This window comes from Betta splendens, chromosome 2 (assembly GCF_900634795.4).
Source record: "Betta splendens chromosome 2, fBetSpl5.4, whole genome shotgun sequence".
In the NCBI taxonomy this organism is placed as follows: domain Eukaryota; kingdom Metazoa; phylum Chordata; class Actinopteri; order Anabantiformes; family Osphronemidae; genus Betta; species Betta splendens.
The window spans coordinates 15,889,120-16,139,828 of record NC_040882.2 but is presented as its reverse complement, the minus strand read 5'-3'; the positions used below and the strand labels follow the sequence as shown (position 1 = coordinate 16,139,828).

Below are 250,709 nucleotides of genomic sequence, written 5' to 3'. Positions count from 1 at the left end.
TGCGTGTTGGCAAAGCTTTATATGAAACACGCTGATGCTGCTGTGTGAACTTTGCCAACTTGTGTGTGTGACGAGTCGGCCGATCGGTTTATTCTTTGCAGTGTGGTAAGAGGAGCTTGGCACAGTGTGAGGATTCGGGGAAGAGACTCTGACACATGTCCTAAAGACAGTTTCCATCAGCTGTCTCGCATTTCTGTCTGTTTCGGTCTGAGCGACTGGTCTGTGAGCACTGGAAGCTGTGGTGGCTGACAACACGCTGCAGGTTGGAGCAAGTGGAATTGCTGCAATCACTAGATTATCATTTATTAAAGAAGATATCTACCTACTGTATTTGAGGCTTTATCTGACATTTTACGGCCAATTTCACCAAAGCAGAAAAGGGGAAAATGAAGATAAACCTTCAAATGTCAAAAGTGGAAGGTGATGTTGCGCTGACTGACAGGTTGCCTTTGTCTGTCTATCGCTGTGCAGGAAACAGCTCCAGTTGCATGTGGTCAGCTTGAAAAGTGGCGTCTGAAGTTATGTTCTGCTTCACAGTGTAAAATACTGTAAGTCCGAACACACATTTACTGCAGGTCTAGCGAGTGGAGCTGACTGTCAGGTTTGAGAGGTGAGCGCAGACGGGCTGCAGGCTGGAAGGAGGTCAGGGCCTTGTTCACCTACAGTAGAAAAACAGCATTCTGGCCTCGCGTGAAAACGGTGGCGAAGCTGCTTCTTGCAGTCGGGTGATGCGTTTCACAGAGCCGCCCTCGCTTCAGCAACGATGCGGCGCTTGATTGCACATGTGGCTCAGCTGTTTTATGTTATTAGGGCCCAGACGGGTTGTCGGAGCAGAGGTTAAACATGCGCTTTATATGCTCCCACACTCGCTGTCGATGCCCTGAAAACAGTCCTTGAGGCTCCAAGTTGCCTTTCGTTGCTGTGGTTTTTGGCTTCAGGCGCTTCCAGTTGCAGAGGTTCTTTGGCTTTAATGCAACACATTCAAACTCAAACTGTACGCCGTTTTGCGCTTTGGACGGTAAATTATGCTCAAAGTACAACAAAAGACTATTTTCATTACTGGACCTACTATCTACTGCCTTCCGTGTGCTTTACGCCGGGGAGACTTATTGACAATAGATCACGGAGCAAAAGCAAACTCCCGAATATGAATTGCCTTCAGTTGGCAGAAAGTCAAATTTGCTAAAGGGAAGAAAAAGACATAAATCTGTTCAGACTGCACGAACGTGACCCTGCAGGTCTCACCATAGCAAACACAATAGTGTGAATGCACGGCAGTCTAGTGGGGTTTTGACTTAGCAGCACTCTCACTATAAAAATCTCTCTGACTCCCCGGCTTTAAACCCTGATCTGTGTTCGGTGCCTCGCTGCTCTTCAGTCCCGCTCCTAAATATGTGACACATTCCTTTTTGTGTGAAGATAAGCTTGATCTGAGGCGTTTGCTTGCATGTGCATGACAGTGATGGTTCACTTTGTGTTGTAACCAAGGTTACCGACACACACACACACACCAGTAAATATCCCAGTGCAAATCTGTCCTCCTCATATTGTGTCTGTGGAGGAAAACCATATGAAGAGTGTTTTAGTGTGTGTTGGGGATGGATGGATGGGGGGGGGGGGCAGAGCCACAGCCTGCTCCCTTTGCACAGCTTGAATGTGGACAGGGATCAAGCGTAGAAAGACTCCACCTTAGCCTTTCGCATCTGGCTTTGTGATCATCTCCTCTTCGATCTGTGACCCAGATCTGCCTGTTACTGTACAGTGGGTCCTGTGCTGTGCTGTATTATTATATGTGTAAACACTGCAGGAGCCCTATTAGTGCCCCCCCCCGGTAAATATTGATTTTAGTGATAGATTGATGCATTTGTATGTGCGGCGGCTCCGAGGGGCAGCGCAGCAGCACTTCCTCAGCGGCGGCTCGCGTCCCATGAGTCCCAGCCTCCGGCTCTCGTCCGTTCCATCGCCTAATTCTCTGGATTCCCTTAAAATTCTGATGGTATTTCCCGAACCCTCAAATAAAAATATTTAGCTTCTTTGAGTGATGACATACCGTAGGCTCCTGTTCCTGCCATCTGACATAATATCGACTTGCTTTTTTTTTTTTTTGCTGCTATGTTATCCTTCTGACTGCGTTGGAAGCTGGAGAAGCGAGCACGGAGCCATTAAATCTCTCCTGTCACTGTCCAAAACAGGCAGAAGGTCAGGCATGGAGAATGTCAAGATCAGTTAATGTAGGTTGATTTCATATAATACCTGATGAACTGATCACCCGCAGGGCTGTTAAAAGGACTGGGAGAAGATCTAGTCATAGAGCTCCATACTGCCTGTACCTGCACCAGGAGCGGGTCTCCTGCTCTCTGTGTTCAATCCTTGATGCTGTTCCCCTCAGCAGCTATGTATACAGTCATTCATGTTTTACTTTCTCATGCTACTCTGTTTGAGCAGACACAGTGTGAGATGACGCGGCGCAGATCACGCTGGGAGCTCGATGCTGAACAGATGCACTGCCTGTGACGAAAAAATGCACATCTTCTTCCCACAGCAGCGCCGCCTGCAACACCACAGTCTGATCGTACACTTAACAATCAATGCCCGCGTGGTTATTAATGAAAGCGAGCCATTAATATGCGTAGGTGCACTCCTCTATTAACAAGAACAGCCATCTGCTGACGAGGATGTTTGAAAGCTGAGTTCAAAGCCCTTTAGGTTCGCTCCTTCCTTCCAACACCAGCGTCTCAATCGGATCAGACGGCAGATGTGGTGCAGAGATTTAACGAGCCACCAAAAGTCCACATTAGAGGAAGTCAGTCGCATTCAGTGCTCTAAATATTCATCTTTTCATGACTCAGTCAGATAAATATACAAAATTCTAGTAACAGTTACACTGACAGTGTCCTGTGGACGGTCGGGCCAATAAATGCAGAGCAAGTGGCAGGAAAAGGCATTAAAATCATGAAATGTGATTTGATCTCCAACCAAATTCATGAATATCAAGAAATATATGTGTGCTCATAAATCACAGGCTGTGCATTAGACCTGATCCATTAGACTGAGGTCTGCGTGTTTAAATCCGTTCAGCAGTTTTGTCAAGGCTCAGTAGATTCCAATTACTCATTATAATAGTTTTGGTTCTTTGAGTTTTCATGCAAAGAAGAATATAGAAAATAGAAAGTAAAAAGAAAGCAAGGAAACAAAAAACACGGGAAACAGCAGCTGAATCAACCATCAGTCACAATTATGAAGTCAAAAGCTGTGTTTCTTACGAGATTGTTTTGAATATGGCCACTTCGTTAGGTACTTAATTTCATCCAGTACAGCCGCCCTACTATTAATTCTACTTTTATAATTTCTCAGTTTTTAAGTTGAAGTTGCCTGAATATTTATCATCAGGCCAGAGTGGATGGTGAAATCATTCTGGAACGTATTAGATTAGTGGCTTCACCATATTAATTAATGTGAATGAAACACACAACCACCACTAAAGGGAAATAACAATAAAAACACAAATGAAATACACTCATTGCAGACACTCCTCCTCTCCATAATGTGCTTTTCTGTGGCTGTGATTGGGCTGAGTAGACGTAAGTGGCCATGATGATTGTGTCACTCAGATTCACGAGAGAAATCCTGAAGGATGCTTGTCTGTGCCAGACAGCGAAGGTCAGGCTAAACGATCACCCGTCTCAACCTCCGCTGTTGTCATTTCAACCTTTTTAACCTCGACTACTTCCAACGTACATAAAAGAGGAGCTGGATCGAATTATGAACCAAAGCCTTGTCAGTGAATCATACATTCAAAGACTAGTGAACCCTTGTTGCTGTGGACAAATACAGGAAGAACAGGAGGATGCTATACAGATGGGAGAAAATCTCAGAATCTTTAACTGTTGCATTGTATTCATTCATCTTACTGAGTCTACCTCTGGTCTTGTTTGCACCGGTGCTCTGGTCTCTGGCTGTTCCCACTGGAACAATGAGAGGATAACGCTTCCCCTCATTATCCCACATGACAAGTGTGAGCGTGTGAGGCGTTTCTCCACGGCCCTTAGCGCGGCGATATGCGCTCGGGTGTTGCTCGACACTATCCACAGCTACGGCGCTGCTGTCACACTCCACACTCAGATACCCAGCGTATCAACTCTGGCCTGTGTTGATAGCGGGGAGGGGAAGCGGGATAGTGTGTGGAGGGGGGTGGTTGCAGTCCGAGGCTGCGCTGGCCTTTACGGTGGAGCAGGCAACCAGGCAGAACAGCTGCAGGACTGCAAGTACGGTCTGCCAGCTCTTCAAATGTTGGACTCGTGGCTGAACTGGAATCATCCTGAACAGACATACATGTAATGGGAGCTCTGTAGGATCCACCCAGCACCCCGACCTCAGGACTCAGCCCACTCCCACAACCTGCAGGATCTTGTCTGCTTTATTTCCTTCCCCAGAGGTTCACTTCTTCAGATTCTACATAGAGAACCATGTAGTGGACCAGAAGACTCCAAACATGACCTGTCTGACCTTTATTATGGTATAGATTTATTTTGGCAGGTTTGACCAACATACTAATGGACAAGAAATTCTCCACTTTGCTGAGTTGTTCGTTTTGGTCCCAGATCACCTGCTGGGCCGAGGTTCCTACTGTAGGAGACTGGCAGATCCATAATTTATTCACTTAACAGCTGCTGTGGCCACAAAAACTGTGCTCCTGGGATCACGCAAGGTTGAGAAATATTTTTATTATGGCTGTGGGTATAAATTGGGTATAAATTCACCCATTTATTGTATATGTAATCTAAGCTCATAATAACAGCATGAGAAGAAACATACTGTGACTACTTGGTTACAGTATTTACAGCAGACAGACAAACCTGATAAACAATGATTTATGTGATGTGAACTTTGTTTCCATGACAATGAAGAGGAAAAAATAGTAATTTAACTCTAATGTCCACAAGTTTGTCTTTCATCTGTTCTTCATGTCTAAAGTTTAATTATTTACTCATTTTAGATTTTCTTTCATTCATTGTTTTCTCACAAGATAATTGCTTTTTGATTGATTTCCAAAAACAAAACTGACAAAGTAAGAATGTGCCGGGGCTGGAACCAGTGTGAAGAACGCCTGAAGACGCACCTTCCTCATCAACGTCATTGTCGTAGACGTTCCCCGTCACTCCCTCACTGTTTCACTCTGCGTCCCATGATTCTTTGTCTTGGTGGTAGGAAATTATAGCCAAAGCACTCAGGCCAAGTTTATCAGCATCACGAAGAAAAATTCTGTAAAGCCATTTCCTGACGGAATTGCAGAAAAGGGCATGAGTCATGTAAAATAACAACTGATGATAATCGAAACCAGAGCAGAAAATAGTAATTCAGCAGCCATGCATTTACTCAACGGACAGTTCTACTGCACAATAACTACACATGATCATAACATTTGGCACAGTTTCTGCCCGTGTTCCTCCGTTATAGTCAGGACGAGCTCGTGGCATCCAAGACTGACTCGCATGGATCGTGGGAAACGATTAAGTCCCCCAGAGCACTGTGATTGGAATCTGAGACTGTCTCGGATGTGTTAACGTCTTCTGTGTTAGATCACGAGAGCTTCATTTGTATAGTCATTAAAAAGGCCTAATTGCCATTTATCACATCATTGCTTAATGCTTTGTAATACGCTGCATGTTAAACTGGCAGGTACAGTTTACACTGAAATATACGTTGTGGAGCCACGTTCATATAGTGTGCGATGCTGTGTGAATGGTGTGAGTTGTGGATCTAAATATTCTTGTGGCAACCACTGACAGGTCAAATGTGGTTCAGGCAATAGCAGCAGCTTTTTCCCTGAGGTCATCTCATGGCTGTGTGTGAATGAAAGCTCTATCTGCACACATAACCTAATAAAGCTGCCAGACTGTCATGCACCCCTGCCCACATATTGTTCACAGTCGTGTATCACTTTTCTTGCGATAGGAACCCACACGTGGTATTTATGCTGTCTGCCCTTTCTCTGATGGAAGCCAGGATACTTGTTTATTCTGAGACTCCACCACTGTCATAGCTGCGGTCCAACAACCCGAGCTCCTTTTTCTGGTAATGCTGCACAGTCACCTCTGCAAACCTTTTCATAGTCCTACATTGTTACTTTCAGAGTGTAATTCTCAGAAGTTCAGACCTGGAGCATGCTCGCGTCTGCTGCATCAGCTCCTTTTTCTTTTCGTGTACAAGACGTCCTAAAACCTTGGGTGACATAATGCTATATTGCAGGTTTCAGCTGTGTGGTGAGTGTGTCTGATTGCTCACTCCTGGTACTCTGCAGGTTCTTATTAAACCGCTGCACGCTACACAGTATCACTTCTCAAACAACAGTCATTTAGATTTATGGCAGACTGACAGGACCCTGCTACCGCCTCACCCCACCCCACATTCACCATTCATCAACCTCCTCGCCCAGCCTCACATATACAGACCCTCGTTCCTGCAACAGCCCCTGCTGGAAAACACCAGTGTCTATGTCAGCAGCCTTGCTTTATTTTCATAACGAACCCAAAGGCCAACTTCTCCCAAAGGGTGAACTTTCCATACTCCCCTAGTTATTAGAGTAGACTATTGTTTTATTCAGCATCTTTTATTCTTACCTAACTGCGTTTCTTCACTAGGATGGTACTTAGATAGAATCTATAGTTCAGTTCTGTCCAACCCTGGTTCAAAATCAAAGTGTGCAACTGGCAACAAAGATATCAGAGACGACTGCATTAAATTACATGAAGCGCAGACTGAGAAGGAAAGTGAGTGAACTTGACGCTCACATCAGGCTGAAAATGCAGCAGACAAAACTCACACTCAAGTTCTCAGCATGTGCTTCTCTTCGTTTTGCTCCGATAAGAGAGATGACTCACAGAGACAGAAGTGGAATCCACTGCAGTTGTTTGTGTGCCAGATTTCAATGTACATGAGTGTTTATTGTCTGTGCGGGTAAATGGCAAGGTCCCAAACTATGTCCATGAACGGGGCTTATGAAAACCATATGACATTCCCCGAAAAACAAAGAAATGCAGTGTGCTGCACCCCCCCGTTCACACACACGTCCATACAGCAACACCCCCACCGCTGCCGCCATCACTTCCAAAAACATACAATACGTTTTTTTCAAATCCCCCTGGTTCTCCTCTTGTCCCTGCCTCCTTCTGACTGCTTTACCCTCCCTCCGCTCCTCTTCCCTTTTCTCCCCTCCCTCCCTGCTCTGTGAAATCCCGGGTCAATCTACATGCACTCGACTCCAGCGCAGATTCATTTCAGCAGGATGCAGTGAAGGGCGCGGAAAGATTGTGGGGGGAAGAAAAACGGGGTGCAAATGAAGGAAGAAAAGTCCAGATAGAGAACAAAAGTGAGCCAGGAGAGAGAGGCAGGCTTTAAAAGAAACTTTCAAAGACAGGGACATAAAAGTGTGAAGAGATTCAAGGCAGGCAGAGAGTGGAGAGATATATTCAGTACTAGACAACAATGGGCTCCCTGATTGTTAGTTCAGCTGCTCTTCACTTACTCTTCATGCTAGCTTTGCTCTTTCAAGCTTCCTCAGTACTGAGCCAGGACCTGAGAGAGACAGATGCAGTATGTAAAGCCAACGGTTGCTTCATGGTCTATTTCCAACGCAAAGCTTTTCTGGAAGCCTGGAGATCCTGCAACGAGGGAGGTGGCAACCTGGCCACTATTAAAAACCGCGAGGACGCAGCCACTGTTGCCAGTCTTTTCTCCACGCTGGACCTGCGCTACTCGCGAACTCAAGTCCAGGTGTGGATCGGCCTGCAGCTCCTGCCTCGTCAGTGCAGCCCCACTCGCGTGCTGCGAGGCTTCTCGTGGACAACTGGGGACCAGGACACAGACTACACCAACTGGCTGAAAGAGGACTCCCAGAGTACATGCTTCGAGCCACGCTGCGTGACGGTAAGCTACAACACCCAGGAGCCAAAGGATAATTTGAAATGGCTGGACGGACCCTGCTCGGTCCACGTGGATGGATACCTTTGCCATTATGCCTACAAAGAAATGTGTCCCGCCTTGTGGAGGGAAGGTGTCGGCAATGTTGTCTACACAACCCCGTTTAACCTGCAGAGCACGCTGCTGACTCACGTTCCCTTTGGATCTGTGGCTGCTGTGTCCTGCCCATCGGGCACAGAGGAGAGGCAGACGGTTTTGTGTGAGGCAAAGGAGGATGGCTCAGTGGGGTGGTCCAGCGAATCCCCCCTCTGCTCGTCACCCACTGCCTCATACGACGCGTGCGACCTGAACAACGGCGGGTGTGAGCACCTGTGCAGGATGGAAGGCGCCTATATCTTCTGCGAGTGCGACAATGGCTTTCAGCTGCGAGACGACGGGCAGAGCTGCGAGCTTCTGGATGTTTGTCAAGAAGCCCCCTGCGAATACGAGTGCGTTCCTCTGTCGGACAGCTACCGCTGTGCCTGCCCTGAAGGGTACATGCTTGCGCCGGATGAACACAGATGTCTGGATGTTGATGAGTGTCTCCAGAGTCCTTGCGAACAGGTTTGTGTGAACGCCCCGGGAACGTTTGAATGCGAGTGTCTGGAGGGTTACCAAGCTGAGGATGGCGCGTGTGAGGATATGGACGAGTGTATGGATGACCCGTGTGAGCACGCCTGTGAGAACACACCAGGCTCCTATGTCTGCCACTGCCATCTGGACTACTCCCCAGTGCCTGAGGACCTCACCCGATGCCAAGACACTGATGAATGCCAGATCCCCGAGATCTGTGAGCAGATGTGCGTGAATTTTGAAGGTGGATATGACTGCCACTGCAAGGAAGGCTACGAACTCATGGATGATCTTTACTCGTGTCGTAAGACTGAGGAAGGAGACGACCAGTCTTTTGCCACCCCTCTTTTTCCTTGGGTCACTCACCAGCCTAGACGTATGTGGGACCCTATGAATTATGATTGGAACCCGCAACTAAGCCCCACCGACTGGCCTCAGGTGGAAGATCAGTGGTTCACGGATCCTCCCAGAGTGATAAATAGGAAGGTTATATGGGTCACTAGCGACTCACAAGACCCTGACCGTCCAACAGCAGGGGCTCCACATGAAGAGGAAGACATCAACATCAGTACCACACCTCCACTCCCCACCAGCTCCAGCACTACTCCAGACCTGTATGAAGATGCTGAGGAGGAGACCACAAGAGCTCTTCCTTTCATCTCCACCTCTACCCTCTCTGAAGGAGCCTGGAATCAGTGGTCAGAGCTCACAACCCAGAAACCAGATCAAACGGTTTCAACCCTCATGTCTAAGGATCCCACCAACCGCAGGGAGGTAGAGAAAATTGCTGCTATTCCTGTGGAGGATTTGAGAGTGAAGGAAAATCACTTTATGGTCATCACACTGCCCCAGGCCTCAGGCTCTCCCAGCCAGCCCACCGCGTCCCCATCGCCTCTAAGCGGGGATGGAGGTAGCGTTAACGTGGTGGGTCCTGTGCCGCATGACAGAGAGCAAAAACCGACCAGCACCTGGTTGCTGGTGGGCCTCCTGGTGCCCATCTGCATCATCATCGTGGTAATGGTGGTGCTGGGCATTGTCTACTGCACACGTTGTACCATCCAGCCGCGCAGTAAGAACGCCACTGACTGCTACCACTGGATCTCTGGGGCTCATGACAAACAGGGAGCCACCACACCCTCAACAGGGGTCAAGGCTCATGTTTAGACAAACAGAAGGTCTGATGTTTGCATCAACATATTCATATTTCAGAGGTACATGAGTGGGTAATGAACCTGGTAACAGGAAAACTAAAGGTTCCACCCTCTGACTGTGGAACTGGCCACTCTATAAACACATGGGAATTTATTGCTAATTATCAGCTGATAGGTGTGAAAAGAGACACTGAATATGGGACAAACGATCCATACACTGACCACACAGCATCAGATGTATTTGCTTTATGATTGCACTAAAACTACATCGCGATAAACTATCAGCCTTTTGGAAGAAATACGATCCTATCTATGTCCAGATATCTCTTGTTGTTGTTGTTTCAAAGCTGGAGCCAGATCCTGCTACGAGACGAGGAAGTTGTTACTGACGTTACTGACATGAGCATTGAGCCTTTTTGAGGCAGGCAAAACTTGACTGTGAGGACTCTTTCACGTAGAACGCTCAGGCTTTAGTTTATTTGAATAGCGTATCACTGTTGGACTCTTGCTGTGGACTGTCTTAAAGCAGTCTGTGGGTAGATGTCTTATCGCGCACATCTGCAGAGACTCTAAGCAAAGATCTTTCTTGGAGAAAAGGCGTTTTTAAAACCGCCGTGCCGGATTAGAAGACCAAACGCTCTTCATATGTTGTGGATTTATTGTATTTATGTTTGGTCCAGCATTTTAGCATTAAATGTATTAATGCATTGTTACAATTCATCGAATTTTCCATGAACCCCATGAACCCGGCGATGCAGAGGATCCATGTCTGCACTTGGGAATGTTTTCCTTGCTCATGCTCAATCTACGACCACTTCTACTTTCTCGACTTCCTTTTTTTCTTTCGGGGGTTAAAATGCAGATGTTCACCCCACACAGGGATCGTTTTAGGGGCTGGTAGCTGACATCAGCCTTGAACCTTTTCATGGAACGCCCATCAGTTACCCGTCATAAGCTCATTTATTACTACACCCGAGAAGGATATGACTGAAATCAGCCATGAGCTGTTTTTACAGCAGTGTTGAATCACATCAAGATGTGTAACACTGCAGACAATGAGCAAAGAAAGAACTCAGTGCGCAGACACATGGGAGGGGGGAAGTGACAGTTCTTGTTTATTGGGTGTTTGAGCTTTGAAAACCCAAAGACGCATAGTTCGAGGCACTTACTGTACATTTAATGGCTGGGGGGACAAAGTGCTACATTCACACGTGAAACTTCTTTATGTTATGGTTGTAAAATATTAATGTCTTTAATCTGTTTCATGTTAAGAAATTGTGAATTAAAAACATTTACAAGGGTTTGGGGTGAAAACTCACTGAGTTTGTGAATAGTTGTGTCTGGTTTTATTCATTATCCTTTTTTAAATGACTAATAGAAAAGAATTGATGTCAAGCCAGATGGTGGAGTTTAGTGAAGTGCATTGTTTCTTGTTTTATGCCCTTGAACTGGTGATGATGCAGTGGCCTCCTTAGAAAGGTTAAGAGATGAGGGGATGAGAGGAAGAGGAAGGGTCTCTCAGAATAAAGATAATGTAATTCAAAAATGACCATGACTCTCAGAGGGCTGTCTGTTTATAGGATGCATTTACAGAAAATCAAACAGGATATGTGAACACGGTCTCCACGGACAATGAAAAAGCCTTGTAATTGTATTGACTAATGGAATGTTCTGATGAAAACCAGGTTGTGGCTCTGTGAGTGGCTCTCAGAGGGGGTCTCGGTCTCACTCTCCCACCCCTCGACCTATTTTCAGACTTGTCATTCTGTCTCCAGGCTCTTTGGACACAGACAGACAAAATCCTGTGTCTGCGAACGACTGAGCTGAGCTGTTTCCCTCAAAACACCAGCCGTCCTCAGTCGGCTGATTTCTATTGCACAACGTACTTCAGGGCAATATCATTTTAATGAATAATAGCAAAATTGTGTTTGCCGAGAAATGTGTCCAACATGAGGAGAAATGTGAGCAGTTGGTCAATTAAAAACCCAAAGAAGGCTCCAACTGAAACCCAGCACAACTCTGAAATAATACTGGCTCTCGTCCAGTTGTACTTCCTTTCCATTACACAAACAGGCAACGGCGGCGTCGTGCTGAGACGACATACGCAGCGTTTCCCACACACGCACAACTCTTTGCATTGCACCTGTACCGCTGTGAAATGTCATAGAACAGCTAAGAGCAGCCGTTGCTAAGAAACATAACTGACGATGACAGAGCGCGTAACGCTGTCACCGCTGTGCACTCTCCACTCAGACGAGAATCAGGCATCAATTAAACACCGCTGCGCATAACCAAAGCCTGCGTCCAGCAGGACGTGGCGCCGCCGAGCAGTCAGAGAGGACTGAGCGGCCACATCTGCGGCAGATCCATCAGCTGATTGTGAGTTAGTTGTCAACCTGAGACCCATAATCAAAATTTAGTTTGCCACAGGGAGCCGTGGAAACCAGCGACGTGCAATTACCCACCTGTGCAAATTCATTATTCATGCAAGGTAGTTAAGGCTGCGGGCCGTCGTCCATGCAACCTGGGATTGTTTGTCTGTATATGTCTATTTGTGCTAACTTTAAACCCTAACCCAGTGAGTGAGTGGTCGCCCAAGTGACAGCTCGGGCCTCCGTCGGCTAAATGCTAACCGTGCTTAGCTAAAGGCCAGTGTTGGATTCAGCAGCGACGCTAAACTGCTTGTGTTTGATCAAATTTAGTGAAAGCAACCATTTGGTGTATTTAGGTAATAAGCTATGTAGAGTTCTGCAGACTGAGGACTCTTAAAAAAAAGGGAAATTAGATTTTGAGCGAATACAAATTTAAGCTTCACTCTCTGCAGCAGCAGGTAAAATATTTACAATGGCTTAATGCACAGTTTTCTAGTGACCGTTGTAACTAATGGTAGCAGTACGACAGCCTTTCTGAGCTCAAGGACACTTCCACAAGTAGCCGGGAGGAGCAGTAACCCCACCGACCCTCGGATTCCTGGAGGAACGTCCACCGGGCCACCGCGACAGCTCAAGAGTGACGACATAGACCTCTCCCACGACATACAGTACAGTAGCGCTCCTATAATAGCACATTAGCTACTCGTGCTGTAATCCACCAATCTGACAGGAGGTAATGGTAAAGATGACTCCAAATCACACAGTTGCTGGTGTTATCTACCCCATCAGAGCACATCGACCATGATGAGGTTATTTCCTGGTGTGAGACAATATCCTCCCGTCTCCACTCAATATCCTCTGTCTCCACTTTGTCCTTATCTGGATGTTGTTGATGACGACTGGGCCCGAGTTTTCACCTGAGGAGAGCGCGGCTATTTAAAGACGAGCCCAGATGTGCATCCACAGCTTCCGCCTCATCATCTATTTAGTCCGAATCAGAGGCAAAAATACGAACCCCCTCACCTCGTCCACTCGCTCCCCCCCCGAAAACCCAAAACCCTATGATTAATTTAATACCTAGCTGAGCTATAATGAGCTGTTTGCACTCAAACATGGTTAGAGGCTGCTAATATTGACGCTAATTCATCAACCGTGTCTGTGTTTTTCACTCCATTAAACAAACTTAATGACAGAAGTGACAGCTTGTTCAATTGCCTGTCTCCCAGCAAATCCATGTGCTCCCTGTGTCTGCACTCGGCCATGTCTTCGCCAGCGAGTCTAAGGCCTGATGTTCCCTAATGAGCCAATGGTGGGCAGACGATTCGCCCTTTTGTTTACTAAACTCAGCGTCTGCTGTTGGATTCATGCACAAAACCGAGATAAAACATGTTTATGATCGAGCCTCGTGTCTGTGATGAAGCCACACGTCGCCAAATGTCAATGATATGAAATTCTTAGATCAATAAGTATGTAATGCAACTCTTTTAATTATTTTTTGTGTTTGTTTTCTTTTGTTTTGTTGCCAGTGGCTGCACATTTCTCGTCACGCCTCTTCCCTCTAACCGATATCAGGCTGCGATGACAAATGTGCGTGACGCCAGAACAGAGCTCGGTCATCAAACCCACGCTGCTGCAGCGCTACGCTTTGAAGAGCGACGGGGAGTGGGACCGTTTGCTTTTTGGGGTGAGCTCGTTACTTGCTGCCAAAGGTATTTCTCATGCCAAATTATGTGTGTAACTGTACAAATGATCAGAAAACACAAAGCAATGAGCAGCAGAGGCAAAATAGGACATTGGAGTCGTGCATGTTTCATACACGTAGTGAAACGCTGCAGCTGATTCAGAGACTCCCTGTAAGTCTCCATAAAGGTCAAGTGTCCACAGGCAGCAGAGCGCGACAAACCACCACACGCACAGACACACAAACTACACACTGCTGTGGCAGACTGCCCCTCGCCTCTGTTCCCTTGGCTGTTACAGTTTACTGCAATTGTTTGTTGGATTGTTTGTTGGAATCTCAGCCCGATAAAAATTCATTTTTGTCATTACTTTACTTTGTGTGACTTCTTGATAGAGCAACAAGTCGGTGCCACTTGGGGACCAGGTTTGTTGTTCGACAGATGATTTGTTGGTGAACTGGTCCAGAAGCAATCAGTCTGAACCAGTCCTGGTTGCGGCTTTGGAAAAAAAGGGGAATTTAAACATGTCAGACTAATTAAAATTCTGAAACTCTGAAATCATCCTGAAAGACGGGGTTTGGTCGGTAACATACATTTTTAATTAGTTATATCTGAGCCCTCCAAACGCTGCCCTGCTCAGAGAGGGAAATGCGCCGTAGAATCACCCTGGGAGGGTTTTATCTCTACGAAGCACCGTGGGGTAATTCCTGAAACGACGGTATTAATGTGTTCAGCAGAGACTGAACGAGGATGGAGCCAATGCTCATGAATATATAAATGAGCAAATCAGCTTTCACTTTAACTCCACCTAAAGAAAGGTTCCATTACAGTATAACAACACTTCACTCACCCAACACCAACACCGGCAAATGTATATCAGCTCCTCAAGCTTTTTCCATTTACACCGGTGTCAGCGTTTGCTCACGCAGCTGCAGCCGGTGGCTTATCACAGCACCATGCGACCAGGCATTTCAATGATTGATTTATGGTTTATATTCAAACAACACCAAGAATGGAATTGAAGACCTGCATCATGTCATACCATGCACTTTCAGGAAAACACAATAAAACCACAGTGTAAGCTTTTTTCAATGGGAGGGAAAATGCTGTAGGAGCCAAGAGTACATTTGGAATGTGATTAAAAAAACAGAGAAACACTCTCAGTTTCTCTTTTATTGAGAAGCTACAATCCACAAATAGTCTCAACTACAGTCGATAAATAAATAGATGTCACATACCCAGATTTTTTATTTGTTACAACTTTAATCCTCCTGAAGATGAAGACCCACTTCATGTGTTTTGAAGCAGCGAAGGGACGAGAGTCACAAGTTGGGATTTAAGGTCGGAGCTGTTTATCACACACGCTGGTGCGGTAGGCTGGTACAGTCGGAGAAAGCCAGCTTGTGTTTGCTAATGTGCTCCCTAGCTGGTGGTATTAGTGACTCACGCTTGCCACAGTATGGTGAAGCTGAGCGAGGAGCTCACCCTCGCTGGTTCACACACACAGAACAGAGAACGCTCCTCTGACGGACGGACGCTGACTGACTCCTACATTCCTGGCTTTGTCGAGACCCAACACACAGCGTGTTTTTTTTTTTTCGCCGAGTGCAAGCGCAGCTGTTTGGGCAGTAATCTTCAGGGAGTGCAGGCGCACTTTGATCGCGGTGCCAGGCTTGTGTCAGGGTTCTGGAGCCCTCACGCGTCCCAGGGTGCACCGTAGCGCGCTGCGGTCGCCGGCGCCTCGCCCCCCCGTGGATCCGAGGTGCTCTGTCGAACCACGAAAGCCTGCAGGGGCCTGATGTAACCGGAGCGGCGCCGCTCTTACGCCCGGAGGCCCGACGACAGCGCGGAGGGAGGAGGGGAAAGTTAGGACGCAACATGGGGGGTGTGCGACTCTATTGTGTGATGCTCAGAGAGTTACTGGTAGCTTAATGTGAACCGGGCTGAAATCCTTCATACATCACGCCTGCATTGGTCACATACAGTCATTGCCTTTTCAACTGTTTTAATGAGCTTTTATGTATACCATTTTTAATTAAGCCACCTACACAAGGAACAGCTGTAAGATAAGGTACAATAAACCTTTGTTTGTCCTGATGTGACAGAATTTCTATGTTAAAGTAGCAAAGAATGAACAAATGGAGGAAAAATCTATAATATGCAGTAGTCCTGAAACGGTTCTCGTTACTGTCTGACAATGTCACGTCGACAATGGCAGCGTCGTCTTCTGCAGACGACAGCCGGAGCCTGAGTTGAACAAAGCGTCTGCAGCGTAGACGCCTCCAGCAGCCGGGCGATGCTCAGATAAAGGTGCCTCCTGGAGGACGGAGGCTGTGGATCCCTGGCGTAAAACAAAAGGGCCGCGGTCGCTCACGCGTTCACGCGTTCACGCTCGCTTCAGGAAGGAGAACACGACCTGGCGAGAAGGTACAAAAATAAGACCACATACAGTAACAGATGTGTATACACACTGGTCTCATCAGGTGACGCAAATCCATGTCATCTTCACTGACCAGTGATGCTCGCAGCCACATGGCGGATCCTTTCACACGCCACCCGTCGTCCGTGGAGAAACCAGACCTGCTCCCGTGGCGTTTGTCATTTGGACCACGGGGCGCTGCTCAGGAATGTGACAGAACAACACTCGTGAAGAGAATAATCAGTTTAAAGGAGAAAGGAGAAAAAAAGCATTTAGAAACATGAGGTAATGGAGAATACTTGTCCTCTAATAAACACAGACTCATTTGGCTGCGAGTGTTCATCCGTGTCCTAACCAGAGGTCAGTCGCATTAACCCACATTAAGGTCAGTCATGCTCGTGTTGCTCATTCTGCTAAGTGAGGGCTGGTGGGGTCACGGCCCCTTTGCTTGGCATCACTCCAAAGACCGGGAGCATGTGGACCTGGACTCGGCCGCGTAGGTTTGAACTCAATTCTTTGTCACTGTCACTGAAAATCCATGAAATCTTCTCGCCAACGTTTGAATTGAAATGTCAGGCAGGAGAGTTAAGGCGTCATGCGCTGTGTACGGACGGGCCGACGGACAGAGAGAGACAAATTCGAAGCAGATGTGTGGGAGCCCCATCCAGAGCGACGCTCTTCACTCAGACACTACTGTTTTGTTCTCAGCTGGGATCTGTCTCCGGCTCCATTTGCAAATCAGATGGAAAGGACAGAAGGATGTGGGGCTTCTCAGTGCTGCTCAAATATTGGTACTGTTACTTGACCCTGAAATGCTTCTTTCATGAAAATGCAATAAGCAGCAATAGAAATACTGTAGATTCATTAAAGGACCAGTCATAACAGTCGTTTAACAAAGGGTTTGTTCATATTCCTTAAACGTTCCAATAGAGAGCTGCACTCACAGCAACAGTCTTTGACAGGATTTGTTAAGTCACTGCATTATTGGTGCTTTATAAACTGTTTTTTGAATAAAAGAGATTTAAAGATTCAGCACTTAGCATTCGTCCTTGATAAATTCTCCAAAGCAGGAGAAATATCCCAGATAAGTAACTGATTTATCAATGTTCAGTTAGTGTTTTTGTACACTTAGCAGCAGACCAAATTTTTGCAGCTAGCTGCAGATTTAAAAGCATCAGCAACCGGCTCCACGCAGCGTGTGATGAGACTTTTCAGCGGTACAGTTGTCACTGGATGTTCCCCAAACTTTTACTCCTAAACAAACACGATCTTTTCGGGCTGAACGCAGTGAGCGACGGCAGCTGCAGCAGAGCGCTGCGTTTCCTCCAAACATTTTGTAGACAGCCAAAGGTTAGTATGTGTTTTGTGTCTAATTCTGCCTCCTCCTGCTGCTTTCTGTAGTTTTTATCTGATTCATCTGTTTATTGTTGTTCGCTGCTCTTTTGCAGGCAGTGGGGAGATTTAGTAACCATTGCTCAAGACAACAGATAGATGATGTGATATTCAGAGACCTTTAGAGACGTGTTTCCCGTCACTCATCCTATTATGTTTGGTGCTGTTGTGCTGTGTTTCCTATTTCCCTTAGTGCTCGCTTGGTGCCAGGCCTCTTGATGGATGCTAGTCCTGGGTGCTGTTATTTTCCAACTCCCGTCGCTGCTCCATTTGGAGCGTTTTGTATTCATTCTCTACCTGTAACATCCCTTAATGTTATTACAAAGTCATTGGCCTAAAATACTTTATGCTGACTCGCAGCCAGGCCCCTGACCACGAATGTCAAATGATATCAGATGTGAGTGGAGCCATCAGGATTTCTCCTACATCAACTTCTCTTCGCCGGCTCCTCATAAAATCCGAGATTGAATTAAAAGTCTGTCTCCTTTACTTAAAAGGCACTTAATGATGTGGCTCCATTTGACTTTAAAAACGTCATAACAGTACGCGTCTCTGTCAAAGTGCTGGTCTCCTTGTGGTCTCGTCTGCCTCGGGCCAGACTCGCCAGCCTGCGTTTCGTCTTGCAGCTCTTGTACTTTTCCAGTCACCCAGCAGCGGCAGATGGCCGCCCGCCCTGAGGTTGACCTGCTAGAGGTTATCCCGTCTACCTGTATTTGCTAGACTTTCTGTCTAATCCATAAAGTATTTAGTCTATACATAAATTACAAACAGATTTGATCTACAATATTGAACAAAATTACAGTAAGAACTGTATGATTACAACACAGTGTAGCTGCTCACGCTGTTGCACTAACATAAAAGAGAAACCATATCCACAATTACCTGCACGACACACGTTAGATACAACAAACATGCACAACCAGTGAGGAAATAATGCTAATCCTTGACTAGATGTAGAGTCTAGGAATGAACTGGGTATTGGCTTGTTAGACGTTTGGGTTTATGCTAATGAACATACAAATAAAATTTAGTGTTCTAGATTTTAATAATTTATTCATTTTTGTATCTGTATGTACAGCTCAATTGTTTAAACAACATGGAAGATAGCACCTTTCATATCAATTGATTGAAAGAGAAAACTATATTAGAACATATGACAGAGGGCCCTGTAAGGTTCAGGACATTTAGATCTGGGTTTGCCAGTAAAGAAGGAAACACATTCAGAGTCGCTGCACAAAAATTTGGCATATCAAACATAACAGCATACGCAGGATGGGAAACAGCAACAGCTGATGACAGGAGCATTGTGGGAGAAACAAAAACGAAACAATCACCGAAAGCGTTCACATAACAGGGGAGGAGATCTCACACTTCACAATATAGAGGCCGCAACACATGATCTGAGGTGTGAAGCAGTAGAGCGAGTACAGCGATAAGCCACGAAACGTCTGGAACAAAGCTCTTACAGGTTGATCAGGCCACGGTTAGCTAACACCAAACTAATGGCAAAAAGCAATGGGGGCAAATGAAAGGACCGGCTTATGATCCAAACCAAATAAGCTCGTTTGTGAATCGTGGCGCAGCTACTTTCCAGACCTGAGGTGAACTCGTGTCTGCTTTGATCCCGTGTGCAGCAAAAACGAATCAGTTAGCATTGTTGCTGCAATAGCATCTGAAAGAGGTGTGACCTGTCCCGTTTGGCACGTTGTGGCACATGTGTGTCCTTCATCACATATTATATAAATGTATGTACTCTATACATGTATACAGCTCAATTAATTCATTCAACCTCTGTGTGCTACCATGAAGTTGTGGTGGTTTCACTCAGTCTCGTCCTGGTTGGAGGTTTCGCTCACACTGTGGTGGTGCGGGTGGTGTAGGTGCCGTTACGGAACACCAGATCGGAGGCCATGCAGTCTTTGGGGAATTCCAGAGGGCTACACGTCGCTTGCCTCTTCAGGTCCACGGCGCAGTAGTCCACCTGCTCCGTGTCCAAGCCGGACTCCAGCCAGCGGAAACACACGATGCGCTGGAAGGAGCGCCGGAAGTTGTCCGACACGAAGCCGTACAGGATGGGATTGGCGCCGCTGTTGGCGTAGCTGAGGATGACGAAGAGCTGCGTGACCATGGGGTCGGGGGGCCGGTGAAAGACGCTGACCAGCTGCACGATGTAGAAGGGCATCCAGCAGAGGACAAACACCGCCACCACCAGCAGCACCATGCGCGTGATCTTCTTCTCTGAGCGGCGCCGCTGGAGCCAGCCGGCCTTCAGCCCCACCGCTCGCATCCTGGCCACCATCAGGCAGTAGCACAGGCAGATGGCTCCGACCGGCAGCAGGAAGCCCAGCAGGAAGGTGTAAACCACGAAGGCTTCTGACCACACCGCCTCGGGCCACAGGAAGTTACAGTCCACGCCGCCGTCCTGCGCCGGGACGGTGTCGGCGAAGATGATGATGGGCAAGATGACGACGAGCGACAGCCCCCACACGCACACGTTGACCACCTTGGCCACGGTGGGCCGGCGGTAGCGGGCCGCCTTGATGGGGTGCACGACGGCCACGTAGCGGTCCACGCTGAGCACGGTCAGGCAGAAGATGGAGGTGAACATGTTGATGCCGTCCACGCTGAGCACCAGGCGGCACATCAGCGAGCCGAACGGCCAGTGGCGGATGGCGGCCGACGTGGCCAGGAACGGCACGCTCAGCATGAAGAGCTCGTCGGCGATGGCCAGGTTGAGGATGTAGATGTTGGTGGCCGTCTTCATTTTGGCGTATTTCAGGATGACGTAGATGACCATGGCGTTGCCGGTGAGACCTACGCAGCAGACCAGGGCGTAGATGGAGGGGATGATGATCTTACTGGCGTCGGCCTCGTGGTAATAGTCCTCATAGTCGGCGCTGGTGTTGTAGGGGAAGCCTGTGGGATCGACCCCAAAGTCCTGGCTCCCATTAAAATCCATTGTCACTGGATCTCAAGCCTAGGTTAAACTAAACCTTGGTTCTCGTGGCCATAAAAGCAGTAGCTGCAGCTTAGCAACAGAGTCTTTTACTCTAAAAACAATTTCGGCCCGTTTATCTTTGGAACATAGACACTGCTGCAACAGAAATGCCCTTTGTTCCAACTCACCACATTACATATGTCTTTGATTTTCCTTGGCCTCTCGCGTCTTTGCTTGTCAAGCGATATCTCATTGTGAATTCCAGGCAAGGCTGATCAATCTTTTCTAGATATGGAAAAACTCTCCAGATAAGGCCACCTGGACATGCGAGCGCCCCATCTGTTGATTAATTCCAGCAGGTCAGGCTACATCGCGAGTTGGAAGGCGGTGGTGTTTAGCCGCTGGCCCCGTGTTGTCTCTTTGATGGAGCCTCGCAGTCGATGCAGAGCGCGGAGAAATCCCAAGCTCTCCGCAGAAGCTGCTCCTCGGGGGGACGTTATGCTCCTGTTTTTCGTGACCTGAATCACAACAGCCTGTGGAAAAACAAAGCACTGTCACTTAATTTGCCTCTGACAGTCGCAGGCGCAACTTCAAAGTACAGTACAAATAAGTCTCACCTAAAGGGACCCGCTAGGGTTTGGCTGACACCAGTGTCGGGGTCTCAGCACATTCCTTCAAATGATCTGACGCTTTGTCAGACAGTTTTATATAAACATGAAACAGCGAGTTTGACAGAGTCTTTGCACCAACACTGACTGTCAATAGGCTTGATGTGGTAAATATCCCTGGACAGATCATTTGTTCAGTTGTCTGCCTGTCACAACTGTAGATGCTTCTTTGGGTTCTTCATATAATAAATAACCTGTAATAAAATGTACAGCATGCGCTCTGTCTGTACATCTGCCTTCGTCCATTTTTTTACCATTACAGCTTTTGTTTTTTGGAGGGGGGGGGCGTCTGTGGAAACAGCTGCCTGGATGTTATTCATGGAGACTGATTGATGACAGTTTTAAAGTTGACTTACAACAACCTATACGACCATGTAGAGGTTCGACACACACGGGACCATTAAAGGGGGCAGTTGAAACATATGCCGCCCCGATCCACCAAAGGAATGTCAGACTTCAAGACGCTCGCAAGGGAGACGATAAAAACCTGACTGACAATAACTCAAAGATGAAACCATGCATTTAGGACGATAACAGGGATAAAGTATCCATGCCTGGCAAGACTGAAATGGATATTACGATGAATCATTGCTTTGATTAAGATGAGGGGAATCCCATCTTGGGTCTTCCTGGGCTCATCCCTCCACTTGTCTCTATGTCCCTAGTGACATTTTCTGCAGCACCAGACTTGGAGGATCGCACCCAAATGAAAAATATGTACACTGTAAACGACGCTAACAGATATTCACCATATGCTAAAAACCCTTCTGTGACAAAATGTTCTAGTAGAAAACAATGCATGAAGAAGCTGCTGCTGCTTCATGACCAGACCCATGGTTTTGTTTCCTCTGCGCTGTTGTCGTGCAGGGTTTTGTCGTGTTGTATTGTGTTACGCTAAAAGACCTCCCAGCGTGAACGGTCTTAATTTTTGTACGGCAACAGACTTCTCATCTTTGCAAATGCAGACAAAGGAAGGTTCCTCATTGCGCGCAGGGGAACACTCGCCTAAATTATTCTGCTAGTTCTTTTCAGTGGTGCAGCAGCATTAGACCGGACTGAAACTGCGCGCGTGATAAAAGTCCGTAGTGGTACCGGGCCTCTTACTGGTAAATGAGCAGAGATAGAGCCTGTACAGGCTGCGCTGTCAAACGAACGCAGCTCCTGGCCCCGCGTCCCTGCTGCAGCGGTCGCGCCGAGGAACATGTGCAACGCTAATGCGGGGTCCGATGATGGCGTCGATCAGCCGCAGCATAACGAGACGTGCACCTATTACACGGTTTCTCTGCCTGGATAATTACCAGGGTACCGACGTGACACAATCTCCTTCCAGAGCCATCTGGTCGCCCTGCTGTCGCTGACTCCCAGCCTGGTGGAAGTTAGCGACCGCCAGCACACGCACAGAAAGTATGTGGTGCCGTACCGTGACACCGCTGTTGATGGTGACACCAGCCACAGCTGGGAACATCCCAGCATCCCAGCAGCTGTGATGAAGCCATGGGCACCAAGGCTTGTTCCACTCCAGTGCTTTTCTTAGTGGTTTCTTGGTGGGAGTGATGAGGTCAGAGTCTAATCACTGTGTTCTGCAATTACATAAGAAGCAAGTGTGTGTGGGTGGGCGCCTGGACTTAGACGTGAGTGCTTCCTTTTGTTTACAAAGCACTTTTGTCTGATCTTTTCTTTTTATATTTCACCGCTCGTCCTCCTGCGATAGAACGACTACCTGCGGCTCCGCGTACGAATCGAGCCAAACGTTTCCGTCACAGCCTCTGGCACCGTCCCAGCGACTGGGAGAACAGCGAGCTGCAATCAGATGAGGACGCCGCCTCATTATATCGGCCTCGTACGGTAAACCTCCCCCTGTCCCGTCAAGCTGAGTGTGGCCGCATCCTGAGCGCGACGGGAAAATTGGATTGCTGGAAAAAAACCCGCCGCTACGGCCGACGCCGAGCACTTAGGCGGCACTTTGCACTGATTCACTACAGGCCATTCACACACACTCAAATATCGATGGCCTTAATCTCCACGGGCACCTTTGCATCAGTGTCTTGCTGAAGGACACGGTGACATATGGCAGGAGCCGGGGGTCCAATCGCGACCCCATGACAACCACAATAAAGGCCTGTTTGTTTATACAAGGGTCTGCAGCAAATCTTCCGAGGCCGGTGTTCTTTTAAATGAATGAATGTTGGGTTATGTTGAAACGAAGAGACATTATTTGTTCCCACAGGGTCAATGAAAGTTTTCAAGTACACAGAGTTCAGTCGTGTTGTTTCAGGTATCATTTAGTTTGTCTTTCTTTGACTACAACATCTATTCCTCCCAAAAACCGTGCGTCGGTTTCTCTAACGATCGCCAGTCAAAACCAAAGGGAGCGTCTCACACGCGCTCACGCGTTCCATTAATCTCCAGAGCACAGCTAAAATTGCCCTCCCATTTTCATAATCATGTAGCCGGTGGAACGACGCGGGGAAAATGAACTGTGCGGGTGAGAGTGCTCTGAATCCCCATCATTGGCATTCTCCTCACTCGCCGCCGCCGTACAGTACGATTTACACACCGGACCCATCTTCATCTCGTTTCACATGACATGGCTGCGGCTCGCAGTCTGAAGTGCAGCCTTTAATTAATTATGAAAAAGCCCCACCTTCGCCCCTGTGTTCCAGGCTGAGGTGTGTGTGGAGGAAATGAGAGAGAATGGAGAAAGCTACAGTATGCTGTTATGTGTGTGTATAGTCAAGATCTCATTATCTCCAAGAAAGCAGGCGTGTGCATGAGGAGAAGCTTTATACTGCAGATCTATGGGGGTTCACACAAGCCTTGACGCTCTGTTCACAACGTCTTGTGAACCAAACGAAGTCAACATGTCACACTGGACGTGCAAGTGACGAAAACAGACATGATGTACCCATCGTTGCCGTGGTTGAGTCCCAGCGGAGCGCGAGGCGCGCTGGACTCGGCCGAGCGCGAGGCGACAGCCGACAACGTACGAGTTGAGGAGGCGTTGCACTGCAGCCGCCGCTCCTGACAGAGACACGCGGCGGCTGTCAGAGGGTTCGTCTCCTCCACTGAGCTGCAGCACGGAAGCAAAACAACGGCGGCGCCCGTCAAGTCATGTTAATAAAGACACAGCACTGTGTTAAGCGCGTTCCTTGCAATAGTATTGTTTTAAACTACTTAAGCATTTCAGCATCAGGAGACGAAGGAGACAAATGAGATTTAGTGTGTAAAGCGTCAAAGTCTAAGGGGAGTAATATTGAAAACTTGATTAAAAGTAATACGATGCCATGGGTCACAACCTCTGAAAAATGTAAAGAAAGAGGAGTCGCAAACAAAATAAATGTTCATTCGTCTTATTTTGGAAACTGGAGCACTCCTTCATCTCACTGACACGCAGGACTGAGTGACACCGGGCAAGTTAATTTCAGATTGACTTTCGCCGACCAAACACAGCGTTTATCTATCAGGAGGAATCAAGAGGAATAATAAGTTTTCCCTAAATGTGCTGATTTAATTAGCTTGGCTGAATTTAATTAGACAGCACAGAAAGCTGAGCAGCGCTGAAGTCTCCTGAGTGCATTTAGGACAGAAATGGATGTGTAATTTCTTTTATGTTGACACTTTCTCACGTGTTCCGACTCTTCCTCTTTCTAAGTTGGACTCTGAAGTGTTACTTAAAAGACCCATCTTAATAATGCACCGTTAATTACAACATCCACACCCGCTTTTAGGGGCTCTGCTATCACTGTAAATTGGACTCTAGTGCCTATAGAGTGTCTCAGACCTGGAGTGTAACTGATAAAAAAAACCCCTCCTCTGTGAGCGCAAATCCAAAATCCTGTAATTAGGCTGCGATTCAAAATGTGACAGTCTGCAGAAACAATTGGCAAACCCCAAATTTATTCTGGCTCTTAAGGAAAAGTGTGCCCTTGCAATTTCCTGCAGGTGTTTGGGAAGATTGTACGTTCCTGAGAATGTCAGGTGGCGCACGCAGAGTCTTTCTGGGGACCTGGCTTCAAAGGGACATGCTCAGGGGCTCCATGTCCTCTTCCTGTGTGCATCCAAACTGAAGGGCAATCCCATTTCCATGGCGATGCGGCGCCATGATATTCCATTGGTACCATATTACCAAAACAAATGAAGTGAAGCTCAGTGAGTGGACGGATGGCAACAGTATATAAATTCCAGCGTGCGTGAAGTTGTACTTATTCACTGATTACAAAGGAATTCAGTCATTAGGTGAATGTTGAAATGTTCTAATCAGTTACTGAATAGAAAAGCTAAGCTGCAGCTACCGCATGGTCTCTTGACGTTTGTTTTACTTGCTGTAGAAACTATGTCTATATTTTATATAAATTACATTTATACTGTGGAATAAATGTAATTGTTTTCCATTCTTCAGACCTCTTTTTGATTTAGTGTTTGCTGCTGCTACACAGCTCAGATATTATTGGTAGCTTTAGTTTATAACAAGGCTTCAAACTACATATAGTTATAAAATGAACCATCAATATCTGGACTTAACCTTAAAGGCTTAGTTTTCCGATATTAGATGACAATATGGATTATTTGATAAAAAAAAGGTCACACTGTAATATAATATATGGCAAAAAACATGTCATAGCATGTGGTTAAAAAAAAAGGTCATAGTACTGTTGGAGCTCTAGTCACTCACCAGGGATCTGCAGCAATGGATAATAAATAACAAGAATGCAATAACATTCCTTGTGTGAAAATCTAGAGGAAGATTAGAGACACACTCATGGGGAACGGCACTGACAAGCTTTGCTGAGCAGACCTGAGTATGCAAATGTGTCCTCTACTACATCAGAAAGATATGACCCCTCCTTGGAGATGCTACAGTACCCTCCTCCTGCTGAGCCCTTTCTGCAAAGTGGCCTTTAATTCTCAGCTGGAAGGAACATGTCAGCACATATTATTATTATTATTATTATTATTATTATTATTATTATTATTATTATTATTATTATTATTATTATTATTATTATTATTATTATTATTATTATTATTATTATTATTATTATTATTATTATTATTATTAGGTGGTTGCTTCTGGAGAGCAAGCTTGTCCATGGCCATCACAGGGTCATTACAGATGTGGACAGACAGCCATTCACTCTCACACCTACGGGCAATTTAAAATCTCCAATTAATCTCCGGCGCCTTTTTGTGTCCTCAAATTGAACCCATTACCTTCTTGCTTAGAGGCAACATAGCAGGAGTGGAAACATTAATGCAGATGTGTGTTTCCTACAGCTGATCTTAACCAGCAGCCGGCGAGATGCTCAGTTCGAACAGATGCATCCTGACTGCAGAGCATGTGAAGTCTGGGACCGAATCCTTTAGTTTGGTGGACGCTGGCAAAGCTGCTGCTCAGAATAAAGATCCACAGCAGGTTGGGTTTGGGATGAGATCATAGAGTCCCTGTTAAAGTCGGGTTGGTTAACCTGCTCTTCTACTTCAGAGTAAGAAAAGTCTACAGTGAGTGTGGCTGTTGAGAGCTTTGTCCCTTGAACATAAAGAGTTGTCTTTTTCTTTGAGGAATCTCTATTAGTAGACAGTATTCTACTGAAGAGGCGAGAGTGAATCATCAGCCTTACAGTTAAATGCACAGTACAGCATTTATGGCAATGTACAAAGAATGTACAGAATCAAGGATGTTACAACGTTACAACACATTTTTACTGTATGTCTAAACATCATTATTGCTTAAGTATTGGGAAAATAACCTATTATACTGTATATGAATATGTTACAGGTTTTCAATAAGTAAAATGATTCACATTTTCTGCTCCAGTGCCCCAAAGCTGAATTTGTGCATGAATTCAGGAAAACATTAACGGCTCAGTCAGAGCGGTAAGTGTTTCCTCCAGTCTGAGGTTTAACACTGAACTGAGAGGATGAGAGCGAACCACCACGCTGTGCTTAGATGCCAGTGGTGTTAGGGGAAGATGAAGGTCAGACAAACACACTGAAGGTGCGCGAAAAGCTTCAAAAGAAGGAAGGAATTCACCTGCTCTGGGTTCAACTCCCACGAACGCGCTGATTGATTCCAAGCGCGTGCAGGTGTGTGGAACTTACCTCACATCTGCGCCTGTGGTCCAGCTGCTGTCCTCCCATCTCAGTGGCGCTGATGATCCACGCCGGCTGTGGACGTGCCCCCCCCCTCCGCGCCTCCCCTGGGAGGTGACCATCGCGTGTTGTCCCTCGCCTGCCCGCCGCCGGCTGCGTATCCGTCGGCATCCACAAAGCTGCGAGCCGCTAAACGCTGCCACAGCCTCTCCAGCCTCTCCGCGCGCTCGCCGTCTGCTCGCTCGCTCGCTCTCTCTCTCCCCCTAAGTGCTGTTAGATGCTTGTTTTTGTAGCGCTGACTCTCTCTCTCTCTCTCTCTCTCTCTGTCTCTATCACCACCACCACCAGCTCCTTTACCTCGCACTTCTCCCGGGGATCGAGTCTGATCTCCATCCCTGCATCAATCTGCCTCAGAGGGACGTACCTCAATGACCGTCCTGAAAAAGATGACTAAAGAAACGAGGTCGAAAACTTGCAAAGCTGAAAGGGCAGAAAATTGGCAACTGATGTGAGAGAGGAAAGGGAAGACGGATTGATGACACAAACAACAGAACAGAATTTGTACTGTTACAGGTAATTTACTGAGTGTGAGCTGAATAAATATGCAAAAAGACGAGCGTTGGTTAAATAATTTGTCCTGATTCAATGAAATTTGCTGAAATGTGTCTCTTAAAGTAAATAATCTACAAGTTATGATTTAGCTGCAAAACCCTATGTCAACATTTATAAAAATGTGTTTGTAATGAACACATCTACTACAATAGCTGAGTCTGTGCCATACAAAAGTCCAATATGACCTAAAGTTCAACCTTTCAACATTAGAGACTATGTAAGTTCACCGCTATAGGTCTGTAGTGAATGAAGCAGGTTGTTGAAGGTGAGGTTATTCACCTGTGTTATTCAAATGCCAACCTGCTCCCAGCAGAGATGTGTGTTACGCTGCATTTATTTATTACCGTGCGGGTGTGATACTCTTGCATTATTGAGGTTTCCGGCCTCGGCCGCAGGTCTGACATCAGCCGCCATCTGGCAGCTGACTGAGCAGTTCGTGTGCAGGTACCAGCGTGAGCTTGTTTACTATCATCTCCGGCGCGGCTGTGGAAACATGGACACCACGGACTCTGGAGCGATTCATATTAAATGCAAAGTGAAACCCGCATCAGAGGGCGTCTACGCACACGGAAGGCAGGGATGATTATTCATGTTTTGAAGCTGAGCCTGAAGCTTGGCTCCGAGCTGAGCAGGTTCACTCTGATAACGCGTGGCTGCCACTCATGTGCTGGTATTACACTGTACTTTTGTTTACTTTCATCATTTCTGCATTAAGTGTGTGCGTGTGTGTGTGTGTGTGTGTGTGTGTGTGTGTGTGTGTGTGTGTGTGTGTGTGTGTGTGGTTGGCATGGCGAACATCGCACATAAGAGATGGATTACAACAGCCCGTTGTTGTTTCCGTGGCAACTGCTCCCAACAGAAGAAAGATGCACCTGGTGCATTCAGCTTAATGGCACATCTGTGCAGATGTTTGCTCAGCTCCATTTCCACCTCACTTGTGTTTTGACCTTTATCAGATTCCTGCAACTGGGCTTCACGCTCAGTTACACTGTACAGAAAATCTTTGGATGATACCGACTGACTGTCATCTCCCCACATGTCTGGCTGCTGCAGAGGAAGAGTGAGATGCAGCGAGGGGAGCGGAGAGAAGCAGAGCTAGATGGTTGATGGTCATCACCAGTGCTATGGGTGGCAAAAAGGAATGCAGCTTTATCCTACATGCACACTCCTAATATTTGTAAATACTAATTCCATCTCTCGTTTTCCATCTCATCGGGACCCAAAGGTTTATACGCAGCGTCTCATTCACACACTGACCCACCAGAAGCCTCTTGGGTTTAGTGAGTGAATGCTTGGTTTGCTCGTCCCTCCCACTAGAGACACAGAGGGATGCTGAGATGTTTCGGTTTCTTGCCTGAGCAAATGACATTTGATGTGAAACAATGACATGTTCCCACTGAACTACTTGTCCTGTCTAGCAGCTCAACAAGCAGCTGTAATGTCATATTGTGATGGACAGTCTTGCGTTTTCAAGAGGTTGTTGTGGAGTTGGTGGAGAGGTTGAGTCTGTGTGTTTGTGTGTGTGTGTGGGGGGGGTGGTGGTGCTGAATCCAAATAAATGAATGAAGCAAATTTACAAAATATAAATATAAGTCTCTATATTTAGGGAGAGAGGGAGAAGACTGTCAGTGTCTTTAGGAATCCAACAACCACACTCAGTGGTTGCTCACTAGTAACACACACTAACACTGGTGTCTCACTCACTTGGCTCTGGAAGTGAAGACAAGTGCTGGCGAATGGATGGATTGTTTTCATTTTACTCTTAAACGCAGGCAATAAATGAGACGTGATGTGAAGGATCACAGACTTCATTTCAGTGTTTAGTGGGTGTTTTTTCATTCATGCTATCTCAAGCACTCTGTTTTGGTTTTCGTCTGTTTCGCTTTTGTTTTCTTGAGGTAACAAACTAATTAACCCGGTTTTTAAAAAAGTCTACCTAATTAACCTGCACTTTCTGTGCAGTGAAGTGAGCCTGAGACCAGCTTCAGGGAGCTGACGTCAATTAATGGGGCTATTGACACCAGATGTGGAAATGATGGCATGCAGTCACACACACACACACACACACACACTGCATGAAGCCTATTCAAGCAGAGGCTACACATTAACACTGTGGGGCACGACTGATAACCACAGCACCTTTACCTGCTACCACTTCCCTAAAAGGGTTGTAGTGTTTAGTCACAATTTTTGTAGTGAGTAAATCCATACAGTGTTGTGTTGATGTCTACACTAACATTTTGAGGTGAGACAAGGATCAAGGCAGAAAAATCGGCCTCTAAATCTCACCACATGACAGAGGTCACTCTAAAACCATGAACCCAACAGTCGCTGAAACACTCTGAGAGCTTCCTCTGAAGAAAAGGGAGAACCTGGACTTCATCATCCATCGCACCTTTATGCGTCCTGATGTTAAAGCCCGGTGGGGGCATCTCCGTGGCAAGGACCAGGGAAGTGGGAAGGAGAGGCAGGATGAAGGCAGCCAGAAGCTTTTAAAGCTTTGTAAACAGTGCAACAGGCAACAGCAATCCAAGACACTGACCGTGGTATTGTGTGAAGCAATTCAAAGATTTGTCCACATTTAAAGCATCCACAGCCTGAGGCCAATAACTACTGTATGTAGGCACAGATATGACATCAACCTGATGTTTTGAATATATGTTTAAGTAATTTGTCGTTTTATGTGTCCTGACTGTGGGGCAAAGTGGACCTGCCAGCAGGGGGCGATGCTGCAAAAAAGAGTTAGAGTGGGACTACTTTCCAAAACTACTCTTGACCTAAAACGTTCTGGGGAAGGGTCATATGACTTGAAATACCAAGTCATGTAACCTTTGATTTCCTACTTCTGCTGCGTGTAGTCATTGAGAGCCTAAAAAGATATTTGGCTGCTCCATCCTTGAAAAAGGTCACTGTCCAGCAGCTGACTCTACATGTTTGAATGTCAGTGTACTTGAATGCACAAATAACTTTGAAACCAGTCCTTGCTAGCTATTGTATAAGCATGCAATGAAAAGGTCACCGTGACAGCGTTTTGATTAGCCATCTGAAGAAAGGCCCTGATTTTAACAGTGCTCTGAGATACGGAGCGATCAGAGGCTACTGGTCGAAAGGTTGAAATCTGAAACATGTAAACATACTGTACAGGAGGGAACGCAGACCTGGAGAAGCACATTATGGGATTTAAAAGATAATGCCACATTTATTAAACCCACATTGGGGAAATCTAATTGACAAAGCAGCTACAAAATAGTAAAATGCAAAAGAACGAAAATTGAGAATGTGCAGAATGTGTTCAATCTCTGGGATCTGGGTAAGTACAAAGCAAGGTTTTAAATGTAAAGCTGTAATATTATATTGATATCTGTTTAAACATTTAAAAAACAAGGACTCTGTGGAATTCACGGTTAACCTCAGTGTGGATGAGGGTTCATGATATGAATTTGACGTCATTAACTCATTATCTGACAAATGAGAGCAGCAAATGTCTACTGGGACTCAAGGTCGACTTCATTACATTCTGGTGCCCAGAGGTCAAAGGTCAAGGTTACTGTGTCCTTATACATGTTTGTGCAATTAGGCTCTTAGCCTATAACCGGGTTGACCTGCCTACAGTACATCATCTATTGGTCCATCACATTCTCCTGAATATGAATGACAGCAATACGCAATTAAAGTTTTTTTAATTGTTAATGACGCCATGGTTTTATTTATGTACTGTACTGTTTTCATAGCTATATACTGCAGCTCCTGTTGCTTATATGGACACCACATCATCATTATGATTTGAATGTAATGTTATTAGACTCATGTATGTATGCTCCTTCTTGTACATGTACTTGTGTATTTGCCTTCCATACTCCAGCCTGCTGCTATGATGGAATTGCTCAATTTTCCTAACAGTTCTTTGTTGATCGCGCCACACGAAGCTAATTTGCTCCCGTTGAGTTTCAGCTGGGGGCTTACTTGCACTAGCGCTTTACATCTAAAACTGCAATGACTTCGTATTAGGATCGTGCAAACTGCTCATACCCCTGTGTTGTTAGAAACAGCAGAGGTCTTATGAACATATACCCCAGCAGCAGACTGAGAAGTCTGATGTTTTCATATCAACACCGAGAGCAGCCACCGACTGCAGCGCAGAGGAGCAGTGCCCCCTGCAGCCAGACGTGAGGAGCGATCGAGGGCCAAGCAGTGCTGGGGGGCTTCATCCTCCTTCATTACAACAAGCAGCTAATTTCTTTGCATATATTCACGCAGACTCATCCACCTGCCGTCCTGATGAGCAGGTAGGAAGAAGTAAACACGAAGAAGAATAAGCACACGACTTCTATCCTCTAACACAAATACTTTCTGCCACATCATTCTGATGTAACCCTAGGAAAGAAATAATTTCTATATACTTCTCAGAATCTCTAATGTCATGATCACGCTTTCTAATTCCAGTCAGAAGTCTGGCTGCAGCTCTTTGAATTAACTAGAAGCTTTTAAGGAGTCGTGCAGTCTAGGAGAAACAAAAGCATGGACTGATTCCAAGACTCCTCATGAGCACCTGAGGACAGGGAATGATGTCCTCACACAACTTATGCCATTGTGTCATTTAGACTTACTATGTGATTAGATGTCATATCTGAGAGTTTTGGGCCTTTAATTGTAATAGATTTAAACAAGTGTTGCCTTCCTGACGATGAGAACGGACAATTTCAACTAGAGGAGACATGTACATAGTGAAGAGTATCCATCCAAACACAGAACCCTGTGGAACACCATCACTAATTTCTGTGGTTATGGAAGATTAACCTAAATAATTAAACAAATTGGGATCTTGTGGATTTAAAATTAAACCAGACAGTGCAAGTGTTGATAGTAAACCTTGTTCTTCCCATTAAGTTAAAATAATACTTACTTTATTATTGCTGCTCTTCTTGTGGATTTCTTGGGAGGAGTCTGATGGTGGATCTTTAAGCTAAAATATTGAATCTCATGATTGTTTGAGTCACTATTTTAATTTGGTGTTTTTGATTTTCATTTACAATAGTCGCATAAGAAAAAGACTCGCACAATTTTAAGACAACTGTTTATTTAAAAAGCAGATTGTCAATGGTTAGCATTTCACTACCACAGGTTTGGAGACGTTATTTTCTTGTTTGTAGCCGTCCACAAAGGGACAAACGTAGACACTCATTTTAAAGACACGCTTGAGTAAACTGGGTAATTTTAGTCAAATGAATAAACCCATAAGATAAAAGGGATGTTATTTTCTTTCAAGGATGTTTCTTCAATCGTCGTATAATTTATTGTCATCATACAGGCAAACATATAAAATAAACAATATATTTTCTGCAACATTAGATAACACCGGCTGAGTTCAGCTTTATTCTCTACACATACAGCCAACACTACCGTGATGTAAGATACTCAGCCAGGCTGGAAGATAGTCACGCTGCAGTTACACAAGCCGCCCACATGGGAGTGCTGGTGCACGGTTACCAGATCCAGTGGAAGCAGGTTGAATCAGAGACTGCAGATCAAAGTGGAAATCAGACTACAAAGGCAACAAAGTCAAAGGCAGCACTGCTGCATTTTGTTGGCTGTGTTTCTTTTTGTTGTTTAACAGACCCAGACAAATATCTGGGGAATCACTCATCTAGTCCCTGGTTATCTCTGAGGTGTGAGCGCAGGGCTGAGGTCCTTGACTGCCAGCCACGTACAAACGAGCCTTTCATACAAAAAAATCAAGCAATTCCAGCTCCCTTCATGTAGTTGGATAGCTTAAATCACTACACTGCACCTTTTCCAGTCACACGATGAGTATTAGCCAATGTGACCACTGTAACAAACTGGTAATTGGCTCGTCGCACTGTTGTTGCCTGACCTGGAATAAAAACATAAGGACTAACGACGCCTGAGGAGAAACGTGAAAGAACAGCAACGCTTGGACAACATCTCGGAAAGAACAGCACTTCCAAAAGTGACATCCATTGCACAGAATGAAGACGCGCATCTCACAGTCAACACCGTGTCTCGCCCCCCTCCCGCGTGCAGGCGGCGCCGGGCCGGTTACTGGGCCGGGGTGCAGCGGTGGCTCTTGTAGGTGCCCAGATGGCGGAAGCTGCGTCCACACTGCTGGCAGCAGTAGGGCGTGGCCCCGCTGTGGATCCTCTGGTGGGTGTACAGGTTCCCCAGCTCCTTGAAGCGCCGGCCGCACTGCGGACAGGCGTACGGGCTCTCGCCGGTGTGCACCCGCTGGTGTCTCTTGAGTCCAGACAGCACCGAGAAGCCCTTGCCACACTGGGGACAGGGAAAGGGGCTCTGGGCGCCGCTGTGCACCAGTCTGTGGCTCTTTAGCCGGGCTGCGTGGCGGAACCTCTCGCCGCACTCCGGACACATGAAGGGCTTCTCTCCAGTGTGGATGCGCTGGTGCTGCCGCAGGTTGCCCAGGTAGTTAAAATGGCGGCCGCACTCCCCACACTCATACCCCCCCTCGATCTTAATCTCCTTTTTCAGAGGCCGCCCTCCTGGTCCCGTGCTGTCGTCGCCCTGCCCGTCTACACCCCTCCTGGAGTCGCTGCTGCTGTCCCCCGCCGAGGCTGCCGCCGAGGAGGTGGACTGCAGGGCCTGGAGAGCCTGGGCACCGGCGGAATCTGAGTGGATCACTTTGATGTGTTCCTCCAGGAACAAAGAGTCCGGGCAGAAAGTCCCACACAGTGAGCAGATGTAGGGGTGACTGGAGAACTGCTGGCCTGAAAGCACAAACACACATTAGGGCAAACCCTGCAGAGTTATGGCTACAGGAGAGTGTTTACACACATCACAGGGCAAATACATTAATGCAGTAACGTGAAGAACTGATCAGCAAAAACAAGATAAAATCTAAAGTTGTGTGGGAAACTTTATCAAAGTTGATCACACGCTCTATGAAACAGAAAAGAAAAAAAAAACGGCTGCATTTGTTACATTCTCAACGTTACAAAACCAGGGAAGAGCTTGTCGGTGAACTGAACCTCTGTCCTCTTCGTCTGTCTGCACTGGAGCCCCAGCCAAGGAAGAAGGCGAAGACGCGAAGAATGTTCCATTCGCAAACAAACAGCTCATTTCAACGGCTTCTCGACAGGAGCGAAAGGATCAGAGTCCTCAGCTCTGACGTGAGCTGTCATCTGGGTGCAGGTGTGTGTGTGTGTGTGTGTGTGTGTGTGTGTGTGTGTGTGTGTGTGTGTGTGTGTGTGTGTGTGTGTGTGTGTGTGTGTGTGTGTGTGTGTGTGTGTGTGTGTGTGTGTGTCCCACCATCTGGGCGTGTTACACGCCATCACAGCAAAGAAACGCAAATCTGAAAATGGAGGCATGGAATGATCCCTCACTTAAGCTGTTACACATTCTTCAAAACCCTCCTTCCTCCATGTCCTTCACGCTGTATATTATAAATCGTCTAGCAAACTTTAGATGATCGTGATGTGTCAGACAAACGCTTAATGATACTGGTTTAACGAACTAATATTAATGTGTAACACTGAGATGAACTTATTGGCTCAGACGCTCCCTAAACTCTATTCTGTACAGTTTTGAAATTTGACATCAGCGTCCGCTGATGGCTTGTTGCCCTGTTTGTTTCTATGCTTTCTAGGACGTAATACCGCTGCATCGAGCGTTTTTCGCTTTGGTTCAGACGTCTCATGTAAACTTTCCACAAGCACACACTGTGCGAAGATGACTTGCTTCTAATGGGCTCAAACCATCATCACATCTCTACATTATTAGAGCTCTGGAGGGCCACACTGTCTGGAGAACGGGCTTTTTTTTTTACAGAATATTATATCAAAGGAGAGAGATTTGACTGGAAGTGAGCCTTTGAAGTTCATAGTCTTCTGTTTAAATCATTGCTATGTACTGACAATCCGCTGCAGCGCTGCTGGAAGGCTTAAGAGGAAATGTGACCTAAAACACATGTGTGTGTGGAAAACTGTGCACCTTAAGGATTATGAATTCCTTTGAACGGTAAATAAGAGTGATAAAAATGGTTATGAATTAAAACACTCTGACGGATAGTGACGTCAAACATGTATCTTTTGGCTGATGGAAAATATGTGGGTCAATCTAAAAGGTGCCAAACCTTGAGTTAACTGTTGTGTGTAAACTGGAATTGTGCTGACCAAGGCTTTTCAACAGGCGATGCCGGCATTAGCTGGCATCATTTTTTCCATTGTCTCCATCTCCACGCACCTGCCTCAGGCCTGTCTGTGCTGCCCTCAAACGGGCTCCCTCCTTCCCCTGGGGAGCTCTGGGCGTCCATGGAGAAATCCGGCTGGACGTGCGAGAGTTGAACCTCGTTGTGGTCCAGCACGTCCTCGTCCCTCCTCGACGACTCGCGTTCGTTGGCGTCGTCGACCTCGCCGGTTGACGAGTTCTCGCCCTCGGGCTCCTTCATGACTGCGGGAGAAGACATTTTCATAAAAATGCAACTGAGAGGAATTCATTCAATACAGGTGTTGTCTGTTGAACCAATGACAAGACAAAAAAGAGCCCAAAGTAACTAAGACACCTGTTTAGGGGACGGTTCTGGGCAAAGAGCTGTTCCCTCCCTGATCCTGAAAGCTGAGCCTGAACCAAGCACCAACAGCTGTGCTACTCCCACTTGTTTACATGACGTTTGTTTGGAGACTGGGACGCGCGCGCGCACGCACGCACCCTGCTCTCTGCCGGCACGCTGTGACGTCATCAGAACTCTCTCCTGCGGAGCCTTCAGGGTCTGTAGTTAACCCGAAGCCCAGAGTGAGGGAGCGGCTCTCTGCACCATCTAAAGCCTGGAGGAGGGCGTGTGTTCTTACCCTTCAGCTCGGAGGAGTACTCCATCGGCGTTATCCATTCGTAGTCGTACATCCGTTTGCTGCCAGACGGGAGGATACTAAATATGTCATCCGTGGCGGACTCGGACTCTCCGTGCCCCGGACCGGGGCCAGCCATCCCGCTATCCGGCCACAGGGTCATGGAGTGCGGGTCCTGCTCTGGGCGAGCGTCCCTGTCGCCGCTCGGGGTTCCGTCCAGATCGGCGCAGCCTCTGGAGTTCTTGTCTTTCATCAGATAGTCACATATCGCGTCTATGTTCTCCTTCTTCACGCCGGGCAGCAGCGCCTTCGCTCTCCGCGGGTCTGCGTTGTTGTGCTTGCCTCCGGAGCCCAGGTCGGGCTTCTTGTAGGCAGCCTCCGCGGACGCCTCCGTGGCCGCGCCGCCGGGGTACGGCTCCTTGCCGTCTCGCTGGGCAGCGTCCAGTCTCCCCTTGAGCGCTTCGATTTCCTCCGCCTTCTCGCGCAGCTCCATCTTCAGCACTCGGATTCGGATGCTGACCATTTTGCGGATCTCCGACAGCGCCGTTTCCAGGACCACGGTTATGTTCCTGCCGAGGTGCTCGGTGATGTCGCTGACCGTGCACAGCAGCTCCTCGTCGGGCTCCAGCTCCAGGAAGTCGCCGTCGGCTCGGCTCGCTGAACCGGGCGGCTCCATGAAGGCGCCGTGCAGCTCGGGAGACAGGCTCGTCTCAGAGAAACTGTAGTTTCTTTTGCGACTCATAGATAGTTTCGATTGGTGTGCGGAGACTTCGGCTAATGCTAGGTGCTAGTCAGCAGGCTAATGTTTAGGTGATGCTGAGGGAGAGGGGGCAGCTCTGGCAGGAGGACCGCCGGAAGTAGCATGAGACGGCCTTCAAAACAAAATCGCTGCCACGTTAAATGGTACCATGAACGCAGGTTGGTTGGACTTTTGCTTTGAAAGAAAAGAACTGACGTCGGTAGAGATGACATCAATGTTTTCTGCGCCCCCTCGTGTTCGCAACCACACACTGCAGTAGACTTCATGTTTCTACTCATGTTCTGTAAATGTAATTTATCACTTTTCTTTGACAAATTACACATTGACTGAATATTTGTTTATATATTTTTTAGCTGTTTGACAAATAATCCATGGCATGGCCTGAACATTTGTGAAAAGGACACAGCTCCGCAGACAACAACCACCACTGCTGCTATTTGGACCCATATGCTGTAATACTATGTAAAATAAAACCTGTCTGTATTTTGGAACCTAAGTTTCATTTTTATTTAATTCATATCTTTAATTGTAACTAAACAATTATATTGAATCTAACTAAATACAAAGATCCCAACCTAACCGTGAACTGATGACAGCATGACAATGCATCTTACTACAGTGGACCTACAGACATCTGAACATCTGAACCATTCAGAGTTTGCCTTTTTGAAGTCTGAGAAAAATAACGAAGCCTGTTACAGTGAACTGAGCAGGAATCATACTTTTACTCCCACCATGCGTGTATGACAGTTCACAGACTGTCATACTTTACAGCAGTAAATCACCTGAAAACTGCAGTGTAGTAAAACCACTTTTAATATGTTCTTCATTTGGACACATTACAGAATGTGTAAATAGTGTTAGAGGTGAGGGCTTGTGATTGCTTTCCTGTGATTGTTTGTCTGCTGTTATAAATTCCTAAGTGATGATCCAACTTTAGAGCAGCTCTGCGCTGACAGGACAAGAGGAAATGCTGAGTCTGTTCCTGGGATGTTTGAAGAAAAACACGCACTCTGGGTTAGTGAACCAAAACTTACTCACTAACAAAGAGGATAACGAAATATTTCCCTGCTTGTATTTACAATGTAAGTCCTGCTGAACTCTGGCCTCACTGCAGCCCCTGCAGGGAGTTTTATTTGTTTAGCAAGTGATTACCAATTTAAAGGCCTTGTTGTTGTAGCCTCATATTCAAATTTCAACATGAAATAATAAAAAACAACATAACTTTCTACAGAATAGGATCAGTAGACGTACAGTAAATTCAATATCTTTGTACTAATGAAGGTTTACACGTTAGTGACATAAATCAAGACAAGCACCTGAGCGTGACAGAAAATCAGGTGAGCTGACCTTCAAAATAATGTAACATCCAGGTTTGACGTAGAGAACTGCAGGTCTAATAGTAGTTTTACTAAAAACGATATTTAAATGTATGATATTAATTCAAACTCCACACAGTGGCTTTAGTCTGTGTTTTAGTTTGCTTTTAATCGTTTCACTTTTTAAATGTCTGGTTTGCTAAAGGTTTTGTTTTTCCCTTTTGTGATTCATGAAACATTTGTGCTTTATATAAGTACGATAATGCGTAACCATAAGCAACCAATTTATGATATTTCCAGGAAATATCGTATTTTATCGTTCTAACAATTTTCGATTCCCGTCCTCTACAAACCACTCGTTAGGCGACTTGTCAACATGACATTTATTTTGAAAAGACTCCCCCGGACGATGATCGTGGCCGGCTTGACTCTGCGGACTCCTGCACTGAGAGCAGCAGACAGCTTGTTGCACTCCACGCTGTAGTGGACATGTAGCGGACATGTCGGCCAGGTCGCACCGACACACCGGGAGCAGGTACCGGAGGACCGTCAGCAGTGAGGAGGGGGCGGAGAGGTCCAGCAGCGCCATGTGTAGGCTGAGTTTACTTTTATTCTAATGAGATAAGTAATTGCTTGCACTCAACCCAGACATGTAGGATCAATGTTAAAACTATTGTTTGATAGGAGGACTATGATCAGTTTCAAATTCACGATGACTCTGCTGCTTATAATATTACACTTTATTTAACACGCCATTGTGTTGATCCTGAGCTGCATCCAGACATTTGATGAAGCATTTATAGGCTTTTTCAAGTATTTGCAACTGAAGGTTTCTACTGTTTGCACCAGTGCACGGTTTGTCCAGAGACCCGGACGGTCTGAGGAGAACTCTGTCGACAGGCGACGAAAGATTTCCCACAGGTACCTTGGTTCGTTTGTTGACACCTTTTAATTTGACTAAGGGATTAGACAGAGAACTGTGTTCAGCGGTGAAGCTACTGCCAACAGGCGACATCACAGCATGATGTCAACACTGGATGTTTGACCCTGAGTACAGAACCTTTTGACACTTTATAACAGGAAATATGTCCAAATTCAAATATTTCATCGTTGTAGTGAGTGAGTCATATGATCAGCATCATGTGAGCGTATTAAATGCAGTTTACACCTTGAACCTGTGAAGTCACTCATTAATCTATCATAAGGTCTCATTCTGCAAATATTAACAAAACAGAAGGTCTCCTGGAACTGCTCATCTGCTAAACTCTGAGCTCTGCTACTGTATAAAGCAATTAGACAGGAGAACAAACAAACACATCATGTGCTGATATATTCAACGCTTTAAATGTTGTATTTATTCACATAGTTAATATGGGCTGCAAACCTGTGTCTTTCTGACGTGTGTCCTGTTGTTGAAGTGACAGTCAAGCTGACAGAGATTCCAATCCTGACGACACATGTTACAATTTAGTGCTGTACCGTAAACTTAGCCTCTAGCTAAACTGTGAGTAAGTGAGTGTCCACTGCTCAGTTCTGCCAGTGCAGCTGGATGTGGTCAGGGGTCCCGAGCGCCTTCCTGCAGACGAGGAGTCAAAGGAAATGTTGAGGGGGAAACTGCGCATTCTGCAGGTTGATAGTTCGGAGGTCAACGCTCTGTTCACGGTACAGACGACAACACACGCACACACGCGCACACACACGCGCACACACGCACGCACGCACACACACTCACTCACGCGCACACACACACGCACACACACACACACACACTCACTCACGCGCACACACACACACACACACACACACACATTTGTCTGGTGCTATTTGTGATATGAAGATAAAGTGAATTAAAGACATGTTCTGTACAAACTAAAGCAGATGAGTGCATTTAAATCTTTTGTCTTTCACCTGTAGGAGTTGTCTGCTCACGTTGTCTCCATTAACAGTGAAGAAAAGGTTATTTTCGTGACCTTCCACACATTTGAGGAGATGTGGAAGTTCAGCACATATTACACAATGGGTACGGTTCGTAAGTCAGACACGGTGTCAAACGCTCTAAACACACGCCTCATTGCACTGACTCTGCCCTCAGGTTTGCTGGGACGCTGCTTGGAGTATTTGCTGTTCGATAACAAGCTGTGGCTCACTTCTCTGGAGCAGGACGTGGCTATTGACGTCTCTGTTCAGGACGAAACACTCAGCCTCATCTACAAAGGCCTCCTAATGCAGGAAGGTAGGACGACGGTGCAGCATCTGTCGAGGAGCAGGAAATGTTTTTGCCTGATACATTTTGGTGTCCAAGCTGAGAGGCGGTTGCGTTAGTGATGCTCTGCCGCTGTAGGCTCACTGTTTGCCAGATGTAGCGCCAACCAGATGTTTGACAGCTCAACATCTGGAGGAGACCTCTACCTGGAGCAGGGAGACCTGGCCCAGTTTGAGCCCCCCTTCTTGGGCTCCTGCTGGACCGTCCTGTGCCTGGCAGACGGAGCCCGGGGCACCGCGCCCAAACCCGCCCTGGAGCCGGTCGTTCCCTTCCACCAGTGAGTCACAGCCGGAGGAGCAGAAGGTGGGAATCGCCCCAGCGATTGTATTCACACGCTCACGTCTGCTCACAGGTGGTGCCTCAGGTCCTGTGAAGAGAGCATCTTAGTTGGTGATGGGAAGGCGGCCTGTGACTTTCCTCTGCAGTTTGGTGCGTTTGATCAGACCTAAAAGCACATCCTGGCCCCCACATATCATTTATGAGCCAATCCATGCATATTACAGCCCACATTGTGCTCATGTGTGATATTATGTCTTCGTCCATCCAGCCAGAGGAACCTGTGTGGCCACAGCAGAGTATGACGCCGGGGGCCCCGATGAGCTGAGCTTGGCACCAGGTGACCCCATCCTCATCTTGGGGCTCCTGGTGTCTTGTTTCGACTGGTTCACTGGGAAGAAGACGACGACGGGGGAAGTGGGTCTGGTCAGGACCAGTCTCGTGAAACCCTCCGCTGATGCTCACGAGTGAGTGCGTCGCCGACGTTTTTGTCATTCTTGTTGGCATCCAGTTAATAGCTTCATTCAGCGTGTCTGCCCTCGCCTCAGCTCAGCAGATATCTTTTTGGATGACGAGGACGGGACGTTCTTCAGCGTGCAAGAGGATAGCGTCATAGCAGAAACCATTGCCCTATTAAAGAAGAAATCTCAAAATGATACTGGTCATAACTATAAACTGGGTAAGAAAGAAAATCAGAGCTCACTGAGCAGGTGGAGAAGTGTTCCTACTGTAATTATCTCCACGCAAAGCTGCTGAGCGTGATGATTGTTATGCAGGTGGTTGTCTCATTATGTAGCTATTATTATTCGGGCTGTAGATATAATGAACGTCTGCACTAAATCTGCAGTGAGGTTTGAGGAACGATTGATCCATATCTCTATCCTCACATGGCAACAAGCAAAAAATCTGTGCCTAGAACCATAAGCTTTGCTTTTGGGGAGTTAATGGATAGTTAGATGTGTTGTTGTTGGCAGATACTATCAGTTGTCAAGGCTCCAGTCATCAAGAAAAGAAACCATGTAAGTGTTTGTGCTTTAATATCACATCTTCCGCGTGAAACTTTGTCTCTTTGTCGTAACATTGTCTCATCCTCTTAATCATTTCTCTGCAGTTATCTCATCAAGTGAAGCTGATACTCAACATGCTGAGTTGATGAGAAACATCCAGAGGATCCTCCACCAAGGAAACAACCTGTCACCAGACTCTGCCGCCGACCTCACCCACGCTCTGAAGCAGCCTCAGTCCAGTGTGGCCCAAGACCCGGCTCCTCCCCGCTTCCCAGTTCACCCAGCGGCAGAAGGAAGCACCGCTGACCACATCCTCCCCCTCCTCTGCTTCTTGGAGGGGCGAGACCACAAAGTCGAATTCGGCGCTTTGTACAGGCTGAGCGGCGACCTGCTCGCTTCGTCCACCTTCTGCGGCCACTCCGGAGAGGACGAGCTCATTGCCTTTCTGGGCGTTGCCAGGGAAACGGCCCGGAAGAAGCGCCTGCTGTGGCCGCAGACGCGCCTGTGCTTCCTGCTGGGCAGGCTGTGCGCGGGCCGGTCCAAGTTCAGCCAGGCCCGGGTCTACTTCGAGGAGGCCCTCGGCGTTCCGCGCGAGGGCTTCGCCGACCTCGGCCTGCTGGCCGGCATCTACTCCAACCTGGCGGCCATCTACCTCCTGCAGAAATACACCGAGAATTTCTTTGCGGTGGCCGAGCGGCTCGCCGCCCTGCTGCTGGGGATCCCAGGCTGCTTAGCGAGCGCGGAGGACAGCTCTGTCCTGAAATACATCCTCAAGAAGGCCGTTCTGTGTCGGAACAAGATGGCGGAGGCCCGGGCCTGTTACCTGCTGGCCAAGCGCTGCTGGGCTTGTGCCGACTGGGCTCAGGCGGTCCCGTACCTTGAGCGGTTGCTCGTTCTTCACGCTGCACGTCCGTCGCCGTGGAGCGTCTCTCTCAGCCATGGGTACCTGGCTCTGGGGAGGCTCTACAGCCAACTCTGCCTCCCCCACCTCAGCGTCGGTTCGGCCCGGAAGGCGTCCGCGCTGCCGTCCGCCGCGCTCAGCGACTGTCTGACCGGCGCGGCGCTGGCGCTGGACGCCGTCGGCAGACTGACGGGACTGTCGGAACGGGACGCGACCGTCCCGCCCCAGCTGGCCCCGTTCCTACGCCGGGCCCTCGGCTTCACCGAGGTCCGGGAGCAGAGAGGGAGCCCGTACGACGCGTTGAATCACCAGCTCACCGTTTGCCTGTGCCGCGTCTTCGACAAGCATAGGCTGGTCGGCCGCGCTATCAGCCTCATGCGCGCTCTCGTCAGCAGCAGCCCCCGGCGGGCCTCCGTCTCCGCGGCGGAGAGGAACAGCGCCCTCATCTGGCTGGCGTGGCTGCACGTCCACAACAGCCAGCCCCGCGCCGCTCTGGACGTCCTGGACTTGGTCTTATCAGCCATGCCGGAGCACTGCACCGCTCCGCAGGAAGGTGAGTGACTGAACACAGCTTGTGAGCTTAGTGCATGAACCTGGCTTTACCGGTGTTTGCTGCCGGCGAAGGCGTGGTCCTCAACATGCGCGGCGTGGCCCTTGGATGCCTGGGCGACCTGCAGGGGGCGGCGGAGAGCTACCAGGCTGCCGTCGACATCTGCCAGGAGTTGGAGGACCTGCCCAACTGTGCCGTAGCTCTGGCTAATCTGGGTGAGATGCTGTGGTATGCGTGCGCGAGCGGACGACGTCCACCTTTCTGACGCGCGTGTTGTCCGGCTTCGCGCAGGGCTTCTGTGTCTGAAGGCCGGCGCTCGGGAGCTCGCGCGCAGACACCTGACGGAGGCCGTGCGGCTGTTCTCTGAGCTGGACGGAGAGGCTCACGCAGCCAACTTCATCGCAGTGCTGCTAGAGCTGGGGCAGCTCTACCTGAAGCAGAGGCAGATGCATCATGGGAAAGGATGCTATGAGTGGGCTCTGTTGCTGGCTGTCAACGCCAACCTGTTGGACTGTGAGGCCAGCGTCCCATCCCATAATCGTCCCAGAGGGTGTCAGGTGCATTTTAAAGTCTAATATTTTCTCTTCTATCGTTGACAAACCGCCAACCACTGCCAGGCCAGCTCGCCGCTACCAGAAAACTGTGCGAGCTGTACTCGTTGGAGAGTGCGGACCAGGGCCAGTGCATCATCTACAGCCGGCACCAGATCCAGCTGCTGAGGCAGTCCGGAGACCGAGCCGAGGAGGCGGACGCGCTGGAAGCCATCAGCCGGCTCTACCTCACTCTGGGCACAGAAAGGTGCGATCCTGTCGTCAGCGGGGCTCAGTAACGGCGGGAATCGTCATCTGAGTGTTTGGTGGTCGCAGGGCCTACCGGGCGGCGCTGGACTACACCAAGAGCAGCCTGGCCATCTTCATCGACCTGGGCCGCAGAGAGAAGGAGGCCTACGGGTGGCTGAAGGCCGGGAGCATCTACCAGCTGCTGGGCCAGACTGAACTGGTGGACCTGTACGTTCAGGTTGTGGACGAAGCTTTTAGCGCGTTCGTTACAGCGTTTGCAGTCCCTCGACTTATTTCTCCCACTGTAACCGTGTAACCGTCTCGCCTCCCCAACGCCAGGTAGCCCAGGACGTCGCACTCAGCACAGGAGACACTGGCTTCACGCTGAAGCTCCTGGAAGCAGCGGGGGACATATTTTTCAACAGCTCGCTGGAAAGAGACAAGGCCGTCACCTTTTACAGGGTAACTTCAGCCAGTCACCGACTAGTTCACAAGCACATGTGGCACTAGACGCCTTGGTAAAGTACATCTCATTTAACGCTGGTACATGTTTGTCAGGTTTACACAGAGTCAGGCCTGATCTTCTCATCAGGGCACCTGTTAGTGGTGGGAGACTCTGTAATAAGAAGCAAGTGAATATACTGTATAGTTTAGAAACTGGAAATATGAATGAAGAATTCTGTTTTTTGGCTGGTTGGGCGCCACCTGGGTCCTCTCTAAAGGTCGTGACCTCTGTGAGCTGGGCTTTAAGGACCCGCGGCTAACCCTCTACGGCTCAGGGCAGCTTTACACAGTATTAGGTGGGTGTTTGCAGCATTTGGCCTGATTGTGTGTTCACTGTGGCCCGTCAGGACCGCGCTCTGCCCATCGCGGTGAAGAGCCGCTGTGTTCGCACCAGGCTGAGGCTGTGTAATAAACTGGCCGAGGTGATGCTTCAACTCAAGCTGTATGGAGACGCGGTTGAGTTCGCTCAGACGGCGCTAGACATCAGTACAAGTCTGGGTAGGACTAACGCGTTGCTGCTCCCTTCAGTCTTCAGCCCGTGCTCCTCAGCCTCCTTGTGACTGGTTTTTGCGTGCAGGCGAGCAGCTGAACGAGCGCGTGGCCTACCACCGCCTGGGCGCTCTCTACCACAGTCTGGAGCAGCATGAACTGGCTGAACACTACTACCTGAAGACCCTGACCCTCTGCCCTTCACCCCTGGAGTTCGACGAGGAAACCCTGTACTACGTCAGGGTCTACCAGACACTGGGAGACATTATATTCTACAACCTGAAGGTCAGAGAGGAGGAGATGGATGTTTCTGGAGGAAGCCAGTCATAGCAAAATCAGCTTTGTGTCATATATAAGTTATTGTTAAATAAGTGTTTCTTACAACATACACAAATGCTACAAATCTAAAGTTATGAACTAGCATAGCGGCTCCAATTCCTGAATGGATGGATGTGAAACTCGAAGACACTGTCTTCTCCACAGGATCCGTTCGATGCCGCAGGCTACTACCACTTAGCTCTGGCTGCAGCCATGGATCTGGGCAACAAGAGGTCCCAGCTGCTGCTGTGCACGCGCCTCGCCACCATCTACCACAACTTCCTCGCCGACCGGGAGCGCTCGCTCTTCTTCTACCAGAAGGCAAGAGCATTTGCTGCGGAGCTCAACATGAAAAGGATCAGCATCGCTCCAGATCAGCAGCAACACGGCAGCGGCTCTCACTAGAACCTCACTAGAACGTCCCGTGGATGCCGTTGATGAAATAGTGTTTACAGGTCAGATCTGCTGATCACACAGTTCCGTGTGAGAGATCCCTGTTGTACATTTACAATTTCACAGTAAATAATTACGTCAAAATATATACGTATAGTACATCCACCAGGAAAGATGTACACGTCTCCTTACACCTCTAAGACGAGGGTTTCATGTTTTTATATAATATTTTAACAATAAAAGCAAAACTACACGTTTCTACAGTAACTGTACGCTCTACAGTACACACTGGTACTGCTGAAAGGATTTCTTTTTAACTTATTAATGTTTAGTGTATTTATTATGTTTCTTTTAATTCAGTACTTGAGCCCTGAAGCAATAGTTACAGCTTTGAGTCCTTTTGCTTCAGCCTCTAAAATCGGCAAGAGTCTGACGCACACACAGAGACATAAAACAAGTACAACTTTATGTTGTTTACCTAAAATAGGAAAAGTTTTTATTTAGTTGCACTAGTTCTTTATCACAAGGGTCTGACTAGTTTCTGATGCAATAGTACAATAAAAACCTTCTCCGATCATCCAACCACAGAGATTAGAAAGAGGAAGGCCACGCAGTAAAATCATGTATATTCTCAGCTGAAAGCAACGTGTTTATAATTTTAACTATATTATTATAACTATGAACTACTGTAGGCAACACAGGCCAGTGATTGAAAACTAAATGTTTATCTGCTTAGCTTAATTTGAATGGAATAATATAAAATCTCAATATATGATCTACATTAAAACGTAAACAAAATAGTGTTGTGTTGCTTGAATGGTCCTCACTTTGAATCTTCTCTTCAAATTTAAGTTAGAGCAAACGTAAAGGCAGGACATTGTTATTAACTGTATGTACAGTGTGGTCATCAAGTTCAATAGCTGCAGAATAAAAAAAACAGCTGACTTGTGATCTGGAACAGTAAACACGCCGGGTTCAAGCGCTGGACTGTGGGTTTTCCTCCCCCGCATATTACACCACAACTCTCTCCCTGTGGGAATAACATGAAAGAGCCTCACGTGTGGCCCTGCTGCCTGTGCCGGGTCACGTTCACACCACCTGAACACGGGTCCGGTTCTAAGTAGCATGAGCGCAGAAGCAGATGTGGCTGACGTTATATGATTATGTTTTACTAACGAGCGACAGACAACTTTTAATGGTCCGTTTTGCACTTTACACCCAATTACTCCCTGGAAATGTGACATCAGGTGGACGTTTACTGCCTTTGCAAGAATTTATAGTCCTTGACTGAAAAAGTGACTGAGCTGTTTCCACCCATTTATCATGACTGTGCTGAGCAGCTACATTAGATTAACGACTTTACATCCCTCAGGGAGACTTTTGTAACATCATGGAGTTTCAGAAATCATCTCATTTATATTTATGAAAGAATAATTCATTTAAAGTTCACTTGTGTTTTATTATTTAAAACCCCAGTGGACCAGTTTTAACCTAACAAGCTGTGATATCATCCAACTCTCTATTTCTAGTAGTTTTACTTACAGGGTGACGGGTGACTTCAAATTGTCGTTATGAGAAAAATGACTAATATGACTGACGCTACACTCTGTCTCAGTCTGTCTTAATATCTAACAACTTCAAGCTGAAAAACCTTCAGTTCAGGTGACATCATCTACACTACCTCTAGTTATGGCAACTCGATGGCATCATCTTTTGAACAGTCCCACACTTGTCACTCACTTGGATCTCATAATACATGGAGCATGCAGACAAACACAAGCAGTATAGTTCATAGTAAATGTTGCAAACTGCGTGAAATGCATGGGGAACAAGAATAAGGTACCGAGCGCCGACTGCATCCCTCTGTTTCCTTTTCCAGCAGTGTGTGTGACCGCTGAACAAAGGGGCCCAGTGTCTCCCCAGGTGACGGGCCATTCCAAATAAACACACCCAGAACTGGGAGAACTGGGTGAACTGTCTGGGTCAACACCCCTCTTGTCTGTCCAAACAAACGTGGGCAGCCGTGGATGCGTGACCCCCCCCCCCCCCCCCCCCCCCCCCCCTCCTCGTCCTGTGGCCGAAGGCTGTCGGAGAAGGTGCGAATTGGAACCATGTGTTGCGTGAGTGCATCAGATGGGGGGGTTCTGACGGTGGCCATGTGAGGATCGGCTCACAGAACCCGGAGAGAAACAACATGCTTTCACAGTGAGCTCATTCTCAGCCAGCAGAGTCCTGGAGTTTCTAGCTGTGATAACATCTGATCGTTTATCTTGGGACACGTTGTCAGAGATCCGTGCAACAATGCACATGATTTCATAACACGAGAAAGCGACACCATGTTGTTTGAATGCGATACACTTAAGCATTTAGTTTTGTAGTTAATAGTTATGTCTGGTTTTGTGACACATCCTGAGATAAACACGATGAAGTCTAAGTGACTATAAGCCTAAACCAGACATCACACTTGCTTTTCAGCGCTGGGTCTCTGCTGCATCCTCACAGTGGCTGTAAGCTGTGTGTTCCACCACCAGGTGGGGTGATGGGGCAGCTCAGCCCCGGCCGACTAAATGTCTGCTGTTAACTGCTCCACAGCAGCTCGCCTGCATGAATTCAGGTCAAACGTGCACACGTGACCATGTGGGCGTCCTGTACGTCGGGACGCAGCCGTGACAAGAAGTGACTCAAACTCATCCAACTCTGCTTTCTGTGAACTGAATCCTTTGCTTTTCTGTGTTTGGAAATATTCTTCTTGACCTCTGACCCGTTACACCTTTGCTTAGGTGACAATATTACATTAATATTCAATAGCCTTCATGATCAGCGTTGGTTTCAGTAACACAGATGGACGCCGCGCTAGCACTCAGAGTGCTACCAGGTGTTGAGACAGGAGATGAGCTGAGCTCCTCTGTGACTCAGACCTGGAATAAACAACATGAGACGAACCGCGTCTCTGTTTTCATTAATCATGAAATTATGAAATGAGTCAATAAGTCAATGAGCCACAATTACTGTATGAGACGTTTGTTTTCCGTGACTCCCTCCCCTTTTCAGTGATAACATTTTACTTGTCATTGACACAGATCCCGTTGAGGTGTGAGGCCGGGCAGCCATCGTAGTGAATGAAAGCTGGTCTTAATATCCCAGCGAGGAATGAATGACATCATGTTTTGGAAAGTAGGGGGAAAACCAGGGCACAGCGCAGTCTGGTGTTCAGCCCGAACACGCCACAGAGCCACGGGTCCTGACATTCTCTGTATTTGTTACATGTGTCTCTGTGGTTACAGCTCAAACACTTAGGGTTGGGATCAATGTCTGTGTAAACTACATCTGTGCCGCTAAAGGGAACAGCTACAGTATCACATATCGTAGACGTTGGGGCTTAAGGATTGTTCGAGCCGACTTTTTGGATTAAAAGAGCTGGTTTCCCTCCTGCACATGTGCAGAGACCAGCTGGGAGTCAGCGCTTGTGGTGGGATTCGAAGGCCAAGCGTTAGATGAGGCCTTTGCCGTTGGCACAGGATGTCCCAACTGTCGTTTTAGGTTGCTGGGCCGTTCAGGTCTGTTCAATTACAGCACAAATCAGAAATCAGGTCACAGATGATGAAGCCTGGGGCTTAAGCATGGGGGCTCAGAAACCTGTAGATCCATTATAAATGAACCTTATTAGACCGCAACTCATCTGAAGCCCAGAAATAACACGCTGAACCTCACATTCTTATGTAATGGAGCGCATTGTTGGAACTTAGCTGGAATGTGTCAGTGTTTCTGTGAATAATGCAATGAAGAACAAATTTAATGGGAGTGGAGCTGCATGCTTGAGTTAAGAAAATAAGGCTGCTTTGTGTTTTTCATTGTTTGCCAGAAACCAGTGAATAAAAATACCAAAACATGTAAATAATCACTTGTTTTTTTTTATCTCATCTTGACTTATCTTAACTTTTTTAGTCCTAAACGCTTTGTATGATTTGTTGACTACTTCTGTTTTCTTACAAGTAATGACTCATGTATTTGCTGCAAGGAAGCAACTTGGAGAGAGAGCATCTAAACAGTCATTAAGAGAAATGTAAAGCATCCAAACTGTGGAGGTTTGGTTTGGTTTGGGGTGAGAGGGAGGGAGAATGTGACTATACTGTATGCAGAAACGGAGCCGCTCCTCCCCACGCCCCCCCCCCCCCCCCCCCCCCCCCCCCCTGCCCGCCCGGCCCGCGTCCCTCACTGACCCAGTCTGGCTGAAGAAACGGCTCCGGAGCCTCCTCTCGACCCACAGCTGCACAGTCCGGACGCGCAATTACGCGCGGATACGCGGAGGACTCCCACACTCGCCACGACTGCGACTCCACTACTTCTCTTTTTAGCCTTCTCCGATGCACGCGGCCGCATTAATGAGCCATTCCTTATCTCCACCTCCATGTGAAGTCTCCACACAGTGGTGAGCAGCAGTGCGGAGCCGCGGGACGCGCTCTTCGCCACAGCCTCTCCATCCCCTCCGTTGTCAGCCTCGACCATGCCGCTCCTCCTGTACGTGGCCGCGCTCCTCTACCTCGACCTCGACGCGTCCGCCGGCTCCGAGCCGCCGGCCGCGTGCCCGACGCGGTGCGACGTGAGCGGCTGCCCGAGCCCCAGCTGCCCCAGCGGCTACGTGCCGGACCACTGCAACTGCTGCCTGGTGTGCGCGCAGGGCGAGGGCGACGCGTGCGGCCGCAAGGGCGACCTGCCGTGCGGCGACGGGCTGCAGTGCCGGCACCCGGCGGCCAAGCGCCTCTCCAAGGGACTGTGCCAGTGCAAGCTGGGCTACGAGGTGTGCGGCAGCGACGGGAGGACCTACGGCAACGTGTGCCAGCTGAAGGCGGCCAGCAGGAAGGCGCTGCACCGGGGCCAGACGGGCGTCACGCAGGCGCAGAAGGGGCCGTGCGAAACCGGCGTAGGTACGATCCGCGCACGGGCGCAGCCTGCGACGGCCACACGGTCGTCCTGCTGCTGGGGGGAGATCTGCAGGCTGTTGAATGAAGATTTAAAGATCATCACGTGAGGGCAGAGGGGGCCCGGAGCAGACCGCTGCTAGACCCCCTGCTGTTTTCTCCAACTCTGACCTTTGAACCTACATGAAATTAATTTTGATTTACATCAGCTACAGTATAAACACCCATTAAAGGGCAGGTGTGTGTGCTACAGTGTGTGGAACGAGGCAGACGGCAGGGATTAAGCAGCCTTCCAGTGAAAAGGCTCCCTGGCTCAGATAGTCCCTCCACCCAACTCCCAGTTTATGTGTTGTGGTCTGGTGGCTGTGCGTGTTCCTGTCAGGGGAGCGGGGCTGTTTTACGAGAAGATTCAGACTCGGGGCTCCAGAGCGGTCAGACAAACACTCGGGTTTGTTTCCTCTGGAGGGAGGGGCGGCGCGTTCCAGTAACTGCGGTTTTGCAATTTCGATCCAGCTTCACACCACGCACGTTTGGTTTGTCACGGATTTAGTTTGTTCAGGTGGTCTTGAAGAATTTTTTTCGACCAGCAGACACAGTGTAGGGCATTTCATCATCAAGCAAGCACTGAGCAGTATCTTTCAAACCTTCCCACTTTCCTCACCTCGCCTGGTCTTGTACTTACTGTGTGTCGGACACAGCTGCTGGCTCGGAGAGCGAGGACAGGACGAAGGCCGCTGTGGGCAGAAAGCTGAAACGACTTCCTCTGTAAATAAAGATCTCACAGACCAGATGGATGAAAGAGTTCATGAACTGTGTGGAGGTTGAATCGTTTTACGTCACTTATAGAATTAAGAACTGAGAGAAGCAGCCTTTACCTCCTGTACCTCATCCTGTCCCACATGGCAGTCGACCAGAGGCAGGATGGATCGCCATGTGTGGACGTCACAGCAGGGCATCCATTGAGTAAATAATGATTATAGTCAAAGTACAGAGCCATAAGTTTAAGGCGTTACCACTTTTGCTTGTGTAGGAACATAATAATTTTTGGTCATTTTTGCAGTTTTTGTTAAACTCGGCTTCTAATCTAAACAGACACGATGGATGAATTACCTCAAGTGATGTGGGAGTTGGGACTTAGGGTTAATCGTCCATATATTTTTACTTGACCACACCCGTTGGGATGTAATGCTCCAGTGACACCGTGTGTGTGTGTGTGTGTGTGTGTGTGTGTGTCTCAACCAACCGCATTCCCTTCAAACCCAGACAAAATAAAGGGTTTGTGATCAAAGGGACCGTGAGCAGTGGAATCAGTGACTTCCTGTGTAAGCCTCTCATTGGGAGATGTGTGTGTGTCCGATGATCGCGAGTGACGATTGCTGCAGTCGTTGCATTGGTTCAGACGGACGTCCGGAGCAGCTGCCGCCTCTGAGTTGTTTGAGCGTTGCATCGCGAAGGTCACAGAACCAAAGTATGTTCTGCAGGTTGTGTTTATGTTTCCTACTGAATTATGAAAAAGCTTGTCAAATCACCATGGCAACAGGTGATGTTTTAGGGTCCGTTAGAATAGCTGGTGAATTCACAAATGGAAAATACTCTGAGCAGAACTAACAAAACTTTCACTGTATATATCACATACCATAAATGTAAAATCTAAAGTCTATAGCGAAACTTCTTCCAGACTAAAATAAATCCAAATGTTTCCTAAGGCGGCCTCAGCTGCAGCGTGACACCATTAGTGCTGCAGGTTACAAGAGCGTTGAAGCAGATTAAACATTATTTTCCATTAGTTCTGCCAAGTGTCACTGGGTTTTCTAAAGCTTGGGTGGTAGCTCATGTGTTCACTGACTGTGTTCCCCCTCCGTAGTTCAGCTCAGAGCGAAGCTGCAGGAGGCCCCTAAGTGATTATTGCTTCCTGTTACATAATGAGTTCATTCTGTGGAGCTTCTGTTTAGCTTCATTAGCAGCTGCTGCTCCTGTTTTCAACATGATCCTTTCTCTTCATTTACATCATGCTTTACTTGATGGCGGACATAGGCCAACATCATATTTCATATCAGTCTCATCATATGGAGTGTCAGCTTAGTGCCCACTTATGCAACAATTCTTCTTCCTTGGACTTTGTACCATTTGCATTTACAGTAAGCTTCAGTTCACCCACTGGTCAGATGTAAAGTTATGTTACTTGTGTTGTGCTTTGCATGTTTGAAGTTACGCAAAACTACATATATTTAACTGCACTATTCTTCTTGCCAGTATAGGTCCTTTACAGGCTGCCAGTCCTCGGTACAAGTTCAACTTCATAGCTGATGTGGTGGAGAAAATCGCTCCTGCTGTGGTGCACATTGAACTCTTCCTCAGGTACTGTGTGTGTGTGCGTGCGTCCGTGCGTCCGTGCGTGCATGCATCTGTGCGTGTGTGTGATTTCAACTCCAGCCACCAGATGTTGCCACATTACAGCGCTAGTTAACCCTCTGTTCTTGTAGGTGTGATACCAAATGATAAGGGACCATTGTTACCGTGTCTCAGAGAAAATGCAGAAGTCAAAATGAAAGTTATGCACATGTTTATGTTCTGCGTGCTGAGACTAGCCTCTTTCAATGATTAATCTCCAAATAAAAACAAAAATTGCCTAGCACTTTAGCCTCGAAGCCTGTCACCAAGGTAACAGGCTCATGATCTCCACCTTGTTTGTTATACTGTAGATAGGCAATAGGTCATAACTCCAGTATATGATGGGGCAGGTCTCTGTCGTCTCATGTGGCTGGTCGCTTCCTCTCATATTATGTGACTCATGGTCGGCCTTGGACCGGTGCCTTTTTGAATGCAGATGCTGCTTATCTCCACTGTTTCCAGCTCTCTCCCAGGGCGTGACCTGTCTCACCTGCTGTATGTGGATTTTCTTTTTGCTGAAGCTGGTGCACAGCCAGCCTTGTCATTTGGTGTTGTGTTGTTTGTGGTGGGTGTTGATGTTTACAAAGCCCTGAGGCTTATAGCAGAGCCAGATGGTCTGTTTAGAACCCCCTGTCTTCTTGATTCCACTCTGTGTAGGAGGACTTTCCTCATCCATAACCATCCTGTAGGGCTGAGGCAGCAAGTCTCTGTTAGACTGGTGACACAAGCCCAAAAGTTATAATGTTCAGAGAGTTTTAAAAATCTTCTTTGAGTGATATTATTATTATTATTATTATTATTATTATTATTATTATTATTATTATTATTATTATTATTATTATTATTATTATTATTATTATTAACTATATTAAAAGGTCAAGACTGGACAATTTATTTCATTACTTTTGCAACTGTTTTCTGGTGTTCTGTTTATTCTTTAGCCTCAACAATGATGTATAACGTAACATAGTGTTATATGGGTCATTCTGATGCATCGGCAACATGATCAGTCCTCTGTATCTACATACAGAAGAAAACCAACAGTGTCTTATCCTGATTAACAGGCATCCCCTCTTCGGCCGGAACATCCCTCTGTCCAGTGGTTCTGGGTTTGTGATGTCCGACCACGGACTGATTGTTACCAATGCCCACGTCGTCTCCAGTACGAGTCCGGTGTCCGGTCAACAGCAGCTGAAGGTAGAAACGGCAGAAGCCTAACGCTTTCGACTGCCAACTGACCGTATGGTCTTCTGTTACGGCTGTACTTCAACATCACCGCGCCTGAACGTTATGAAAGCGGGTTGTCACATTTCCTATGCTCTTTACTCCAGGTCCAGATGCACAACGGAGACGTATATGAAGCCAGTATCCGAGATATCGACAAAAAGTCAGACATCGCTACCATCAAAATCAACCCGCAGGTGAGTTCACAAGTTTGAGCTTTGGTTTCATAATTAGTATCAAGAGTCAAAGTGTACAGTATATGATGGGTAGAAAATCACCACTTCATAACTATCACATTTGTCATTTGCCATCTGCAGATTAAAGTTGTGTTGACGTTAGATGGTGGAGTGATGGAGGACTTCTCCCAGGGCTGACACCAAATACCTCCAGCTTTTAAAATGTTGCTCCAGCTGCTGTTAGTGTTTTTATGGGGGATACAGTATTTATTCTAAAAAGATGGAGCGATAGAGTACTGTATTATTAAAGTATAACTGCAGAATGGTGTCAGAGCACATATCGACTCCATCACCACTCACAACAGAAATGCCTCAGTGCCTGCTGCTACACATTTCCACAAATTCCCTTGATGAACCTGATGACCTCGCTCCCCATCTCTATGCGTTCCTCTTGCTCCGAGCACCACTTTGCCTCCCAGCACACACCGAATGATGAGGACACTGCTGAGTGGGCCACTATCACACGGACTTGGCTGCCAGCGTTCTGAAAGCTGAGACCCCTTCATTAGAAGCGGCGGAGCTGGAGGAGGGAGGAGAGAGAGAAAGAGACATTCTAAACAGAGCCGTTTCAGCTCATTCCTTCTATCTCAGTCACCCCGTCCGTCTGCTGACCATATGTTTCCACTCAGCTTTTCTTTTCCTGCCTTCCTCTTAACCTCCTCAACCCATTTTTTCTTCTATCGTTCCCGTCTTTGTCTGGTCTCTCTCTCTCTCTCTTATTGTTTGTATACAGCTGTGCAGTCATATTTTAGATGGGTCGGTTTTGCCGGCGGTCACTATCTAAATGCTTCATTTATCTCCATCGAGCTCCAGACACTTTGGGAGTGCAGATGTTTTGGCTGTGTGAGACTCCGATACCTTCTATTTCCCAGACTCACTCTTGCTTTGGGTTTTGGAGCTTTCCAAACAGGGTGGAGATCAACAAGACTGAAGTTTCCTCTTTAAACTCCCACATTGGGTCTTACTATATTATCCCAACCTAGACATGTACTATATGTGCTCACATATGGTCATGCGTCTGGCTCACGTTAAAGCTGTACATGTGGCAAATCCATGAGCAGATAAATGCAACACAGATGACAGAGACCATATATACTGTATTTGTTCTTTTGCTCTTTGAACCCACTGTATACTGTCAACCATATGTATGTGGCAACACATTGAAGGGTCTGATTGACTGTGCATGGTTCTGTTTTTATTTGCCTGTGTACAGTATTGTAAATCTTATCACGCTTAATGTCCACTTTGTCCACCTCCCTCTAGGTAAAACTGCCTGTACTGTTGCTGGGCCACAGCGCTGATCTGAGGCCTGGTGAGTTTGTCGTTGCCATCGGGAGCCCCTTCGCCCTCCAGAACACCGTGACCACCGGCATCGTCAGCACTGCCCAGAGAGATGGCAAAGAACTGGGCCTCAGGGATTCTGACATGGACTACATCCAGACGGACGCTATTATCAATGTAAGAACACAGTAATGCAGCAAATGAGTCCAAATCATTGTTAATGGCTAAATAGTACATTGTATTTGTGCATTTTACACACGGGTAATTGGATGTTTTGAATTTTCCTTCACAGTATGGGAATTCAGGAGGACCTCTAGTCAACTTGGTAAGCTGCTGGTTTCCTATAAAGGCTTGAATAGCGGCTGTAAAATAGCTTTATTTGCTTTGGCTAAGCACATTCCAGATTACAGTAACACAGTAACTGACCTCGGGGAGGAAGGTCGTACTTGGTCTGACCCAATCCTGCCCTGCTGTGTCTTTGCTGAAGGATGGAGAGGTGATCGGCATCAACACTCTGAAGGTCGCAGCGGGAATCTCATTTGCCATCCCCTCCGACAGAATCACTCGCTTCCTTAATGACTCCCTTGAGAAGCACAACAAAGGTGAGCCTGAAGCTCCGTTTACACAGGAGAGTCTCAAGTCACAAGACACTAACCTGATCTTATTTCAGATGTGAGGTCCATGAAGAAGCGTTTCATTGGAATAAGGATGTTGACCATTACACCAGCGTGAGTCAAAACTTTTGGAGCTTTAAGTGCATCTTATATTTTTACTCACACAATAAAAGCTTCATTTTGATTTTTCTGTGAATTTAAATTTTTTTCTGTGTACCAGATTAACTGAGGAGCTAAAACAGCAGAACCCTGACTTCCCCAATGTGACCAGTGGCATTTACGTTCACGAGGTTGTTCCTCACTCGCCTGCACAGAAGTACGTTTCATTTTCTCACCTGTCCCTCAGAAAAACAAAGTGCTGTTCGCTGTTGAACACCTTCAGGAGTGTCTGTTCGCTGGTCTCTGTCTCCAGGGGCGGCATCAAAGACGGCGACATCCTAGTCAAACTGAACGGCAAACCTCTGATGACAACAGCCGACCTGCAGGGGGCGCTGCAGGAGGAAACTGCCCTGCTGCTTGAAGTGAGGCGGGACAACGACGACCTGCTGTTCAACATTGAACCAGATGTTATCATGCAGTAGACCCTATCTGTGAATGAACATGTTGCTGGGTGGCTGCTCTGAACCAGCGACGTTTCTATGTTTTATACGTGTTAGCTAAATCTGTTACACATGTTTCCACCTTTTACACACAGCACAAACACAATGACCCTTATGAGCAACGTTGGTTGAATGTACTGTGGAACTTGTAAATTAAACTGAAATAAATAAAGGTAAATAAACAAAGGCAGTGGTACACTTGTACAGAGCTTTAACTGGCATGTTGCGTTGACACGAGCGAGCTGCTTAACAGCTGATTAGGCCAAAGCAGAAGCAGTACCGGGGGCCTATTTACATAGATCCAGCTCCTGGACTTTACTACATTTAAAGGGTTTCTTGGATTCCATCGAGCTGCTGGTGGCAGCCTCCATTCCAATGTGAGGAGAGCTTATCTGCCGTTCTAAGGGCATGGCTTTTGTTTGCACTTTCACTTGAAGTTTTATTTGCTTTGTCACATACAGCACAGATAGTCACAGCACTGGGTGGCCGTGGTCAGTCTGTCTGTCCTCCCCTTGTCCCGTCTTGTAGGATTTCATGGCCTTAATAAATAGCCGTTACAGCAGTTAGGCCACACTGATCATTGTGGCCTCTTTACTGAAGCAACATACTGGTGGCGCTGAGTCTAATGTTACACTAGCAATAACTTTGCTGCTTCCTTAAATAAATGGTCTTTAATGAAAGGCTGTGTCTTTCAGTGGAAAACCATTTTCAAACCGTGACCAGAACCTTGACACAAAGACGTGGCTTTGGTTAAACATTCTGTATGTTCAAACAGTGGCTAAAACCATTGAGTAGGGGCCAGTTGGGGCCAATGAGCTCATGATAACAGACTTTTAAAGGCAGAGTGTGGTTTCATGTGAGCCCATGATAGGCCTCTGATTTAAACATACATCTGCCAGTGTCAGTGACTAATAGTAATTATATGCTGTAAATGATCTTAGGATTTAAAAGTACAGGGCAAATGTGATTGTTATTCCACAGTAATCGACAACGGCCATTGTTTCTATTGAGCTTCTTTACTCTGTCTTCTAGGAACCAGTGGGAGGTGTGTATATACACAGCAGTAAGGAGGCCGCACGCACAATCTTTTAATGCAATCTTTTAATCTCCTCTCTGGGCTGGAATGCATGCCTACTGCTCAGTGACATGCATTTCACTACTGGAGTTCATCAATAAAAATGAATATACCGCCCAGTGTCTCAGTGAGTTACTGTAATCTAACAAAGCTGACCCGTACTGACCTGAGGCCTGCAGGCCGCTGGATGTTTATTGGGTTTTCGTGACTTCCTGAGAGAGACCTTGACAGTAAAATTGGACTATTTTGTCTGGGTCTTATGCTGGTAAAAACCTGTCTGTGTTACTGTAAAACCTTATAAAGTGTCAGTGTTCCATCTCTCACTTTGTTTTTATTGCCGCAGCTGTTTTCTTTTTGACAGTAGTGTTGCCTAATAGTAGCAGGCATAGCAACATTCAAAACAGAACAGATCTTTATCTACAGTATTTATCAAACTGGACACCCACTTCAGTGCATGGTGCCTCTGTTCTTCTATACCGGTCTCTCCCATGAAACCAACCCACCATCAACTGCAGGACAACACTGGAGATGAGCGCACACAGATGACAGACCTCCCACCCGTCACCTCAACATCCTTCTGCATCCTTCTCAACAGTGCTATTGAAATGATACATTTCAAATGTGTCACAACAAAGACAAATTGTGATTTTTTGCTCATCCTAGGTCAAAAATGAATATCACTGTGACCTTATGTGTATTCTGTTTTCATCATTGCTGCTGAATGCGTCAAAAATGGCTGGAGGAAAACATGGGAAACTGATACGTACAGGAGTCCAGACATGTCACTGGGTGGTGGAAGCTTCCAGCTCCAGTATTTAAATAACTCCTCTTCACGTTTCCTCTTGACCAGAACGTTTTTATTATCTGCTGATAAACAAGGATAGAATTGAATTCAGGAACTTTACAAGCTTTTTTTTAATGATTGTGACTAATAATGTGTGCGTGTGACTGGGTGTGTGTCAGTTGGGCTTTGGTTGCTAAATCTTATTCTCAACTAATCAAAGTGTGGAAAATACCAGATGACACATGGTAGCAAGATTATGACGACAACAGAGACGTGGCTATGAAGTGGCTCTAAACCACACAACAAAAAAATCACAGAATGCACTGAGCCATAATGAAATATAACAAACAGCTTTAAAGGAGTTTCCCCTCACGACTGTATCTTTATGAGTCTGGGAGTTCCTCACACACATTAACTGAATCCCGTTGATCATGTTATCATTTTATGATTGAGTCCAGGCACCACCTATGGATCATTGGGGTTTAAAGGTTATTCTGCTGTCTCATGTCTACACGCTGCTCTCACAGTCCTCCAAGCATTTAATGTGATTTTTTTAACTCATCTATAACAACACAACTATTTCTCCGTCAAGCAGGTGTAAACTATATGTACCATAAACAGCAGAGTTCATTATTTGACTCATTGAACAGTCAGGTCAATATGTTTACGGTCTATTTTTTTTAATTTACATACTTTATCACATCATCAATGATAAAATATGCCAGAATGTTGAGATTCTGCTGTTTGTGTGGGACTGGTTTACTGCCAAACCAGGGTGGAGTCATTTTGTAATACAGTATTTCAATTTCATAACCTCACAAAGAAATCATTTCCTTCTGGAGGTGAAACATTAATGAGCACAAGTCTCTCACAGATACAGTGAGTGCGTGTTGCTGTAATGCATCAGGTCAGTGCTATAAGCTGTGATTGCTTCCAAAGGAATTCATGAATGAATGGATAAAAAGAGAATGAGATTCAACTGAAAGGTTTGATCAATGAGCCATATACAAGCAATTTTGCACTTAAATTGTACTTTTGCACACATACAGTAAAACAATGCAACTTGTTTGTATAAATGACCCAGTCTACTCAGTTGAATAATTCATTTTTATTGGCTTCCTCATTTAACAATTGAGCCACAGTAAAATGAGAAAAACTGTGAGGTTGTGGTCCTAAGTGGCCCCTAAAACATACAGACAGAATAACACATGATCTGTGTCTGTATCACTGGTCCTGGGGGGTGGTGTTAACATCTTAAAGTATGAACAGGGAACATCACATCCAAGTGAGCAAAGTATTGTGTTTATTACACTGTAAGTTCGCCAATATTTTTATGTAGAGTTTGATGGGCATCCCCACCCAACTGAACTGAACTGCTGAGAGGTCAGAAAGCACACGTATACTGCCAGGGTCAGCTCCACGCCTACAAACCCACACCCGTGCAGAGCACACCCTGTCCCTATCACCCATAGTTACTCATTTATGCATTTTGCAACGTTGAATGTGTCCTAATGCATCCAACACAGCAACACCCCCCCGACCCATGCTGCCTCTCTATATAAAGCCCTCTGTCCAGTCTTGCTGTCTCCTCCTGCTAACTAACGGTTAGCAATGGATCCTTTCAAGTTTGTAATCCTACTCTTATGGATGTGTATCTGTGAGGCAAGAGGATTAACACAGCACAGGCAAGTCAGCACCCAAGAATGACTGATTTCAGAATTTTTAAATATTAGTTGAATTTATAATATAATATAATATAATATAATATAATATAATATAATATAATATAATATAATATAATATAATATAATATAATATAATATAATATAATATAATATACCCTGTAGCACCAAAATACAATGCAATATTATACATTATGTTTACAAACCTATATTATATTATATTATATTATATTATATTATATTATATTATATTATATTATATTATATTATATTAAAATTCTAGTGGAACATGTTTTATTACTGTACATACTGTATGATTATGATTATGATTATGATTATTATTGATTGATTATTTAGCATGATGCATGGTACCACATAGTGAATTTTAATTAAAACTGCTTTTACAGTAAGATTGTCAATAGCAGTATCCCTTTTGGCTTTATTTATGGTTTTCCACTCCTATAGCTTTGACTTTTGTTCCTCCTCAGCTTCAATAACAGTCACAAATAATATATTCAAATAACTTTGCTTCTGTGTTAGAGAGGACAGGGCTTTGAAATCACTAATTAGTTTGATTAGATCAAATACATGCCTGGTTGTAGAGACATGTACAGTATGCAGTGTAAAATTAAACTACACAGAGATACAGGTTCCTTATGTTGCCTGTTTAAGTCATGAGCATAGATGTTGTTTTCTTTTACATTTTTATCATTTCTATGTTTGGAATTCTGCAGGAGTAGTTAATTCTAGTGGGTTAGAGAGTAAAAAATATTGTGTTATGTAATAGCGGGATTATGGGATTATATATTGCCGTTTACTGAATCATTTGACAGGCAATGTTTTAGTGATGCTCTTACTGACTGTGGTTTGTGTGAAGTGTTCTGATAAACCTTTAACCTTGATCTTCTTCTTTTACAGCTTGGAGAACAGCCAGAGAGCAGAGGGTACGTTGGTTTCACACACACGTCAAAACAACATTCATACCCACACTCAAAAGATCATGAGACTGATGTGAATTTGGAATTGTGTGTGGAACATTGTTGGGAAAACAATGGGAAAGACAAACCCAAATGTGAGTGCAGCATGTGATCCACTACATCAGTGTTCATGGGATGGACGTGGAATTTATCTGTTTACAGCCTTTTATCTCCATGAGTCATGGTTACAAACTGATTCTGTACACTGGTTAATTGATGGTTACAGTACAATACAATACAATATATTTGAAGTATATATAAATAATAATGTATTTGCTCCACTGCATTATTAATGAGTTATGCTTTACTAAACAAACACGTGGTGGAGCAATAAGGAGCATAATAATTGTCATTAGCCTTCTAGTCTTGTAGCCAAAGTTCAGGACCTGACGATGACCAACAGATTGCATTAAATGTATACAGAATAGTATATTCATCTAGACGTTAATAAGGTAGGAACTGTGCAGTTTAGTCTCCCTATTAGCTATGTTAGCTAACACTAGCTACTGAAGCTAACACTGATGTCAACGAGTTAGCTAGTACAACAATTGTGTTTACTGTTATAAGTGTGCATCTTTTCAAAATAGTGATATGACGTTTTGTGTCAAATAAATAAATATTACCACCAGTGTTTATGAACTATGAATGAATTTATGAGCCAAATAATAAATTAAAAAATATGACGTTAGCTAACCTAGCTAGTTAATGTTTGTGGCCTAGTGTTAGCATGCTAAAACCCTCACCAACAAGGATATAAGGCACAAGAATATAAATGAGTCAAAAAAATGATAATGGGACAACATCACATTGACGTACAAGGGACATATGTATAAAGATCATCTACATACATTTACAGTATGTGTGGATTGTATTATTTTATATTTAGGGACTAGCAGCAAGACATGAAGATAAAGGCAACACAAAATGGATGAATGATATGTTCACACCCAATTCTATCTGCCGCTACTGTACAGTGCCTTAAAAGTGAATTAATTTCAAAGGAAAATATTTATGTATAAACAAAGAAACTCACTCTATTTGGCAACAGTGTTTGTTAACCTTTTATTACAATATAATTTTGTTGTGTTTGAAATGAAATTAAGGTGTTATTGATTCTGATCTGCATAGCTCTTTAATAAACACCATGATGTGCTTGTGTTCCTCTGGCAGAAGTGTTGACGTCCTGTGACTTTAACCAGGACAGCGAACCCTTCTGCAGGTTCACCCAGGACACTGAAGACCACAGTGACTGGACCCGACATAGAGGTGAAACCCCAACACCTGGCACTGGCCCCAAAGGAGACTACCCTGATGGACGTAAGTAGTGCACAAATTCTGTATATAAGATGGAGCATTTCAAACCTATTGTCAGATAAATTAAAGTCTGTTTTCTGCTTTTCTTTTTTGCAGAGGGCTTCTACATCTACCATGAGTGTGACAACGTGGCTAATAAGCAGAAAGCTCGTCTGCTAAGTCCTTCTTTGACGTCACTGTCCTCCCAGATCTGTGTCCAGTTCAAGTACTACATGTATGGTTCTGACAGTGCAAATGCATTGAGAGTTCTGGCCAAGTGGACTAGTAGAGAGGAGGAGGTCTGGAGTCGAACTGGAATCCAGAGTCCATCCTGGCTCAATGGCTCTGCCACCGTGTCAAAATCTAGCAGTGAGAGTGTCATTGTGAGTATCTTCAGGTTACTAAAAACTTTAATTAAATAAGTTAGGCAACCATGTTCGCATCATAAGTTTTTACCTAGTTCAATCCATCCAAAACCTAAAAACATTTTTAATGTGAGAAGTGCATTTTCCCAGTTTAGCTTCTTTTTTATTACTTGTCCTGTCTGGGAATGCAAAATGAAGCCGTGGAACACACATCCCCAACAAGAGATTCCTGTTACTTACCTGCATTATAACTTAGACATATTATATTGCCTTTATATTGTCTTATTATATTTAAATATATAATGCACATGAAAATGCACAGTGTACTGTGTACTTGTTCACACGCTATATTTCATAGTTTATCCTAACAAAGTACAGTATAATGATATTTGTGAATACCCTGGTTCTTTAAAAACAATGAAACAGTCATAAATGTCAGGTACAGATTATTTTACCACTTTTATTGCGTTGTGGCCTTATAGTACATACTGTACACCACATTATAATGGCTGTAAAACAATAAAAGGGTCAAGAGAACGACTAAAATGTGTAGAAATTTGGAGTAATTTGTGAAAGGCTGCAAGATTTGTCACACCAACAATAGGCCTAAGATGTGTTGTATTTTGTACTTTTACACTTTATACTAATTGTATGCCTTTATCTTTGTGCATGCAGTAACAGATGCTGTGTTCCATGGCAACAAAAACATGATCAAATAATATGGTTCGGATACAGTAATTCCATCCAAAATACAAAAACACTTAACTGAAAAATATCTTTCTGTCATATCTGAACAGAAACATATATTGCACACACACTGAAAAAGGTTTTAGTCATGTACAGTATAACCCACTGTACGTTACAAATCAGTTCTGCAATAATTCACCCCAGCAAAGGCTGGGTTTGTTAGTACTACTGTATATGTAAAAGTGATATATTCTATTTGTATCTAGATTGTTTTTGAGGCAGTGAGAGGTGTCAGTTCTTCCTGTGACTCAGCTCTGGACAACATTGTCATCACTGATGGACCATGTCCCTGTGAGCTTGCACACTTAAACACTTAATATATGTATCATACTCACATAGACCCGTTGGAACACTGATTTTCTAAATGTTTCCCCACAGCTTGTCTTTCTGGCTGTGACTTTGACACCATTACTGAACTTTGTGGGTGGTCCAGTCACATTGATAATCCTAATATGATGGGCTTTGACCAGTGGAATGGGCCAACAGAAACCGAAGGCACTGGACCTAGCGACGACTTCTCCAAACCTGGATGTAAGTAGTTTCTTTCCCTTCTGCCAGTATCTTTTTTACATTAGGTTTATCCGTGTTTATACAATCTTCTGAAAAGAACTCTCAATATATGCCTAAACAACCATTGTTTATTTCCCTTCTTCAATGTGTAGTGGGACTCTTCATGTTGTTGGATTCTACTGAAGCTGTCCCTGGAGTCAGTTCACAGATCAGAAGTCCTTTATTGACCCCTTCCTCCGGATGTCTGGATCTCACGTTCCACTACTACATGTACGGCACCAGCACCACCATGGAGCTCCGCGTTCATACAATGTCACCAGGTGAGGACCTATATTTTATCTCAATTTCCTCAAACAAACTACAACACAAACAGCATGGTGTGGTTAATTTAATTTTGATTTTATTTACTAGGTGGAAACCTTGGACCTATTCTTTTCCAGCTCAAGGGCAATCAAGGCCAAAGCTGGAAGCCTGCAACTGTCCAATATCTGGGAACTACTGCAGTTCAGGTAAATGCCGAAATCTTGTGTAAGTCTATAAACATGTTTATAGACAAGCATGCTTATTGATTTAAATTGACTAACATGGGCTGTATGTGTTTTTCAGTTTGTTATTGTCGGTACCTTTGGAGAAACTCCTCAGACGGATATTGCTGTTGATGCTGTGTGTATAACGAGCTGCAAAGGTAGTGATTTGAGAAAGGGGTATTAATGTGACTCTGTAGTTTTTATTACCTCTATAAATCAGAGCTGATGCTTGATGAGCAACTTATCTTTTGCTTTTAGCCCAGACAACAACTCCTTCACCGCCAGTAACTACTCCAGGACCAACCACTCCAGGTCCAACTACACCAAAACCAACGACTCCAGGACCAACTACACCTAAACCAACCACTCCAGGACCAACTACACCACCACCAAGTAGGACACCTCCTCATCAAGGCCTCTTAATTATGCTCCTGTTCTATCTGATCTTTCTATGTCATTTGTTGTGTGATTTTCTTATTTCTTTGATCTCTGCTGTACAGAGCCGTGCCCACCTGATGCAGAGTATATAGAGTGTGGTCCAGCCTGTATCCCCACCTGTATGGAGCCCTCCACCAACTGCTCTGGCTCCTGCATCAGCGGCTGCTTCTGTAGACCAGGGTTCGTCTTCAAAGGACAGCGCTGTGTGCCCCTGGAGAAGTGTGGCTGTCTGGATGACCAGAATAACTATTATGAGGTCAGATATTGTTTAATGCCATGTCAGTGCAATTACCTCATGGCAATTATTTGTTGTACTCATTTAAAATTGTATTCCAGCCTGGTGAGATCATATTTGGAGATGGCTGCTCAACCCTGTGTCGCTGTGCAGGAAACTACACTTTGGAATGTGTTGATAACTCCTGTGACCCCACTGAAGAGTGTCGCGAGGTTAACGGTGTTGCAGCCTGCTACCCTAAAGGTAATGATGAGAGTTTATACAAGAGTTGGTAGAGGTATATTCCTACATGTGAGACACCGGAACCTGCTAAAGTTTGACTTTATATTGACTTTTTACCAAAAGTTGAACCCAAATCTCCTGTAATTGTCATTTGTAACCAGTATCTGCTGTTTAGTTTTAAGACCTTTTTCAAATTGGTCCAACCAAATTATTGGTTGAATCAGGAACCATTTATCATGTAATTGTCATTTGTAACCAGTATCTGTTGAGTTTTAAGTCCTTTTTCAGACTTACCTTAAAATTGAAAATTGAAAGTGAAAAATGGACCAGGAACCCTTTATTCATAGCAAACTACAAGTGAACACTTCTCATGTATTATTTTCTTAGGTACATCCACATGCATAGCGTCTGGTGATCCCCACTACACCACCTTTGACAAAGTGAACTACAACTTCATGGGCAACTGCAGCTACCTGATGTCTGCACTCTGCAATGACACCGCTCTGCCATATTTTGAGGTCCACGCTGACAATGAGAATCGCTTCAACACGCCCACCATTTCCTATGTGGCGGCCGTTCATGTATATGTACACGGGGTGAAGATTTCCATTCTCAAAGGAGGCACTGTGCAGGTGAGACATGGGTATTTAAGGGATTACTATTTGTCTTTACACAAATAGTAAAAGCTGTGATCCACAGTTAAAAGACCATTTCTTCACTAATGATCTTCACACCTGCTTTGCTATAAAGGTGAATGGGACCAACGTTCATTTGCCAGTGAGTCCAGCCACTGGTGTCTCTGTGTTCAAGTCTGGAGTTCACTACACTGTGTCCATGAACTTTGGTGTGACTGTTCGCTATGATGGAAATCACTTCATGGACATCAAAGTAATCAAAGAGTAAGTGAAGACTGAACTGAAGCTGTCAGACTGTCTCGTTCTGCAGCATTCTATTAAAGGACTTGTTAGCAGAAGCTTCCACAAACCACTAACGTCCTGATTTCTTGTCCTGTCCAGCTATCAGGACAAACTTTGTGGGCTGTGTGCAGATTATAATGGAAATACTAAAGATGAGTTCCGCAAACCAGACGGATCATTGACCAACGATGCCAATGACTTTGGACACAGCTGGAACACTAATCCAGAGTGAGTAGTATACAGAGATATATGATATATGATATATGATACTTGATATGATACATACAGAGATATGTATCATTCATTTGTTTTGGTTTAATTCAAAAGTGACTAGAAATGTTGTTAGTGAATACTGGTGAAGATGATGGAACTAACTAACACAGAGCTTTTGAATCCACAGGTGTAATAAGAAACCTAACACAACTGTCCCTGGGTGTAATGAAGGAGAGCAGGAAATCTATGAGAGCTCTGGGTTCTGTGGAATGCTGCTGGACAAAAAGGGTCCATTTGCTGCTTGCCACCCCAAAGTCAACCCCAATGTATGTACTCAGACAACACGCAGTTCACAGACACGTATATAGTCGTAACAGAGAATGAGTAAAGTCACACAGAAGTCGACAAAAAGGTACAGTGTTTACTTGTGTGTTTCTTAGAACTACTTCAAGAACTGTGTCTTTGACCTGTGTGAGCTGGGAGGTGCCAGACCTGTTCTGTGTGAAGCCATTGAAGCCTACGTGAATGAGTGCCAGGACCGTGGGGTCAACATTGGACCTTGGAGGAATGAGACCTTTTGCCGTGAGTGTTTGTGGGAGGATGGAAGGATGTACTGCACATATACTGTAGGGAGGGTAGGGTGTGAAGAGTAACGTGAGACAGACGCATGAGATACCAGCCTGTTGTGATGGGATCCAGTTAGTAGGGATGAAATGACCTCATTCCACTGACACAGTAGCTACCACACAATTCTCAAATACTTAGACAATGGAAAAGCTTTAGGTCCTGATGAAATAAGTAAAATCAGTATTATAATTTAATTCCAAAGTTCAACCTCGCTATTTATTGGTGAATTCTTGTGTACTGTAGGGAGGGTAGGGTATGAAGAGTAACGTGAGACAGATGCAGTGATGGGATCAAGTTAGTAAGAATGAAATGACCTCACTCCACATACACAGTAGCTACTGTACTGTACCACACAGTCCTCAAGTACTTGGACAATGGAAAAGCTTTAGGTCCTGATGAAATAAGTAAAATCAGTATTATAATTAAATTCCAAAGTTCAACCTCGCTATTTATTGGTGAATTCTTGCGTATATGGAATTATTGAGTTTCTGAACACCCTGTGATCGTGTCCAGCATTGTCTTCTTTGCTTTGACTGATGTCTGCCTCCTCTCCTCCCTCCAGCTCTGAGCTGTCCCCCCAACAGTCACTATGAGCCCTGTGCAGACCCCTGTCAGCAGACATGTTCTGGAAAACCCTCGTCCTGCAGTGGACCCTGCTCTGAGGCCTGTGTGTGTGATCCTGGCTACGTCCTGAGTGCTGGCAAGTGCGTCAAGAAGAATTCATGTGGCTGCCTCCACAACAACGGACAATATTATGAGGTAAAGTAGGAGGAGTGTGTCTTTCATGCTTTACAGTACGTTCATTCTTCATGGTTTTGAAATTGTTTGTTTACAAATGCAAATTGCCACAATAAACAACAGTTGTGGTGGAGAATTTTCTAACTTAGTTCAACCATGTCTGTGTGTGTTTCAGCCAGGAGAGGAGTTCTATGTAGAGGACTGTAAGCTAAAATGCAGGTGTGATGCTCCATTTGTCACGTGTGCGGCCGGTGGATGTCCCCCACTGCATGAGTGTAAACTTCAGGATGGAGAGCTGGGCTGCTACCCCACTGGTATGTTTGCTCCCACTTTACCCTCGGCCTGGTCATTGAGTAGATGTGGAACTGTATATGGTTCTCTGTGTCTCAGGTTCTCAGGACTGCGTGGTCTCTGGAGACCCTCATTACAACACCTTTGACAAGAAGTTCTACAGCTTCATGGGAACATGTACCTACACACTGGCCAGATCCTGCAGGAACAACACAGGTACGAACATGCTTAGACATGTTGTGTTAAGTATTTGGACAATTTATACACATGCAGTCTTCAGCGTGAATACGTCTAAACATTCAAGGTGAAATGAAATAATGTGAACATTAAAGTCAAGTTTAAAAATTTTAACCGCTATGTATAGATGTAACAGCAAAATTGTCATATTTTATGTTTTGTAGAAAATCTTTAAAGTGAACAGTTGTATGAAGCTTGTCAGAATTCAGCAGAAGTAATCAATTAATGTCAACATACATTTAAGTTCAAACAACATAGTGCCACATATCTAATTTAAGTAGATATGTACTTTCAGTAGTTATTTAGAGTAACTGATCCACCTTCACCAACAGGTGGCAGGACTGTACATCTGCATGATATATTCAAATGCGTTTTGTAGTCACTAGTTAGCTGACTGTCCAATGTAGTTTAGACCTTAGCTTCTACTGTAAAGTAGAAGAACATGGACAATCCTTAACTTCTGGTAGAAATTTACTTTGTCTATATCAGAATTTGCTGCTTTGCTCCATGTGCAGGTCCTTGGTTCTCAGTGGAGGGAAAGAATGAGGAGAGAGGAGTGACAGGTGTTTCCTATCTCCGGAAACTGTACATCACTGTAAATGGAATCACTGTGACATTGCTGAAGAGCAGGAGGACGCTGGTTAGTATGAACGAGAGGAAGAGCACGACTGATCACCTGCTAATCTGTGCAGTTGATGTAAACTCTCACTATCATACAATGACAACTGGATACGCTACAGTAAAATACACATGTACTGTACATGTGAGACACACACCAGCTCTACAGACCCTGTCTGTCTGTCTACTGTCTTTGTATTAGCTAGCTACTAGCTATATGGCCGAACAAATTGAATAGAATCGCCTTTGTTTTTGGAAATTGACTCTACTTTCTACATATGTTCTCATCACACCAGCTGTACAGCTGTCTTTGTATTAATGCAGAGTTTCTGATTGGACATTGAAAGTTGGATATTAGTAAATAGTTTGTCAATTATTCTTAATGTCGCCTATTCCTTCTTGTGTGTTGCAGGTCAATGGACTCCGAGTGGCCCTGCCTCACTCCCCGTCTCCCCTCATGTCTCTCAGTCTTGCTGGTCAGTACATCACCCTGCAGACGACCTTTGGCCTTCGAGTCCGTTGGGATGGAAACCACTACGCCCAGATTACAGTTCCCAGGTTGGTGTAGAGCTGGTGAAGTTCATCTTTGTAAATGTGAGAATGTGTTTTTAATGCAGAGGGAAGACAGTGAGGTATCTCTCCACTTTTATCTGCTCACACACGAGAGTCATAGAATCTTCACATACTGAAGTGAAGTTTATATCAAGAGTGAAACAGTTTCACTCTGATTTAACCAAAGACAGAAAGATGTGCACTGTTTAATCAGCTCATATTTTGTCAATTACAGTAGTAGTATTAAAGTAGTCTTTATATCTACAGTATGTTCCACCATGTCTTGTACTTTGGTTTTACCCTGGCTACTAGTAGCATTTTTTAACTCCCTGTCCTTGTCTTTTCAGCTCTTACCATGACCAGATGTGTGGTCTCTGTGGAGATTATGATGGGAACCCGAACAATGACTTCACTAAACCAGACGGCTCTCTGGTAGCGAATGTCAATGACTTTGGGAACAGCTGGCAAACCAAAGAAGATGAGGATGAATCGTGAGTTGTGAAATTCATGGATTTCCATATGTCCCATTTCTGTACTCAGACCTCTGGCCGTAGATATACCATTATATTAATACATTCCTACTAGACTTTCAAACCTTTTCAAACCTTCACAAATATGAGCATGACTTAAATGAAAGCTAAGAACCTTAAGCATCTCAATCATGGATTGGCGTGTTTAGGCCAATTGCATAGCTTCTAATGAGTAGAATGACACCTCATTGACAACAGTAAGTTGTTGCTAAATAGAGATATCAAGATTCAAAAAGCTTTTTTAATCCCAGTGGGAAAATATTTTGCACACTTTGATCACTTTCACAGTTAGAGGTACACACAAGAAGGTAGAAAGATTAAAAAGAAGAATGCTAACACATCTACACACACTCACATCTAATACTAGCAATACTAGCAATATGGCCGAACAAATTGAATAGAATCGCCTTTGTTTTTGGAAATTGACTCTACTTTCTACATATTTTCTCATCAGGTGTACCCCAGGCACCAAGCCCGACCCAGACTGTGACCCCAACCTGGAGGCTGAGGTGGTAAAACCTGAGAAATGTGGCAAAATCAAAGACCCATCTGGACCCTTTAGGTGAGAAAGAATGAGAGGAAGTCACAGAGCAGCAGATTGTGGCCTGTGCTCTGTTTCTGACTGACTGTGCTCTGTTGCAGGGAGTGCATCAATGTGGTGAATCCCACTCCATTCTTCCAGAGCTGTGTGTATGACATGTGTCAGTTTAATGGGCAGCTGCATGTACTGTGTGACCAGCTCCAGGCCTACACTGATGCCTGTCAAAGCGCTGGAGCCAAAGTCCACCAGTGGAGAACTCCAGACTTTTGTCGTAAGTGTCTTTGTCCAAGACTCTGGACACAGGCCAAGTGTCCTCTTCTGTAGTAAATGTAGTCCTGGCTTTTTCATTAATTGATGTGCTGCTTTTATTGTATGTCTGTTCAGACTTTGTTAGAAAAGCCTCAGATACCATTTTCACAATAGTTGTGACTTCATTCCAGTCTCTTACTTGTTGTATCCAGCTTCTGACCAGAATCTCCCCCTCTGTCTGTTCCTCTTGTCTCTATTCAGCCCTGGCCTGTCCTCCCAACAGCTCCTACTCTCTGTGTGTGAGTTCATGTCCAGAGACATGCCAGGGTGCTGTTGGACCTTCAGGCTGTGAGGACGTGTGTGTAGAGGGTTGCGAGTGTAACCCAGGCTTCATTCTCAGCAACGACAAGTGTGTGGCTCTGAAGGACTGTGGCTGTGTGGACACCAGTGGATCCTATCACCCTGTGAGTGGAAACAAGTTCTCAGTCACTTTCATTATAGGTTGAAGGATTGAAACTTAATTGTCTCTCCTTCTCTATATGATGGTTCTAGTGTATATAATTTGCGCTGTATGTGTTTGTTAGGTGGGTGATGACTGGTTCTTGGAGGGTTGTGAGCAGAGGTGTGTGTGTAACAGTGGAGGATCGATCCAGTGTCGCAACAGCAGCTGCAATCCAACCACTGAGAGCTGCCAGTTACAAGATGGAGAGTATGAATGCCGTCCCTTGGGTATGTTAAACACATGCAGTGCACATAAACACACAAAAGACATGTGGCCACATCAAGAATGAATTCTTAGTTTCACTTTAAATACTGCACATTGCACAAGTTAGAGGAATAGAGGGTTCATAGGAGCCACTTCATTAGTTGTAAATGTAATAAGTCTTCTTTCGTTCTTGACTGTCCTATTCAGGAAGTGGAATCTGCTCAGCATCCGGAGATCCTCACTACACCACCTTTGACAAACACAGTCACCATTATATGGGAGCCTGTTCCTACACCCTGACCAAACCCTGCAACATTTCCTCTGACTTGCCGTACTTTACTGTGGACACCCAGAATGAGCACAGAGGAAGCAATACCAAGATTTCCTACGTCAGGGCTGTGGTGATCAATGTCAACGGTATCACTGTGATCCTTGGCAAAGGCCGCACAGTTCAGGTTTGTAAGGAGATGCTCACATTTATTGTTCACTACATTTCCATCCTCTTTGTCAATATTTAGAACAAATGTCTCTGTTCAGGTCAATGGGACTCTGGTGGTTCCTCCTATCACCTCTATCACTGGAATGAAGATCTACTTGAGTGGAACATTCATCGTGTTGGAGACGTCATTTGGCCTAAGGGTGCGTTTTGATGGGAACCACCACGCTGACGTCACTGTGCCAACGTCTTACAACGGCCTCCTCTGTGGCCTGTGTGGTAAGAAGCAGTGAAACCTATTAGTCTTCAAATTATGACAAGTGATTCTAGTCAATTTTTTTCCTAATAGCTACATGTTTCCTTCTTAAAACAAGCAAATCAAATGTTGGACTCAAGTTTGCCGCTTTGTACTGATCCTTCCTGTTTGTTGACCTGACAGGAAACTTTAATGGCAACTCCAAAGATGACAACTTGAAACCAGACAATACTCCAGCTGCTAACACCAACGAACTGGGAGACAGTTGGCAGGTCCCTGACCCACGTCCTGAGTGAGTCGCATTAGAGAAGATGACCTGTGAAAGTCACTGTTCAGTATCTGTCAGACCTTTCCTGAATTGTTAAGGTCTCAAAGAGGCAAACATAAGGATTTCAATTTCTCTCCAGCTGTACGAATGGAGGAGGACAGGAAGATTGTGATAAAAAAGTAGAGGAGGAGGCAAAGAAGCCGACCAGCTGTGGCATGATCACTGATCCCAATGGTATGTCAATCAAAGGCCCGCATGCACGTCTATGCTTGGCGGCAAATTTTGAATCTGTCTGCCATTGTTTCCTCTATGTTTGTGTTTGGTTGCTTCCAGGTATCTTCAAGCCGTGCCATGCATTCGTGCCCCCCACTCCATACTTTGAAAACTGTGTGTATGACATGTGTGCTACCGGAGGTCAGACTGGGGCTTTGTGCGAAGCCATACAGAGCTATGCTGACTTGTGTGCTGCAGCAGGAGTCCCCATCGCATGGAGGAACAGCACCTTCTGTCGTAAGTCTGTGTTTCATTACTTGAAGTATATGTCATTACTAGCAATCTAAAATGTGGTGCATCTTGCAATACATGTTATGGACATGAATAATGCATTTTTGAAAGTAGAAATTTCAATTGTTTTCAAGAATTTGGTGATTTATGAAACGTTCTCCTCCTTTTAGCCCTGACGTGTCCTCCTGGCAGTCACTACACCCCATGCGGCCCCGCCTGTCCCCAGCCCAGCTGTCAGGACCCTGCAGGTCCCGGTGGCTCCTGCAACCATCCATGCGTGGAGGGATGCATCTGTAACCCTGGCCTCGTCCTCAGTGGAGACAAATGTGTCCCACTGAGTGAGTGCGGCTGCACTGATGGAGATGGAAATTACAGACCGGTGGGTGTGCTCACAAAAAGCCCTGCAACAAATCACATTTAAACATATGGCGAACCTGTTGGTAAAACATTGTTTGTGTGGGTCTACAGCTGGGAGACACTTGGTTTACAGAGATGAATTGCTCAGAGCGCTGTCAGTGTCATGGCAACCACAACATCACCTGCGAGGCCTGGCAGTGCAGCCCTACAGAGGAGTGTAAAGTGGTGGATGGAGTCCTGGACTGTCACTCTACAGGTAAGAACGATTAGACAGAACACATTTACTGTATCTGAGGCTGGTTTACGTAGAACTACTACATGGAAACATCCATGTAGCGTATTTACACCACGCATCTACTAATGCATTATCTGCCCCATATACAGTTTAACTACTCCTATCTTACAATTGCAGGACCAACTACACCTAAACCGACGACTCCAGGACCAACTACACCTAAACCAACGACTCCAGGACCAACTACACCTAAACCAACCACTCCTGGACCAACTACATCACCACCAAGTAGGACACCTCCTCATCAAGGCCTCTTAATTATGCTCCTGTTCTATCTGATCTTTCTATGTCATTTGTTGTGTGATTTTCTTATTTCTCTGACCTCTGCTGTACAGAACCGTGTCCACCTGATGCAGAGTATATAGAGTGTGGTCCAGCCTGTATCCCCACCTGTATGGAGCCCTCCACCAACTGCTCTGGCTCCTGCATCAGCGGCTGCTTCTGTAGACCAGGGTTCGTCTTCAAAGGACAGCGCTGTGTGCCCCTGGAGAAGTGTGGCTGTCTGGATGACCAGAATAACTATTATGAGGTCAGATATTGTTTAATGCCATGTCAGTGCAATTACCTCATGGCAATTATTTGTTATACTCATTTAAAATTGTATTCCAGCCTGGTGAGATCATATTTGGAGATGGCTGCTCAACCCTGTGTCGCTGTGCAGGAAACTACACTTTGGAATGTGTTGATAACTCCTGTGACCCCACTGAAGAGTGTCGCGAGGTTAACGGTGTTGCAGCCTGCTACCCTAAAGGTAATGATGAGAGTTTATACAAGAGCTGGTAGGAGTATATTCTTACATGTGAGACACCGGAACCTACTAAAGTTTAACTTTATATTGACTTTTTACCTAAATTTGAAACCAAATCTCGTGTATTGTCATTTGTAACCAGTATCTGCTGTTCAGTTTTAAGTCATTTTTCAGACTCACTTTAGAATTATTGGATTTGACCAGGAACCTTTTATTCATAGCAAACTACAAGTGAACACTTCTCATGTATTATTTTCTTAGGTACATCCACATGCATAGCGTCTGGTGATCCCCACTACACCACCTTTGACAAAGTGAACTACAACTTCATGGGCAACTGCAGCTACCTGATGTCTGCACTCTGCAATGACACCGCTCTGCCATATTTTGAGGTCCACGCTGACAATGAGAATCGCTTCAACACGCCCACCATTTCCTATGTGGCGGCCGTTCATGTATATGTACACGGGGTGAAGATTTCCATTCTCAAAGGAGGCACTGTGCAGGTGAGACATGGGTATTTAAGGGATTACTGTTTGTCTTTACACAAATAGTAAAAGCTGTGATCCACAGTTAAAAGACCATTTCTTCACTAATGATCTTCACACCTGCTTTGCTATAAAGGTGAATGGGACCAACGTTCATTTGCCAGTGAGTCCAGCCACTGGTGTCTCTGTGTTCAAGTCTGGAGTTCACTACACTGTGTCCATGAACTTTGGTGTGACTGTTCGCTATGATGGAAATCACTTCATGGACATCAAAGTGATCAAAGAGTAAGACTGAATTGAACCTGTCAGACTGTCTTGTTCTGCAGCATTCTATTAAAGGACTTGTTAGCAGAAGCTTCCACAAACCACTAACGTCCTGATTTCTTGTCCTGTCCAGCTATCAGGACAAACTTTGTGGGCTGTGTGCAGATTATAATGGAAATACTAAAGATGAGTTCCGCAAACCAGACGGATCATTGACCAACGATGCCAATGACTTTGGACACAGCTGGAACACTAATCCAGAGTGAGTAGTATACAGAGATACGCTTTCATGTACTGTATCATTCAATTGTCTCAGTTTTGGTGACTAGAAATGTTGTTAGTGAATACTGGTGAAGATAAGGGAACTAACTAACACAGAGCTTCTGTATCCACAGGTGTAATAAGAAACCTAACACAACTGTCCCTGGGTGTAATGAAGGAGAGCAGGAAATCTATGAGAGCTCTGGGTTCTGTGGAATGCTGCTGGACAAAAAGGGTCCATTTGCTGCTTGCCACCCCAAAGTCAACCCCAATGTATGTACTCAGACAACACGCAGTTCATAGACACGTATATAGTTGGGACAGAGAATGAGTAAAGTCACACAGAAGTGGGAAAAGAGGCACAGTGTTTACTTGTGTGTTTCTCAGAACTACTTCAAGAACTGTGTCTTTGACCTGTGTGAGTTGGGAGGTGCCAGACCTGTTCTGTGTGAAGCCATTGAGGCCTACGTAAATGAGTGCCAGGACCGTGGGGTCAACATTGGACCTTGGAGGAATGAGACCTTTTGCCGTGAGTGTTTGTGGGAGGATGGAAGGATGTACTGCACATATACTGTAGGGAGAGTAGGGTATGAAGAGTAACGTGAGACAGATGTATGAGATACCAGCCTGTTGTGATGGGATCGAGTTAGTAGGGATGAAATGACCTCACTCCACTGACACAGTAGCTACTGTACTGTACCACACAGTCCTCAATTACTTAGACAATGCACAAAGTTTTAGTGCTGATGAAGTCATCATTGATTTTAATTCTGAACTTAGACCTCACTATTCATTGGTGAATTCTTGCGTATATGGAATTATTGAGTGTCTGAACACCCTGTGATCATGTCTAGCATTGTCTCCTTTGCTTTGACTGATGTCTGCCTCCTCTCCTCCCTCCAGCTCTGAGCTGTCCCCCCAACAGTCACTATGAGCCCTGTGCAGACCCCTGTCAGCAGACATGTTCTGGAAAACCCCCGTCCTGCAGTGGACCCTGCTCTGAGGCCTGTGTGTGTGATCCTGGCTACGTCCTGAGTGCTGGCAAGTGCGTCAAGAAGAATTCATGTGGCTGCCTCCACACCAACGGACAATATTATGAGGTAGAGTAGGAGGAGTGTGTCTTTCATGCTTTACGTTCATTCTTCATGATTTTGAAATTGTTTGTTCATAAATGCAAATGGCCACAATAAACAACAGTTGTGGTGGAGAATTTTCTAACTTAGTTCAACCATGTCTGTGTGTGTTTCAGCCAGGAGAGGAGTTCTATGTAGAGGACTGTAAGCTAAAATGCAGGTGTGATGCTCCATTTGTCACGTGTGCGGCCGGTGGATGTCCCCCACTGCATGAGTGTAAACTTCAGGATGGAGAGCTGGGCTGCTACCCCACTGGTATGTTTGCTCCCACTTTACCCTCAGCCTGGTCTTTAAGTAGATGTGGAACTTCATTTGGTTGTCTGTGTCTCAGGTTCTCAGGACTGCGTGGTCTCTGGAGACCCTCATTACAACACCTTTGACAAGAAGTTCTACAGCTTCATGGGAACATGTACCTACACACTGGCCAGATCCTGCAGGAACAACACAGGTACGAACATGCTTAGACATGTTGTGTTAAGTATTTGGACAATTTATACACATCCAGTCTTCAGGATGAATAAGTCTGCACATCCAGAGTGAAATTAAATAATGTGAACATAAAAGTCACGTTTGATCAGTATAACTGCACTGTATAGATGTAACAGCAAAATTGTCATAATTTATGTTTTGTAGACAATCTTTAAAGTGACCAATTGTATGAAGGTTGTCAGAATTCAGCAGACATAATCAATTAATGTCAACATTTTAGTTCAAACAACATAGTGCCACATATCTAATTTAAGTAGATAGGTACCTTAAGAAGATACTTACTCGTAGAGCAACTGATCCACCTTCACCAAAATATGGCAGCACTGTACATCTGCATGATATATTCAAATGCCTTTTGTAGTCACTAGTTAACTGACTGTACACCTGTTGGAAAATGTAGTTTAGACCTTAGCTTCTACTGTAAAGTAGAAGATCATGGATAATCCGTAACTACTGTTAGAAATTTACTTTGTCTATATCAGAATTTGCTGTTTTGCTCCATGGGCAGGTCCTTGGTTCTCAGTGGAGGGAAAGAATGAGGAGAGAGGAGTGACAGGTGTTTCCTATCTCCGGAAACTGTACATCACTGTAAATGGAATCACTGTGACCATGCTGAAGAGCAGGAGGACACTGGTTAGTATGAACGAGACAAAGAGCACGACTGATCACCTGCTAATCTGTGCAGTTGATGTAAACTCTCACTATCATTGAAAATTGGATAATAGTAAATTGTTTGTCAATTATTCTTAATGTCGCCTATTCCTTCTTGTGTGTTGCAGGTCAATGGACTCCGAGTGGCCCTGCCTCACTCCCCGTCTCCCCTCATGTCTCTCAGTCTTGCTGGTCAGTACGTCACCCTGCAGACGACCTTTGGCCTTCGAGTCCGTTGGGATGGAAACCACTACGCCCAGATTACAGTTCCCAGGTTGGTGTAGAGCTGGTGAAGTTCATCTTTGTAAATGTGAGAATTTGTTTTTAATGCAGAGGGAAGACAGTGAGGTATCTCTCCACTTTTATCTGCTCACACACGAGATTCATTGAATCTTCACATACTGAAGTGAAGTTTATATCAAGAGTGAAACAGTTTCACTCTGATTTAACCAAAGACAGAAAGATGTGCACAGTTTAATCAGCTCATATTTTGTCAATTACAGTAGTAGTATTAAAGTAGTCTTTATAACTACAGTATGTTCCACCATGTCTTGTACTTTGGTTTTACCCTGGCTACTAGTAGCATTTTTAACTCCCTTTCCTTGTCTTTTCAGCTCTTACCATGACCAGATGTGTGGTCTCTGTGGAGATTATGATGGGAACCCAAACAATGACTTCATTAAACCAGACGGCTCTCTGGTAGCGAATGTCAATGACTTTGGGAACAGCTGGCAAACCAAAGAAGATGAGGATGAATCGTGAGTTGTGAAATTCATGGATTTCCATATGTCCCATTTCTGTACTTAGACCTCTGGCCGTAGATATACCATTATATTAATACATTCCTACTAGACTTTCAAACCTTTTCAAACCTTCACAAATATGAGCATGGCTTAAATGAAAGCTAAGAACCTTAAGCATCTCAATCATGGATTGGCGTGTTTAGGCCAATTGCATAGCTTCTAATGAGTAGAATGACACCTCATTGACAACAGTAAGTTGTTGCTAAACAGAGATATCAAGATTCAAAAAGCTTTTTTAATCCTAGTGGGAAAATATTTTGCACACTTTGATCACTTTCATAGTTAGAGGTACACACAAGAAGGTAGAAAGATTAAAAAGAAGAATGCTAACACATCTACACACACTCACATCTAATTACTAGCTAGCTACAGTACTAGCTATATGGCCGAACAAATTAAATAAAATTGCCTTTCTTTTTGGAAATTGACTTTACTTTCTACATATTTTCTCATCAGGTGTACCCCAGGCACCAAGCCCGACCCAGACTGTGACCCCAACCTGGAGGCTGAGGTGGTAAAACCTGAGAAATGTGGCAAAATCAAAGACCCATCTGGACCCTTTAGGTGAGAAAGAATGAGAGGAAGTCACAGAGCAGCAGATTGTGGCCGTGAGCTCTGTTTCTGACTGACTGTGCTCTGTTGCAGGGAGTGCATCAATGTGGTGAATCCCACTCCATTCTTCCAGAGCTGTGTGTATGACATGTGTCAGTTTAATGGGCAGCTGCATGTACTGTGTGACCAGCTCCAGGTCTACACTGATGCCTGTCAAAGCGCTGGAGCCAAAGTCCACCAGTGGAGAACTCCGGACTTTTGTCGTAAGTGTCTTTGTCCAAGACTCTGGACACAGGCCAAGTGTCCTCTTCTGTAGTAAATGTAGTCCTGGCTTTTTCATTAATTGATGTGCTGCTTTTATTGTATGTCTTTTCAGACTTTGTTAGAAAATCCTCAGATAACATTTTCACAATAGTTGCGACTTCTCGGCTTCAGTTTGTATTTTATGATTCAATCCACCCCTTTAGTAGAAAGGTTTCTGTTGATCCAGCCCGTCACACTTACCTTTTTTGCTTCATTCCAGTCTCTTACTTGTTGTATCCAGCTTCTGAACCAGCATCTCTCCCTCTGTCTGTTCCTCTTGTCTCTATTCAGCCCTGGCCTGTCCTCCCAACAGCTCCTACTCTCTGTGTGTGAGTTCATGTCCAGAGACATGCCAGGGTGCTGTTGGACCTTCAGGCTGTGAGGACGTGTGTGTAGAGGGTTGCGAGTGTAACCCAGGCTTCATTCTCAGCAACGACAAGTGTGTGGCTCTGAAGGACTGTGGCTGTGTGGACACCAGTGGATCCTATCACCCTGTGAGTGGAAACAAGTCTCAGTCACTTTCATCATAGGTTGAAGGATAGAAAGTGAATTGTCTCTCATTCTCAATATGATGGTTGTGTAATTTGCACTGTATGTTTTTGTTAGGTGGGTGATGACTGGTTCTTGGAGGGTTGTGAGCAGAGGTGTGTGTGTAACAGTGGAGGATCGATCCAGTGTCGCAACAGCAGCTGCAATCCAACCACTGAGAGCTGCCAGTTACAAGATGGAGAGTATGAATGCCGTCCTTTGGGTATGTTAAACACATGCACACAAACAAACAGTGCACACAAACACACAACAGGCATGTGCCTACATCAAGTATGAATTCTTAGTTTCACTGTAAATGCTGCACATTGTACTAGTTACTGGAACAGTGGGTTTATAGGAGCCACTTTGCTAGTTGTAAGTGTAATAAGTCTTCTTTCATTCTTAACTGTCCTATTCAGGAAGGGGAATCTGCTCAGCATCTGGAGATCCTCACTACACCACCTTTGACAAACACAGTCACCATTATATGGGAGCCTGTTCCTACACCCTGACCAAACCCTGCAACATTTCCTCTGACTTGCCGTACTTTACTGTGGACACCCAGAATGAGCACAGAGGAAGCAATACCAAGATTTCCTACGTCAGGGCTGTGGTGATCAATGTCAACGGTATCACTGTGATCCTTGGCAAAGGCCGCACAGTTCAGGTTTGTAAGGAGATGCTCACATTTATTGTTCACTACATTTCCATCCCCTTCGTCCATATTTAGAACAAATGTCTCTGTTCAGGTTAATGGGACTCTGGTGGTTCCTCCTATCACCTCTATCACTGGAATGAAGATCTACTTGAGTGGAACATTCATCGTGTTGGAGACGTCATTTGGCCTAAGGGTGCGTTTTGATGGGAACCACCACGCTGACGTCACTGTGCCAACGTCTTACAATGGCCTTCTCTGTGGCCTGTGTGGTAAGAAGCAGTGAAACCTATTAGTCTTTAAATTATAACAAGTGATTCTAGTCAATTTTTTTCCTAATAGCTACATGTTTCCTTCTTAAAACAAGCAAATCAAATGTTGGACTCAAGTTTGCCGCTTTGTACTGATCCTTCATGTTTGGTGACCTGACAGGAAACTTTAATGGCAACTCCAAAGATGACAACTTGAAACCAGACAATACTCCAGCTGCTAACACCAACGAACTGGGAGACAGTTGGCAGGTCCCTGACCCACGTCCTGAGTGAGTCGCATTAGAGAAGATGACCTGTGAAAGTCACTGTTCAGTATCTGTCAGACCTTTCCTGAATTGTTAAGGTCTCAAAGAGGCAAACATAATGATTTTCATTTCTTTCCAGCTGTACGAATGGAGGAGGACAGGAAGATTGTGATAAAAATGTAGAGGAGGAGGCAAAGAAGCCGACCAGCTGTGGCATGATCACTGATCCCAATGGTATGTCAATCAAAGGCCTGCATGCACATCTATGCTTGGCGGCAAATTTTGAATCTGTCTGCCATTGTTTCCTCTATGTCTGTGTTCGGTTGCTTCCAGGTATCTTCAAGCCGTGCCATGCATTCGTGCCCCCCACTCCATACTTTGAAAACTGTGTGTATGACATGTGTGCTACCGGAGGTCAGACTGGGGCGTTGTGCGAAGCCATACAGAGCTATGCTGACTTGTGTGCTGCAGCAGGAGTCCCCATCGCATGGAGGAACAGCACCTTCTGTCGTAAGTCTGTGTTTCATTACTTGAAGTATATGTCATCACTAGCAATCTAAAATGTGGTGCATCTTGCAATACATGTTATGGACATGAATAATGCATTTTTGAAAGTAGAAATTTCAATTGTTTTCAAAAAGTTGGTGATTTTTGAAACGTTCTCTTCCTTTTAGCCCTGACGTGTCCTCCTGGCAGTCACTACACCCCATGCGGCCCCGCCTGTCCCCAGCCCAGCTGTCAGGACCCTGCAGGTCCCGGTGGCTCTTGCAACCATCCATGCGTGGAGGGATGCATCTGTAACCCTGGCCTCGTCCTCAGTGGAGACAAATGTGTCCCACTGAGTGAGTGCGGCTGCACTGATGGAGATGGAAATTACAGACCGGTGGGTGTGCTCACAAAAAGCCCTGCAACAAATCACATTTAAACATATGATGAACCTGTTGGTAAAACATTGTTTGTGTGGGTCTACAGCTGGGAGACACTTGGTTCACAGAGATGAATTGCTCAGAGCGCTGTCAGTGTCATGGCAACCACAACATCACCTGCGAGGCCTGGCAGTGCAGCCCTACAGAGGAGTGTAAAGTGGTGGATGGAGTCCTGGACTGTCACTCTACAGGTAAGAACGATTAGACAGAACACATTTACTGTATCTGAGGCTGGTTTACGTACAACTACACAAACATCCATGTAGCGTATTTACACCACGCATCTACTAATGCATTATCTGCCACATATACAGTTTAACTACTCCTATCTCACAATTGCAGGACCAACTACACCTAAACCAACCACTCCAGGACCAACTACACCTAAACCAACCACTCCAGGACCAACTACACCTAAACCAACGACTCCAGGACCAACTACACCACCACCAAGTAGGACACCTCCTCATCAAGGCCTCTTAATTATGCTCCTGTTCTATCTGATCTTTCTATTTCATTTGTTGTGTGATTTTTTCATTTCTTTGATCTCTGCCGTACAGAACCGTGTCCACCTGATGCAGAGTATATAGAGTGTGGTCCAGCCTGTATCCCCACCTGTATGGAGCCCTCCACCAACTGCTCTGGCTCCTGCATCAGCGGCTGCTTCTGTAAACCAGGCTTCGTCTTCAAAGGACAGCGCTGTGTTCCCCTGGAGAAGTGTGGCTGTCTGGATGACCAGAATAATTATTATGAGGTCAGATATTGTCTAATGCCATGCCAGTGCAATTACCTCATGGCAAGTATTCGTTGTACTAATTTAAAATTGTATTTCAGCCTGGTGAGATCATATTTGGAGATGGCTGCTCAACGCTGTGTCGCTGTGCAGGGAACTACACTTTGGAATGTGTTGATAACTCCTGTGACCCCACTGAAGAGTGTCGCGAGGTTAACGGTGTTGCAGCCTGCTACCCTAAAGGTAATTATGAGAGTTTATACAAGATAGGGTAGGAGTATATTCCTACATGTGAGACACCGGAACCTGCTAAATTTTGACTTTATATTGACTTTTTACCAAAAGTTGAACCCAAATCTCCTGTAATTGTAATTTGTAACCAGTATCTGCTGTTCTGTTTTAAGTCATTATTCAGACTCACTTTAGAATTATTGGTTGAACCAGGAACCATTTATTTATAAACTACATAACAAAGTGAACACTACTCATGTATTTTTTCCTTAGGTACATCCACATGCATAGCGACTAGTGATCCCCACTACACCACCTTTGACAAAGTGAACTACAACTTCATGGGCAACTGCAGCTACCTGATGTCTGCACTCTGCAATGACACCGCTCTGCCATATTTTGAGGTCCACGCTGACAATGAGAATCGCTTCAACACGCCCACCATTTCCTATGTGGCGGCCGTTCATGTATATGTACACAAGGTGAAGATCTCCATTCTCAAAGGAGGCACTGTGCAGGTGAGACATGGGTATTTAAAGGAATTACTATTTGTCTTTACACAAATAGTAAAAGCTGTGATCCACAGTTAAAAGACCATTTCTTCACTAATGATCTTCACACCTGCTTTGCTATAAAGGTGAATGGGACCAACGTTCATTTGCCAGTGAGTCCAGCCACTGGTGTCTCTGTGTTCAAGTCTGGAGTTCACTACACTGTGTCCATGAACTTTGGTGTGACTGTTCGCTATGATGGAAATCACTTCATGGACATCAAAGTGATCAAAGAGTAAGACTGAACTGAAGCTGTCAGACTGTCTTGTTCTGCAGCATTCTATTAAAGGACTTGTTAGCAGAACCTTCCACAAACCACTAACGTCCTGATTTCTTGTCCTGTCCAGCTATCAGGACAAACTTTGTGGGCTGTGTGCAGATTATAATGGAAATACTAAAGATGAGTTCCGCAAACCAGATGGATCATTGACCAACGATGCCAATGACTTTGGACACAGCTGGAACACTAATCCAGAGTGAGTAGTATACAGACATACGCTTTCATATACAGTATCATTCAATTGTCTCAGTTTTGGTGAGTAGAAATCTTGTTAGTGAATAATGATGAAGATGATGAATCTAACTAACACAGAGCGTCTGTATCCGCAGGTGTAATAAGAAACCTAACACAACTGTCCCTGGGTGTAATGAAGGAGAGCAGGAAATCTATGAGAGCTCTGGGTTCTGTGGAATGCTGCTGGACAAAAAGGGTCCATTTGCTGCTTGCCACCCCAAAGTCAACCCCAATGTATGTACTCAGACAACACGCAGTTCACAGACACGTATATAGTCGTAACAGAGAATGAGTAAAGTCACACAGAAGTCGACAAAAAGGTACAGTGTTTACTTGTGTGTTTCTCAGAACTACTTCAAGAACTGTGTCTTTGACCTGTGTGAGTTGGGAGGTGCCAGACCTGTTCTGTGTGAAGCCATTGAAGCCTACGTGAATGAGTGCCAGGACCGTGGGGTCAACATTGGACCTTGGAGGAATGAGACCTTTTGCCGTGAGTGTTTGTGGGAGGATGGAAGGATGTACTGCACATATACTGTAGGGAGGGTAGGGTGTGAAGAGTAACGTGAGACAGACGCATGAGATACCAGCCTGTTGTGATGGGATCCAGTTAGTAGGGATGAAATGACCTCCACTGACACAGTAGCTACTGTACTGTACCACACAGTCCTCAAGTACTTAGACAATGCAAAAGGTTTTAGTGCTGATGAAATGATCATTGCTTCTAATTCTGAACTTAGACCTCACTATTCATTGGTGAATTCTTGCGTATATGGAATTATTGAGTTTCTGAACTCCCTGTGATCATGTCCAGCATTGTGTCCTAATCTTTGACTGATGTCTGCCTCCTCTCCTCCCTCCAGCTCTGAGCTGTCCCCCCAACAGTCACTATGAGCCCTGTGCAGACCCCTGTCAGGAGACATGTACTGGAAAACCCCCGTCCTGCAGTGGACCCTGCTCTGAGGCCTGTGTGTGTGATCCTGGCTATGTGCTGAGTGCTGGCAAGTGTGTCAAGAAGAATTCATGTGGCTGCCTCCACACCAACGGACAATATTATGAGGTAGAGTAGGAGGAGTGTGTCTTGCATGCTTTACGTTCATTCTTCATGATTTCGAAATTGTTTGTTCATAAATGCAATAGTCCACAATGACCAACAGCTGTGGTGGAAAATTTTCTTATTTAGTTCAACCGTGTCTGTGTGTGTTTCAGCCAGGAGAGGAGTTCTATGTAGAGGACTGTAAGCTAAAATGCAGGTGTGATGCTCCATTTGTCACGTGTGTGGCCGGTGGATGTCCCCCACTGCATGAGTGTAAACTTCAGGATGGAGAGCTGGGCTGCTACCCCACTGGTATGTTAGCTCCCACTTTACCCTCAGCCTGGTTATTAAGTAGATGTGGAACTTCATTTGGTTGTCTGTGTCTCAGGTTCTCAGGACTGCGTGGTCTCTGGAGACCCTCATTACAACACCTTTGACAAGAAGTTCTACAGCTTCATGGGAACATGTACCTACACACTGGCCAGATCCTGCAGGAACAACACAGGTAGGAACAAGCGTAGACATGTTATGTTAAGTATTTGGACAATTTATACACATCCAGTCTTCAGGATGAATAAGTCTGCACATCCAGAGTGAAAATAAATAAATTGAACATAAAAGTCACGTTTTATCAGTATAACTGCACTGTATAGATGTAACAGCAAAATTGTCATATTTTATGTTTTGTAGAAAGTCTTTTAAAAGAGTTCAAACAACTTAGTCCACATATCTAATTTAGGTAGTTATGTACTTTACAGTAAGTAGTTACGCAGAGTAACTGATCCACCTTCACCAACAGATGGCAGCACTGTACATCTGCATGATATATTCCAATGCCTTTTGTAGTCACTAGTTAGCTGACTGTCCAATGTAGTTTATACCTTAGCTTCTACTGTAAAGTAGAAGAACAAGCACAATCCTTAACTATTGGTAGAAATTTACTTTGTCTATATCAGAATTTGCTGTTTTGCTCCATGTGCAGGTCCTTGGTTCTCAGTGGAGGGAAAGAATGAGGAGAGAGGAGTGACAGGTGTTTCCTATCTCCGGAAACTGTACATCACTGTAAATGGAATCACTGTGACATTGCTGAAGAGCAGGAGGACGCTGGTTAGTATGAACGAGACAAAGAGCACGACTGATCACCTGCTAATCTGTGCAGTTGATGTAAACTCTCACTATCATACAATGACAACTGGATAAGCTACAGTAAAATACACATGTACTGTACATGTGAGACACACACCAGCTCTACAGCTGTCTCTGTATTAAAGCTGAGTTTCCGATCGGAAATTGAAAGTTGGATATTAGTAAATAGTTTGTCGATTATTCTTAATGTCGCCTTTTCCTTCTTGTGTGTTGCAGGTCAATGGACTTCGAGTGGCCCTGCCTCACTCCCCGTCTCCCCTCATGTCTCTCAGTCTTGCTGGTCAGTACATCACCCTGCAGACGACCTTTGGCCTTCGAGTCCGTTGGGATGGAAACCACTACGCCCAGATTACAGTTCCCAGGTTGGTGTAGAGCTGGTGAAGTTCATCTCTGTAAATGTGAGAATGTGTTTTTAATACAGAGGGAAGACTGTTAGGGTATCTCTCCACTTTTATCTGCTCTCACACGAGATTCATAGAATCTTCACATACTGAAGTGAAGTTTATATCAAGAGTGAAACAGTTTCACTCTGATTTAAACAAAGACAGAAAGATGTGCACTGTTTAATCAGCTCAAATTTTGTCAATTACAGTAGTCTTTACATCTACAGTATGTTCCACCATGTCTTGTACTTTGGTTTTACCCTGGCTACTAGTAGCATTTTGTAACTCCCTGTCCTTGTCTTTTCAGCTCTTACCATGACCAGATGTGTGGTCTCTGTGGAGATTATGATGGGAACCCGAACAATGACTTCACTAAACCAGACGGCTCTCTGGTAGCGAATGTCAATGACTTTGGGAACAGCTGGCAAACCAAAGAAGATGAGGATGAATCGTGAGTTGTGAAATTCATGGATTTCCATATGTCCCATTTCTGTACTCAGACCTTTGGCCGTAGATATACCATTATTATAAGATTCAAAAAACTTTTTTAATCCCAGAGGGAAAACATTTTGCACACTTTGATCACTTTCACAGTTAGAGGTACACACAAGAAGGTAGAAAGATTAAAAAGAAGAATGCTAACACATCTACACACACTCACATCTACAGTAATTACTAGCTAGCTACAGTACTAGCTATATGGCCGAACAAATTAAATAATATTGCCTTTCTTTTTGGAAATTGACTCTACTTTCTCCATATTTTCTCATCAGGTGTACCCCAGGCACCAAGCCTGACCCAGACTGTGACCCCAACCTGGAGGCTGAGGTGGTAAAACCTGAGAAATGTGGCAAAATCAAAGACCCAGCTGGACCCTTTAGGTGAGAAAGAATGAAAGGAAGTCACAGAGCAGCAGATTGTGGCCTGTGCTCTGTTTCTGACTGACTGTGCTCTGTTGCAGGGAGTGCATCAATGTGGTGAATCCCACTCCATTCTTCCAGAGCTGTGTGTATGACATGTGTCAGTTTAATGGGCAGCTGCATGTACTGTGTGACCAGCTCCAGGCCTACACTGATGCCTGTCAAAGCGCTGGAGCCAAAGTCCACCAGTGGAGAACTCCGGACTTTTGTCGTAAGTGTCTTTGTCCAAGACTCTGGACACAGGCCAAGTGTCCTCTTCTGTAGTAAATGTAGTCCTGGCGTTTTCATTAATTGATGTGCTGCTTTTATTGTATGTCTGTTCAGACTTTGTTAGAAAATCCTCAGATAATATTTTCACAATAGTTGTGATCTCTCGGTTTCCGTTTGTATTTTATGATTCAATCCACCCCTTTAGTAGAGAGGTTTATGTTGATCCAGCCCGTCACACTTACCTTTTTTGCTTCATTCCAGTCTCTTACTTGTTGTATCCAGCTTCTGAACCAGCATCTCCCCCTCTGTCTGTTCCTCTTGTCTCTATTCAGCCCTGGCCTGTCCTCCCAACAGCTCCTACTCTCTGTGTGTGAGTTCATGTCCAGAGACATGCCAGGGTGCTGTTGGACCTTCAGGCTGTGAGGACGTGTGTGTAGAGGGTTGCGAGTGTAACCCAGGCTTCATTCTCAGCAACGACAAGTGTGTGGCTCTGAAGGACTGTGGCTGTGTGGACACCAGTGGATCCTATCACCCTGTGAGTGGAAACAAGTTCTCTTTTATCATACAGTAGGTTGGAGGATAGAAAATTAATTGTCTCTCATTCTCAATATGATGGTTGTGTAATTTGCACTGTATTTGTTTGTTAGGTGGGTGATGACTGGCTCTTGGAGGGTTGTGAGCAGAGGTGTGTGTGTAACAGTGGAGGATTAATCCAGTGTCGCAACAGCAGCTGTAATCCAACCACTGAGAGCTGCCAGTTACAAGATGGAGAATATGAATGCCGTCCCTTGGGTATGTTAAACACATGCAGTGCACACAAACACACAACAGGCACGTGCCCACATCAAGAAAGAATTCTTAGTTTCACTGTACAGTAAATACTGCACATTGCATAAGATAGAGGAACAGTGGGTTTATAGGACCCACTTCATTAGTTGTAAGTGTAATAAGACCTCTTTCATTTCTAACTGTCCTATTCAGGAAGTGGAATCTGCTCAGCATCTGGAGATCCTCACTACACCACCTTTGACAAACACAGTCACCATTATATGGGAGCCTGTTCCTACACCCTGACCAAACCCTGCAACATTTCCTCTGACTTGCCGTACTTTACTGTGGACACCCAGAATGAGCACAGAGGAAGCAATACCAAGATTTCCTACGTCAGGGCTGTGGTGATCAATGTCAACGGTATCACTGTGATCCTTGGCAAAGGCCGCACAGTTCAGGTTTGTAAGGAGATGCTCACATTTATTGTTCACTACATTTCCATCCTCTTCGTCCATATTTAGAACAAATGTCTCTGTTCAGGTCAATGGGACTCTGGTGGTTCCTCCTATCACCCCTATCACTGGAATGAAGATCTACTTGAGTGGAACTTTCATCGTGTTGGAGACGTCATTTGGCCTAAGGGTGCGTTTTGATGGGAACCACCACGCTGACGTCACTGTGCCAACGTCTTACAACGGTCTCCTCTGTGGCCTGTGTGGTAAGAAGCAGTGAAACCTTTTAGTCTTCAAATTATGACAAGTGATTCTAGTCAATTTTTTTCCTAATAGCTACATGTTTCCTTCTTAAAACAAGCAAATCAAATGTTGGACTCGAGTTTGTCACTTGGTACTGATCCTTCATGTTTGTTGACCTGACAGGAAACTTTAATGGCAACTCCAAAGATGACAACTTGAAACCAGACAGTACTCCAGCTGCTAACACTAACGAACTGGGAGACAGTTGGCAGGTCCCTGACCCACGTCCTGAGTGAGTCGCATTAGAGAAGATGACCTGTGAAAGTCACTGTTCAATATCTGTCAGACCTTTCCTGAATTGTTAAGGTCTCAAAGAGGCAAACATAAGGATTTTCATTTCTTTCCAGCTGTACGAATGGAGGAGGACAGGAAGATTGTGATAAAAATGTAGAGGAGGAGGCAAAGAAGCCGACCAGCTGTGGCATGATCACTGATCCCAATGGTATGTCAGTCAAAGGCCTGCATGCACATCTATGCTTGGCAGCAAACTTTGAATCTGTTTGCCATCGTTCTCCTCTATGTCTGTGTTCGGTTGCTTCCAGGTATCTTCAAGCCGTGCCATGCATTCGTGCCCCCCACTCCATACTTTGAAAACTGTGTGTATGACATGTGTGCTACCGGAGGTCAGACTGGGGCTTTGTGCGAAGCCATACAGAGCTATGCTGACTTGTGTGCTGCAGCAGGAGTCCCCATCGCATGGAGGAACAGCACCTTCTGTCGTAAGTCTGTGTTTCATTACTTGAAGTATATGTCATTACTAGCAATCTAAAATGTGGTGCATCTTGCAATACATGTTATGGACATGAATAATGCATTTTTGAAAGTAGAAATTTCAATTGTTTTCAAGAATTTGGTGATTTATGAAACGTTCTCCTCCTTTTAGCCCTGACGTGTCCTCCTGGCAGTCACTACACCCCATGCGGCCCCGCCTGTCCCCAGCCCAGCTGTCAGGACCCTGCAGGTCCCGGTGGCTCCTGCAACCATCCATGCGTGGAGGGATGCATCTGTAACCCTGGCCTCGTCCTCAGTGGAGACAAATGTGTCCCACTGAGTGAGTGCGGCTGCACTGATGGAGATGGAAATTACAGACCGGTGGGTGTGCTCACAAAAAGCCCTGCAACAAATCACATTTAAACATATGACGAACCTGTTGGTAAAACATTGTTTGTGTGGGTCTACAGCTGGGAGACACTTGGTTCACAGAGATGAATTGCTCAGAGCGCTGTCAGTGTCATGGCAACCACAACATCACCTGCGAGGCCTGGCAGTGCAGCCCTACAGAGGAGTGCATAGTGGTGGATGGAGTCCTGGACTGTCACTCTACAGGTAAGAACGATTAGACAGAACACATTTACTGTATCTGAGGCTGGTTTACGTACAACTACACAATTATCCATGTAGCGTATTTACACCACGCATCTACTAATGCATTATCTGCCACATATACAGTTTAACTACTCCTATCTCACAATTGCAGGACCAACTACACCTAAACCAACCACTCCAGGACCAACTACACCTAAACCAACCACTCCAGGACCAACTACACCACCAAGTACGACGCCTCCTCATCAAGGCCTCTTAGTTATGCTCCTGTTCTATCTGATCTTTCTATGTTATTTGTTGTGTGATTTTTTTATTTCTTTGATCTCTGCTGTACAGAGCCGTGCCCACCTGATGCAGAGTATATAGAGTGTGGTCCAGCCTGTATCCCCACCTGTATGGAGCCCTCCACCAACTGCTCTGGCTCCTGCATCAGCGGCTGCTTCTGTAAACCAGGCTTCGTCTTCAAAGGACAGCGCTGTGTTCCCCTGGAGAAGTGTGGCTGTCTGGATGACCAGAATAACTATTATGAGGTCAGATATTGCTTAATACCATGTCAGTCCAATTACCTCATGGCAAGTATTCGTTGTACTCATTTAAAATTGTATTTCAGCCTGGTGAGATCATATTTGGAGATGGCTGCTCAACCCTGTGTCGCTGTGCAGGAAACTACACTTTGGAATGTGTTGATAACTCCTGTGACCCCACTGAAGAGTGTCGCGAGGTTAACGGTGTTGCAGCCTGCTACCCTAAAGGTAATGATGAGAGTTTATACAAGATAGGGTAGGAGTATATTCCTACATGTGAGACACCGGAACCTGCTAAATTTTGACTTTATATTGACTTTTTACCAAAAGTTGAACCCAAATCTCCTGTAATTGTAATTTGTAACCAGTATCTGCTGTTCTGTTTTAAGTCATTATTCAGACTCACTTTAGAATTATTGGTTGAACCAGGAACCATTTATTTATAAACTACATAACAAAGTGAACACTTCTCATGTATTTTTCCTTAGGTACATCCACATGCATAGCGACTAGTGATCCCCACTACACCACCTTTGACAAAGTGAACTACAACTTCATGGGCAATTGCAGCTACCTGATGTCTGCACTCTGCAATGACACCGCTCTGCCATATTTTGAGGTCCACGCTGACAATGAGAATCGCTTCAACACGCCCACCATTTCCTATGTGGCGGCCGTTCATGTATATGTACACAGGGTGAAGATCTCCATTCTCAAAGGAGGCACTGTGCAGGTGAGACATGGGTATTTAAAGGAATTACTATTTGTCTTTACACAAATAGTAAAAGCTGTGATCCACAGTTAAAAGACCATTTCTTCAATAATGATCTTCACACCTGCTTTGCTATAAAGGTGAATGGGACCAACGTTCATTTGCCAGTGAGTCCAGCCACTGGTGTCTCTGTGTTCAAGTCTGGAGTTCACTACACTGTGTCCATGAACTTTGGTGTGACTGTTCGCTATGATGGAAATCACTTCATGGACATCAAAGTGATCAAAGAGTAAGTGAAGACTGAACTGAAGCTGTCAGACTGTCTCGTTCTGCAGCATTCTATTAAAGGACTTGTTAGCAGAAGCTTCCACAAACCACTAACGTCCTGATTTCTTGTCCTGTCCAGCTATCAGGACAAACTTTGTGGGCTGTGTGCAGATTATAATGGAAATACTAAAGATGAGTTCCGCAAACCAGATGGATCATTGACCAACGATGCCAATGACTTTGGACACAGCTGGAACACTAATCCAGAGTGAGTAGTATACAGACATACGCTTTCATATACAGTATCATTCAATTGTCTCAGTTTTGGTGAGTAGAAATCTTGTTAGTGAATAATGATGAAGATGATGAAACTAACTAACACAGAGCGTCTGTATCCGCAGGTGTAATAAGAAACCTAACACAACTGTCCCTGGGTGTAATGAAGGAGAGCAGGAAATCTATGAGAGCTCTGGGTTCTGTGGAATGCTGCTGGACAAAAAGGGTCCATTTGCTGCTTGCCACCCCAAAGTCAACCCCAATGTATGTACTCAGACAACACGCAGTTCACAGACACGTATATAGTCGTAACAGAGAATGAGTAAAGTCACACAGAAGTCGACAAAAAGGTACAGTGTTTACTTGTGTGTTTCTCAGAACTACTTCAAGAACTGTGTCTTTGACCTGTGTGAGTTGGGAGGTGCCAGACCTGTTCTGTGTGAAGCCATTGAAGCCTACGTGAATGAGTGCCAGGACCGTGGGGTCAACATTGGACCTTGGAGGAATGAGACCTTTTGCCGTGAGTGTTTGTGGGAGGATGGAAGGATGTACTGCACATATACTGTAGGGAGGGTAGGGTGTGAAGAGTAACGTGAGACAGATGCATGAGATACCAGCCTGTTGTGATGGGATCCAGTTAGTAAGGATGAAATGACCTCACTCCACTCCACAGTAGCTACTGTACTGTACCACACAGTCCTCAAGTACTTAGACAATGCAAAAGGTTTTAGTGCTGATGAAATGATCATTGCTTCTAATTCTGAACTTAGACCTCACTATTCATTGGTGAATTCTTGCGTATATGGAATTATTGAGTTTCTGAACTCCCTGTGATCATGTCCAGCATTGTGTCCTAATCTTTGACTGATGTCTGCCTCCTCTCCTCCCTCCAGCTCTGAGCTGTCCCCCCAACAGTCACTATGAGCCCTGTGCAGACCCCTGTCAGGAGACATGTTCTGGAAAACCCCCGTCCTGCAGTGGACCCTGCTCTGAGGCCTGTGTGTGTGATCCTGGCTATGTGCTGAGTGCTGGCAAGTGTGTCAAGAAGAATTCATGTGGCTGCCTCCACACCAACGGACAATATTATGAGGTAGAGTAGGAGGAGTGTGTCTTGCATGCTTTACGTTCATTCTTCATGATTTCGAAATTGTTTGTTCATAAATGCAATAGTCTACAATGACCAACAGCTGTGGTGGAAAATTTTCTTATTTAGTTCAACCGTGTCTGTGTGTGTTTCAGCCAGGAGAGGAGTTCTATGTAGAGGACTGTAAGCTAAAATGCAGGTGTGATGCTCCATTTGTCACGTGTGTGGCCGGTGGATGTCCCCCACTGCACGAGTGTAAACTTCAGGATGGAGAGCTGGGCTGCTACCCCACTGGTATGTTTGCTCCCACTTTACCCTCAGCCTGGTCTTTAAGTAGATGTGGAACTTCATTTGGTTGTCTGTGTCTCAGGTTCTCAGGACTGCGTGGTCTCTGGAGACCCTCATTACAACACCTTTGACAAGAAGTTCTACAGCTTCATGGGAACATGTACCTACACACTGGCCAGATCCTGCAGGAACAACACAGGTACGAACATGCTTAGACATGTTATGTTAAGTATTTGGACAATTTATACACATCCAGTCTTCAGGGTGAATAGGTCTTCACATCCCTGGTGAAATAAAATAATCTGAACATTAAAGCCTAAAGTTTGATCATTATAACTGCACTGTATAGATGTAACAGCAAAATTGTCATATTTTATGTTTTGTAGAAAGTCTTTTAAAGTTAACAACTGTAGCTGAAGCTTGTATGAGGCTTTTTTTGTAACAGGAAAATAATATAACATATCTAATTTAAGTAGATATGTACTTTCAGTAGTTACTTAGAGTAACTGATCCACCTTCACCAACAGATGGCAGCACTGTACATCTGAGATATATTCAAATGCCTTTTGTAGTCACTAGTTAACTGCTGTTAGGAACACCTGTAACACTTTAGGAAAATGTAGTTTAGACCCCTCACTTCTACTGTAAAGTAGAAAAACATGGACAATCCTTAACTACTGGTAGAAATTTACTTTGTCTATATCAGAATTTGCTGCTTTGCTCCATGTGCAGGTCCTTGGTTCTCAGTGGAGGGAAAGAATGAGGAGAGAGGAGTGACAGGTGTTTCCTATCTCCGGAAACTGTACATCACTGTGAATGGAATCACTGTGACAATGCTGAAGAGCAGGAGGACGCTGGTTAGTATGAACGAGAGGAAGAGCACGACTGATCACCTGCTAATCTGTGCAGTTGATGTAAACTCTCACTATCATACAGTGACAAATGGATAAGCTACAGTAAAATACACATGTACATGTGAGACACAAACCAGCTCTACAGCTGTATTTGTATTAATGCTGAGTTTCTGATTGGACGTTGAAAGTTGGATATTATTAAAGAGTTTGTCAATTATTCTTAATGTCGCCTATTCCTTTTTGTGTGTTGCAGGTCAATGGACTCCGAGTGGCCCTGCCTCACTCCCCGTCTCCCCTCATGTCTCTCAGTCTTGCTGGTCAGTACATCACCCTGCAGACGACCTTTGGCCTTCGAGTCCGTTGGGATGGAAACCACTACGCCCAGATTACAGTTCCCAGGTTGGTGTAGAGCTGGTGAAGTTCATCCCTGTAAATGTGAGAATGTGTTTTTAATGCAGAGGGAAGACTGTTAGGGTATCTCTCCACTTTTATCTGCTCACACACGAGATTCATAGAATCTTCACATACTAAAGTGAAGTTTATATCAAGAGTGAAACAGTTTCACTCTGATTTAACCAAAGACAGAATGATGTGCACAGTTTAATCAGCTTTACATCTTTAGTCTTTACATCTATGTTTCAATGTGTCTTGTACAGTACTTTGGTTTTACCCTGGCTACTAGTAGCATTTTTTAACTCCCTGTCCTTGTCTTTTCAGCTCTTACCATGACCAGATGTGTGGTCTCTGTGGAGATTATGATGGGAACCCAAACAATGACTTCACTAAACCAGACGGCTCTCTGGTAGCGAATGTCAATGACTTTGGGAACAGCTGGCAAACCAAAGAAGATGAGGATGAATCGTGAGTTGTGAAATTCATGGATTTCCATATGTCCCATTTCTGTACTCAGACCTCTGGCCGTAGATATACCATTATATTAATACATTCCTACTACACTTTCAAACCTTTTTTAAACCTTCACAAATATGAGCATGACTTAAATGAAAGCTAAGAACCTAAAGAATCTCAATCATGGATTGGTGTGTTTAGGCCAATTGCATAGCTTCTAATGAGTAGAATGACACCTCATTGACAACAGTAAGTTGTTGCTAAACAGAGATATCAAGATTCAAAGAGCTTTTTTAATCCCAGTGGGAAAATATTTTGCACACTTTGATCACTTTCACAGTTAGAGGTACACACAAGAAGGTAGAAAGATTAAAAAGAAGAATGCTGACACATCTACACACACTCACATCTACAGTAATTACTAGCTAGCTACAGTACTAGCTATATGGCTGAACAAATTAAATAAAATTGCCTTTCTTTTGGAAATTGACTCTACTTTCTACATATTTTCTCATCAGGTGTACCCCAGGCACCAAGCCCGACCCAGACTGTGACCCCAACCTGGAGGCTGAGGTGGTAAAACCTGAGAAATGTGGCAAAATCAAAGACCCAGCTGGACCCTTTAGGTGAGAAAGAATGAAAGGAAGTCACAGAGCAGCAGATTGTGGCCTGTGCTCTGTTTCTGACTGACTGTGCTCTGTTGCAGGGAGTGCATCAATGTGGTGAATCCCACTCCATTCTTCCAGAGCTGTGTGTATGACATGTGTCAGTTTAATGGGCAGCTGCATGTACTGTGTGACCAGCTCCAGGCCTACACTGATGCCTGTCAAAGCGCTGGAGCCAAAGTCCACCAGTGGAGAACTCCGGACTTTTGTCGTAAGTGTCTTTGTCCAAGACTCTGGACACAGGCCAAGTGTCCTCTTCTGTAGTAAATGTAGTCCTGGCGTTTTCATTAATTGATGTGCTGCTTTTATTGTATGTCTGTTCAGACTTTGTTAGAAAATCCTCAGATAATATTTTCACAATAGTTGTGATCTCTCGGTTTCCGTTTGTATTTTATGATTCAATCCACCCCTTTAGTAGAGAGGTTTATGTTGATCCAGCCCGTCACACTTACCTTTTTTGCTTCATTCCAGTCTCTTACTTGTTGTATCCAGCTTCTGAACCAGCATCTCCCCCTCTGTCTGTTCCTCTTGTCTCTATTCAGCCCTGGCCTGTCCTCCCAACAGCTCCTACTCTCTGTGTGTGAGTTCATGTCCAGAGACATGCCAGGGTGCTGTTGGACCTTCAGGCTGTGAGGACGTGTGTGTAGAGGGTTGCGAGTGTAACCCAGGCTTCATTCTCAGCAACGACAAGTGTGTGGCTCTGAAGGACTGTGGCTGTGTGGACACCAGTGGATCCTATCACCCTGTGAGTGGAAACAAGTTCTCTTTTATCATACAGTAGGTTGGAGGATAGAAAATTAATTGTCTCTCATTCTCAATATGATGGTTGTGTAATTTGCACTGTATTTGTTTGTTAGGTGGGTGATGACTGGCTCTTGGAGGGTTGTGAGCAGAGGTGTGTGTGTAACAGTGGAGGATTAATCCAGTGTCGCAACAGCAGCTGTAATCCAACCACTGAGAGCTGCCAGTTACAAGATGGAGAATATGAATGCCGTCCCTTGGGTATGTTAAACACATGCAGTGCACACAAACACACAACAGGCACGTGCCCACATCAAGAAAGAATTCTTAGTTTCACTGTACAGTAAATACTGCACATTGCATAAGATAGAGGAACAGTGGGTTTATAGGACCCACTTCATTAGTTGTAAGTGTAATAAGACCTCTTTCATTTCTAACTGTCCTATTCAGGAAGTGGAATCTGCTCAGCATCTGGAGATCCTCACTACACCACCTTTGACAAACACAGTCACCATTATATGGGAGCCTGTTCCTACACCCTGACCAAACCCTGCAACATTTCCTCTGACTTGCCGTACTTTACTGTGGACACCCAGAATGAGCACAGAGGAAGCAATACCAAGATTTCCTACGTCAGGGCTGTGGTGATCAATGTCAACGGTATCACTGTGATCCTTGGCAAAGGCCGCACAGTTCAGGTTTGTAAGGAGATGCTCACATTTATTGTTCACTACATTTCCATCCTCTTCGTCCATATTTAGAACAAATGTCTCTGTTCAGGTCAATGGGACTCTGGTGGTTCCTCCTATCACCTCTATCACTGGAATGAAGATCTACTTGAGTGGAACTTTCATCGTGTTGGAGACGTCATTTGGCCTAAGGGTGCGTTTTGATGGGAACCACCATGCTGACGTCACTGTGCCAACGTCTTATAACGGCCTCCTCTGTGGCCTGTGTGGTAAGAAGCAGTGAAACCTATTAGTCTTTAAATTATAACAAGTGCTTCCAGTCAAATTCTTTCATACAGTAACAGCTACATTTTTCTCTTTAAAACCAACAGATTAAATGTTTGATTTGAGTTTGTTGCTTTGTACTGATCCTTCATGTTTGTTGACCTGACAGGAAACTTTAATGGCAACTCCAAAGATGACAACTTGAAACCAGACAATACTCCAGCTGCTAACACCAACGAACTGGGAGACAGTTGGCAGGTCCCTGACCCACGTCCTGAGTGAGTCGCATTAGAGAAGATGACCTGTGAAAGTCACTGTTCAGTATCTGTCAGACCTTTCCTGAATTGTTAAGGTCTCAAAGAGGCAAACATAAAGATTTCAATTTCTCTCCAGCTGTACGAATGGAGGAGGACAGGAAGATTGTGATAAAAAAGTAGAGGAGGAGGCAACGAAGCCAACCAGCTGTGGCATGATCACTGATCCCAATGGTATGTAAAGCATACACACTCATAATGAATCATTCACACCCTGACCGAACAACAGTAGATCTCTACTCTACAGAGAGATACTGACCTGATGTAAATGGAGGATGCCTACAGTATATAAACAAATCATGAGAAAAAATTGTTACATGTGTTAATATTTTACAATGTTTGTTGGTAAATTCAAACATTTAAACAACTTATAAAGATGCTGTAACAGCATCTTTAATGGTAGGAACCCAAAACAGCCTCCTTTGTATATCCGTCTGTGTTTGGTTGCTTCCAGGTATCTTCAAGCCGTGCCACGCATTCGTGCCCCCCACTCCATACTTTGAAAACTGTGTGTATGACATGTGTGCTACCGGAGGTCAGACTGTGGCTTTGTGCCAGGCCATACAGAGCTATGCTGACTTGTGTGCTGCAGCAGGAGTCCCCATCGCATGGAGGAACAGCACCTTCTGTCGTAAGTCTACAAGTCACTACTATCAAGTCAGATACAAAACTATGGTTTGAGGTTTTGAGTGTTATGGGTTTAGGTTTGTACTGCTACTGACTAAGTGTGGTGAAATTCATTACAGTAACTCTTTATTATAATGGGATAATATTAAATAATATTACTTTGATAAATAATGTTTGTAATTGAGAGGTTCCTATAATCAAGAATACTCCAACAAACCAAACCTGAACTGATGTCAGTTCTTTCATCCTACAGTTCATAAAGAGATTTGAGTAATTTAGTACATTATAAAAGAAGGAATAATTTTATTTATTAATAATGACAGAGGAATGATGATACTCATAATGTTGTGAATTGTTCAGGACATCGTAGATGACTGTCTTTGTGATGTGCCTTTCCCTTCAGCTCTGAAGTGTCCTCCTGGCAGTCACTACACCCCATGCGGCCCCGCCTGTCCCCAGCCCAGCTGTCAGGACCCTGCAGGTCCCGGTGGCTCCTGCAACCATCCATGCGTGGAGGGATGCATCTGTAACCCTGGCCTCGTCCTCAGTGGAGACAAATGTGTCCCACTGAGTGAGTGCGGCTGCACTGATGGAGATGGAAATTACAGACCGGTGGGTGTGCTCACAAAAAGACCTGCAACAAATCACCTTTAAACATATGGCGAACCTGTTGGTAAAACATTGTTTGTGTGGGTCTACAGCTGGGAGACACTTGGTTCAAAGAGATGAATTGCTCAGAGCGCTGTCAGTGTCATGGCAACCACAACATCACCTGCGAGGCCTGGCAGTGCAGCCCTGCACAGGAGTGTAAAGTGGTGGACGGAGTCCTGGACTGTCACTCCACAGGTAAGCTTATCATCAGAAAGCCTGAAAGGTTACTAACCATGAGGGGATTCATTGGACTGAGCTTCATTTATCTCTCCAGGTAAAGGCGTGTGTCACGTGGCTGGAGATCCACACTACTACACCTTTGATGGCGAAATGCACACATTTATGGGCACCTGCACTTATACTCTGGTGGAGGTATGGTATTCATTGTTTTTACCTGAACACACGTGTCATGTTTGTTTTTATTTTTTGCACCTTCTAATCATCTGCTACATAAAACTACAAAGCATTGTTTTGAATCGTTTGTTGTTTGAACGCACTAGGTGTGTAACGCCACCAAAGTAACTCCCTTCAAGATAGTGGCTAAAAACGAGGAGCGTGGTCAACCAGAAGCTTCCTATGTTCGCTCAGTCAGAGTCTACCTGCCTCACGACACTGTGGTTGAACTTCAGAAGAGTCACAGAGTTCTGGTAAAGAAGATTTTTAATGAACTGCAGAAGACTGTGGTAACATAGTGGCAAACATAATGACCTGACCTATGTCCTGTTTTTTCTCAGGTGAACAATCGGCGGGTGCGAACCCCGGTTTCCATCGACTTGGCTGGAGCTAAGGTGATAAGCAGCGGGATCTACAGTATGCTGGACACTAATTTTGGTTTGCAGGTGAAGTTTGATGGAGTCCATCACTTGGAGATCACCGTTCCTGGAGCTTACTTCAACAAGGTTTCAAAACATTTGTATTATTATAGCTGTAGCTGTAGCTGTTCTTAATTACAAAGGGGCATTTTTAAATCAGACTGTTTTACATTCATCCTTTTCAGCTGTGTGGCATGTGTGGAAACTACAACCACAACACCTCTGATGATAACCTGATGCCCAATAAGAAACCAGCAGAAGATGTGATTGAACTGGGCAACAGCTGGAAATCAGAGGGGGACAGTGACCCTGGGTTAGTGTGTTATAACATATCTCAGGAAAGGCAATATTCAGTTGAGAGATCATAGTTATTTATTCCGTGTGTAGGACTCAAAACTGCACGAAGCCATACTGCACATTAATCAAATCCGAGGGCAACAGAGCATGGCTACAGTAATCATTCTAACATTCTCCTCTCCAGCTGTCAGCCAGACACTCGTCCAGATGTTCACCCCGACTGCACCGCAGAAGAAGAGAAGCTGTATGAGGCCCACTGTGCTGAAGTTCTCTTCTCTGACCGCTTCAAGCCCTGCCACCCTCACGTGCCTCCAGATGCTTTCCTGCTTAACTGTGTGTACGACATGTGTGAGTATGACGGAATGCTGGCGACGCTGTGCGACAACGTGGAGGCGTACGCGCAGGCCTGTCAGAGCTCCGGAGTCACCATCAGCTGGAGGAACAACACCTTCTGTCGTAAGCGACAACAACCGCAGCAGTAGCAGTTAGAACTAAACATTATGCTTGTGCTTCGGTCATAGTTAATTCCTCTTCCTCCCTGCAGCCCTGCCCTGCCCTCCGAACAGCCACTATTCAGATTGCACTGCTCCCTGTCCGCCCACATGCTCCGACCTCTTCCCCGTTTTCTGCCACCTCCCTCCAACCGCCTGTGTGGAGGGCTGCCAGTGTGACGCCGGCTATGTTCTCAGTGACAACAAATGCGTTCCTTTCAGCGAATGTGGTTGCGTGGACACAGATGAAGAGTATCATGATGTGAGTGAAGGTTTTTTTTTCGATGTGGACAAAAGTAGGATTTATTTTTTTGTTGTTGTTTGAATTATATTGACTAAAGTGTGTGCGCACCTGTTTTCATCAGGTGGGAGACTCATGGCTGACAGACAACTGTGCTGAATCATGTACCTGTAGTGTTGGTGGCAAAATCACATGTAAGGAGCACAGCTGTAATTCAAACTCAGTGTGTCACCTGGACAAATATGGAGACCGCTACTGCCAACCCACCAGTGAGTCACCACTCGCACATGTCACAAGTGCCAAGGGTTTAGACTAAATATTGTACCTGAGCCACTTATGAGTCTAGGACATTTATCTTTCTAGAATTCAGCAAGTGCAGCATCACCGGGGATCCTCACCACAGAACGTTTGACGGCTACAACCACCACTTCCAGGGTCCCTACACCTATGTTCTGACCCAGAGTCACAACCTGCCCAACTCTCTGTCACCCTTGGTGGTGAGGGGGAAGAACATCAGACGTGGGGGAAACAAGAGGGTGTCTTTCCTGGACCAGGTGTACATAGATGTCTATGGTGTCAATGTTCGCTTCCTTCAGAAGAAGATCGTGCTGGTCAGTAATTAGTGCTTGTCGGATGTTATTTAAAATTAATATTACATTTCAAGTTCTTTCTTAACAATAACACACAACTCCTTTAGGTGAATGGGGAGCGTGTTGCTCCTCCTCTCAGTCCAGTCAGAGGCCTGAGGATCACAATGAACTCCATGCAGGTCCAGCTTACAACTGACTTTGGACTCACTGTACGCTTCGATGGCAGTAGTCGTGGAGGTAAAAGAAGCAACAAGCTCTAATCAGCTCAGCCATTCTTGCCTTGTCCTTGTGTGTTGTACAACAACATTTGTACTTTTGTGTTTGTGAATCAGAAATCATCCTGCCCGGCACCTATAAGAACTCTGTCAGAGGCTTATGTGGAAACTATGACGACAGCACCAGAAATGAGTACATGAAGCCAGATGGGACTGTGGTCAGGGATCTGAACACGTTCGGAGAAAGCTGGAGGGTCAGTGACCGAGGGGTTGAAGGACTCAGAGGCCTAACCCACCCTCAGTCTGTCCACATCCACAGGTAGGTCAGCAACCACTGAAGCAGTGGATGCTTTATTCTTAATTTGAACAGATGACTGATTTTAGTTTTACTCTGGCCTCATACACATTAAACCAACATAAACAGAGGTGTATTTCCCCTGTGCTTTAATCTGTCTGCAGGAGAGAGGTGGAGACTGATCTAGATTCAGGGTTTGAGACACCGGACTGTTCTTCGTCTCAGCTCAATGCCTACAACAGTGTGAGCCAGTGTGGAGCCCTGTCTGACGCCAACGGACCATTTGCTGCCTGCCACGGCACCCTGCTGCCTGGAACCTACCAGGAGTAAGTAGTCACAGTACACTGTGTTTGTCAGAGTTTTTGTTTTATGTGCTTATCACCTGATATACTTCACACCCCTTCTTGTAGTGTTAGTACATTCAATGTGTGTTTTTCCTTCAGAGACTGTGTGTTTGATCTGTGCGCTGAGAGCGGCAGTGCAGCGCTGCGCTGTGCCAGCTATGAAGCATACGCTGCAGCCTGTCAGGAGGCTGGGGTCAAGTTTGGGTCATGGAGGCAGCAGCTGGACTGTGGTAAGAGGCAGAACATGTACAGTAATCTGTGTTTCAGGACAGTGGGCCTTACCTCCAGTAGAAGCTCTGGAAATAAATAGAAAAATTAACATGTAGGTTGTCTCTCCCTTGATTTTCCAGCGTTCTCCTGTCCTGCTAACAGCACTTACTCCCTGTGTATGTCTCCTTGCCCTGCATCGTGTGCTGATCTGGCGGCACCGTCTGAGTGTGATGTGACTTCCTGCATGGAGGGCTGCCAATGTGCGCCAGGTTTTGTCATGAGTGAGGGAGTCTGTGTACAATACCAACAGTGCGGCTGCACCTTATTCAACAGATACTATCCTGTACGCTGGCTTTAAGAACTCTTAGATTAGAGATTGTATCATCAGGTGATGATGGGTTCACATTGGATCACATTGTTTCATTTCTGCCTTCGTCCTCCAGCTCAAAGAAAAGTTTGTCACTGAGGACTGTGCACTGTCCTGTGAATGCACAAGCACAGGAGCTGTGTGTCAATCCAAGACCTGTCAGGATGGTGACGTCTGCACCATCTTTGACTTTAAACGGGACTGCTACAAAGGTGTGTGTGTGGGAGAGAGAGAGAGAGAAATTGACTATTTAATTTAGAAGATAAATGTGTAATGTAGCATGTGGAGCAGAAGTGGAGAGACTCATTTGTATTGCAGCAAGTCCCTGCCTGAGTTACCCCTGTCTGAATGGAGGAACCTGTAAAGAAGCCTCTGACAACAGCTACACATGTCAGTGTGCAGAGGGCTTCGAGGGCCAAAACTGCGAAGTGGAGATAAAAGAGAGCGGCGGACTAGGTATGTCCTACTCCAAAGTGGTCAAAGAATAACTGTGCAACTAAAGTGAATGAATAGTGTTTTAAAAAGCTAATTACTGTGTTTCAGAAACCAAGTGGATCATCCTGATCGCAGTCCTGGTGTCAGTCGCTGTTATCGTCATTGTCACAACCACCATTGTGTGTGTTTGTAAGCAGAAATCCAAGTAAGTCTCAACTGATTCTCTGGTGGATGTATGGATTATTGTGTGTGTGTGTGTGTGTGTGTGTAATGACTGCTTACATTGCCCACGTCCACATCCATACAATGGGACTGCATCATGTGAATTTGTTTACTTCCTGATTCTGCCTTGTTTCGGCAGAGGGGATGTGACCTGTTAAGAAAAAGTTTCATTTTTCTTCCAGGTCACAGATTTATGTAATTCAGAAGCAGCATGCATATGACTCTGGGTGAGAGAAAGTTACAGTTACATCATCTTTTTGTGGGAATTTCTGGGCGCAAACTATATCAGCACAGGGGAAGGGAAGGGTCTGATTCACTGAGTGATTCTGCTCGGCCTTCACATCACTACTGATCTTTAAATCCACTCCCCTCGCCTGCAGGCTCGCTGTTAAACATGTCATCACCTCACTTCTGTGTCTCCACAGGAAAAAGAAGATGGAGCAGAAGCTCAGCATGAAATCGACAAGTAAGAACAAGTTTTAGGTTATTGAGCTGACACATATCTTTCACATGATGTCAGCCCTCTCCATTTCTAATATCTATCTTTCTCTCTTGTAGGTGTTCCCTATACCAGCATGGATGAGAAAAAGGAGAGAGTGACTAGCATGTGAAAAAACCATTTAACTGAATGTAAAACCTGAATGAATGAAGCCAATGTCTGAATATTATGAAAACAGTTCAACAGGTCTTGACAGAAACCTCAAACTGTATGAAATGAATTTGTCTTGTGAGTGTGTGATAAGAACTGTTTATGCTATGTCCACAGTTTGCGTGTATTAACTTATACTTTTGAAGATTTCAGTCAGATGTATATGATTCATTAACAGAAGTGTAAATGCCAGTGTTTGCTTGTGTAATTTTGGAATGAAAGTGAAAAATGAAAGTGTTTGTACAACTACAACGGCTCTGACTGTAGGAGCAGAACAATAGATAAACCAGTAAAAAGGCCGACACCTTATCAAGCACTGCTTTTTATTTATAATCTCTGTAGGCAGAAAACTGCACACAAACGCGTCACAGTGTCAAGTTGAACAATAATCCTCGTCATGACTGAAACCTTTCATTTAATAGCATGGAATGAAACAACAACACATGGTTGTTGTCTGTTCAGCCAGTAGCTGAATACTGAACGCTGGCAGAAGATGTCAGAGCTCAATTGCCCCGATAAGATACTGTGAGTTCAAGCCTCGGTTAATGTTACTTTCCACACTGTTTACATGTGCAGTGCTCAGATGTTACAGAGTCATAAATGTTTTAGCCCTGAGTCTCGCTGCATCTTGCTTCCTACCGACTACAGACTGTGACTCTGTGACATCACAATTATCTTTATGAGCATTTTCAGTGAAACCAGGTCTGTTACATTCGTGTATCGCAGTGCAGTTTGTGCAGATATTCACTGAACATCCACACTTTCAGTTGTTTTTTGTTTTTTTTTGCCTGAGATCATATTACTGGTCCCTCAGTGACAATAAATGTCACTGGCAAGTATTCAGGTATCTGCAGCATACTCAAAACTCAAATGTCAGTTTTCAGACTTTTGGCCACTGCCATCGGACATAGCTAAACATTCCAATCCACTCTATATACTGTGCATCCACTGACACAGCCATGCGGCATGATTCTAATACGTCAGTGTCAAATTAACAGGGGAATTTAAAAATGAAATGTAATGGAAAAAGGAACAAAAGAAGAGTTTGTGTGAGGTCAGCAGTGTCACTTAAAAACCTGATTGTACACAACTAAAATGAAGAACCCAACATTAATAATAAATAATCAGCATTAAGACAGTTCAACTGAACTATATCAGCCAGTGTAAAGACTATGACTGGATCAGGCTGGAGCACAGACCTATTCACACATTCAAACTCCATAAGGACTAGGTGTAAACTTGGCTTCCGTTTTATCCTGTAATCTGCCTTGGATAGTTTTCCATGTTCCCGGATTTTAGAAACTATTTTTTTAGCTTAGCTTAGACCCTGCGAGAAAAGAAGTTTTTTACAAAACAAATCCACTGCCTCTGTGTGGATGTACCCGTGCTCCAGTCCTGACACTACAGGATAGAATGCTCCACCAGGGGAAAACAGCTGCCATTAAACAAACAAAAGTGTAACAATGCTTTAAGCCCAAGCACTGTGCAATGTTCTAATAACTATAAATAACACCGTCGCCAAGGCAAAGAAAGACAGGAAAAGGCATCGGAGGAATGACAAATGAAAAATGTGCTAATGAAATGTTAATGGAGGTAAGTCATCCAGTGAAATGATAAACAATGAAGCTTCTGTCTCCTTCCATCAGCCTGAGCACAGTTGAAAGGTCTCCTCCGGGGGGGGGGGGGGGGGGGGGGGGGGGGGGGGGGGGGGGAGCGGAAGCTGCCTGGATGCGAGGGTCTCGCCTCCAGGTCACCTGACTGGAGACAAGCGTGACAGTTGGCTTAATGTGCTCCGACTAGATTCACCTGAATGGCACCAGTGTTAGTGACAGCGCACACATTACAGGATGATGTAGTGAGGTCACATACGAGACCTTTGGACTTAGTTTTATCTGGTACAGTATGAATTGTAATAATGTGCTGGAGCAGAACAATGACCCGTCTGTGAGTGCAGTCACTTCCTCATACTCACTTTTAGCGCCTGTGTCTATTACAGCAGGGCATCAGCAGTAGCCTGTCTACCTGTCTGTCTACCTGTCTGCCCAACGGTGGAACTCATGACCCATCTCGTTTCCTGTCATAGCCTTTAGTGAGCACAGCCTCCAGTTACATGGGTATCACTTCTCTACTAAACATGCTCGGTTAGGGTTTCGGTTGACAGCTTGTAGAAATGTCATCAACATGTGTTCAAACTTCTGTGACCAGAACCATTAAAACAGTAGATCAATGGCTTCTCAGAAGAGAATCGTGACATAAATGCACTGTTGTGTCACAGTGGTTGCACACAAACCCAGACTGACGGGCATGTTCAGAAAGGAATTATTAACGTCCCCGAAAAGGAAAAGGTTCAGTCATTAGCACATAAATTGGGGAGACTAACCTGGTGTGCGCTTCCTACACTGCTTCCAGCACCAGCACCTTACACTCCCTTTTGGCTATTTTGTCCAGTGAGATGATGGTGTGGTCTGTGGGCGGGAAGGGGGCTCTGCCCATCGCAGCTCCAGCAGGAGATGCAGAGATCCGCTGCTCCATCACGCTGCCAGACCTGAAGCCAGCGAGAGACAGAATGTGACTGGTGTTAGAAAAGCATCCTGCATGATGTGATACAATATATTTATACATATAGAACCTGACATGTATCGACTGAAAGGTTGGGCTTGCTAAAGCAGGAGTAGGATTTCACGATCACAGGATTTTATAACTGAAACTACAGTTCTACAAATTAAAATAAGTTTATTTCATGACTGTAAAAAAATCATATTTCTTCCACAGTCTCCAGCTTTAGCAGAGAAACAGTGGAGGCAGCCGAGTACCTAAAGTGCTGCAGCCTGGATGGCTGCTGGTGGGAAAAGCTGTGAGATCGGCCCAGCAGCTCCCTCACAGCGGGGCTGGATGGTGAAGGAGACTTCCCCATCGGAGACTCCAGGGAAGGGGTGGACACAGACGCAGTGAACTGAAGCTTTAGCTTCATGTGCTGGCTCAGCTGGAGTGTAAACACCAAGCACAATGGAGCGGGACACATGAACGGCAGTCAGACTAACTGCAAAGTACATTTTCTTAATAATTAGAGACACAGACACATATTGACCACTGGTACCTCGAAAAGTCCAGTCCTCAGGATCTGGAAGGCAACAGTGAAGGATAGGGTGGAGCCCTTCCTGAAATGACCCAGGTTGTTGAGGGGAGACTGGCAGACCACTGCTCCCACCCCAGTGTCCTTATTACCTCCTCTGTGAGCTGAGGAAGCTAATAGAAATAAGTTTAGATGAAACATCCTGTGTACATGACATAAAGGCAGGGGAGCTGCACAGAGATGAAGCAGAAAAAGAGCTGTGCGGGTACAACACATCACAAACCTTCAGAATTCCAGATCAGACGAACGGCCAGAAAGTCCTGCAAGTCGTTGAGGAGGGTGTATTTTACCCAAAAGTGCTCCAGAGGCCTGACAGCACTGGGACAGGAAGCCGTCATCACCAGCCTGGGACGATCCAGTCGAATAGAAGGTAGCAAGAAACAACTAGAGATGTATCTGGAAACAAAGCAAACACCATCTTCCTCTACAAGCTGACAGTGTCATAAACAGGAAGTAACTGTGACCAGTGACCATAGAACCAGCTGGGCTAGAAAGCACCTTACACTCCCTAATGTCAGCTGTGGAAGCAACCTGCAAACCATTTACAACATTAAACCCACATAATAAAAGGATCAGAGCAAACATTAGAACACATTCTGCTGTTCCAAATAGTGCTTTTAAAATGAAGGGCTACTCTTTAATTCTACACATTATTAACCTGATAACACAACGTGATAACAAATGGTTACTGTACAAATACTGAGGTGGAATATTTACCTTGTGAGAGGAAGTGCTGCCACGCACCACTGCAGCACGGCCACCAGTGGGACTTCTAAGCCCTGCACAGGTTCACACAGTCAAGTACAACACACTGTTTCATCGCTTGAGTTCAGACAAAGAGTCCCGATCGTGTTGTTTACTCTTGAAACACCGCAAGATAACACAACTGGTTCATCTACCTTTAAACCTGCTATTATTAGCCACATCACATTAGAGGTTTGCTGTCTTCATGGTATAGAATCTCTACAGGTCAATGACCAGTTCCACATACATTATGTATTTATACTATAGTCACCTAAATTAAAATGATCCCATTTATTAAATAGACCATGAGTCCAACATCAGTAAAAAAAACATCCAAGAACTGAAGATGTTTCAAGGCACAGAGATAATGTAAATAAAGAAGAGGTTGCTGCGATCTCACCTCACAGGAGTCCTCCTCTGATTGATGTTGTAGCTGCAGCTGGAACAGGAAGTTCTGCTCCTCCAGGGCACTGAGCGTGCTCGGTAAACGGGAAGACTCGCTGTCCACGCGACAGAAGGAAGCTGTCGTGACCTCAGCTGACTGGTGGCTGTAACATGAAATGAAATCATGTTTGTTAGAAGACGCTAAAAACAACAACACAGGTTGAGCTGAAAGACCAAGGATCTGGAATCATCAAGTTGGAAGTACACATTAAAGAAGCAAAACGAATCCGTGGGCAGTTATTACAGTCATTAATTAAAAGTGAGATTCCTCTACTTACCACACATTGTCAACTACAAGCACCGAACCATCTGGCATCATAGGCAGATACGACGAGTTATAATTAGGGAGAATCTTCACATCTCTGACACACACCTCGTCCTTAGAGCTGCAGTTTAACACTGAGGAAAGATGAAGGAATAAGAAAGTTGTCACACTCACTGGTCATCAGCTGTCCACCTTCCACTAATTACAGACAACTTTAAAGGCCTTTTTGAGGGTCAAGCAGCGCAAGGCTGTGTGTGTGTGTGTGTGTGTGTGTGTGTGTGTGCGTGTGTGCGTGCGTGCGTGTCTGTGTGTGTGTGTGTGTGTGTGTGTGTGTGTGTGTGTTGGACCTTTGAGGACAGTCACGTGTTTTCCACACACAGTCATCTGCTGACATTGGACACTGGGAGGCGGAAGGACTTTGAGGATGGTGCTCACTGGAAAAAGACAAGTGCAATGACAAAAACTCATACAACTCTACAGTTTCTTCCAGGTCTGAAAACTACAAACAACTGAAAGTGTTTGGATTTGTTTACTGCGTGTAAAGTGTGTCTACCTTGTGCCTTGAAGGTGCTCAGGTCCTGCCTAAAGGTGTGGGTTGGATGCCTGAGCTGCAGAAGAGTCCGGTATCCATGTTCCCTCACCTCCACCTTCTCCTCCTCCTGCTTCCACACTGTCACTATGACCTAAAACCGCCCCCACAGTGAGACAGATGCAGCTTATGTACTCACTTCATCCCAATGATCCAGCCTTGTTCGACGCATACATGTCTGACCTTGGCTTTGAGTGTGTTGGCTGGCAGCTTGTCCAGCGACACAGTGAGACAGAAGATCACCTGATCATCCAGCACCAGAGCAGACTGCAACAAACAAAGGTCAAATATTAATAATATTTTTATGATGACTGTTCAATTAAATGCCTTTTAAAGTGATGTTTTTCAGTCGTCTTTAACAAATGTCTGTGTTTCAAAACGAGCATGTAAAAGATGTTTCTTAGAGCTAAGGGATCGTATTTATAGAAGGAGGAGAACAGGAACTGACCATTTAAACACTCGGCCCGCAGCGTGAGTCATCTTGTTCTGTGGTTTTATGTCTGTCTCTTCTGAAGGGCCACTACACCAGCTGCATGCAACCATGTGTGCAAAACAGTTCTCTGTGCTCTGTGCACCAATGCTGCACAGTAGCGCTACTCGTGAGACAGAACGGAGCTGCTGGGTGTTAAGTGTCAACAGAAAGTTTGCTTATTTTGGCCTGCAAGTCTCCAGGACTGAAAGCCACTAAATGACCTCAGGCATGGATCTGAGCGTGAGCGTTGCGGCGACACATGTTTATGATTGGAAATGTAGTCTGGAAGGGGCCACAATGACTGTCTGACCGAGAACGAAGCATAACTCTCTAAGGAGCACGGTCAGTGTGGGGAGGAAGTGGATCGAAGCGTGTGGTTTAGTTTCTGTCAACTCAGGAAATACAATGACAAGATAAAATGAGACATAAAAGATACACACAAAACTACGAACATTGTCCTGGTTCTGAAGAAGTCCTGAAATTTAACCTGCTCTTTACCAAAGTCTCAAAACCTTCCACCTGAAGGTAAAGCACGTCCAATGAACAGTTTAACCAGTTTTTAAACTGGTTTGTTGCTTTTCGCTGTGTTTTTAATGGGTGTGTTCAGCAGAGACACACTATGTTTGTGATTCACGGCTGCTCCTTCTCACCTTCACGGGCTCCCTCCCATCTCTGGCCGCGCTGTTGGGGTTAAGCAGCAGGTTGCACGGTCTGAAGGTCCGGTTCGTGTCGGCCCGTTCCCCCCGAGGCTCTGCGGCTCCGGGCTCCTCGTCCCAGTCGTCCTCGCTGCTGCAGCTCTGCTCCGCGTGCGCCTGCTGCCGACTCTCGGCCGCGCACGCGCTGGCCACGGCCACCAGAGACCCCGCCAGGTCCCTCAGCGACGCGCCGCCGTCACGGAACCGCAGCACCAGCAGGAACTGGACCGTCTCCCCGAGGTAGACGTGGTTCCGCCGCGGCAGAGCGGCGTAGTCGGAGACATTCGATACGGGAGCGGCGGGAAAATACACGGAATAGTCGCACTGTGACTCCATCACCACAAGCAGAGAGGAGCAGAACTCAGGTGAGGCCAAGAGGAGCGGGCGCTGACAGGCATCATGGCCCCGAAGGGTGAGCAAAGAGGGGTTAAAGTGCCACGAGGAGGTTAACGAACAAGCCAGCTACCGCAGCTTTTTATTTCCTAACCACAAATATCTATATTACCTCTTAAAGTGCCGTCAAAGCGACGGATGTGCGTTTCCACCGCTACGCTTCCTAAAGCAATACAAACACAGGACAGATAGTGGATGACAGAGAAAAGGCGCTGACTAGGCCAAAGTAATCGATCGCCACCCGCGTAAACATAGAACTTCCTTCTCGCCAGGTTCTTAACAAAAACACCTGAGCACAACACGGATAGAGTATCATCACATGCACAACACAACGTTTAGAGTCTAGAAGCTGAAAGCGTCAACTGGCTTCTACAGTTATACTTTAGTCTAGAGTTTGGAGGGTGTGACATTTATTTCAGCTCTTCATTTATTTCAGAGTACCTTCACCAGGACCTGTTGCATTAATAAACAGATTGCAGAACTGATCATCAGATGATGGTCTCTAGGCATGTAAAGGGATTTTCTCTAAAATAAAAAAGAAGAGTAATGTTAAACACAGTTCATTTATCCATGTTTTTTATAAATAAAATACTTGGAGGCGATAAGACAGCATGGGTGAAAAAAACAAGTATCGATATATTCAGCTGATGTGCAATACAATACTGATCTTTTATTTATCTAAAAATTTGTCCTCTGCGTTTAACCCATCCCCTGTGGGAGCAGTGGGCACGAAGAGCACCCAGAGAGCTAGTGCAAACTGTCTTACTCACACCTGGTGCCAGAAGTGGGGCTTCCCAAGACATGCTCTACCAACTGAGCTACTGGGACACCATGTACAGGTGATAACATGAGCACGACATGTCATGATGTCATCCTCACACAGAATTTGATTTTGCTCATTAAGCATGAGGTATTTTATCTGCTATGTAGATTATTCATGTTCAGGTTGGACATGCAACTATAAACTGCATATCAGTAAATTCAAGGAGACCATGTAGTGATGTTAAAGACAAGTTGCGTTTATTCCATACAAGAAAATAACAACCCAATAGATGCACACAAAGCTCATGAGCTGTTGCAAATTATTGACGGAAACGTTTTTAAAGTCAGATCCAAGTCAAGGTACACTGTTTCCTTCTGAATCCCCTCCACTTCAGTGAAATCTGTAGCAATACTTTGTGCCAGGAACAGAAATGGCAGCTTTTCCAAATGACTTAATGAAAGAAATGGATCATACCAGAACTTCCAGAACGCCCAGCATACATAATACATTACACATTATGTATCACACTATATTTAACATAGAACACATGGAAACGTTCAGACTAGTAATAAGTCACAGTACTGTATCAGTCAAATAATTAAAACCACACTTCCTCGGAAGAACAAAACCAGTATTTGTATGTTTGTAGGTTTAACAGTATGTCAGGAAGACAGGCATGAAAATCAAGCACAGGATTTGTTTAATATTTCTATCACTTTGATACATGTAGGTCAGATGTTTTAACTCTGATACTTTGGCTCAGAGGAAGCTGGTGGAGCAACAATGGATGAAATCAAGATCATGACATCACATGTACAATCATATTTCTGTTCAGTGTGATAAACTATTCCTCTACCACGCCACACAGTCTTAAGTAGGCCATTCAGTACTTTTTGAATCTAGAGCGGCAAAGGTTGCCTTAATTAACAGCTTTTATCATACTATAATAGGCACATCCTTTCTTTTGTGTCCAGTCATTACTAGTCAGTGTCCAGCTCCCTGGGCTGACCACTTCCTGGAAGCCGATAAAGAAACATTTCAACCACATCAAAACAATCAAATAAAAATGAAATACAGTAGTGTCTTTTAATCAAGAGCCAGACCTAGCTTCTAGCCACACATCTCCTGCTGTTATGCTGTATTTTGAGACATCAGCGAGACTGACATGTTCCTCCACTGTGTGAGATACAGACACTGCAGTTTATCTGTAAACAACTCCACAGTCAAATAAGGACCATCACTTTCACCGACTATGAGGCAAAAGCTACTGAGCATGCTCAGTGTGCCCACTGATCTGCCAGCTTGTTAGTTTTTCTGTCGTGCTGTATTTGCAGTGTGTGGGGCAGACATGCTGAGAGGGAGAGACGCAGCTGACACCAACATCATCCTGTCAACTGAAAACGAGGCATCGAGCAGGACAAACACAGCAGTGTAGCTTGCAGTTATCTGCAGCATCAATAATGACTAAACTGAGTCTGGACTATTCCGTTTGTTTATAATATAAGACGTTTAAGGTCCCGCATTTGACCTCCAACACGGTGAAAGTAAGTTGCCCTCATTAGTCTGTGGAGCTGTTTATAGATCAACTGTGTAGTCTGTGTGTGTTTTTTTTAAAGCACCCACTGCACTGTGACGTGAGTCAAGGAATTGGCTGACTGTAAAAAGACACCGTCTGTAGGTTGGTTTGATCCAATCCACCAACAATCCACAGGCCTATTAGTCAAGGAGGTTCCAATGACCCAATACTAATGTTGAGATCAGTCTTTCAAACTACTTTAGACTGTTTCAAAATTTACAGTGCATGACTGAAATATTAAAAGCAATTTAGGTGAAAACCGCGTTACAGCATCGACCCGAATGGCTAGGGCTTGGAAAACTGACCGGCAACCATCTTTTCACTAGATGGAACAGAGGCGGTAGCCAATCAAGCACAATGCAGAGCACCCGATCCCCCCAGAAGGCCCAGAGCTGTAAGGAGACACCGCTAACGCTGGACTGTTTGCTGAATGCAGCCCACTGTTCGGCGGCGGAACTTTTTGTTTGGGTCTGTTCTGGGTCAGATGCTTCATGTAAAATCTTTGAGGCAAACACAATCGAGGCTCCAGTACACTCCGAGCTCGTTCCCAGACCTGCATTCCATACATGCGTGTGAAGATGCCGTGCTTTGGCAGTTTGGCAGGTTAAGAGCGTCTGTAAATGAGAGCTTTATCTCAACAGCCACGGTTCACGGCTGCTTAACAGACGAGCAGTTTGTCAAATTTCTTTTGAACTCTGCTGAAATATTAAAGGGAACATTTTCAGTAAATTATCTTGTTTGATAAACAAGTTATTCGGGAAGTAACTGTTCCGGGAACACTAAATTACCATTTTATTTTAGGCAATGCTCCAATTCACACTGAAGCTGAAGGTGTGTGCATTCCTGACTATCTGGGCGTGTTCCTGATCAGTTGGCAGATGTCCACGGGGAATCCGCCCAGACATGGATCAGGGTACTAGACAGCCTGTGCTGATACTCGGTGGATGTACAGTTCAGATGGGACTTTGTTGAACCAACTGTAGGTCAGGACAAAGTACAATCAAAATACAACAGGGCAAAGACAATGAGTGGAATCAACGTCTTCATCATGGGAACCTGCCTAGACAGTCGGCTGGATGCCTCAGGATTTAATTCTGGTGTTTTTAAACAGTCAGCATAATACTGGTTCTATTTAAACGTCACATGATTTGATGCCACAGGAAGGACTGAGCTGTGCTAAAATGTGAGTGGAGAAAAACCACAACTCACAGATGTCTCGCTTTGAGAGTCAGACGCACTCATGTCTGGTGTCAACACAAATTTCCTGTGCGTCGTCTGCTTTTCTTTCACAGCACCAACACAAGCTAACAAGAGAATGGCTACTCATCAAGACACTTTATTAAACGGTCTGTGTAATGTTTCATAGAAGCAACTTCCGAGGGAACCTACACACATACACTTAAACACGAACCAGCCCATAATAAGGACCTAGTTCCCATCATGTGAAAAACAGAGTGACCTTTACTGAAATTGACTTAATTCTTGTCCAGAGTATCTTTGAATGCACACACCCATAACTAGTGTCCCCACTACAAAGAGATGAACCAACTACTGTGAAACCTCTGCTAATTACAGTGCCATCTGGGCCTCCCCTCACACCTCTAGCGCTGATGTGTGCTCAGAGGTTCATAAAGCACTAGCAGAGCTGCTTGTGACTACACCATAGTGACCCATGTTCCCAAGAAGACGTGCTTTTGCCGTCGACTAAAGGTGCCCATCATACGAGCCTGACTGACGGACGGAGGTGTGCGTTTGGTTAGAACAGTGGTGACTGGAGCCCGTTTACTGTGAACCTTCATGCAGCGTGTTAACGACATACAGTACTGTGCTCACTGTGATGAGGAAGCAGCAGGCTGTGGACAAGCACTGTACCATGCACACAAAGCAGCACTGGGATTAACACAGCTAATGGGAGTGAAGGGTTTCAACTGTCAAAGCGGAAGGACTTCGAGCTTCACCAGCCCGAGACCGCGAGACAACATTCCAGCCATCACGGGTCATTTCACAACTGTACAAAAAAGTCCCATTTCTATTGATTTGGAAGTTAGTGGCTGGGTAAACTCCTGAGCATCACTCAAATATTTTTGGAATGCCAACCATTTCAGCTAGAACGTAGAGAAGCTTTGTTTAGATGTAATGCTACAGGCATTCTGGAATCTCCCAAGTACCTGCTGACTGAGCTAAGAACACTGTCATGCATTCAAAAAAACACATGTACCAGATGGTGGGTCAGTTCCCTTGACATTAGAATATCGTGGAAGGAAGGGATGTGCCAAAATGGTGACATTAAGCAGCCTCAGAGTGGAAGCACAGGCCTCAGATTGGCTTCCCTGTTTTACATTACTAAGACGTTGCTAAAGACGCTGCTCGGGGTAGTGGTTCTAGAAGAGGCCAGCTCTGAGGCTGAGCTAGAAATGCTTCCAAGACGGATCCATGTATCGTATTTCTTTATCTTGGCTAACAAAAAGCAGCAAATGCTGACTTTACAAACCATCAGCAAGAGATAATAAAGAAACTACTGTAGTGCTGTAAACACACTCTAACCCTAGCTTGTGTTTTACTCACTTCAAGCCAGAACATTTCTGAAAGATACCCAGTGATCTCTGAAACTATCACTTCTTAAATACAAGTAAGTTCAGATAGATGAAAAAACACTGTAATTTATATACAATGTAAATAGCAATTTAAAGTAACATCAACAAATGAATGTATGATGAACAATAAATGTTTTTGTACACTTTTTGTAACCGTTACGTTTCTATTGACTGTCAATTTTTTTGTTGAGAAACTTTGGCCTACAGGCTCCTTTTTAGATGCAATGGTTTTCGATCTAGAGTTTCTTCCCTCTAGAAATACCAGTATACGCGTTCAGAGATCACCAGGTGTTGTTCTGCTAAACTCTCAAAACCACGTAAAAGGTGCTGCATGACAGGCACAAACTTGCAAAACTTCAAGCACGTCCATGGCTGGAAAGTTCACCGTGAAAAATCAGAACCTTTCAATGTATAAAGATCGGACAGAACAAGTGATCTTGTGACGGCTGTCACTTTGGACAGCATGACAAAGACCGGTCGATGCTTTCAGACGATAGAATTCAAAAGCCTTGTTCATCTTGTTACTGAAGCCATCGAATCAGGTCCTTCGAGGTCAAAGGTCAGATCCAGCTTTTAGGAAATAGGCCAAAAGACCAAAAAGTGGAAGTGCAAAGGAAAAGTGTAAACTGCACTTGGCTCAGTATTTACTTTGTCCATTTGTTCAAAGACTAAAGGTACCATGTTTAGGAAGTACACTCACCTCAGACTATCTCAACCTTCCTTTATGTTTTCCTTGCGTCAAAGTCTGGTTGCTCCTCATTAAACGACTTCCATCCCAGTCTCTCTCTCCCTCCTCAACCGTCCTTCCTCCAGGTTCTCCACCCACAAGCCTGTCTCCTGTCCTGGACAAGTCTTGTCTCAACAAAGACCCACCGGCTGCGACTATTAGTCCCTGGTTCTGTTGTCCTGGCTGAGCGTGAATCACTGTAGCTCTTGGAAACTGTTTTGCATCCAGCAGATCTTTGTATTGGATCTCAGGCCTAATCATCCGCAGACAAGCTGTCCTGGTGGCGTTGTCTAACCCTGGTTGGAGCTCGTAGCCAAGAATTTTAACTAACCCACTCTGGAATGGTCGGATGTTTTTGTCTCGAATTCGGTGAGACTCCACAGGTTTCCCGCCATCCCGGAGACAAACCTGGGCCAGAACTTCCCGCCTCGTCCTAAGAAGAGCTACTTCCTGCTCCATCAGGGTGTGACCGAACCTGTTAATCTCCTCCCAGAAGGACCTGTTGAAGGCTTTGTATAGGTGCCAGTCTAAAGCGTTCCATTGCCGGAGCTTCTCCCGCTGTTCCTCCGTTAATGACAGATTGGGAGCTGTCTTGGCTTGGGAATGTCCAGCTCTGACACTGACACCAGCTGCTGCAGCAGCTTTGTTTACCCAGCTCCCACTCAGCCCTCCAATGCTGCTGGGCTTCTGCTGCCGAGCGTTGAGGCTAAATGACACGACGGCATCCAGCGGCCAGCAAAGGGCGTGTCTCAGCAGGATCATGGACTGGTCAAAGTACTCAGACACCAGAATCAGTTTGAAGGTACGACGGATCATGTCCTCGCCATGCTGAGCCAGCGGAATAGAGTAGTTAGCATTGTGGTCCATACCAAAGTCATACCACAGCAGGTTGCGGGCGTAGTGGTTGTTGCGGAGACGGGGGTCATAATATTTCTTGGGGTCATCGGCAAAGTCGCCCAAGCTTTTTGCTTTTCGAAAGGCAGGCGCTACTTCTTTGTAATAGGCAAAGGATGATTCAGTCAGAGCCACTGGGTCTCTGACGATGGAAAAGTAGAACGTGTCTGCTGGCATGACCTTCTCCACCTGACAAAGAGAGAAGATAATGGTTGTTACAATGCCAGTTCTTTCTTTGAAAGAATGTTCACCAACCAGTCAACACCTTTAATAAATGGTAAAGGTATTTCCAGCAATTGTTACAGGTGTATGTTTACTGCAGCAGAGCTTCAAAGTGAGAAGAGTTGTGTGTTTTTGAGACCAGGAGTAGAACCTTAAGCTTCCTCATAGTCCTGGGTCGCAGTGGGAATCCTCTAATGTCAATATACTAAATACAGTATTGAAATCTGAAAACAAGATAAGTGAAAAGCTGAAGGGAAAGTAACTAAATGCTGGAGCAGCCTTGGCTCTGTAAAACAAGCTAGTTGGGAAAGCTTAGCAGCTCATGTGAGGAGAAACAATTTACTGTGTGTGAGCAATGTCACCTCATGTTGCCAAGTATCAGATTGTGTTTTTGCACTTCACAGTCTTATTTTATTACAGTGAACCAGGAATATGGAGAACTGCCAGACAACATGCTGCAATCTGAACACACTCGTCTTTCTTCTGTTCTCTTCTGTACAACTTACCTCGGGTTTGTTGAATCTCATGTGGTTGCCCATGATATGGAAGTCTGCGACTCTCGGGCCGCGGTAGCCTTTAACCCTGTGAGCGTTGAAGGGCAGTGGATACCCCAGCTGGTAACCCATAGGCAGGGCAAACATGAGATTACGCTCCTCCCCAAAGCGGTACAGCATGTTAAGCACGGTGCTGCTGGCCGTCTTGTGGGTCTTGAGGAACATGATGTGGGTGTGGGGCTGGCAGGGGCCAAGGGAGGGTCCCTGGGCGTCAGGGGATGAGAAGATGGAACGAGGCTGGACACTGCTGCAGGAAAGGTTGAAGAAAGGGAGGAAGCACATAAACAAAAGCTCAAATCTCAAACATAAAATCCTGCATGTTGGTGAAGACCAACCTAAAGAAGCTTCCTGTATGAGCAAAACATTGTTAGATTAAATGCTCTCAGATGTTGCTTTAATTACTGCTCAGCCAAAATGTTACAGCTGCTGTAAAGCACTTCTGGGTTTTCTATGTTCTGGTCTATTTTGAATATTTTGGATAGAAGCTATTGTGCTGCAATAGCTGCATGTACGGTAGATGAGGTGGCTGTTTATTACAATGTGGCCTAAGCTGTTGTTTTGCCAGGAACCTAGACAGATTGGTGGTGACAAACATCATAAATTAGTCTGTAGATGGTAACTAATAAGCATCGTCTCATATTACATATTTATTACATATCACCATCTTGACATCCTTATAATTCATCCATTAAGTGTTTACAAGTTGGCATCTTTTTTATCAGAACCTTTTATAGAGGTTTATATAAACTAACCTTTTGTCAGGACAGTACTGACAATAAACCTATGATTGTTCTGATATGATGATAACACACTAACTATCAGTTAGAGGATAGCGTAGATTAGTACTTGTTATTCTGGCTGTAAATAACACCACACTAGAAAAAAGGTATCTGGCTGCAACCTAAACCGTCCCCAGGGTCCTTGGAGCCAGATGTTGAGAGAACACAGTGAATGAATTAAAGGAGAGCAGAGGCCTCCTGTTTCCACAAGCACAGGGAGTGAAGAGTTAAGGGAACAAAAACGGGAAAATGTAGGACAGGGAGTGAAGACGTTTCACCACAGTTTTGTAAATCTACTCTAAGACTCTCTCAGTTAATAAACTACAGGTACTATTACATTAGTATACCACATAGTACCACATGTAATATCCTTTCAATAATATGAAAGGATAATAAGGAGGAATCCTGAATTTCTCTTTGGTGGTTTATAAAGTTTACATTATCATATTTAATAGTTCTAGAATTAAGCTGCACACAAATGGCAGGAACTTTAAAACGTATATTGGATTATTAAAAAAATACTGTTATCATATTGGTTTCCTGTTGTATATGAAATTACTGATAGTTGAAAATAACACATGGGCCAAAAAACTCAGCAAAACACATTATTTCATTATTGCTGTGTGTTTAGACTGTCAGAGCTAAAATCTGTGCAAGTCACACTATATTGCTAAAAGTATTCGGAATCAGGTGTTTCCTATCACTTTCATGGCCACAGATGTATAAAAGCACCTAGGCATGCAGACTGTTTTGACAAACATTTTGGAAAGAATGTGTCGCTCTCAGCTCAGTGAATTCTAGGGTGGAACTGTGATAGGATGCCACCTGTGCAACAAATCCAGTCATGAAATGTCCTTGCTCCTAAATATTCCACTGTGAGCTGTATTATAAGAACGTGGAAGCATATGGGAACGTCAGTAATTCAGCAAACGAGGGGTTCTCTGGAGTGATCAATCGCACTTTTCAGTCTCACTGATCTGTTTCTCTATTTTTCTGTATTTTTACTTGCTGCTGTATTTTGTTCTGATGAAATTTCCCCATTGTGGGACTATTAAAGGTTTTCTTATCTGTCCAACTGATGGACGAATCTGGGTTTGACCAGGAGAACGGTACTTGTCTGACTGCATTGTGCCAAGTGTAAAGTTTGGTGAAGGGGGTGTATGGTGTGCAGTGCTTCTCAGGACCTGGGCTTGGCCCCTTTGTTCCAGTAAAAGGAACTCTAAATGTGCCAGCATACCAAGACATTTTGGACAATTCCATGCTGACCCCTTCCTCCTCCAACATGATTGTGCACCAGTGCACAAAGCAATGTGTAAAGACATGGATGGCAGCGTCTGGTGTGGATGAACTTGACTGGCCTGCACAGCCAGCCTGGCCTCAACTGGATAGAACACCTTTGGGATGAATTAGAGCGGAGACTGAGAGCCAGGCCTTCTCGTCTAAAATCATTTTGGGACCTCACAAATGCGTTTTTGGATCAATGGTTCCTAACCCTATGGTTTAGGAATGGGATGTCACTTAAGTTCATATGCGAGTCAAGGCAGGTGAGCGAATACTTCTGGCAATATAGTGTATTTTTGTAATAATCTCCTTTAATTACCATCCTTGTGTCTCTTAAGCTCGAGGCTAAATGCCATGTTGTTCTTGTTCATTTCATTAGCTAGCGTTCAAGCAGCCATGAGCTAATCTGATCTAAATGTGTCAACCTCTCAAGAGAAATGTGACTTTTTATATTCAACCAAAAACTGCCCCTGTGACTCAATAAGCTGAAGTTAAGATAAGAATAAACATCAATCAACTGGGATGCAACCTTTCTGAAAATTGTGCTGCAATGAAAACTTAAAATGGAATGATGAACCAACATTAAAATTGAACCAGAATGTAATGAAATACCTCTTGCTGAAGATGACCCCCAGCAGCTGGCTGGCAAAGGCAATAGCCACGAAGAGCAGCAGCGCTTTCCACATCCACACAGGACCCAGCCGGCCACACACCAGCCATCGTAACATCCTGGGGGAAGTGCGTGATGAGAGAAGGGAGTGGGTGGGTGGAGGAGGAGGTGGAGGTGGGTCCGTGCAAAGACGAGGTCAGAGAAAGGAAGCGAAGGTAGCACGAACATGGTGGGTCAAGTAGGACGTTGGAGTGGAGCGAGCAGGGTCAAGGGTGAGGCCAAGGAGCAGCAGAATGGGGGTCAGGGGGGTCAGAGATGATGTCATAAACAGACGAGAGGAGCATGGGAGAGACGAGTGGGTGTGGAGGAGGAGGGGGGATGACAAGAGGGACAGAGAGTGGGAGAAATCTGGGTGAGTCATGAAACAAACATGACTAATGCATCATCATCATCACCATCACAAGGGGGACTCAACAGGACCTGCTACATTCCATTAGTACTGCTCAGCTTTTCTTCATATTTCTGGCATGTCTTCATCTTTCCTCTTTAAGGTTTGTAGCTGATAAAATATAAATTACACAGGATGAAATCTGGTGATGTAACCCAGCACAACGTCCCCCAAATCATTCCCAAACGTCAACAGCGGCATGTTGGTGGTCTGACATTATCACAGCAGTGGCTGAGACATTTCACGTCACCGAAGGAAGGAAAAGCTTATTTTTAACAGGATGATGTAAACTAGCAGTGCTCCTTTCACTAGTGTGGGGATGCGCTACGACAGCGCGGGGCAGTACAGCAGCAAAGGGAGGAGATAATGGCCCAGTCGGAGCCGTGCTCCACAAACACTTGCATGCTGCAAAGGCTTCAGGCTGGAGTCTGATGAGGAGGCGAGCGTGAGGAGAGGCCCCGGTAGAAAACCGAACAGATCATAATATGTTTATACCACATCTGACCTGGCTTCACTCAACACGCTCGTGAACACAGACAAAACAGCCAAGCTCCTGATGTAACAACTGGGGGAACCTCCTTTAGCAGAAAACAACAAGCTCCTATCTGTGGATCGGTGGTGGTCGGCCCTGCTCTGTGCCCGCTGCTGCTTCTCTGGATCAGGTGAGTTCAGACAGTCAGACTGTGTAGGAGCAGGAACGGCAGCAAACCAAACAGGGCAGAGGCCTTGAAGGACCAGCGTTCGCTGCCCTGCGTTAGGTACACTATGGAAACATTTCAACCTTTTTTAACACAACCTACAAACCGTTGGCTGTAGAGGCGTCTGAGGAATGCCAGATCTCACTCGGCTCACTCAGGCAGACGGATGTTGTAAATGCTGTTAACCAGCCCCGGTAATTCCATTAAGCCTGTATCTGTTAGTCTACAGTGGCATACGTTAGGTCTCGTATTAGCAGCTGAAAACCAAAAACATTTCCTCTTACTCTAGATTTTATGAAACACTGTAAGTAAAAGATAAGGATAACTTAGAGGTTTGACGTGATGATTAATAACGTGTTGCCTCCTCCTCCTCAAGCTGCTCCTACACGGGCACAGCTTAGCTGGTTTGAGCTGTGGTGACAGTGCTGGTGACACTGTTGCAAATAAAAAAAACACATCTGACTGCTTCTTCCCTAGAAAATATACACTGCAGATTTGATTTGAATTGTACAGTAGGCCATAACCACATAGTCCAGTTAGGGGCCAACACAGGTTACGCCATAGTCCTGACTTCTCCTTCTGTGACCCTGTCCAAATCACCCAAAGCAGCTCCAGACCATCACATGACTCCCACCGGACTTGATGCCTCACGCTCAGAACAAAACATGCTTATTGGGTCCATAACACATGTTTAACAGTTTATTAGTCAGCTGATGTGACCCATGTAGCGTTTATACAATGATCTGATCGGTTTTACATAATGGACATGGTTTTGTTTTAGTCAAACTAAGCACCGACTTATCATTAAAGAATGATAGCTGTGATGATAATCAGTATTTGTATATTTTTAAAATGTCTATATGTATTTAGATACATTTATAACAGTGAAGACGAATCGTTGAATAGTGAATAGTTAACGTCCTTTTAACGTCCACGAATTCCCTCAGAATAATCAGTTAATATGACATTTATATGGCAGAAAACCAGTGCGAAACATGAGATAAAGGTGGAGCGTGGTGTGATGGGGAGGACATGTCTAAACCCCAGTAATCACTGATCTCAGGGCTGAAGCCGAGGATCGCTCACGTATTAACATTCAATCCGAGCGGATCCTAAAAGAGGAATGAGCGGTGCCTCCACCCCTCAGACTCCAGTACAACACAAAGAAGCTTTATGCGTATTGAACACACGCACACAAGACGCCCGCGCACACGCGCGAGAATTGGACCGGTGCTCGCAGCTGGACGGAATATATGTGGAACGGAGGAAAGGCCACTGAGCCCCACCAGCACCCACACGTCCGCCGCTCCCCCTGCAGGACCACAGCCCAGCGCTCCGATGCTCGCATCCAGCCGGGGTTCGGCTGAAGCTGCGGCGACGCGACCGAGCGCTCCCCGCAGCGAGCTCGCGTTACCTGGCTCTCCGTCTGAAAAGCATAGCTGCGTCCCCGGGCCGGTATCTGTAACGGTGATATTGTGCAGCTGCAGAAAACTCGGAGCATCTCGAAGGCTTCTGCGGCAACGGACCCGTCGCCGGTAGAAATCAGGCCATGGATCCGGAGCGGCTCCGCTGGCCGAAACGGACCCTGGATCGGTCTGTGCGGTTCCGACGGTTTACTTGGTCCTGACCGAGTCCTTGGCCAATTTATTTTTCCAGCGTCCGTTCTGCTTGGGACCAAGGCACGGACTGATAGTGCTGAATGAACAAAGACCTAATGTGGAGCATTTCCGGTCGCTTACAAAATAAAAGCGCGTTGACGCGGATGGAGCGTTTCAATACAACTATAAAACTATGATTACTGGGTACTCTTCAGACAGTGATGAACAGTACAATAATATAAAGGGATGGTGACATGTTGCCATGTGGTCCAATTGCAATAAACAATTAATGCTATTGTATGATAAACAGAAATAAAGAGCCTCAAACAAAATGTATGTTTTGTGTGTGTGTGTGTGTGTGTGTGTGTGTGTGTGTGTGTGTGTGTGTGTGTGTGTGTGTGTGTGTGAATGTATATATTAAAGTTCACGGTTGCTGTGTGACATTAGTGTAATATGAACAAGTTCTCTGTGCTTTTATGTGAAGGTGAGCAGGTGTGTTTCCTGTGACCTACTTAACTTCTGACAGCTTGACAAATTGGGTTGTAGAGTGTGACGTCAGTCTGACGACGCTGACCGAAATGCAGAAATAAATGCAATAATGGAAAATGCAGTTGTGGATTTTTCTTGTCATCATCTTCCCTTTTGTGTATAATTAAATGCTTTGTGGCAGTAGATGCTGCCATAAACATACTTTAGTTATTAAAGTAACTCTAAAAAAGCCAAAAATAACAGTGCATCTGTAGGTTAGTGCAAAACAAATGCCACTAAGCTAGAGCTACCATTGAGCCTGCAGTGGTGTGAGGCTCTTTTCAACAATCTGTTAAATACTTAAAACCTACAAGAATAAGTATAGTATGTGTGTACTGTAGGTGTTTCCAAACACCTTCTTTCCAGTGTGCTGTGGATAAATATTATATTTTTTCAGCATAAATTAAACACAAGCTTTGCAAACCTCTGCAACTACCTGTGAATGTGTTCAGTCAGAACATAATATCATGCTGACCCAAGATGAGAGGAATACAAGCAATAGTCAGATGTACTGTATTAATGGTTGCATTATATTGTACTATTATTCAATCATTTAATACTGTGACAGTGTTTGAGTAGAGCTTAAGGGGGTTTCAAATAAAATGTCATACTTTCTTCAGTATTAAATAATCTTTAGTATTAATATATAGAGGTGTTTCCTGCTCTACTTTATAGTGTAGGTGTGTACATGAGTTGCTTGATTAATACTGTGAGGAAAGTGAAGTTAACACCCTAGATAATGTCATATTGAGATTATAAAAAGCAGTTTCTGGAGAAATGATCATTTATCATAACACACAGCCGTGACCCTGCTCCTCCTGTGTTAGGCAAGTTTGCCTTGGTACAAAATATTTCTTCTCTTACTTAATCCAGAGTCTCAAGCTCCAGAGGTTTCCACTCAATCCACACTTCACTCCACAGAGACTATGATTCGGAAAAATGATCTAATTGATGGTTTTGCTTCCCTGGTTGGTGTTGAACAGCAAACCATACATCAGATTCATATCAAGATCATTCAAATAGCACAATTATCTTGTTAACTGTTTAAATTCCTAATCATGGAGTTACATCACCACCAATAAAAAGGTGTCACTTTATCCAAGGCAACGCTAGATTTAACAGTTAACAAGAAGGACCAGGAACAACATCTCCCCATAGAAGTAATGGAGGAGTCCACAAATAAGCCTGCTCCAGCAAAGAGCAAGAGACATGACACAGCAAAGACTACATTCCAACGTCAACCAGACTTTATCCTGGGGGGGTTGGATTACCTGAATGGGGGTCAGGGGTCACCAGGGGTCAAGAGGGAAGGTCACTCACCTTGAGACCAGTGAAGTCTGTAGAAGTGTAGACAATGAAAAGTTTTGCTGGTTTTAATTCAGCCACGTTGACCGAATTTCTTTCTGGTCTGCCTCCATTTCCTTACACACACACACACACACACTGCTGGTTTAAAGCTTCAACACCTGAGAGCTCGCCACGCAGCCGAACTCAACAAACTGGTTTAAACCCAGAAAAAGATAAAGTCCTTCAAGGGCAAAGTGAGCAAATGTTACTTTAGCTTAAAACAAAGCAGCGTAACCAGCGCTGATTCAGAATCAGTGTGCGCTGCAGGCTTTAAATTTAGACGTAAAGCCTCTTATCTATTAACTGGTGCCTTTGTTAAGGAGACAGCACCAGCTGCTCCTGAGCTGTCTCCTCCTTCTTCTTCCCCTCCTCCATATGGTTCAGTCAATAGCACTGGAGCATGTGGTAGCCAGACACAGCTTTCTACCTACTGTAGCAAAGGGATTGGGCAACAGTCAGAAAGGCACAATTCCCTCTGGGTGTGAATATTTGCTGGTAGTGGACGTTCCCAGATCCACAGGAGCTGGAATGAGACCTGAAGCACAAGCACATTGACTTGAAATATACTATACATTCAGGAATGTGCTACAGTGGCGGCAGAAGAGGTTCTTGTTCTTGTTAAAACAGTAAAAACAGCTGAACATACTGTAACAATCTGCTATTCAATCTGCTGGATCGTGAAGATGTGTGACAAAGAATCGCCTTATTAAACCACCTTAATGACAAGATGAACGTCAAACATTGTACAGTACTGTGACCGTCCATGTCCATGTTATTACCGTTTAGCGCTTTATTATTGGTAGCTTTGTCTTGTAACACTGACTGGCCTCTGACAGTTTATTTTGTGTTAAAGGCTGCCAACAGATAACAAGAGGTCAGAGAAGAGAGCAGACAACCAGAGACCCAGAACCCCTGCAGCACATACTGTTTCTGTTGTTGTGCTCTGACATGAGCTGCTTTTCATTGTCTGACTACGTGTTGACGGGAAGTGGGAGAGGAAGTACTTGTGTCACACATGCACAAGTCAGGCCGCAGACAGTCAAAAGCCACAAGGACATGTCATGGGCTGCTAAATTTGCAGATGTTTGTCTTGGTTATCAATGCTACTGCCATCTGGCACTATCACTTCATACGCTAGAGGAAATCAAGGACACCTGACTCTGAGCTATAGGTTGGGTGTCACATCCACGCAGAGCCCAGCCTGTGTTTGCGTTGGTACAGACAGTCCCCACACGCTGTTCAACACACTCCAGCCCTCCTTTAGTAGCAGCCACCTGGGTGATGCTCTGTCCCACCAGGTTGTTAGATCACATGTCAATACTGGATTACATCACAAAATTAGTGTTGCACTCTCAAACAGCTGTACGTCATAGGTCATAAATAATAAATAATATTTAAAAGAAAATGTTTGCTATGTTCCTAAAGCGATTGAGACTGAATCCAGTTGCTTGAACCCCATTAAAAAAAGCTTGATTTAATTTCTGGCGTTCAGTTAGTTCAATTCAGGATTTATCTGTCTACAAATAAATGTTTCCACATAATGAGGCCGCTCGTCCTTGTTTCCATGCCGATACCTCACTCATTGGGACCACTCACACTTTGAATGACAGCTTTAGCTGCAGCCTGAAAGAAGCTTACGTTATAGAACATATTCTTAGCAGCATACTTTATATAAATACAGCTCACATACAGTAACACATGTGCAGGTGGCCCTTGTCTGTAATCAGACACGTTTGACGTGTAGAGTTACTGATGCTTGATCAGATTCATTTATGCAGGTCTAACTAAAACAAGTCCATCTGCCATTAAACAGTGTCAGGAATCCTGTCTGGCTTTGCTCATTTCCTGTCTTATTTTGTTAAGTTCCTGTTATCTTCCTGCCTGTCAGCTTCACGTCGTTTTTGTGTGCAATCACTTACTCATTTAGTCCAGCACCACCACTTACATTGCTTATTGCCAGATTGTTTGTCTGCGCACCTTGCTGTTCAGCCTTAGAGCATTTCTCAGTCCTTGAGTCCTTGGATTCGATCTTGTGCCTGTTTTTTGACCTTGCCTATTGCTTAGTCCTCGCCGGTTCTGTTGTTGAAGTCCGGATCCCTGACAATCCTGTAAATAAAGACTCATTTAATAACTCATTTAATCTTAGTCGATGAGCCCCGACTTTTGTTTCATTACGAAGTGTGACTTTGTGTTTTTCAGTAAGGAGGAGATTTTGATACATTGAATTTTTGGTTCTTTGTTTGCTTGGATGTCCTGTACCCTTGTCCTTTGTCCTTCCCTTACTTCTCGTTCGTGTTGAGTCTAGATTTAGTCTGTAGAGAACAGAGTCGTTTAGTCTAGTTTCCATAGTTGTCCTGTGTCTCTGTCTGATAAGAAAATGATAAAGCAGTTACCTTGTGTTTACCGGTCCGGTCGTTGCATTTGGGTTCTTCCCCTTTTCCCCGAGTCCTGGCCAGCGTGGACGGCCAGAAGAGAAGTACCAGGATTTCCTGGTGCAGGGTTCCAGAGCAACAGGCTTAGTCCAGGTCCCGGCAGTGTGCTGCACTTTAATAGTGCATGATGGAGTGTGCGCCTTGGCTGCAGGAGCCCACATTTCTGCTCGCCGTGAACGGGTGCGTCCCAAGCATTAGAGCATCAGATTCCTCCACTCTGTACAAGCGCTTAGCTTGTCGCCCCTCCACTTACATATACATGTGTCTATGCTTTCTAAAACAATCTATTGTAACTAGTTTGAAGGAATAAGAAAATTATTTAACATATTACTTTTTCAGATGTTTGGGCTGTGTGTTTTGAAAATGAGCCAAACTAATGGAGAAAAACTGGATCAAAAACCCAATTTGTTTATTTACTTTTACTACTTTACTTTTAACTGCCCACAGACTCTAGAGGGCGCTATTGCCACAAACTGTGAGTGACACTGTGCCTACTTGTAGAGTATTTGTCCCTTAAACAAACAGTAAAAAGACAGGATGTTCTTGAAAGAAAAGAAAACAAAGTTTGATTTGAGGTGCTATTGGGCATGAAGGTAGGATGTAAGATACAGAGCAATATTTAAATTTTAGAAAGGAGATGGTGTTGAATAGGAGAATACAAAGATATGAGATGTATAAAGAGAAAAACACATTAATAAATAATCTGTAAAAATCCAGGAAATTGTGGTGGCATGGCAGAAAATTAAAAGTAAATTAGAATGGGTATGAAAAGATATCTACATAGGCAGAACTGATTATATATATGGATATGGATATATACTGTAAATAAAAACGTATATTGTTATTATTCTTTATTTTTGTTTTTATGTGGTAGGAAAAACAACCAGTCCCCAGGAAGTAACATAGGAAGTGATAATGCACTACTAAAAGTCTGCCAACCACCAATTTAAAAAAAAGGAGAAGGAGATTTTCCGTCGCAGCCTCTAACATTCGTTACCTGTTTTCTTTCACTTTGTCTGAGCGTCGAGCATCAGTGGAATTCCTACGTTTAAGGTACAGTATTAGACATTAGTGTGACTCTTTGCTGATGGCTTTCACACTAACTGTTGCTCTATAAACGCTCGCTTGTTAAACTAACTCACGTGTGACTGTGATGAACAGACTTTCTCCTCCATGTTGCGTCTCAGAAGAGTCAGAGAAGAAGCAGACTTAGCTGATGGTCAGTAGTTGAACTGATGGGAAACAACTAAAAGCAGATTGTGTGTAACTAAGGATATTTGACCTGTTGATGGTAATTTCACGTTTTCTCTATAAACTTGTTAGTTTTATTTGTCTTCATCTGTTAATTTGCACCTCAGCAGGAAGTAGAAGGAGGACCTGAACATGTGACCCTATAACCTAATTCTTCTTTTGTTATTTAGTTGCGTGTCATGTTTTTGTCCATACGACGTCTAGTAACCACCACTAAATCACCACAGTTGAATAGGTTCAGGGTCAATATTCTAACAGACATTTAGATGGGAATTGAACAAATTCACTGCTCTGTTATGACCTATATATGACCTTTGCATCAAATGTTGCGATTATTAAGAATGTGTTATAAAGTGTTCAATAAACAATCAAGTATTAATATTGAACACAAGGAATTGTTACATCCAAGGAATAAACAACTACATGATTTAGAGCAGACCCTGAACAAATAGGTTTCATGATAGGATATTGTTATATAATAACAATAAAATCTCCAGGAAAAAGAAATAACAACATAAAGAGGTTCTCTAACTTTGTGCAATGATGGACTCAGTCTGTGCAGTTGTGTTGCTATGTAGTGAACATCAGACAAACCTGTTATATTCTTCGCCAAACCAGTTTCACCATCATCACAAAGTGTCAGTCAGGGTAGAAACACTGAAAGACATGTGCTGTGAGCTCCAGGGGCAGATGCTGGTCAACAGCAGATGCAGTGGGACAGAGGGACTGTAGACCTGAAACAGGCTGTTTGGGCAGCCGAGCTGATCCTTCAGCTCATCATCACTGGTGTGACATCAATATGCGCTGGTGATAATAAACAGTTTATCAGATGTAGTATGTGATGGTGATATCTCTGTGGTTTTTACGTTGATCTACACTGGTAGTTTTTTGTAGTCATTTCTGTCTCTAGTCTAGTCTCTTCCTCTGCTTCCTCTGACTTCATGCAGCTTCAGTAGCAGACTTGCTGTGTGAAAGAGGCCCTTAGGACAATTCTAAGGGCCCACGAAATTTGAGGGGCCCACAGAGACCAGCTTTATTAAAAATAACATTATTATCAGTAATATGTGAGATTTGAAGAATTTATCATCGAAAGAATACTCGTCGATCAAATGACACCCCTCCCCCCTATTTGTGAGACGAAATTTCCCCGTTTTGGCACTATTAAAGGTTTTCTTATTCTTATTCTTATAAAAGTAAAGAGTGTGTGAGCTGACGTGGAAGTGAATTTTGCAGCATGGATCAGTGTGAAGACAATGAGGAGGGAGCCCCTCCCTCTAAAACCAGTCTGTGTTGGGACCCTGAGAGCCAGGACAAAGCTCAGAGGTGAGAGATCATTTGACTGATCAGTCACAAACACTAGTTAATATTTCATTACAACATACTATTATTGATCATTTGTGAAGAATAGTTTGAGTCAATATGTGAGAGTAACCTAATATGTTTTTCTATCAGGTCCCATCAGAGACAAGAATTTCCTGAACCTGAACCTGAAGCTGAACCCAGCTGTGTGTCCTTGAAGAGCGACCAGTCAAAGGATCACCCTATTGCTTTTAAAGGCCGACTTGTATCAGAGTCTGAGTGAGTTTTTGTCAGTTTGATGTTTGAACAACCTGATGTAAACTTTATATGATAAAATTTGCTGTGTTACTTATATCTCAATCTCTCTGATGTAAGAATGAATTTTGAATGAAGTGTCAATATGAAGGAGAAGTTTTATTTACTGTACTTCCAGCAAACACTGATTATTGATGAAATCTTCATCACCAGTAGCTAAAGCTCTGATGCTGTAGAGCGCCTCAGGGGCAGCTCCTCTCGCAGTGCTGACTTGCAGGCACAAGTCAAAGGAAGCAGCTCATCAACATAAACAAATTTATGTTAAACAAAAGTTATTGATGTTTTTACATCAAGATTCTGGTCAGATGTCTTACAGCATGTGGGTGAGAGATATATGTTGTTCAAAGCTGCTGAGACTGAACCAACTGACTGTGACAGTAAACCCTTACCACTACAGGGACTGACTCACTGCTCACACCAGACATCACTTCATGCACCTTTACCTTGTGTGTGTCTGTGTGTGGACTCTCATTCTTCATGGTTCCTCCACAGAGTGGACCTGCAGAGCTCAGAGGTTCCCAGTGATCAGTCTGTCCAGCAGCACCAAACACACCTGGACTCCATATTTATGGTCTGTACATGTACAACTACTACTGTTCATCTGTTGTGTTCACAATGATCTCATGCTGCACTTTTTAGACCAGTGGATTGTCAGTGTGTCCAACATGGATCTGATGTTTGGCTCCATGGTTTTAGTTGGATGCTGGCATTCATTTAGTTTCTGTTCCAGCTGCTGGAGGAAAACATGGTCACGTTTGTGAAGAAGGAACTGAAGAAGATCCAGAAGGTTCTGAGTCCAGATTACCCAGAATGCTTAGAGAGTCAGAAGGAGGATGAGGAGGAGTTGGATGTTGAGGATGAAGAGCAGAGGAGGAGCAGCAGAGACGCATTTCTGAAGATCACAGTGAACTTCCTGAGGAGGATGAAGCAGGAGGAGCTGGCTGACTGTCTGCAGAGCAGTAAGAGGATTTATAACATTTAACATCACATTTAGGATCTCCTGCTGCAGTTTGTCATAACACAATCACACATTTACTGATGTGATGAAGGGTTTTTTATGTAGACCATAGTTAAATTCTTACCATCAAATTACGTGAATTATATCCTTTGCTTGTTTATTCAGGATTTTCTGCTCCAGTTTGTCAGAGTCAATTAAAATCTCAGCTGAAGCAGAAGTTCCAGTGTGTCTTTGAAGGCATCTCTAAAGCAGGAAACCCAACCCCTCTGAACCAGATCTACACAGAGCTCTACATCACAGAGGGAGGAACTGGAGAGGTCAACGATGAACATGAGGTCAGACACATTGAAACAGCCTCCAGGAAACAATACAGAGCAGAGACATCCATCAGACCAGAAGACATCTTTAAAGGCTCAGCTGGAAGAGATGGAGCCATCAGAACAGTGATGACAAAGGGAGTGGCTGGCATTGGGAAAACAGTCCTAACACAGAAGTTCACTCTGGACTGGTCTGAAGACAAAGCCAACCAGGACATACACTTGATATTTCCATTCACCTTCAGAGAGCTGAATGTGCTGAAAGAGCAAAATTTCAGCTTGGTGGAACTTGTTCATCACTTCTTCACTGAAATCAAAGCAGCAGGAATCTGCAGCTTTGAACAGTTCCAAGTTGTTTTCATCTTGGACGGTCTGGATGAGTGTCGACTTCCTCTGGACTTCAACAAGACTAAAACCCTGACTGATGTCACAGAGTCCACCTCAGTGGATGTGCTGCTGACAAACCTGATCAGGGGGAACCTGCTTCCCTCTGCTCGCCTCTGGATCACCACACGACCTGCAGCAGCCAATCAGATCCCTCCTGGCTGTGTTGACCTGGTGACAGAGGTCAGAGGGTTCACTGACCCACAGAAGGACGAGTACTTCAGGAAGAGGTTCACAGATGAGCAGCAGGCCACAACCATCATCTCCCACATCAAGACGTCACGAAGCCTCCACATCATGTGCCACATCCCAGTCTTCTGCTGGATCACTGCTACGGTTCTGGAGGATGTGTTGAAAACCAGAGAGGGGGGAGAGCTGCCCAAGACCCTGACTGAGATGTACATCCACTTCCTGGTGGTTCAGACCAAAGTGAAGAACATCAAGTATGATGGAGGAGCTGAGACAGATCCACACTGGAGTCCAAAGAACAGAGAGATGATTGAGTCTCTGGGAAAACTGGCTTTTGAGCAGCTGCAGAAAGGAAACCTGATCTTCTATGAGTCAGACCTAACAGAGTGTGGCATCGATATCAGAGCAGCCTCAGTTTACTCAGGAGTGTTCACACAGATCTTTATAGAGCAGAGAGGACTGTCCCAGGACAAGGTGTTCTGCTTTGTCCATCTGAGTGTTCAGGAGTTTCTGGCTGCTCTTCATGTCCATCTGACCTTCATCAACTCTGGAGTCAATCTGTTTTCACAACAGCAATCAACATCCTGGTCTGAACTATTTAGAAAGAAGAAGAAGCCTGAACCAGAATTCTACCATAATGCTGTAGCTATGGCCTTACAGAGTCCAAATGGACACCTAGACTTGTTCCTTCGCTTCCTTCTGGGTTTTTCAATGCAGACTAATCAGACTCACCTACATGGTCTAATGACTCAGTCAGGAAGCTTAAAGACCAGTAAGGAAACAGCTCAGTACATCAAGAAGAAGATCAAGGAGGCTCCCTCTGCAGAAAAAAGCATCAACCTGTTCCATTGCCTGAATGAACTGCGTGAATGTTCTCTAGTGGAGCAGATCCAACAGTATCTGAAAACAGGAAGTGTTTTCAAAGATAAATTGTCTCTTGCTCAGTGGTCAGCTTTGGCCTTCATTTTACTGTCATCGGATGAAGAACTGGATGTGTTTGATCTAAACAATTTCGCTGCTTCAGAGGAGGCTCTTCTGAGGCTGCTGTCTGTGGTCAAAGCCTCCAGCAAAGCTCTGTAAGTATATGGAAAGGCAAAGGTATTATTATACTAAAATTTACTTCACATTAAGTTTGTACTATCATTCAAATAAAGAGAAGCTTTCAAAATTTAAATTGTTATTTTCTACGTTTGTCTTCCCCATAGACTGACTGACTGTAACCTATCAGAGAGAAGCTGTGAAGCTCTGTCGTCAGTTCTCAGCTCTCAGTCCTCTAGTCTGAGAGAACTGGACCTGAGTAACAACGACCTGCAGGATTCAGGAGTAAAGCTATTGTCTGATGGACTGAAGAGTCCTCACTGTCAACTTGAGACCCTCCGGTCAGTATTCATTAAATTTTTAAAAATCTTGTTAGATACCTGGTAAGCCTGGCAACTGTAACTTTTATTGTTTTAGTTGAAACGCTTCGTCACCTTTGTAGGTAGCTTCTTCTATCAGGAGTCAACCCAAAACTGAGGATTTACTTCAAACCTGTAAAGAGTAGGCTAGTTACGTGGACAATGGACCTGGGGGAAGTGAGGTACAGTACAGTGAAGTACAGTATAAATAGTGATACAGTATAAGTCTGTCCTTCCTGAAAAAGCGGTTTCCAATCCCAGTAAGTCCTGCACTCTGTCTTTTAGGAGATCGAAGCAGGCTCGACCTATAGAGACAAACACATCATACACTACTCAATACTTCAACATCTTGTTAGATTACATCACCTTAGACAAACTGCCTGCTTGTTGAAATCATCAACTAGAACTACACTGAGATTGATTCCACTTTCAGGTAGGGATGTGTGGGAACTGGGCTGCTATGCCATGTCTGCTGTGGTGTGGAGAGGGGTGGGAGATTGGAAGGAGGTGGTTGATTCTGGGGTGGCTACATGTGGACCTGGGGGGGGGGGGTCTTACTGGGGCCTGGAGGAGGAGGCCACCCACTGGCCCTGGTGGAGAGGATCACCACCCAGTTTTAATAACACAATAGACATGTAGGGTCGAGGGACACTGTCCACGAGGCACTCCGTTAGCCAGCAGTCGTGCTCCTGGAAATCTCCCTCACTTTTGAGTGAATGGTGTGAATGTGAGCATGTATGTGAGAGTGCATGGGTTCACGTATAGCTGAGCAGATGTTTGTACAAGTGTATGTGGTAGTTGGTGTATAGGTGTATGTGTGTGTCTGTCCTCAGCTCGGGGTGAGTGGAACCACTGCCTGGGTGGTCTCTTCTTCTGCAAACTCCAAGAATTGTCAACCTTGCAGGCCCAGTGTGGTGTCAGGGGTTATGGTCAGGCCACTGGGGTGGACCCTGCTTCACTCTTGTTGGGGTGGCGGACTGGGAATGGGTCCGTTTTTGAGTATGGGGGCTTTTCCTAGTGAGCTCCACTCTCTGGGGCTGACCCTCCCACTGGGGGAGTATTTGCCTTTGATTCTCCTAGGGTTGACAGGTGTTGACCCAACAGTGGCCCGGTATGGACACGGCGTGTTGCCTTTTTTGCTGCTGCAGCTCTGCCTGGGAGGTTCTGTGTGGGCAGCTCAGGTCATGACACCCTCCTGAATCTAAGGGTGTGTGGGCTCACTGGCTACTAGGTGGTGGTCGGGCTCTTCTCATCACCGTAGTTTTCACTACTTTTTATTCACTAAGGGCCACTGTTCATGGACCAACGTCTGTTTCTACATCCATGCCACAAGGGAGCACTCTGGTTTGGTTTGATTTAGTGTCCTCTTGTTTTGTTGTTGTGTTGTCATGTTATTTCCTGTAATTAGTTTGATTGGGTTCACCTGTTTTAGTTATTATTTAAAGTTCTAGTTTTGTGCACTGCGATTATGTATAATTATATATGCATAGGTGTATATACATGAATGCAATATTGTATTAGTATATGCACATGCCTTATTATTAGTAGTAGTATTGCAGTCATTAACCAATGTGTTAACATTAACCCAAGCACACCAAATTAGAATACCCTTGACCCTGATTGGGGGTCATGATAAAAATAAACAAATAATAAATATAAACTAAAATAAAGATGCTTAACGTCAAATTAAACAGCAGAGTCAGGGCTATAATGCTATATAAGTGTCATTCATGTTCAAACACAGAGGAAAATATGATATAATAACCCGTTAGCATGTAGTTAGCATTATAGCACTACCTGCACTAGTATACGATGCATTTATAGATCTACCACTATGATACTTTATGCAACACAAGTAAACCATGGCCTAAATGAAAGCTGAGATCCTAAGGAATCCAAGGATTTCCAAAGCAAGCTAGCTATCACATGTGGTGAGTTATGGGCCAAAAACCGACATGCGGTAAGCTAATCGTTAGCTAATTTAACAATGTAAACATTCGAATATCGTCACTTTATTGTTACTAAATGCTAGTGCGTTAATTGCAGTTAATCGCAGAAAACTCAGTTAACACAATTAAAGATTTTAATCCAAGCCCAGCGCTAAATATAATATAAAATTTCACCAAATCTTCTCTGTGATGTTTTGTGTGCAGGTTGTCGGGTTGTCTGGTCACAGAGGAAGGCTGTGCTTCTCTGGTCTCAGCTCTGAGCTCCAACCCCTCCCATCTGAGAGAACTGGACCTGAGCTACAATCATCCAGGAGAATCAGGAGTGAAGCTGCTGTTTGCTGGACTGAAAGATCCACACTGGAGACTGGACACTGTCAGGTATGGAGAGGCTTTCTTTAATTTAAACAGAAGTAGGTCACTATTGCAGACCAGAAGCTGAGTCTAGATGTCCAAGATGAACCTGGACGGAATCTAGCTCTCCTCTGACCCGTAAGCGTCCCAGTCTACAAATGCTGCAAACGTTTCCCTTGCTGTCCAATGTGGTGAATCTGGTGTACGGTTTATGTTAGAGCTCCATCAACTGACAGGGCGGGTGGAAGGCAGGCACGAGAGGAGAGTTTATGACGGTCTTCAAACCAAAAACGACATCTGCTAGAAGATGTCAATACAGCACTACAAACAATACTATGACCATCACTGACACCAATCAGATGATATACAGCACAGCACAGCAACTGTGATCCTTGAGGTGCTATGAGATCAACACAAGCAAGTGACAAAAAACAATCAACACACATAAGGTGCAGTATCCCCCATAGAAACGGAGGAACGTCATAACCAAGTGGCCGGCAAAGTGTATAGTGCTGATAGTGCTATAGTGCTTTGGATTTACTGTTTTGACCATTGCCTGTCTGATCTTGTTTTTGCCTGCCGTTTGGACCTCACTATTAAAGTTCATTTTAACTCAAGTCCTGTGCATTTGGGTCCTGTCTCCCTGCCGATCCTGACACTTTGTTTGTGTTCGTTTTTGGTTGTTTGTTGTTTCGGCTTCTGTTGGGGCAGTTAGGCTCTTTTCTTGGGGTTTGGATACAAACTTAAAAAAAATCCATCCTATCCCAGCTTGCTGAGGGTGAGAGGCGGGGTACACCCTGAACAGGTCACCAGTCTTTTACAGGGCACTTTAAAAAGTTATTATAATAAAGATTATTGTAATTTTATGCCCCATGTTCCACTCTTCATTTTAAAGTGATATCTTAGTAGTGTGTGGGAAACCTGCCGTTAACATAGTGCTCCTAACTAATTAAAATACTGAACCTTAATGCATCAGGTTACATTAGCATGAACTCATAACTTAACTAACTCACTAACTAACTTAACTTTTTATTCACATTCCAGCTCTGAGGTCAGTCACAAACATTAAAGACACACAGAGTTCATATATAAAGAGTTGAGCCTGTTTGACTTTGCTCCAGTTTTCTGCAGTTTGATGGTGACAGAGTGAGAATTCCTTTATTGTTGCTGAACGTCCATCCTACATACAAGCCTCCATCTGAACACAACCCTAAACCAATGTATGTATTACAGCCATGTAATGTCCATGTCTGCATGTCTTTGACCCTCTCCTTCTTTCAGGGTGAAGCCTGGTGGAGTCCGATGGTTGAGACCAGGTCTGAGGAAGTGTAAGTGTGTTTTTAATGAGATCAGCAACATTCAACCAAACTGATAATATATCAATAACTGCAGCTGCATTGTGTCTTTTCTCTCCATCAGATTTCTGTCAACTCACAATCGACACAAACACAGTGAACAGAAAACTACAACTGTCTGACAAAAACAAGAAGGTGACACATGTGGAGGAGGATCATTCATACCCTGATCATCCAGACAGATTTGTCGGATGTCATCAACTGCTCTGCAGTAATGGTCTGACTGGTCGCTGTTACTGGGAAGTGGAGTGGACAGGGTGGGTTCATATATCAGTGAGTTATAAAGGAATCAGTAGGAAAGAAAATTGTGACGCTTGTTGGTTTGGATGGAACAGTCACTCCTGGAGTCTGTACTGCTCTGATGTTGTTGGTGGTTACTATGTCAGACACAATAATATAAAAACATTCATCCCCTCCTCCTCTGTATCTCACAAAGTATCAGTATATGTGGACTATCCCGCTGGTTCTCTGTCCTTCTACAGTGTCTCCTCTGAAAAATTGTTTCACCTTCACACCTTCAACACCACATTCACTGAACCTCTCTTTCCAGGATTTAGGTTCTGGTATCCTGGTTCCTCCGTCTCTCTGTGTGTATTGTAGTACTAAGAGTGTGATCCTGTGAGACAACATAAACTCATTGTAACTGTCTGAAGCTACTTTTAGCTTTTATTTAATTTTTTTTTTTATTTTAACTTATTATAATTTTTAATTTTAAAGTGGAATGGAGGGGGTCAGAGACATGCAGACATTTCATTTTGAAACATCCTGTAATTCAAACACATTCATAGCTACCCTTGGAAAAACAATGTATACTAAAAGTTTGATTGTGTATTGAAGTATATTTCCAAATGTTCTACTGCATGTGAAACTGTGTGAGAATATTAGTAGCTTCTTGTCTTACAAACAATTTTAGTTGATGCAGCTGTTTATCACAATGAATGAATGATAACAAATGACAATAACAATTATGAATGTGTCTTTGTTGAAATAGTCGGCCCAATTACAGTTTTTATCGGTCGCTTCGCAGCCCTCTAATGAAACAACACATTATCTTAACAGTTCACACACACAGGTCTAAACAGCTCCAATGTCATAATGACACGATTTGTTTTCTAAAGGCTCTAACTGTCAAAACACTGGAAATATGCAGCAAAAACTCATTTTGCCCTCAAACAACACAACTTGCAACCAAGCATATGAACACGTCTAATCAGTCATAAAACAGTGGACAGTAAATACAAACCACTGATCTCAGTGTGAATCAGTGCTTCGTTGATCGTCATTGGAGCCTGTTGCTATTTGTCGTCTTTGTAGTTTATGTCAAATTTACCTTTTATGCAAAGAATTGGATGCAGTTAGTCATGCAAATCCAAAGGCCAATAAAAACTACTAATAATATTCAATAAGGCCAGGAAACCTTGCACCTCATTGTGTGGATTATTACAGTGTGTATCAGTTGCTTAGACCTGCTTTAAGAAACTAGATTCCACTTAATTTTCATAATCACTATCCCGGTAGAACACAAGACACATGTAGCAAATGTGTAAACCCGTTCTCATTGGATTGACACATGTTCTCCTCCCTTTTGTAAAACAGTTAACACTGATGTCATTCAAACAGTAGAACCTGCATTGCTTTACTGTATATATACCTGTTTTCAAGATTTGTTGTTTGAAGACAGAATTAGAGCCTTTAGCAAACAAATCGTGTCACGTTGAAATGGTTTGAAAATGTGGAGTTTCAGTAGTCGGCTGCATCAAAGCAATCAAGAAGAACTAACATGCACATAAAACTCAGGTTCACCTATTGTACCTTATGCACTGTTAATTCTATGCATTTTGCCATTTAGTAGGAAATTTATGAAAGTTGCAAAGGGACACTGCAGAGAGAGGATTATAGATATGAATATAGAAGAATATCCCCTAAGCATGTTGCTCCAACAGAGACTCGAATCAACTTTCCTAAACCAGCCAATGACCAACAGCTTATGAGTAGAATGAAAGAACAGACGAGGGCTAGAATGAGCACAGTCGTTTATATGCTCATACTGCATGGTGATTGTAACATATCCTGCTTTCTGCATTAGATCTCTGGACGCCGTTTTTACTTTTACTTTACCCTGCTTTAACTCTTCCCACACTCATTAGCCAACAGACACCTCTCATATTTGCTGAGAGACTTTTATCACATTCTACCCACAAGTCCTTCATAATTAAAATCCTTTACTGTATTAAAAGTTGTTTTTACTGAAATCTACGAAGGTGCAAACAATTGGTTATTAACAGTTTAAGTGCTTGATGTAGTTTCTGATATAAAGACTTTGACGTAAAATAAGGTTCAGTGTAGGCGAAGTTGTTTCCCTTCAGAGTCCACACTCTGAAGCACAGTTCACCCAGGTTGGCTACCTGTCAAGCTTCAGTACTACATATTATTTTATATATAATATTTATTATAGTTTCTGTCAGTCAGACACAACAGCATAACACATACAGTATATGTTATTGCCCCATTGTTTTCTATGTTCTATTATATACTGCACTAAAGACAATACTAATGCAACATACTGTGTCTAACAAAGAGAAGAGCAGGAGGAAGAGGAAGAAGAAGAAGAAGGGGGAGGGGAGACACTACTGAGTAATGTTTTTTTCACAGCCTTCAACATCCGTTACCTACCTTAGTGTTTTACTTTCGTCGAGCTTCGGCAAATTTCCTGCATTTAAGGTGAAGTATTGGACATTAGTGTTGTGAAGGTTTCACAATAACTGTTTGTTAGTTTGTTCCTCTGCAAACAGGCACAAATCTGCTGCTCACTTGTTAAACTAACTCAGAATGTGATGGACAGACTTTCTCCTCCATGTTGCGTTTCAGTAGAGTCAGAGTAGAAGCAGAGTTGGTTGATGGTCTCATAGGAAACATCTGCAAGCAGATTGTTTGTAACGGAGAATATTTTACCTGGTGGTTAGTGGTTTTACTTTGTCTTGTTTTCTCTGTAAACTCATTAGTTCATTTTTTAGTTAGCAGTTTGTTTGTGACGCAGCAGGAAGTGAAAATTAGACGCCATCTGCTCTCTGCTCAATGCTTCAGCTACGTAAGGGAAACGGCCTGGTTCTTTAGGCCTTAGAGTCCTTGAACAATGACGAGGGTCCAGCATTGAACTCAGTGCACCAAATGACTGCTCCCAGCCTGCACTGCTGCTCATGACTGGCTGTCAAAACATTAAACAAAACATTACCGTTTTATAGAATATACATTATAGAAGACTGGGGATAGATTTGCTACAGCTTCATGGCTCCATCTAGTGGCTGATAGTAGAGGTACAGTAGTTGGTGGCAGCTTCCTCTGCCTCCCACTGTCTGACTACATTCAGTTTGTTTTTCTTCTCCACATGAAGGTAGGAAGGCAGAATGGATCAGTATGAGGACAGAGGGGAGGGAACCCCTCCTTCTAAAATCAGAAGAATGGAGATGAAGCCTGAAGCTCAGAGGTGAGATGACTGAAACCATCTGACTGATTCTGTTAAAATTAATAAAAAATAATTATTAATTATTAAAAAATTAATAAAAAATATAATATTTCAAAGAATATTTTATCATCACATATTTATTATTATTTATCATTTATGAAGATGTTTTTACTAAATATGTGAGTTTTTTTTTCAGGTCCCAAAAGAGACAGGAGTCTGTTGAACCTGAACCTGAAACAGAATCCAGCTGTGTGTCCTTCAAGAGTGACGTCTCAAAGGATTTTAGTATTAATTTTAAAGACCAAGCTGTATCACAGTCAAAGTGAGTTGGTGTCTGTTTCAATGTGATGTAAACGCTAAACAAACACTATTTGACTTTAGTTGTGATGTTGTTACTAAGTGTGACTGGTATCAACACCAGAGCTGACATCTGAATTTGGTTAAGAATCAACAATGAATGAATGAATGAATGCAGGAAGTAGTTGAACATTCCTAATGTGAGCAGCGGCTTTGCCCCATACTCACAAAGTTCAACATGTACACAACCAGTCTCATGTGCAGACTCCTTGTTTCAGCACTTCAGCCTTTTCAGTGATGGAGGCAGATATTTATGTTGGTCAGAGCTGCTGAGACTGTGTGTATGTGTGGACTCACCTTATGCACTCATTTTTCATGGTTCCTCCACAGAGTGGACCTGCAGAGCTCAGAGGTTCCCAGTGATCAGTCTGTCCAGCAGCACCAAACACACCTGGACTCCATATTTATGGTCTGTACATGTACAACTACTACTGTTCATCTGTTGTGTTCACAATAATCTCATGCTGCACTTTTTAGACCAGTGGATTGTCAGTGTGTCCAACATGGATCTGATGTTTGGCTCCATGGTTTTAGTTGGATGCTGTCATTCATATAGTTTCTGTTCCAGCTGCTCGAGGAAAACGTGGTCACATTTGTAAAAAAGGAGCTGAAAAGGATCCAGAAGATTCTGATTTCCGATTACCCACAATGCTTAGAAAATGAGGAGGATGAGGAGGAGTTGGATGGTGAGGATGAAGAGCACAGGAGGAGCAGCAGAGACGCATTTCTGAAGATCACAGTGAACTTCCTGAGGAGGATGAAGCAGGAGGAGCTGGCTGACTGTCTGCAGAGCAGTAAGAGGATTTATAACATTTAACATCACAGACACAATCACACTTCTACTGATATGATTTTTATATGTGGATCAGAAGTAAACTGACATTTTCTAACAAATTACATTAAGCATTCTTTTGTTTGTTTATTTAGGATCTCCTGCTGCAGTTTGTCAGCATCAATTAAAATCTCAGCTGAAACAGAAGTTCCAGTTTGTCTTTGAAGGCATCTCTAAAGCAGGAAACCAAATCCCTCTGAACCAAATCTACACAGAGCTCTACATCACAGAGGGAGGAACTGGAGAGGTCAACAATGAACATGAGGTCAGACACATTGAAACAGTGTTTAGGAAACCAGTCAGAGCAGAAACATCCATCAGACCAGAAGACATCTTTAAAGGCTCAGCTGGAAGAGACAGAGCCATTAGAACAGTGATGACAAAGGGAGTGGCTGGCATTGGGAAAACAGTCCTAACACAGAAGTTCACTCTGGACTGGGCTGAAGACAAAGCCAACCAGGACATACACTTGATATTTCCATTCACCTTCAGAGAGCTGAATGTGCTGAAGGAGCAAAAGTTCAGCTTAGTGGAACTTGTTCATCACTTCTTCACTGAAACCAAAGCAGCAGGAATCTGCAGCTTTAAACAGTCCCAGGTTGTTTTCATCTTGGACGGTCTGGATGAGTGTCGACTTCCTCTGGACTTCAACAAGACTAAAACCCTGACTGATGTCACAGAGTCCACCTCAGTGGATGTGCTGCTGACAAACCTGATCAGGGGGAACCTGCTTCCCTCTGCTCGCCTCTGGATCACCACACGACCTGCAGCAGCCAATCAGATCCCTCCTGGCTGTGTCGACCTGGTGACAGAGGTCAGAGGGTTCACTGACCCACAGAAGGACGAGTACTTCAGGAAGAGGTTCACAGATGAGCAGCAGGCCACAACCATCATCTCCCACATCAAGACGTCACGAAGCCTCCACATCATGTGCCACATCCCAGTCTTCTGCTGGATCACTGCTACGGTTCTGGAGGATGTGTTGAAAACCAGAGAGGGAGGAGAGCTGCCCAAGACCCTGACTGAGATGTACATCCACTTCCTGGTGGTTCAGACCAAAGTGAAGAACATCAAGTATGATGGAGGAGCTGAGACAGATCCACTCTGGAGTCCAAAGAACAGGAAGATGATTGAGTCACTGGGAAAACTGGCTTTTGAGCAGCTGCAGAAAGGAAACCTGATCTTCTATGAGTCAGACCTGACAGAGTGTGGCATCGATATCAGAGCAGCCTCAGTTTACTCAGGAGTGTTCACACAGATCTTTATAGAGCAGAGAGGACTGTACCAGGACAAGGTGTTCTGCTTCGTCCATCTGAGTGTTCAGGAGTTTCTGGCTGCTCTTCATGTCCATCTGACCTTCATCAACTCTGGAGTTAATGTGTTGTCAGAACAACAACCATTCCAGACGTCTGAATCAACAACAGTCAAATCTACAGAGACACAGCTCTACTGTGATGCTGTGGACGAGGCCTTACAGAGTCCAAATGGACACCTGGACCTGTTCCTTCGTTTCCTCCTTGGTCTTTCACTGCAGACTAATCAGACTCCGATTAAAGGCATTATTAGACAGACAAGAAGTGTTTTAAAAACCAAGGAAACAGTTCAGTACATCAAGAAGAAGATCTCAGAGTCACCATCGGCAGAAAAAAACATCAACCTGTTCCACTGTCTGAATGAACTGAATGATTGTTTTCTAATGGAGGAGATTCAACAGTATCTGGAGCCAGGAGGTCTAACTACATTTAAACTTTCTGCTGTTCAGTGGTCAGCTCTTCTGTTCATGTTGGTGTCATCAGGAGAAGAACTGGACGTGTTTGACCCAGTAAAATATTCTTCAAGCTTTTTAGAGAAGGATCTTCTGTTTGTACTGGGAGTGGTCAAAGTCTCCAAGAAAGTTATGTAAGTATCAGGTAACACAGGTACTTTATTTTAACATCAATATTGTCTAGTTGTCTCATTAAATTGCATGTCATTAAATCGTAACATGTACATTGTCATTCTCTATTATACTGCCTCTTCAGACTGAGTGGCTGTAACCTGTCAGAGAGAAGCTGTGAAGCTCTGTCCTCAGTTCTCAGCTCTCAGTCCTCTAGTCTGAGAGAACTGGACCTGAGTAACAACGACCTGCAGGATTCAGGAGTGAAGCTACTGTCTGATGGACTGAGGAGTCCTCACTGTCAACTGGAGACTCTCAGGTCAGAGGGCTGCGCAAAACCAAGTGTGCTTAAATGAGCATAACAGAGCCACAAAAACTTAGCAGCTTCTTCTTATCCTCGCTTAGCAGCATGAATCAGAAGGAGCTCAGTAGAATAGGTAAAGCCAGAATATTTCTCTCATCCTTATCCTCTCATCTCGTAATTTTACTTTTGTAGAGGGAATTTTGTTTCAAAAACATGTACATATTTTTATTTTAGTCATATTCCATCAGCTACTTGTTTTAATCAAATTCATATTCATGTTTCACGAATGCTACAATTTATGACAAATGTTTATTATTCTGTCACCACTTTCTCATCAGACTGAGTGTGTGCAACCTGTCAGAGAGAAGCTGTGAAGCTCTGTCCTCAGTTCTCAGCTCTCAGTCCTCTAGTCTGAGAGAACTGGACCTGAGTAACAACGACCTGCAGGATTCAGGAGTGAAGCTACTGTCTGATGGATTGAAGAGTCTTCCCTGTCGATTGGAGGCTCTCAGGTCAGGATTAATCTTGATTTTAAATTAATCTAGATCTATCGGTATCTGACTTTAGTTTCCAAAGCCTTATTTCACAATCATATTCTGCAAAAAAACACAATTCAAAACGGAACAGTTTACTTTTCTTAACACCATACACTACAGTATATGACAAATAATAATAAACAGTGGTACAGTGGCTTGAACATTGTGTGTGTTCAGGCTGTCAGGTTGTCTGGTCACAGAGGAAGGCTGTGCTTCTCTGGCCTCTGCTCTGAGCTCCAACCCCTCTCATCTGAGAGAGCTGGACCTGAGCTACAATCATCCAGGAGACTCAGGAGAGAAGCTGCTGTCTGATGGACTGGAGGATCCACACTGGTATGGGGTGCCAAATGTAAAAGTAGAACCTATAACTAGTTTTCTCACATTTAACTAAATGACACAACATGTTTTCTCACATTTAGTTAAATGTGCAAAAGTCTAAATGTAAATGTTAAATATAAATGTAAATGTTAAATATAAATGTAAATGTTAAATGTTAAATCTAAATGTTAAATGTTAAATATAAATGTTAAATGTTAAATGTAAATGTTAAATGTTAAATCTAAATGTTAAATGTTAAATATAAATGTTAAATTTTAAATGTAAATGTTAAATGTTAAATGTAAATGTTAAATGTTAAATGTAAATGTTAAATGTTGGCCGAGTGTAAAACTCGCGCTGGTCTCAAATCAGAGACACGAACTCAAACACGTCAAACAGTACGCATAGCTCCGCCCACATCTGACTCTGGATCGGTGCACGAAAATACTGGAGAGAAGCTTGAAGTCGAAGCCATCATGGCCGCCAGCTTCGACTCCCTCCCGTTGGGGGAGATTAAACGGGCTGTAACGGCAGTTGTGCGGGCTGAGGCTCCGCTTCAAACTGCCGTTCTGTCGTAAACACCATTAATGAGAAGTCAAGTAGGTTTAAAAAGAATATTTCTGTGGCGCCGGTGGAGAATTAGTTGGCTAACTATACTAGCTAGCCGAAGTTACGTCCAGGCTAAAAACAAAAGTTTCCAGATCAGATGTGGGCGGGGTTTGCGCGCACTGTTTGAGGTGATTGAGTTCGCGTCTCTGATCTGAGACCAGCGCTGTTTGAGGGTAGGGATGGAGTCTACTTGCCCATTCATGAATATTCAGTTTTACGCTCGGCCAACATTTAACATTTACATTTAACATTTAACATTTACATTTAACATTTAACATTTAACATTTACATTTAACATTTACATTTAACATTTAGCATTTAACATTTACATTTAACATTTAACATTTACATTTAACATTTAGCATTTAACATTTACATTTAACATTTACATTTAACATTTACATTTAACATTTAACATTTACATTTAACATTTAACATTTACATTTAACATTTACATTTAACATTTACATTTAACATTTAACATTTACATTTAGACTTTTGCACATTTAACTAAATGTGAGAAAACATGTTGTGTCATTTAGTTAAATGTGAGAAAACTAGTTATAGGTGCTCCTTTTACATTTGGCACCCCATACACTGGAGACTGGACACTCTCAAGTATGTGGAAAACTAGCTGTTAATATCATGCTGTCCCTTTTGGCTCGAGTTGTTTCTGTGGCTCATTGGGCATTTTGGGGGTTTTATTCTTTTATGTACAAGAGAAAAGTTGTAAGGGAGTGGATGAGGTTATCAGTGACTATTGTTTTGTGGCTCAGAATCCATGGCTTTGTGAGCACACGGTAACACACACTTACGCTAAAACAGGGTAAGTGTGTTACACCCTGAAGAGGGAGGAATGAAATGAAACACGTTGCCCACTTTTAGAACTCGACACAGTGAAGGACCCAAAACGCACAGCAAAGACAGAACTAGGCTTGAAGGGATTTACTGATAACGTGGTCGGACAGGCAAAGGTAGGTACACGGCCGATCCAAAACACTCCAGCAAAGGTACAGGCGAGGACAAGGCAAAGTTAAAACAACAGGTAGGATACTGGTGCACAGCAAATCTTACTGGAAACTCTGGAGAGTTTCCACAAGTGTACAAACAAACAATCTGGTGAGTGCTGAAGACTAAATGCACAGGCTGATTACAAACACGGAACAGGTGGTGGAACACATGACTGACTGGCAGGACAAAACAGGAAATGTCAAAATAAAACAGGAAATGGCAACAACATGAGTGACACACGTAGAAAAAAGACACCAACGAACTTTAGCTTGAATAGTCTTTATGACAATTAAATTAAACAGTTCCGTCCACAGATTCCAAGATCAGGATCCATTTCCTTAGTTGTTGGTTAAAGTCCATCCCTACATACGAGCTCTATCTGAACACAATCCTAAACCAATGTGTGTATTACAGCCATTTAATGTCCATGTCTGCATGTCTCTGACCCCCTCCTCCTTTCAGGGTGAAGCCTGGTGGAGTCCAATGGTTGAGACCAGGTCTGAGGAAGTGTAAGTGTGTTTTTAATTAGATCAGCAACATTCAACTATCTTCAAACTGTCATGAGTCGTCATCAAACTGATGACAGATCAATAACTGCAGCTGGATTGTGTGTTGTTCTCTCCATCAGATTTCTGTCAACTCACAATCAACACAAACACAGTGAACAGACAACTACAACTGTCTGACAATAACAGGAAGGTGACACATGTGGGGAAGTATCAGCCATATCCTGATCATCCAGACAGATTTGATCAGTGGTTTCAGCTACTGTGTAGTAATGGTCTGACTGGTCGCTGTTACTGGGAGGTTGAATGGAAAGAAAAGGTTTATATATCAGTGAGTTACAGAGAAATCAGAAAAAAAGGAAGCAGCACAGACTGTGTGTTCGGAATGAACAACCAGTCCTGGAGGATGAGCTGCACTGGTGATGGTTACTATGTTTCTCACAACGGCAAAGAAACACCCATCCCCTCCTCTGTGTCTCACAGAGTAGCAGTGTATGTGGACTGTCCTGCTGGTTCTCTGTCCTTCTACAAAGTCTCCTCTGACAAACTGATCCACCTTCACACCTTCAACACAACATTCACCGGACCTCTTTATCCTGGGTTTGGGTTCTGGTATCACCCATCAGGTTCCTCTGTGTCTTTGTGTGATGTGTAGTAGTGGCAGTTTGATCCTGTCAGAGAAACGTTGTCAATGTTGAACACTGTCTGTTCATATGTGTCTCGTTTATTAGATTTGTGTATAAAGTAAATAAGTTTCTTTCTCAGCCAGTTCTAATGTACATGTAAATGATTCCTTGTGAACTTCCTCTTTCAGTCCTTTAAAGATGGAAGCTCTGATTATTCCAATATGGTAATGTTGAGGACTTGTGAAGTTGTTTCCAGTGAATATTGAATGTATGGGACAAACTGTGATATCAGATGTCTTTATTTTCTTCCTTTACTTAAAGGTCCAGCTGAGCTCAGTGTCATATTCTTTTTATTGGAGCCTTATATATTAAACCATCTGGGTTTAATTATATGATAAATATTTATTTTACATGTTTCTGACAATGAAGCTTTGTTTTCTGAGTTTTTCATAAATAAACGTTTGTTTTTATTTGTCTCCAGTTTTCATTCTAAGGTTTTGCTGTATGTATTCATCCTAACAACAAGCTAAACAAAGGGACACTGCATCAGGACTAAAGATCAGACTGAAGGAACAGGGGACTCGCCCCTTGTGCACTTTGGAACAGGAGGAGAGATGAATATAGAAGAACATCCCCTAAGCATGTTGCTCCAACAGAGATTATTTGGCTTCCGCTGCCAGGTTGGCGCAGTTGAATTCATGTAATAGAAGAGGGCCCTTAACCACAGTTGAGTTCTCATACTGCACTGTTGAAGGTCCTGCTTATCTGCTTCATTCATCTCCTCTCTGCTCACTGCTTCAGCTGAGTTAGGGAGACGGCCTGGTTCTTTGGGCCTTAGAGTCCTTGAACAATGACAAGGATCCACCATTGAACTCAGTGCACCAAATTACTGCTCCCAGCCTGCATTGCTGCTCATACATGTCAGGAAATGTGAGCTAAAACAACAGCACAAAGTGTCCCCAAGATCTCCAAAACATTAAATTAGAAAGAAAAACATACTATTATAGAATATACATTATAAAACACTGGGGATAGATTTGCTACAGCTTCATGGCTCCATCTAGTGGCTGATAGTAGACATAGCGCAGCTGGTGGCAGCTTCCTCTGCCTCCTACTGTCTGACTACATCCAGCTGACACTCATGAAACAGAGAACACACAATCAGTGGAGGAGCAGCTGATATTGTTACAGGACTAATGATGGAAAATGGTTTGTGTTTCTTCTCCACTTGAAGTTAGGAAGGCAGAATGGATCAGTGTGAGGACAAAGAGGAGGGAGCCACTCCTTCTAAAATCAGAAGAATAGAGATGAAGACTGAAGCTCAGAGGTGAGATGACTGAAACCATCTGACTGATTCTGTTAAAATTAGTAATAATATTTAAAAAATATAATATTTGAAAGAATATTTCATCCTTACATGTTTATTATGATTTAACATTTAGGAAGTTTGTTGTTTTTACTGAATATGTGAGAGTTGTTTTTCCATCAGGTTCCAAAAGAGACAGGAGTTTGTTGAACCTGAACCTGAATTCCACTGTGTGTCCATCATGAGTGATGTCTCAAAGGATTTTAGTATTAATTTTAAAGACCAAGCTGTATCACAGTCAAAGTGAGTTGGTGTCTGTTTCAATGTGATGGAAACACTAAACAAACACTATTTGACTTTAGTTGTGATGTTGTTACTAAGTGTGACTAGTATCAACACCAGAGCTGACATCTGAATTTTGGTTAAGAATCCAAACAATGAATGAATGCAGGAAGTAGATGAAAGTTCCTAGTGTGAGCAGCTGCTTTGCCCCATACTCACAAAGTTCAACATGTTCACAACCAGTCTCATGTGCAGACTCCTTGTTTCAGCACTTCAGCCTTTTCAGTGATGGAGGCAGATATTTACGTTGGTCAGAGCTGCTGAGACTGTGTGTCTGTGTGGACTCACATGACTCATTCTTCATGGTTCCTCCACAGAGTGGACCTGCAGAGCTCAGAGGTTCCCAGTGATCAGTCTGTCCAGCAGCACCAAACACACCTGGACTCCATATTTATGGTCTGTACATGTACAACTACTATTGTTCATCTGTTGTGTTCACAATAATCTCAAGCTGCACTTTTTAGACCAGTGGATCGTCAGTGTATCCAACATGGATCTGATGTTTGTCTCCATGGTTTTAGTTGGATGCTGTCATTCATATAGTTTCTGTTCCAGCTGCTGGAGGAAAACATGGTCACGTTTGTGAAGAAGGAACTGAAGAAAATACAGAAGGTTCTGAGTTCAGATTACCCAGAATGCTTAGAGAGTCAGAGGGAGGATGAGGAGGAGTTGGATGGTGAGGATGAAGAGCAGAGGAGGAGCAGCAAAGATGCATTTCTGAAGATCACAGTGAACTTCCTGAGGAGGATGAAGCAGGAGGAGCTGGCTGACTGTCTGCAGAGCAGTAAGAGGATTTATAACATTTAACATCACAGACACAATCATACATTTACTGATATGATTTTTATATGTGGACCAGAAGTAAACTGACATTTTTCTAACAAATTACATTAATCATTTTTTGGTTGTTTATTTAGGATCTCCTGCTGCAGTTTGTCAGCATCAACTTAAATCTCAGCTAAAACAGAAGTTCCAGTTTGTCTTTGAAGGCATCTCTAAAGCAGGAAACCCAACCCCTCTGAACCAAATCTACACAGAGCTCTACATCACAGAGGGAGAGACTGGAGAGGTCAACAATGAACATGAGGTCAGACAGATTGAAACAACCTCCAGGAAACAATACAGAGCAGAAACATCCATCAGACCAGAAGACATCTTTAAAGGCTCAGCTGGAAGAGATGGAGCCATCAGAACAGTGATGACAAAGGGAGTAGCTGGCATTGGGAAAACAGTCCTAACACAGAAGTTCACTCTGGATTGGGCTGAAGACAAAGCCAACCAGGACATATGCTTCACATTTCCATTCACCTTCAGAGAGCTGAATCTGCTGAAAGAGCAAAAGTTCAGCTTGGTGGAACTTGTTCATCACTTCTTCACTGAAACCAAAGCAGCAGGAATCTGCAGCTTTGAACAGTTCCAAGTTGTTTTCATCTTGGACGGTCTGGATGAGTGTCGACTTCCTCTGGACTTCAACAAGACTAAAACCCTGACTGATGTCACAGAGTCCACCTCAGTGGATGTGCTGCTGACAAACCTGATCAGGGGGAACCTGCTTCCCTCTGCTCGCCTCTGGATCACCACACGACCTGCAGCAGCCAATCAGATCCCTCCTGGCTGTGTTGACATGGTGACAGAGGTCAGAGGGTTCACTGACCCACAGAAAGACGAGTACTTCAGGAAGAGGTTCACAGATGAGCAGCAGGCCACAACCATCATCTCCCACATCAAGACGTCACGAAGCCTCCACATCATGTGCCACATCCCAGTCTTCTGCTGGATCACTGCTACGGTTCTGGAGGATGTGTTGAAAACCAGAGAGGGAGGAGAGCTGCCCAAGACCCTGACTGAGATGTACATCCACTTCCTGGTGGTTCAGACCAAAGTAAAGAACATCAAGTATGATGGAGGAGCTGAGACAGATCCACACTGGAATAAAAAGAACAGGAAGGTGATTGGAAGGTCTCTGGGAAAACTGGCTTTTGAGCAGCTGCAGAAAGGAAACCTGATCTTCTATGAGTCAGACCTAACAGAGTGTGGCATCGATATCACAGCAGCCTCAGTTTACTCAGGAGTGTTCACACAGATCTTTATAGAGCAGAGAGGACTGTACCAGGACAAGGTGTTCTGTTTCGTCCATCTGAGTGTTCAGGAGTTTCTGGCTGCTCTTCATGTCCATCTGACCTTCATCAACTCTGGGGTCAATGTGTTGTCAGAAGAACAATCCACAGCCCAGACGTCTGAAACAAGAATAGAAAAATCTACAGAGACACAGCTCTACTGTGATGCTGTACACGAGGCCTTACAGAGTCCAAATGGACACCTGGACCTGTTCCTTCGTTTCCTCCTCGGTCTTTCACTGCAGACTAATCAGACTCCCATGAAAGGCCTTATTAGACAGACAAGAAGTGATTTAAAAACCAAGGAAACAGTTCAATACATCAAGAAGAAGATATCAGAATCTCCATCTGCAGAAAAAAACATCAACCTGTTCCACTGTCTGAATGAACTGAATGACTGTTCTCTAGTGGAGGAGATTCAACAGTACCTGGACTCAGGAAAAGTCTCTACAGATGAACTTTCACCTGCTCAGTGGTCAGCTCTGCTTTTCATGTTGGTGTCATCAGGAAAAGAACTGGATGAGTTTGACCCAGTAAAATACTCTTCAAGCTTTTCAGAGAAGGATTTTCTGTTCGTACTGGGAGTGGTCAAAGTCTTCAAGAAAGTTGTGTAAGTATAAGGTAACACACAGGTACTTTATTTTAACATCAAGATTGTCTAGTTGTCTCATTAAATTGCATGTCATTAAATCACAACATGTACATTGTCATTCTCTATTATACTGCCTCATCAGACTGAGTGGCTGTAACCTGTCAGAGAGAAGCTGTGAAGCTCTGTCCTCAGTTCTCAGCTCTCAGTCCTCTAGTCTGAGGGAACTGGACCTGAGTAACAACGACCTGCAGGATTCAGGAGTGAAGCTACTGTCTGATGGACTGAGGAGTCCTCACTGTCAACTGGAAACTCTCTGGTCAGGATTAATCTTGTTTTTGAATAATCTAGATCTCTCTGACTCCAGTTTCCAGAGCCTTATTTCACAATCATATTCTGCAAAAAACACATTTCAACAATACACTTTTTAACACCAAACAATACAGTATATGACAAATAATAATAAACAGTGGTACAGTGGCTTGAACATTGTGTGTTTGCAGGCTGTCAGGTTGTCTGGTCACAGAGGAAGGCTGTGCTTCTCTGGCCTCTGCTCTGAGCTCCAACCCCTCCCATCTGAGAGAGCTGGACCTGAGCTACAATCATCCAGGAGACTCAGGAGAGAAGCTGCTGTTTGCTGGACTGGAGGATCCACACTGGAGACTGGACACTCTCAAGTATGTGGAAGACTATATGTTAATATTATGCTGTGCCTTTTGGGTCTAGTTGTTTCTGGGGCTCAATGTGTACAAGGGAAGAGTTGTAAAGGAGTGGATGAGGTTATTAGTGACCATTGGTTCGTGACTCAGAATCCGTGGCATTTCAGCACACCGTAACACACATCCATCCATCCATTTTCTATCGCTTATTCCCATGTGGGGTCACGGGGGTGCTGAAGCCTTTGAGCGAGAGGCAAGGTACAGTCCATTGCAGGGCAACATAGACAGACAACTATTCACCAATGAACCTAATGCATGTTTTTGGACTGTGGGAGGAAGCCGGAAAACCGGGAGAGAACCAACGCAAACATGACGAGAACATGCAAACTCCACACAGAAAGGCCCTTGGGAATTCAACCCAGAACCTTCTTGTTGTGAGGCGACAGTGCTACCCACTGCACCACTGTTCATTTCATTCTCCCTCTTCAGGGTGTAACACACACACACACGTCTGCATGTCTCTGACCCCCTCTTCCTTTTAGGTTGAAGCCTGGTGGAGCCCGATGGTTGAGACCAGGTCTGAGGAAGTGTAAGTGTGTTTTTAATGACATCAACAACATTCAACCATCTTCAACTGTCATGAGTCGTCGTCAAACTGATGATAGATCAATAACTGCAGCTGGATTGTGTCTTGTTCTCTCCATCAGATTTCTGTCAACTCAGAATCGACACAAACACAGTGAACAGACAATTACAACTGTCTGACAACAACAGGAAGGTGACACACATGAAGGAGGATCAGCCATATCCTAATCATCCAGACAGATTTGACGACTGGCCTCAGCTGCTGTGTAGTAATGGTCTGACTGGTCGCTGTTACTGGGAGGTTGAATGGAAAGGAAAGGTTTATATATCAGTGAGTTACAGAGAAATCAGAAAAAAGGAGGCAGCACAGACTGTGTGTTTGGAATGAACAACAAGTCCTGGAGGATGAGATGCACTGGTGCTGGTTACTATGTTTCTCACAACGGCAAAGAAACACCCATAACCTCCTCTTTGTCTAACAGAGTAGCAGTGTATGTGGACTGTCCTTCTGGTTCTCTGTCCTTCTACAAAGTCTCCTCTGATGAACTGATCCACCTTCACACCTTCAACACAACATTCACCGGACCTCTTTATCCTGGGTTTGGGTTCTGGTATCACCCATCAGGTTCCTCAGTGTCTTTGTGTGATGTGTAATAGTGGCAGTTTGATCCTGTCAGAGAAACGTTGTCACTGTTGAACACTGTCTGTTCATATGTGTCTCGTTTTCAGATTTGTGTATACAGTAAATAAGTTTCTTTCTCAGCCAGTTCTAATGCAAATGATTCCTTGTGAACTTCCTCTTTCAGTTCTTTAAAGATGGAACCTCTGATTATTCCAATATGGAAATGTTGATGACTTGTGAAGTTGTTTTCCACTGAATATTGAATGTATGGAACTGTGATATCAGATGTCTTTATTTTCTTTTTTTCCCCTTTTTTTCTCCCGCCTTTTTTCTCCTCCAGCACTTAAAGTTTCAGCTGAGTTTCACTGTCATATTATTTTTATTGGAGCTTTATATATTGAACAATCAGGGTTTATCTATATGACAAATATTTATTTTACATGTTTCTGACAGAAGACAATGAAGATTTGTTTTATAATCTTGTCATAAATAAATGTTTGTTGCACTTTTTATTTGTCTCCAGTTTTCATTCTAAGGTTTTGCTGTATGTATTCATCCTAAGAACAAGCTAAACACCTGAGATGGGATTTTTTTCCTAGATGGTTTTCTAATCATAGAAATAATAGAAGGAGTTGAAGAGCTCAGGGAGTAGGGAAAGATCTGAGAAAGTGCATATCTAGGTCTGATACGTTAGGGGTTGGGTATATGCCATAAACTCTTTACAATGGTTTAATGAAAAGATTTGGATTAACATAGCCTAGAGGTGGTTGGATTTGGGGCTTGATGGCTAGAACATTGGTGTTGGATGCAGCACGTGAACAGTTCATTCCAGTCTCCGTCACCAGGTGGACCTTCCATCCCATATAAACCTAAATGTATTAATCTGATTTCCTCGTTTGATCTAATGTAAGGATGAGACACAATCTCATTTAAATTCTATTTAGAGAAACTGGATGTAGACAAATGTGTACGTGTGTGTAAATCCGTAGTAAAATGTTTAGGCACCATTAAAATAAATGTATATTCAATCACTTCAAAGTGCTCAGTGATCATCTCACCTTGATGCTGTGGAAAACAAGCCATTTTTACTGTGACAGCTCAGCTCTTCCTTTTGTTTTCATTTAGTAAATGTTCTTCTGGCCAGACTGGCTTTCAGATACTTCCAAAATGTGGGACTAAAGATTTTATTATTCAAGTTTAATACCAAACATATCCGGTTGACTTATTATCAATTTATTGCTTTGCCTTTCACCCAGTTTACATTTTATATTTAAGATGTAATAGACATGAGTCAGACATGAGAGGCCAAACATGAAGTTTAATTCAAAACTGATTAACAAGCAGCAGTTTACTGTTTACCAAGACCTTTGCAAACTAGCTCCTTTGAACTTGCTGGACAATCATTGTCCATCAATAGCTCAGTCTAAGTGTCACACAAAATCTAGAAGAAAATAAAGGTGGGAAATGTCTGATAATTTCCAAAGATCCAGAGTCTCCATTATACATCACCAGTGACGGTCAAATATTATTGTATACATTTGAGGATTGCACATTAAAGTGTAACTTTGTAACATGTGATAACATTAAACACACATATGTTCATGTATACAAGGTACAGATGTCAGGACAGTCCATGATCCACCTACTGCACCAAAAATAAGAATATTGTTGATATATAACTTATACCTAACTTATACTTATTACCAATTAAGGCAACTGCATGAAATTGCTGGGCATCTGCACATTCAGCATACTACTATGTGTGTACTACACATGTGGATCTGCCATGTGTGTTCCAAACACATAAGAAGTCTAGAGACTGCTTTTGTCTTTTATGCATGTATACATGTTGCACTGACAATGACCCTTTAGCATGGGCACAGCAGTAATGAGTTGCAATTTAAGTATAAAATGCATAATAGCGTATCCTTACAAATAATTGGAGCTTAGATGGTTTGTTATTAAAATATTATAATCAAAGCTCAGAGAACAAAAAGTTTACTAAATATCCTGTAGCTAATTAACAATTGCACAGATAGACATCTATTCACTGAGCTGCCTATTGTCTGAATGTTGAGTCATCTCAAGTAAACTTTTTTTTTTCTTTGTGAACACGCCGATGGTTGTATAAACCACTGCCGGTAGTAAAAGATTTTCCACACTGTTGGCAGCAGTAGGGTTTCTCTCCAGTGTGAATACGCTGGTGACTTTTTAAATGGGTTCTGGTAGCAAATGATTTTATACACTGACAGCAGAGGTAGGGTTTTATTGGAGTGTGAACACGCTGGTGATGCATTAGATTGACATTCAGACTGAAACATTTCCCACAAACATCACACCAATAAGGTTTCTCGCCAGTGTGGACACGCTGATGATGCTTTAAATTGCTACTGATCGCAAAGGATTTCCCACATTGATCACACGAGTAGGGTTTTTCTCTAGTGTGAACACGCTTGTGAATAAACAAATTACTATTGCTAGTAAAAGTCTTTCCACACTGATCACAGCAATATGGTTTCTCTCCAGTGTGACGACGCTGATGTATCTTTAAAGTCTGATTGAAGGCAAATGATTTGCCACATTCATCACACTGATAAGGTTTTACTTTAGTGTGAACATACTGGTGTTGCCTTAGATAGCTATTTTGAGTAAAACCTTTTCCGCACTCAACACACTGGTACGGTTTCTCTCCAGTGTGGACACGTTGATGAGCCTTGAAATTGCCAATGAAAAATAAGGATTTGCCACATTGATTACACCTATAACGATTTTCTCCAGTGTGAATGAGCTGGTGTTTCTTTAGAGCACTATTCTGAGCATAACGTTTTCCACACTGGTCACAGCAGTAAGGTTTCTCTTGGATGCAAACTTTCTGATGAATCTCTATATTTGATGCTGATGAAAAAACATCACCTTGGTCATAGTGGTGATATCTGGATTCCTTTGTTGTACTTGGTTCCTGAACAAAGAAAAAATATATATATATAGTCAGGTCTGCTGGTTTCCTGGTTTATGGGTCATTCAAAATAGAATTAACCAAATAAAACAGTGTCAAAGTCTGTAAGAGCTCACAATATATATAATCTTTCAATAATAGTATGATTATGTTTGAATGACAAATTTGTCATTTTAACATGTTCTACTACATTGTGAACTTGTAATCAGGATGAAATAGAGTTGAGTGTGTAATGGAAAAAATGTACTTTAATGCTTCTTGTGTTCATTTCTGACTCTGTATAGCAACCATGCATTCTGTACTAGACCCAGAACTGAACATTCTTAGACAAACAATCTATCTTCCTCTCAAGGTTCTGTCGCACATTAAGTGCTGACATCTAATGTTGTGTTTAACTGTACGATTGTTCATGGCCTGTGTCTGACTTTTACCCCCGGTCTCTGGCTCCTTTATATCTGATGCCTCACCAGACCCAAGGCTGTAAACCTTGTGTATTCCCTGTGTAATGTAAACATCTTCACCCACAGTGTGATAAGGAGATTCCACCAGGTCCCAGGAGAAGGGTTAAAAGGCAGAGACAACCTCAGAATGGTGTGATCTTTGCATTATACCTCCGTGGTGTATGTTCAGATCTCCCCAGCTGGCTTTTTGATTTGCTTTCCTCATTATTTGTTATTTTCTTTATTATTTCAATAAATCGCACAAAAGGACAACTCTCTCATCTGCCTTTATTCCAAAAATTTCCACCAACGAATGTTACAGGGCAAGACTCAAATGCACGTCTTTTATAAATTCTGCACACTCAAGGTAAATTTTATTTGAATCAAAGGTTAGAGAAAATTGATACATAGATCATAGTGAAATGTCTGATTATATGTATGCATATGCAGTCTTGTCATTGATTTGTTACTAGATCTGTCTGAAAACGGACAATTAGGACAGGGAAGTGCATGTATGGTAAAAATGTGGTTAAAAAAACAAAACATATGGTCAGAATAAAATTAACCAAAAGGAACCGAAGTCACCGTCAAAACTAACTTAACTAATCACTTCATCCTGTAACTGATAATACATTACTAATAATACATGAAAAATAAATTAATAAAAATAAACAATTAAATTTAAATTTAACATTAAATAAATTCCAGATTTGACATCAAAGTCCATGGATACACATGTGTACCAGGATTGTGTCCCAGATCCCAAAACTCAAAACACTTCATGCTACCAGAACTTTCATACACCACATAAAACGAGTCCTCAAATTTCACTCTGAATAAAACTTCCAAATACTTTGTAGGAGAGAGTACAGATATCACATAACTGGCAAAAAATCAAAAACTATAATTGACTAAGGACTGATCCTTAGTTTATTTTACATGTGGAAAAAAATGTGAAAAATGGAATGTTCAAAGACTTGGTTTTGTTAAAACGTTTCACAAATTTTGTATCATGAATTTTCTTATTCTCCTCTTAGAGGCTGAAAACTTCGCTTGATTTGATATGGAGTTAGCCATATGTAATGGGTCAATTTCAGTACAATACAAGACTTAAAGTAGAACTTCACTGAAAAGCAAGTTGGGTTATAAACACTGCAAAAAAGAGAATATATTTTCCGTTTTTCCCTATTTGTAGCCTTCAGATGTATTTATTCCACACCATGATCCTATACAACCTGCTAAATGCGTTTGTCCATGTTTTTGCAACATAATTGCAACAACTGCACAAGCAAACCAGTAAAACCAAGAGGGGGGGCTGGACAGGTCTGTGTTGTACCCAGCTGGGGGCGCTGTCGCCATCCTTAACACAGGTAAATGCTACAAATGGTTGTCGATTTGCTATCAGACTCTACAATTAGCACCGTTAAATGCCTCCCGGTCCATAACACTACAGCATTTACAGCTGCCTGGAGACCGAACAACGAGGTTGGTGCTTGGATAGAAACTTGAAACAGGCTCAGTGTTAAAAAAAAGCCAACTACAATGTTCGACTGTAGTCAAACAGCTGTTCAGTACGGTGGCCCTGAAGTGCAAGTCACAAACAAACAAAAAGGCGAAACATGACGACGTTACCAGGAAACACGACGATGTTAACAGACAACAAACCAACATGTCAACATTACGGAAAGGGTAGGGAACAGCTGTTCAGATCCGCAAAGTCCTGATAAGATCGCGCTTCCCTCATCCTATTAAAAAGTAGACTCTGTCCCACTGAGTCCTGCTTCTTTCAGTTTCGATTTGGGCGTCCGAATATTTAATGTTAAAATATGTTGACAGCATATCGAGACTTGCATCCAATGAAAACCTTTTATGAATAGCCCTCAAATTTATGATCTTCTTAAATAGCCCTTAATATTTTAATTAATATTTAATATTTAATTATTATATTTTTTTTAGCTTGCAGGTAATAACACGGCTGCACGGTGCATGAAGGGTCAGAGCAGACTCTACCTGCTGAGGAGACTGTGGTCTTTTGGAGTGAGGGGCCACTCCTGAAGACCTTCTATGACTCTGTGGTGGCATCAGCCGTCCTGTACTGTAGGTCTGCTGGAGCAGCAGCATCACAGTGAGGGACAGGAAGAGACTCATACTCACTCTGCCTGTACTGTACTGCGTTGTACTGTGCCAACACAAACTGTTTTGTCGCTGTATTCCCTCTAATCTGTACTGCTGTTGTGAGAAGTAATTTCCCCACTGCGGGACTATTAACGGTTTTCTTAAAAACAGGAAGTTAAAGTTAGACTGACTTAGCTTGTGACCAATCAGAAACAAGACCTGGTCCCTACCTTTTCCTGTTAATGTCCTTGTGTTTCCTTTTAATGTCGTTGTGTTTTCTCTTATTGTCATTACGTTTCGTATTTTTGTTTGTTTGTGATTTGCACTTCATGGCCACCGTAAATTTGTCTTTAAGAAAAAATACAAAACACACCAGTTTACTCGTTTCTCCTTGATGTGAGCAGAAAATGGAATTTAATCAAAGCACGGTGAGAAAAAAGCCCAATAGACTAAGAATAAACGGATGCTACGGAATGAACCCGTTTCTGCACGTGCGCCAACACTGGCCTGATGATCGGAACCTGTGCTCCGTGTGGCGGCCCTTTTGCTCATTTGGACCCGCTGTCGATTTCCTTGAGGAAAAGCGGATACGGGTTCAACCTGTTCTTGTTGGAAACACTCAGCACACACGCTAGCTGCGTGTCTAGCGCGGTCTCCACTGGAATCTCGAATTACGAGTTCTTTCTTCTTCGGTGTTTTACGGCGGCTCGCGTCCTTAAAGTTGCACTACCGCCACCTACCGTATCACACACACACACACACACACACACACACACACACACACACACACACACACACACACACACACACACACACACACACACGCACACACACACACACACACACACACACACACACACACACTGCAGCTCTAAGGACGAGGTGTGTGTCAGAGATGTGAAGATTCTCCCTAATTATAACTGGTGGTTCGGTGCTTGTAGTTGACAATGTGTGGTGAGTAGAGGAATCTCACTTTTAATTAATGACTGAAATAACTGCTGATTTGTTTTGCTTCTGTGTTACTTTAAATTTGATGATTCCAGGACCTTGGTCTTGTTATTTTTAGCGTCTTCTAACAAACGAGATTTCATTTCATGTTACAGCCACCAGTCAGCTGAGGTCACGACGGCTTCCTTCTGTCGCGTGGACAGCGAGTCTTCCCGTTTACCGAGCACGCTCAGTGCCCTGGAGGAGCAGAACTTCCTACTCTTCTAGTCATGAAGTCAGTGTTCTCATTCTGGTTTCAGTCATAGTTTCAGTGCTGGTTGTGGTTTCCCTCTCAGACCTCCTAAACGAGGCATTCGAAGGACCATGAGGACAGAGTTTTCAGGCTCCAGCTGTGTCTCCATAAAGAATGAGCCGTCCAAGCATCATCCTCTGACTAGATGTCATGATCAGCATAAACATCAGGATGTGTGATATTGTTTGATAGAAAAAATAGAAACAAAGGTTTATAGACATCCACAGCGTTGAGACATGTGGACAATAATTCAATATTCAAAATCACAGAGCTCGACATAAACCAGCAGCAGGCAGGAAAATATGTTGATTGAACTATGTGTGTGTGTTTAGGACTGATACAATGAACCATCACATACTACAACTTAATGCTTTACCTGGTTGACAGTCAACATCAAGACAGGATGAAAAAGAGTGGCTCTGGAGAAGCACAGTTAACCCAGGTTGGCTACCTGTCAAGCTTCATTACTACATATTATTTTATATATAATAATTTATTCTCATGGTTTCTGAAATAAAGCATTCATATATTCATCATCTTCTTTATTAACGTCAGACATAAACTGATGAACTTTAAAAATAAACATTTAGATTTACTGTTGTTCCTTTCTAACTAACAGTTGTTCTTAGTTCCTGTCTGTCACATAGCAAAACACAACATATATATAATAATGACCCATTGTTTTCAAATTTAAACTGTAGCACTGAAGAGAATACTCATGTAACATACCACCGTGTCTAACAAGCAAAAGAATGAGAAGAGGAAGAGGAGGAGGAAGAAGAAGAGGAGGACACAACGTCTGAGTGTGTCAAGTTGTGTGGAGCAATGTGTCGATTTCAGCCCAGCTGTCTCCAAGTTGCTCAGGCCTTCGCTTTCGCTATCACTACATAACAGCAGCAACGTCCTCCTTCCATTGCCTCCTCAAAAAGCAAGAACAGTTCATACACACCATGCGCTCCACTGATTCCTCCACCTGACAAAAATCACACAACCCTGACTGGTATTTTCCCATTAAATGAAATGTCCTATTTAGCTTTGTGTGTCTCAGTCTTAGCCTTGATATTATGTTTTCTTCCCTTATGTTTCCTCCTCCTACCCTCATCTCTCCTTGAGGGGAAGAGGGGAACTGGGTGTGCTCCAAAAGCAGAGGTGTGACATGATGAAAGAGGGAGAGCAACAAAACGGCTGACAAGGCCAGCCCTGGGATCCAAACAGAAAGTAATGAAAAGGCACAAAATGTCCCCAAGATCTCTTAAGGATTAAAGCAGAAAGGAAAACACTAGAGTTTTTGAGAACGCTGGTGATGGGTTGCTGCGGCTTTATGGCTCCATCTAGTGGCTGATAGTAGAAGTACAGCAGTTGGTGGCAGCTTCCACTGCCTCCCACTGTTTGACTGCATCCAGCTGACACTGATATGAAACAGAGAAGAAGAGACAATTTAGTGGAGGAGCTGCTGATATTGAAGGTAAAGTGTGTGTGACCTGATGTGGATGTGGGCCTCCACATCATGTGTCAGATCCCAGTGTTCTGCTGGATCACTGCTACAGCTCTGGAGCACATGTTGACCGCAGAGCAGAGAGGAGAGCTGCCCAAGACCCTGACGGACCTGTACTCACGCTTCCTGTTGGTCCAGACCAAATAGAAAGAAGAACAATCACAACGAGGGTGACTGGATGACACCAGTCCACAGGAGCTGATGGAGGCTGACAGGGAAGTTCTGCTGAAGCTGGGGAGGCGGGCGTGGGAACGTCTGGGCCTGGAGCAGTGCGGTCTAGACGTCACAGAGGCCTTGGTTCACTCAGGGGTCCGTATCTTCCAGACAACAATCTACTGCTTTGTTCATCTGAGCGTTCAGGAGGTTCTGGCTGCTGTCTACATCTTTTACTGTTACACCAACAGGAAGACAAACATGCTGGAGAAAGTCCTGTGGAAAAGATTAACCCTGTACGTTGTTTTTTTCTTCTAAGAGCAATGGAGAAATTCCCTGAAAGTCAAAATGGCCACCTGGACCTGTTGGTTCCTTCATGGCCTCTCTTTGTCCAACCAGAGACTCTTGGAAGGTTTCAGGGCCGGACAGAAACCAGTCCAGAAATCATCCAGAGAGACATCAAGAACCTGAAGGAGATGAACAGTGATCAAATTTCTCCCGACAGAAGCATCAACATGTTACACTGTCTGAACAATTGTTCAGTTTATCAGGAGATCCAAGAGTTCCTGGAGTCGGTGAACCTATCAGAAAATAAGCTCTCTGCAGTCCACTACTCAGCTCTGGCCTACATGCTGCACATGTCAGAGGAGGTTCTGGATGAGTTGGATCTGAAGACGTCAGAGGAGGGATGACAGAGACTGATCCCAGCAGTGAGTAACTGCAAAAAAGCTCGGTGAGCCCTGATGATTTGATGTGTTGTAAATGTGTCTGTAATATTGTTATTCAGTTAGATCGATTTTCAAACATAGCTTTATCGTTGCTGGGGAAATCAGAGTAAGTCTGAGCCACCACTGAGGGAACTGTGTAAAAGTCAAAAACGAGATTTTTACAGACTATAACAAATCTCAGAGATTGTTATCTATTTAATGTGTGTGTTCCTTTATCTACATTCAGATTGTGGAGCTGCGGTCTGATAAAGACCAGCTGTGATTCTCTGACAGCTTTAAAGTCTAACTCGTCCCATCTGAGAGGACTGGACCTGAGAAACAATAGTCTGCAGGACTCAGCAGTGAAGCAGCTGTGTGGTTTCATGGAGAGTTAAGACTGTCGCCTGGAGACTCTGAGGTCACTTCACTGCTACGACTTTAGAGCTTTTGCTCGTCATCCGCAATTGGACCAACACTGTGATGAAATTGTTCAGTTTAATTTCATTGAGTAGATGCCAGTAATGTTTTTGGACTGAAATTCAGTCTCCAGAAATTACCACACTCATTTCTGTTTCTGTGGGACATTTCTGCAGAAACTGTAGAAAAATATCTCGTTAGCTGTTTCCAACATAACCATTTAAGTCAGTGCTCCGTTTAAACCGAACAACATTGTTCAGGACATATCTGACTCATCATTAATAATGTGTTCAACATCTCTGGTTCTTTATTTAGATCGTGGAGTTGCAATCAGATTAGATTCCTGCAGTCTATCAGCTGTGATTATTTGGTCTCAACCCATTTCATCTTAGAGAATGAGATGGTTTGGTAAGAGGGAATGAGGTTGGGGATTCAGACATGAAGCCTCTTTGCGATCTAGTGAATAGTCCAGACTACTCTGAGGTCAGTAGAGAGTTAGGTTCAGCTCATGATGCTCTCATTTAGCATCATAGATCCAGTCCAGCCTTCTCAGTGAAGCTGTAAGAGGACAGGAGAAGCAGTTAGAACCAATTAGAACATCTTTGTTGTGACCATGTATCTGAGCTGATGTTAAAGCGAGTCTATGAAGCACTCTGCTTTCCTCAACAGCTGGAAATGATCAAACACTGAGTTTGTCTGGTGCTGGTACAGCTGTGGAGCAGATTGTGTGTAGAGGTTCTGACTGGTCCATGAGGCAGAATGGAGAGGAGCGCCTCATTCAGCTTGGACTGACAGAGGAACCAGAAGAAGGGGGGACAACTCTCAGTGCTGCAGCCGGGCCTGATCTGAGAACGTCCTTCAGACTGAAGAAGCCTCCTGGATTGGTGGTGAAACGTTTCTACTGAAAAGAGGAAATCCAGTTGAGATGACTCAACCTTTAGCTGTGTTGTAGTTTCTGCTGATTTCCGCCAGGTGGCGACATGCACCAGAACACAGAAGCTGAGGCATTAAATTCACTGGATTGTTAGTGTCCGTAGCTATTTTCTACGTCTCCAATATTGTCTGTTGTATCGTTTTATTTGGAAACATCCTGTAGTTCATAGATTTAATTTTGTCCTTGATTAGTATTGAACAATCATTCATCACAGTTTGTGGAGCTGGAGGTGACAAACAAAGGCTTCTTCAATAAGTAGATGATAAGAACTGAGTTTGAAATGTGTCAGTAGTGTCCACATGTATGACAGCTGCTACGTATGGATGTAACAGCACTAAGAGATGTGGTTCACGTTGCCACGGCAACTAGGAGTAAACTAACAAAGCATTTGCATTTTATGTTGAGAGCTTTATTACAAAATATTATAAACACACTAATTTACATACAATGACAATAAACACAAGTAGTTCCACCTCCAGCATGTGATCAGTAATGTTATAGCAATGAAGTAGAGAAGAAAACTAAATTCAAGCATCATCACAGTCGTTCCTTCTGAAGAATTCATAATAACGGTGACAAGGGCTCAAAGAGGACACAAGCGGTTCAGTGAAGCACCAGCGATGATGACACGGCCGATGGTGATGAAAATCCCTCTCATTTGTTCTTCAAGCTGAAGGCCAGATTACTGTAGGAGGACAGAGAGAAAGTTACGCACTGGAAACACAGCAGCGCTACGACCACCGATACAAACTGTGCTCTGGCTCCCGCATCGGACGCGCATCGGACATGCTGCGTTTGGGATCGAGGATCCAGCCTGTTACCTGTTTGCCAGAGCAGGTGCCGCAGAGGCAGCCAAACAGGCCGTTGACCATCTGGATGGCGCAGAGGATGAGCTCCACGGCCGCCGCCACCAGCAGAACGGAGAACAGCGCCACGTTGAACTCAACCACGTTCTTTGGCACTTCACACAACGCCCACTGTTCCTTGTTCGACAGGTAGCCGCCCTCGCTGTAAAGAACCGGAATATTATTACTATTATATACTGCTATATACTATCATAAATATAGCCGCAGTATTGAATAAAGCAAAATGACACAACGCGTCCATAAAGGTCGTACCTGTTAGCGAAGGGGGCTCCCCACTGGAAGAGGCCAGTGGTTTCATTCCGATAGTTGCACACTGGGCCGTTAGAAAGGCCCACGGCAGCAACACTGAGGCTGTACACTCCACCCACAACACCGACCGCTGCAAAACCAATGGACAGGAACATCTGCACACACACGCACGCACACACACACACACACGCACACACACAATTTGAGAAGGTGACACTTGTGTCCGATTTTAATGCGTTGCTTAAATATGAACAGTACAAGCGACTTAGAGCAAGCTGTGCCTACTCACCCCGCAGCGGTTGGCACAGCACTGGTCAGCACTGGTCAGGTGGATGTGGATGGCAGGAACCAGAACCTATGAGCAGAACAAGCACAAGACATATTAATGATGATGTTTCTAGACATTCTTGCTGAATTGTGCGTGAGTTGTGGATGAAAGTTTAAATTGGTGAACAGGATTGTGATGATGAGCAGCTGAGTCAGTGCTGTAGGTCCAGTTATAAAACATTAGGTTCTCTGACTTTAATCACTCAAAGTATAACATAAACAGATGTGCTCACCATGAGTCCTCCTCCGATCAGGCCTCCCATGTATGTAACCTCTGGAGTGAGCTGTCCCTCATTCGACGCATAGCTGGTTTTAAAGTCGGGGAAGAAAAGAATGATGTTGCAGATGACCGACACCAGAGCCAGCACGTAGAGGGGAATGGCGATGAACTTGGAGCACGATCCTGTGCACATAATGGCGGCAGATGTGGGGTTTTCGTAAAAGAAAGGTTCCGATTCTCCTCAGAGTGGATCCGAGTTTTTCTTCTGACACACAGGGAACAGACGACTATTTAATGTAGAAGTGAGAAGAGGGTGGTGAAGGGAGGAGCCGCAAGTGAAGGACGTGTTCTTTATCATAGCTTTTATGATCCTGATTGTCTGTGATGTCCTAAATAACACGCCCATGGTCCATGGTCCCTTTGTCCTACTTTGTTTTCTGTCAACGTTTGTCAGATTTTTTAACATTCAAAATGCTATATTTTGGGTTTGATGCGGTGCTGAAGAAAGTTGGTCTGATTGAAGATAATTGTCAAAGGCAGTTTAAAAACACACAGACACCCAATTATGTGCATGTTGCCAGGTATTACTAATTTTTCAACCTGGTTTCATTACCGTATTCAGGTTGCACTTGTGGTTTAATTTATTAAGTCGTACCTGAAACGGGTTCATTGGATTGATTATGCTTTATGCTGTCATCACCTACATGTCATCATCTGGCATGTTCACCATAGCATGGTGCAAGCTCTAATTATCATATCAGAGGCTGTTAAAAGTGTCAACACACACGCACGCGCACGCACACACACACACACACACACACACACACACACACACACACACACACAGATGGGCTCTGCTCCAGTCTGAAGAGCTCTCAGTGAGTCATGGTTTCCATTACTGTCTGGTCTTATCTTTACTCCATTAAAGTTTAACTAATGCTGTGTGGGATAACTAAATATAAAATATTATTATTATATAGTTTTGTTTCCACAAGTAGCAATCGCAGCGAGAGATGAGAGGTCAAGGACAAAGACGCCCGACTGTAGTTGTTGTAATAAGCTTTTCCACAAGACCATGAGATGCAGCTGATGCATCTTAAACACTAAATAACATCATCAGTCAGTTTCAGAGTTCATGAGCGAAAATCCCCACAGATCAATCAATAATGATGGGTGGAGTTTAGACTTTAGAGTGAAACGTTAAGATAGTGATAAGGCCTCACCTTCAGGTCAGGGGTTTCACTCAGTGGGGTGGAGTGTGGAAGGCCGTTAGATTACGTCTCAGTCCTCACGCTCACATCCGCTGTCCAAAAGGAGCACTGCTTCCTCTCCACGGTTTGATGAGATCATGGCAAGTGATTTTGACTTGAGCAAGAAGTGTTGTGTTGATGACACTGGCTTTAAAGCAGATAACCCTTTTAAAAACATGGTGGTGCGGGCATCATGAGTTGGGCCTAATCCGCCGAGTCTGGAACAGGACAAGTTGCCATGACGACAGGAATTTTGAGTTAAGCGGGTAAACCCTAGATAAACTGTTAATGTACGTTTCTTCCCTGTAATAGACAGACGCAGCAACGACAGAGCTTAATTCACCAGGGAGAACTTGGGGTTCATTGCCTTGCCCAAAGACACGTTTAACATGTATCAGGAGGTGCTGGGAATCAAACCAACGATTCAATGACTGGTGGGTAGCTGCTCCAGCTCCAGGGCAACACAGAATGTTAAGATCATCAACAAAAGAACTGTCCTGTTTGATATCAGCTGAGTTAGTGTTTCTAAAACATTCAAGTGGGGAAACTATAATTCTGAAGAAACACTGGAATCACCTGTGAATAGGTAGCTCACGGTAACTGCTGCTAAAGAGGATCCCAAGAACCTAAAAGCTTCAATAGATGTAACAAGTAACCATATGCAAATATGGATACTATATGCAAATGGTAGTTCTACATCTGTGTACTAAAGATAACATACTGCATCCTTTGTACGGTTTGTTTCTTCTTTAGAACTGACGCTGCCCCGAGTGAAGAGATGTTTCTATAGTCACCTTAGCCAAATGTTACTGTGCTGATTAGCTGTAATAAAGGACTGTGTTCTCTCAGGCTTGTGGGTAGGTCTTATGTCATGTGACTGAAGTGGTAGTGCCAGGCACAAAGGGGCTTTATATAATATCATAAAATGGCAATAAATTAGACCTGTTCACCAATAAAAGCCTACAAGCTTCCTCCATGCTGTTCATTTGAGGAACTATTGCAACTGAAAGGTGTCACTTCTCCTCCAGACAGATGAACCACGTAGTCACTTAAACGCTTTAATATATTCATTTTTGATGTAATTTAGACATCACCAGTGTCAGAGCTGGTTCTCGGCTGAGTGAGGTGCAGGGTTATTTCATAATCTGGAGGCTTGTGCTCCATCGTCATCGTTGGTGTTGAACACAGACAGGTTGATACACACCGAGACCAGCACAAACATCCTGATCAGTGAATGAACTTTGATCATTGGTCTCTTTCATGTGGAGCCAGGTGGTTGCCTGGTAACCGAGAGCCTGTGCATCAAGCCGAGCTGTAACTGTCAATCACGTCTCTTTGCATAATCTCTTGCTTCATCGTTTCCTGATGACTCTGAACGGAGCCCCGTGTCCGGGGATGATGACATCGGCAGTGCGGAGGGCTTCTTGGCGGCTGATCTCCTGTACAGCAGTGTTCAAACTTAGGTCCCGCCAGCTGTCCTCATCCGAGCAGCACTCAAATAAGTCCCCCGCAACAAGCACTGTGCCCTCTGAGGTCCCTTTCACCTGAACACTGACGTCTTGTCCTGTGTGGCCTGGACTGGGAACCACTGATATCTGTGGGAGAGAGGAGAGTAGAAAAGTGTTTTTGAAGTTGATAAGTTAGTTTGGGTCATGTGGCAACTACACGTATTTGAATATATTCAAAAGGCTGTATTGATATATGAGTTGCAGCTGTATTTAATGGTTTAGGCTTCTTAAAATGTCATAGAAACACAATGTATGTGATATTGTACACCTTTTGGTTATAATGTAAATTAACTAACATATCTATAGGCATAATTTATAAAATAAATATTCTGTTATTCTTCTATTATTCTAAATACATCATATATAATGCTTCCGTGTTTTTTGACCCGATGCTTCGGTCTCCAGCTAAAACCCCAGTGTCTGCCGCCGGTGACTTACATGCTCATCTACAAAGTAAGCCTGTCCTTGCGCCAGCTGGTTGGGTCGGTACGTGTCACCCTCACTGACGTCGTAGCCGACGATCAACAGTGAGTTCGGGAATAAACCTAAATTGCCGATGTGGTCTGAATGCCCGTGAGTCCCCACGACCAGGTTTACACGTCCTGGGTCCAGACCTCTGTCTTTTAGAGACACGAGGAGGAAGTCTCGGTCCCACGGTCCTCCGGTGTCCACCAGAACGGTCTTGGGTCCGTTTATGAGCGTAATGGTTCCGTCCGCTCTAAACGTCCCGTCTGTCTGAGACTGACAGTAGCCGACTTTCAGGACGGACACGGAGTATGGCTGACCACTGAAGTCCAGCTGAGACAGAGGGACTTTCTGAAACGGACCTGAGACCAACGTACCGTCAGCTTCCATCATGTCAGCGCACAGGAAGAGCGGAGTGACTCACACTAAACACTGCCCCCTGCTGCACCGGAGATAAAATACAAATATCCCTAACCGGAACCTTTGTATTGTCACACGATGTAGTCGGACTTTTGACATAGATGCACGTTTGAATGCAACGTCACATCTAATCGCGACAATGGCGGAAAAAGCAGTGGTGCATCAAGGGTCGTCCTTTATGGACCCTTTTAAGGGTCTGCTGTTAACGTATTTCATGCCAGAGTCATGCTACGACGAGTTCTTCCTCAATTTCAACTTCCTGGACGGTAAGGCCCGTTTTAGCTGAACACCAGCCGAAGCAGTGTCATGCCGTAAGGTGTTTCTCTGTGCTAGCGGTGCGATGAGTTTGTATGGATGAGACTTCAGTCTGCTGAATTAATTAAGCCCAGTCGATTCCCGTGTTTTACATAATTGCATTGTATTCAGATGTTGTACAGTTCATTCACAGGCTGCCACTCTTTACTGCCCACTATGTGTTAATGGCAGACAGGATTTCAATGGCCTTAGTTGGGATAACTGTGCTTTAGTTAGTCTGTTGTATTGTGTCGTCTGTCAGGTGATCAGTAACTGACAGCCAATGTGTGTTTTGATGTTGTATGTTTTTAACAGTACCATGTCTGAAGATTGTACTGAGCAAAGGCCTGGGCATCGGCATCATCCTGGGATCAGTGATGGGTAAAGCTTCATAACTCTGCTTCTGTTTCCATACACCTGAGCACTGAGATGTTATTATTGAGAGCCAGCCAACTTTAAACAGTTCAGAACATATTGACAGCTTTGCACCTACAGCTTTACAGACTCTTTGTCTGTTTATCTGCTTGTTCACAGTGAAACTGCCCCAGATCTTAAAACTGATGGGCGCTAAGAGCGCTGAGGGTTTGAGCTTCAATTCTGTGCTGCTGGAGCTGCTGGCCATCACAGGAACAATGGCCTACAGCATCGCCAACAAGTTTCCGTTTAGGTCTGACCATGTTCTACTCACTGTCACCAGTGCAATGCACAATGTCATGATCTTCAAGCCTTAAGTAATAAATTGAGTAACATTTGAATACATCCTCAGTGCCTGGGGTGAGGCCCTCTTCCTCATGCTGCAAACGGTCACCATCGGCTTCCTCATTCAGCACTACGGAAAAAGAACCGGAAGAGGTACAGCCGAAAGCACACCCGCCAACACGATCGTTTGAAGCGCTATCATGCAATAAAATCCCAGAATGGCAACCTTTACAGTTTTAAGGCCAAGTATGATGAACCTAAACCTTATTAAATTCTAATGTGATGAAATGGTACAACCGCTTTATCGTTGCGTGAAAGACGAAAGTAAAAGCCGTGTTGAGTCTGACATAGCGTCTTCTCTTCCAGGGCTTCTGTTTCTGGTTGTGTATTTTTCCCTGGTCGTCCTTCTGCTGTCTCCAGTCACTCCCCTGTCAGTGGTTACCACCATGCAGGCGTCTAACATGCCAGCCATCATCATTGGCAGGGTAGGCAAATGTATTGTAATAACATGCAAACGTTTGCAGATAAAATATTGTTGTGTGTTATTGACTGTTGGAAGTAAAACATTTACATTTTTCCTTGTCAGGTTTCGACAAAACTTATATTTTAAACCCCTCACAGGGTCACATGTTGTCCCAACCAGATGTACCTCACTGATTCACTGTCCTATAATTACAGCAGTCAGACACAGAAGAGACTAACAATGTGTGTGATTATTTCAGCTGATCCAGGCAGCCACCAATTTCCGTAACGGACACACAGGCCAGCTCTCTGCCATCTCTGTTTTCCTGCTGTTTGCTGGATCTCTTGCCCGCATCTTTACATCACTCCAGGTATGTCCCATGTGTGTGTGTCTGTGATATTGGCCTTAGAAGGCATTAGTATCTATGCAGGATTAATGTTGTTGTTGTCTGTACATTGTCATATGTTCTGAGCACTTGCACATTAACTTACAAACTTCCAGAAGAATAAGAAATTAAAGAATCGCCAAGAACCTAAAGTGACCAGATCATCTCAAAAATCTCTAAATGTGTATTAAAAATGTCTATAGCAGAGGTATTTTCTAGTCTGTAAAAGACCTTCAATTAAAATGTTAAGATTTAATTTCCAGGCAAATATTTTTTCTACAGATGCCAGTACAAATGTTAACTAAACACCTACGTCAGTAACACCATCAGGTTGTTTTTGATTATCTTTCTTCTAACAGCTGTATTGTCCCCTGACAGGAAACTGGAGACTCACTGATGGCGCTCACCTACGTCATATCATCTGCCTGCAACGGCATCATTGCTCTACAGGTCCTCTACTACTGGAACAGCTCCCCAGAACGTAAGAAGAGGAAGAAAAAGAAGAGAGAGTAGGCGAATGCCGCGGCTAACGACCTGCTGGAGAGCAACACTTTTCTTTTTGCATCCAATGGTAGACACGCCAAATCAGTGTCTTTGAAACTTGAAAGAACAAAGTGAAGCGTGAAATAGTGAAATCACTGCACCTGCTGGAAACTTGACTGTTGATGGGCTTTATGATTGACAGCTGCTGTGGTGAGGGTCCAGGCTCCTGCTGTCATTTGATTCCTCCTAATGAGTCAATGTTTGCAAAAGTGTGTTGAAATGTTTGGAAAATCTTTGAGCAATTGATAATAATTTTTTGATTGAGGGTTATATTTATGGGAAACGGTTGAAACGGTTATGGATACATGTGAACATTGTGTAATTCCACCCTACTTTTCTTTAGATGTCATACCAAGACATGAGTGAATTTCGTAGTAACAAAGTCAACTGAAAAACCTAAAACTTAAATGAGGCCTCAAAATTCTGGGATCAAGCACTGTCATTCCGTCCTGTGCTGCAGAGAACAGCACCACCTTCTGCCTGAGTTCGATGGCAAAACAAACAGGGAGGGTTGAGCCAAGCTAATGCACTGCTGATATATAAATGAACATAACCTTAGTCTGATGTCTTGGCTTGTCCCTCACAATGCTCGCATGTAAACTACTGCTAGCTAGTCCTAAGTCCCAGCTGTTCATCATCAGCTAAATAAGTACCAAGACCAAACAGTGTTGACTTTCTGAACCAGAAAGCTGTTTGATTTTAAGTGGATTACACTGTAATTAATTCTTTAACGTGTAACACAATGGGACCATGAGCGGTGAGATCTAGTCTGAGAGCTGTCTCTAAATAGTGAAGTAGCAGTGATGTCATGGATTGGATTTTTTTTTAAATAATATAAAACAAGTTTATATAGAATAAAAATATAGATGAAAAATGTGTGATTGTTTATGATGTGGTACCTGTAATTACAGTATTTCCCCCTTTCAGTGTTTTGCTGTCTGTCCTCTTGACCACAGATCTTTTCTGGTGTGTTTGTGTTTCAGTAAAATGCAGCTACACTGGTGAAGGTTAGTGGTTTGACTCATGATTCCTGGATACGGGTCAAAACCTTCACTTCCAAGTGAATAAATCAGTGTCGCTATTTACACTTCTGTTGTGTGTCTGGCATGGCCATCTACACATTCACACACACTTAATGTTTAGATCTAAAATTCAGTTAAAGCTTTATGGTATTGAATCAGGGATGGGATGTTTAAGACCTAATGATTTGCCAGGTTATTTAAAACACTTCTCAGCCCACAGTGGCGATGTGTACGGTGATAAATCTAGTTACAGTAGTTTAGTTTCATCACTGAGCTCTTTAAAAAGAGTCTGATTTGAACTGTTTTGTTTTACATGTAGTTTTTATTTATTTTGTATTTATGTTCCCCTTGAATGTTAACAGTGAAATTTCAATGCAGAGCAAAACAAATTTAGCACTTAAGATAATTGTGAAAAAAGAAATAATTAGTTTAATCGTTTCAAATGTTAATATTGATTACAGCAGCTGCAGCCACGGGTGTTGTGTTACTGTCTGCTTATCAATAACAGCACGAATGTGTTCATCTTTATTACAAAAACTATATAAACATGTTTTTCCGCAGGTACTAAGAGGTGTGATGTAATCTGCACTTGTTGCGCTCCTCAAACACGCTGACGTCACGATCTCCATGGTCGATCTCCAGCGCACATGCTGCTGCACGGTTTTTCGCGACCACTTGTATTTTTGTTCAACGGCTTCTCTTAACACGTCGGGCGCATACCAGAGTTCAGCGGAGGGACGGAGCAGGCTGTATGCCCGCAACACAAAAACATTCCACGAAGAGGAAAGGACAGGGGAAAGTGCTTTTAATGAGCGAGGTGGGGTGAGGGGTGGGAATCAAGGGCAGAGTAGCCTCAGGCTGGCTTATATCTGATTGTGGAGCAGAGATGGTACAGATTGGCGTGTTTGTTAGGCCCGATCACCTGCCACTTTTCATCTTGGGAGGTCCTTCTTCCCTCCTCCGCTCCAGACTGGGCTCACTGCTCCACTGCTGCTGAGCTGAATGCACCACGACACAAAGAGCAAATAATAGCAAACATGAAAGTTAAATGTTTCCCATACAAAACTGTGGTGTTTTAACTCCTGGATGTTGTGTTTACGGCCGCTGATTCTTATTCATCACTATGAACAGACCACTGTGTTTTTTAAAAGGCATTTATCGTGTTTTCACATCTGTTCAGGGGGTCCAGGTGTCACTTTATTTCTGGATTTATTGGCGAAGCCAGATGCCCAAACTGGTTATAGAAGCATTGTGTTTGTGGGCTAAGACAGAGATGAAGAAAGACCGTCACCTGGAAATAACAAGTGTAGGAAGGAAGCTGTGTTAGTCCATACACGTCAGGTCACAGTGGTGTGTTCAGGGGCTGACTGTAAATCCATGTTTTCTGTTAAAAGATAACACTAATTTAGCCTTCGACCAGATGTGAATGGGCAGCTGGAAGTAGAAATGGCACAAAGCAATATGAAAAGTGCTGGAATGGAGCTCACAGCTAGCAGATAAACATCATTTTGTGAGTAGCTAACGGTTGTTTGGCTCAAAGCTACAGCACAGGAAGCGTCTTGACTTCATTATCAGACCTGTCAGATCTGTGTTCTGTGTGGGCTCCTCATATCTCACTGATCAACTTCAGTCTTTCAGGTATCCTACCCACGCAGAACGCATCATGAGGGTCAACGCTCCACTGATTGGGATCATAGTAACGATCTAACACTAAATAACGTGCCTGATTACTGTTGTTACCTAAGGTGTTCACATAGGAGCTCATTGTGATGTGTTGCTCTTACACTGCTGTGCTGTTGTTGTGTTTGGGATCAACCATGATGCTACAGGAGTTCCTCCATGTGAGGATCATCAGCCTCCGTCTGCTGACACATCGCTCTATCAGAGCTCGTTTATCATGATTGTGCTGAATTCAACAATCATAAAGCTGAGGAAGCCTGAAGAGACTAGTATCTTAGATCCGCTAGCAAACAGAGAGGAAACACACGGCCTCCAGACCATTAGTCTAAGTCCAGGGTCAAACCACTAGAGGGGGTAAGAAAATGCTCCCGTTCATCTGTTTGAGTGAACTTCTGTGGATGAAGTGACCCTCAGTTACGTGGCATCTCACACCAGCATCAGTGCCTGTCCTCTCAGCTCAACTGTACTCCAGTAGCTCGTGGCCGGCACATGCCTCCGTCTTCTAATTGAGGATGTGATCTACGGCCGTCAGACATAACAACGATCCTTATCCAGTGTGCGTGTCTCCCGTCAGCAGCTGCACAGTGAAACGCGCTGGTCTGTGATCAGCGTGTGAACTCCCTCTGTTAACCTGCCAAGAGAGAGGCGAGGGCTTCACTAATGGTCAGAGGCAGGGTTCTATTGTCACCAGATGGACGTCCTGCGTGGAGGACTTTCTAGTATCTCTGTGCCTGTGACGTGCAGCCTCGGCCTCAGCTGTTCCGCTGCATGCGAGCACATGTCAGGAATGCTGCAGCTACTGTACGTCCACATCCCGACGGCTTCCGGGACGCCGGGGCAGCGCTGCCCAACTCATTCCTGCCTTTTCTGTGCGGACGCGATTGTAGTTCGCCCTCGTGCTTTTGGGAATGTTCATTGAGGACGGGGCACAAGAGCGGCCGGTGAATGAAAGCCTGACCTGCCAGGGAGTGAGCATAAATTAACTTTGCAGGAGGGGGAGAGGATTGAATCCCAGACGCTGCAGAGCGACACGGAGGTGAGGCATAGATGGTGTGTCACCAATGTAAATGCGATAAAAGACCCTGCTGGTAACCACCACCTGATTTTCTCTGTGTGTGTCTCGCACGCACACACACACACACACACACACACACACACACACACACACACACACACACACACACACACACACACACACGGGCTGACCGCAGCTCTTTGTAGACACTTTTAAGTCACTCTCGGCAGATCCATGGCAACCACTTGTTGAAGCCTCACTGCTCGTTGCTAAGTGATGGGATGTATTGGACCAGAAAATCCCTCCATTGACACTCCCTCCACCCTCTTCCCCGCACACCCCCTCCCCCCTCTCCCCCCGTCCCTACCCACCCGTGGACTGCAGCCAAAACAACCCACATATATGCTCGCACTTCCGCCGGTTTGTTGGGGCAAGAGACGGCGATTTGGGGTTTTGCCAAATTCAACCTTTGTTCAAACACAGTGAAAGAACTTCAAGTGTGGTTTCGTGAGTTTTAATGGCTTTAGATTCAAGTTTGACATATTCCACAAACTTCCACAAACAAAGATTGTTCGAATTCACAGCATCAAGTAGATTTAAACTCATCTTTATCGGTGGCGAGCGAGTAGAACCTTGTGGGAATTCGGTTCTGCCGGCGCTTGAGAGAGGTTCATAATTAGGTTCCAGGGACCCTCGAGGGGCTTAGGAAGTTGTTGAGCCGGTCCTGGAGTCATTCACTGACTTCTGTGTGCTTTCACTAGATATCACCCGCACAGGCCTAATTAACATCACCGCGACTCTCTCCAGCACATAAACACTGACACGCCGCAGTAAAACGCGCGGCGGCGACGCGGCTTTAATGAAAATCGCGCAGATACGCGCCGCTCCAGAACTCGGAGCAGGTACCGGCTTTCTTCTTGCATCTGTTCCCCATCCCGTTGATCCTGTGCGCCCCTCATCTTTTCTCCCCCTCCCCCCCCCTTCTCCCATCCCCTCCCCTCGCTGACCGATTAGCCAGTGCGGAGTTCTCCCCCATTTCCATGAGAAAGGCCGCGGTCGGTGAAAGGGTTAAGCCTGAGGACGAAGCCCCAAAGAGCAGCGCTAATTTTCTGCCCGGCGGGGGAGTGGGGGAAGCGGGGAGTGGGAACAAAGACGCCCGGGGGAGGAGCGGAGACTCCGGCTTTACTATATGCACCTGCGGTCTGAAAAGCTGCGGACAATGCGCCTCCGAAACGGCCAATTACGAACGGACCATCCACCCGCTTTCTCTGCGCAGAGACGGGGGGGGGGGGGGTGAAGGGGCGGAGGGACTGGGAAAGTGAATTTTAAAAGAGGGCGAAGATAAGAAAGTAAATAATCGACCTTTAAATCATTCGGAGCGCTATAGACTATCGCCCTCTATTCACCCTCGCCCATCACTTCTTCCCACCCCGGCAAGACACCCATGTTCTCCCGCTAATGTTCACCTTTGTGCGGGGTTTTATTGTGAGGGGCCCCGGGCCGCGCTGACGGCTCCGCCTGTGCGGACGCTGTGAAAGTGAAAACGGGCTCGGTTTTGATTGCGGGTGTGCCATTCCTCGTTGCCTCTAATGATCGGAATGGGTGAGGTCATGTTTGAAGCAACAGCTGAGAAGCGCCGAGCCTCTGGTAACGCGCAGGTGAACGCGCGGTGCGCTCGACTCGCGGAGGAAGCGGCACCAGCGATTCCACGAGCTCGTTGTTTCAACAGCTCCGAAATCAAACATCCGACTGCGCTGGGTGTCTGTGGAGGCTGAATGATGAGCAGTTAAACTCAAAGTGATGCTTTTAACGATGGGTTGAAGAGATATAAAAGTCTTCTGCAGCAGAAGTAGAGGCTCTGATGCTGAGGATCACACATCCCGTATGTTTTCACTACCAAGCTTGATCTTAGCTTTGTGTTTACACCCAAAATAAGATGCTGCACTTGAATTAACACAGCTGACACCATCAGCCTAACCTGATAATTAGGCCCAAGACTAGAATGTGAAAGGATTCTGCTTCATTTCTAGTTGGAGAAGTTACATTTAAACTGTTTCGTTGACACAGATCAGGCCCAATGTCAAGTCTTTAAAGCTCACGTTCAGACCAGGAGTCTCATCAACTCACCAGAGGCCTGTTCAGCAAATCCACCTGCAACGAGCGTTCCCTCGTAATAAATTTGGCTGTGTCTCACGTTTTGCAGCAACATTTTGCTGACTAAGCTATTGGGAAACGACAGAACTGAAAGAATGTTCCTCTAAAGAGACAGGGGCTGAGTTTAGCATTTGTTCAGACCTGACCTCTGTTCAACATTCTGAGTGAATGAGTTGTATAAAGCGGAGTACATTTTACTAGACATTAACAAAAACAGTGGTTTGTACTTTTTATTAATATTGTCATGAATGCCATAACAAAGTTTTTTAATCAAAATGGATCAAGGCTCTTAGTATAAGAGCCTAAAAATGTACACAGTATTTACATAAATGCTACATACAGTAACTCTAGTACATGGCAGCATTTACATACAAGACAATTCATTCTAAAAATAGAGATACAAGTCAGTATAAAAGTTAAGTCTTCAAATACTCGGGTAGCAAAGTAAACATTCATGTACTACTTCAATAGAACTGCTCTCCCTTTTCCTAAAAACAATAATTCAGGCGTCTGTTCCAGTGCACGTTCACTTTTTGAAGTTGAGAGTTCCCTTTAGGTCCATAGCAGCACTAATAACCAGATAGCAGGTTAGACAGTTGACTGGCAACCGCCATTAAAATGGGTTTATTATTGTAATGAGTTGATGAATGGGTTTTCTGAAACTTTGATACATTCTGTTTACTGGTGAATAAAACGCTAAAACAACCCCCAAATCAGCCCAGGATGCCTGGAAGACACGTCTTCATCTGCTATTTGGAATAAAACAACGGACATGTGGGCACTTTATATTCAATTTCATTCCCTTATTGCAGAGCCTCAAAAACGACAACTCCTGCTTACTGCAAAGTGACAATGAAAACAGTTATCAGCTCGGGACGCCGCCGGATCTACGCATCCCAACATTTACATCAAAAGCTCAAATCTAAAAACTACTTCCAACAAGTGGAACTCCTGCAGGAAGCACAAAGAGTCGTTCACCTTCTGAGACCCACTCGCGATCCCATTGATCTGCTGTGACGGAGCACGAGGACGGAACCAACGCGGTTCCACGTTCTAAGCCACAAGAGCCACCTCTGCACCATTCCTGTTGATGCCATGTTGATTGTCCAACAGGTGTTTTCCGTGCAATCCAACGGTCAAAATAAAAAAATAAAAACACATGACTACTAAACCAAAGCCAAGGCACAAAGAGATCATTCTTAAAAAAAAAAAAAAAAAAAACTAATATTCAAGTTGTGCATTTGTGTCTGTTCGGCCCAACAGCAGCGGCTCTGCTCAGGATCCGTCGCGAGTGCCAGTGTCACAAGTGTTTTGGTGGTGTTAAGTAGTCCTTTGACTTATTAAGAATACGCTGTGAAAATGACAAAGTAACATTCCCTAGTATGTACACAGTAAAGTCTCCGCCGTGTGGACTGCTGGAGAGCGGTAGTCAGGGTGGAGTCTCAGCCCTGTACATGTGGTGGTGTGTGTGGCATATATTTCAACGGACGCGACGCCATAGAGGTAGAAAAACAGCATTCAGTAATTCAACATGCAGTCTGTAATTAACAGGCACATTTGTAACTGCGCGACAGTTTTCCCTTCACTTCCTGTGCGTTCCTGCCACTTCCTGAACCCTCCATGCCCGACTCCCTCGTCCAGCCAGCTGAGCAGCAGGAGGGAACGCTGGCGTTCCCGCTCAGTTCACCCCCCCGAGATCCCACTTGAGTCCTAGATGTGAGTCAGCGGGACGGTTCCTGTGAGGTAGTGCTGCTGCACGCTGGTGTAGCCCCTCTGCGCCGACATGGGGTCGCTGCCGTCCCCTCCCGGTCCAGGTATGTACATGCTGATCATGTCCCTGAGGTCGCCCTGCAAAGGCCCCCTGTGGTGGTTGGGCGTTCCGGTTGGAGGGGAGTGGGACACGGACTCGGCCTTCACCATGGACATGGTGACGGGGCTGGGCTGCTGAGGGCTGCTGCTGTAGGACATGGGGCTGCAGGGGGGAGAGGACAGCACAAGTTAGACAGCGTTCAGCCTTCATGGATGAACTTTTAATGCAGATGCAATATTGTGACACCCACTGTGCCAAACGGAGGTGGAGCGAGATTCGGTTGGGCTCAGACACAGATGCTCATTATAAAGTTCACTACACAGTAAAGTTTGTGCTGCCACTAACAGCCCGGCGACGTTTCCACCGCAGTCACTGTGCTGGGGGTGATTTTAGGCAAAACAAATGTGATGCAAAGTCATAACTAGATCATTTAAAATGCCCTGGACACTGCACACGTCTCAATTTGTTTACTTGGAGGATTTTCACATTGGGTCTACTTTTACTTTGGTACTACTTTCTCACTGCAATAAATCCTCGACCCAACAGTGAGACCAGGTGCTGCACCAGTGTTCCAACCGTGGCACATTATTCCCAGTGCAAAGGAGGAGCCCTACAGTGGAAGAGGAGGCTGTTTGATGCCTACACCTGCTGCAGAGTTAACAACCAAGATTTGGAATTTCATACCGAGAGGCCTCCATCACTTCACAGCATGGGGGACAATATTAAGTACTATACTATGTGTAAATTTTCTCTGAGTTGAGGTGCTTAACTTCAGTGCCACACACACGACCAAATTTAAAACAAAAGGACACTCATTATTAAACTGTAAATTCGCATGGCCTCCACAGCAGGAGACGCAAACCCAAAAGTGGAAGTGGGCACAATAGACTTGCGGGAGGACCGGGCAGCGGGGTCGAGGACCACACACAGAGCCTGCGAAGTCGCCCTGATCAACATTCCACGCAGCACCCTGAGCAGGGTGGCACCCACATAACAAGTAGGCAGCAGACTGGGGCCCGTTGTTCCCCCCCGGGCACTTTCTCAGACTCAGTGGGAATGGACTTGGTTCAAGCCTCATCTCCTACAGATGCATCAGGCCCAGAGTCCCACTGTAGCAATACTTTACTCTGACTCTAAACGCAGAGATCAAGGCTTCAACAGCATCCCAGCTGGTTGAGTTACTCACACGCGCACGTGAAACTCGTTCTAAGGTGTTCAGGGGCCACAGCGCACTTTCAGCCTCGCCACACACACAACAAAGACGCACAGACGAACTCCTCGCGCCTCCGCGCGGAACTCACCTGTACGAGTTGGCGCCGTTCATGTAGGTCTGCGCCGCGCTCATGGCGGGCGGGTACTGCAGCGCGGACAGGTCGTACCGGTGCAGCTGCTGGCTGTAGCCGAGCGCCTCGCCCTGCATGCCGGCGTAGCCCCCGGTGGGGCCCCAGCCGTAGCTCTCCATCCGGGGACTGCCGCCCTGGCCCTGCGCCGCGGCCGCCAGCAGGTTGCCCGCGGACAGGGGGTACTTGCCCACCTGCGCGTCCTTCTTCAGCAGCGGCTTCGTCTTGCGCCGCGGCTTGTACTTGTAGTCGGGATACTCCTTCATGTGAACGGCGCGGAGCCGCTTGGCCTCGTCGATGAACGGCCGCTTCTCGGCGTCGGTCAGAAGTTTCCACTCCGCCCCGAGCCGCTTGCTGATCTCGGAGTTGTGCATCTTGGGGTTCTCCTGCGCCATCTTCCGCCTCTGGCCCCGCGACCACACCATGAACGCGTTCATGGGCCGCTTCACCTTATCCATGGGGTCGCTCCCGGGTGCGCACGCCGTCTTGGAGCTGGGGTGCGAGCCGCCGTTGGAGCCCATGCTCCCGGTCATGGTGCCGGTGACCGGCGACATGCCCTGGCTGGCCTGGTGGGAGGGCGGCTGGCCGGTGGGCTTCAGCTCGTGCTCCATCATGCTGTACATGCTGCACACGTGCGTTAGGGAGGAAGTTGGGAACTCGCTGCGACGCTCACGCGCTCTCTGCCGCGGCCAAGCTGGCGAGCTCGGGCCAGGTGTCACCTGGAGCAAATTAACTAATTACTCGCACGCTGGGACGACGCGGACGCGCGGGAGAGGGGCTCGTTCTCGCTACAGGTTCTCAACTAGAGCGCTGCCGGCGGGGGACATCACTCTGAAACGCGCCGAAGGTGTGAGCGAGCCAGCAGAGGCGCAGCGGCGGCAGTGTTCTCAGCGGCGAGGCGGCTCGTGCACTGAAGCCGTCCGCGTGTGTGCGCTCCAAAAAGTTGCCCTTGCCTCGCGCGGCGCGGACCAATGGGAGCGCGGAGAGCGTCCTGCCCGTGCGCGTGCATTTGCAACTCAAAAGGCGACTCCGGCGGTGCGCGAGACACTTGTTGATGACGGAGGTGGGGAGAGGGGAGTCGCTCCAGGCAAGCGTCTTAATCTCTGCTGCTACACGGACACTTTACGCGTTTCTTTAAATAAAGGACTTTAGAAGCGTGTGTAAACTTTCAAAATAAGAATAAACACAAAGGTCACACTTCACTGGCGTCAACCACACACAACAAACATAAAGAGTGGTCAAATCTAATCAAAAGTCACAACAGAATACATTTAGAGTGTAGAACAAAAAACGCTGAACAAATGACACACAACATGAAGACACAGTACTGTCATAAGAGAGTACTAATAATAATGATCATCAGGGCTGTAAGAAAACAAAGTTTGTTACTTCAGGGCAAACAAAAAACGAGCAGCTCCACCAACAACAGCACAGAAGAGGAGTCTGTCCATAGTCCTCTGCTTCTCCTTTTGTCCACTGCCACAGAGGTTTTTATTTTAGTATAAAGGCCACACGTGTGTCTCTTCAAGGCTCACTCTACAGAGCTCTACTTCTTCTAATGTGACACTGTGTGTGTGTGTGTGTGTCCCATCATGATAACACACTCAACAGATAAACTCACACTCAAAGAGTCAGACATTGAAGATCATGCACAAACTGCTTAAATCACACAGGATGATGATGAGTCAGCGTTAAAGTTAAATCTCTTGCAGATGATCAGTGATCAGAGTTCTGCCCAAACAGCACACGTTTGGCTCATGGGGCTGAGAATCTTTGTCCTCGGGTTCTGGCTTCCATTTAGCCACTGTTAAGTTGCGCCTTGAGATGACTCCTTTTGTGAATCGGTGCTATTTAAATAAACTGAATGCAAATGGAAATAGTCTGGTTACGCATTGATTTTGGCCAAAGACCTTCAGAAAGGAGCTGTGCTCCAGCAGCCATTACCCTCACATATTCCTGACCGCAGCTCCTCAGGACTTTGTTGGTTTATGTCCTGACATGTTGTCATGTCATGATGACGGTACATGGATCACTGAAAGTCTCCCTTTTGTCTTGTTAAATTGGAGCTGAAGGAAATCAGTGTGCATGTTATCTAGCTAGTTTGTTTGAGTTTGTTTTAGATGTGCCGATGTGAGATGACAGTTTGTCATCATGTCACATCTGTCAGTGATCAGGATCTGATAAAAATACTCAATTAAAAATTAAAAAAAAAATGTTAAAGTCAAGTCTATGTTTTTGCTGTTCTATAAATATGAATCTATAATTTTTCACATAAAATGGTAAGAAAGTTTTTGTTATTGTTTCAATATTATATTTCAAATAACAAAAAGCACTCACTAACCGGGACCTCGGCCCCACAATCACATCATTCACTATAGATTTTTTATGTTAAATTCCTTAGAGAAGCAAAAGTGGACAAAGTGCAGCACAAGAAATAAGCAACTAAAGTTGTAAGAGAGCCTGCAGTCAAAACAGAACTACACACTGGTCAACAGCAGTTTCTCCTGTTGTCTGGATCAATTTATATTAAGTTATGATGTCATGATATGAATAACCCTGTCAACAGGCTACTTCTGATATGGCTTTGATTGGTTTCAGGGTAGCTTAATTAAATTAAAATTATTTAATTGATAGCTGTCTCATGAAACAAGACATGACTGTGCCGACACAGGTGTAGTATTCATCATGCCACATCCTGCAAAACCATTCTATCTATCAACATATACAATATATAAAACCCTTGCAGTCAACAAAGACATATGTTGATACTCTCCAAGTATTCAAGTCAGACCCTACTGGCTTTAGAGCTGCATGGTGTTTGCAACAGATTCATAAATACAAACACCATGAAGTTGCGAGAGCTGCTCTGCTCTGGTATCTTCCTGTGCCTCTCAATGAAACCTTTGGTTTGTTTGAGGTACAATAATTTAGAGTCACCGTTCTGTGAGGGCGTGAGGTTGTCCCTATTAAAAGTGTCAACACTTTGATGGGCTGGAAACCACCTCCACAATGCCTAAAGTCAATGGACAAGAGCTCCACCTTCACACAAATCCCTGAAACTCCACCCACAGAGCTTAAAACTACTATAAACAGCTTGTCGTCCTCCACATCGGAAACATTGTGACCAAGAAACAATGTTTTCATATTATCCGTCCTGTTCATTTGCTCTGTTCTCGTCAATGTGATGTCTCTGGACAGCACAGAGGAAAATCCTTCAATACGTCCACTTAGATTTATGGACGAGCCGACTAGATTCTATAGCCTCGTGTCAAAGATCAAGGTCGCGGTGACCTCTGTCCTTCTGTTCACGTTCTCAGTCGATACGATTGTAAAGTTAGCTTAATGTTGTCAGGACGTTTCTGCAAAACTTATGAAACAAATGAAAACCTAGACCTGGTGATAAACAAATTCTATTTTAGTACACCATGCATCTGCTCATTGAAAGAGGAATGTGGTTTTGTATGAAATGAGTATGTTATAATCTATGTAACACAATTAAGTTGATTTTTACAGCACATATTTACAGCAAAAGTCACTTCACAAAGTTGAAGGGTTAAAAATCCCCCTTAAACGTCAGAAACTCCAGCCCGGGCTCAGAGGTGGGCAGCCATCTGCCTCGGCCCCGTGGGTGAGGGGACAGGGAGGGGAGGAAAGAAACAGCTTCGACTCAGGCTGAAAGTGATAATAATGTTATGTTTACTGCACTCACTCAGCGTTCGCTCTCGCGTTGACTGTTGATTGTGGTTTTTGTGTGGGTGTGCTTGTGTTTTCAAGTGAATGAGCGTTGTCTGGGATTTTTTTTTTTTACTTGCGCTCAGCCAAAGTATAACTTGTGTATTTGCGTGTGATGTGTCTCAGATGGGTCGAGCGAGGGCATTATGCAGATGTGTGTGTGTGTGTGTGTGTGTGTGCATGCTGCAGGTGTGTTTGTGACTAATTGGGAATTGTGAGAGTCCAGTCTCCCGTTTCCATCTCCATGACAACCTTGTGTGGAATCCCTTCCAAACCTCTTCCCCCCTCCTCCTCTTCTCTGCTCCCCAGGCTTTACTCTTTTCAAAAACAGCTCACCAACTCTCTCAGCTTTTCTTCATGTGTCTGTCTGTCAGTCTTTTGCTGTGGCTTCACTGGAATGACAGTGGAGTTTGTCACTTCAGACTCCTCACACTCTGTGTTGTCACATGTAATCACACACAAACCTGTTTGTGAATTGTTCTTATCATTTGTTTGAAAGCAATGGGACAGGTGGAGTGAAGACCGGCCTCCAGTCATCACTGAAACTTTTAGTTTTTGCTGGTTTGTGCTGAAAATATTAATCAAATCATCCCTGCATACCCTAATTACATGATAGTAAATTAAAAAGTAGAGAGAGCTGATGAAGATGGTCATCTAAAGACCTCATCCACTAACATGCAGTACAACTAGTAGTATTTCATTATTCTGTAAATCTATGAATCAATTCTCTATTTCCCCCCATGGAAGAGTATTTACCAATTACTTTTACCAGATGGCATTGGCCATATTATTTATCCTCAGCTGGGTCAGAGTTGGGTCAATTGATAAATTTCCTGAATGTGGGATCAATAGAGTTTCAATTTATTTTGGGACAGTTCAGCGTTAATGTGACTCTGATGGAGCAACCTCTGGTGAGCATCATGGGGTCAACACCTAGCTCATGTTTGTAAAATGCTACCTATCATTTTACAATTACCATTACATGTGCAGTAATATTAGCTACAGTTCATTAGGCCAAGCTTTTGTTTTTTTGTCATTCACATTATATATTATGGAGCTTGCCTTTAACCGGCTGAATGTGCGGTTAATGTTATCAGAGGCATAATGAGTGTGATTAGCATCAAGAGTCACAGTGAAATACTTTTCAGCTGCGTCTGGGCTTCCAAAACACCCAGCGTTTCGCAGGCATCTTAACCACAGGCATCACTCAAAGCTCACAATCAAAGCTCCAGCAGACCGTCTCAAAGCATCTTCCCATGGCTTCTGACCAGATTTACTTATATCTGTGCCATGAAGAAGTGGCTCTGCTTACTCCCCCAACCGCATGGACGACAAGTACAGATTTACTCCTCACAGACCATCTAAAACACAATCACACAAAAAAAATTATAAAAACATAAAAAATGCCTAAACATTAAATTTGCCATCTTTAGGTTGTTAACCTAATTTTACGCCAGCAGTACTATAGTTTCAACAGCAGCTGGATCTACAGAAATGTTCGCAAGCCCTCACGTTACATTAATGCAATTATAGATGAAATTTCCGTCTTAGTGTGTAATTTGTGTCAGTCTCCTCTGGAGGATGGAGATATTTTGGATTACTCTGTCACATCGGCCTCGAAAGACAACAGGTGGTTTCCTCTGATGGAGCTGATGGAGACCAAAGCAGAGCAAAACAAAAATGAAAAGGTGACTTTAATTGGCTAAACAGAAGTCTAAGCTCTGCACCTGCTGAATGCATGCATTAAATAAATGTTTGTTGGCTTTGCAGGACCTGCGATAGGCCTGTGGCTGAAAAGAGGTGAAGGCATATTTAACCTAATTATGCCATAATATCTCCTGCTGACTCAAATGTGGACTCGGTCAACATGCCAGAGCAGCAAGTCACATGACTTCTTCTGGAGTTAAAACGCTCTGACCGTGATATTTCCATTATAGCTTTTCATTTGCAGCGGCCACAAAATAATGAGAGGATTCAAATGTTATGGAACTCAGTGAGGTAAAAACAGTTTGATGGAAAGGAGGGGAAATCTGAATGAACAGAAATTGAGTGCATGAAATAAGAAGAGGTAAAAAAAGGGCAGTGGAGTGGGGGCGGGTGCAGATTATAGGGTGAAAAAGAAGCAGAGAAGACAGGCAAAAGAAAGCCACAAAATGAAGGAATAAAGGGAGACTGAGATGGAGAGAGAGTACACAGGAGGAGGAGGAGGGACGAGAGGATGAAGGGATGGATGATGAAGGGGTGGGATGTGAGGAGGAGGGTGGTTTTGGGTGACAGGCCTCATTGAATAGGCCTCTATTCTCCCCTCTGTTGGCTTCTCTTCTCATGCAAAACAGGCCCGTTCAGCCTCCCAGCCATCCGTCACACAACAGAAAGACCATGGCAGGCCCTTTACGAGCCTCACACCCGCATAATCCCCCACCCCCCGACAACCACTATTTCTCAACCCCACAATCCAGCACCCAACAGGGGGTGGAGTGGGTAAGAGCAGTGTGTGTGTGTGTGTGTGTGTGTGTGTGTGTGTGTGTGTGTGTGTGTGTGTGTGTGTGTTGGGCAGCTGGGGGATGGGCACAGGGTATCTGTGCCACAGTGAAAGTGCCTTTGGAGGAAGGGCCACCTAGGCTGAGAGAGGTAGCACGTTTTGAGGCTGGACAGACGTCATATTGGGACACTGGGGAGGTTAGGAGGGGTTAACCTGCCTGGGACGTGTGTGTGTGTGTGTGTGTGTGTGTGTGTGTGTGTGTGTGTGTGTGTGTGTGTGATTTGGGAGTGGGAGTGGGAGCAACTGAGAGTGTCGGTATGAGGAAAGCAAATCAACGACAGCGGACAGAGCAGATATTTGTGTGTGGGGTCCATACTGTCCATACTGACACAACACAACAACACAACATGTGTGGATTAGGGTGAACACATGAGAACATGCGGACAATTTGGCTCACTGAGAAACCAGGGCTTCAGATACTATTTAGCTCTAGGGTTCGTTTGAATGGTTTGGTTTGGCCACAGTCAGGACATCTTTTTATTTTTTTCTTTGCTGTGTTTGCTGTTAAAATGACAGCTCCTAAAATGCCAGAGTTCATTCATCAGTATCTCTTTTAGTTGTGCTGAATAACCTGTAGAAACTTGTGGAACAGTTGGGAGTAACTCAGCTGGTGTGTCAGAACAGAGCTTGTTCACATAATAAAACTTGAATAGCTTCTAACCACACCAGAAGTTTACCGCATGTTTAGTTGAATGTCCGCAGGCCACAGTAACTGAGGGGAGACGCTTACCTTCACTCTCAGCTGATCGGCTGTGGAGCAGCTTCACTGCAGCACTTTCAGGTGCGTCAAACAAACTAATACGTCAGTCGTGAGGCCTCACTGTGGTCGTCTGACTCTCACAATGAGTCAATTTCACCAATTCACCCCTGCTGCACGTGTCTTAATCATCTATCACATGATCTTCCGAACCCAAATTATAGAAGATGATCTAAAAATGAACCAAAGTAGAGTTCACGGCTGGTGGAGCTGAAGCAGCTGGGCCCCTTGCTTTTACCAATTTACCAAACAAAACAAAGCCAAGTGAAAGGTTGCTGATGTAAATCAAACTGATCCTGTACGAGTTTAAAACACTTGCTGGCTGATACAACATAATGATTGGTGGTCAGAGAGGCACTCTGAGAACGGAACAAGCCGGGCTCGGTTAGAAACAGTAATGTCTCCCTCTAGTGGAGAAACAGGACAAGCCCGTCAGCAAATCCGACAAAATGGCTTTAAGTCCAAACGGTTTAATGAAAGCAGTTTTATCACATTTAACGACTTGGTGAAAACCGTTTTAATCTATACATTAAAACGTTCATTTCTTGTTCAACTGTTCCTACCGGATACAACTTTAAATCAGGCAAACACTGTGTAAGGTAGAATCTGAAGAAAAACAAAAGCGAGGAGCTGGACTGGTTCTTGGGATGATGCCTGTACATTTTCTTTTACCAGTTTTTGTCATGTTGGTTTCTAAACATTTTCTGTATAAGTCACCAGAAGCAAACCAAAAAGTTTATCTGCCTAGAAAAGAGCGACGAGAATCTCCACTAGGTTGAAGATATTTCAACTGTTTTTTGAGGCGTGGACCTTCTGTCCCACCAAATCGATTGGCAGGTTTATTTACATTACTTATCAAACTGTCGCGTTGCCTTCATGAACACCAAACAGCTGCACAGTAACTGATCCCCAGCATTAAGGCCAAACACCTCATCACCCATTAGATTTTCCCAACAGACCAAGCTTGCTAAGGATCAAATCTACACTCTTCAGTACACTTGAGTGTACTTAAAATTGTTGAGGCTCATGTTTTGAAGTCACTTTATTTCAATTTCACTGGTTAGAAGTAGGATACATGTACTGTAACCAGCTGCTCACGCTTCCTTTATAATAAAAGATGACCACGCAGCATTTGAGTCAGCCCAGATCTGAAAGACACACTGACACATACTTTGTGGGGAGAAACAGAACCTCATTACTGATTTATTTAGGGCAATACTTCAATCTCATAACCTTTAATGGAACTAAAGATGCAGCTTTATATAGAAAATATAAAGCCATATTTAAAACAAACATCGAGGCAGACAAGACAACCAATCAGCAACAATCCTGAGACGCGTTCAGAGGGAATCAGCTCAGATGAAGATCCTCAACGCTTTGCTCTTCTTATGGAGTTTTGTTATGCTACTTTCTGATCTAGTCAACAATGCAGAAGTCACTTTACACTGTAAAAGGAGAAACCTTTATTTTTTGTTTTTAAGACCATTAAAATAAATACTATACAGAATCCAATGTAGAAAACTTGATACACTGCTTCTGTCTCGAAAAGGTTAACAATTTCATAAACTCATTTTAAAAAATAGCACTGACCGTACACCCCAAAACATGACTGTCTGTCCTAAGTCTGACACCACACCACCCGGTGACAGGGATTTTAATGAGCGCAGAAAGAGAATGACGATTTGTTTGCTTGAGGGGTTATAATCTATAGAAGTCATCTGTAGTTTGGTCCTTTCGTGTCAGTCTTCTGCCCTCCCCCACACAATGCGGTGAGGTAGATTACAAAACAAAAACAACTACCCTTCAAAAAAAAAAAAAAAAAAAAAAAATCCAATTTTTAGATTCAAATAAACTCTATAGATTAACCATGTCAAACAGATGAAAAGCCAACAGGTAAAAGGCAACAACTCCTCACAACTCACCTTTCTTATGCTTCCAATCATTTGTGGCCAGGCAGCCTTCAAATGAAGATCACGGCTCAACGACTGTACAAGCTGAGCAGTATGTACAAAAAAAATAAAAATAAAAAGCAATACAAGGATCAAAACGGTAAACGAGTGATGCATGATCAATTTTACTATACAGGTCTTTTTATTGAATATACCCTGTGTTTTTTTTGGACCCCCAAAACCTGTTCTTACATGATCAGGATGTGTTAAATGCGGCTGGATGTTACACTGAAGCTTCAATACTGATTTGGTCCAATGCGGCACTTTCATTGAGCTGAGTCCAAACTGAATGGAAGGCTGTCCACCCCATAATCAGCAGTGCAGCGCCTGGTGATGCTGTGCAGCTGCATTTCAAACAAGCGCCAATCATGGTCCAGTCAGCATGTTAGCCACTGAGCCAGCGGAGCCATTTGTTAGAAGTTACAAACCTAGGGATTTACTTTTTTCTTAAATGTGCTTTTGGAAATGCAATTAAGTTTGCACTTGTGGGGACCCAGCTGTAAACTTGCTCTGCAAAACGACCACGATGAAAACGTTCAAATTAATGCTTCAAGAATTTGGGCGCTGACATGGAGAAAAGAATTATGGCGAGGAGAGGAAACAGGTTAGTTATTCATTCATCCTTCCACAATGGCCGAGACTATTTTAGAGGTCAGGAGTAATGGCAGCATTCCTCCTTCGCTCAGGATGCAGAGGGTCAAGTCATTGTTCAAATTGTATAAGAAACAAGATGGGACTTCTAAAATAAGCAGGGTAGGAGGTGGCTGAACGTGGTGCGAGTTCTTCTAGATAAGATCGGCCACATTCATGGGCATCTCCTCAACGGTGGTGTTGTAGAATGTCTCAATGTCCCTCAGGGTTCGCTTGTCATCCTCTGTGACCATGTTAATGGCTACTCCCTTTCTGCCAAAACGGCCACCTCGACCAATCCTGAGAACGTATAAAATTAAAACTTTAGCAAAAACCTGTACAGTGAAGCCACTGAACCATTAAAGACAGGTAATCTGATAAAACACGCGATTAAGTTGCATATGAACATTATCACAAGTCACTCTAGCAAGAACACTTTCTTCTTTCATAGCCATTGAAGCCAGTTTTACCTGTGGATGTAGTTTTCTCTGTTAGTTGGCAGGTCATAGTTGATGACAAGGGACACCTGCTGGACATCAATACCCCTGGCCTAAAAAAAGGACCGACCAGAGTTAAGCGTTAAAACCGACACCAGAATGAAACAACCTAAACCGTATGTTATATACTGGGTTCTAGCTAACTAAATGTGAGGTTCACTGACAAGGCCATTAAAAAAAAAAAAAAAAAAAAAAAGAGGAAAAAAAAAAAATAATAAGTGTATTCTGCCAATTAGTTGAGAGTCTAGGATTTAAACCTAGCCACAGTGGAGGACAGACAGGTTTCTCTACCAAGGCACATTCAGTCCTTCACCAACACTGTAGATGGGAGGAGAGGGAGCCTTGGGCTAAACTATTTAAAAACAAGATGTTCACAGGCTACTATGAGGAGGCTTAAATAAATAAGGACGTACCAGAAGGTCAGTGGTAATAAGAACTCGGCTGGAACCAGAGCGGAATTCTCTCATGATCAGATCTCGCTCCTTCTGATCCATATCTCCATGCTGAAACACAATTCAATGTCATAAATGACTAGTTTTCTTTCTATCATTAAAAAAAGCCAATATATGTTCCTCTATAAACAGAACAGCTGTTAAATCAGTCTCACCAGAGCAGAGACAGTGAAGTCTCTGGCGTGCATCTTCTCTGTGAGCCAATCGACTTTCCTCCTTGTGTTGATGAAGATGACGGCTTGTGTAATGGTCAGGGTTTCGTACAAGTCACAGAGTGTGTCCAGCTTCCACTCCTAAGAAGAAATTAATGGCATTAACAACTGGAACCCTAATCATACTGCATCACAAAATATTGAACTCTAGTATTTCTTTACCTCTTTCTCCACATTGATGTAGAACTGGCGAATACCCTCAAGGGTCAGCTCCTCTTTCTTCACTAGAATGCGGACTGGTTCACGCATGAACTTCTTTGTGACATCCAACACATCAGCTGGCATTGTAGCTGACAGCAAGACCACCTAAAGATAATTTAAAGTTTAACGTAATGTAACAAAATTTTAAAAATGTTAAAGGGGCAGTTTAATGTGGATTTTCCATTTATTGCCTGTTTGAAACAGGCACTCTAGGTCAAGTGTTGCTCACAACTTTAGGTCTTACCTGTATGTTGCTGGACAATTTCTGGAAGATCTCGTAGATCTGGTCTTTGAATCCTCGACTAAGCATCTCATCAGCCTCATCCAGCACAAACATTTTGATGTACTTAGAAGCTGTAACAACAAAATGAAACATTACATATATATCTGACTGGGGTTTGGTATGCACCTGCTGGCACAAAACACTATGTCCTCTAAAATATAGTTATGTTGAAGTGTGATGGTGCTGCATTCAGAAGTTTTAAATGTATGATCATGCTTCTGGGTCCCTACTGTTTGCCAACTCAAGCTAGCAGAACGCCAACCAGAGCAACAACACACCAGGGGTTTACAGAATCAGTTGACACGCATGGATTTCATCACAATACAGCACCTCTGATTATACACATCAGTGGATCTCACCACTATGTGGAGAACCCCGTTTTGTGTCCAATTCTGTTATTAAACAAACTGCAGATCATTCTAGGGGAAAAAAGGTCATGTCTAATACTTACAGAGGTTTTTGCGGCTCAACATGTCGAAGACACGGCCAGGGGTTCCAACCACGATGTGAGGAGCTTCAGCCTGCAGCTTTTGGACCTCACTACGGATGTTGGTTCCTCCAATACAGGCATAGCAACTGGCTCCCATGTAATCACCCAAGGCCAGCACCACCTTCTGGATCTGGAAATAAAAAACAGGACATGTTACATCTCCATTCCAGCAGAAGAAAGGGCTTCATAGTGAAGTGAAATCTTTACTCCGCTAAGATTGAGTCAGCTGAAGCAAAGCACTAGTTTACCCTGAGGCAAGACAAGCTTCAAACTGTGCACACCAGGCTAATCTGCAGGTGAGTCAAGCCTGTTACTGATTCTATTAATGCCTAAATTCTAACATGCACAACGCCCCAAAAAATACACGGTTTAGTGATTTGCCTACCTGCTGCGCCAGCTCCCTGGTAGGAGCCAGGACCAGAGCCTGGGTGCCTTTCAGGTCCACATCAATCTGCTGCAGAATAGAAATGGCAAAGGTGGCAGTCTTCCCAGTTCCAGACTGGGCCTGAGCAATCACATCGTAACCTAAAAACACACAAGATTCATGTCATCAAGACAGGTTCAGATTTGTTGAAGTTGACATGTTTGAATTTCTCATGGTACACTTTACTCACCCTTGATACAAGGGAGAATGGCTCTCTGCTGGATGGCGGAAGGCTTCTCAAAACCATAGGCGTAAATTCCCCTTAGAAGAGCCTCACGCAAGTTCATCTCATCAAAACTGTCCACGATCTGGTTCCAGTTGCTCTGTAGGGGGTAATAGAAAATATTATTTTTAGATACAGATAATCACTTTGGGATGGAAAGATCGCTGTCACTGCTTTTTATAACTCACCTCAATGATCCCATCTGGCTCCATGCCTTCAGGGCCATTGTCTCTGAAAAGGACAAACAGAAGGTTTATTTAAAGCTAACTTGTACTACAAGCAAATTCAGACTAGCACAAATACAACTACGAGCTTCCTTAATACCAGAGCATTGTGAAACATGTCCGATGAGCTCATTTACTGCTCAGCTTTGCCAACATTTCATTTCCTGTCATCGGCTCATCACGTTCCGCCACAGGGCAACGCGTTTCCTGAGCGTCCCTAAAGAACGTTGGCTCCACGGCGCTCGATGGAGCCATTAGACGCCGCCACATTGGTGAGCGCGAGCTCCGTCTCTGTTGTCCGCCATCTTTACCACATACGTTCAAGATGGTCGTTTCTCCAGCGGGGCAGAGGGGGTAAATTGCGGAGACTGTAAAATGCGCCATTTCGTCGGGTTTATCAACGCTGTACTATGTACGACACGTTACGCGCGGCTGATATAAGTCTCTGCCGCCAATCGCGGTTTTTTACAACTTATCTGGGTGTAGCCTCGGGCCGCTACAGCCAATGCTAACGTCACAGGCCTGCCCGTCTTTGGCCTTTACTATTAAACGTGTCCAGTCAGCGAAGCCCATTAACGGCGGTTCACCCCAACACAAGTGCCGCTTTCATTTCACGCCGTGAGCCGGTTTCGACCGGCTGCGATTCCAGGTGAAAAGCCGCCTTCGTGGAGTCTGCGGCCTGTGCTGCCGGCATTGTCCAAGGCGCCGGTTAACGCCATGGCCGCCATGTGCGCCGCACGTACCACGAACAAAAGAGGAGTTACAAGAGACGACGTGGAATTTTTCCTTCGTTGTACGTCAAAGCTCGAGTCGGGCTGCTCTAATACGTAGTCATAGCCGAGATTGGACGAATGATTAATACGGAGGAGTCGAGTGGAAATTACCGAGGCCTGTATCGTGCTCATTCACGTGCTACCCAGGGCGCCGGGTGCCATTACCCTCAGTTACATTCACGGCCGACAACGACCTAAAACCGGCAAGCCATCTATATCATGTGTTGATCGAATAGTAAAGTAAATATAGAGGTAACCCAATATGAGATTTTACAATAAGCGCTTATCGAAAATTCATCAAAGAGCCGTGAAGATGGTCAGAAGCAGCTACGCGCAGGCCCCAACTTCAGCTCGAGGGGGGAAAAAAAGCATCAGGATGCTTCGATTAGCGTCCAAAAGCCAACTGCGGTGTCCGTAGGGCGCTCTAAAACATCGACGTATATGTTTACGTTTAAATCTAAAGCGCGTCATAGGCATAAGGTTATGAAATGTTCCTTACCTATTATCATATTCAGCCGACATTATTCCAAAGACAGAAGCCGAGGCTGAAATCTCTTATATACTTTGACGACAAGGAAAGAAGCCTTCTCATTGCAAACGAACACCGTCATTTATCTGTGCGCCCGCCCATACCGACTTGTGATTGGCCAAATCGTACGTCATGTCTAAAGTAGGCGGGTCGTTGTGTTTTAGTACGCACGATTACTGTTAGAGCGCTTAGAGGGTGGAGTTTACGTTTCACAAGCTTTTACAAAGATTCCAGACGTAACCAAGATGGGAAGTTTCAGCGGCCCTTGGCTTTAGAGCATTTCTTCGCCAACGCGGACTAGAAAGAGCAGAATATTCTTTAATATAGGGTTTGCTGCGGTCCTTAGTGTCAAGCACATAAGGAAAAGTGCATTTATATTCTCCAGTGATGTAATCTACATCACACAGTGTCGATGAGTCACCCTTTAGTCATGTGCATTATCTAAACCCGAGTCATGACACAATTTAATTTCATTATCAACAGTAGCCTTACAAAAAGACACCATGGCAGACAAGAGCTCAGAAAATATTATGCAACTACTGGAATTAAAGCGTTTACAGCAAAAGCATTGCATTATTGCATCATAATTGCATTATAATTCACAAATGACCAAATCAGAGGTTTATAAGCATCCCTCCACAAAACAGACATGTATGGTTAATAAACATCCTCCTAATTACTAAGTTATGTGGATTGGTTGAATGTTCAAACCAGTTTTCATATAAAGCCAAGGAGATAGATTCCTGAATAAAACAGATTCTGGGTAAACACACATACTAATACAATTGTTATTTTCAGGTTCAAATATACACATTATCATTGGTAACTTAATCTTTAATCTCCCAGTAAGCATTGGTTTAGTCAGCTGGGAAATTAACTCCCTGAAGGCTTTGATTAGCAAAACTAAAGTCTCCTCAGAGGTGTAGGGACAGTGGTTACCTGGAGAGACAGTCGGCTCCATAGGAGGGGCCCTTGTTTTTAAGATGTAGATGAGCTGCTGAATCCTCTCCTGAGTTGTACTAGCTCCTCAGACAGGATTCAACAGACCATCTGCATCTGAAAGAGCAAAGGCACTCCTCTGAACAGGAACATTTAAATTGTGAATAGGGAACACTAGTTTACATGATGGGTCAGGGAAGACCCTCAAAATAGAACAAACGAGGAAGCCCAAGGCAACATCACTTTACCTTGCAGTCCTTTCATCACCAGTTTCAGCAGTTCAAACCTTGGCTGAGGTGGCATGAACCACAATATGCACACAGGAGACCATCCAAGTGTGAACGACCTGACTCAGCAGGCCGATACTATCGCCAGTGAGATGTAATTTTAAGCGTAGTTGTATATTTACAGTAAGTATAAAACCTTGGTTGTATTTTAATTCCACCTTTTGCAGGACAAACCTTCCATGACTCATACGCAGTACGATGATTAAAACTCACAATCTCCTTTGCCACATATTTTATTTTTAGCAACCATAATGCATTGTAGAAGATATATAAAACTGTCAATTTTGTTGAATCAAATCCTGTTTGAAAAAAAGAGAAAAAAAAACAAAGCTATGAACAAATGTGTTTTTCCATTGTAAAAAAAGAGGAGGGTACTGTAACTTCATCGTGGACATGCTAGATCTGCTGTGTAGCTGCTGTGGTCCTCAACAAAATGGCTCTCAAACCTTCAAAAAAATACTTAGAGGATAATTTTTTTGTACCTACTCAAAAGAAAACAAATTAGTAGTCCTCCTTTTAACAGTTTGTTTAAAGCAATAAAGCATATCAACACATTTACTGACAGAGATAAAACACAGAAAAGGATAAATGCAAATGTAAAGCCACCTCTTGTTCGGGCCAACCTGTTATTCAAGCTGGTTTAGGAGTTGTCCCGCAGTCACAGAGCCAGTCTCCCACTTGAGGATGTTATGTGTGTACAGATGGAAAGTGTGGCAGAGGCAGGTGGATCAATATGTGGTGCGCTCCATGGATGTTGCTTGAATTCTGACTTAACTCAGAAAAACACACGACAATGGCCTTTTGTGTGTTTTCCCACTGCACCACGGTCATTGATTATGCATATGCATTTCAGCTTCAGCATCGGTTTAAATCCGTCATCTAAACAACTGTCAACAAAGTGTACAAACACACTGGAAATTTCACGTTGTCACTACAACACCAACATTATGTGTTGACTAAACGGCATCATCAACATAACACTGGAGAGCTTTCCTTCCCTTGGGGGGCCCTTGAACCAAACATGACATACTGTATTGGGTTGGTTGCTGGACTGATTAGCTTAAGTAGAAGTAAGGTTTAACTTACTTTTGTTTGGATTTTTATTATATCTGACTGAGAAGTACAAGTGGACTACAATACAATGGAAGATTAGCACATTCCCATAATGGAAGCTAGTCTTGGCCTCTGTCAACCACAAAGTAATAACCAGGACGTAAAAATTAAAATTGGTTTTCAAATTGTGGAAAGAGGCAAGCAAAAAAAGACAAAAAGTGAAACCATGACATCACCTACAGAGGTAACTTTTCTGGAGTTTGTCAGAGAAAAATTACGGTTTACAGAAGTTTCTTGTTTCCTGCCAACCACGTCTCCCCTTGTCCTCGTCTTGTTAGATCATTGTCCCGCACCTTATTGGGGTGTGGTGGTGGAGTTGGTGGACTGGGACGTAGGTGCTGGGTCACAGGATGAGTTTGCAGTGACACAGTTCTTTGTACATTTGCCTCCTCAGCCGGGGCATGTCCTGCTGGCCAAAGCTGAATGGCTGCCCTAGTGCCAGACACTTGCAGTACTGGAAAGGAGTAAAAGAGAAGCTTATTGGCCCGTAGGGACAACACATTCACAGCATCACCTTTGTAAGGACAATGCCTACAAAACAGAAGCTTCGTGTTCCAACAGCACAAAGCAACTAGCTAGACCATAGGTCGTCCAGTGTGCAAAAAACAGACGGCATTTTCTAGGCTTATTAAAGTACACTGGCCATCAGTGAAGACAAACTAAATAGTGGTGTAAAACAGAGTCCAGACGATAATGTCTAAGACTTGAACATACTCACCTGCAGCACAAAAGCACCACAGTCACTGTCGTTGTTTTGACGGCCCACATTCTGTGGCAAGGAATGACAAGGAAAAGTCAGTGATTTTTTTTAATTAGTAAAAAACACAACAGAAATATGTCTAAATGTTAAATGGAACCAGGTGTTAGCAAGTGGGATTAACACTCTGGCATTAGAATCTACAGTACAGTCACCCTGAAGATGTTATTGGTGAGCTCAGCAGAACATAAATGTCATCTTATCACTAGGCTGTTTGTGGACAGATTGTGTTTGTTCATTGTGACAGATCATATTTTATGAATTGTGCAGAAGAGGTTTAATGAATTTTCTTCCCAATGTAGTTTGAATAATTACTATTGGCCAATAAAAACCAGGAAATAAAACGCCTTACCATTTTAAAAAACCCTTTCCATCCCGTCAAAAAGTTCCGTTGGTCTTTTTTGATTGCCTCAGCTTGCAGATACTTAAAAATGTGCTGGAAACAACAGCAAATAGGTAAATGAGTAGAAAGTTATGTGCTAATGTGATGAAAAGATGAGCTTAAACTGACACGTCTTTGTCCAGTTATAACACAAAGATACCAATACAAAACAAAACAAACTATAATATAAACTTTAAGATTTTACAAAGGTGTTATTATAATAGTTAGCACTTAAAATCTATGCCTGAAATAAATAACATAATAACATAATCTGCTGTCTGAAATGTAGGTTAGCAGTAATGAAAGCAGCAGCGGTGTGGAACAAATAGCAGTGCCTTCTGGCAGAGTGCCTCATTGGTTGGATTCTTTATATTTTAAGTGCAAAAACTGCTACCAGCATCCTGGATTTAAAACAAATTACCAAAACATTGTTCAGGGAAACAACTTACATGCATGATATGAAAAGATTACTATAGACTCTCATTGGCAGGTCAACCTGACTTAAGTTACCCTCACTTGAAGAATAGAGCCCTGTAGAGACTCAAAGGCAAGCTACAGCCTGGACAGACGCATTGTGTCCATCCCTTTCTAAAGATCTCTAAGAGTCTGTTCACTCTCTCCTTTTCAGACACAGCCCTCTAGTGTATTAGCCTGGGGTTGCTGTCCAATCCTACCTTGGGGCAACGTCTGTTAAGCGTCCGCTGAGAGTCAAAGTAAGTGATGGCTCGACGAGGAATGTCAACACTGACAAGTGACCAGTGGACCTCCAGATGGATGGGGATCAACAAGAGATCTTTCTGAAAGATGTCAACCTGAAAAAAGCATAATGAGAGGAAGAGGAAAAGCTCGCGTGAACCCTCTTCATCAGCAACAAAGAGCTTGGATGGCTAAGCCTGGTCCAGGAGCTTTTCTGTGTCCTACACCCACCGCTCATTACCTGGCTCAAAAACGTTAAGTCCAGGGAGGGTTGAACAACAAGAGTAGCTTTTGTGGACAAGGGTTATTCACCCCTGAGAGAAAAAGAAAGCTAACTAAATTTCTTTATTCTAAACTAGATTCTTTAAAAACTTAGCCCAATGGCTCCCGCTTACATTTTTTGTCCACCGTTTGACTCCGTCGTAGCCCTTTGTCCTTAGCTTATCGTAAAAGAAGCTGTTGAAAAAGTGAACCTGAGAAGAGAACAGAAAATTACGTTTACCAGCTCGTAAGTACTTGAGTAATACCTGAAAAATTAGGCTCTGTCACTGATTGATGCTCACTGGTCACCATAAACATGTTAAATAACCCAGACTTTGTTAGTAGAGCTCTTTTGCTTTATACATAACTCATACTCTTGAGGTAGTCAGCTGAAGGGGTGTTTCATTTTGAAGTTCCCTGCTGTACTTGTGGCTTCTCTTCTTCGCACCATTATCCAAATCATCCCACAAAGGAAAGTTTCCCTCTTATCTAATGCTTTTCTTGCCCAAAGCCAGTTTCTTTGGCTGCATATTTAAGTATCAAAGCCTGCCTGAAATTTCATTAATCAACTCCTGACAACAGCCTTGTGAACATGATGGTAGAAAGGCATGAGCGTACCAAGCTTACAGCTAAATGTTACTACATCGTATTATAAAAAATATGCTATTTCTTGTTGAACTGTATTTTAAAATGTCACTGTAACTGACTAAGAATGTTTTTAATATTCACACCTTCCAGTTCGTGTTCAGCCAGCACCTACACTCTCTTACACCCACATGAACTAGACTAGCATAACCATAAGCATCATGAGGCAACTGAACCTAACTCTTACACACGCTTTTATGTGTAAGAGCCCTACCAGGAGCCCTGTTAGGTTATGTTCTTACCTTCTCTGGCACAGAGTCCATCACTAGGTCACCGTACATGTTCATTATCTAAATAAGCAAACAAAACAATGATGAAATGCAACACAATGCTCTGCTCTGAGATATTGGTTAATCACTACACTGGATAAAAACTCTGGCTAGTTGTGAACCCAATGCTTAATTTCTTGTGTGTTTAACACCAAGTGCTCATTATCTACACAATAACAATTTTATTGTTATTTAGTTGTCAGGAAATGTTTTCCACAAGGAGGTCTGGGTCATCATTAGGATTCATGTGTTTTTAGCTCTGCTACTGTACTACCTAAGTAATCTGTGACATAGGTCGTTCCCATGGTTTGTCGTGTAGTACCTGGTCGTTAAGCCAGTTCTGTCCGTACAGGGTGCCCAAGTCATCCATTGTCAAAACATGGCGCTTGTAGTTAACTCTGAATGTTTTAGCCAGGGCTGATCCTGATGAACGCTGGAAGGACTGTATTAAATGCTGGACCACTGCTTTCCTAAAAAAATAAAATAAAACTTATTTACAACCAGACATATGGGCAAAGTCCAGTCTTGCTTTAAGCTTGTTATTTTGCACTTTCCAGGCTCTGTACTTGAATCATAAAAAAAAGGGACAGACATGAGGGAACAGGCCATGGAACAATTAATGATGCTGTTACATGCACATGGTAGAGAAAGATATTTAATAAGTACTTTAAATTAAAACAATTTTATTTTATTAATATACCGGTAGCTCCAATTTACAACAAAAGTTATCTCAAGACACTTTAGGTTTCAAACTTTAGAAGGTTTCTATGAACCTTTGCTCCAAATACAGAGCCATAGAGCCAAGTGGGTTAAAAAACCAACGTACTACAACATGCATTTAAACACACGACTGTATCTGACCTGTGTGGCTGAGAGAAGCTCTCGCTGAAGATGTCCTGAAGCTTCTCTACAATGTCGTCTACATGGATGGGGATCAAGCTGCCATACTGCTGTAGAGACTCTTCAAGAATACCTAGAGGCAAAAAGGTCAGAAGTCACTATGAATATTAATTTCCCTTATTCATCCACAGTGTGAACATTATCAAAGTATCTAATGAGCCAATGGAGGATATAATTGTTTCCATTCAACAGGCTCAACTCTCCCTTTGACACTGTAAATTCTTGTTGCAGTTTGTGTATCTCAGTTTCAGTAAAAAAAAAAAACGTTTGGCATATCGTTGCATCAAGTTGCAGGGGCTGCAATAGCGCAGTTAGAGGAGGTCATCCTCCTCTAACTGTTAGAGGAGGTCATCCTCTAACTGCAAGATTGGCGACTTGAGCCCTCGTCATAGTTGATATGTTGACGTGTCCGTGGGCAAGACACTATAGCCCAAGTTGCTCCTGGTGTTTCAAAGGAGCGCCTTTGCTTGCATCAGTGTGCGAATGTGACAGCGCACGGGTGATAGAGAAGCTAGTGTATGGTGTTTCAGATCGGATCCCAGAAAGGGTGTATAAATGTACTAAATAAATGTGGACCATTTACCATCAAGTTCAAGTTAATGTAAAAAAAATAATGAACAATGTTAAAGGTATGTGACAATGAAGACGGGATATCCTTAGTGTTTCGTACACACCAGTCACACAACTCATGTGCTCCTCAGTTAGAGCCAGTTCCACTGGTTTGACCTCCATTTCCCGCCTTCCTCTGTCCTCTTGCTTGTCTAGAGAGCAGCCGTTTATCTGTTTATCTGAGAGAACATAAATTAATTATATACTTATTGGCTATGAAAATAATTTAACCTGAAGTAATATGTTGCAGAATGATGTTGGCTCTGAACTCAGTCATGATGCAACTTAGTACAAAAAATTACATTTGTAAAGCTGAAAATCTCAGTTTGTCAGGATAATAAATAAATTTTAAATATGATATATTTAAAATAGTTCACCTGCTGTAGTAAAGCATGCACATCACCTAGTCGTGCTTCGTGAAAAATGTACATGAGTACCTCTGTCAAGCTCTGTGAGCCGCTCATCGTTGCTGTCATCCTCTTCCTCTGTATATGATGACTGCGGATATTGCTTTATTCTCCTCTGCTTGCCATATAGATTGGACCTTTGCCCTCTCCGGCTCCATCGGTTCCCTAGGAGGCACAAGCGCTGTGCCCTTTGGCGCCAGCTCTTCCAGTGCTGAGTGAGCCGAAATCCAAGGCCACTGTGAGAACGAAAACGCTGCCAGCGCCTGAGCCTGAGCCTCCTCAAAGTCTTGTACCTGCTAAGGTGGGACCTGCACATGTCCTCGACTTCAGCCTGGGATAGACTATCATCTACAGTGACATCACCTACTGCTTGTGTCTTCTGCTGTGGTCCATAAGGTTGGTGTTGCTGTAAAACACATTTCTGGGTGGACTGAGAAGGAAAGTCTGAGATCTCCCACTCTTCGTTTATCTGGTCTTCTTCCTCATCGTCTCCTTCATCTTCCTCTTCTTCGTCATTGTTATGCCAGACTTCGCCTTCAAACACGCCCTTGCCCCCCCCTTCTAGATGATTTTCATCTTCATCTTCTTCGTCACCTACTGGTTCAATATCACCCATACCATCTTCCTCATCTACATACTCGCCCGTCCACACTTTGTCTTTCTGCCCCAGTCTGAGGTGCATGGGACTATGCACACTGTGGCCCGACACCGGGACAATGAGGTGGTCCCCAGGAATTCCACCTAAAAAAAAATCATGATGACCAGGAGTTATTCAGTCTGTTTCTATTTTTATGCTTATTTTCCATGAAGAGGGTGATAAAGACTTTTACCAACACTTTTACACAAATCTAGTTACACAAAAACATCATGAATGTACATTAGTTAAGTAAAATGATATCTGGATTCCTGTGTTTAGCTGTGATGGTTATCCCAGACACTTTAACCATGTTTATTTGCATATTATAAGATTTTTAATGTGATCTAAATCATGCTGCACACAACCCAGATCTGGGATTAAATCAGGATTTTTGGAGATGCTCTGCTTGAAGTCATCCTCTATCTGGTTGCACAAAAGCAGGATCAATATAACCCAGTATAGTTACCGTAGAGATTTATTCAGTGTTGTGATTTTCCACCTATTAAAAAAGCCAACTAAACTAACCTGACTAAGCCTTGTCCAGAGGAGGCTAACATTCAGGATACTTTATAACTACCTAAACTGAAACACAATACTGTATTCTTTTCACATACGCAATATAATAATAAAACTTGTTACATGTTGTTACTGTTTTTCAAACTACATCATTTTCTGTATCTGTACTGGGAGCAAGATTCCCACTGAGACATTATGATAATTGAACGCTGTCTGACTTGTGTATAGCTTACTAAAGTTTCACATAATGCTTGAACCTATGCCAAACAACTAACCCAAAGAGTTACTCAAAATGCTCTATGCAAAGGGTTTTAAATGTGTAATATAACTGCACCAGATTGTAATACAAGGTGCTCTTGAAAAGAAGTGTCAGCAGCAACAGACTGCTTACCTCCTCCTGTGGTGTCTTGTCCCACAGCGGTCAGACCCAGGTCTCCCTGCCAGCGGTTCTGGGCCAGGCTACCACCACTGTCTCGCATTATCCACGAACAACCCACAACCTGCGCCAGCTCGTCACCTACCAAAGAAATTAAGACATATGATCAGATTCATTGAGTGGAAATCCACTGTTGTCTCAGCTGTGGATCATTTTAAATTCAACTCTCAAATCTTCAAATCTCCACATCAGCTGCCCTAAAATGCTACAGGTCAGCACAGCAAGCTTTACATACATACATGTATTACACATTTCTACTGTCATGACACAATAAAGACGCAGACATAAATTCCTTTGAACGTGCAGCCAGGTATCTGCACACCTGTCTGTCCAGCTGGTGGCTAAAACAAACCTAGCAAACCTCCAAGGCCATCCACAAATAGAAATGTACAAATAGAAGATGGTTAAAAAAAAGACGTTTCTTCAACTATCCAACAAGCAGCAATATTAAGCAGTGACAGAACATTAATACGCAAAACACACAAAACAATGGAGATGCTTTGATGGATCTAACAGCTAGTCTGAACTACATGTAAACGCAGTCAAGCCACACATTTATTTGCATTGTGTTTTTTATTGGAAACTATTAGAAATTGGGATTCTCCCTATTTCACATGCTGAGAACAACTGTTAAACGCGGGACCCTGTTACCATGTGCAACTGGTTAAGGTGGCGAAAGCTAACCTAGCTTGCGAGCTAGGCTAGGTTGATTCGCACAATAAGTGCGAATAAACGGCCAAGACAAAAGGTGAGCGCCACAATTATGAATAGGCATCCAAAGTAGTGAATATTTTGACGTGGCATGTGTCGTCAGCAGGAGAGGATCTTTCGGCAAAATGTGCTATGAAGAGAACAATTACTTCCGATGCAGGAACTAGTCCTGACCGAGGCTAGTCTGTAAACGTTGAGTGCTAACAGCAGCTCCATTGGTTTAGCATGTAAACCTACAAACCATTCTAACCGCAAAGCTTGTTGTTTTAGAAGCTCAGTGGCACTAAATATGTCCCAGTCTCATTAACAACCACACAGAATAACAGTCCCCATGGTCCTTTACTTGTCTGCTGTCTAACCGTGCTGCCATGTTAGCTTTAGCTTGTTAGCAATATTGTCGTCAGCTAGCAGATAGCATGTTAGCACAACAAAATAAAAAGACCGGCTAGGTTATGTGTTCCCTGCATAGTTAAGATGAGCCGCTGCATCTCCGTGCTTACCGTTAACCTGCAGATTTGTATGAATATGTATCCCGCTATTCCCGACTGAAAGTTGGGCGTGTTTAATTTTGTAAGGGTATCGAACCAAAACAATGCTACTTGCTGATAGACCTCATTCAATAAAACCAGGTGTGGAGCAGTCAGATCACACCTCCATGTGAACTCGGGTGTCTTTTAATCTTCCGGTTCACGGAAAAAAATCAATACTTAATAGGAACGGTGCACATGAAAGCGATCCAAATTTATTTCAGTTCTGCACAGAAAGGGAGGACGCGCCGAGCCGGTGTTCCCTGTTAACGAGTGTCCACGTTATCTGATGACTGACTTCAAGTCCCGTACTGGTTGCCCGTAGTTACGGCAGCTGTTTGAACAAGGAAGTAAGCAGGAAGAAAGCATGTTAGCTGGCCTTATCAGTGCCTTGTCAATGAGATCTACACAACCAAACATTATAAGTAACCAGAGTTATCTGAACACACTTTAGAAAGTGTTTGGAGATATTATTTATAAGCGATGCGTTTTATACCCACACAATGAAAAGGCAAAACGTCTTCTTGATCTGACATTTTACTATATAATGAAAACAGATCGGAGCAATTCGCGAGCAGACAGTCATTATTTGCTGTCAAGCTACTTCTGTAACTATAAAATAATTTTAGTAAGACTCTAAAAACTGGTATTATACATTTGTTTAGGCCCCGTAAAGACATTGACAAGGCGTTCACAAGGACGGCTAACGTGCACTAGCCCTGCTTCAAACAGCTGCCGTAACTACGAGCAACCAGTGCGGCATTCGGAAGTCGGTCACCAGATAACGTGGAAGATCCTTAACACGTAACACTAGTCCACTGCAGAATATTCAGTCTTTGCGTTATGTCAACCATTAGTCTGTCGCACAACAATGTCGTCATTTACAATGCGTCTCAAAAAGCCTCTCATTTCACACCCAATTTCAGTCCCTGTGGAAACCGTGATAAATGTATAATCAACATGAAGTCATGTGATTAAATTTATCTAAAGCAAAACACATATCATGTAATGAAGGAAGAAGAGATGGCAGGTTTTGTTTTGTATTTACTAGATCAGTGTACAACTACTAAATGAGGTATATAGATAGTTTCCCAGTCCCTCCAGTTATTGTTGCTATATTCTTTACAGCAGAATGATGATCTCTCCTGTCTCCACCTGTTTCCAGCCCTAGCCTTTACTCTCTAAATCTTTAGACAACATCACATACTGCAGATGCAGCAAATTGGCAAAAACTCAGAGGGTTAGCAGAGTTGTCAGGGTATTGTACAGTCAGATATTTGGTCTTATACATGACACTCATTATGGGTTGTTATATATTTTCATCCATTTAATATGAATAATATGGAAGTGTCTCACAAAAACACGCTAATTAATAGTTGTAAATAAAATTAACCCTTTTTAAATGAACTATTTATAACATTGTAGTGAAGATGGATGTTGTCGTAGGTCTTTATAGAATAAGATACAACTTTATTAATGCCACAATAGGGAAATTTTTGTGTTTACAGCAGCAGCATGATGAATAAAAAAGAAAAATAAACACAGAAGTAGAAAAGTTGTTCAAAAGCGAATAATGGTAATGCTAGAGCAAGAAAAAAACAGTAAACAACAGTAATACCAGTAAAACAACAACAGAAAGAGAAACAACAGGTCGTAACAATTGTGTGTCACTGTGGTTCTGTGTTGTAAAGTCTTATGGCTGTGGGGAAGAATGACCTGTGGTAGCTCCTTCTACCACTGTGGGTGTAACAGTCTGGTGCTGAAGGAACTGCTCAGAGCCTCTACAGTGTGGTGCAGGGGGTGGAGGCTCTTATTTAGTCATAGTAAGAGGCTCAGGCACTTCAGCTTTAACTTATGAACTCAATTGATCATGTGATGAATAAACATAGTGTCCTTGCTTTTTCCTTTGGTCACAGCATTCTCCTATGGCTGCATTCACAAAAAATTGTCAAAACCTTTTACCTTAGACCAAAAAGGTCCTAAAGAGGACTCCTAGTCTAAGGGTTATTTAGAAAACCAGTTAGAGCACCACTAAAAAGACTAAAGACTAAAAGACTTTATGAAGAGGTGAGAACATTGCTTTAAAAGTGGTAATCAGTTCACAAAAAGAGGTCACTTACACATACACTACACTGAGTGTAGTGTATGTGGTTGAGAACATGCTTAAGTTTAGCCTGTCACAATACAGAAATAAAATGTGATCCTGCTGGTTGAACAATGCCAGCAACAGACTTAGTCTCATCAAATTTATTGATTTTACCTCTAGCATTTTTACTTCAGAATGTTATTCTCTTTTGTTTTTATTTGTTTGTTTTGGTTTATTGCTAGCACTTTGATCAGCCTCTGCTGTTTTAAAAGTGCTTTGTAAATAAAGTTGTAAATGATGATGATGAACTCTTTAGTTTTATATTTTTTTTTTCATTGTTTTTTTTTCTGGCACTGTTTTTATAATGGACACGTGTTTCTGTTTGGTAAGAAAGATGTAAACACAAAGCAGGAAACATTAACTGAGTTACAATGGGGTGATTTATTGCTAAATCCAACGTGTTTGTGCTGTCTCATTCAATAAACAATAAACCAATTTTTATCTGGTCAATCATTATAATCCATCTCTCAGCCCCTGATGTTAGTGTTGTCTGTTCTGAAACCAGCTTCCCTTCATTAGTAACAGGCCTCAGACTGTCTGCGTGGAGAGCAGGGCTTTCTATCCTGATTACTAGCCTTTACTACAGTATTATCTTAACTGGTCAAGATTCAGTCAATCACGGCACTTCCTTTTAATCACTTGATCCCTGTTCTTCATATATCCAGCGTGTCTGTGTCTGACTTCTACAGCTTTGAAGACAAGGACCCAACTACAGGCTTGTCTGCACAGAACTCCTTCCACCATGATGGACGCTGCAGCACATCATCTCCCTGCATCACTGTCGACCACAGGTTTTTGTAAAGCTGCAGGAACAAAAAACAAAAAGAGACATTAGTAATATTAATAACAATAGTTTAAGTTAAGCTGTGTTACAGTGCACCCCAGTGGTAAGGTACTAAACATACTAAAACTGTTCTTTCCTTGTCACATTTCCACTGGTCTGGTGTTTTAGGATCTCAGGATTTACAATCTAATTTTTTTGGCACAACTTGACAAATTTTGTATTAACAATTAGGTATTTATTGTGGTAAAATGAGGCATTTAATGTGTTTAGGTAATACATACCTGTCCGTCTGCTTTGCCAATAGGTGAGTTAAGGATGAAATCAGTGGGTGCAAAAACATCCACCAAGGCTACTGCATCATCTTTCAACTGAGGGGAGACACCAGAGACAGAGGATGATCACAAAGACTGGCAGGGAAGCATCTTCCATTGTCTTTATGTCATCATTTAGCTTTATGCAAGCTCGTCACAGGCAAGTACAGGAGCTAATAAACAATTCAATATACTAAAAGAACAAACTTGATTTGTCTTCCTAAGCTGGGAGAAATACAAACTAGAGCTTAGAAACATGGTTACATTACAACCAAACTAAGGCAGACAGAGGTAACAATGTGTGCCCACCTGGGAGCAGAGAGTGAGAATGGCCATCTGCACCAGCTCCGCCGGCTTCCTTCCACTCATGTAATTACCTTGAAAGAAACAATGTTATGTCACGGCTTTCACCATCAATGCAGTGGAATGTGTCCCCTACATGGCTGCAAGCCTGACATACCCTGGTAGAGTGTGGCCATGTGACCGCTGAGGCTCCACAGCCCATGTAGAGCACACAGTTTGCTTAGCACTGGTCTGACACCAGCTGGCGTGTCCTGGTCCATGGTGAGGTCATGAAACCTCTGGAGGCACATGTGTTCAATGTATGCGATGGCCAGGGAACGGCAGTAGTAAACCTGAACACACACACATGCACACACGCAGCATTAACCCTAAACTGTAAAGAAACTCAGTGAATCTTATTCACTGGGGCACTTACCTGGCTGTTGTTACGTGCCTCAAACTCATCTTTCCCTGAGGCCCTCTGCTGGTCCAGCCTCTTCTGACTCTCCTCCAGCAGGAAACACACCAGCCACTTGTAGGCTGCCAGAGGCACTAATAAAAAAGACACAACAGATACAAACATACAATTTAGTAAGTAAACAGAGTCACAAGAGATCTTGTAACATTGTAACATCTTCTAACATTTAATTCCAAGTTTGAAAACAACTGAACATAATCCAGTCTGGGATTACCTGACGAGTTCATACACTGCTCCATCGTTGTTGCTGAAAACTTGCTTTGCAGTATGCTTTTGAAATCATCCATAAAATCCACAGTGTGAAGTGGAGACTCAATGCGTTCACCACCTGAAGGAAGGTAACAGCAACTTGATGCCTTGCTCTTTCTCACTGCAGGCGTTTCCAAATGCAGTTCCTGCTCTCACAACTGACCTCTCTCTCCCCAGTGACAACAAAGAACCTTTTAGTAATATCGCAGTGGATACGTGACTGACCATGGAGCTTGGCAGCAAGAAGGCTGAGCAGGTAGTTGCTGGTCTGCTGCAGCAAAACGTTGTTGTCTCCTTCATATGTGCAGTTGGGGTCATTGTCATTACGTAGATCACCCAGACGATTCACTAGCAGGGAGAAGTAACGGTCAGTTGGTCATAGAGCGATTGGGAGTCAGAATACCTTTGCTTTCTCTGTAGGACTAACTGGCCAGGTATCCATGTCCTCCACAGGCCTCCCTGCACTCCTGGATCCCCCGCTGAGCCGTCCACGAGCCCATTGGTTTACTAGAGCAGCCTATGGCGTGGATCTCTTTGCCCAGCTCTGCCTGGAACAGACAAGGCAGACAATATCTGATATCTTATATGGATCATCAAGTGTTCTGGAGTTTTGTTTAGAAAGCAGTAGCGTACAATGGTGTTTGTTGTCATTTTCACTCACCTGTCTGTCACTCTTATCTCTCATCACCTGGCCAATCTGGAACTCAACAAAGTTCATGAAGGTGCTTTTGGTAAACTGCTCAAGGGCATATGCTGCCGCCAGGTACGGGATCAGACGCCATTGCTGGAAAAAAATAGAGTCTACAGTGAGTCCAAAGCCTTTGTTCAGATCACGTCATTTAGATTTTTGTCAGATCTGGGCTTATAATAGAAGGAAATCACTGCTATGTGACGCCTACTGTTCAGTGACCGTGTGTCATAGCAGAGCTGTGGTATCCTCAGTGAGGGTAAGCTGATCGCCATCTACTGGCATTACACGGTAGCACATGCCAATCAATTAGTCCAAACTTACAGATTATTTAATAATCGCCAGTATTTAAATAATTAATTGCCTCATAGGTTTCAAACGTAATTTATGCCACAGATCAGATATTTGTCATTACACTCATTTCAAATACAGGTGGTTTTGGAGATTGCAACAACAAACTGCTCCGTTGCCTTCACTCTGACCTGTAACTGATACTCCAGAACAGGAAGCTCCTCGGTGTCCTTAGGCCCAAACTGTCTCCTGGTGGCTGAAAAGCGGATGGCTATGACCAGAGCCAGCTTCAGGTTTACGAGAGCCATCCTGGTGATGGACACCCTGCCTCCTGACAGAGCACCCAGAGACGCCCCAAAGCGCTTGTTGGGGTCCTTGAATAGAAAAAAGAAATTAAACTTTCTCTACCAGATCCATTTCTTATTTTAACGATGAGCCTTTCTGTTTTCTGGTGTCAATGTCTATTATTCTCATCCAGCTGTCGGAACCTATGAAGCACTGGATAATGAGTAAAAAAATTCTATTTGATTTATTTGTGTTTAATACGTGATTTGGTAAATAAACTTTGTTGCTTTGGTACAGTATGAGTGGAAGTCTGCTGAAGTCATACTGACTTTGAACGGAGTAATGTAGCTGCCATTAGGTGCAACATCTCCCGTCCTATTCAGTAGATTCTCCCGTGGTATCCTCACATTGTGGAACAGAGCAAACCTGGGGGAAAAGGGAGGAAGAATAACGTGTGTGACGCCCCCCCCCAAAAATTGTACTTGTTCCAAGTTCCAAGACAATATAGCTATTTAGTAGTAGTATTCGAATATGGAAACAAAAACAAAAGTTATATTATGTCAATAAAGTTTATGAATATGTATTATATTCAGTTTCGGGAAAAAGAGGCCACCATACTAACCTCCTCTATTGTCACTTACCCGTTGTCCAGAGCATTTTGGCCCAGTTTCTTGCCCATATCTCCAACCAGGACACCAGGCAAGGCCAGCAGAGTCTTTGGATCCCTAATCTGCAGCACAGTAGTAACACATTTACCGGATGTGTTACTACAGCGTGTTTGTTTTGTTTTGCTAGGGTTAGTTCAAAATGTAACTTATTGCATCTCTGAAACATTTTTTTTACAGAATCTTATACATTGATAAAATGTTCATTGTATTATTAGAAAATGATGCTGTGACATGAACTTGAACAGCCTCTATAGAGGCCATAGCTGTTCCTTTATAAAGGGCCAAAGGTCTGAGCTTACCGGGACAACGAAGGAGTGCAGGCCGTGACAGGCCTTGTCCGGGGTGTACAGTTGGGCGAACACGACAGCGTGCGTGGCAGTTTTACCCAGGTTCCCAACCCAGAACTTTGCAGCCTCAAAGTCCGGAGAGTTGATCACAAACTCCTGCAAACAGCGAGTGCAGAAGGTTTTGCTCCTTGTCACACATTTAAACCAAATCCTTTATGGTAAATACTGTTTTGCCTTGTTCAGGTCCAGTAAATCTGTATATCATGAATATGTGAAGGTATTTAGTTTTGTTAAAGGCTGTGCATGTTGACCTGGGTGGACGGGTCGTACGTGGCTGTGGTCCTCAGACCTCTGGTGTTGCTGCCGTGGCTCAGTTCAGTCAGTGCAAAGCATCCAAACAACTACAGACAGACGATTACAGATTCAGAGGTTGCAAAGGTTCTTATTCAGGTCATGGCTGTTCTGGAGCAGAACCCCAACCTCTCAAAGACCTTTTCAGGTAGAGACATATGTTATTTCTTGAGTGTCTCAATTGAGGTACTTGCTGCTGAAAACAAAAGTGTTTGTGGTATCTGTACAACTCAGAATCTAAATCTAGACTAGTACAGTAGTATGAACTAATTAGCAGAGAAATACACTATGTCCATGTTAAGTTCAAACAATATATACACAGTTTTCATTCACCTTTTTGTTAGAACATTCTGACAATGTGTGAAATTTAAAACCACAATAAATAAAATAATTCTCAAACGGCATCAAACTGTAGTGACCGTCATATCCGCAGCACCATCGACGTATTTATCATGTCTTCGTGATCCTGAGTTAGCAACAGTTGCCCCAAACATCTAAAATAGAACGAGACAAGATGACGAAAGCGTGAAGCTTATTTCGTATCAATAGATTAAAATGTCCATCCATGAGTGGATCGATATAAAAGCATAGCACCTGTGCAGACTTACTCCTTTGTGGAGAAAGAACTTGGCAGAAGTTGCCCAGTCATACATGCCCAGGCAGTCATTAAGTAACAGAGTCTTCACAGGGTTGGCCATGGCCTCATCTTTTGTCAAGAAGTCGTAGCGAAAGAGCTGCTTCACCCTGTGGATTTTCAGTTTCAGGTTAACTCTGGCGGTTTAATGATTTAACTTCATGGAGGGAGCAAACTCAAAGCACATTCATTGTAGTTTATTATGATGCTGATACCTGAGAAAGGCGAGCTCTCTCATTTTCTCAAGAGAGATGTCTTCACCAGGCCGACGAGCAAACACAGGATCATTTTCCAGGGTCTTGAACACATGTTGCTGCAGCATAAACATAAACTTAACACCATGTGCATCCAAACATTTATTAGATACTACAGAAAAACTCCAAAGCACGTTACTGTACCTTAAATGCCACATTTTCCTCTCCTTCTATGAAGCACAGCATGTCCTTCCAGTTGAACGAGGCCTTTTTCCTGTAGAGGTCCAGGGGGCCGCTGGGGAGGTCTGCCACGCTGTGAGCCATGCTCTTGACTGCAGGTTAAAGGGATTCACCAGGAAAAGACAGAGAAATGCAAAGTCAGTGAGCCGCAAGTTAAAACCTAATAGAGAATGACTGACCGATGATCCATGCTGTTTCTTGACCTGCATTAATTCTCCTCTGATACCAAATAAGTATTTGCCAAACAAAGTCAGTAAAATGAGTAAAATAATATATGAATGAGTATATATAACATATGAACATTAAAACAATGTATGTTGGCACAAAATTTGTTGAAACGCTGATTTAGAATGTTACATTAAAAACTTAAGCCTACTTTCACAAACAAAAACCTAAACTTTTACAAACAAGGACCCGTCACACAGTTGTAGCAGTTCACCAGTATTATGGCTTTTAAAAAGTTTTTGCCTCGTCTTTGTTGGAACCGCCTGTTGCTGCATGTGATCCATTCATGATTGATAAAGAAACGTTTTCTAGATCATTTTTACAAACATTGAAGAGTAAAGGGGAGCTGATACAAACTTTATGGTCCACAATGACCTCTAGGTGAGCTGCTGTTATCGACAGAGAGCGTAGTCCAAAGCTCAGTGCGCGTTTGCTCTGCGTGACCTGCGTCATTTAATTCTTTATTTTTGTCCATATGAAAAAATAACTCTAGTTTTTATTCCAGTGACGTGCATCAGTTGCACAGCAGCTCCTCGGCTCCCCAGTCATTCGGCAACATTAGCATACGTAGACATTAGCATCGGTGTAGCTCTGTGATACTTTACAGGTTCCAGCTGCTGCTTCTCTTCGTCGCCTCTGGACTTCAGGAGCCGTCGGTCACGTAGAGACGTCCGCCTCGAGCGCTCCTGTCCTGCTCGACACCGCGAACGGAAGCGTAGCCGAGTAGCGTCACTATGGCGAGCGCGTCCCACGTCACGTGACCAAGGCGCGCGTTACGTCACATGACGTGTCGAGCTGCGTTTCACGTGAAGAACCTTGAGTACTTACATTTCAACACACACACAGGTAGAGCACATTTATTCATATGAGTGAAATATAGAAAAATAATGTGATTAATAAAAGACAAGCAAATCAGAGAGAACGTTTACATTTCTAACATTACAGTCAGGACCACACAAATAAAGGGTGAAGGTCATCATCGAAGCAGACTAAACAGGCTTCAGATGACCTGGTGGTTTCAGGTTGTTTAAATTAAATTGTATTAAAAAAATCACGTTCGCAATTTCCCTTTATATTTCGACACCAATGACAGAGGCAAACATGCAAAACAGCTAAAAAAGGGTAACTAAAAAAAGGTAGCATGTACAACCGTGACCCTCAGTGATTATTTTGCTTTATTCTCATGTGCTAAACTGAAATGACAAATAAACTCATTTAATGCTTAAATCGTGAATTTCCAGTGACAGTTCACAACAAAGTCAACTCAAGTCACAACTAATCCCACTGAGCAGCAGCCGGAGAAGAAAGACCCCCTTCAATGCAATCAAAGCAAAGTCAAAAGTCCAGCTGCTGAGTTTTATAGCTGAGTGATAGATTTTTCTATCAATCAGCTGTCGTGATTAAAGTAACAAAATTCAGCAACCATGTCTCAGTTTTTGACCTGCTTATCCATTACAGCAATTTCAGTGACTGGCTTTCTTTTGGACTCTTCTGCAAATTGTACATATAACTACTACTACTTTCACTGATATGTTAAGGCAGGACTTGAAAGTGACCAAAGATGCCTGTGCCCACGGCAATGCCAACAAGCAAACACATTTTCAGCTTGTCAGAAAATAAACCCCACCAGCTTTCAGTATTCTCTGTGCCAGCTAATGCTGTACCTTGTCCTCCCTGTGCCTATCATTCAGCCAGAGTCAAAGAGTAAGAACTGACTGTTCCAGACAACTCATCATGTTTCAGGGACCTTTTCAATGTCCAGGTTTATCCTTCCTTTATTACCCTGTGTCATCATCTCCGCAGGGTCATTGCGATCACCTTATCCTGCAGGTCATGCTCTGCTCCTCCTTCCTCTCACCTTTTTAAACTTTCCCTTTACAGTAATCACTGACACCTGTGTGTTGATCCAGCTGTTGATCCAGCTGTTGATCCAGCTGTTGATCCAGCTGTTTGGATGGTTGGCTCACTAACTGTTAGGGCTCTTCTCTCTGCCATCAGGATGGTACATCCTCAATGCTGCCTGTTGCTACAGCAAAGGTAGATGTTTTAGGTAGATGCTTTTTTTCATGGTTGCACTTTGTATCATTGAGCTTGTTGGATTCATACAGACAGAACACTATGTCTCAGCAGACCTAAAGGTGTTTATCTAAACTAGTAAATATTGTGTCGTAAAACTCATATGGGTGAATTATTATTATAATATAAGATTATTTTGCACATTTAGTTCAAAAATCGCTGAAATGTTATTTCTACTATATTTTCAAAATATTTGACCAATATTTATTGTGATTACCATTACAATGTGTAATTAGATTTAAATAGAACATTTTGAGGTTATTGCATTACAGTTTTATATTATTTACATTTTTAAAAAACTTGTTGGGCTGAGATTTTTAAGAATTTGCATTTCAGTGTTTTACATCCACTGTATCCTTCATTGTGTGTATTGGCACTATGATACCATGAGAGGGCAGGTCGGTTCCTTCAGCAGGCCTGTGTAATCAAGTCCTCCTGATGTGTTGATTCAGTGGATTTCAAGACTTTTATTAGCACAGGTGACACAGAATCACATAACCAAGATAAAATTGCTTGTGTATTTTGGGGCAGGGGAAGGTGGAGTGTCTGCTCATATATAGTCTCTGGTGTCAGATGAATGAATGAATGTCCTCCTTGGATAGAAACTATCCACACTCCTGGAGGATTACTGAGTAAAACTATGTTTTAAAATGTGTAAATTAATAACATTTCAAAGAAATCTTTGTGTTATACGTCAGACCCTTTATTCAGTGTAATGGAGAAGCATGTTTGGCAGCAAGTACAGGTCAGAATCCTCATAATTCCATATGGTCTCCTGAGTCCACATACCTTTGTAATACTATCTTTCTTTACTTCTTGTCCTGTTAACTTTTATCTGTCTATGTGCAAAGCAACTTTGGGTCTGACTTAGTCTGGCACTGGTTGACTTGAGCCTATTATTTAGAAGTTAGCCTAACTTTTCATATTGTTAAAAATACAAATATTTTATTGCACCTTTAAGCCGCTCCAAGCTTTTTAAGCCTTGCACAGATTAGTTCATTCTCCCTGGCAGGTGCTCACAGGCTCCATCCACGGCGTGGGATGTGTCCGGCACCTTTAGGCTTCTCCACAGATGAGGTTGAACCTTACAGAACTTCTAAAGAGTAATCTCTGTGAATATAGATGGCTTCTGGCTTTTGGTGTAGCTCAACTTCAGCAGACACAGACACCTTTGCTCCATATTTATCAATGAAGAACCAGCCACATCTCTGCTGACTTTTAACATTAACTTCAACATTATGGTTTAGTGAAGAAGGCCCAGCAGTGGTAGCAACATGTTGTTTAGGGGTGAGGTTTACAGTCCACAGGCCCCTCCCTGCAGTCCCTGGATGACATAACCAGATCCTGCTGCCTCAGAAAAATGACCGCAGGGGTCCCCTCAGATCAACTGTTTGACCTGCTGCCCTCCAGATGAAGTTTCACAGCAACAGCTACTTCCCTAGTGCATGTGGGCTGCTAATAACGACTCACACACACACACACACACACACACACACACACACACACACACACACACACACACACACACACACACACACACACACACACACACACACACACAGCATTTACCTTGCACATGTCAGTATATTTACAGTATGTTTCTTTTATTCTTCTTATTCTTTTATATGTTGTTATGAGGGACCAACAACAAGTTATTGCTGTCTCTTCACAGCTAGAAGGGCTTGGCTCAACCAAGTGCCCTGTACCTGTGTGGGCTCCAGTTTTCTCCCACAGTGCAAAGACATTTATTATTAGCAGTAGTAGTTTTCCTGTGCCTGCGTGTCTATATGGCTACTGCATGAGTAAGTAAAAGGCCATTAGCCATCAATTACCTCTCAACCTTGAGTAGCTCCAAATATGTTAAACAATTCTGTTAGATGAGGAAAATAATATCACAGAAACACAGATTCATTACTTCTCTTTACTTGATGTACAACACATGATAAAGGTTTGTTCCTCTTCCTCCTTCAGGAGGCCAAAGGTAATAATCAAGCCATGAAAAAGCAATCACTACAAATTAAGCACAAGGTTTAATATACAGAGATAAAAGTTGTTGTTACTGAGTAAATGTTAAATTAAAACGGTCTTTATACATGTCTATCAGCACATTGCTAGTTTAAACTCAAGCAGCGTGATCTATTAATAGTTTGCATGTACAATGTTAGTCTTTGAAGTTAACTGCTGTCAGGTTCACATAGTGGAGTAAAAAGGACAAAGGTTCTCTCTGAGATGTAAAAATACAAAGTCTCACAAAAAGGAATACAACACATACAATAACAAGTAAGTAGTGTACTAAACAGATTTAGTTACATCATGTCTCTCGACTTAAGTTGCCCAAGCCACAGCCATTTCAACGTCTTCCTGTTGTTGGTTTGTTCTGACAATAAAATATAGTGTTATCTTCAGCACTGCTGTATAGAGATGTACAAAAGTCTATATATGCATTTCGTGAAATGGTTACACTTTACATCAAACTGACAGAGAAAGGTTTATCTCACATGATTGTTTCTGGACATCAAGATGTGCAACCAGAATATTTGTTGTTCACTGATGATGCTACAAACCCCGTTTCCAGAAGAGAGCGTTTTATCAAATGGAGCAAAAACTGACATATGTACTTTTATATTATACGCTTCAAACTTTTATTTTGGTGACAAATGGAACACAGGAAACATTTCCAGCTCCCAACGTGACAGTAAATGAGCTCATATTCGCAAAATATAAGCTAACTGACTATATAGGTGTTAACAGTTTGTAATAAATGTCGTATAACTTCAGTGCTTTCATGGCATAAATAAAGATTAAAGTAACTTAATGAATTACAGGCTTTTATTTCCATCTTGGTCAAAGCCTCAGCCCTTTTTGGAAACAGGGTTTGTACTTTCCAGGAGATCGTAGCTCATCGTTATTGCCCAAAACAAGTAAAGTGCATGCTGCTTTACCCACTAACTCAATGGCTTGTACAGTAATTTTAACATATACAATAATATAATACTTAACCCTATAATACTTATAGGGATTGCAGCACAATGCCTTAGCATTTTATTCACTTGTATACAAAGTATACAATCATCACATTTTCCACACAAAGTGCTATAAATAAAAAAAACAAAAACTTAAAGTCAACTGAGTGTCCCATGAATCTACTGGTGGATCTGGCTGCTTTGGGGGCTGCTGTAGAGGGATAATATCAAACAATATTTAACTCATAGGCAAATGTGTAACTAAAGCTTAATTAAGGATTTCATCGTCTAGAAATTTGCTGTTTTACTTTTTATAAATGTGTGCATGACAATTGATACACATAGAGGTTTAGCAGTCATGAAATTTGGCACTTTTCTTCTCTTTAGACACACAAAGCTTCCGTGTCCAGTGAATGAATGCTCTACAGCTTCTAAACAGTTTGCGTAGTAAACACAGGCATCAAAGCTCTGGAAATCTAGTAACACAAGACTTCACAGCTGAGCATTACTCACCTAAATTATAAGACTGAGAACGGTAAAGCCAATTAAATGATTTTAAGATTAAAAAACGTATTGTTAAATTCACTTCAAGTAAACATGCTGATGGTGCTATGCCCAGTGTATGGACTGTGTCATAAACACAGTTACTAGTTTTAGCTTCATATGCTGGAACTACTGGGTTTGTTAATGATTCATTATTTCACTGGTAAAACATCGTATTTACACATTCTCTTAGGTTAATCTTTTAATTTACCCGACCGTCCTTCCGTTAAAACGACATCATACATTGCGTGTTCATATATTTACCTCTGTTTTCTATTGAATACAGGTATGAATTCAATTCATGTGCTTAATGATGAATTTTCAGAAGCAAAAGGCATCAGTAGCTCTAGTATTGGTAAAGGTTTAGAACACTGTTTAAACGCTAAACTTCTCCTGACGAAACCTCCATCTAAAACGAAGCAAACAGCTTTAGCGCAAACGTTTGAAATGCACCATCCCAGATGATTCTATTTAGCAAATATTATTCAGCTACTACAGCTACAGAATCACCTGGATCACTATTTATTCTTCATGCTCAATACTTCTCTCTCTTCTCCTTTGTCATCATTCCAACTGAATGCACTTTTAATTGGAATGTTCCTCTGACTTCATTAGTGGTTCTCCACACGGTGCATTTAAGTGGCAACAGGACTGGACTGACCGAGTGGCTGAGGCAGCCACGAACTCGAGGGAGGCATTAAATCGTTAAACACTTGATGGTAACTTTCTAGCCCTCCCAGCCGGTCAGAACTGGGTGGAAGGTGGAACATCTTTAAGATCCTAATGTCCAGTGTCACTGAACAGCAGGTTTTAGATAACAATGACCAGGACAGGGAATCTTCACAAACACCACTGTCTGGTCCTTATTTCATATCAATAGCTGCACTGAAATATCTTTAATGTAAAAAAAACCTTCACAAGCGAAACTTCCTCACTACAGAACAAAAAAACATCTGTGTAGCACCACCAGCGTCCTGTGAGGCTGTATGTCGTCACGGCAACATGCTCATTTTGACAGTTACCAAATTGATGCTTATTATATAGAATGATTGTTGCTATATATGCTGAGAGCAGCGTGAATGTGCATCCTCTGTGTTTCTATATAAGAGGCCATGATGCACCAAACTGCAGTTGCTGGTCTGGTGGACTACTTACGGTGGGGGGTCTCTGGCCACTGGCACAAACTGGATTCCATAGGCTAGCTGTCTAGCTGCTAATCTTTGCATTGTATTCAAGTGCAACTATTTTTGGCCCAGGCCATTTGTCAGCCAGTCACTTCTAGGTCTCTGACATCAGCTTGGTGTGGTTCTGCCTACAGTATACATGTAACTTCTCTAGATGCATAGAACCCATCTAGACAGAACTGATCAGTGGCCCTAAGAAAAGTGAGGGGACCAAGATGGTTTATCCTACAGCGACCATGAACGTACCAAATTTCATGACAATTCAGGATGCCAGTAGATGAATCAATATTTATGTGTTAAGTTGCGGTCTAGAACTTTAAGTGCCCAATTCAAGTTAATGGATAAACGTCAGTCATGCAGAATCCAGATCTAGACAGAGATCTGGAAACTAATTTCATTTGACATGGCTCAACCTTCTCTGGCGTCGTAGAGTCGCAGAGGAAATACGGTTATTAACAGGAATTTGCCAGCTAATATCAGGGATAGTTAAAACACACAAAAGTCATTTTAATCTAGCAAAATTACCTTATTTCTGCGTCTCCCTGCATGAGCTGAAGCCAGTAGTAAGCTGCACAGCAATCTGTTAACATGGCTTAGCATTACGCTAAAAACTACAAAAGTAAGCCTAGGTCATCTTAATAAATTATTATTTTGTAGCGTTTATGTAAAACAGTTAAAATTGCAAGATAGCGTATGTAGTTGCTAAGAAATTATTCATACCCCTTCACTTTCTAGATAGTTTATTGAATGTATTTTATTGTGCCGATTTCATCTTGGACGGATAAGATTGCTATTTTATCCATTTAAAAGAAATCTACAACACATCAAAACATTATTTACTGTGTGGAGGCTTTAAATTCACTTTAATGTCTTATGTTTAGAATCGTGTAGCGTGTGTATATTTTACTGTGTTTTAGAAAGCTAAACAAAGAAGTGATTATTCTGCTGGCCTTGGCTTTTGATATTTTGGTCCCAGAGCTGCGGTGAAAAGTGTTTTTGCTTTTACAATTTACCCAGAAGTGAAGGGGTCTGAATATAAATATGTACAAATATAGAAATGCTAAGCTGTAAGCATAAGGAAGGCTCAAATGTATGTCAGAGCATGGTCATTTCACTAACATTTTTTGTTTCTGCTGAATTTTGCTTTTCTAAAGTAATTGAAAGCACCTAATTTATAGCTGCACCCTTTTCAATCTAACTTAGAAACAACTTGTTGGTGAAGTTTTATTAAAGTGCCTTCAGAGCTGTGCAGATTTTGTAATCCAACTCAACTTGCATGTTGATTTTGCTTAGCGTTTGATATTTACAGAAAGAACACAGATGACAGGTTTAAGATGAGGGTATGAAGAGTAGCTATTGTCTATGAAGTCTAATATTAGCATGTTTACTGTTTTATGGTTTCAAATAGGAGCTTTTGTCACTGCTTGCTGTGAAAAAAACTCTTATTTGACCTTTCAGTGTCATGAGAGACAAGTTAAATGTAAAATCACAAACACCTGTAATCATTGCAATAAGCTTAAATTGGGCCATAGGAATAAAATGGCCACTCAGCTCTTTTTGTAGGACTGCTGCAGTCACGTCATGGTTTATAACTTTGTTGTTAACATTGACTTTCATGCAGTTCAACGAAAACAGATTTGTATCTCTGACCAACTGCATAAATGCGAGAAAAAACAAATAAACTTAACTGAGACACAGGAAGTTTTTGTTGTATAATCAACTAAAATGAACACTGAGCTGATCCATGACTTAATACTTATATCAACATATTTAGTTTACAACTGTAGCATTTTTCAGAGCTCAATTGCAATTGATTACACGTGTTTAATGATTTTTATTTGCTCGGTTTCTATCTCAGCGGTTGAGAGATGAATGTATTTCTTCTAAATGTAATTGAATTGTGGCCAGTCATTTGTGTTTCGTGGCGCCTTCATCCACCTTTCATTCACCTCGTCTCACTACACCATGTCTGACTCCACCACGCATTGCTCGGTGTACTCCTTCACCAGCTCCACGTTCAACGTGTTGAGGCAGAACTCAGCCATGGGCTTCCAGAGAGGCGGGTCCAGGAAGATCTGGCACATCACGTGGCCCTGCAGGGTGGCGGTGTGCTTCTGCAGGTGGCACAAGAACTGCTGCCGGGCCAGGTCCAGATTTTTACCAAACATGTCAATGTTTAAGTAATACCTGGGATTTAAACAAGATCCGTCATGAACATGAAAATTAATGCATGCAGAGAAACCAAAGCCATGGATTCAAGCTCCCTGGAGGTTATACCAAAAAAGACAGGAGCAGAACTTGTCTTTATTCTAGCCAATGGTCATAATGGCTTTACTTTGGTTGGTCCCAAAAATACATTATGTCTGATAGAACTAACTAGGAACATCTACTAACATGATGAATAAGTAAAATTAGGAAACAGCAACTTACCAGTCGTCTCCGATGGGCACCCTGAAAGGGAAGGTACAGAGACTGGCCACAATAGGGTTGGACACGTCATCCACCATCCAGTCAATGTCCTTCTTCATCAGGATGGCCATGTTGCTGGGGACAGGCTTGAAAGGCTGCCAGTCTTGAATGATGGTGGAATTAGGAAGGACACTCCGCATCAGGTCAGTAGCCAGATAAAGACGGTGGATAGCTATTTGGTCAAGGCGGACTGGCAGAGAATTAGTGGAGGAGGTGGACATGGAAGATTGGAAGTCTCCACCCAGGCCAAGCTCACACAGACGCAGCTTTAGGTCTTCCGCGCTGAAGCGTACCAGCAGGATTCCCTAGAAAGAAAAAGCATGTGACCTGACAAAAACTACAAAAACTAGACTATCTGCAACACGCATGAAGCCTATGGTTTACTACCAATAGATGATGCTTTTTCTCATGTGATTTGTTACCTGCTTGGTTATAATGCGATACTTCTGGAAGTCCTTGGGTCCAAGCTGGTCGTCACGGGTCAGGCGGCATACCTTGACATCTGTGTACCTAGATTTGACGAGTTCGGAGCAGAAGCGCAGCAGCACACCTGCCACGCCCTTGCCTCTTTCCTGGGGGGCAACGCGCAGGCCTTCCACCAGCATTGTTTCCCCGTTGTCAATCACACACACGGATTCCAGGGCAATCTGTTGAGAAAGAATTAGGACAAAAAAATGGAATGGTCACAGGTAAAGAGCTTTTTGGGTCGAGTGGAGCAGAGCTAACCAAATGAGCTACAGGTGACTTATTGGAAGATTTGGCTAACAAGGGCATGTTAATCAGAGCATGGAGTCTATCATTAATCAGGTCTGGGTCACAGTGGTGGGTCACAGTGGCAGCAACCGCAGAAGGTCAGTGCCTCCTTTCACAAAAGTTGTCACTGTATGCGCATGTGTCTGTAACTAACGCAGAGTGATCTTCAATTGCTGTTGTAAAGTTGCAGTAAAAGAGAGTTAATGGAACATGCAACGATTCAAGGTCAGGCTGCTTCAAAGCAATTATGTAAGCACTAGCACAGAAATACCCCGTATGAAGTCAGGATTTAGAGCACATCCTAGTGATGGCGATAATCACAGACGATCTTCAACAATGAGCTCATCTCTGTCCCCGTCCTGTTAGGTTTTACTGCTGCATTTCATTTTATACTGCTTCATGCCACTGAAAAGGTTTTTCAGCACCACTTTGGCATGTTGTTGCCTCTGGCTGGTTTTACAGACCTCCTGCAGAACTACCCCCTTTACAAAAGGGGATATCTGTACAGACGTGGGAGTATGTCTGCCATTAATTTCCTTACTCCATTAACTGATGACCTAACCAGAGACTTACCTGCTATGACCCCATAAATATGTTTATAACATTCACTGAACGTACCACTTTTCCTTGTTTGCGAGCCAATATGACCATGCGGTTGGTCTCCTGCAGCCAGCTGCTGTATCTAGTGGGCAAGTAGTCAAGGCCTCCATAGATGTCTTGGCTCATAGCCATAATCTCATCGAAGTCCTCCTCTGTGGCCACCGTGAACTGAAGGCCTGTCTGGGACAGGGCCTCTGGCAGCTGGGGCATAGTCAGGCTGGTATCGATCTTCATCTTGAAATAACTGGTGAGAAACGAAGTGGAGAAGTTATTGCACATTGTATGAGTCACAGAGCAGGCCGTCGTACAATGTATGCACGATGTGGACGGCAAGCTGCATCCTGCAATGAGTGACTCCTATGCTTTGAGTGAATAGAAACACAGGCGTGGGGAGAGGTATCAGGTACTGTAACTGAAGCATATGAAGGAATTATTTAAAAGGAAGACGAGACAGGTTTGAGAGAGCTTTGGAAAACGCTCCAACTTTCCCTTTTGCTTCCCACATTACAGGCTTTGTCCAGCTCTCACCACCAACCACCAGCTTCATGATGAACACGTCATTAGTGAAGGCACATTCACATGGAACCAGGCCTGGGTACACCACTGCTTAAGAAGACGACCTTTGACCCCTCCCTTGTAAAGCGTACAGCTGTCACTTTTCCTCCAGCTGCCCTAACACGGAGTCTGTAAAACACCACATCACACATCTCAGCTCAACCTGCGCTGGCTTTTCTGCGTGAACCTTCGACTTATGCCGTTTATAGCTCACAGAGATTCAGGTCTGACCAATAGCCAACTCAACAGTCAACAGTGAAACCCTAACCAGGCAAAGCTTTTCAGTGGTGATCATGCAATAGTGGAAGAAAATCTCTAATTCAGATTACTCAGCAGTTTTGATCTCAAGTATGCTAATAAACACCTAAATCTCCTGACACTAATACAGTTCTACTCTTAGTTTCTTAATCCAGCTAATTGGTTTGCTGTCTGTTTCACTGCTAAGTTGCTCTGGAAGTGTTTGCTAAATGGTATCATTTCTTAATGAATCCACAGCCTCACCCCCGTCATCTCCATAGTAATGGTGTCTGACGACATGCTAAGAAACATAAGCCTTTGAAGCAGCTTTGCTGAGAAATTCATAAAAGTGAAAAAATGATATGAAGCCAAATATTTGTAAAGAAGTTACATCATAATAGTGGATGTTGCCTATCTTAGTATTACTAAGTAAATAACCCACTAATGTATTGTGTGGTAATGTGGTTCTATGTGTCATTGTAGTGTGTATACTCAATTGATTAGGTGTCCTGGGAACTGAAGTACATTAGGACGTATTTTTTACCAGTGCACAACGCATTTCAGTCTGTTAGTGTAGAGAGGCCAATTGCCTGTTAACTCAGGAAACAAAAAAGAGAGACTTGCTCTTGAGGTCGTTGTGCAATCAGATGTGAAGTGGCTGTTACTGAGGTCTACTGAAGGGAGTGACATGTGAGTGGTTCATGTTCTGCCTCAAGGAGTAAACAAGTGTTACTGCATAGTTTGATGGGTTCCAACATTCAGCTTTTATGCCCAAACTGAGAATTTACAATTTGCAGCGGAACCCAGCCTTCTAGGGGTGAAGTGAATGTGGACTGACAATGCACATCAACGCTACCTACTCTGCGAGGGTGGGATGGAGGGTCACAGAGGGTCACAAAGGAGCTGACACATCGCCTGAATCTCTGCAGCTCGTCATGCAAAGCTGTGCAGCAACGGAAGCTAACGCTTGAGCACCTGAGAGTCTGAGCCAGCGGAGAAGTGCTTCTAGAAAAGGAGAACCCACCGAGAAAGGGTTCAGATCTGACTCCTTCCAGTTCTGGGACCATAGTTCTAACCGTTGCACAACCATGCGTCCTTCTACTCAGGTAACAGGTAAATCAAATGAACTGTCATCCAACATACAGCGATCAGCAAACTCAGTGTATTGACTCATCATCGCCCTAAGAAGCAAATACAACCTCAGACAAATGTATACACACAACAGCATATGACCTTGTTTGCTCTGTCATTATTTATTTGACAAAAACCAAACCAAAAAGAAACAAACACGCGTGTGGGCAATACCAAGTACCCTTTTACAGCCAGGTGTTCCTAACCGCAGACGTCTACGAAGGCAAACGTTTGCTGGTCGGCAGAGATTGTTAACACAATATCCAGAGGGAACAACAAAAGCAATGACGAGCAAATGCTGACTTACATCAATCTGCAGAGTTGGACAGTTTTACAATAACAGAGAACATTCACAGTTGAAAAGAGTCTTGCTGAACATTGTTGAAGTTCAGCACAATTGGAAGTAGACGCGATAAGCTCAATTTGAGACCAGGAAAAGCTCTTCCCCTTTGTCAAGTCCAACACTTAATGAAGTTTTTTCCATCCTGTGATCTGGCCTCTGCTGCCATGGTGGTGGATGCTCCGTGGCCTCACAGCTGGGGACCAGGGATCCGCTCCAGCGCCACGCTTCCTTACAAGGCTCGGCGGCTCAGGTGATGCATGGATGGACGATCTGGGCTCTTTTTCACCCGCGGGACCTTGTCACCTCGTCTCTGAGTCAACCATCATCTTCTCTCTACAGCAGAGTATCCTGGAGCGCTTACATTAGGTCTGTCCAGGAGCTTGTCGACGTCATTGTTAGAATAAGTGTTGTCTTTTAAATTGGTCCTGTGACAGACTAGTCCAGGTTGTTGACAGGTGGGACGGGCATCTGTGACCTTCCGGAGCATGTGGAGGACGACGGTGCAGAGGAAAAAAACTCCCTTTAACGGGAGCAACCTCCAGCAGAGCCAGGCTCCCGGCGGGCGTCACCTGCGTCGGTCAGCTGGACTGAGGGGCCAAGCTGCTGGGAAGATACAAGGCTGATGAAACAGAACCATGGGAGAAAGAAGATGCAGCTTAATTACATGCAAATGTCTCAGACAGGCAGCCAAGTAAAAAAACAAAATCATTAAGGTTCTGGACTGACCCGGTGAATGTCCAGACTATGAGTGAATGCTCAGAGTTGTAAGAGTGAGAGAGCCATACAAGAAAAAGCGACCTTAAGTTACTGCTGCTGGGATACAGTACACGCTGGCTGCTGAGTCATGGGGGAGGCTTAGCATTGCCCACTTCAGTTCAGTTTTTGGCTTCATTCCTGTTATATAAACAAGAGCATGGGGCAAAACGGTACACATTGTTCATCCAAGGTTGTATTTGCCTGATTCTAGGACCTATTGTCTCTGTACATCCGCAGTACGCGAAACGCAACCTTGCCTCATTGTTCGCCACGAAAGAGAAAAGGTCGAACGCGAAACCCTCAATAACTCTGCTTCCAGGAGCCGCGCTGGTGATGCTGAGGCAGCATACGACTGCACAGAGCCTTTTGTCCCCGAAGGCCGCGCACAAACAGCTGCTGCTGTCACCGTCTCTCCGTGTGACACTTTCTATTCTGCTTCTGCAAAGCGACTAATAGGTTTCCTCCAGCCCAGACAGGAGGACGCACGATGCACACAGCTCTGCTGCACCACAGCGGCTCTGAGCATAATAATAATACGGCCCCAGTGTGGAAATGAATTCAAAACAACCTTAATATCCAGCGTTAGCAGCCTATAGAGAATAAACCTTGACTCGTCTTCTCCACTGGCGCACGCCTCCCTCGAAACGAGCCTTGATGTCATAACACGAATAATGAAATCTCCAGCTGATTTGTTTTATAAGGTCCACAGCCGAACGCCGCTTCAGCCGTGAACCTAGGCTCAGCAGGTAAATGCTTATGACGGTGCCTGGTGCAGCACAGCAGCCATGGAGAGCATTATCTGTCATAATGAACTGTCCCCTGAACATACGGGAAAGCAGTAGTGAACAGTGCATTGTGCAAAAACAAACAGATCTGCATCGGAAAAAAAAGGTGAAGGCTACACTGTAATACTGCTAATTCTATTAAGCCCTGTGTGTTGATGCTGCTGAGAGACGGGCCTGTGGGAGGGAGACTGGTTCACCCCTTAGGGAAGTTGTTGCTTTGCAGAAGCAAACACATGTTCCAATATTCTATCAATCACCCGTGTGAGCTGTGATGGTATTTGTAATGAAAACACTGTCTGGTCACAACACACGTCAGGAATACGGGAGCTTTTCCATCACGCTCCGATGCTTTGAGACGAGCTGACAGCCTTGGCTGCCGGTCGGCTCCTGCCCATGTCAGTGATGCTGTTTTGTTTTGGACTTTCTGTCTCCCCCTCGCTCGCTCTCACACACACACACACACACACACTCATTGATTCACTCCTGTCCCATGCCCTAGCTTCCTTCCTCCCTTCAGCTGGCAGTGTAACCCAAACAAAATGGAATTTGGTCGCTCTGCCAAGGTTGGGCGCCGATGCCAGTGGGCTCCCTGAATATTGGCTCTGGCCATATGTCGATGCCCAAACCACATGAGGAGGCCTTCGAGCAGCAGTGTGAAGAGTGCTCCGCCACGTTGCTTTGGGGGTGAACTGGCTGAGACGTATACCCGTCACAGCTGGATTATTTGGCGTACACTACCAACAGCTGCTTGTGTTCCCACTGTCACATTGACCATCACACTCCTGAGCACCTGATTTGTAGAAAACTCACAGGAACACACCATGATGTCAGTAGATTATCCTGTTGACCAAGTGATGAGAACATGGACACCATAATCATTCATGTCTCCCTGGGTAGATCCTTGGCTCCATGCTGCGTGCTTCATACCCGTAGGATCCATGCCGAGCCAAACACATAAGCAGAGCACTGTGTTGCTCCGTGTCATTTTTCCCACGCAGCCCAGCCTATACATGAAACAAACCATTGACACAAAGGCACCAGAGAAGGATTAGTTGATAGATCGATCTGTCCGTCATCACGTTGTCTTATTTTAATGGCAGTAAAATAAGACAACGATGAAAAATACACAGTCCCCCCACATTCCTGCTTCTGTGCAGGATTGTTCACACTTCATAACATTCACATGCAAAAAACGTTTGCGATTCTAATGTTTTGCTGGTTGGTCTTTAGTTTAATTTTTTTAAGGTCTTGACTTAGACTTAAATTTTGGAATACACATCAAAATGTTGACGTGTATTCCAAAATGCAATTTTCAATTTAAGGCAATAATTTTCTACTTATAGCAAGTTAGAACCATTGAGTTTTTTATTACAACCATTGCCCCAATACATATAAATATAATACAAATACAATTATTTCTTAAAATTCAACAAAAGATTGACACAGTGACTAAATCACAGGATGAGGGAAACAACTATACATTTACTGTATTATTGTTACAAGAATATTTGGTAGAGAAATGCATCAATACTGAACAAGATTTAAAATACAAACATATCCTAAGTCTTCACATGAAAACAAGAAGTAAAGGACAATGCAACTATAGGTTCTTAATCCTTATTTTTAATCTTGACTGTCAGGAATGTCTAAAATCTCAATAAATTATAATTTTATCTGCATTTAAACCATGCAAATATTTAAGGATCAACATTTCTTTGTAACTCAGTAAAGTAAATGATGAAGCTGTGCTTTAAGAAAATAATAGGTTCAGTGTTGACTGTAAGTAACCATCACAATGTCTAAAGCGCTGTCAGTGCCCGTGAGGCAAGACATCAAATCACAACAGGCATCTGAGAGACACGTTAGGTGCGATCAAAGCGAAACCTCTTCATGATGAACTCCTCAGAGCTTAGGAGGAAGAAGAACAGCCTCGAGGAGGTAGATGCACTTGAGTCAGAGTCAACACTCAAATTCTAATCAGTTCTCCCATTAGTTGAAGTGGAGGCATGTGCCCCATTTGAAACTCCCTGAAGGTGAGTCACCAGAGTAACTAACAACATGTTATTGTTCAAATGCCAGTGAATGAAAAGCATTATGTTTAATATTACCATTAATAAACATACTTACATACTGTACATGTGGGTGTAAAGTGTGTTAAACCTAACATCAAATTAAAGTATTAGTTTTTTGGCTCCTTGTGCATGTAGGAAAGCTGGACACAGGAATGTATTGTTAATATAAATCCAATTTAAATCGACTGAATCGAATGAAAACAACTCATTTTCCATCTAAAAGTCAGCACCGTGCTCACAGATGGACATGTGCTGATGCTGTGTCTCTCAGTGGCAGCCTGTCCAAGCGTTAATAATTCGGAGGGTTCGCGGCGCTGGGATGGAGCTATTAAATCCAGTGACTAATTCCTAAAAAATGAATTTTAACCGTCCACTCTGCTTAATCATCAGTATCGTCCCTTTTGGGCCTAACCACATCTGCATCACCCAAACATCATGTATGGGGGGGGGCTAAATTTGGACTAAATAAGCCCCTGCTGAGAGATTTAAGAGGGATAAGCACCAACATCTGTCACGACGAAATTCTCCAAAACAGCCATGACCTCTGAGTGAGCATGAGACCTTAAATAATAAAAACAGCGATGTAAATAAAGCAAGGCGTCATCCAGTGACGGCGGCGCAGCGATGGGAAACGGGCTGCACTCACTAGCGCGCTGACATTATGTTAACCTTCAGCCGATTCACCCTCACTCATCAACCCTGTCAACACATTAGTTTGCAAGTAGCTGCTGTAGTTATGCTGCTTCCCCAGTGTGTCAATACTCTCTTATATTAAACTGCAGCTCTGTTGTTCGCCGACACTAGCAAGCTCTCACTCACGGAACACATGATACGATTCACAAACACAGCGCGTGTTTGGATTTTTTGGCTTCGTTGCTCGGTTTAAAACATTAGTAATTGGTTTATGGTTATTATTTTTAATCTGGCAAATAAGCTCCCCATCTGCCCTTGTATCGGTTCGCTCTACAGTTTGTCAGGCAGACAGAGGCCAGAGGATGGGGTCCGACCCAACCGGCCTGTGGACTGTGGGAAACCGGAGCCCGCGGAGCACGCGGCGCTGCACGCACAGCTTGTTAACGGAGACACCACAGCTAAGCGGCGGCTTTCTGACGGCTGGCTGTTAATTAGCAGGCTCGTTAAGGCACACGCTGAGCTCGGAAAGGTAGCAAACCGCGATCAGACCCCAGACACTGCGTGGAGCCTCAGGTCTGGATTTGTGATCTCACCCAGTGGAAACAATCCATCAAATACAGGGGACAGACTGTAAAGGAGGCATAACATGACTTCCAAACAGCCTAATGTAGTGGAGCATAGCCTTGTCCTGATGGTAAGAAAAGCAGAAACGACTCCCACACTTCAACAAGAAACTTACTGTTATTTAAAATTCTTTGTATCACAAGGTATGAAAATACTGAAGCTCAAATCTTTTTAACGTTAAGCATGAACAGGTCGTCTGGTGTCACATCAATGCTTATGGTCTGGCTTTGCATATGAGATGAACAGGGAGGTCAGTCAGGTTCAGTAATAACATCGACCCATCACCTATTGACGTGACGTTGATCCAACCACCAGCAACACACGGGACTTTATGTTTCCGAGCTTTTGGTGCCTAAAGGCTGTTTATCAGCTCAGCCAAACTGTGACATTTCAACAACTGGAGCCAAACATTTCTCACTGTTGTCATGGCAACTTTTCTGACACACAGCTGTCACTGCTCCCATGGCAACGAGTGACAGTCAAGTAGTAATGCCAACGGTCACTATTTCACTACAAGTGAGGGCCTTATTGATGGAGACTCAGCCTTAAAGGACCAGAACCGAGATGTTACTTTGTAGCAAGTAATGAAAATATAACGCTAGAATTTTATTTTTACCAAGTCTCAAATAAAAGACAACAAAAGCATTTCTTTGTGATTTCTTTCCGGATCGGTGTGAGTTTGCTCCTGGCACAGCGCCTCCTTGTCGTTCATGTCATCTGGGTCTATTCTTGAACACAAGCTTTTTGATTCCAGAGAAGCGGATGGAGCCAAATAGATGGGAAGTGGGTGGGTTCCCTAAAAGAAGCGACAAGCGTTAAGTTGTGAACGCCTACGCGTGTCTGTGTGTGTGTGTGTGTGTGATTAACCAGCAAACAGAAACAATGATTTATGTGAATTGCACTTACCTTGGCCAGATGTCCACCGTCTGCCAGGTGAGACCGCCACCTGAACCCATCCATCAGACCCACGCTTGTACGGCCGTCACCTGACACACTGTGCATTATTCAGCGCAGTGTGTGCTTACCACTTCTCCTGAGCTGCTTTGTGAGTCAAAACACTTTCAAAGTGACACGAGATACAACATGAAACGTTGCTGTGCCTCTAATGACCGCTTTTAAAGGAATTCATGCAACAGATGAGCGCAACATCTCAAATTATTAGTGGGATCAGCTCAGGTTCGAAATGTTGTAGAAAGTGGAAAATCATCTAATATGAAGCTGGTAAATAAAAGTCTTTGACCTGGTTGTGTGGAAAGTGATGATTTCCATCTGTTATAATCTGTCATTTTTGCTGAGTTATGTTACATTATTATTTTTGTCTTAGCCTCATTTATTACTTGGGTTTGTTTTCTGTTAATGATTATTTGATTAAAGTAAATTAAATGTAATTTAATTTAGAAACGCATTAGTCCCAGAGTGGGCATTGTGCATTCACCCCATCCCCTGGGGAGCCGTGGGCCTCATGGCGCTGCCAGGGAGCTAGCACGGCTAGCGGGGAGTGTCTTGCTCAAGGGCACACCTGATAACGGAGACGGGGATCGAACCGGGAACGTTTTGCATCTGAGGACGATACTCACCCATTATTTGACCCTAGTTTCTTCTCAAGCAGTGACTTTTATTTTGGTATTTGTTTCCTGTGAGTCTGTATTGTGTCATGTTTCATTGCTTGCGCCTGCTCATGCAATGATCTTTGTTGATATTTTCCTCAACATCCTTGTTTCCTACGTATTTACTGGTTTTCTGCTTTGAACTTTGTTCATGTTTTAATAAATGTTTCGTTTGTAAGTACTGGCTTCTGTGTTTGAGTCCAAACATCCCTCTACCATATTCCACAACGCAACCACAGGCCTCGACTAGTTTGTATCAGCGAGTTTGTGACCCACAGATCACACGATGAATCATCGCCGCGTACTGGAAGTGACCACAGATAAGACAGGACCCACAGGAAACGCGCCGAGGGCCAGTGACCATAAGAGCCTGGGGGTCGTGAGCAGGGGAGGATGGCTGCGGCTGTGGGTGTGGGGGATAGGTGCTGGGTGGGTGTGTTATTACACCCACGGACAGCTGCGGGTGCAGCCGCCGTGACCACGCGGCGCAGGGGAAGTGCGAGGGAGAAACCAGGGATTTCCACTGGTTTCCGGCCACGCGTCGCCTCGCGCTCGCGCCGACACGCCGCTTTTCTGCAGCAGCTCATCACACGGCCTGCGCAGGCGACAACCCCCCCCCCCCCCTTCCCCCCTCCACCGCACAGCTTCTCCTCCAAACTTTCCACTCCCTCCTACCCTCCTCTTGACCTTTCACCTCCTCCTCCCTTCCTTCTATTTTAATCTGAACCCTTCTCCTCCTTTCCTAAATAGCTGCTAGCCTCATTCACACGTCCACCTCCCGCGAGCCTCCTCTCCCGGTCCTCCTGAACCTCCCCTCCCCCTCTCTTCTTCCCAGCCTCTCTACCATCCCCCCCGCCTCCTGCTTCGCTTCTCCCCTCCTAAATCTGTCCCTCCCTTCTTTTCCCTCTCTTGTCCTCCTCCCCCCAGTGTCCCCTCAGCACTAAAGCATGTATAGAGCCATTAATCTCCACAGTCCTCTTAGTGGGATCCACTGTATCTCTGTTCTTGGGCCGGCGTGTCCCAATGTCACACGTTTGTTTATGTAACACCAAAAACTCAACAGAGTCACCTCAACTCACTTTATATAATACTACAATCCTCAAAAGCCGCGCACACGAGACGAGCGCTTAGCCGCTGAAATTCTGCACAATAACAAAGAGTTGCATTATTTCCCAGGTTGCTATCCAGGGGCCCAAATTTGTAACATGCAAGCTGTGATTTGCATATTAATGAGCTGCAATCAAGAAATCTCCCCTGAACTTAGCTCACTTAGTTTCTCTGGGAAGCTCGTTATCTGATGCTTCGTACGGCGTACGTGGCATTTATTTACTAATTGTGCGGCGACTGAGCATATTTCACTCTTATCTCGTGCCACTGCCAAAATAAACCCGGTGCTGCACACAGTTCACCAGCAGCGGATCATTTCCTGCGACTGTGCATGAGAGCGACTTTCAAATCCGTGTCTGTAACATGCGAACCCGGCACCTCTGGCTTCCACATCCTCTTCGCTCACATCATTTGACACGTTGGAGACGCTTTACAGACGACATCCCGTCCGTGAGGACCGTACTTCTCCCAAATAGCACAATGACAGCTGTAGATTAAAGTCAGAGTAACACACATCTAGGATGTTCACAATCCAGCATCCAGTCCTGTGGGACAAAGGATGACGCTGTGGAAGTCTCCGTCATTTGCTTTAGTTTGTGCTCATATATTCTGAGCGCCGGGGACCGTCCCAGCTGTCGGCTCCGGCCTGGACACACCGCCTGTCCGTCACAGCGCTGACACATGTTCCTTCTCAAATTGCCCCCGACCATAAGTGCCTCAAAGCAAACCGGGCGCTTTTTGACCAGAAGTGAGCCCGATCGGATACTTCGCACAATGTCAGCAGGTCACATGACACCCTGAATGCTGCTGGCGGACTTGTCACCGTGGACCGTAGGACTAAGATCCTAACACTCTGCTGTTCACGCGTCTGATACATAAAGGAGGCATTCTAATGGTGGGTATTAAGGATTAGCCAGACGTTAATGTTAACATAGAGGATGTACATAAAGGTGTTATGTTCATGTTCCGCCGCGTTGCTCCGACCTCTTCATCATACGAAATCACTTTAACCAAAACCGCCAATTACTGTGTAGCTGTCAGCTGTCAAAACAAACAGGGATGTAATTTCACCACTTGACCCTGAGAGACAACCGAAAATGTTTAGCAGTCAGATCACATTTCAGAGCGTTAGTAAACAAAAAACGATCATCAGCACATAGTTGTGTGCTTGTGGACGAAGCGCTGGATGCGTTCACCATCCAGATGAGCAGCATGAGTGTTCGAGGAGGGAGGTTGTCACATTCATCCCAACAGCAGATTGGTTCGTGCCACAGAAAAATCAGGAGGCTGTGTTTAGAACTACAAACATGGCGGATACTGGGTCTAGTCCCGGTTTCACCCTGTGCCATAGGTTTAAAGCTCCACTCACATTGTTCAAATCCACTGTGATGTGTTTACATTCTTGACTTATAGCTAAAGTAAAATGAATCAATAAATGAGCTAAAGTAACAGCTGCTGGTGTCTGGGGAGCCATAAAGTTCCGAAATGACCCTGAAGGCATCACAAATTAAGACTCTGAAAACTACACTAGTTTGTGCCTGTTTCACAGATACGACGCCAACTTCTCAAACAGGACCTGCCTAGTAATTACCACAGCCTCTGTTTCATGATAACCAGTTATTATCTAATATACTCTTGTGATTCCTATTTTGAAATAGTTAATGAACAGTCTTTTGGCTTGTAGGAGGTTTATTACCTTCACCTAAATTAGCACATTAGCACTTTGTTCATCATACCAGCACATAATGCATTCTTCTTCTTCTTTTTATTATTATTATTATTATTATTATATGAGCACACTGGACACTATGTGGCACAGCCCCCTGTCTTTGCTGTTGGGAGCCCACAGGGACGGTGCAGTATGTGAGCAAACGACTTGACAAAAGTGGAAAGAATAGATCTGGATGTTGGGCCGTGCTTTTTTCCCCGCTCGCTTCCATGATTAATGCAATAATGACCCCACACTTTCAATTCCAAATACCAACCTGTCAAAAGGCATCAGATCACATGCAGGCCTCTATCTCTCCCTTGCTCGCTCGCTCGCTCGCTCACTCACTCACTCCCTCTCGGACTTTTATCAGAGTGAGAGTGACAACGGGAAGTTTTCCATTAAAAGGAAAAGCACCTAATGATAGTGATAGGGAATAAATATGCCAACACCTACATCTATCAACATCCTGTGTGACCTGCTGGTTCTGCATTAACGTGAACGATGTCACTAATCTAACGTTTCGTCCTATTAGCGCCTGTGCTGCTTTCATGCTAACGCCCTGGACACATATAGGTCAAGTGCATCCAAGAGCGTTGAGGTTGAGACAGCGCCGCTTCCACGAGGAGGTGACAGTCGACTCACGCAGGAAGTAATTACGGACCCTCACCAAGCACAACATATGGCGCTCGGCTTCTCTGCTATAATTAACTGGTATCACAGCTTCAGAAGGACGGGGAGCTTTGCATCCGCCTCACTGGAGCACACGTGCAGCATCTGTCTCCACACCTGCAGTCTCTGCGCGAGCCTCGCTCCCGCTCCCGCCCATGCGCGCTCGCTCAGCACAAAGCGCAGGTTCGCGGCCGGTCCTCCCGTCCGGACGCCGGAAACCGGACTCTGGAGGAAGACGCCGCGGCCGACAGCGAGACGTCCGCAGCAGCTGTGTGAGCTCTGTCAGGCCCTGAGCGCGCCGCCATCCCAGCGCTAGCGGGGAACACGCGGCGCCGCGTCCTTCAGGGCCGAAACCCGCACGAGCGCCATCATCCCCCGCTGTTGCAGCGTGTTACGCCTCTTTGGGGACATTACGTCTTATGAAATGAAGAATTCTGAGCATTTAACTTTAAAAGGAGGTTTCCGCGATCTTGTTCTTCTCAAACAGCCGGTGTCTTTGTGCTAACGTGGCCGTCGGGCTAATTTTAGCAGCGGTTTGTCACTATTCCTCCTTCCACCTACTGAACAGCAGTGGTTGCCATCAAAAAGCTCCAAATCTGTAAAAAAAAAAAACCTCCTTCATCAGTCGCGAAGAGAACGCGGGTTTCGTGTGTCGCGGAGGTTGGAACCGTCGCCCTCCGCCCTCGGTGTCGCGACGTGACCCCCGGCCCATGCGACGAGGTGGGATTCAGGTCCACCTTTTGTGTAGCGGTACAAATTAAGCGCTGCTGTCTGACTGGCTGCTCCAAACGCTAAATAAAGACGCATCCTCTTCTCCTGCCATAAAGCCTTTCTGATTTGTTGAACATATTAAGTAAAGCAATGCCCGCCGTGGATATGCTGAGTTTTAGATATCCAACACTGTACGCATCCCTGCAACTCAAGCCCGCCGCTCCCAGCGCTGCCGGTGATACGCGTCTAAGAATGGAAGCGTTATCAGCCCATGTTAATCCATCCAGCAAATCTGGTGGAGAATGTGTGGACGAGCTCCACCAACGCGCCCCTAGACGTACAGACCCAGCCTTTACGTTGATGCTTCATATCATCACCGCGAAGGTGAAGACTTCACCTAAATATCAGCCCCTGAGCAGAAGAACCGTTTTCTCCATTAACGGTCATCCGTTCTCCCCCGCGTTCGCTCTCGCGGTCGACTCTGACGTTAAACCCCAAGATTTATATGCCGTCACGTTGTCCCAGGTTAAGCTTGAATCATGCAGGACATGGAATGTGTTGAGAGCCGTTCTATCCTTATGTGGACGGGCCGCAGCACTGCACAAACACACGCCGGCTCTGTGGAACAGATGGTATTAAATATTTCACAAAATGTATTTTTTATGGCGACGGGAGGGAAAAACTATCGGTTTCACTGGGGAAGGTTCTGGATGGGGTTCACCTCGCCTGCTAATTAGTGCGTGAAAAGCAAGTCAAAAGCAAGAAGGATCAGAATAAACACAAATCAGGATTTTAGGGATAAAAGCTCCTCATATGGAAGTTCTGGATCAGAACTGCTCTGAGCCCCATCCTTAACACCTGCCATCTGTGATCAGGTGCTGGTCTGCGTTTACTGTCCAACACAAACGTCTCAGCAGAACCCTCGCACAAACCAAACTTTTACCCACGTTGCACAGGATTTCCGCAGGAGAATCCGCGGATTTTGGGTCGCAGGTGGAGCAAAACGCTCGACATCGCGCCGTTGCGGCCTGCGAGCACTGGGAGCGGAAACACTTTGAGCCTGTCACACTTGGATGGACTTATTGTGTTTGTAAAATGAAGGGAAGGCTCTGTCCCACAGTTTACCACCACCACGGGCAAAGGCTGGAGACGCGCTCTCAGAGGCTCACGCGCAGACGACAGCGCGTTCAGAAATGGAAAACGCCACGATTTGGCTTGAACGGTCAGTATTTTTCCTTGGGAAGTGACTTAAAAATAGTCCGGCGTTTCATTTGGTGCCAGGTGCCAAAAATAGCCGTGAATGCCAGGATGAGCCTGCTGACTGCTTTGGAAATATCTCAAATAACTACAGGCTGCATCTTCTTCATCCTGGGCAGGTGCTTGTGTTTGCTCCAGATTTAGCTCGGAGAAAGCGCCGTTAACACGACGCACACACAGGCTCCGCATGAACCCGGAGCATCTCGAAGTCTCAAACCATTGCTTTACACTTCTGATGGCGACCAGGGGACTCGGCCTTCTCGTCTGCGCCGCTCCTGGACGCCGCTCATCACGACCGAGGCGCTCACGGCGCATCACACGATTATTACACATTTACAGATGACACGCACACAATAAACGCGTCACGACGGGCGCACACGCTCCGCAGCCCTCCCGCAGATTATCCAGCCTGGTAATTTTCCTCCCCACAGACCTCCGGGGCAGCACTGACCCGTCCGTCGTCTAAGCCCACGGCCCGTGCGCGTCTTACCGCGGATGGTGTGTGCGCGGTGTCCTTGGCGTCGCTGAGGAGAGACGGAGACGGAGCGGTGTCCGCAGTGATGTCGCCACGAGTGATGAATGAAAGACAGACGGACGGACCGATCTGTCGGTGATCCGGTGCCGACGGACGCGTCCCACAGGCCCCGCCCCCCGCCAGTTCCCTACGTCATGCCTCCGTACTGGACGGTGTGGAGCGGCGCAGCATCACCACGGTGCTCTCTCTCTCTCGCTCTCTCTCGCCGCTATGCGTGCGCGCGCTGCAGCATCACGCGGACGCGCACAGGCTCCCAAGGATAACGAAGGCGATAAGTCAGAAAATTATGTGTAACAGTTATTTGAAGTTATGTTTTAATGTTTATTCTTGTTTCTGTCATCACTGGGTTGGAGGGTTTTTCATCTTCATGGACGTTATCGACACAGGCTTTAAAAGAAAAAAGTGAAACTGCTGATAAGTTTATTTATTGACCATAAGCATTATTTAATGACACATAATGGTGGCATACTTATTTAATTTATTCCGATACATATTTAAATGAATAAAAGTAGAATCACATTTTACACTAACAAGTGTTTATTGATACTGATCTACTACGTTTGGTAATTTCTGATCAGATTCTCTCATCTGGGATCATACTTTTGAAGCTAATAGCTGATGGCAGGTCAGCTGTTGCCACGTCTAAAACAAGAGGAATAAGCAAAATTAGGTCAGGTCGATGCCATAAATTGTGTCAGTTCAAAAACCAAAAAGCAAAACAGTGTAAGGTCTTTGTATCGGATTGGTTCTATCAAAAGCAAAACCTCATTCATCACTTGCTCTACTCCACCATCTAGTGGACAAAATAAATAGAGGACGAGCTAATACAACGACTTCAGTGGTCTGGGGACAGTTTTCAACTAAACTGAATGATTGCACTTTCCATGATGACAGTTAATAGATGATCCACCTAAATATGGGGTGCCAAATGTAAAAGGAGCACCTATAACTAGTTTTCTCACATTTAACTAAATGACACAACATGTTTTCTCACATTTAGTTAAATGTGCAAAAGTCTAAATGTAAATGTTAAATGTAAATGTTAAATGTTAAATGTAAATGTTAAATGTAAATGTTAAATGTTAAATGTAAATGTTAAATGTTAAATGTAAATGTTAAATGTAAATGTTAAATGCTAAATGTTAAATGTAAATGTTAAATGTTAAATGTTAAATGTAAATGTTAAATGTAAATGTTAAATGTTAAATGTTAAATGTAAATGTTAAATGTTAAATGTAAATGTTAAATGTTGACCGAGAGTAAAACTGAATATTCATGAATGGGCAAGTAGACTCCATCCCTACCCTCAAACAGCGCTGGTCTCAGATCAGAGACGCGAACTCAATCACCTCAAACAGTGCGCGCAAACCCCGCCCACATCTGATCTGGAAACTTTTGTTTTTAGCCTGGACGTAACTTCGACTAGCTAGTATAGTTAGCCAACTAATTCTCCACCGGCGCCACAGAAATATTCTTTTTAAACCTACTTGACTCCTCATTAATGGTGTTTACGACAGAACGGCAGTTTGAAGCGGAGCCTCAGCCCGCACAACTGCCGTTACAGCCCGTTCAATCTCCCCCAACGGGAGGGAGTCGGAGCTGGCGGCCATGATGGCTTCGACTTCAAGCTTCTCTCCAGTATTTTCGTGCACCGATCCAGAGTCAGATGTGGGCGGAGCTATGCGTACTGTTTGACGTGTTTGAGTTCGCGTCTCTGATTTGAGACCAGCGCTGTTTGAGGGTAGGGATGGAGTCTTGCCCATTCATGAATATTCAGTTTTACACTCGGCCAACATTTAACATTTACATTTAACATTTACATTTAACATTTAACATTTAACATTTAGATTTAACATTTAACATTTACATTTAACATTTAACATTTACATTTATATTTAACATTTACATTTATATTTAACATTTACATTTAGACTTTTGCACATTTAACTAAATGTGAGAAAACATGTTGTGTCATTTAGTTAAATGTGAGAAAACTAGTTATAGGTTCTACTTTTACATTTGGCACCCCATACCTAAATAGTACTAAGTTTTTCTCTGAGATGTAAGTCTTAACTCTTTACATTATACAATGGTTCTGCATGAAAATGAAAATCAGTACATATGGGTGGACAAAAAAAGGATTATGTAAGTAAGGGAGTACTGTGGAATATTTTATTCATTTATTATATATAATTATTAAAAAATTAATTCCTCTGTGCCTTAGCACTGATGTTATTGTTGTATCATACGAGAACATACTCAGTGCCCAAGACTGGATTTTAACCCTGATGAAACCAGTTCAGTCAGGACCACATTCCAGTCAGCAGCCAACAGTCCACAAAAGATTATTTTTGTTCCACTGTAGTGAACATTCAGGTTTGACCGATGTGACTCTGAGAAGAAACCAGGAACAGCTCATTCTAAAGGTCAGTGGGTCGGTACCAGTGTTCCCAGCAGCAGTGATCCAGTTCAGACATTTTCAGCTTTACTGACTTTGAGGTGAACCAGGACCCAGAGTTTCTGCTGAGAACTGCTGTAAGTCTCTGATGCTTCACTTCCTTTCACTTTACTCTTGGTTGTTGTTGGTCTCTGTATGCTGGAAAATAATGGGAAATGACAAAAAACATGAAAGCTGGATTATTGTTTTTTGACAGAGTGCTTTGATTAAATTACATTTCCACACATCAAGAGAAACAAAACCAGTGTGTTTTGTATTTTAAGTAAGGACAAATTAACTTGATTTCAGTTAAGTCTTTCAGGAAAGGAACATATAAAGTCAGTACTTAATTTGAATGTGAGCACCTGCTTTTTGTTTATGTGTATAATTTTTTCAAAATGAGAGTCTCTTTCTTAGGGCGCATGTGCGTGCCTTTCTGTTTCTATTATGTTTATTAGACAGCTTTAGTTAGCTTTCACTTTCACTCTCTACAACCAGCTAAAATTGCTGTCAGAATATAAAGTTTTAATGAGCTTAATAGGTTTCTGGTAAAACCACTGAAAACGTGTCTCCTGTTACAATATGACTGTACTGGTCTTACTGGGAGCTGTGGTCCTGACAATTTCGACCCAAACAACCAGGTGCTGTCTCTTCAATTCTCAGACACAATAACATGTTTTGGCATGTATTCTACAATCTCCAGAGTAATAAATTAAAGTTTCACACTACATGCCTTGCCTGTGGGTTGAGGCACAGTGTCTCATTTAATCACACAGAAAAGGCTCTCCATGTGTTGGGATCCCTCAGCTGGCTCTGCCTCCCTCTCACATCTGTCTTGCTTGTCGATGCCCTCCCACACCCACCTTCTACTCTTCCCCTCCAGTTGCATTGTGAAAGAGTGCTGAGTTAACTAAAAACAAAGTCCTGAATTTATTAATGTTGATTGTAAGTGTGTTAGGTTCAGTGGTAAAAGTCTAAGTCGTGTGTTAAGTCTGAGTAAAGCCAGTTAAACTAAGTATCACTGTTCAGTTCCCTCTGTTCCTCTGTTATAATTAAACTCAAAGTGTTTGCCCATCCTCTGGTTTTCTTTGGGTCAACAACACACCAGGTCTGTCATCCTGTGTTAGAACTAACACCTTGTTTCAGATTGGAAACAATCACTTGCAGACATTTTGTAAACATAAAAATAATTCGACTGGTATTTGTGTTTTCACCAATGACGTATGGTGAGCTTCATGGCTGGTGAGGCACTAAGTCCAGTTTTACATTCTATATTTTACATGACATTACAGTGGTTAGCGCGTCATGTTCCTGTCGCCAAGGTTGCAGGGTTCAATCCTCTCAAAGAGGGGTTGTTTCAGGAAGTGCATCCTGTGTAAAAACTTACCTTATCTACAATGTGAATCATTTGCTGTGGCGACTCCCGACAGGTTAAAGCCGAAAGGAGTTACCTTTTACATTACAATACATATTTGGTCTACAAAAAATGTTACTTTTACAGCAGACAACAAACAGCGCAAATTTGATCTGTAATTTATACCTATTCACAAAACTCACACGCATGCACGTACACGCACACAGAGTCTCATTTTGCTCTACTGAAATAGCGTACTTGTTAATGTGTCCTGAAGTTAAAATACAAGCCACATTGGTTTTCTTGTTTCTCTTGATTTGAGGAATTAGAATAGATGTACTTTTAAAAAAAAAGTTTGCTCAGTCTTCATCATCACTATTCCAGCAGAGCATCAGACACATCAGACAAATGTGTAAACCTGTTTTCATAGGATTGACACATTTTCTCCTCTGTTTTGCAAAACAGTTAACACTGGCGCCATTAAAACAGTCTAAACTCCATTGTTCTATTCCAAAAAATTAGCAACCATGAAGACCAGTAAGAACTTACCATAGCACCTGTTTGACACTTCAAAAAAATATTTACTTTGCATCAGTCCTTAGACCTTAAAATGGTGCCAGGTCTGTGTTGGTCTTTACAGCATGGATGGAGGAGGTCTAAAGCAGAGACTGAGTATCAACAGTGGCTGTAACTTATTCTCCAATAGATTTTACTGTATTTTACATGTATTTTCTGTAATATTTACAATATTTCAGTTTTCTGCCACAGTTTAAAAAATGAATGTCATGGAATTAGTAAATCAATGTATTTCTTCATGACAGCAAATTCAAGGTAAATTTAAAAACTACAAAGACAACAAACAGCAACAGGCTCCAATGACGATCAATGACGCACTGATTCACACAGATCAGTGGTTTGTGATTTGCTGTTCACGGTAATGACTGATTGGACATGTTCATATACCTGGTTGCAAGTCGTTGTTTAGACCTGTGTGTGAACTGTTAAGGGAATGTGTTGTTTCACTGGACAGCTGCGTCAAAGCGACCAATAAAAACTAATGTGGTGAAGAAATCAAATGGCAAAAACATACACAGACCTGGCTGTTGCTCTATCATTGTGTGCTGGGCTGCAGCCTCATGGCTTCATCTAGTGACTGATAGTAAAGTACAGCAGCTGACTCCGATATGAAACAGCAAAAAGGAGACAATCCGTGGTGGAAAAGCTGATATCGTTACAGGACCAATGATGGAAAATGGTTTGTGTTTCTTCCCCACATGAAGGTAGGAAGGCAGAATGGATCAGTGTGAGGACAGAGAGAAGGGAGCCCCTCCTTCTAAAATCAGAAGAATGGAGATGAAGACTAAAGCTCAGAGGTGAGATGACTGGAACCATCTGACTGATTCTGTCTCCAAGTCACTGACACTAGTTAATATTTCATCACCACATATTTACTATTATTGGTCACTTATGAGTATACGTTGACTGAATATGTGAGAGTCACTTAAACTATTTTTCAACAACTTCAGGTCCCATCAGAGACGAGACTCTGCTGAACCTGGACCTGAAACTGAACCTGGACCTGGACCTGGACCCAGCCGTGTGTCCCTAAAGAGCGACATGTCAAAGGCCATTTTTGTGGATTTAAAACAAAGACAAGCACCAGATCCAAAGTAAGTTCTTGTCAGTTTCAATCAGGCTAAACAATTTGATGTAAACTTTGTATGACTCCCAATGATCCCCATTTTAATGAGCTAAACTCAAAGATCTAAGGCTTTTTATGAAAACAAACAGACTATTAATCTCAAAAATTGTCCAGGAAAGTTTATTTTCTCACAACAAAAACACTCCTTTAAACTAAACAAAATGCACCTGGAGGCAAAGATACCAACGTGGCACGGCATGAGCAAACGTAGCTAAGCAGAAGGCCAGGGGTGCCACTGCACGTCTTACATGCAGTGAACACGTGACAAATTTGGGCAACCTGGGCATGAACAAACTGAAAGCTAGCAACATTGCATGACCAAAGAAAGCTACTGCAAAGCATTAACCAAAAGACAGCTGCCTTTGCACATCTTATATGCCGAGCAACGCATGACTAACCTGCAACAATACCCATTAATAGTCCTCGCTTCCGGTTTCTTGGAAGGCAAGAAAGTCAGGGGAGATGGTCTCAAAGCTTGCGCAACCTAGAGTTGTGACAATGACCCAGCACAGAGTGATGGGCTGGGAAGGTACATGAAGACAGCAGAGGGCAGGCACAGGTGTGCTGAACTGATTGCCAAGAGTGAGGGAAGGAGAGAGTGGGTGTGGCCCAAAGCAGAGGCGTGGCCTGGTGAGGAAAACAGAATCGGTGGTGGAGCCAGGGTCACGACATCTTCTGACAAACACTTCCAATCAGTCAACATCTAAAGCGCTGAGCGCAGATGCCTAATTCAATTCAATTCAATTCAATTCAATTCAATTCAATTCAATTCAATTCAATTCAATTCAATTCAATTCAATTCAATTTTAATTCAATTCACTTATATAGCGCTAAATCACAACATAGTTATCTCAAGCCACTTTACAAGGTACAGTAATGTTTACGACACAATTACACAATTAAACCTAACAAATCCTACATACAGCAAGCCTTTAGTTGTGAGTTTTTGCCTGTTGCTTTTACACTTAACACAGAATTTGGCCAGCTCTACACACAAGCCACTCAGAAATCTGCACTTGGGGGGCTTATGGATCCTGTCTTCTACTTGGGTCTGGCCTCAAGACCTCATCAACATCAAAGGCGATGTCCTTGTCTTCTTCCATGTCAGCGCTGAGGCCCAGACTGTTTGGTGTTGTGTTTTTTGTCCAGATTTTTTTCAGGTGTGTGTGTGAGTGACTACAGTTGCCAGATGAGCTTTTTGAACAGTGTTTTCCCAATGACAGGGATAACAGGGGACTTTGGTTTTGAACAAAGTGTCTAATGTGAGACAAAATATATAGTGTTTCCCAAGTGTTACAAAGTTACAAATTTGAGACCAAAGTCCAAAGTTGAAAATGTGTTTAAGTTGTGGTTACACTGTGTTTAACATTGTGCTACAAGAAGTTTAATATTGAGGCTTTGGTCTAAGCATTCGCTTTTAGCCTGTAAGCAATAGGCAAAAACTGTGCTACTCACTGCATGAGAGGCAGAGGCAGGTCAGACAGATGAAGGACAGGTGCACAATAATCACAGGACAGTGGGTCACAGTTTTTGCCTATTACAAGGAGCAGACTGGAGGCAGTCAGGACAAGCACGGTCTAAGCACAGGTAAGACAGGATCGATGGTAAGGGCTCAGTCAAAAACGTGATCAAGAACAGGAACTGGGTAAAGGTAAAGACAAGAAAAACACTGGAATGCTGACAATAATGAACAATCTGGCAACTGGATATGGTGAATGCTGGAGCTTAAATACCGGGTTGATGTCTAACAGGAAACAGCTGATGAGTAATGACCCAGGAGACTTCTAATTATTATTTTTGTTTTTCTTAAGGCTCCTTACATACTACAGTGCATAACGGTCACTTACTGTATCTAAAAAACTACATATGCCCATTTTCAGCGTTTATCCAGCCCTGTCTCCTCCAAGAACTTAAATACAGCTCTATACCCCATATCACCTGCTTTCAAGTTCAGTATTACCTTCAATTCTAACTTTGTTTTATGTACTCTCAAGCACTCTATCAACCTTTTCCTGTGAATTTTATATTTTGGGCAGTAGACTATTACACTCTCTACTGTTTCTTGCGCTCCACATTCACACTTTCCTGTCTCACGTTTTTTAAGTATCTTCTTTGCGCTATTAAGACCTGTATGCCCAAACCTCATTCTGCTAATGAGGTCATCCCTCCTCCTATTCCCACTACATCCTACTAGTGTTCCCACTTTTCTTTGTATGTTATTGTATGCTCTTCCTTTACTATGGATCGAAAGTAGAGTCAGAACAAAAAACAAGCAGACAAGAACAGGAACTAGGCAAAATATAACTGGAAGTAGCTAGTAAGACAGGGAAGACCCTCCATTCCTGACACTGTAAAGCTAGATCCGTGACACTAGGTGTCAAAGAACAGATCTATGTGATGGTCACTTATCAAGTCTTCAATAATAGGGATTTGAGAGTTCTGATGCCCAGGACACACTACTGTCGCTCAGGTTGAGGGTTCAATCCCCTTGGAGAGGGTTTACCACAGGAAGGGCTTCCAGTGTAGAAACTTGCCAAATCAACCATGCAACTCATTTGCTGTGGTCACCCTTGACCGGATAAAGCCAAAAGCATTTGAGTTTAGACAAGAGACATCAGATAATTAAAAAAAACACATTTAATTGACTTATTGTTACTTTCTTTTCTAAGAGGAACGTTTTGACGTTTATTGAATTCTGATAAGTCAATCCTCTTTGATTTGTTTCTGGCTTGTGACTAGGTGGTCGGGGAGCAGACACAGTCTCAGACACAAGACTAAGGGGAGGGGTCCAGAGAAAACTACAAAACTGCTAACCGAACTGCTTCAGCCTTGTTCAGTGATGGAGGCAGAGATAGTTTGTTCAGAGCTGCTGAGACTTAACCACCTGACTGTGACAGTAAACCTTCACCACTACAAAGAGTCTCTGACTCAATCAAACATCACTTCATTGTGTTTGTTTGTGTGTGGACTCACATCATGGACTCATTCTTCATGGTTCCTCCACAGAGTGGACCTGCAGAGCTCAGAGGTTCCCAGTGCTCACTCTGTCCAGCAGCACCAAACACACCTGGACTCCATATTTATGGTTTGTACATGTACAACTACTACTGTTCATCTGTTGTGTTCACAATGATCTCATGCTGCACTTTTTAGACCAGTGGATTGTCAGTGTGTCCAACATGGATCTGATGATTGGCTCCATGGTTTTAGTTGGATGCTGTCATTCATATAGTTTCTGTTACAGCTGCTGGAGGAAAACATGGTCACGTTTGTGAAGAAGGAGCTGAAGAAAATACAGAAGGTCCTGAGTTCAGATTACCCAGAATGCTTAGAGAGTCAGAGGGAGGATGAGGAGGAGTTGGATGGTGAAGATGAAGAGCAGAGGAGGAGCAGCAGAGACGCATTTCTGAAGATCACACTGAACTTCCTGAGGAGGATGAAGCAGGAGGAGCTGGCTGACTGTCTGCAGAGCAGTAAGAGGATTTATAACATTTAACATCACGGACACAATCACACATTTACTGATGTGATGGAGAGTAATTTTTTTTATATGTGGACCAGAAGTAAGCTGACATTGTTAACTGCCATTAACAAATTACATTAAACTTTTTTTTGGTTGTTTATTTAGGATCTCCTGCTGCAGTTTGTCAGCATCAACTTAAATCTCAGCTGAAGCAGAAGTTCCAGGGTCTCTTTGAAGACATCTCTAAAGCAGGAAACCCAACCCCTCTGAACCAGATCTAAACAGAGCTCTACATCACAGAGGGAGGAACTGGAGAGGTCAACAATGAACATGAAGTCAGACACATTGAAACAGCCTTCAGAAAACCAGTCAGACCAGAAACATCCATCAGACCAGAAGACATCTTTAAAGGCTCACTTGGAAGATATGGAGCCATCAGAACAGTGATGACAAAGGGAGTGGCTGGCATTGGGAAAACAGTCCTAACACAGAAGTTCACTCTGGACTGGGCTGAAGACAAAGCCAACCAGGACATACACTTCATATTTCCATTCACCTTCAGAGAGCTGAATGTGCTGAAAGAGCAAAAGTTCAGCTTAGTGGAACTTGTTCATCACTTCTTTACTGAAACTAAAGCAGCAGGAATCTGCAGGTTTGAACAGTTCCAGGTTGTTTTCATCTTGGACGGTCTGGATGAGTGTCGACTTCCTCTGGACTTCAACAAGACTAAAGTCCTGACTGATGTCATAGAGTCCACCTCAGTGGATGTGCTGCTGACAAACCTGATCAGGGGGAACCTGCTTCCCTCTGCTCGCCTCTGGATCACCACACGACCTGCAGCAGCCAATCAGATCCCTCCTGGCTGTGTTGACCTGGTGACAGAGGTCAGAGGGTTCACTGACCCACAGAAGGACGAGTACTTCAGGAAGAGGTTCACAGATGAGCAGCAGGCCACAACAATCATCTCCCACATCAAGACGTCACGAAGCCTCCACATCATGTGCCACATCCCAGTCTTCTGCTGGATCACTGCTACGATTCTGGAGGATGTGTTGAAAAGCAGAGAGGGAGGAGAGCTGCCCAAGACCCTGACTGAGATGTACATCCACTTCCTGGTGGTTCAGACCAAAGTGAAGAACATCAAGTATGATGGAGGAGCTGAGACAGATGCACACTGGAGTCCAGAGAACAGGAAGATGATTGAGTCTCTGGGAAAACTGGCTTTTGAGCAGCTGCAGAAAGGAAACCTGATCTTCTATGAGTCAGACCTGACAGAGTGTGGCATCGATATCACAGCAGCCTCAGTTTACTCAGGAGTGTTCACACAGATCTTTATAGAGCAGAGAGGACTGTACCAGGACAAGGTGTTCTGCTTCGTCCATCTGAG

General features: G+C 44.1%; 20 protein-coding genes, 1 long non-coding RNA gene and 1 other non-coding gene across 41 annotated transcripts; 9 read left to right on the top strand and 13 right to left on the bottom strand.

Annotated features, from left to right (window-relative positions):
* Window positions 1-7,229: 7,229 nt before the first annotated feature.
* Window positions 7,230-11,232, top strand: cd248a (CD248 molecule, endosialin a). The gene has a single exon (XM_029140239.3). It carries the CDS (start codon window positions 7,486-7,488, stop codon window positions 9,694-9,696), a length of 2,211 nt encoding a protein of 736 aa, XP_028996072.1. The 5' UTR covers window positions 7,230-7,485; the 3' UTR covers window positions 9,697-11,232.
* Window positions 11,233-14,889: 3,657 nt separating this feature from the next.
* sstr1b (somatostatin receptor 1b) lies at window positions 14,890-27,527 on the bottom strand. Its single transcript, XM_029140728.3, has 3 exons — window positions 27,251-27,527; window positions 16,248-21,016; window positions 14,890-16,150 (listed from the first exon to the last, which is right to left on the bottom strand). Exon 2 carries the CDS (start codon window positions 20,502-20,504, stop codon window positions 19,398-19,400), a length of 1,107 nt encoding a protein of 368 aa, XP_028996561.1. The 5' UTR covers window positions 20,505-21,016; window positions 27,251-27,527; the 3' UTR covers window positions 14,890-16,150; window positions 16,248-19,397.
* A 5,386-nt stretch (window positions 27,528-32,913) lies between these two features.
* znf16l (zinc finger protein 16 like) lies at window positions 32,914-37,563 on the bottom strand. The gene is made up of 3 exons (XM_029140530.3): window positions 36,673-37,563; window positions 36,068-36,274; window positions 32,914-34,593 (listed from the first exon to the last, which is right to left on the bottom strand). Exons 1-3 carry the CDS (start codon window positions 37,409-37,411, stop codon window positions 33,911-33,913), a joined length of 1,629 nt encoding a protein of 542 aa, XP_028996363.1. The 5' UTR covers window positions 37,412-37,563; the 3' UTR covers window positions 32,914-33,910.
* LOC129603637 (uncharacterized) lies at window positions 37,454-37,920 on the top strand. Its single transcript, XR_008693725.1, has 2 exons — window positions 37,454-37,587; window positions 37,783-37,920. It is a non-coding gene; the product is annotated as an uncharacterized LOC129603637 (long non-coding RNA).
* Window positions 37,921-39,128: 1,208 nt separating this feature from the next.
* LOC114849000 (SH3 domain and tetratricopeptide repeat-containing protein 1) lies at window positions 39,129-46,485 on the top strand. Of its 3 annotated transcripts, XM_029139989.3 has the most exons (19): window positions 39,133-39,339; window positions 39,598-39,669; window positions 40,280-40,410; window positions 40,663-40,768; window positions 40,841-40,981; window positions 41,090-41,288; window positions 41,364-41,440; window positions 41,559-41,754; window positions 41,836-41,966; window positions 42,262-42,306; window positions 42,399-43,748; window positions 43,820-43,960; window positions 44,037-44,258; window positions 44,363-44,543; window positions 44,612-44,762; window positions 44,864-44,986; window positions 45,376-45,526; window positions 45,606-45,802; window positions 46,001-46,485. In XM_029139989.3, the coding sequence occupies exons 1-19, from the start codon at window positions 39,249-39,251 to the stop codon at window positions 46,238-46,240; spliced, it is 3,945 nt and encodes a 1,314-aa protein (XP_028995822.1). In that variant the 5' UTR covers window positions 39,133-39,248; the 3' UTR covers window positions 46,241-46,485. The 3 variants fall into 3 exon arrangements, with proteins under 3 accessions (XP_028995845.1, XP_028995822.1, XP_028995835.1); XM_029140002.3 differs by lacking the exon at window positions 40,280-40,410 and having other exon boundaries at window positions 39,275-39,339; XM_029140012.3 differs by lacking the exons at window positions 45,376-45,526; window positions 45,606-45,802; window positions 46,001-46,485 and having other exon boundaries at window positions 39,129-39,339; window positions 44,612-44,752; window positions 44,864-44,987.
* Window positions 46,486-50,435: 3,950 nt separating this feature from the next.
* On the top strand, window positions 50,436-58,885 carry htra3b (HtrA serine peptidase 3b). Its single transcript, XM_029140607.3, has 10 exons — window positions 50,436-51,153; window positions 53,406-53,505; window positions 54,603-54,735; window positions 54,870-54,959; window positions 56,262-56,456; window positions 56,572-56,604; window positions 56,767-56,881; window positions 56,950-57,007; window positions 57,114-57,209; window positions 57,306-58,885. Exons 1-10 carry the CDS (start codon window positions 50,733-50,735, stop codon window positions 57,472-57,474), a joined length of 1,410 nt encoding a protein of 469 aa, XP_028996440.1. The 5' UTR covers window positions 50,436-50,732; the 3' UTR covers window positions 57,475-58,885.
* A 2,995-nt stretch (window positions 58,886-61,880) lies between these two features.
* On the top strand, window positions 61,881-106,060 carry zanl (zonadhesin, like). The gene is made up of 127 exons (XM_055502446.1): window positions 61,881-61,977; window positions 63,181-63,327; window positions 63,421-63,686; window positions 64,622-64,706; window positions 64,794-64,946; window positions 65,078-65,245; window positions 65,337-65,434; window positions 65,532-65,610; window positions 65,711-65,845; window positions 65,953-66,146; window positions 66,227-66,368; window positions 66,735-66,979; window positions 67,098-67,246; window positions 67,364-67,492; window positions 67,665-67,803; window positions 67,918-68,059; window positions 68,667-68,863; window positions 69,018-69,156; window positions 69,233-69,349; window positions 69,886-70,010; window positions 70,401-70,546; window positions 70,888-71,031; window positions 71,525-71,632; window positions 71,713-71,882; window positions 72,122-72,324; window positions 72,445-72,589; window positions 72,774-73,021; window positions 73,104-73,281; window positions 73,442-73,550; window positions 73,666-73,760; window positions 73,860-74,036; window positions 74,201-74,409; window positions 74,499-74,643; window positions 74,830-74,910; window positions 75,018-75,211; window positions 75,292-75,433; window positions 75,692-75,936; window positions 76,055-76,203; window positions 76,316-76,444; window positions 76,578-76,716; window positions 76,831-76,972; window positions 77,347-77,543; window positions 77,693-77,831; window positions 77,908-78,024; window positions 78,574-78,698; window positions 78,845-78,990; window positions 79,331-79,474; window positions 79,976-80,083; window positions 80,165-80,334; window positions 80,666-80,868; window positions 80,981-81,125; window positions 81,322-81,569; window positions 81,652-81,829; window positions 81,990-82,098; window positions 82,214-82,308; window positions 82,408-82,584; window positions 82,749-82,957; window positions 83,047-83,191; window positions 83,343-83,453; window positions 83,561-83,754; window positions 83,835-83,976; window positions 84,238-84,482; window positions 84,602-84,750; window positions 84,863-84,991; window positions 85,125-85,263; window positions 85,378-85,519; window positions 85,890-86,086; window positions 86,236-86,374; window positions 86,451-86,567; window positions 87,045-87,169; window positions 87,425-87,570; window positions 87,899-88,042; window positions 88,365-88,472; window positions 88,553-88,722; window positions 89,054-89,256; window positions 89,369-89,513; window positions 89,703-89,950; window positions 90,033-90,210; window positions 90,371-90,479; window positions 90,595-90,689; window positions 90,790-90,966; window positions 91,131-91,339; window positions 91,429-91,573; window positions 91,725-91,802; window positions 91,910-92,103; window positions 92,184-92,325; window positions 92,586-92,830; window positions 92,950-93,098; window positions 93,216-93,344; window positions 93,478-93,616; window positions 93,731-93,872; window positions 94,246-94,442; window positions 94,592-94,730; window positions 94,807-94,923; window positions 95,457-95,581; window positions 95,832-95,977; window positions 96,296-96,439; window positions 96,946-97,053; window positions 97,134-97,303; window positions 97,635-97,837; window positions 97,950-98,094; window positions 98,284-98,531; window positions 98,614-98,791; window positions 98,956-99,064; window positions 99,180-99,274; window positions 99,555-99,731; window positions 100,131-100,339; window positions 100,429-100,573; window positions 100,653-100,750; window positions 100,879-101,025; window positions 101,113-101,277; window positions 101,376-101,503; window positions 101,672-101,943; window positions 102,032-102,240; window positions 102,344-102,488; window positions 102,583-102,830; window positions 102,917-103,046; window positions 103,142-103,343; window positions 103,484-103,645; window positions 103,763-103,893; window positions 104,014-104,216; window positions 104,317-104,452; window positions 104,559-104,696; window positions 104,784-104,880; window positions 105,080-105,124; window positions 105,323-105,363; window positions 105,456-106,060. The coding sequence occupies exons 1-127, from the start codon at window positions 61,881-61,883 to the stop codon at window positions 105,506-105,508; spliced, it is 19,428 nt and encodes a 6,475-aa protein (XP_055358421.1). The 3' UTR covers window positions 105,509-106,060.
* LOC114849268 (trafficking protein particle complex subunit 14-like) lies at window positions 97,698-112,622 on the bottom strand. 4 transcript variants are annotated; one of them, XM_041069348.2, is made up of 12 exons: window positions 111,844-112,622; window positions 110,905-110,988; window positions 110,686-110,815; window positions 110,480-110,566; window positions 110,146-110,266; window positions 109,824-109,971; window positions 109,397-109,458; window positions 108,903-109,075; window positions 108,644-108,792; window positions 108,360-108,529; window positions 107,927-108,091; window positions 97,698-97,835 (listed from the first exon to the last, which is right to left on the bottom strand). In XM_041069348.2, the coding sequence occupies exons 1-11, from the start codon at window positions 112,222-112,224 to the stop codon at window positions 107,941-107,943; spliced, it is 1,656 nt and encodes a 551-aa protein (XP_040925282.1). In that variant the 5' UTR covers window positions 112,225-112,622; the 3' UTR covers window positions 97,698-97,835; window positions 107,927-107,940. The 4 variants fall into 4 exon arrangements, with proteins under 4 accessions (XP_040925282.1, XP_028996342.1, XP_055361753.1 ...); XM_029140509.3 differs by lacking the exon at window positions 97,698-97,835 and adding an exon at window positions 107,235-107,304; XM_055505778.1 differs by lacking the exon at window positions 97,698-97,835 and adding an exon at window positions 107,266-107,300.
* A 657-nt stretch (window positions 112,623-113,279) lies between these two features.
* Window positions 113,280-127,113, bottom strand: gal3st4 (galactose-3-O-sulfotransferase 4). Of its 6 annotated transcripts, XM_041069355.1 has the most exons (5): window positions 124,842-125,130; window positions 122,284-122,400; window positions 119,564-119,858; window positions 117,915-119,024; window positions 113,280-117,784 (listed from the first exon to the last, which is right to left on the bottom strand). In XM_041069355.1, exons 1-4 carry the CDS (start codon window positions 124,862-124,864, stop codon window positions 117,921-117,923), a joined length of 1,539 nt encoding a protein of 512 aa, XP_040925289.1. In that variant the 5' UTR covers window positions 124,865-125,130; the 3' UTR covers window positions 113,280-117,784; window positions 117,915-117,920. The 6 variants fall into 6 exon arrangements, with proteins under 6 accessions (XP_040925289.1, XP_055361773.1, XP_055361772.1 ...); XM_055505798.1 differs by lacking the exon at window positions 124,842-125,130 and adding an exon at window positions 126,874-127,113 and having other exon boundaries at window positions 113,280-119,024; window positions 119,564-119,855; XM_055505797.1 differs by lacking the exon at window positions 124,842-125,130 and adding an exon at window positions 126,874-127,109 and having other exon boundaries at window positions 113,280-119,024.
* Window positions 127,114-129,901: 2,788 nt separating this feature from the next.
* On the top strand, window positions 129,902-141,353 carry LOC114849091 (protein NLRC3-like). Its single transcript, XM_029140160.3, has 10 exons — window positions 129,902-130,385; window positions 131,817-131,906; window positions 132,036-132,161; window positions 132,690-132,768; window positions 132,928-133,156; window positions 133,321-135,121; window positions 135,251-135,424; window positions 137,596-137,769; window positions 139,024-139,070; window positions 139,162-141,353. Exons 2-10 carry the CDS (start codon window positions 131,818-131,820, stop codon window positions 139,695-139,697), a joined length of 3,255 nt encoding a protein of 1,084 aa, XP_028995993.1. The 5' UTR covers window positions 129,902-130,385; window position 131,817; the 3' UTR covers window positions 139,698-141,353.
* A 345-nt stretch (window positions 141,354-141,698) lies between these two features.
* On the top strand, window positions 141,699-150,005 carry LOC114849067 (NACHT, LRR and PYD domains-containing protein 14-like). Of its 6 annotated transcripts, XM_055505637.1 has the most exons (12): window positions 141,701-141,818; window positions 142,489-142,581; window positions 142,757-142,882; window positions 143,248-143,326; window positions 143,486-143,711; window positions 143,845-145,648; window positions 145,771-145,944; window positions 146,268-146,441; window positions 146,643-146,799; window positions 147,994-148,010; window positions 148,866-148,912; window positions 149,032-150,005. In XM_055505637.1, the coding sequence occupies exons 2-12, from the start codon at window positions 142,502-142,504 to the stop codon at window positions 149,562-149,564; spliced, it is 3,417 nt and encodes a 1,138-aa protein (XP_055361612.1). In that variant the 5' UTR covers window positions 141,701-141,818; window positions 142,489-142,501; the 3' UTR covers window positions 149,565-150,005. The 6 variants fall into 6 exon arrangements, with proteins under 6 accessions (XP_055361622.1, XP_055361621.1, XP_055361612.1 ...); XM_055505647.1 differs by lacking the exon at window positions 147,994-148,010 and having other exon boundaries at window positions 141,699-141,818; window positions 146,643-146,814; window positions 149,032-149,231; XM_055505646.1 differs by lacking the exon at window positions 147,994-148,010 and having other exon boundaries at window positions 141,699-141,818; window positions 146,643-146,820; window positions 149,032-149,231.
* Window positions 150,006-150,328: 323 nt separating this feature from the next.
* On the top strand, window positions 150,329-155,393 carry LOC114848994 (NLR family CARD domain-containing protein 3-like). Its single transcript, XM_055505685.1, has 8 exons — window positions 150,329-150,862; window positions 151,025-151,144; window positions 151,501-151,579; window positions 151,739-151,967; window positions 152,101-153,910; window positions 154,035-154,208; window positions 154,393-155,137; window positions 155,256-155,393. The coding sequence occupies exons 1-7, from the start codon at window positions 150,783-150,785 to the stop codon at window positions 154,613-154,615; spliced, it is 2,715 nt and encodes a 904-aa protein (XP_055361660.1). The 5' UTR covers window positions 150,329-150,782; the 3' UTR covers window positions 154,616-155,137; window positions 155,256-155,393.
* Window positions 155,394-155,440: 47 nt separating this feature from the next.
* LOC114849401 (zinc finger protein 239-like) lies at window positions 155,441-161,962 on the bottom strand. 2 transcript variants are annotated; one of them, XM_029140823.3, is made up of 2 exons: window positions 161,774-161,962; window positions 155,441-158,714 (listed from the first exon to the last, which is right to left on the bottom strand). In XM_029140823.3, the coding sequence occupies exons 1-2, from the start codon at window positions 161,816-161,818 to the stop codon at window positions 157,839-157,841; spliced, it is 921 nt and encodes a 306-aa protein (XP_028996656.1). In that variant the 5' UTR covers window positions 161,819-161,962; the 3' UTR covers window positions 155,441-157,838. The 2 variants fall into 2 exon arrangements, with proteins under 2 accessions (XP_028996656.1, XP_055361814.1); XM_055505839.1 differs by having other exon boundaries at window positions 161,162-161,916.
* Window positions 161,963-166,605: 4,643 nt separating this feature from the next.
* On the bottom strand, window positions 166,606-168,306 carry tm4sf21b (transmembrane 4 L six family member 21b). Its single transcript, XM_029140948.3, has 5 exons — window positions 167,888-168,306; window positions 167,617-167,682; window positions 167,331-167,482; window positions 167,034-167,220; window positions 166,606-166,897 (listed from the first exon to the last, which is right to left on the bottom strand). Exons 1-5 carry the CDS (start codon window positions 168,065-168,067, stop codon window positions 166,895-166,897), a joined length of 588 nt encoding a protein of 195 aa, XP_028996781.1. The 5' UTR covers window positions 168,068-168,306; the 3' UTR covers window positions 166,606-166,894.
* Window positions 168,307-170,169: 1,863 nt separating this feature from the next.
* On the bottom strand, window positions 170,170-171,532 carry mblac1 (metallo-beta-lactamase domain containing 1). The gene is made up of 2 exons (XM_029140930.3): window positions 171,071-171,532; window positions 170,170-170,719 (listed from the first exon to the last, which is right to left on the bottom strand). The coding sequence occupies exons 1-2, from the start codon at window positions 171,488-171,490 to the stop codon at window positions 170,477-170,479; spliced, it is 663 nt and encodes a 220-aa protein (XP_028996763.1). The 5' UTR covers window positions 171,491-171,532; the 3' UTR covers window positions 170,170-170,476.
* Window positions 171,533-171,599: 67 nt separating this feature from the next.
* Window positions 171,600-174,988, top strand: mpdu1b (mannose-P-dolichol utilization defect 1b). Its single transcript, XM_029140881.3, has 7 exons — window positions 171,600-171,783; window positions 172,127-172,192; window positions 172,346-172,478; window positions 172,578-172,663; window positions 172,877-172,995; window positions 173,233-173,343; window positions 173,737-174,988. The coding sequence occupies exons 1-7, from the start codon at window positions 171,657-171,659 to the stop codon at window positions 173,869-173,871; spliced, it is 777 nt and encodes a 258-aa protein (XP_028996714.1). The 5' UTR covers window positions 171,600-171,656; the 3' UTR covers window positions 173,872-174,988.
* A 5,000-nt stretch (window positions 174,989-179,988) lies between these two features.
* On the bottom strand, window positions 179,989-183,898 carry sox19b (SRY-box transcription factor 19b). Its single transcript, XM_029140811.3, has 2 exons — window positions 182,884-183,898; window positions 179,989-181,744 (listed from the first exon to the last, which is right to left on the bottom strand). Exons 1-2 carry the CDS (start codon window positions 183,543-183,545, stop codon window positions 181,483-181,485), a joined length of 924 nt encoding a protein of 307 aa, XP_028996644.1. The 5' UTR covers window positions 183,546-183,898; the 3' UTR covers window positions 179,989-181,482.
* Window positions 183,899-191,392: 7,494 nt separating this feature from the next.
* eif4a1a (eukaryotic translation initiation factor 4A1A) lies at window positions 191,393-196,925 on the bottom strand. Its single transcript, XM_029140635.3, has 11 exons — window positions 196,811-196,925; window positions 195,503-195,545; window positions 195,282-195,414; window positions 195,053-195,192; window positions 194,629-194,797; window positions 194,139-194,248; window positions 193,856-193,999; window positions 193,637-193,774; window positions 193,443-193,532; window positions 193,003-193,082; window positions 191,393-192,832 (listed from the first exon to the last, which is right to left on the bottom strand). The coding sequence occupies exons 1-11, from the start codon at window positions 196,831-196,833 to the stop codon at window positions 192,688-192,690; spliced, it is 1,215 nt and encodes a 404-aa protein (XP_028996468.1). The 5' UTR covers window positions 196,834-196,925; the 3' UTR covers window positions 191,393-192,687.
* Window positions 194,363-194,502, bottom strand: LOC114851593 (small nucleolar RNA SNORD10). The gene has a single exon (XR_003785208.1). It is a non-coding gene; the product is annotated as a small nucleolar RNA SNORD10 (small nucleolar RNA).
* Window positions 196,926-198,283: 1,358 nt separating the features above from the next.
* On the bottom strand, window positions 198,284-207,229 carry senp3b (SUMO specific peptidase 3b). The gene is made up of 12 exons (XM_029140495.3): window positions 206,906-207,229; window positions 205,650-205,775; window positions 204,136-204,846; window positions 203,764-203,877; window positions 203,051-203,162; window positions 202,512-202,659; window positions 202,163-202,210; window positions 201,410-201,487; window positions 200,993-201,130; window positions 200,289-200,372; window positions 199,898-199,948; window positions 198,284-199,633 (listed from the first exon to the last, which is right to left on the bottom strand). Exons 2-12 carry the CDS (start codon window positions 205,735-205,737, stop codon window positions 199,523-199,525), a joined length of 1,683 nt encoding a protein of 560 aa, XP_028996328.1. The 5' UTR covers window positions 205,738-205,775; window positions 206,906-207,229; the 3' UTR covers window positions 198,284-199,522.
* A 2,211-nt stretch (window positions 207,230-209,440) lies between these two features.
* On the bottom strand, window positions 209,441-215,811 carry acox3 (acyl-CoA oxidase 3, pristanoyl). Of its 2 annotated transcripts, none has more exons than XM_029140321.3 (19): window positions 215,651-215,811; window positions 214,785-214,912; window positions 214,602-214,699; window positions 214,361-214,496; window positions 214,172-214,246; window positions 213,713-213,802; window positions 213,414-213,557; window positions 213,088-213,176; window positions 212,776-212,872; window positions 212,353-212,535; window positions 211,844-211,966; window positions 211,610-211,730; window positions 211,408-211,530; window positions 211,148-211,261; window positions 210,892-211,007; window positions 210,634-210,808; window positions 210,483-210,550; window positions 210,144-210,230; window positions 209,441-209,881 (listed from the first exon to the last, which is right to left on the bottom strand). In XM_029140321.3, the coding sequence occupies exons 2-19, from the start codon at window positions 214,902-214,904 to the stop codon at window positions 209,762-209,764; spliced, it is 2,079 nt and encodes a 692-aa protein (XP_028996154.1). In that variant the 5' UTR covers window positions 214,905-214,912; window positions 215,651-215,811; the 3' UTR covers window positions 209,441-209,761. The 2 variants fall into 2 exon arrangements, with proteins under 2 accessions (XP_028996154.1, XP_028996164.1); XM_029140331.3 differs by lacking the exon at window positions 215,651-215,811 and adding an exon at window positions 215,403-215,611.
* A 3,217-nt stretch (window positions 215,812-219,028) lies between these two features.
* On the bottom strand, window positions 219,029-240,520 carry nat16 (N-acetyltransferase 16). 3 transcript variants are annotated; one of them, XM_029140741.3, is made up of 6 exons: window positions 240,322-240,520; window positions 230,261-230,444; window positions 225,652-225,877; window positions 224,703-224,927; window positions 224,242-224,585; window positions 219,029-223,998 (listed from the first exon to the last, which is right to left on the bottom strand). In XM_029140741.3, the coding sequence occupies exons 2-6, from the start codon at window positions 230,317-230,319 to the stop codon at window positions 223,770-223,772; spliced, it is 1,083 nt and encodes a 360-aa protein (XP_028996574.1). In that variant the 5' UTR covers window positions 230,320-230,444; window positions 240,322-240,520; the 3' UTR covers window positions 219,029-223,769. The 3 variants fall into 3 exon arrangements, with proteins under 3 accessions (XP_028996574.1, XP_040925316.1, XP_028996583.1); XM_041069382.2 differs by having other exon boundaries at window positions 230,251-230,444; window positions 240,322-240,518; XM_029140750.3 differs by lacking the exon at window positions 230,261-230,444 and having other exon boundaries at window positions 240,322-240,515.
* Between the last annotated feature and the right edge of the window lie 10,189 nt (window positions 240,521-250,709).

Excerpts from the sequence above, each read along its gene's own strand:
- gal3st4 (XM_029140545.1), bottom strand. The coding sequence starts at position 124,864 with ATGCTTTTCAGACGGAGAGCCAG. Across the intron at positions 119,859-122,283 it reads GGGGTCATCTTCAGCAAGAG|CAGTGTCCAGCCTCGTTCCA; the intron begins GTATTTCATTAC and ends CCTTTCCTGCAG. Across the intron at positions 119,025-119,563 it reads TGAGATTCAACAAACCCGAG|GTGGAGAAGGTCATGCCAGC; the intron begins GTAAGTTGTACA and ends TCTCTTTGTCAG.
- LOC114849091 (XM_029140160.3), top strand. The coding sequence starts at position 131,818 with ATGGATCAGTGTGAAGACAATGAGGAGGGAGCCCCTCCCTCTAAAACC. Across the intron at positions 132,769-132,927 it reads ACCTGGACTCCATATTTATG|CTGCTGGAGGAAAACATGGT; the intron begins GTCTGTACATGT and ends TTTCTGTTCCAG. Across the intron at positions 139,071-139,161 it reads GAGACCAGGTCTGAGGAAGT|ATTTCTGTCAACTCACAATC; the intron begins GTAAGTGTGTTT and ends TCTCTCCATCAG.
- acox3 (XM_029140321.3), bottom strand. The coding sequence starts at position 214,904 with ATGGCTCACAGCGTGGCAGACCTCCCCAGCGGCCCCCTGGACCTCTAC. Across the intron at positions 213,558-213,712 it reads CGTACGACCCGTCCACCCAG|GAGTTTGTGATCAACTCTCC; the intron begins GTCAACATGCAC and ends CGCTGTTTGCAG. Across the intron at positions 210,551-210,633 it reads CATGGCCACACTCTACCAGG|GTAATTACATGAGTGGAAGG; the intron begins GTATGTCAGGCT and ends GTTTCTTTCAAG.
- htra3b (XM_029140607.3), top strand. The coding sequence starts at position 50,733 with ATGCCGCTCCTCCTGTACGTGGCCGCGCTCCTCTACCTCGACCTCGAC. Across the intron at positions 54,736-54,869 it reads CCGGTCAACAGCAGCTGAAG|GTCCAGATGCACAACGGAGA; the intron begins GTAGAAACGGCA and ends TCTTTACTCCAG. Across the intron at positions 57,008-57,113 it reads ATGTTGACCATTACACCAGC|ATTAACTGAGGAGCTAAAAC; the intron begins GTGAGTCAAAAC and ends TCTGTGTACCAG.
- mblac1 (XM_029140930.3), bottom strand. The coding sequence starts at position 171,490 with ATGATGGAAGCTGACGGTACGTTGGTCTCAGGTCCGTTTCAGAAAGTC. Across the intron at positions 170,720-171,070 it reads CTTACTTTGTAGATGAGCAT|ATATCAGTGGTTCCCAGTCC; the intron begins GTAAGTCACCGG and ends TCTCTCCCACAG.
- cd248a (XM_029140239.3), top strand. The coding sequence starts at position 7,486 with ATGGGCTCCCTGATTGTTAGTTCAGCTGCTCTTCACTTACTCTTCATG.
- znf16l (XM_029140530.3), bottom strand. The coding sequence starts at position 37,411 with ATGAGTCGCAAAAGAAACTACAGTTTCTCTGAGACGAGCCTGTCTCCC. Across the intron at positions 36,275-36,672 it reads GTACTCCTCCGAGCTGAAGG|TCATGAAGGAGCCCGAGGGC; the intron begins GTAAGAACACAC and ends CTTCTCCCGCAG. Across the intron at positions 34,594-36,067 it reads CACAGACAGGCCTGAGGCAG|GCCAGCAGTTCTCCAGTCAC; the intron begins GTGCGTGGAGAT and ends TTGTGCTTTCAG.
- LOC114849401 (XM_055505839.1), bottom strand. The coding sequence starts at position 161,557 with ATGACAATAAGAGAAAACACAACGACATTAAAAGGAAACACAAGGACA. Across the intron at positions 158,715-161,161 it reads GACCACAGTCTCCTCAGCAG|GAACCAAGTACAACAAAGGA; the intron begins GTAGAGTCTGCT and ends TTCTTTGTTCAG.
- eif4a1a (XM_029140635.3), bottom strand. The coding sequence starts at position 196,833 with ATGTCGGCTGAATATGATAATAG. Across the intron at positions 194,798-195,052 it reads CCAGGGAGCTGGCGCAGCAG|ATCCAGAAGGTGGTGCTGGC; the intron begins GTAGGCAAATCA and ends TTTTATTTCCAG. Across the intron at positions 193,775-193,855 it reads ACATCAATGTGGAGAAAGAG|GAGTGGAAGCTGGACACACT; the intron begins GTAAAGAAATAC and ends ATTTCTTCTTAG.
- tm4sf21b (XM_029140948.3), bottom strand. The coding sequence starts at position 168,067 with ATGTGCACAGGATCGTGCTCCAAGTTCATCGCCATTCCCCTCTACGTG. Across the intron at positions 167,683-167,887 it reads TGATCGGAGGAGGACTCATG|GTTCTGGTTCCTGCCATCCA; the intron begins GTGAGCACATCT and ends TTCTGCTCATAG. Across the intron at positions 167,221-167,330 it reads GGAGCCCCCTTCGCTAACAG|CGAGGGCGGCTACCTGTCGA; the intron begins GTACGACCTTTA and ends GGTTCTTTACAG.
- LOC114849067 (XM_055505637.1), top strand. The coding sequence starts at position 142,502 with ATGGATCAGTATGAGGACAGAGGGGAGGGAACCCCTCCTTCTAAAATC. Across the intron at positions 143,712-143,844 it reads GGCTGACTGTCTGCAGAGCA|GATCTCCTGCTGCAGTTTGT; the intron begins GTAAGAGGATTT and ends TTGTTTATTTAG. Across the intron at positions 145,945-146,267 it reads TGTCAACTGGAGACTCTCAG|ACTGAGTGTGTGCAACCTGT; the intron begins GTCAGAGGGCTG and ends CTTTCTCATCAG.
- sox19b (XM_029140811.3), bottom strand. The coding sequence starts at position 183,545 with ATGTACAGCATGATGGAGCACGAGCTGAAGCCCACCGGCCAGCCGCCC. Across the intron at positions 181,745-182,883 it reads AACGGCGCCAACTCGTACAG|CCCCATGTCCTACAGCAGCA; the intron begins GTGAGTTCCGCG and ends TCCCCCCTGCAG.
- LOC114848994 (XM_055505685.1), top strand. The coding sequence starts at position 150,783 with ATGGATCAGTGTGAGGACAAAGAGGAGGGAGCCACTCCTTCTAAAATC. Across the intron at positions 151,145-151,500 it reads CAAGCTGTATCACAGTCAAA|AGTGGACCTGCAGAGCTCAG; the intron begins GTGAGTTGGTGT and ends GTTCCTCCACAG. Across the intron at positions 153,911-154,034 it reads AAAGTCTTCAAGAAAGTTGT|ACTGAGTGGCTGTAACCTGT; the intron begins GTAAGTATAAGG and ends CTGCCTCATCAG.
- LOC114849000 (XM_029139989.3), top strand. The coding sequence starts at position 39,249 with ATGTCGGCCAGGTCGCACCGACACACCGGGAGCAGGTACCGGAGGACC. Across the intron at positions 41,755-41,835 it reads CCCTCCGCTGATGCTCACGA|CTCAGCAGATATCTTTTTGG; the intron begins GTGAGTGCGTCG and ends CCCTCGCCTCAG. Across the intron at positions 42,307-42,398 it reads TCATCAAGAAAAGAAACCAT|TTATCTCATCAAGTGAAGCT; the intron begins GTAAGTGTTTGT and ends ATTTCTCTGCAG.
- zanl (XM_055502446.1), top strand. The coding sequence starts at position 61,881 with ATGCTCTTACTGACTGTGGTTTGTGTGAAGTGTTCTGATAAACCTTTA. Across the intron at positions 65,435-65,531 it reads TGGGAACTACTGCAGTTCAG|TTTGTTATTGTCGGTACCTT; the intron begins GTAAATGCCGAA and ends TGTGTTTTTCAG. Across the intron at positions 68,060-68,666 it reads GAGGAATGAGACCTTTTGCC|CTCTGAGCTGTCCCCCCAAC; the intron begins GTGAGTGTTTGT and ends TCCTCCCTCCAG.
- senp3b (XM_029140495.3), bottom strand. The coding sequence starts at position 205,737 with ATGCGAGACAGTGGTGGTAGCCTGGCCCAGAACCGCTGGCAGGGAGAC. Across the intron at positions 203,163-203,763 it reads GCACATGAGTTGTGTGACTG|GTATTCTTGAAGAGTCTCTA; the intron begins GTGTGTACGAAA and ends TTTTGCCTCTAG. Across the intron at positions 201,131-201,409 it reads TCAAACGGTGGACAAAAAAT|GTTGACATCTTTCAGAAAGA; the intron begins GTAAGCGGGAGC and ends TGCTTTTTTCAG.
- LOC114849268 (XM_041069348.2), bottom strand. The coding sequence starts at position 112,224 with ATGGAGTCACAGTGCGACTATTCCGTGTATTTTCCCGCCGCTCCCGTA. Across the intron at positions 110,989-111,843 it reads ATGGGAGGGAGCCCGTGAAG|TCTGCTCTGGTGCTGGATGA; the intron begins GTGAGAAGGAGC and ends TGTTTGTTGCAG. Across the intron at positions 108,530-108,643 it reads TGAGGACTGGACTTTTCGAG|CTGAGCCAGCACATGAAGCT; the intron begins GTACCAGTGGTC and ends TTTACACTCCAG.
- sstr1b (XM_029140728.3), bottom strand. The coding sequence starts at position 20,504 with ATGGATTTTAATGGGAGCCAGGACTTTGGGGTCGATCCCACAGGCTTC.
- nat16 (XM_029140741.3), bottom strand. The coding sequence starts at position 230,319 with ATGATTATGGTGTCCATGTTCTCATCACTTGGTCAACAGGATAATCTA. Across the intron at positions 225,878-230,260 it reads GATAATCTACTGACATCATG|TTATTTCAAGATGAAGATCG; the intron begins GTGTGTTCCTGT and ends GTTTCTCACCAG. Across the intron at positions 224,586-224,702 it reads ATCGCATTATAACCAAGCAG|GGAATCCTGCTGGTACGCTT; the intron begins GTAACAAATCAC and ends TTTTCTTTCTAG.
- mpdu1b (XM_029140881.3), top strand. The coding sequence starts at position 171,657 with ATGGCGGAAAAAGCAGTGGTGCATCAAGGGTCGTCCTTTATGGACCCT. Across the intron at positions 172,664-172,876 it reads CGGAAAAAGAACCGGAAGAG|GGCTTCTGTTTCTGGTTGTG; the intron begins GTACAGCCGAAA and ends CTTCTCTTCCAG. Across the intron at positions 172,996-173,232 it reads CAGCCATCATCATTGGCAGG|CTGATCCAGGCAGCCACCAA; the intron begins GTAGGCAAATGT and ends TGATTATTTCAG.